This window comes from Prionailurus viverrinus, chromosome A1 (genome assembly GCF_022837055.1).
Source record: "Prionailurus viverrinus isolate Anna chromosome A1, UM_Priviv_1.0, whole genome shotgun sequence".
Lineage (NCBI taxonomy): Eukaryota > Metazoa > Chordata > Mammalia > Carnivora > Felidae > Prionailurus > Prionailurus viverrinus.
The window spans coordinates 182,903,683-183,192,040 of NC_062561.1; positions in this window are offsets into that span (position 1 = coordinate 182,903,683).

Below are 288,358 nucleotides of genomic sequence, written 5' to 3' on the forward strand. Positions count from 1 at the left end.
AACTTTGTATCAACAGCCATCACCGGTGAGAGCATGGTCTGGAATGCTGAATAACCATAGAATACAAATAGCCATAGCATTCCACCAAAAGCTATAAAACTACAAAAGGAACCAAAGGAAAAATCTTGGGGTGTTCGGTTTATAAGGAATTTGGTTGCCAAATACATGGACAATGACCAGTGCTGGTCTATGATAAATTTTCACAGTAAAGACAAGTAGGAATTTGTTTTGCAAGAATCAATACAGCAATCCATCCCACTGGCATACAAACACTTTTGAAGCACTTTATCAGCACTCAGTTTGAAATGATCAGTTTACTAAAACTTATAACTGATTTATATATTTCTATTAAGAATAACTGCCAGTGGACTTCTATTTGTCATCACATTATCAGCCATCACTATCTTTTACTTGGGGTTGGCTGAAAATAAGGAAATTGCATTTCTTTAAAAATATAGTTCATATTTATCCCCTCCACTAACAGTACTTATACAGAGGTGTGTACATATGCACACTTGTGCACACATACGTATGTACACATCAACTCAGTACAGGTCATTAGAATTGGAAGAGATTTATTCCATATTCAGCACTTCAGAATCAGAGAATGCAAAAGGAGGGAGAGAAACAAGGAAATAACATGTGTTTGCAATATTTTGAAAATTAAAGATCCCATATACCAAAGGTCATACAGAAACAATTGTACTTTTGGATTTCCTAAAAGTACAATCATTAAATAGGTGAAGCTGTTAGAATATTAAAATAAAAGGTTATGTGCTAAATTTTTAATACAAGTAATTTTAAATACAAGTAATGCTTGTTTTAATCATAGTGCTGTCAGATCTAATGGCATCAATAAAATTTGAGGATGCATATTCACAATCAAGTTCAGAGGTGAAATACTCATTGTATAAGGTGGTAGTAGAATCAATGCCTCTCTTGAAAAAGAAGAAACAAACAAACAAAAACAAAACAAAACAAAACAAAACAAAAACCAGGTTATTTACCGTGTTAGTATCACCAACCTGAACTCTGCCCGTGAAAATATAATTTTTCCATTAAGTGTAAATAGAAACACCCTCCAAACAAGAAATCAGCATGATTACTACATTAAAAATCATAGATTTCCCCCAAATGGTTATATTAAGTAGCAAACAAATGTTTTATCCCTTGGCGTTAGCCTCCCCCAATTAATTAAAGATTGGCACAGTCTAAGAACTAAATTTATTTTCAATTAAAATAAGAAGTCCGTATGTCATGATAATTTTTTGTTACTATTTCTAATGTGCAAAACAAAGGTTTGCTGTTAGCATTGAACATAGTAATCAAAACAAATCCTTTAATTTTCAATAACTGTAAGGATACTTGAAGAGTCGTTCTCCTCGCAAGGTACTACCTCAATGGTTAATCCTATTAAGAACTGAGCCATGCACTGCGACTAAATCCTCTGGGGAATTTGAGGCATCAAAGGCTTACTGCACACTTAGAAGGCAAGGACTTTTGTAAAGGGCTCTATTATATGAGGAACAAAAGAATACCACTTGTGTACTTAAATATCATCTGCTTTTCCTTCCAAAATACTCCATTTTTAAGTAAAGATATGTGATTTAAATGTATTTAGAGTTTAGCTTTTGGCACTACTCTCGTTTCTGAGTAGAAGTGCCATCTGTGGGCCCCATGGCTCACGCATAATGATATGCTTACAAGCTGCTTCCCTTTTCTGCACAATGTACCCTTTTCACTTTAACATACATTTTCCATAAATTTTTGAATAACAAATTGGGCTGAGGAAGTTTGTTGAAACGGGACAAGGGAAATGCCTGTAGGCTAGAAAGCGGTGATTTTACTCAAGAAATTGGTGCTATGGAAAATATCTACTCCACCTGCCCCCACCCCGAAACATCTATCTTGAGCTGTGATCCTCTAAAATTGCAAATTAAAAACTTCTCCCCTCGAAATATTAGGTCTGTACATTAACTTGGGCAAAGAGCCCACATGCCTGCCATCCATTACACCTGCTGGGTGACAAACAGATGAGAGTCATCACGCAGACTCCCAACGTTTGATCTCCTGATATCGCCAGATGTCCCCCATTTACATTCAAACATAACCACAGTCAGTAATGCAAGTAGCCCGGCTGGCATTTAATAGGGGGGAAAAGTGGAATTCTAATCTGAAATCCTAACTATCCAAATCTTTCAGTGTGTGAACATATACACTATTAAATATGCTTCAATGTGTCTAACTTGCTGGCTATTAAGAGATCTGATCTCATTGTAGGCAGGCGAGCTGGTATGGATGGGCAGATTTTGTACCATGTTTCAAGAGAAGACCCACATCTTTCCCCATTTGGCTCCCGAATTTTTAATTTAAACAACAAAATTTACCTTCACATTATCTGCTAAATTCTTAAGTACAGTAAGAAAAATCTTGCTTGTTTGGCTACATTTAGATACACCACTCACTAAAAGGCAAATTAGTAAATTAGGGTAAACAGACAACAAAAGTCAAGGAAGCCATGGAAAGAGTAAATCTTCATTTCTTCCTTGCCTCTTTCCCTAGTCTAATAGTACTAGTGAAACAACTTACTGCTAAAATTCAACTGGAGAAAGTAAAACAAAAATATCATAGGCACAGATATCATGACATCTTCCGAATGAGTCTCCAAGGTTGATACCCAGAAACTTTAATTTTTTTTAATGTTCACTTTATTTTTGATAGAGAGAGAAAGAGAGAGAGCAGGAGTGAGGAAGGGGCAGGGAGAGAGGGAGACACAGAATCTGAAGCAGACTCCAGGCTCTAAGCTGTCAGCACAGAGCCCAATGCGGGGCTCGGACTCACAAACTGCGAGATCATGACCTGAGCCAAAGTCGAACGCTTAAGCAACTGAGCCACCCAGGTGCCCCAAGACTCAGGAATTTTAAAACACACTTGCTAATTTTCTTGAAATCCGTTCTAGACCTTCATCATGGTAAATCCTGCCAGTATATTCAGGAACTATTCATGAAAACATGACTTAACAGCTTGACTTTTTGAGACTTTCTTTCCATTCTTTGTTTCACACAGAAAATATTTATAGTGTGTCTACCCTGTGCCTGGCACTGGACATTTGGTGTACAAAGAATCTGTAAGGGAAAAGGTTTTGTCTCAGCAGTGTTGATACGTGGCTCTAGTACAGACAGCAGGCTCTCTAATATGAAGGCAGAGAGATTCTTACATAGGAACCAAAAGGAATGAAAGAACCCAGGGACACATTACAGAAAGGTACAACGTGTCCACCGATTGTACACTTCAGGCAGATCTGGGGAGGAAGAAACCACTAGACCTCCTACAAAAGATGTCAGCATCTATGCCCAGGAGGGGTTCTGACTCTTTTTAGGGGAAGGAGTTTGAATTTAAGCATTAAGGAGAAAGCTAGGAAGATTGTAACTTCTTTTTGCATCTTCTCCCTTCTTCTAGCTTCCTCTTCCCCTGTGATGAAAATATTCTGTTCAGCAAGGATGTCATTGAGCAGTTGCCCTGGACCCCCAGCACTCTCCCCGTCTCTCTGTTCCATCTTCCCCATCTCCCTTATCACTATGTGAAATTATTGTGTCCATTTGTTTATCCATCTCTTATCTGTCTCCCTACATCCATGCAGAGGCCTTGCTTATCATTCACCTGTCCCCAGGACCTAGAGCAACACCCAGCATGAAGTGGGTATCCAAATATATGTCAAATGAAAGACTTAATGAATAAGATATAGTTATACTTTAAATTTCTTGATCCCTCTGTCACCAGACATGAATTGTTTTTCGATGTATGTTCTTGGATTTATAGTATTAGTGATTTTTTTCATTTGACATCCAACTTGATTCTCTTCTAAGATTATTTTGAGCTATCTGCTATCCAGCTTTATTCACTGAGGATGTTTACACTTGGACTCAGTTCAGCAGGAACCCATTTTTATAGAAACCTAATACATCTTCAGCCCATCTCTCCTATAATTTATAAAATATCCTATTGCCCCTTAGCAGGGACAGAATTCCAACCCTTATTCAAATCTTACACTACATACTAAAGAAGCACAACCAAAAAAAAAAAAAAAAATCCCCTCAAAGGAAAAGTACCTGAGGAATTTCTGTCTCAAGGTCAAGGCAATAGAGGATAAACACAGGCCATCAATTCAGAATAAGAGGAATTAAACATTGAAATCATTGATTTAAGGCTTTTGGTAACAATGGCAAAATATTAAATCGGGCTTAAAATTACTAAGTACTATCGGGTCGCTTTTACTTTAGTTTTTTCTTGAGCTGCTCAGCACATGTCTGCAATTTCACGGCACCTACTAATAGAAAGTGAGCTCAGAGTCTATTGACAGTTTCATGACAAGTCATACTTCACCTTCCATTGTCCAGTCTTCTTAGCTGTTCATTATCTTGACTGCTGTGCCTACGAGATAATGATACACTCTGCTTCTACCCCTGACTGGAACACATTTTTGCTCCAGGGTTCCTTTTAATTGAAACACACTGTCGGTATTACTGTTTTTGGTGCAAAAGTAAACACATTTAACACAAGAATTCAGTTTGTATTTGCTTCACCAATAGAAACTGTGTAAAAAGTCACCTGCCTCTAGAAAAGTGACTGAGTGATTCTTTGGAGACATTAATATTTTTACTCACTTCTTTTACTTTCATTACCATTTGTCACTCCTGGGGATGTGATAATCAATTATCCCTGCGAGAAAAAATATTATGACCATCCTTACCATTTCTCTGAGTGTCCCAAACCCATCTAGGAAGTATTGAGTAATGTTTCATCAACCCTTAAGCATAAAATTGACTGAAAATGCTTTAACTCTAAAAAAAGGGGTATAATAAATTGTGCCTGTTAAATTATCTGTGTCCATTGTAAATCCCATTAGGTAGCCGCCAACTGACTAAAACAGAATGGCCCAACTTCAGGAGTAGTAGCAGCTGAGCACGGCCAAGATGCTGCTCTTGCTAGCAGACATTCTGGGAATTTGAACTCTTTTGAGAAAACAAATGAATTCTTTCTACCAACCGATACATTTCCAACAATAACTACATGTATAAAGAGGATTAGGGTTTATTTTCTCACCATATGGCATCAAAAAAATAAAAAAAAGGATGACACACTAACCATATAAGAACCATGCCACATTAAACACTGTGCACGTCTTCATTTTTTCCCATTCAACTGCTACAATCATATGTCTGGTGTTAGAACTCTCACCATTCCTACTTCACAGATGGGAACATCTAGGCACAGAATTACTAACCATACTGTCCAAGGACATACCATACAACTGGCCCTTGAATGTGGATCTCATACCAAACCCCAGGTTCTCAGATACCACCGTTCTATAATGCCTATTCTCTCTGAGTTCTCTGTAGTTAAAATATGGAAGCACTCCCAATGAAGTCGTCTAATGACTGTTGTGTATTCTTATATTCAAAAGTATATGGATTTAAATTTTGAAAATATAAAATGGATTCACAAACTACTCAAAATTCAGGTTGACCTAAGATATGTTTGTTATTGTTACATGACTTGCCTTTTCTTATCACTGTGGTCAACACACTTTTTTTTTTTTCTTTTTTGCCTCCACATATTTGGGAAGGGGGAGAAGAAAGAAAGAGTATTTACTCTCTCTCCCAGGAGATTAACACAAATGTGTGTGTGTGACGGGGGAGGGGTCTCGGCATGTAAGAGAACATGGAAAGGGATTGATAATTTACCACTCTTAGAAGTAAAATGGTTCTTGGGGCGCCTGGGTAGTTCAGTTGGTTAAGCTTCTGACTCTTGGTTTCAGATCAGGTTATGATCTCACCGTTTTTGAGTTTGAGCCCGCATTTGGCTCTGCGCTGGCAGCACGGAGCATGCTTGGGATTGTTTCTCTCTCCCTCTGTCTCTGCCCCTCCCCTGCTTGAGCTCTTTGTCTCTCTCAAAATAAATAAATAAATAAATAAATAAATAAATAAATAAACAAACAAACATTAAAAATTTTGCTTTAAAAAGAAGTAAAATGGTTCAAATATGTTAAAATGCAAATGAATCTGCTGGGAAAATTTAGAATTTTAGATCACGAGGTTCTCCCTAAGAGATTCTGATTCAATAACCGTGAGTTAGGTCTAGGGGTGTCTGGGTGACTCAGTTAAGTGTCTGACTTCAGCTCAGGTCATGATCTCACAGTTTGTGAGTTTGAGCACTGTGTTGGGCTCTGTGCTGACAGCTTGGAGCCCAGAGCCTGCTTCGGATCCTGTGTCTCCCTCTCTCTCTGCTCCTTCCCTGGTTGCAGTCTCTCTCAAAAATAAAATAAACATTAAAGAAAATTTTTAAAAAACCCAAAAAACTGTGAGGTAGGTCCAGAAACTGAATTATTAACAAGCAGTGACAAGTGATTCTATTAGATATTTCATACCTATGCTGTCCAATATGGTAGCCATTAAGCTTTCAAAATGCAGCTAGTCCAAAATGATGGGTACTGAATGTAGAAAAATACACAATGAATTTCAGAGACTCAGTATGAAAACTAAGATATAAAATACTTTATTAATAATTTTTATGTTGATTACATGTTAAATTATAATGTTTTAGATATATTATTTTAATGCAATATATTACTTACAATATTTTACTTGCAATATATTACGTGCAATATTTTAATGCAATAATATTAATATATTCATATATAAGTTTAATGCAATATATTACTAAAATTGATCTCATGTATTTCTTTTTATCCTTTTTTAAAGTGTGGGTACTATACAATTTTAAATTATATATGTAGCCCATATTGATATTTCTATCAGACATTATATTTCTATGTGGACTTATTTTTCTTTTGGGCAGCATTGGTTGATACATTTATTCCCAGGAAAAGGTCATAAAATAATTCTAAGTTAAAACAAGGACCAATGTGCATATGATAAAAATTTTAGTATGTAAGATTTCTTTGAATACTTTTAGAAATCTGATAAACATAATATGCATCAGTCATTCATGAATTTGTATATCAAATTTATGTTCTTTGTGAAAAAAATAAACAACAACAACAAAGACACAAAGCATTCACTACCTTCAACCAGCATTCAACGATTATCAAATTCCATGTGTAGCCAGTGTTTGCTTTCAGTTATCAACTTCCTCAGAGCATGATATATTTATGTTTGTGTATTTGTATGTATGGACACTGTTTATATAGCCCACCACAAAGCATGACCTTTCATTTTCTGCCTCATCTGGCAGTAAAATTGTTAAATATAATCCAGTATTATTGTAATTGGCAATAACTGTATAAAGAGACAAATATATTTGTATGGGTGGGTGGCAACATAATAGTCCTTGTTCAATATTATCTCTATTGACCAATGTATTACTAATTCTAAAGAGCTGACATAAAGTTTCTGAAGTCAGCATCTGATGAATTACTACCTATACTCCTAAATTATCCATTATTATTCTACTAAGGTGAGGTCCATATATTTATTCCCACAGCATTTTATATGTTTTAATTATGATAAGCAAATTCCAGTCTTGACTTTCCTGACTGATATTCCATATACTTGTATTCTGATGATAGATTATAGCAGAGGTCCCCAAACATTCTTAGTTCATGGTACCCTTAGTGTCTTGATAATAATTTTATGGTGCCCCTAGGACAAGAGAATTATGTAACAGTTTCAGTTATTCAGTAGTTAGGCCCAAACAGCTTAATAGTAGTAGTTTAAGCAGACATTACTGGCTTTCCTTTAAATATTTATGATATCTCCTAGTTCCCAAATAAATTTGCTGAAGTTCACACAGTCACCTCAGCCCAGTTTGAAAAGTGTAGGACTACATAGTCTTAAATGGTCTAGAAGGTAAAAGGCAAAATTTTGTACCTTCTAAGGAAAGAATACACGTAATACTAATAGCTATTTAGAGCTGTGCTTCTTTTAACACATTTTTAATGTTTATTTATTTTGAGAGACAGCGTGCTAGAGAGAGAGCGAGCACCAGCAGGGGAGGGGCAGAAAGAGAGGAAGAGAGAGAATCCAAACAGGTTCTGTACTGTCAGTGCAGATGTGGAGTTTGATTTTACAACTGTGAAATCATGACCCAAGCTGAAATCAAAATTTGGACTGAGCCACCCAGGGGCCCCATAACACATTTTAATTACTAGAGTTTATAGAAAAAAATTATGTACTGTACCACTGGATAAGTGACATTTAACATAGGCATTTATCAGTCAATCAGTTGACCAGTCAATAAGTATTTATAGAATACCTATCACATATCCAACTCTTTACTCTCAAATAGCTTACATCCCGTAATTCATCTATAGCTGTATGTCAAGGTCATGGTTCTCCATATTTTTTAGAAACTGTCCATATGACTCAAATAAAAATCTCAAATGACTAGTATCAACTAAATTCTTCTATTTATTATATTTATTGTGATTATTATTCATTAATCTGTTATTAAAATTACTTGTGATAGCTAAGAAGTTCTATGAAATTCTGAAAATACAACACTTTCAACAAAATATTTCTCTCATTTTAAGAGCACAGATAGAAGTCATATCTCAATCAATGATAGCCTCAACAAAAATTAAAAATTGATTTTCAACTTCCAGTTTCCTTTCTGGTATGTAAGTTCTTTAAAAGTAACCACTCTATTCTAACATCAAATAAAAATCTGAACAAACTGAAAGAAAGATCACATCTCTTCTTACATATATCAGAGAGTGAGGTCAAAGGTCAAACCACTGTCCTCAAAAATTAGAAAAACAGACAAGCAGATACAGAGAATCACAACTTACCAGACCAGAAACCCACAATAAGAAATTTCCATGGGAACCAGTGCCAGGATTAGAATATCTGACTGCAATCAACAAATTCCTGGAGGCTCAGTGTGGATAAGTCTCAGAGTTGAAAATTTCAGGGCACTCAATCATAAAGAGCCTCACACACCTTTGTGAGGTTTATCTCTAGGAGCTCTATCAGTTCTCACAGTGAATATAGGAGAAAAATGTCTTTGCCTTCTACCAAGGGAAAATAAAAGGAACCATTTTGAAATATTGCAGGGCATTCTGTACTTCTTAACAAGGCCTGACCTCAAGAGAAAGTATTTTACCAAAGCTTAACCTGGCAGGGGTCTATCAGAGCCTAATTTATCTGTGGGAAGGGAAACAAACCAATTTTAGTCTCCTCTAGCCTCCCATGTAGGGAAAGAGAAATACCCAACTCCAGCCCTCACAGGCTTCCATGTGAACAGAAGGAAATACACACCTCCAGCCCTCTCTAGCCATCCTGTTCCACCTAAGATGGGAAACCTGAGAAGCACTGGTGAAATTCACAGCCTGAGTTTACAAAGACCTAATCACAGAACCATAGAACACTCCCTCTCCCCTAAAATTCTACTACTACACTAGTAAAGATTTATTTACCACAGTCCCGTTTATCCAGTACATTACGTCTCCCTTTAAAAAAAAAAAGACATACTAAAAGGTTACAAGATATTCAAGAGATTAAATAGAGATCAGAACCAGAGTTAGACATGGCAACAATGTTAGAATTATTAAACCACAACTTTTTAAAATTATGACTTACATGCTAAAATTTTTCATAGAAAACGTAGACAATATGCAAAAATACATGAATCAGGTATGCAAAAAGGTGGGCATTCTAAGAGAATTAGAATGCAATGTTAGAAATCAAAAACTAACATAAATGAAGAATGCTATTGACTAGCTCATTAGCACACTGGGCCCAACTGAGGAAAGAATTTCTAAACTTGAGAATATGACAATTGAAACTTGAAGATTAAAAAGCACAAAGATAAAAGACTAGGAAAAATGATAAATAAATAAAAGAATATCTAAGAACTGGGGGAAAATTAAGAAGGCATAACATACGTGTAATGGGAATAACAGAAAAAAAGAGAAAAGAAGAAATACTTGAAGAAACAATAATTAAGAATTTCCACAAATTAATGTCACATACCAAACCACAGATTCAAGAAACTCAGAAAATACCAAACAGAATAAATGTCCAAAAAACTGCACTTAGACATATAAAGTTCAAACTTCAGAAAATCAAAGATAAAGAAAAAATCTTGAAAGAGGATAGAGGGAAGGAAAAAAAAACACTCTACCTATACAGGATCAATAAGGATTTCATCCAACATCCCCACAGAAACCATTAAAGGATGAATTAGAGTGAAATACTTGATGTTTGAGAAGAAACAAAAAACAATATAGAATTTCATAATCCGCAAAATTATCCTTCAAATATGAAGGAGAACTAAAAACTTTCTCAAACAAAAAGTGAGAGAATTTGCCACCAGTAGACCTGCCTTGTAAGAAATGTTAAAAGAGAGAAACAAATGTTTCAGAGAGAAACAAAAAGATATAGGTTAGACACATGGATCTACATGAGAAGAAAAGAATTAAAGAATGAATACATGAAAATAAAGTAAAAATTTAATATCCTTATTCTAAATTGATCAATAACAGTTTTTTCAAAATAATAATAGCAAAAATGTACTTATGTATACTTTTATGTATATATGTATATATGTATGTAGTTTGTTCCTTATGTAAGCTTATGTATAAGTAAATGAATGACAACAGTGACATAAGGAACTGGATGAAGGAATTAGAAATCTATATTTTTAACGTTCTCACAATACTCATAAAAGGACATGGAGTTAATTGAAAGTGGACTTGGATTTTGTAAATGTATACTGCAAACTCTAGGGCAACCACTAAAAAAATAATGTGAAAAGAAAGTCACAATTAATATGGTAAGAAAGGAAAGGAAAGGAAACTATACAAATGTTCAATTAAAACCACAAAATGCAGAAAAATGTTGAAGACAATAATAGAAATAAAGAACAACAGCAACAAATAGAAAATAACAAATAGAATATATATTAATCGACTATAGTAATCGTTACCTTAAAAGTAATTGGTCTAAATACACAAATTAAAAGACAGAAATGGTCAGAGTGAATCAAAAAATAAAAGCCAACTATATGGTTTTTACAATATGCATATTAAAAATAAATTGTGGAAAGATATACCATGTTAATATGCTAATCACAACGAATTCCCGATAGTAATATGAATTTCAGACAGAGGAAGAGAAGAAACCTCAGAGCAAGGAAGTTGCCAGGGATAAAGAAGGGTATTACATACTAATAAAAGGATCAACATGTGAAGTGTAGAGCAAGAGAGCATCAAAATACATGACAAAAACTGGTTAGAGCTGCAAGGAGATTAATCCACTATTATAGTTGGAGGTTTAACATCCTTCAGAAATGGACAGATCTAGCAGGCAAAAAATCAGCAGGGATATAGTTCAACTCAACAGCACTATCAATCAACTATATATAATGGACATCTATAGACTACTTCACTTAACAGGAGCAGATTACACCTTGCTCTCAAGCTCACATGGAACATTCACAAAGACCACATACTGGGTCACCAGCTAACAAATTTAAAAGAAGAGAAAACATACAATGACTTTCCCCATACCAAAATGGAATTAAACTTGAAATCAGAACAGAAAGATATCTGGAAAATCCCAAAATACATGGATATTAAATAAGATACTTCTAAATAACACCTGGGTCAAAGAAAAAATATTAAGAGAAATTGAAAAGTATGGTGATCCTTGGACACCACACAGTTAGGGGCACTGGCTGCTCACCCAGTTGAAAATCATTATATAAGTTTTGATACCTTGAAAACTTAACTACTAATAGCCAACTGTTAACTGGAAGCCTAACATAACATAACATAACATAACATAACATAACATAACATCATAACATAACATCATAACATAATGTAATGTAACATAACATAAACAGTTGGTTAACACATACTTTCTGTATTATATCTATTATAATCTGTATTCTTACAATAAAGTAAGCTAGAGAAAATAAAGTGTTATTAAGAAAATCATAAGAAAAAAACACATTTGCAATATTGTACTGTATCTGTCAAAAAAACAAAATATCCACATATAAGTGGACCTATGCAGTTCAAACCTGTGTTGTTCCAGGGTCAACTTGATTTTGAATTACATGAAAATGAAAATGCAACTTATCAAAATTTCCAAGGGCAACAAAAAATGTTTAAACTAAAATTTGTAACACTGAATGTATATATTAGAAAGGAAGAAAGATCTAAAACTAATAATCTAAGCTTCCTTAGGAAACTATAAAAAGAAGAGCAAATAAAATTATAAGTAAACAGAAATAAATTAATAAATAAAATTAGAGCTTAAATAGATACTGAAAATAGGAAATCAGTAGAGAAAATCGACTAAACCAAAAGCCTGTTTTTTTTAAAAAATCAGTAATGTCAGTAAGTCTCTAGCCATGCTAGCTAAGAAAATAAGAGAGAAGACCCAAACTACTAACATTAGAAATGAAAGGGGATATCATTACAGATCCTATGGACATTGAAAAGATAAATAAAGCAATAATATGAATAACAATATGCTCCCAAATATGATAACCTATATGAAATGAACCAATCCCTTGACAGGCACAATCTACCAAAACTCAGACACACATGAAAAATATACAGTCTGAATAGATCTATGTTACAGAAACTGAGTCCATAATTAAGAGCCTTCCAACAGAAAACTCCAGGCCCTAATAGATTCACTGTTGAATTCATTAAAACATTTATGAAAGACATTATACTAATTCTCCACAATCTTTTACAGAAAATGTAAGCAGAGTAAGTACTTCCTCACTTACTCTATGAGGCCAATATTACCCCAATACAAATATCAGGCAAAGATGTTACAAAAAAGAAAAGTACAGTCCGATATTGCTCATGAGCATAGATGCAAAAATATTCAACAAAATATTGGCAAAATGAATCCACAATATATAAAAAGAATAGTATACCACATGAAATGGGATTCATCCATGTATGCAAGGATGGTTCAATATTCAAAACCCCATTAGTTTAATCTCTCACACTGATGGATTAAAGAAAAAAAATCACATGATCGTATCAATAAATGCAGATAAAGCATTTGACAAAATCCAACATTCATTAATCATAAAATCAGCAAACTAGGAATAAAGGAGAATTTCTTCTACTTGACAAAGAATATCTACAAAATCCCTACAACTAATATCATAATAATGGTGAGAAACTTGAAGCATCCCCACTAAGATCAGGAACAAAGCAAGAACATCCCTTCTGACCATTCCTTTGGAACGTCATACTAGAAGTCTTAGATAATTCAGTAAGACAAGAAAAAAAAAAGTTCTATAGTTTGGAAAGGAAGAAATAAAACTTTATTCACTGATGACATGATCATCTATGCAGAAAATACAAATGAATCAACAAAAAAAAATCCCTAGGACCAATAAATGATTATAGCTAGGTTGCAGAATATAAGATTAATATACAGAAGTCCATCATTTTACTAAATACCAGCAAATAATAACTGAAATTTGCAATTAAAAACACAATACCATTTACGTTATCACCCCCCAAAAGTTAAATATTTAAGTATAAATCTAACAAAATATGTATAAGAGCTATATGAGAAAAATTACAAAGTTCTAATTAAAATATATCAGAGAAGACCTAAATGAATGAGGAGATATTCAATGTTCATGGGTAGGAAGACTCAATGCTGTCAAGATGTCATTTCTTCCCAACTTGTTCTAGAGAATCAATGGAATTCCAACCAAAATATTATCTCTAAGTTAAAGTAATCAGAGCACTGTGGCATTGGTGAAAGAACCGACAAACAGATCAGTGGAACAGAATAGAAAAACCAGAAATAGACTCATATAAAATAGCTAATTAATTTTTAACAATGGAGCAAAGACAATCTTTTCAACAAATGGTACTAGAAAAACTGTACCTCACATGCAGTAAAAGAACCTAGACCTGGATCTTACTCCCTTCAAAGTTAAATCAAAATGATCATAGAGCTAATGGGAAAACATAAAACTATAAAACTCCTAGGCTTACATAGTATAAACCTAGAAGTACTTAGTTATGGGTGTGACTTTTCACATACAACACCAAAGGCGTGATCCATGAAAGAAATAATCAATAAACAGGACTTTATTAAAATTAAAGACATACTCTATGAAAGGCAATGTCAAGAGAATGGTTAGACAAGTTACAGACTGGGAAAAGTATGTGCAAATGACACACCTGATAAAAGACTATTATGCAAAGTATCCAAAGAACTCCTAAAACTCAAAAATAAGAAAATAAACCACTTTATTTTTAAAAAATGGGGAAGGACCTAAACAGACACCTCTCCAAGAATATATACAGGTGGCAAGTAAGTATATGAAAAAATGTTCAACAGCATATGTCATTAGAGAACTGAAAATTAAAACATTGAGACACTACTGCACACCTATTAGAATGGCCAAAATCTAAAACTGTGACACTACCAAATGCTGGTGAGAATATGGAACAATAGGAAATCTAATTCATGGCTGGTGTGAATGTAAAATGGTACAGCCACTTTGGAAGACAGTTTATCAGTTTCTTGAAAAACTGAACATGTACTCACCATACCATCACAACCTGACATTCACACTCCTTCATGTTTACCCCAATGAAACAAAAGCTATGTCCACACAAAAACCTGAAATGAATGTTTACATGAGCTTTAGGTATCATTGACAAAACTTGGAAGCAACCAAGATGTTCTTCAGCCGGTAAGTGAATAAATGGTGGTTCATCCAGACAATGGAATCTTATTCAGTACTAAAAAGAAAGAAGCTATCAGGCCATGGAAAGACATAGAAGAATGTTAAATGGCTAAGTGAAAGAATGCATTCCAGAAAGAATCTGGAAAAGCTTCGCACTACATTCTGGAAGAGGCCAAACTATGGAGACAGTAAAAAGATCAATAATTGTCAGGGATTGGATAGAGAAGGATGAATAGGCAGGGCACAGAGGATTTTCAGGGCAGTGAAACTATTCTGCATGATGATATTATGGTGGATAAATGTCATTACACATTTGTCAAGACCCGTAGAATGTCTAACACCAAGAGTGAACTCTAATGTGACTTACAGACTTTGTGTGGTAATAGGTCAATCCAGGTTTGTGGAGTTTTAACACATGCACTCCTCTGCTGTGGGAAGTTGACAGCAAAGGAGACTATGTATATGTGGGGAGTTTATGGGCTCTCACTCTGCTGTATACTCAATTTTGTGGTGAACCTGAAATTGCTCTTAAAAATAAAGTTAGTTAATTAACAACAACAACAAACAACAACAACACTGACTCTCCAAATAAAGTGCTATACTTGGGAATACCTGTGTTGCTCATACAACACTACTCAATGAGGAGGTGGTTAGCATAAAAGTTAAGTGTCCTGTTGTTTAAAGTGGATGGAGAAATTGATACTTCCAACCAATTAGGAATTCCTAATGGTGGATGAGTTCATGGATAGACATGGGTGGAAGTTTACAGCTGATATTTTTGAGGTTATAACCAGTTTAAACTGAGACATTACATAAAATGTATTTGGAGGAGATGGGTGTGACCATTCAGTCACTCCTATCACATACAAACACCTCATCCAAAAGTGAATCTATTCATTCTACAAGTATTGACTTAAGTAGCTATGTACACGATACTGTACAAGAGCATCAGGGGATGAGTGAGATGTAGAATCTTTGTGGAAGTTACTAGGGAGATGTCATGTGTATAAGGAAAAAAAAAACACATCTTGTAAGTCTAAATGTAAAGGAAAATAAAGTATATGGAAAAGGAAGCCAACGCTGGAAAAAAAAAAAAACTGTCTGGGAAAGAGGTAGCATATGGACCAAGTCTTGAAAGATGAAAAAATCACCAGGTGGAAATGGGAGGAGAGGGAGAATTCTACCAGAGGGAACAGCATGAAGCAAAGGGAGTGAGAAAGGGTCCTGTTCGAAGGACTGGAGTTTGGCTGGGATGTAAGGTATGCAAATGAAAGTAGGTAGAAGCCAGACTGCAGAATTGTAAATGACAGTTTAGACTAGATTCAGTCAACACTGGGAAAGGAGGTTTTGAACAATTTTAAACAGAGGAGGATAACATGATTCTCAATGAGCTTTAAAAAGATCTAATCAACAGGATTCTGATGAGATAAGAGAAGAGGGAAGTGGGTGATAAAAACTATCTCCAAGGGTGCCCTGGAGAATTAGTAATGCTTACTTAGAAAAAAAGTCAAAAAACTCATGTCTGGACTTAAAATGTATACATTACATACACAGTAACATTAACGTAGCTGCGATTCTGAGAGGAATGAATATTTCAAAGCCTGATAATCTAGTAACCTAGTATTTTAAATCACCTTAAGTGAATTATGAGGATTTATTTTCTGTAACCGAAATGAGCTACAATTTAAGCAATTCATCATTTCCCAAAGTGTCTTTTAAATGCAGCGTATGTGGTGTATCGTATAGTACAATGCTCTTTCAAAGGAACTTTTTCAAATAAAGCACCACCGACTCCTCTGTATGTGGAGCATTGTTAAATTCCAGCCCTGCTTTGAGCATAATTAAGTACCCATAACACCATAAAACTTTTATTAAATTACAGTGTTGGGAATGAAATGTAAATTTGTCTTCCAATATGATGTTGGCATTTCAACCTTTTTTTTTTTTTTTCAGCCTGAATATCATTAATAGTGAAAGTTCAGGGAGTAAGTAAAACTGAAGTATTGGGTGAAATTCAAGGTGTCACATGATCATAAATGTTACTGTAATTCTATTCTTGGGGTATTCTCCATCTCTCATACTCTACTGATTTTCTAAATAACCATCATTGATGCATTTTATGATTATGAAAGAAACGGTAAGAGTGGGTTAAAATGCAAACATCGCCTATAAATGAGTTTTCTCTTTTGTCATAATATATGGAGAACATAAATGGCTTTACCTGTCAATTATTTATGTGCAAATTACAAGAAAAAATGCAAATATTATAAGCAGAAGATATCCATTCAAGCTCAAACCACAAAGGAAATGCTCCAAAGAGAATAAGATTTCTATTAACACACAGAGAGAATAGAGTAATTTATTTATGCTTAAAATGAAGTGAAAAAAATAAAAATATTTTTTATCTACAATATGGAAGGGACATGGACAAAAATCAGGGAATTCCACTACATGTAGGGTACAGCTGACGACATTGAGTTAAAAAATAATTGATTTGAGAATGTCCTACCCGAAAGAGATATCTCTCCCTTTTAGAAAAGGGAAAACTGCTTTCATTTCATAAAATCCACATTGCCCCAGTATAAAAAGGTGCCAATGCAAATATGTTCAGGGACAATATCTGTCTAGAATATGTCATCAGTAAGCAGAAATTCTCTCACCTTCCCTAGGTCCCCTAGAGATTTGATCCAAAGAGAATGTGGATTGAGTTTTCCATTTTGTCTCACATCAGGGTCTCCTGAGAAGCAAAGGCCTGGAAAACTATAGCCACAATATCCAAAGCATGATTCAAGCTGATGTCTTAGTAAAGGAAATGTGTACTCCCAAGACTTTTTTTTTTTTTCAACCCACCATTCACTTCAAATGATAAAATCACAGCCTCAAGGAAAATCACACCTTAAAAAAATTGTTTGTGTTGGCTGTTGTTTTAGAGAAGTTGAGTTTTCCTAGAAAGTTAGCATTCCTTGTCAGAGAGAAAATAAAAATAAATGTGGCACAGGCAAAGATGACATTTGAATCCAAACAAAAGTGTGCCTTTTGCTTTTTTATTTTTTCCCCTTTTTCTCCCGATCATACACTGATGTTGCTAAAGAAAACAGTCCCAATATAGCTTCCCATAAGCCCTTCAGAGTGGTTCACATATACAGTCTCTCCAAGGGGGGTTCACTTGCAAACCTTTGTCAACAAAAGAACAAATATGCCATGTGAAAACTCTGGTTGGTTAGAAGAAATGGATCAACACTGAGGCCACAGGGGAAAAAGTGCCAGTGACTTATTTATTGAATGATTCAATGTTTTAGACAAGGAAAGATTGAAGTATGTCTCATGAGCTGAAACCACCTTCAGGCTGACAAACTTCCACCTGCAGAACTTATGAACATTCCTGTAGGATACATTACATTCAGGGTCCAATTATAAGCATCTTTGCTAAACCCTGGCCAATTAACAGTTCCACACTGGTTATTCCAGGGCCACTGGTCTATATCCTTTCTTGAATTTACACTGCACCTAGACAAATGTAGAATATTCACTACAGGCAGTGACACAAAACACTTCAGAATAAAGAACTACATGGACAGAATATAAGAGAAGCCACCAATATCCTAAGTGCCAAATTCTGGGCAACATCACCTTTCCCCAGGATTCCTGCAGTGACCTTAATAATACGTCTTCCAAATGGATGTATTGTCTTATTCTCATGCATTGTCCACATTGTACACTTCTCCTTCTAGAAGATTAGATTCTCTAATGATTTTTCAATGACCACAAGATGAAATCAAAACTGCCTACCAGAAAGTTGTTCAAGGCATGGTGTCTGTCTCTGGAGTCTTCTCTCCACAAGCTGACACCCTCAAAACCCAAGTCCCAGACACGGAGGCTTCATATTTCCCATGCCATTTCACTTTTGTCTCTGGGTATTGGTACCTTGATAACCCCTCGGACTAAACATTCTCCTCCTCCATAACAACCTCACCTTTCCTCTCATGACTATATAACTTTAATTCACTCCCATTTCATCCTATGCTTGCTATTATTTTTACACCGCAGACTGAAATAACTTGTCACTCTTCTCTCTCATTATAAAAACTAATAGTTGCTAACGACTACTGAGTACAGTATCTGGCTCACAGAGAGACTGAAAAAATACTGTGAATGAATAAATGATTGAAAAAAAACTCATCTCACTTCTTGGTTAAAATCAAATAGTCACAAATTCGGTATGTTGAAATCTGAATTTGTGTGAACATGAAAAAATTTGGGGTAATTATCATGTCTGAGGGCTTAATAAACATTCAATAAGTGTTAGTAGTCAACATCTATGGTTTAGAAAATTCTTCACAACTATTATTTCTTTTCTACAGCCATTCCATATAGATGATCACTTAAAACTTATTAAAATAAATGTTATTTGATATATGTACATGTCTTGCCAAAGCAACTTTATTTAAATGAAGGAAACTTGTAAGGACAAGAGGACTCCCAGTTAACAAACCATATGGTTACATACTATTGTAACAACAACAACAAAATAATTATCATTAAAAGCAGCTCACCTATACCTCTATTTCTGTAGTGAATAGGGAATTTTAGGACAAAAAGCAGCCATGAAATCCCCCAAATGTTCCACAAATAACTTAATGTTAGAAATATACATGTATGTGGTTTATATGTCATTTTAATAAAAGTGCCTAGAGGGCACTGATTTGCCACATTTTTCTGGATCTGTATAGCAAGCACTGTACATGTGTGGGTATTACTTGTGGGTAAGCACTATTTACTCTACAAATAAATTACTATGTAGCTTACATTGTTAGGGTCGCATGATAGCCCTATAGCTTAAAAGACTGAAATAACCATGCATTTATCTTGTCACTACAGGTACTTACAGTGTAATTACAAGGTCAACAGTTACTATGTAATTACGTAGTTTCAACATTGTGGTTCTTAAAAAAAAAAGTACACTGTTCTCCCAGTACCTGCTGAGAACCCCTATCTCTGCTCCACCATCCTCACTTGCAAATTTTAAATAGCCACAAATAACATTTTAAAAGGAAAACAAATCCAAGCATCTTTACTGGAATAACAGGTGTCTTAGAATTATTATACAATGATAGCACTAAGACCTCAGACATCTTCTGGTCCAATGCACTCATTTTCTTGGAAGGATTGTTTTTTTAATTGCTTATAGTTCCTTGTCCTAATTTAGAAAGTAATTCAAGATAAAAAGTACCACAAATGATAATTTTTGTTCAGCAGCACCATGTTATAATGGTTGCTTGCATATATATAGTAATGACATGTGGCACACTTTCAAAAGGGTCGATTTCCTGGTTTAAACTTAATCAAAAGAAAATAGCACTGAATCTTAACTTACAATAGAACCCTCCTAAAATTTCATGCTTCTGCAGTTTGGATCCTAAGTTCATTTCTGTGGTCTGATTAATACTGGTATCACATTTGTATATAATTTTGTGGTTGGTCCTGTATATGTGCACTGTGCATAAGCCTCTTAGATGTTTCTTTTCCAATGTATGGTAACTCTAAAGTCATGGGTTTCATTAAAGTTTTAAAAAACCCTTCAAATTCACTCCCCCCTTTATTCATAGAAGCAGAAGGACACTGCTTTGATAGTCAATATTTGAACAACTCATTCCAAATTTATTATAGGTTACTATCATACAGAGAATAATAAAGAATTTTTTTAATTACTTTAGCTCATAAGAATGGGCTGATAGATATTCCATCAATGTTATGATTCCCTTGGATGGAGAAAAGCTAAATGCTAACCCAAACAGATTTTAAAACCATAATTACTTGGTAAACAAGGGAATTATAGTCAAATAATTATTCATGATTACAGATTAAATTCATCTATATTTTTAAAAATTTTTTTCTTATTGAATTCTTCTATCTGTGGCAAAGCCACAGAGCATAGCACCATCCAAGTGGTATTGCTTCTTCAATAGGTTCTACACAAAAGGAGCAAACTGTATACAGGTTTTGCTATAGTGTCTTTCTTCTCTCTCTCTCCAGGGATGAAGCACACATGAGTTATCCAACATTAGGGTGTGTGCATCATATTAAAAGGATGCTTGTTGCCTGATACAGTGGCTCATTGGAAAGTAAACTCCAGGCAATCAGGTAAGGAACATCACCCCACAATTAGTTCTTACAACTAAAGTTCTTACAACTAGTTCTTACTATGATGAGAAATCACAAGGAAGGAAATCACACTCTATACAGACGAATGGGGAAAAGTCCTGTTCAACAGAGAATCTCAGGATAGGTGATGGTCAGGATCTCAAGAGAAAATAGAAACTAACCTTTCTCTTACCATCTAATAAAACCAAGAAGTTCATTTATTTTTTTTTATTTTTTTTAAAGATTTTTTTTTCAACGTTTATTTATTTTTGGGACAGAGAGAGACAGAGCATGAACAGGGGAGGGGCAGAGAGAGAGGGAGACACAGAATCGGAAACAGGCTCCAGGCTCTGAGCCATCAGCCCAGAGCCTGACGCGGGGCTCGAACTCACGGACCGCGAGATCGTGACCTGGCTGAAGTCGGACGCTTAACCGACTGTGCCCCCCAGGCGCCCCCCAAGAAGTTCATTTAAATAGTTGCAGGACTTACTTCCTAATACCGACTAATAATTGATTTGCCTATGAAAAGTTTCTTCTTTTCAATAGTTCCCAAACTAATTTGGACACTTCTTTGTAAGTTTCACCTTATAAATTAAGAATGCAAAATACACCATCTCTAGGATACATCAGAGGTTAAAAAATGCAATGTATGGTTACCTGCAGAAGGATGTTTTTATGCTAAGAACCAAAATGATTACATATATACCAAACTAAGTAGAGAAGCTGACAGAAGACTCAGATGGGGGATGAAGGTCAAAAATGACTTTAGTCTCATCTATGATGTTCCAATATTACTTACAAAAAGAACAGGCTGATATTAAACATATAAATTAAGAATACAAAAGAGAGTAAAGCAAATCAGAATATAGCATTCATAAAGAAAAACAGAGTATTTCTCCATTAGTCTAGAACACAGTTTTCTGCTTTGGTGGCAAGAGGTCTACCAACACAGTTTGTTAGAAATCAAAGGGCAGACAGAGGGGGTATTTTTCAGACTGCTTAGTATAGAGATGCATGGAGAAAACTATAAACAAGGACACTTGGACTGACCTTGTAGTTGCTAGAAGTGAGAAAAATGTATATTATTAGTAGCATACTGACCCATAGGATCTGACCAAGAAATGATTCACACTGTATTTATTCCACACTTTAAGTAAGTATGCATTGCAAAGACTGCTCTCATTCCATTTTTGGTAGTTATTTTCAGTAAGTAAGAAGCACTGTACCTTTAAGTTTTAAATATAAAAAATGACACTGATTAACCTTTAAAATGGTGCCATTTAATCAAAGCAAGTAGATCTTTAATGGGTTTTAAATGGACTAATAAATCACAAGATTTTTTTTTTACCACAGAAATAAACGAAATATTTGAGAAAAAAAAATCTCATTATGCCTCTTGGAGTGTTTGTGTGTGAGAGAACGGGCAAGAGGAGAGGTGACAGGAGTCCACACATGGGTATTTTCCAAGTGATGATGATTTGGAAGGTGACTGCCTTGCCTTATTTCTAGTGAGTTCTGTATTTGTTACCATTTTGCTCTGTGTGCTCATGCACAAGATTTTGAAAGGCTATACTGATATGTTCCAAGGAACTTTGTTAAATTTTGAGACTGGGACTAAGAAAGGTAGGTGAGCATCATGTTGAAGACAATTGATCTTTCACTTTAGAAGAAGCTAATTGAAGAAGATGAGTATGTTTTACTTCTTCCACTCATTTCCTGCTCTCATGCCCATCACTAATTCTCCTCAGGCACAAGTGAAAAACCAAGCAACCATCAGTCTCAGAAAGTACAGACTGGCTTCCTTATGTCCCATTGGTTTTCCTGCTGATGCAGCATTCTGTATGTTCCCCATGGATACGCAGGTCTGTCTTAGCACTGCAATATATCTTCACCTGGCTTAGAGTGGTTTAATGCAAATGAGTTGAATGAATGAAGTGGATAAGAAGTGACAGCTTGATAATGATAGACTAGCTGTGCTTTCCCTTTGAACCAGGTACAAACTTAGGTATAGAAGAGCAAGATGCCATTCATAATAAATTGATGTTCAACTCTAAACAGCCACCAAAGGATCAGCTAAAGCAAGTGCCAGCATCGGGCCACAAGTTGGAGGATGGAACAAGGGAATGTAGAGAAGTTGCACCTGCAGGAGGATTTTAAAAATCAGACAGAGTGTAGGAATAAAAGCCAGCCTTAATGATAGCCACCACTTTTAAGCACTTATAATGTGTTAGGTACTGAGCTGAAAATTTATAGGCATTATCTCATTTAATTCATATAACTCAATAAGGTCTAGATAATTAATGCCGCAATTTTACAGATGAGAAAACTGAAGATCAGAGAGATAATAAAACTTGCCCAAGGACACACCTGACAAGGCAAGTCAGGATTTATATTCAGAATAATGCAGTTTTGGAGGCTTCCCCCATGTCACTTCTTTCCCATCCAGCAAGTCTGTATCCACACTCTGTCTCTGGGGTCTGAAAGCGTGTCTCTGCTTTTCCTTATCCAAGGCAGCTTTCTACCTGTGCCACTGAACACATGGCATCCAAGAATATTCTCCTGTAACTTGTCCCATCACCTATAAGTTGAGTCTCCCCCATCCTTTTATCTTCTTCCCCATCAGTCTCTAAAACTACTCAAATCTGTCTCTTGACCACAACCTCATTCCTTGACCCCTGCATTTTCTCTGAACATCGCCACTTTGTGATGGAATAATTGTCTGAGCTTGTTCTGCCCTTCTCCTCCCTTCCTCTGGTATAGATCTCTGCTGCATCATGCCAGGAACTGATTCTGCTGAAGGCACTGATACTCTACCCATAGACAAGACAAATGGATGCCTCACCATGACCTGAGGCTTCTGAGTCTAATGACTGCTCCTTGAAACATTAATGACCTTCTCTTCTGAACTATCAGCCTGCTGGCTCTCCATTCCTGAGAAGGCTTTTCCACCAGTGGTTCTTCCTTTAAATTTCTTAGAAATGGTGGTGGCATTCCAAGTTCCTTCTTTTCTGCTACTTTCCTAGCAGTGTCTGGATGCTCACAAGCTCTCACAGACTTACACAACATTCCTTCACCTGACTTCTTCACTTATCCCACCAACTGGTATTTCTCATCTGAAAACCAGAGCTGTGAATCCCATTGGGTGTTAGCCACAATGACTTCCCAAATGCATGCAGTAGCCTTAAAGTCAACATACTCAAAACTGAGCTCACTGGGTCCTTACCACACTTCCTCACCCTACAGTTACACTTTTCATCTTTATTCCATTCAAAGAAGCCAAAATCATGGATAACGTATTTGACACTTTAATCTTCATGACACCTTTTTTACCCCCTTCAAAATAGTTCCTTGGTCTACCAAATTCTTTCTCATAAACCATCTCACTTTGTTGTTATTCAGGACTTGGTCACTCTTGCCTGAGCCAAAGAGATGGCCTGCCTCCTTGAACTCCAGTCCCACTCCTGCCTTGCCCCGTTTAGCCAGTCCTCCTCACTGTCCTTAGAACAGTATTCTAAAACACAAATCAGATAATGCTTTGTATCTGCATAGGATTTGCACCTGTGTAGGATATGGCTGCTGTCTCCCTCTTCAGCCCTATCTCCTATCACAAGCACCACTCCTCCCATATCTTTTGCACAACTGAGTGTTTTGAGTATGCTGTAATTTTTCACATCCCTGGATATTTGCACACTCAGTTTTTTCTTTGTCCACATTGAATGACCTTATTTTTGCCAGAAAAACACATATTTTCTCTTCACTATTTCAAATAGACAAGAATTACCTTCTTGAAATAGTCTGTGATCTTTCCTAGAGGTAAGCACCCCTTCCCTTGAATGCAGACACAAATGGCAAAAAGCATCTATCACTGACACTTTATGTTGCTAATTTTATTTTTACCAGAGTCTGTCCACTTCACTAGACTTTAAGATCTGAAGCTACCTTTTCAATCATTTTGGTATTTCCAGTGCCTAGCACAAGGCCTACCACACACTAGATGCTTAGTAAATGACTATGGAACTCGACTTGACATGTGATGGCCTAAGACCTTCAGTCTCAAACTGAAACAAATAAACAGGCAACCCCAATTGTTTTAAAAAGAATCAATATGCCTCAGAAGCAATTTGGCCATTGAACAAATGAGAGTTACTTTGGAAATCAGTAAATTGGAAGTCCAAAACGTATAGCTCCAGAGCCTATGGAGTGAGTGGATAAGTAAGTGTAAGTCCTTGGACAACACAACAAACAAAGCTTAAACCGCTTTGTTTAAGCATTCCACCTGTAAAGTGAGGTGAACAGGATACTTTCTAAAATTTCTATAGCTCTCAAGTATCTATTTTGTTATATGAGGTCATAACCAACCACATAGGGCCAACATTCAAAGAAAAGGACTGAACTGATATTAGGAAAAAAAAACCCTGCTTGTTGTAAATAACCAAAGATATGTGTTGACTAAAAAGACATAACAAATTACTTCCAATCATCTTCTCAAAAGTACGCATATAACTGAATCTTTTCATACTTAGCTCCAAAAAATCCCCATAAAAATGTCCTGGAAAACAGTCATTTGGCCAGGAAATGTAGGTCTTAATAGATGCATCAAAGGCTTCTTTCTCTCTTTTTCCTCATATTTTCAAATCAAATACACAATCCTATTATCATTCGCAGCTCTAAGTTTCCCCCCAAAATATCAAAATTGTCTTTGATTCCACAGATCCTGAATATTTATATGCCTTTCAAGTCAGTACAGTTTACTGAGGAAAGAACATAGCTCCGTCACATCTATTAAATATTAAGTATTTTGCTGCAAAAGCAGATACAGGTACACAGATGTGTGATCACAGCCTCTAGAGATACAAACATGATGCTTTTCCCCCCATTTGGTTGCAAATGAGGGGAAAAAAAAACTGTGCTGAAAGAAAACTTGCTTAAGTAACATGGTGAGCAATAATGTGGTATTAAACTAAAATGTGTTTGAAGTTGCATATTACATCCAAAGGAACACCACCATAATTCATAGTGATTAATGTTAATGTCAAAAATATTAAAGAAAGTAATAATGATTTGTATCTTCATGTAATGGGCTATCCTTTCTTTGATCTTTTATTCCCTTTGATCAATGAAATTAACGGACAATAAATTTCAAACCAATAAAAAGAAATTCATCTTCACCCAGCACATCGGTCAGCCTGTGGGAATAACTGCCACATGAGGTCAGAGAGACAAATGCGAAGGCTGGTGTTAAAAAAAGATCAGATAATTTTATGACCATTAATAACATTTGTCGTGCTGCAAGCTCACATGAAGATAAGAGTAATCCAGTCCTCCTTTTGGGCTCAGGCTAATTACCTCTGGGTCACAAAGACACTGCTGGACCAGCACACAGCATGGGTCATTTGTGCACTTTCAGAGGGGACTTTACTTACATTTCAGTGGAGAACATGGTCACATGAAGACCTCTGAAAGGCCCTCAAACCTGAAAAGATTATGGTACGTGCTCCTCAATTTGTAATTAAAAACAAAAACAAAAACAAAAACAAAAACAAAAACAAAAACAAAAACAAACCTAAGCCAGAAAACCCTTAATTTCATGCAGGTGCTGAAATTAGAGTGTTTTTGGTATTTTTCCCCCAGGTTCCTTTGGTTGAAAAGTTCAAGTTAAGTGTTTTTTTGTTTGTTTGTTTGTTTTGTTTTTTCCAAGCTGAGTTGTTTAGAGTATTTTGGTGTCCCTCACATCCTAGGACCCTGAGTATTTGCCTGTTAGGTAATTGAACACTTGGTGGGCAAAGCAAAGATGAATTATGCTCACAACCAAAAATATCAAAATATATGTGGCTCTCTTTTTCAAAAGCAAAGTATCAGAATCTATTTCAGGAATTCTGCTCCTCTATGCATTTGTGGTGGTTGTGGATTATTAAGACCTTTAGTTAGGGCTGCTTATACAAATTATGGCCTGTTGGAGGTATCTTGCCAACCAAGGTATTCCTTCAGACATCCCATATGTATTATTTCCACACCTCTAATGAGATCCCTATCTGCACTTACATTAGTGCTCAGTGCCAGATAAATGTTGAATACACCCAGGGAATGCATGCAGTCAAGGCTGTCTTATCACAACTTCAATGTCAATTGCTAAGGAAATGCAAAATGGTTACATGGCTCACTATCTACTTGCATGTAGTTATTTGTTTCTTGTGCTCTGCTCCCATTTCACTAGATCCCTGGTGTGTCATGGAAAAGAAAAGGTGTCTTACTGGTATCTAATAACCTAAGGGTTACTGAAAACTGACCACCATGTTGCTAAATCATTCCACCCACAGCTCTCAACAGCAGGAAATCATGATTCTCCTAATAGACTTATAATATACAGACACAATTTACTTTCATAAAACTGCAGGGGAATAGCTCTAGTTGGCTTTCATGTGAGAAAATTCATGATCATCAATAATTTATTTCAAAGATTCATTAAAACTCAATGTATTTATAGCCCTCTAACTACAGTAAAGCAGGATTAGAAACTGTCAGTGGGGGAAATATTATTCATATCATTTAACATGTATTAAAATACATTGTATAGAAATCTATTTTTTTCCCTTCAGAGTGTAGGTCATTTAGTCCTCTCCAAGGGAAAAAAAATTGATAGAGAAGAAGAATTTTTCAGAATTGAACACAGACATGAAGATTATAAGTTATGGATAAATAAGGTCTTAAATATTCCCCTTAGTTACCCGCTAGTGTTTCTTCTCACAGAACTCAGTTATCTCACTTTGATTCTGACAACTCTTTTATTGGCTTCTGTGTTCCTGACCCTAATTTCATAAATTGACTCCTGTTTACTCTTTTAGTTTAGTGTTTAGGCTTATGAAACCATGTATCTGACCTGGGGACTTCAACTCCAGCCTTGAACCAGCCCACTTCTAGACTGCCTAAATTATTAATCTCAACTTGAAGGTTCCTGTCAAGGCCTACCACCCAGGAACCATTACTGATCCTGACTTTGGCAAGAGAGAGATCTGCGATGGTAATATAAATTACCTCTGATTAGCATTTAAAACTATAAGAAAACTTGAGATCACTCCAGTAGTGAGTTCAAGAAAGAATGGTAGGAGAAGATGGTATAACATGAGTATAGACTGTTCTTAGAAAGATCTTCCATAAAGCAGACAAATGAAGGGTGGGTAGCAAGATAGGAATGTGAGACACAGAGTGTTTTGGTTTTTTTAAATATATTAAAATAACAGTATGTTTGCATGTTTGAAAGTACTTATGGATGAATGAATGAATACTGTAAGTCCTATTTATGCTTCCAGAGAGAAGGCACAGCCTTCAGAAGATTATTAGAGTCTCAATTTGAGGACTAATTCCCTAAAGAGACACGAAAAATTCAACTATGACTTCAAACATGACTGCCCTCAGGATGTATGTTGGTGGAGCATTAACTGAGGAGGTAAGCATTTGTGATTTATTTTTGTCTTTTATGGTAATGAAATATTAATTTCTTTATGCAGAAAATTCATTCAGAACCTTTAGTTATTCTGATTTCAGATATGCTTACAACTTTGGGGGGGGGGAGTCTTTAAAGTGAAACCTATCATGACATTGACCGAAAACTTTACACATTATACATACACAGATAGTTTTGGTAGCACCAATCAAAATTTGATGTTGCTTCCACCTTCTATTTTTGTAATTGACATTATATTCAATTTATGTTTTGTTTCCACTTGATACCACAACCAGAAAAAAAAATCTGGCCGTACAACTGTGATTAGGGCAGTAGCCATATTGGTCTTGAGTGAACACACATGTTGCTGCCAGTACTATTTCTGTAAGCACAGATTCCTAACCTGCAAATTATAGGGTTAACTGCAGAGCAATGATAGTTTGAGGTTCCCAGCCAGTGCCTCTACCATTCACCTTATCAACACCTAAAATCTCAGCATTGGTAAGGAAGCCCCTGGTATGAAATTCAAGATTCTTCCCGATGCAGGGGTCCTCTCCACCACCCGTTGGATATAGCTAGTTAGTATCTGCTTGCAAATATCTAAAGATAGTAGCTCATTCTTATAGGAACGTCTGGTTTCAGTATTTACAAACAGTTCTGAATATTTCAAAATTGTAATTTACATTAGCATATAATCTCTCCCCCTAAAATGCCCCTAGTTTGATTCTGTGAAGACATACAGGATTAGAGTCCTTCAGCCATGACATATGAAGACACATACCAAATTCCCTTTACATCTTTCATTTTTTACAGGCTAAATACATGCCTTGACCGCTATATCTGTTTTTCAGATGGCAAGGATCTCAGATCCTTTATCATCCTGTTACTTTCTCTTGATATTTACATTTCCTACTGAACTTCTCCACAACCAGATTTGGGTTTCATTTCCACAGCAAAAGAGACAAAAAGTAGACACCAAATAAAGCCTGGGAATGCCAACTCCAAGGAGATTCCAAGCTGTTTTGCCGAGAGCAAGTCTCATCACTTATAGTGTCCGTGATCTCCAAAAGCAAAAAAGTAAATGTTAGGGTGAAAGACTAGAACTACACCAGGTAAAGGTGGAAGAATACTATTCTTGACCTCCATCTCTATTCCCATCCATTCTTATGTGGATGGCATTTCTCTCCCCTTAAGGATTACCTACCCAGACCTCACAACTTTTCTCAGACAATGAAAGTCCTTAAGTGACTCTAAGTTAACAAAAATGCTCTTCTTCCATAACTAAAATGGCCAGTCTAAGACACTAGTTAAAACTAATTCATTTAAAGTTCATTTAATCGCTACCTTTGTCCTCCCTGTCAGCCCTGCTTTGAGCTCAAACTCCATGTTTGTGGGGAAGAGCTATGGTGCCCTACATTTCTGTTTACTGCTTTGTATTTCTCCTCACTCCTAGCTCCTCTGCCTTGATTTCTGGCCTTTCCAAATTTGTAGCAGAAAAGCCAAGAAGGGGCAAAAGGTATAGGGTACAAAAGAGCTTATTGGACTAGTACTGATATAACCTGGCCTTGGAGTCCTTTGGTCATGAAAGATGTTTGATGCCTGACTGCTCAAGGATTTCCTCCAACACCTGCTGCCATTCTGAGGACAACCAAACCCCTCGGGGAGGTAAATGTCTCCATTGGCTGCTACTAGGCATGCCCCTTAGTCTTCATCTCCCAGTGCATCTTCAGTCTCTTTTTCCTGTGTCTGTCTTGTCTTCAAAGAGGCTTCCTTTGGGAAAGTTTCTCCCACAAAGCCTATGGGGAACACTTACACATCTTTTCCTTCAGTAGAATCCGGGAGCATAAGCCATTCTCAAAGCAGTCCCTCTCCTTGCTCCCAAATCTTAGCCTTCCATGTTCTCTCATTTCCTCCTCCCCAGGAATAGTCGCACCAGCATACACTGTGCTTATGAGATAGGAGGGGATGTGGGTCAGTAATTCTCTGAAGACTATCTCTGTTGACTTGAGGGGAGAGACCTACTCCTCACCCTTTCACAAGACCCTGCAAACCCCTCCATAAACTCTCACCCTCTGTGCCCAGCTCCTCCTTCAGGTTCTGCAGTCACTTTGATAGAAAGGATGGTGGTCATGTCTGGGTGGCATGTCTGAGTTCCTAGACACCTCTTTTGCAAGTTTGTTTGTTTGAGCTAGTATCATATGTTGCAGTGGAAGTAACTGGGGCCCGAGATGGAACAGGGACAGCCAGAGTCCTGATGTACTTCCCTGCTACACTTACAAACTGCAAATAATCAGCAGTGAAGCCGCAAAACATTGTTCTTATTTTAAATATATTAAACAAGTGTCCAAATGAAGACCTTAAAAACAAAAAAGCTTCAAATCATAACATTTAGTAAAACAATGGTAATAAATACAAGTGATTTATAGAACCTGAGATCAGTCAACAAATTTTTTTCTCCTAAAATGATCACTTAAGTGTCTCAAGAAATCAAATTATCAAAACATCACTCAAAAGCTTGAAAGCAATAGTATTGATGGGTTGCTTTTCTAAAGAGAGGAAAATGGCAAAATCTGCAAAATCGTTAGCTAAAATGTTCCTCAAAATGCAATGCAAAAATGTCCTTGCAAGAACTGAAGAAAACAATAAGTCTTTAAATGTATTCCTTTCACTGTTTTTTTTTTGTTTTTTTTTTTTTTTTGGAAAATAGAAACTAAGGATTCATACAATCTAGTTTCCAAACCAGATTCAGATCAGGGGAGAAATATTTTGTTGAAATGCAGTTGAGGATCCCAAAGCAAAATAGAATTTAAATGGCAAAGTGTATTCAGTGTGGGACGGCCTGCCAGGTCTCACTTAACATCTTCATTAATGGTCCAGACCAGAGAAATAAACAGCAAGTTAATTAAACCTACAGGTAGTCTTAAATCAGTATGAGGGGCAAATACTGGTGAGAGATAATAAGGAGGCTTTAGAGGTTACAAACAGAGCAGCAAATAAAAAAAGAATTTGAGAAAGCGCATATATTTAACAGAATAAGGCCCCTGGAAAACAGGACGGCTTAAACCATATTCAACTGATTATGCAAACAATTAAATAAATCCTAGATTCACTGCCTCAGGAAAATAATCACCAACCTTATTTGGCATTCCCACTCAGAGATATAAAAGAATAGATAGGGGGAGAAAAACTTTATAGAAAGATACCTCAATTCTGGAAAAAAAAACCCTGCTTATGTCTAAATGTAATATAAGAATTCAAAACACGGATGCTTCATTGATATAATTTGAGAACCCATGATACAACTTAAATAGAGAAGAAATTAATATTACCATTTGAATGTAATAATTATTTTATTGGTCTACAGAGTAGAAAAATTAAGATTTTGAAGGGTATAATTTGTTTATAAATAAACTATCTTGTTAATGCTTAACAATTATTCAAAACAAAGCAAATGAGTCACAATAAACATGAAATAAATCCGGGTGTAGTCCAAACTCCATGTACTTGTTGAGCTTTCTCTCTTTCCAGCCTTATTTGTGTGATCCTTACAACAACCTCCAGGCTTGGCTCTGCCTGTGGCCTTGTGCTTGCTCTTCCCTCTCCCTACGACACTCCACCTCTCAGACCTTCCCCTAGCTGGTGTCAGGTGAGATGTTCCCTCCTCAGAGAGCCTTTTCTGACCATCACACTTAAAGCTGATCTTCTACCAAGTCAGTATCGCATTTTCACCTTGCGTAAGTTTCTTGGCAGGACATACCCCTTTTTAAAACTATCCTATAAGCAGTTCATTATTTGCTGGCTTACTTTCTATCTCCCCTTTTTCTCCCCTTGAATATAAACCCTGTGATGGCAATCTCTTCGTCTCCTTCACTACTGTGCCCTCAAAAATAGCTCCTTCCATATATGATCACTGAATAAATGAACATATATAACCAGGCTGATAGGTCATAGATTGCAAAAATATTACCAAGAGTAGAAGAAGTGGATGCAACATAGAAAATGGTGGTAGATGATATGATTATCCATGTGTCCCAGCAAGGAGTCTGAATTTAGATTAAAGTTTTAAAGAGGCAGATGCATTAAAACAAATTCTTCAGCATGGTTAAATTGCCAACTCTATAATTATGCATTTGGTGATATTAGGCCTCAAATAATGAAATTTTGAGGATCACTCATCTGATAGCATCAAACCAGTGTGTATATTTACTCATGAAAATTCATATGAAGTTAACTACCATGTAGTGACTTCCAGTTTTCTTTTTTTTTTCCAATAGAGTGGAATTAATGTGTGCAACCTAATGAAATATGCTGCAATTAAAGAACTACTATGCATAGTAATATCTCTGCATGTATATGTTTCAAATAAAGTAGAGTCTGTGGTGACATTTCAGGAAAGGAAAGAATGAAAAACAAAATTAAATTGCTATTAGACTTCAAATTACAGCTAGGCACTTGAACGCAAAGTCAATCTATGAAAAGCTGATTGTTTAACATGCCCCACCCATCCTAAAACATTATAATATGGATGTAGGTTTGTTGTATATTCATTAGGAAATATAAATTGGGCCATAAACCAAGAAATGTAAGAGCACTTTCATTTATAACAGAAAATCACCCACACAAAGGTTTTTAACTTACTCTAGAAGAGTATTTTCCCTTTTGAGGAGGATTCCTGCTGCAGCAAGGGTCCCTGTGACCCTACGATGTGACTAGAGTAGTCAACCTCAAATCAAATGAAGTAGATTAAATAACCACCCCCTGGCTTTCAGCCTCAAAGGGATTTGGAAATTAATCAACACAGTTAAAGAGCATTTTGGAACAAATACTGGAGGAAAATAATAATAATTCAAATGCATTTTTCTTGACCACTGGTGTAAAACAATTTAACTCTGAAAACAATATCACACCTGCCTCTCTCTTTACTGTTTTTCTTCCTTACTGTCAGAATAAGTTCCATATTAGGGTATCCATCCAGGATGATCAATTGTCCCATCATCTAATTATTTTTTTTAAGTTTATTTATTTATTTTGAGAGAGAGAGAGAGAGAGAGACAGAGAGATAAAGAGTGGGGGAGAGGCAGAGAGCAGGAAAGAGAGAATTGCAAGCAGGCTCTGCACTAACAGCTTGACTTGGGTCTTGAATCCACAAACCATGAGATCATGACCTGAGTCGATATCAAGAATCAGACGCTTAACCGACAGCCACCCAGGCACACCCCCTCCCCATCACCTAATTCTAACATATTTAAGTGAAATGAACCTCTGAAAGAATGAACTAGTTTTTGCTGCTGAACCCTCAAGATTGAGTGAGGCAGCAAGAGTCATTGATTTGGGGGCATGAGGGTTGGTCTGGGGAATAGGAAACCACATAGAAATAGCCAACATTATTTTCCCATTTCCTGGTACGGTCAAAAACTTCTCTAGTCTTCCCCATGGAGTTCAGAGAAGGTTTCCCTCATTTCCCTGTACTTTCTCCCAAGATGCATAAAGCTTCTACCTATGGTACCCAACTCCAGTATTGTATTTTATCAAGGGGCTACTTTGAGACAATGGCAAGTATGTATTTTCATGATAATTGTGAGGATTTAGGAAAGTTAAGGTACATGTATATTCAGAAAGACATGCATATGAACTTAATGAATACACATGAAAAACTGATTCATCCAAGAGATCTTCCTCTTGTTTCTTTCAATCTTTGTTTTATTTAAAGTGGAAAAAATCATCAAAGAAAACTATAAGTTCTATAACATGATATAAAAACTTTATGTTGTAGCACATTTATTATGTCTAAAAAAAAAAACCCAAACCTCATAGCCAACCCCCAAAAATGTATGGAGTTACAAATGTTGAATGACAGTTAGGTGTTTGCTAAAAACAAAAATGTTTCTTGTAATGAGTATCAATGTTACCCAGAATAATATGGTTAAGTTACTTATGTTCCTATGCTTACCTTCTTTCGAATGATGCAATTTTAAAAGTTTCACTGTCATCTCTTTTTAGTATTAGGAAGGAAAAGTCTGTAATATATTTTCATATAAAAGACAGGAATAAAAACTATAAAAATCACCATGAAATAAACTAAAACTGACTAGCTGGCTTTCACTTTTTAAACTGTACCTTCAACAAAAACAAATATCAAGTAAAATTGCAAGCATCTTTCAAAGGTTAGTCATCAGTGTTGAAGACAACAATCAGCTTGTCATAATTAACTTTATAACTAGGAAAGGTGAACACTAGAGACAACATGATGTCCGCATCTACAGCTTAAAAGATAAAACTCAAGTGGATGAAAATTGAACATGGGCCAACCTGCATTATTCTATTCACCTTGTATAAATCAAGAATGCAGAATGCCTGTACATCAGCAGTGTTGTGTATTAGTTCTGTTTTATTGGACTGAATGCATTATTTCATGAAGTGAACTTTCTCAAAAAATAGCAAGTATAAAGAGATGTGAATTATATATGTGCTTCAGCACAATATACTATTGACTTTAAGTTTAATGCTGTTCCTGCAAATATTACTAACCTGCATCCCAGCCCTTTGATCTAATACTTGTCAGTCAGGAATGTGACACTGAGAAAATTATTCCAGCAAGCAAGCCTAGATGCTTTCTACTTTTAACTTCTGTCTCTCACTGAAGTTTTCCCATTGCCTTGCCTACACAGCCCTACTTGCTATGGCTTCCAATAATTACACCTCAATTTTTTGAGCTCAAAAATAAAGGAATTCAGGTGAGAACTTTATCTGTAAGAGCCTTGTATTCACCATGGAGAAACTTTAAAAAAAATAGACATAAGATGGCATGATATAAAGGTGACAAAATCTTTCAGCTGAGTTCAAAATAAAGTATGTAAATAGCTCTGTAACACCGCACAATTTCTACAAATATGAAATACAAAAGGGAAAACAAGAATAAAATAACCACAGGTTCAATGAAGATAGACCATGCAGCCCTGGAGTGAGGGGGGAGGAGGTGGATGGGGAGAGGAATCCGATTCAACTTTTTTTCCCCCACAATTCAGGAATAGTTCTCTTGGCCACGTATTTATTAAAACTCCTTACCCAGTCTGCTTATAAACAATTTGAGAACTCATACACTACAATATTCATAGCCATGTTCAAGAAGTGACCTTCTGAGCTGACTTTATTATGAGCTATAAAAAGTGCTAGCTAATAAAACACAAGGGCATTTAGTTGATTTCCAAGACTTTAGTTTCTAGGCTTCTCACCCCCTTCACAAAAGCTCTCCCACTAATGATCAGAGCTGTTTTGTGAACCACTCTTGACAATACAGAAACCCAAAAGCAAAGGCAGCAAAAATACATCCCACTGAATCCTAAAGACATTATTCAACCTGAATTATAATGCGAGACTTACAAATTGTGCCACTAAGCATCTCTATTGTGCCTTACTTGTTGTTCAATTACGTTCATGCAGGTTTTTTTTTTTTTTTGGTGGTTTTACCCTTGGGTTTGTATTCTACAAAAGCTCATAAAATTCTTGAAATTAGCTATACCTGTAATCTTATAATATTCCCCAGACTGTGAATGAAATTGTACTTATTCACTTAAAATTAATATCCTTTTCTTGATTCTCCGTGGAATTCTGACAAAACATGGAATTTAATGCTCACGTACCTAGCTGTTTTAATGCAACAGTCATGGCTATCTATCGCCTAACTGTGGCAAAGCAAGATTAGAAAACGTCCTACTGCTCACAGCGTGAACCTGTACTCAGGTCATTTTAGCAGGAAGAGAAACTGAACAATTCACAAGCTTTTCAAGAATTCAAAACAGGAATAAAAAGAAAAAGGGGGAGGAAGAAACCTTTCCAATCCTATGAAAATAAAATCCATTCATTTTATTCTTAAGTTTGATTATACATATCTTTGAGGTTGTCCTATTTTGGAACCAACTACTGACTCAAGTACTCAGATGACTGCATGTTTACTAACTGAAGTCATGTCATGTGGGAACGCAGTGCTGCCATTTCTTGAGGAAAGCCAAAATAGCTAGAATTTTTTTTTTAATATGAAACTTCTAACATTAAAATTCTCTTTACATTTGGCTTAAATGAAAGCTAGCCTCAATTGCGTTATTAACCTAGAAAACAAATAGTCTCTGGTACTTGTGATGAATGTTTATAGAGAGAAGAGATCTTGCATCCTGGCCATAAGCACGATTGAGTAGAATTTTGCCCTTTGATTGGGTCTCAGTCTTCCTACTTCAAAGTGAAGCTTTTATTAGACTCTGGACCAGCCACTCGAAAGATCTGGAAACCACATGTTCTCAGGTCCCATTCCAGTTCTACAGAATCAAAATTGCCAGAAGCAATACTTTAAGGTAGCTCCTTAAGCAAGGCCAGGAAGTGGTTAGGCAGACTTCGAGATGAACATGGATTAAAGCCCTTCAGCTCTAAGGAACAATAACATTGTAAGGAACATCTGCAGAAAGTTACTTCCTGGCCAACAGGAATGAGGGTAGGGGAGGAGTGGTCAATAAAGTGTGTCTGGCAGGCATCAACACTGTTTAAACATAGGATAAGGTTGCCACCAATTTGTGCAGAGAATCTCCCTTCCCTTCTCAGGAGTCTCCTACCCCCTGCTGGTACTACCCAGACTTTTTCACTTCCCTGCTATGTTCCTGTTACTATAGAGACAGAAGCCAGTAAAAGCAGCAATGGTGCAAACACCAGAGCTGGCTCCTGACAGGAAAGAAGGAGAAAGGTCAGAACAAAGAAGCCAGCAAATGGGAGTTAAGAGGAAAACAACAAATCCTCATAGGGCAGAGTCCATAAACACATATGTCTACAGGGGCTAAGCAAGTAATAAAAATGAAGCTGGGTAAATGGAAAAAAGGGTGTGGGACAGGAGCATGTGACCCATCTAAGAGGGTTACCAGTCAATTGCATTTATGTGGGAATAACAGCCCGGGGCTGCCATATCTACCCATTTTATCAAGAAAAGCCAGAAATCTCAATTTTATCTGAAATTCTTAACATTTAAGTTTTTATAACTAATTAAGATAATTTTTAAAATCCACCAGCCAAACTCACCCTTGGCCTGCATCACTACCCAAGGAGATATGCGAACTGTGAGAAGGCAACCAGTGGAGAGGGAAAGAGCCCAGGAAGGAAAAACATGATGTACAACAGCTGAAAAGGAATTACCCAACAAAGGACCAGGGGATTTTAATCGTTTGATCGACTCCTGACAATTGGAGATTTGACATGTTTGTTTTTAAGAAGTCACTAACTCTTTTTGCCCGAATCAGAGGAACATTCATGTGGCTGTTAGTCATTCTGAACTTGGTAGGGACCTGAAGCACAGGCTGAAGGGTAGGTCCCAGGTATCAGTGACTGAGGTATTTAGCAAGGTCCAGCAGGACTCTAACAGCACCCACTGCACCTTCCTTATAAGTGGGAACTATTATGTGACCGAATTATATGTTTCATTTTTTTTCACCTGTGGAAGATGGTTGTGAAGATAATAAAGTAACATTCACTGAGTACCAAGTGTTGAGTCTGCAAGGGTTGTGAGCAGTGGATAAATGTCAGCCATTATGAACATCTCAATCATCCCTGACAAGTCCAGGAGGAAGGAGTTAATGTAATCTTGATTTTAGAGATGAGGAAAGAGATTTAGAGAGATTACTAAATGACTTGTCCATGTACCTAGGGAGCAGTGAATCAGGTTTGGAGGCTTCTAATCACTAGTCTACACTACGAGCACCAAGTGTAGAATGCAGTAGAGAAAGGGCTAGCGTCCAACACACTGGAGTAGGTAAGCTACTCTCTTCTACTCTTCCAAAATATTTCAGATAAACCAAAACATTGATTATAGTGTATCTACTGACTCACTGGAGCACAAAAGAGACTGTTTAAAAATTCTAGTAGCTCTTTATTATATTTTATGAAGAAAATGATATCCTTGCTGTATTTATGACTGTTAGAATTCGCAAGGCCAAGGGTCTGTACTATTAGATGGGAAATCAGGGAAGAACAAAGTATTTCAGTTCAGCATCCTACACTTGGAAGTGACAATGCAACAAAGAGATGTATTCATTGGGGAGCTCATCCTATGATTGCAAATATAAGCCATACAATTAAAATGACCTGGCTGGCTTGGGTACAAAGACTAAAATGAAACACAACTCTGCTTAACTGATGAAATTAGACTGCTGAGTTACAATTTTTCATGTCCTGCTATTTAAAAAATCAAGTAATATTTTTCAAAGCTTCGATGGTAACATGGAAAAACCCAATACAATGCAAACAGAGATTCAAAGAATTTTAGACCTGAAAGGGTCCTTATAAATAATTTCATATAATTCTTTCATCTAGTAAGTTAGGAAATTTAGATCTAGAAAGTATGACAATATAAGCCTCAAATCACATTGCCTCATTGGTTGTAGAACTTAGACAGCTTGGGAGAGATGCTATTGACTAACTCATAGATAAGATCAACTTAGAGTCTTCTGTTACTTTAATAAGGGGGCCCGCTAAATTTGATTTCATTTGCTAAGGAAAAAAAAATACATGAAAGAAAAAGTTAATAAATATGATGACTTCCTACATGTATTTGCTATTTATACATTTATATTATTTGACAGATATAATATATTGAGTTCTCAGACATAAGAAAAATGAAACATCTGCCTACAGAAGTTGGCAAAAGAAATTTAGAAAAGAAACAATAGCAAAACACATGAAACCAAAGGGATACATTTTTTCACTTAGATTGGCAAAGAGTAAAAACATGATAAAAACATTTTTGGTGAAGACACAGGTCAATTGACACAAAACAGACTGTTGATAATTCTGTGGAAAGAATTTTCACAATGTGTTTCAAAATATATAATGTGTATGCATACCCTCAGATTGATTAGGCCTAATACTAGGGATTTATTTTTAAGAAAACAATTTGATAGTTGATCAAAAGTATGTGAACAAGGATTTTCATTTTAACGTGTCTCATAAAAAATTAGAAACAACTGAAATGTCATATTAGTAAAATAAGTTATAGTATATTAAGCTTATGACATTATTATACCAGCATATTGCTCTGTATTCATGGGCATGATGGTTAAGTTCTTATAACTGAGAGGGCAAAAAAAAAAAGTTTAAAATATAAATACATGATGCCTTTTATGTAAAATTTTACAGGTATGAATAACAAGATGTCTGGGACAATATGTACCAATTAATATTGATAATTTTTGGATATAAGATTTTGAATGATTTGTATATTCTTCTCTATATCTTACTGAATTATTTAAGTCAAATTTAAATGACGACACATTATAGTCAGGAAAGAAAAAAAACAATAAATATAGTTTGATTTTGATTTTTTCTAAAGTAAAAGTACTTAAAACACACACACATACACACACACACGCGCGCGCGCATACACACACGCAAAACAAAAAGGGGCACAAGATGATCTATACCATTACCATAGACTTTCCAAGTAACTTCTAACATTTACCATTTTTGAAAAAGCAAGCAGAATTATCTGTGATCCTAACATAATTCTGCATCTAAAGTAAATGCTAATAGAGACCTAAGTACCTCCAGGACTTTACAGAGAGGATATTTGAATTCAAATAGAGATTTTATTACTATCTAGCTAGGTAAACCAGACTCAGCTAGTGAACATTCCCTAGACCTCATTTTCTAAAACATTAAATAAAAAATGTGAACCCGATGACCCCTGAAGGTATTTATATCAATAATAATAATAATCCCCAAAACTTGAAAATACAAAATAATTTCTTAGTAGTAATTCATATCCCCTGAAAACGTCCCCCAACCCCTGTCTGAATGCAACTCTCGATTATAGAAGATAAAGTCATATTTCAAAGTTCTTAAGTGGAGCTATGGACATTATTTGAAATTCTTCCAGAAGTCCTTGAAGAGACCCTTAAGAACGAAACAACATATAAACTCCTACTTGGGTGGTCTCATGCCAATGATAAAGATTAAAAAGTGATATCTGTTCTTCTGCTTCCTGAGGGCTTTACTAGGATCCTAGATATAATCACACTGTCACAAAAATGTTGACTAATCTAAAAAAACCAGCAATGGGCTCTGCTTCAAGTAGCTCATTCACTATGTTACTGCCATTCTCCAAAAAAATCTCGTTTAGAACTGATGAGAACAGAGCTTGCACTTTAAGCTTGAAGATCACTTGGTGTAGGGTTTTCCTGAAAGTGGAAGCTTTTCGCCTACACACATTTGTAGGGCAAAAGACACACATTTCAAGATACCCACATATCTTGTTTCAAACACAGCACTCAGGTCCTACCTCCAAAAGTCTATATAGTAAGCATTGGGAATTGGAAGAAAATGACCTAACATCCGTGTATAATAATGACCCTAGCTGCTTTTGGAGGGCCAGGAAGTGTGTGGCATTGAAGAGAGCAGATTTAACATTGAAAGAGATCAGAAGTCATAAATTCATTAGCCACAGAGATCATGGTAACAGTTATAATAAAATTGCAAGTACAAGAGTGATGATAAACAGTAACTGACATTCAGCTTCAGAGTCAGAAACACAAGAGAGCACAGCAGAAACTGGATACCTGAGGAATACATGTTGGCTAAAGGGGAAAGTTTCAACTTGACACTGAAGATTATCTATCATCAGGTGGAAATGCCAGCCTTGTGTTGTCCACAGGTTTTTTTTTTTCTTTTGTTTTCTTTTGTTTTCTTTTTTTTTCATGAGAAGCTGCAAATGTAATTGTTCTGAACAAGTCTAATTGATTCTTACATGCCAACAACCAATTTTTAAATACTATACAGACCAACACTGCATTGGAAAAAAATAAAACAGTGTTGTGGGTGAGATTTGGCCTGTGGGCTACTACCAGAGAATAACCACTCAGATAAAGAATACACAATCTGGTGGTAAATTATATTCAAAACAGCAACAAAAGTAAAATATCTTCAAATACATACATATATATATATATATATATATATATATATATACATATATATATATATATATATATATATATATCTCAACTTGTTTGGTTGGCTTCATGGGCAAGATGACAGTGGAGAAAAAGAAGGAAAAATAGGATAAGGATGAAACTAATTTAGAGGAAAAGGTAAACATAACCAAAGGTTATGAAAGTCTTTGCCTTTTTTATTATTATTTTAATATAAAGATTCAACTGAGCTGAAGGATTATCTTACAGCAGGTACTATTCTCGGTATTTTATCTATGTTTTCATATTTAATTCTAATGATAATGTGGTAACAATACTATTCTTCCTTTATAGATGTGGAAATGAGGATAGTAGACATTAATCAATCTATAATCCCACAGCACATAGCTGCAATTGAAGCCTATTAATGTCTGACTACAAAACCAAATTTTCTACCAGGACTATGTCAGGCTAGAAAGTAAGTAAGCTGGACTTATAGACTAGAGCTTCCCTGTCCAAGAAGGTAGTCACTAGCCACATATGTCTGCGGAGCACATAAAATACAGCTAATGTGACTAAGGAACTTAGCTGCCAATTTCATTCAAGTTTAATTAGTTTATAACTCATGTTTTTAAAAATGAAACTGAATCCAGTTATTAAAAAAAAAACTTTTAAGTATGTGATGAACAAAGCAGGTTTGGCAATCTACCTTTTTAACCATAAACTTTATAAACAGCAAATATAAGTCAAGTATTTCTGATGAACATTTGCCATCAGAATCAAGATATACTCTAAGTGGAAAATAGAACTGGACATAGGATGTAAAAAGGAATTTGACATATTTTTTTAATTTTTGTATTGAGTACATATTTCAATGGGGATACCTTGGACATACAGGGTTAAACAAATACATTATTAAAATTAACTTTATCTGTTTTGTTTTGTTTTGTTTTGTTTTGTTTTAGCTTGTTTATAATGTGGCCACTAGAATATATGTGGCTTATATTATAATTCTGTTGGACTGCACAGACCAAATCAATGTTTCTCAACTTTGGCTGTATATTAGAATCCACTATAAGCTGGATATGAATATCAATGTCCAGTCTGATTGGATTAGTTTAGAGTGGGACCTGAGCACTCACATTTTTAAACATGCCCAGTGCTTCTAATGTGCCTCCAGGATTGAGGGGCCATAGTGAAGTGATCAAACTTCACTGTGTAAATCGGGGCGGTGGTGGGGGCCGGGGAGAAGAGACTGAAAGATTTTCAAAGAGGAAGTAGTGGAATGATTTCAGCTATTATAGAAAGGTGAATCTGGGAGTCCTGGATGGAAGAGTGTATGCATGGATGTCCCTGCATGGTATAGTCCCTTACCTGTCAGCCTCATCTTCACCATTGTCCCTCTGGCTCACTAGCATCCAGTCACAATGATTTCTTACAGCCCCTTGAAATAGCCAGACTAGTACCACCTTACAATTTTCATATTTGCTGTTGCCTCTGCCTACAAAGCTCATAGCACAGAGCCTTATGTGGATAGCTCTGGTCTGTTGCCCATGTTTTCCTGCCCAAACCTGACTCTATAATATCCAGTAGTCTGGCCAGCCCTGACGCTTACTCTCACTCCCATCTCTGTTTTATTTTCTTCATACTCCTGACACCTTCTGACAACCTCTTGTTTATTATTTACCTTAGGTACCTCCCACTAGAATGGGAACTCCAGAAGAGACTTACTTGTGTCTTTGAGCCACTCTCCCACCCAGCAAATAGGGGGACCTCAGTAACTATTCAATGGATAAAAGAATGCACATATAGTATTTAACAACAAATTATAACCATGGAGGTTTAATTTTCAAGTAGTCTACCAAGTTTTTAAGATACCTTTTTTCAAAATCTTACAGCTAATGACTAAAACTGAGGGGAAATAATTAGAATACTGATTAATATTCAATTCTGGTAAATCTCTGTTCTTAAGGCTAATTTGATTGCTGGTTCATTTATTTGAATAACCTATTACCTCAGTTAGAAATGTGGATATATTAAAGTTTAAATTAAATGTGCTTTCCTTGAGTGAAATGCAGGACTTGTGAATTTTTTTTAAATTCCAATACATAAATATGTATTTGTTTGCTAACGGTATTTCCCATTAGCAAGCCTTCATGAGTAATTTGCTTTTAGAATTGTTGACCAGAGGATAATTCACTAAGGGAATTATGTTTTCCATCCCAAAAGAAGAACAGAAAAATGCAGCTAAAGCTACACTTGTAGACATATGCTAATATGTGGCTCATTTGCTTCCTGATAATAATTTGAAGACCTCTGTGTTGCAATTTCTATTTTGGACCTATAAGGTGCATTCTCATTCTCTTGGGGTGCATAACAGTGAAAAGATAACAGTGGGTGGCTTTCAAAAGAGACTTTTTTAATTCATTAACTCTGATTCTGTTGTCATTCTGGTCAACAGTGTAAGAGTAAATAGCCATCCTATAGGGATATAGGGGGGGAAATAACATTTTTATTGGATGCATGTTACCTTTAAAAATCATCTACACTTTTACACTCACACAGTCAGTTCATAGTACTAATATCACATCTAATTTCTCTGAATCTCAAGAGATATTCAAAGAACGCTGTGATGGTTTGTGTCCACAAAAACCAATAAAAGAATTACATTCATCCAGGTATGTGCCTTTCTCATCTGTGACAGGTATATGTGAGTAATACTCTTCACATATATAACCAAGCATAATTCAAAATATTACTAATGTAAGTTAATACCCTCCATTTCATTTTAACTACTTCAGAATGCCATGCATTAAAACACAGTAAGCTGAAAATTGCTAATAAAGTTTAGTTGCAAGGCGGTGTAAGAATTCCTGTCATTGTCCTTGGATTGAACCCAGTAGTGAAGAATGTTAGAATTATTATTACTCATCTATCAGTGGCCAGAGTCTCAGAAGCTAAAATTCTCTGAAGGGAGATGGAACATTAAAGAGGGCCAGTATGTAGAAAGTCTTAGAGGATGTGATAAGTATATCATAATTCCAAGGAAAATGCTTTCCTGTGGCTACATGATGTCTTGGAATAGTATCAACAAATATTAGAGTAAACAGATTTGTACTTTTGTCTTTACTAATTTAATGCACTTTTGAACCTTCATTAAAAACTTTCATACTGAAATGAACAAAATATATTAATACTCCAAATGCCTATGTAGCCACTAGAGTGAGGATTCCAAAGCCAAAGCCCTCCAGGAGAGTCATGTATATTAGGGAAGAGGGGACAGAAGAGAACAATGAGTAATGGAAGGATTGAGGCTACTGGATGGTGCATGTCTCAGGTGATGGGAGAAGGTAAGTATTCAGCCTGTTATTGCCACCAAGGTCCAGTTTTACCAGAAGACTTTGAGAATTTACATTTTTATCTTTCAAATTTTAGAAGTGACTAATACCCACTTTCATAAAGACACAATGTGAATTGAACAGCCAGATTTCTCAAATAAGTCTACAAGACATTCAGTCTTTTTGAATTCCAGATAAACAATGAATCTTTTGGCATAAGAATGTCCTGAGAATCACGAGGCATACTTATACCAAAAATGATTGGTTGTTTACTCTAATATTCAAATTTACTGTTCATCCTCTATTGTGTCTGGCAATCACATGTGTGAAGCAAATTTGCAAGACAGATTCATCACCAAATTTGCAAAATAAATCCTGCCTTGTTGAAAGGCAATGGCCACTTCATTTGGGTATTCAATTCAAACCACCTCTTTGGAGTCTGTTATTCAATTGCTGTGTTTCTGTTTCTTTGGGGTCTTATTTTAACAAATGGGTATCAAGCTTCCTCAAATGCAAGGAACTCCCCTTCATTCTGAAAATAGATCCACAGAGTTAAGTACACCAAGTACGTGCTATGTATCAGGTCTTGTTCTAAGTGCTTTATACACATTAAGTTACTTCACTCTCTCGTTTCTATGAATTGTTGGTACTCTGATTATTCTCGTTTTCCAGATGAACTACTGAGGCACAGAGAAGTTAAGTATCTTGCACAGGGTCATGAAGCTAGTATATGGCAGAATCAGAATTCTAATCCAGATGTTCTGGCCCTAGAGCCTGAGTATCTACTCCATAATCTTTCAAGAAAAAAAAAATCAATGGACAGGAACCTCTCAAAGATAGGCAACTCTAGGAAAAATAGCCATCAGCTTAATAGAAAACTGAGCCAGAGAAATTTGATTCAGGTGTATATTCATGAACAAAGATTTCCCAGACCCCAAAGGGCAACATATGGTATAATCTGTGCTGCCATTTGTATGTGAAGACAAAAAAAAATGTTCTTTCTTTCAAAAAAAATTACTTTTTTTAAAAAAAGTAGAACAACATGAAGGTGAGACTATAGCCTCACAGTCAGAGGAGTAAAGTATGGCACTGGCTTTATGAGTCGTTCTGTGAATTTTATGTTCTGTGCATTCCACAAAGTAACGGGAAATTAAATTAACACAGTTCTTTATAGCATTTTAAATTTTTACCACAATTAATTTCCTGTACTACTGTATTTTCATTCTGCAGCAATCATTTGAGTAAATTTAACTGAGAGATATAATCCCTTCCCCCAAATCAAAGAAAAAGTCATTCTTTCCTGACTCCCACATGAAAACTCACCTGCCTACCTTATTTCATGTGAAAGGTTATGGGGCATAGGCCACTTTTGCACTTTAAAGTAGAAGAAAGTTTAGGTATTCTTTTAAGGGAGCTCTCTATCCCTTTAATACCTCTTTCAAAAAAGACCTCTTTATGCAGCCAATAAGATATATATAAACTTTCATCTTTTTCTTGGGTGCTTCCCTAGAAGTCAGCCATTAGCAAACTTTGGTAAACAGGGAAGCAATTCACCTTGCCTCAAACTTAAACCAACAAACACCCACATCTCCAAAACGAAGACTCAATCACTTCCTAAAGAGGGCTCTTACAACCCATCTGGTCTACACTCCTTATTTTTCAGGTAATAAATTGAGGTCCAAAGGAATGAAACGACTGATATAACTTGTTTCTCCCATTTTGGAAAGGTTCGTTAAGATTTCCTTTCTTCTACCTAGTGGGCACCCTTTGCTCATAGTCCTACAACAGGGACAGCTTGGGCAGACCAAGCACAGATATACACAGGTCCTGCACATTTGCAAATCTCTTTCCTCGGCTACAGAATGAGAGAAGAGGAAAAAGTATTGACAAGTTTCATTCTAGCTTTCTTACTACTCTGTAACTTCCAAAATGATTTCCAGTCACTTGAGGCATCAGGCATATAGAATGTTGACTTCTAAAAGGTGCCTTGGGGCACAGAGCACAGTTTCTCCTACACCCAATGTTGACTACCTACTCACAGATACATTATGTTCCAGAAGTGTTTGTGAGTAAAATCTTACTTGGAATAATTTTCCCATAGAGGATGCATTATATGTGGTTACATGACAGAATGGGCCAGAAGATAAAGAACTTTAATACTAGGTGACTATTCCTTATTCAGAGTACAGGGCCAAATCTAGGTAAAGTTTAGAAATAGGGAAAATCTTTTTATACTCTCCCATATTTGATTTTTCTTCCTCCATTTCTCATCATTCACTCCCCAGCCCCTCCCCTGACCTATGCCATCTCCCATCTTCAAAGCTCTAGAATTCGGTAAATTACCTACTAGCTCTTGGCCTTACACACAATTCTTTTTTCGTTTTCTTTTTCTTTTTTCCTTAAGAAGAAGCCTTGTTAAATTAGTTTACTCTGGATTTGAGGACTTGAGAACTCCAAAATCATCATGCAAGTAGTCTAAATTTGTCGAACCTGTGCTATTTGTTTCTTCCACAAAAAAGCCCAAATTGCTCGGCAGGATCTTTCACAATCTCTCCACAACCAAACATACCGGCCCATTTTGATACACACTCAGTGATCTAACCAAAGCAAATAGCTAGCCAGTCATGTTCTTCTTTGACCTCACCTACATAGATTTCTCCACAAGGCCCTTTCCCATCAGAAAAACATCCATCAGGACTGTTGAATCACCACTACTTTTTGGAGACTCACACCAATCCCACTAAGTGGCAGAAAATGAATGCTGAGTGAATAAGTGGATGGGTGGATGGATGGATGGATGGATGAATGGATGAATACATAAGAGAGAATACCCCTTAATCTAACCCTGTGATTCATGGAACTTAGGCAAGGTAAATCAAAGGGAAGAGAAAAACAGGAAGAAAATAGTAAGGCAGAGCTTGTAGTTAATGTACTGACTAGGCTTCAGAAGGATCTACTTTGGACAAGCTTTTTAAACCCTTCATTTCCATACAACCACATTAGATTACAAAACATTTCACTTGTATTATCTCATTTGATTTTAACAAGCCTCTGAGGCAGCCAGGAAAGGTATTATTTGTCTTATTTTACACACGTGAGGATTGAAGCTACAAGAATGCATTAATTTTTTTTCTCAAGAGCAACTAAGTTGCGCATAATCTCCCAGACTTCTATCTCATGGTTGCCCTCTTTAAAACTTCACATCATCCGTAAAGTTTCTTTCACTTTTCTTTGCCTTAGACACTCTATTTTCCCCAAAGTATTTCCACAGCAATGAGTGTGAATAGAGACATAGAGATTAGATTGATGCAGAAATCTCATGTCCTCGCATGTTATTTGCAATATTATACATGTAGACACACAAATGAGTGTTTACTGGCATGCTTCCCTACGATGAAAGTCTTTATTTCACATGAATTACTGTTCTTGGTAGAGGCAAAGAGATACATCAAATACATTATGATGATAATGAACTTTCATTAATTTCTTCATGCAGTGACTCAAAAACGATGTCTGGTTTGTGTTATATATTATTTTAAATGTATTTTTCTTACTTTTATATTAAATATATATATTTAAGTGAGATTTAAAAAATACAGGTGAGATGGCTTTTCAGGTATCAAGTTCTCTGATAATTAGCTTTATTGTTGTCGGTAGTGCTAGGTTGAGCACCTCCTCTTTCTTTTGGGTAGAACACTGACCCACTTAAATGAAACACTAAAATGAATTTATCTTACTCTTGGAGTAACAAGAATTGTAATATATTATTTCAGTGGAAATTGACTGAACAAGCCTTCTTATATGCAGTGTAGCTCATTTAATGTTAATGAAGGTGATTGAGTGGTTTTTATACCTTTAATCTACTCGCACTTTTTAAAATTAAGAATGCGTTATGAAGAAGATTAAGAAACTTAAAAGACTATTCGATGTTATTTTCTATGAACAATTTTGCTTTTTGTATAAGATAAACACCGGATAATCATATGTTGATTAGCTGTTAAGGGTCTCTCCCACATTTTCGATTTTCCTCGGCCCTTTATCTACTTTTATTGACATTGATTTGTTGCCATGTTCAACAGGTTAGCATGCCAGTTAAGACAGGAATGTTACTTTCACAAGTTCAACAGATTCCAGGGGAAAAGGCTTCTAGACTGCTGTAGTAACCCAAAATACCACAAATTTTCTGCATGTACTCATATGATTGAAAATAAATTTTAAAATTTTACACTAGGAAATTCACAATATAAAGTTTTAGCAATTATGAAGTTTAATCTCTCTTAGATCTTTGCTCAAATACAGAAATTCAGCTAATATAAACGTTTCTCATTAAAAATATATATTAAAATTGCTGCTAATATATAAAATCAGAAGCTTGCAACTTTAGAGTTGGGCCTCTAATTCAGGGGTTGGCAAAACAGAATCCACAGGCTATCACCTGTTATTGTAAGGGAAGTTTTCTGGAACATTCCCATCCATTTATATGTCATCTGTGGCTGTTTTCATACTATCTTGGCAGAGTTGAGTAGTTAACTGTGATAAAGACCTCATGGTCCATAAAGCCTAAAATATTTGTTTACTCTTTTTGTATGTATAGGGAAACTGAGGCCAGGAGAGAATGACTTCCCTGAGGTTGCACAGACTATTTTTGAAGTTTTATTAGAAATATATTCTCAAAAAAAAATAAGCCCTGATATTCATCACAAAAGACAGTATAGAAGCCTGGGCTTCTGAAATGAAACAGAACTGATTTTAAGTTTAGGGACCACTAGTAAGTAGCTATAAGGCCTTAAGTATTACCTAATCCCTCTGTAGTAAACAGTCATTTTTACCCAGAATCCATTCACACTTTCCTTCTTCTTCTTGGGATCCCAGTTGTGTTCACTTATCACCTTCCCATTGTAATCAAAGAAAGGGGAAAAGAGAGCTGACTCCACCTCCAAGTTCAGGCATGAACTCTGATTTGTATAAACTTATCATAGTAACCCCTTCCCTTTTACCAGTGATTGGTACAGGAATGGGCATGAGACTTGGAACGGCCAATGTGATTTGAATGAAGGCTTGCTATAGAGGTTTCATGGAGAATTCTTCCCTTCTCCAGAGACTAAAAAGGAGCTAGTTGCTCTTTCTACCCTGGACATAAACAAGAAAGTTATTTTGCTTCAGTCAGTCTTGGCAGCTCTTTTCTAAGCATTAGGGAAAATAGTCCAAGGTTAATGCTGATGCAGAGATTAGGACAGATTGAGAATGACAAAAAGAGTAAGATAGAACTCTAACCAGAACCTGCCTGAGTCTGCTATATCTGGTCAATTACCAGTTACATAAGACAAAATGTCCTTAGTGCTTTTACCAATTTCAATCATACCATTCCTGACAGCCAGAAGCATCACTCCTCTACATTTCAGGATAAGAATATATCTATCTCACAGTGCTGCCCTGAGGATTACATGAAATAATATATCAAGTATCTGGCATACAGTAAGTATTCAATCAATGTTAGTTACTATTATTGATATCCATGAATATTGATTTCCATGGGACAAAATGTCTAGAAAATGAACATAGTTACTAATATTTTATAAAATATGGGCTATGAATCCAATGTTTATAAATACAGTATACATAATATACATATAGTACATATAGTAATTCAGTAAACAGTATATAACTTCCCTAATGCAATATAAATAATTATATTGCAGGGTTTCCAGATAAGTAACTCATATTTCCCTTGGTGTTCTTCAGCTTTATGGCCAAAGGAGCACAAGAATACTGGATTAGAAATTTGTCATAATTAACCTAGTTGGAATATATTTTTTTCATCTCAGTAGACAGGAAAAATCCCACAAGTATAATATTCAAGATGAAGAATTTTTGCTTGTAATAAGACCAGAAGGGAAAGATACCTACCACTCAATCAAAATCTCTGAAGGAAATACCCATAACGTATATATTTGCTACCTCACAGGGTCAAGGTTGGGGGAGGAGAGAGTGACAAGAAGCTGGGGGACTTCAGTTTGGGGCATGAGTAGGTATCTGGATCTAAGGCATCACTGTCAGGCAGCTAACTGATATCCTGAATAAGTATCCATTACAAATAATCTCTTGGAATTGTGGTATCACCAAATGCTATTTTCTCATTAGGTAGTAATTGGGTACGCTTTGAAGTCAATAAAAGTGTCTTGCTCTCATAGGGGTAATCTATTGTGACCTCATTAGGATAAGTGATGATATTACTAAGAATTGAAACCTCTTCCTTTTCCCATCTTCCCAGAACAGTTACAATAACCAGGAGAGAGTTTATAGCCATAGCAAGTGAATTCACTTGGGTTTCAGGGCATAAGTTTCATCAGACAAGAATTGGCTCAGGTTTATCAATATTTCATTCAACCCAACATTTAGAATAAAAACTATTTTTGCCAGTATAAACTCAATTTAGGTGATTTTTACTTTATCTAAATCATCAAAAATTGTTTTTTTTTTTTTTTAAATGTTGGTCCCATCTCCTTTGTAACACACTCAAAAACAGAAATAAAACAGACTATCATGAGACATGGCATTGGTCAATGGACTAACAGAGTGTACTAATGATTCTACACAGAAAGAAAGTAGGCAGGAGGTTTCCATCTCTTCCCTCACTGGAGCTCTCCTTGCTTTGTATGCCTCTGAGGATTATTCAGGGCAGAAAACAGAAAAGCAAATTGGTACAAGAGACAGAAAAAGAAATGCCTTTAGTATGTTTGGAGTTAATACCATGATGACTCTACATTACAGACTAGTAAATTAACGATAGTCTATTTAAATCCAAGGTGGGTGAGCGGGGGGGACTTACATCTTGTCCTTCTAGCATAATTACTTGATTTAGCCACTTGGACCATTCTTACCATGAACAGTCCTTGTGAAATGAAAAGATGCCGAACAAATGAACAGACAACAATTTGTAAATACTTTATAGAAGTCATGTATTGTCTTATGAACTAACAAATGTACAAGAGATGGGTAACAATTTTTTCTATTTCATTTTATAAATAATTCAGGACCGTCCAGTATTCCTGGCAAGTATATGAATATATAGTAAAACGTACCACAAAATATATTCTTATGCTCTGATAATGAAGTTCCATATGCTCTTTGCACAAATGCCTATGTTTAAAAAGTGATTTCCAGGCTGGAACCTCAGCCAAACACCTGCATGCTAAAATATCACTGTGCAAATAATTTTTACTACACCTACTTAAATCTAAAAATGATCGTAAATGTTCCCCTCTGCGAAGATAGAACTAGAAAGAGTTACTGCATTCCCCATACTTCCATCACATTTTAGAAGAGCATAGTATTTTGAGGGAAAAAAAATCATTTTTATTTCAGCCACTGAAATAACCAAAAATATTTAGATTTTTCAAAATATTAACAGGAAACCAGTAAGATAAATGAATCCATTCATTCTTACATTCACTAATTAAAGATATTTATTGAGAGCCTAGTATGTGCTAGAAAAACATTTAAACCACCTACACGCTTTATATATAAACAGTAAACTATACCCAGGAAAGCCTTGCATTAAAGCTAGAGAAGAGGTTTGTATAACGATGGTTTATATAAAATTTTAAACCCTTACAGTAGACAGCTAAATCATAAAGCAAAGCTACAACAGTTTTTATGTACCCTTTCTAAAAGGGATTAATTTAGGTAGACCCAGCAGAAACTACCCACATTTACAAATGCATTTATTTAGGGGAAAAGGTGAAATGTCACATCTGGGATTGATAATGTTTGGTTTCACCCTGGTCTTCAATGATAACTCTTAGACTCCAAGCAGCACTGTATCTGGAAAGAAGAGTGGGTGTAAGGATACTCAGCGTAATGAAACGGGCCAGGTTTAATTCCCTTAATCGCTTGGTCAGGGCAACTGAATTAACCAGCCACATCTGTTCACTTTGGAGTACCCAGTCTGGGTTCTTTCTCTTTATGTAACAGAGTTCTGTAGGGTTATTACACTCTTTAGTGTATTTGGACTATTTGTACCTTACCTCTCCTCACCAAGCAGGGTGTGAGAGGAGATGGGGATACATTAAAATTCAGGACACAGGCCTGCCCATATTATCACTTTCCCTGAGATAATGTGAATAGGGAACTGATCCTTAAATAGACTCTTACTGGGCCAGATCTTTTCAAATGTATTAAGGAAAGGGGAAAGGCGGAGTGAAAGAGTTAAAACCCACTGACTTGAGCTGTTTTTATTCCATTTCCTTCCTCCAAAGCTAAGAGCAGATCACTAAACTCTTCTTCTCTCTTGTTAAACCTAAAGTACTTAATGCCTTATTTTATCTGTCTCCAAAAAACAGCATTAAACACAAATTCTGTGACACTCTGAAACATTAAGTTCCAAAATATCTATGAGAGTCTTCCTCTTATAAAGCTCATAATCATTGTAGGGAAAACGATTGGTCATCTTAGATGGCATCAAATGCCAGTAAATAATCCCCCAGTCCTATAGTGTAATACTTGATTTTCACAAAATAAACCTATATAATGCACTTCAATCCTAATTCTTTTAGGTAATTACAATGTACTTGCTCTTGAGATTTCACTAAAGATTTCATGGCATCAGTGTTTCACAATCCCAGGTTCATCACTTTGCCAACCTGCTATGTTTTCATGAGAAACTTGTCAACATTTCCTTATGAGTGTAATCATATTGGAAAACTTTATCATATACAAGTTATAATTATACCTTATATTAATAATCTTATAATCCAATTCTACCCAGAGTTGGCAATAAAGCACTGAGATTATAGTCAAATCTACCTTTTCCCCACAGACTTGTTTGTACTTTTTAATGTGGATTGGCTTTCCTGAAAACAAATGGCATTCATGCATTTCCTTCATTTCCATCAATTTGGAATATCACTGTCAAACAAATGAGCTGTGTACACAGGCTATAGATGGGAAAGATGGAAAATGCATGCTTTCTGAATATAGAATTCTTATATTTTTATTTTTTGTCATGAGCCACTGCAAGATTCTAGTCTTGGCCTATTTTGATTATCAGAAGAGGAGACAAGGCCATTGGATAGAATATTGCTCAAGTAAGTTTTCTGTCCTGGTAAGGTTCTCTCTTCCACCTTACATGTCACAGTAATCTTTTTAAAACATAGTTACTATGTTATGGGATATGTTATCATATCCTGGAATAAGTCCTTCCAATAGCCTCTGTGTACTTAGAATACCATCCAAACCCCTTACAAAACTGCATGTTCTGGTTCCTACCTGCCTCTCTAACTTCACCTTCCACCACTCTATTCTCATTACTTCCTACACTCTACTCCAGCCTTACCTGCTAACAGGCCAACCTTACACACCTAATTAACTCAAGTCCACACTAGCCTATGAAACCATCTACACTAAAAACAAACAAACAAAAAAACAAACAACCCACAAAACTCCTGGTGGAAATAATCTCCTTAGGTACTTAGCTTAGCAAAAAGAACAGCTTTTGTGGTTTAAACAAACAAACAAAAATCCCACTAATCTCTGGGAAGATTCAGCCCCATACCTGACAGTATGTTATGTAAGAGAAGCATAAGATTTCAGGCCCTCCTTCTCCCCTTGGCTAGGTGCCTTTGTGCAGTGCACACACTACATAACTTTCCATGGCAGCAGCTTGGAAGCTCTTCCTCCAAATTTCTCACACCTGGTTCCTTCTCATCACTCAAATCTCATGTCAAATATCACCTCCTCTGAGTCTCCCCTGACCACAAAAACCTTTTAGCCAGCCCAACCATCTCTATGCACACTATGCTTTATTACCTCTGTAGCCTTACTACTATCTGAAGTTATCTTGCTTCCTGGTTGTTTATATGTTGTTATCTGTCTTCCCCTCACTAGAATATGAGCTCCAAGTGTAAGGGGATATGGTTAGTCTAAGTCACTGTGTCTCCAGAACCCATGGCATGCTTGACATGCTGAAAGCATTTGATAAATACATGCTGAAATGATGGTTGGATGCAGGGACTAGAGTTTAATGTGGAAGGGAAATGAGATGAATGGACGGGCAAATTCACAAGTTTAGAGATAATCTTTGTGAATGCTTTTCATTCTGGGTGTGTTTGATCTGGGACAATACAAGACTTCTATACAGTAAGGAATGGTAAACAGCCAATAAAACCTGTTAAGAAACTGTAAGCCAAATTATTTTTGTCTTCTTTATTCTGGTTTTTATGGTTACTGAGAGGCCACAACTCCATGAGGAGAAGGATCCTGAGAGCAACAGAGCTATCAGTCAGAAGACGAGACTAAGCTGAAAGATTTCATGGCCATCAACCGCCATGAAAATAAACCTTGGGTAATTCACAGCCAATAGAACATTGCACTTTTACAAGTCCATAACCTTGATCTCCACAACAAAGACAGAAGTAATCTAACAAATCACATCCTGTGACATAAGTCTATACGACTAACATTACTTTCCTGAATAGGAAGTGAAATCATAATCTATGTCATCTGCCAAGTGAGTTCACCAAAATAATCAACTCACTGTCTGGCCTCAAATTCTCCCACTAGCAAGGAGAAGAGGGACTCCTAAACCTTGGCTGCCAAGGCAAGTATATACAACAAACAAGAATGACCCCCTCTCACCTGTGCCCTAGCTCCCACTTAGGCTCCTCAAGGGCAAGTTTCTCACCCTCTCTCATTAAGTGACAAAAGAACCCAGAGACTTACTAGTATTTATATGTAAGACTTCATTTTTAAATTCACAGTTTATACCTTTCCATAAATGCTGAAACTGCACTTGTCCATGCTCAGAATAAAACCCAAACATTTAATCATTCACACTGGGAAGTGTAGATATTATGACCCATAGCTAGGCTTAAGTTCACCTTTCTGTGATGAAGACAGGGTTTATTAAAAAGAAATAATAGTACAAATTACTACAGACTGTATAATTCCTTACTTAGAAGTTAATGGATTTCACCATTTATTTTTAGTTACAATGGCTCCTGCTCAGGATGAATGCTGTTAACTATTTCCTTGCACAAGAAAAGTGGAGAAAGTAGTGATGAGCAGTTAGAGTTACTGCAGGAACCAAAAAGCATTAACTTTCCTTTCCCAAGAATTTATATTTCAGAAGGTCCTAAACTTCTGAACAGGTAATTTAACCTGTTTTTTTTTCCTTAATATCTATAAAATGGATAATTATACTATCTGGTGCGCATGGGTGCTTTGAGGAACAAACATTATGATGTTTTATAAAGGAATGGGCAAAATACCAGGCACATATTCATACCTCACATTTGTTCATCATTTGCTATTGTATCATTTTACTATCAATCATCCAAAAAGCTGTGTCCCTCATTGTTGTCATATTAAAAAAATAACTCTAGGGGTGACTGGGTGGCTTAGTCAGTTGAGCATCCGACTTCAGCTCAGGTCACGATCTTGCATTTGTGGGTTTGAGCCCTGCGTTGGGCTCTGTGCTGACAGCTCACAGCCTGGAGCCTGCTTCAGATTCTGTGTCTCCCTCTCTCTCTCCCCCTCCCCCGCTCATGCTCTGTTTCTCAAAATAAATTATTAATTAAAAATTTTTAAAACAATAACCTTAGTTTCGTAAAAGTTGTGCCACACAAAAACAAAAAAAGTCCCATTGAAAACAAAGAGTGTTTGGGGAGGGATATAAATTACCATGGTGAAATTTTTAAAGTAAAAACTATTAGCTATAATGAAATAGTAGTTTTGCCCAAATAGCCATAAAGTGGCAGAATAGCTAACTCTATCAGGTACCCAAGCAGGAGATTTTTTTATTCACCTTATGAAAAAATGAATCGTTTGCCAAAATGTATCACTCCATATATTCTCACCTAGCACTGCCATCGTCATTCACATATCCACCAAGCTGTCCATTAAAATGCCAAATGGGTAGTATCTTCAGGCAAATGGTTTGACTTCTTAAAAGATCTAGTTTCTTTGTAAAATTTTATTGCTGTTCTGACGCCAACTTGCACCACATATTTTACTTCCTATGCTTCATATCCAAACTGAACTAAGAACTGTATCCTAAAACCAATAAAAAATTCAATTACATTTTGGGATAAATTCCAGTGATATCTTTAATACTAACTTACCCATTTAAGAAGTATAGTAGAAGTCTCTATGAAAAATGCTCTTAATTCAGATACTTTTCTGGCTGACATTACCAGCAACCTAAAAACCAGTGTGATGGATGGAAAAAGTTAAAAATATTTCACTATGTGGTTCTAACATTTCACAAGCACAAGTGCTGGGAACTAGATTTAAGCTTTAATTAGGAAACGTATATATCACAGGCTTGCTCCTTTCCTACGATGCGGGGAAAAAGCGTTTTTATGTGCGTGAATTGAAATGTAGAGATCAATAAAAATCAAGTTTGACAACACCAAGACCAAAGAAGCTTTGAGGAATTTGGAGATTTAAAAGATTACCTCCATAAATGTGGGACCACAGCACTTAATTATTCTACCATTGGGGCTACAAACTAGAAACAGAAATCCTTAACTTAAATATTATTAGACATTTTAACACTTTATTCTAAAGACAAAGGGTACTTCACAAAACATCTGTTAATTATATAGCCATTTATTTGTTTTGAACAATATATATCTTTATATTTCTAATTATTGAAAGTAAGAAGAAAGGCACAGTCATACAGAAAGATTAACGAATGGGTTGGAAAGGAAAGGAAAGGTGAACAGCGCAAGGGAGCAAGAAGTGTAGGAAAGAACGTTTCTATTTCTTTGCTCAGATTAGCCACAGGAGAGAATGGAATAGAGTGGGATGGGTGGGTGGGCATGTGTGCATGTGTATGTGTGTGTGTGTGTGTGTGTGTGTGTGTGTGTGTGTGCATGTGGGCACCTGATCATTTAATCAATATAAGCCATCACAACAGACAATTCAAGCCTAAAATTTAACTTTGGAGCTCACGTCTCTTTTGAAGGGTGTAAATGAGTTGATCTGAATGGCACAATGGAGTTGATCCTCTCACGTTTTCTGGTGGAAGCTCATTTTCTTACAAGTGCTTGATAACCACACACTTGAACAGCCAGGCCTCTGATCCGTTTCCTGTCATGTCTCGATGTGAAGCACAAAGCTGGAAGTGGGACAGCCTGCAGGACCGATGCTAAAAGCTTTGTTGTGGGAATTCCTAAAGCGTATTCCTATAAATAGGACAGTCTGCATTTACTCAAGTTGTGCACAATGACCCAAATAGGGATGATGCATATGATTCACAAATGTGTACGTCAATACGCTGGGAATCGAAGGGGCAGGCACCGTTCCCAAACGTGGATGTTTCCTTAGAAACATCCTCCGTATTTTGATATGTCTCTCCTTCTAAATGAATTTTGAGACAAAGTCTAAACAAATAGCTACAAGAAAATAGTTTTAGCATATATGTATACAAAGATTTCAGATATCCCAACACAAACATATCCTGAAAATTTTTAGGAAAAAGGTAGCACACCCAATATGAAATATACTACCAATTTACAAAGATAATGCAAATGGAAAAACAGAGCACTACAAACAAAACCCACATACGAGAGCAAGCCCGACTTCTCTAGTAATCAGGTAAGCGGAAATTATAACAAAAACCATTTCAGACTAATTAGATTAGGGGCAATTTTAAAAAACTGTTAATACTCAGTGTGATTAAGGGTATAGGAAAAGGGTACAGGCAGGCACACTCATCTGTTGCTGGAGGGAGTATGAATTACTGCCAACATTTTTATGTGTTTTCTTCTGGCTCTATTTTTTTTTAAGCTTATTTATTTATTTTGAGAGAGACAGAAAGAGAACAAGCTGAGGAGGGGCAGATGGAGAGGGGGACAAGAGGACCTGAAATGGGCTCTGTGCTGATGGCAGAGAGCCTGATGCAGGGCTCAAACCCACAAACGGTGAGATTATGAACTGAGCCAAAGTCAGATGCCTAAGCAACTGAGTTACCCAGGGACCCCTCTTCTGGATCTGTCTATTAAAATTTAAAAACGACAACAGCTCAATGTTAGGAAGCTTCTATCCTACAACAACAACAACAACAACAACAACAACAGCAAAAACAGCTGCATGTCAGGATGTTTATAGAAGTTTGAAAATTGAAGGAAAGGTTGCAAGAGCCAAAACTATAAATTAGTTAAATGTCCATTAACATGGAAGAAATCATAATGCATACTAGATGTCTTAGATTGAATTCCCTAGAAACAGACCCTGAAACAGGATTCATGTAAACTGACTTATTTGGATGTGCTTTAGGAAAAGCAGGTAAGGAAGGGGGACACAGAAGGAAGGGAGGCCAGTGTGCAGTCTCAAGCAGTGACCCATAGTAGCTAACTGGTTGAGTTGTACAGAGAGATTATGGAGGCTACTGGGGTCATGGTCAGCCTAGACAGACCCCCTGCACCTGTCAGTTCCAGGCTCCACCAATGGGATATAAATCAGATTCTGGCATCTGGAGCCAAGTCCCTCAGAGAGCAGATGTTGGCTGGTGGAAGTGAAAGTGCACCAGGAGCCAGTGGGCATAAAATAGAAAGATTGAACCTTACCTGCTACTCATGGGTATTATGTGCTATAAAAAAGAATGAATTACAGACATACATTTAACTATAGAGTTGACCATGATATATGAGTAGAGTAGGGGAGAATGTATAATACAAATAAGACACCAGATTTTCTTTACTGCAAGTGGGAAGCCTTATTTAATTCTTTATTTATATAAGACTATTGTAGAGTATGAAATGATAAGCATCAAGATATTAAAATAAAAACTACTATGGGATGGTGGGGAAAGAGTAGACTGAAGGAATAGCAAACAAAACTAGCACTTATCTATCTTTCTGTCTTTCCCCTTTATACTTTTGTTTTGCCTTTGCATGAATTGCGTCCATAAATTAACAGACAAATAAGGTAAAAGATCAAACATGCTGCATCAAAATTAACTTCTATAAGCTCTTTTCCTTTAATTGAAAAATCCTCAGATTAAAATATTTTCTCAGAGTTAATAGGCTTGCCCTTTTAACTGCATGCTGAGAAATGCCTTTGGGATTTAAGTCTACATATGCGATCCTGAAATTAACAGACAAGTACACACAGTCATTCTGGGCAATGGGGGAATAAGGCAGAAAGAAATGGAAATATGTATGTTAAAGCATTGCAATAATATTCAAAATGCAAGCATCTCCATTAATTATAAAGCTCTAAGGAATCAATAGCAGGAGAACGGGTAAATGAATGAAAATGCATTAAACAGAATCATGTACTACGCAGGCATTAAATTATGTTTTTGAAGAATTTTTACTGGCTTAAAAAACATGATATAATGTGAGGTTTAAAAAAGGAATGTGTAGTACTGTATAAATAAATGATTCTTACTACGTACTTAAATGTATCAGGTACCTACATTTCTGTAGTACACATATACATACATGTAAATAAGAATGCATTTCTTTAGAAGAACACATACCATCTACATTTTAATAGTGGTTTTACCTAGGTTATGGGAATATGGCTGATTTTAGAAGTTTTTCTTTCTTTAATTTTTGCATTTTCTTTCAATATCATGCTTTATTAGCATTTTCAAATAAAACCAAATCAAGTGATAAAACAACTTTCTTCTTTAAAAAAAAACTTGGAATGATTTTTTTAAGCTTTATTTTATGTATTTTGAGAGAGAGACAGTGAGAGAGACAGAGAGTGCACATGAGTGGGGGGAGGGGCAGAGAGTGAGGAGAGAGAATCCCAAGCAGGCTCCACACTGTCAGCACAGAGCCTGATGAGGGGCTTGAACTCACCAACTGTGAGATCATGACCTGAGCCGAAATCAAGATTTGGACATTTAACAAACTGAGCCACCCAGGTGCTCCAAAAACAACTTGTTTCTTAAAAACTACTTACTGTAAAGAAATAAGTTCCCATATACTTAGCAATGTTAACAGATCAATAGTGGAAAAGGGGTGTATGCATATCCTCTTCTCGTATTGAACTGACCCAAAACTCCCTAAAAAATATCTGGTGTCTGGCCATTCTTATATTTTACAAACCTCATGGTAAACATAGTAATATGGTTGGCTAGCCACAGAGTAGTTGGGATCTGAGTGCACAATTTCAGGACTCCTAGGTTGGCTTCAAATAAGTGGGAGGGAACCTCCAAACTGCAGGTCCTTAAGAATGAGGAATGCTAACCTAGACTCAAAGGGCTGTATTTGCTACCTCTCTATTATGTCCTATTACAATTAAATTAGACTTCAGCAGTTAGAACAAAAATGAGCATTGACTATCCATAAGTACATCTATAGGTATCAAAAGAAGTGAAGATTCCTTAAAAAATGAAACATATTGGAAATATGCCATGGAGTTAAAAGTTTGGTATAGTACATATTATTTATGGCAAGAGATCATCTTGTCTTCTGCACTCTTGGAAGGCAAGGAAGCCATTTTTAAAAGTCTAAAATGGTGGGAAAAGAGCAGCCTTCTATCATCATCATTAAATACCAATGGTGTTCTTAAAGAATGTTCTGCAGGTTTCAATCAGAAACTGACATTCTGTTGACTGACACACTAATGAAATGCATATACCTGATACACAGGGAGAGGTGACAAATCTTTACATCTTTTAAATGTTCCTACCCCCAACAGACTATTTGTAACATTCAAGAGATCTTCCTGGGGGCACCTGAGTGGCTCAGTGGGTTAAGCTCAGTGGGTTAAGCATCGGCTCAGGTCATGATCTTAAGGTATGTGAGTCTGAGTCCTGCGTGGGCTCTGTGCTAACAGCTGAGAGCTTGGAGCCTGCTTCGGATTCTGTGTCTCCCTCTCTCTCAGCCCCCACGCCGCTCGTTCTCTGTCTCTGTCTCTCAAAAATAAGCAAAGATTGAAGAAAAATAAAAATAAAAAGAGATCTTCTTGTAAATTTATATATACGACATGCAGAAACATAAATGCCACTACAGAAGAAAGCCCTTGAATCCATCCCGACCGCATCGCCTTGGAAACAGCGAGGCAGCATATAGACTCACGGAATTCCAATAAAAAGAAAAACCAAACCAAAACAGTCCTTCCTAGACTTTGTTTTTTAAAAAATTCCCTGATAAAATGGTTCTTAACAACTTGCATTGTAGTTTTCTGGACCTTTTAAATTTTGTAAATGGATGACTGAATTAATTTATTTTTCCTAACTCAGCATTCCAATCACATTAGGAAAACAGCTGGAAAGAAAGGTCAGTTCCAAAGTGAGGTCTAGGTGAATAATATGATTTGACTAAGTTCTTTTTACTTAATTTTAAAGTACATCTGCCAGGCTTCCTTTCCACATTCCTATCACTCAAGCAGGCTGCATGGTAGAAGTGCTTCTTGGACATTCAATAGTGAAGGCCTGCTAACCCAGGGGAGCACAGAGCCTAAAATGAACACATACCACCAGCTGGAAAACTATTTAAAATATTTTTACGATATCAAGTTTTATTTCCCTACTAATGTACCTACTCATAACAAAACAATAAGCCACATACTTATTCAAAGAGTAACAATATTTCCCATCTTTGATTTTAAACACGATGATGTCTTAAAAAGCAAATCCAAAGGATCTGGCAAAATACAGTATAGAATATTCTTGTTACTATCTTCTTTTCAGCTGTTCTTTTTCCTGCTTAAAATAAAAAAAAAGGACCAGATTACATAATACTGCCACAAATAAATAACTTTTATAAGTGATGGCTTCTCTATATACTGTAAAATGATACTTTATTCAAGGGCAGCAAATAGCTAGCTTAAGGTAAACATGGTATAGTTTATATGAAACATGACTTTTGTTACAGATAAAAAAAAAAAGAAGCCGAACTTTTCTTTTGCCAAGATATAACAGGATTTCTCATTTTTCAAATGAGACACAAAACCAAGTATTTTCTTCATCAGTAAAAACTAGAATTAAATGTTTTCTTGAAATATCTTTCAGTGACTAAGTTTTAAATCATCCTTCAATACATCAGACTCAATCTATCCTAGTGGAGAAATACAGCACTGTGAATTACCCGTTATGTTGGAGAATCCAGAAGTCGTTTTAATTGGTTTTGAATGAAAGCATTATTCTGCATTTCTAATCATGTTTCTACCCCTAAGGCTAATATTAAAAATGAATTACAATTCCTGAGCAAAGGAACTGACTCGGAATCATGGCTGGGATTAACATTTTGTTGCAGATAATCCACAAACTAGAGAGTCCAAAAGCCTATAACTGAAAGTTGAGTGTATTTTCTAAGTAAGAAGCTAACACGCTCATTAGACACACTCCTTGTTAATAATGAACAATCTGAAAATGTAAAGTGCTGTACATTCTATTGTACAATACGGGTCTCTCTTCCAAGATCACCAATCTAAGTATTTATTCACTGAATTTTCTATTTCTAAAAAGGAGATACTTACAGGGTTAACTGTCTTGCCCTGAAATGATGTAGATCTTCAAAATGCCTTTATGATTTCAAGATATAAAACAAGTTCTACCTTACCAACCACGCAACAAATGGTGATTGTCAATCACAAATACACATTATAGAGAGTTTAAAGTAAATTTGACCTTGTGGTCACAGTGAATTAAATTATGCTATAAGACAGAAGCTTATCATTTGTGCCATGAAGTGATTTCAACTAAAACTTCAAATATTTATGAGGAATGATACACTGACCTATTCACTGACAATTAAGCAACTCTGTGGTGAGCACTAGAATGTATTTGCGTAATGAAAATACCCTTCCCCCAATTATCCAAATTACAGTTTAAAAGGAAAAGAACACTGTAGAAGAGGTTTTTGTTTGTAGGAACATTTTAATGAGGTGATAGGTATCTTAATAAGTGTTCTTGGGTGAAGACACCTGGATTATTAAACGGCAGTTCTTCTGTATCCTATATTAATTCTTAGAAAGATTCTATCATGTCTGTTTAATTTATTAGAGACTTGAAGTACTTAGTATCACTTGCATGGTTTAAAGTAAACCAATTTAAACAAAAGATGAAATAAATGGTAAGTTTGGATGATTTGGATTTTTCTGCTCTTTTTTTCTTTTAGTTTAACAATAATTCACTACAACTACAAATCAGGATGATCTGCATGAAATTAACTTCAAAGCAGCTTTGCAAATGAGTCCTAGAGGGTTTTATGAAAAAATGTCACCAGGCAAAAAGAATTTTAAATATATTAATTATATTTAATTATATTTTATGTGGAGGATCTTTAAATTAAAGGGAAAAATCCATATCATTGCAAAATGACCTCTTGAGTATCTATTACTTTTTAAGAAGAAACCTTTACCTAATTAAATAAATAATTAGGAATAATTAAAAGACTATTATCATTATTATATTATCATTATTTACTGATTAACAAATTTTGAATGCTTATAAATTATTTTACTCTAGACTGCTTTACCTGATAGTTATAATTCTTTTCTCAAGATGAGATTTTAAATATAGCGTTAATCTTTTATTTTAAAGATAAAGAACTATCATGCAATTTAATATCTTATGATTACTTTCATTTAGACAATACAACAAGTTTTACAGATGTTTTTACAAGTTGTTTCCTTGCTTTTTGGTCCAAATTTACCCTTTTAGGAGGTTAAACTAAATGTTCTCCTAAATGATTTACAGATCCAAAATGCCTCTGCTCTTCCAGTGATATTTTTCTGAAAAAGATCGTTCTTTCATAGTTCTTTTTCATACGAACTACAGTCTGTCCAAAAATATCCCTTGTCATTTTACTGTTACAAGAAGGGTAAAATATTATTGTGAATAGAATCAATTTGACTTAAATGCAAAAAGAATTTTTATGATGAATTAAATGAACCTGAGCAAGTAACTCTTTCCGTAAGAAACTCACTGAATACGTAACAAGCAAGAGCAACAGAAAGGAAAATAAAATAAGCAATTGGAGACTCCAAAGACATTTGTCTATTAAAAAAGAGATGGGGGGCGGGGGGAGAGAACTGGAAGGGTAGTCAAATTCCAGCTATCAACAAGTTTGTACTATGTGCTTTTCTGTATGAAACAATCACTGTCACCCATACAGTGATTATTATTTCTTTTGATCCAATGGGCTGTTCTCATAGATATGGTGGAAAGCAACATTTGCAATAAAATGTGACAAGGCAGGTTTTTGCAGCCAGCTTTGGAGAGCCTGAAATTTGATTGAATCTAATAGTCAAGGACCGTGCAAAAGTAAGAGACATTTAACTTGCATTTGTTATTATTGTTACTGTTCAGATTTTTGTTTTTTATTCCACTTTGGATAGGTCTTGTTGGACAGTGCTCTTTTCATGAGATGAAGTATAATGGCAGATGTCCACGCATACCATAACTTCTCCAACCCCATAAATCAAGTTAGTACTGGTGTGTAGAGAAAGAAATCAAGATTCAAGATATAAGATTACTGCCTACACTCTGGAGAATAAGAAACGTGAAATATGAATGCCTTGAGAATGATTTTTCCATAAGCCTGAAGAAAATGAGAGTAACTCATGATGCTGTTAGTGTTAGGAGATGATTTCCTTTCCATTATCTAACTTCAGTACCTTTAACCAAGGCTTATGCGTGAAGGTTATAAGGCCAAACTTTTTCCTTGAAACTGTAAACCTATAAAGTGAAAACTTGAGTTTCTTATCAAATCAAAATGATGTCTTAATTTGGAAATGTGGAACTTTTGGATTTAGACCAATTTCAGGTAGTTTTCACACCAGCCTATATTTTCATCTCCAAACCTCCACATGACAAGCTGATTAACTAATTGGCTAATGGACTAAACTGTCATTTTGTATCAAGCAAAGTAGAAATCCAGGAAATAACAGCAACAACACAAATAAAATTTTAATACACATGATAATCAGCTTACTTTTCCTCAAGAAGGTCTGAGGACTAGAGAGCTTTTACCTGAGTAAATTGTAAAATATTTTAAAACCACCTAATTAGGGGCACCTGGATGGCTCAGTCAGTTAAGCATCCAACTTTGGCCCAGGTCATGATCTCCCAGTGAGTTTGAGCCCCACATTAGGCTCTGTGCTGACAGCTCAGAGCTTGGAGCCTGCTTTGGATTCTGGGTCTCCCTCTCTCTCTGTGCCCCTCCCCAACTTGTGTGCGCACTCTTTCTACCTCTCTCAAAAATAAAAATAAAACATTGAAAACAAAAACACCCAATTAAATTTTGGAAGGAAAATATTTCTATGAAGAAAGCAAAAGAGTTCCAACAAGCCTATCTAGACACACAACCATTTATTTATACATTTATTTATAGCATTTGTAATAAATTTAACCATTTATTCATTCCAAAAACTAGTTCTATGTGAGATACTGGGATATCATGATTAAATTTAAATTTTAAAAATATAAAATTTAAAAAACAGGATATTAAAAAATATCCTGTTTTTAAAATTTTCCAATCTATTTTCTCTGTTCTATTCAGTAAGTGGTCCCTAATCAAGCATCAGACCAAATGCATAATGATATACCCCAAAAATCTATAACATGACTCAAACATCTATTATTTTTGGCAAAGAGAATTATTTATCAGCTACATTTTTGGTGGACTTTTCTTTAAGAAACAAATACACAAATGAATTTAGTAGTTAGAGATTACTTTGGAATTATAAAGGTCTGCCTGCAGATTGATTTCCAATATGTTTCCAATCACAAACTTGTAAATGTAATTTACAAAATAAAATCCTCATCTGAACCATCCAATGTCATAAAGCAAATTAAAATAAATTTCCTGATTATTAATGGTGATAGAGGAAATGTCTAACGATTCAGATAGGTTTTGGCATCTATAACTTGATACTTGATAGAAATGTTTCCTTTCTTTTTGATCTTCCTGATCTCTATTTGGTTTTCACTTAAATTTTGGCTGCTTTAGGTCTGAAGTCTCATTAACTGACTGACCCAATGTAGCCCTGCCTTCCACTGCCTGTGATTTTTGCTAAAATTTAACAGTGGCTTCTTCATGACCAAGTCCAATGATACTTTCCAATCCAAATCTTACAGACCCCACTATCATGCATGATGCCAACTGTAGTGTCCTGTTTCTTGAAACTCTTTTCCACCTCAGTGTACATTACTCTCTGAGAGTCCTGCTCTTGTATCACTTTTCAATCTGGTATGCCTCAGCTGGAAGTATTGGTGCTTCCCAGACCTCTGCTCTCCTCTTCTTTTAAATATGTGAGCCATTTTGGGGCGCCTGGGTGGCACAGTCGGTTAAGCGTCCGACTTCAGCTAGGTCACGATCTCGCGGTCCGTGAGTTCGAGCCCCGCGTCGGGCTCTGGGCTGATGGCTCAGAGCCTGGAACCTGTTTCCGATTCTGTGTCTCCCTCTCTCTCTGCCCCTCCCCCATTCATGCTCTGTCTCTCTCTGTCCCAAAAATAAACAAACGTTGAAAAAAAAATTTTTTAAATATGTGAGCCATTTTGCTCACACTGACACTACCAGAGGGCTCTTGTCCATATTTCTCCTTTGAGCTTCAGGCCTTCATGTCTAACCATACACGACATCCCTATTAAAGGCATCTCAAAATCAGGTGGCCAAAACTGGGCTTCTAACTTTTTCCTACAAAACTTGTTTCTGCCCGGAGTAAAACTGCTCACCACCTACATATGCTCACCACCAACCTGAAAGCACTGTAAGATTTCCCTCTCCCTTCCTTCCTACCTCCAGCGAAGTCATATTGATTCCTCTTCCTAAATATGTTACAGATCCCTTGCCTTCTCTCCATTCTGAGTTCTATTACTTCAATCAATGCACTCAGCATTGCTCACCTGAATCACCACAGTGGCCTCCCACCTCAGACTCCCTGACTCTAAGCTTCAACCCCCTAATCTGTTCTTACTCCTAACACCAATCTGTCTTTGGGGGACCCCCATTATTTTCAGGTGTGGTTTTGGCATCTGTCCTCCAAAAGATGTTCTTTTTATGTAAATGGGGCAGCCATTTACTCAATGCCCAAACCAGAACCCTACATGTCGTCCTTGGTTCTCACCATTTCCTTTCTTTTTGCACCCAATTCAACAGCAAAAGTTGTCCACTCCACCTTGGAAATACACCCCATACCTGTCTGCATCTTACTCCAGATACCACTTTCACCTACATTAATCATTGCTTGGCTGGAAAACTGAGTTTCAGAACAAAGTTAGAGATGTGCTGAGTATATCCCTATCGTGTCCATTTAAATGTATTCCTCTTTCCTTCTCTTTCCTATAAACCAATTACTGGAACTACACATTTAACTATTCTCAATTCAGATGTACTGAAGCATAATTTAGGTACAGTAACACTCAGGAAGGGTGATTTTTCTTTAAAAAATATATGAATATGATCACAGCACTCCTTTGCTTAAATTCATCCAATAAATTCTTATTTCAGAGAGAATAAAATCTGAAGATTCCTCACCATGGCTACAGAATCCTTCACAGTCTAGTCACTGACCATCTTTCTGATCTCACCATGGAGCACTCTCTTCCTCCTTAACCTTGTTGTAACCACATCTGGTCTCTTCTTCATCTTGCCAACGTTCCCCTTTCATTTCTACCTCAGGGCCTTGGCATTTACTGTTCCTTTTACCTGAAAGTATCCCACACTTATTCAAGTGCCTGATTCCTTCTTGCTAGTGAAGTCTCAGCTCAAATACCATGGCTTCAGAGAAGCCCACTCTGTCCACCTTTTCTACATTAACTGGTTCATGTGGCACATACATGTATGTTTATGTACATAAATAGCACTCCCTCTTGTCTTCCAAGTCGTTATCATTTTCTAAAATTATTTTGACCTTTATTTGTTTACTTATTTTTTTTCTATCTTATCCCAATAGACCATAGAATACATGTGTATTTACCACCCTGGTGCTGAAATATGTGCCTGGTAGTTAACATAATCTCAATAAGTGTTTGGCGAACAAATCAATGATTCATTAATTATCTGACTCCTACAATTTCTAGCACTCTCCTTCACTAATGCTGTAATTCGGATCAAGTGAATGAAGACATCTGTTATCCCCAAATCCATCACTTTCTCTCTGGGCTCCACACCTTGGTATGTGATTTCTGGTGTGCCTTCTTTTGTCTTGATTTTTCTGCCTTGCTCACTCAGACTCATTCATTGTGTTTTAGTTAAAAACAAAAAGCCAGGGACACCTGGATTGTTGGTTGAACATCCAACTCTTGACTTCAGTTCAGGTCATTCTCTCAGGGCCATGAGATTGAGCCCTACATACGACTCTGTGATGAGTGTGGATCCTGTTTAAGATTCCGTTTCTCTCTCCCTCTGCCCCTCCCCCACTGCTCTCCTGCTCTCTCTTTCTCTTAAAAAAAAAAAGCTTATTCATTGATGGCACATCCTGTATATATAAAATATGGTGTTTGAATTTCAGGGAGAGCCCTGCAGAATAGTGATCTAGAGTAAGGTTCTGGAATAACATGGCCTAGAGTCTAATCTCTACTCCATCACTGAAGTATTCAGGTGGATTCCATAAAATCTTTTTGCCTCAATTTCTTTCTTTTACAAAGAATGGGACTCTTTTGAGGATTACATTATATATATAAAGTGCTTAGAACATCTGATCAATAAATAGCATCTGTTTTTATTCTTAAATAGCTATTATGTACTTTATTTAACATTTCACACTAAAATAATTTATTTTGTGTCTGCTTATTACTACTGGCAGGTCTTCGACGGCATGTTGAAACAGACTTCTCTCTCTTTCCCTCCCTTCCTTTCCATCTTTCACTCTTCCTTTCTTCCATCCTTCCTTCCTCCCTCCTTCCTTCCCTTCCTTTTTTTTTCTTTCTTTCTTCTGATCCTGGGGCTAGGCACAAGTCCTGACACATCATAATAGTACTCTATGCATACTTCTTAAATGACAGTAAGTTCATCTGGTGTAGAGGTGAGGTCCAAATGCATGTGAATAAAAACCAGTAATACATGCCCCCGGTAATTGTACAGATAAAAATCAAAGCAGCCAGGAATAACTGCTGTGTGGGTGTGTAAAGATGGGGATCAAACCAGCTTGAAAAGGATCATCAACACGGAAGAATAGAAAGTTCAAATTCTGGGGTAAAGCCCTGTCCTTCGAACACATCTCTTCCTCATCTCACAGGGAAATATTGTCTATTCTGTTCTAAAACCGGGAGCTAACATTAGGAATAGCATCATTTTATTCAGGCACAAAATCTTCCTTTGGCTCACATATTCAATCACCTATCAACTCAAAAATCCCAAAGCAGGTCAAACCCAATAATATATATGAACCCATAAAAAAAGAGCGCCAGTTTTGTTGCACTGCCTTTGAAGCCCTGCCAACCAACATTAGATAAGGGTCAGCAAACTTTTTCTGTGAAGGGACACATAGTACATAGTTAGGCCTGTGGGCCATACTAATCAACGCTACTGTTACAGTACAAAAGCAGTCATCAAAAACATGCAGTCGAATGGGCATGGCTGTGTCCTAATACAACTTTATCTACGGACATAGACATTTTAATTTTATATCATTTTAAGTACCCTTAAAATTATTCTCCTTTTCATTTTTTTCAACCTCTTGACAATATAAAAACAATTCTTGGCTTATGGGTATATAAAAGCAGGGACTTGGTCAAAATTAACCCATAGTTTATAGTTTGCTGACCCCTATGTTATAGTGATTACATTAGCTCTTTTCTTAACTTCAAGCAAAACGTGATGTAACTGGCTTTTCTTCATAAACTGGAAGTAGTAATGGTGCATCTTCTCGTGCCAGAAAAGATGACTACTTTTGTAACTCCTATATAGTAACCCCTATAGCATGTTTTAATTAACAGGAAGGATAAAAAGAAAAAAAAATGATTTAAAATACTTTCATATTAATCATTTGATGGACAGCTAATTCAGGATGCTATTAACCCTAATTGTGCCACAAACTTATTGTTCGATACATTAATATGCCCTTCATTCTTATTTGTGTCAATTTCTGTACTGATAAGAGAAAAGGAAGTATAATGATAAAACATTATTATGTATCCATGAGACCAAGATAACTCATTCAGCCAGTCATTGTTAAACAGAAAAAAAAATCACATAGTACATTCTTCCCATATTTTCAAAGGAAAAGAAATCGACATTGCTTTGTTGCTTTTACTCAACAGATATTTATCGAGAACATACTATGTGTAAGGCGATGTGAAATACAGCAACCTCTCTGGCATGTGTACAAGAATGATTCAGCTTTTTGTGCATTCACATGTAAGTGTCTGAAACAGTTAAATGAAAAATGTCATCATTCTTTTGCTAAACCTCAGAAGAAATGCAAGCACTTTCACTCAAGGATCAATATGACCCAGGGCCTGCGAGACCCCAGGTTCTCCAGAGAGTGCTACAGATTGACAGGATCGTCTCTTAGTGCTTGATTGGACATGAGATACAGTGAAAGACACGTAAACCCCGAGGTGAAGAGCCTCATCTCAGACAGTTCCATATTGGCCAGACAGGCATGGGGGCTCAAGAAGGCAGCCTACCTCTCCCATAAGTCACTTGTGAATTACTCTCTCTAAATTGGCTCCACAGCTGTGATTTCCAGTGCCTAGAGTACCCTCCAAATAGCTGGTTATAGGGACAAAATAAAAGCCTGCTTTTTCCTCAAACACACACCTTTTGGCAATCTGCCATCCCAACTCATGAAGGACATGCAGATCTGAAAAGGGACACTTCTGAAAATGATAGATCAAAAGTTTGGCAGAGGGCTGCTGTCAGGGACTCAAACACATAGCTTATTCCAGTTTTGGAGACCTACAGAGTAGATCTAGGAGTGAAACTTGGCTCAAAGGGAGCCTCAATTCCTCAGACCCAAACATGTGACAATGAGGGAAACTGTACCAAACTCTTGTTTCTTTTCAAAGGAAATGAGAAAAGTTTAAAAAAGGAAACCAGAGGGGTATCTAGGTGGTTCAGTTGGTTTAGCATCCAACTATTGATCTTAGTTCAGGGCATGATCTAACAGTTCATGAGATCTAGCCCCTCCTAGGGTTCTGGGCTGACAGGGCAGAGCCTGCATGGGCTTCTCTGTCTCCCTCTCTCTCTGTCCCTCCCCTGCTCCTGTGTGCTCTCTCTCAAAATAAATAAATAAACATTAAAAAAAAGTAAAATAGAAGAAAAGCTAAAACCACTACCTACAGTATTAACCCTTTCTGGGAATCTGTAGGAAACTCACAATCTGGCTAGAGACATGAGTTACAAAAACTGAGTTTCCCTGTCTTTGAGACAGTAGATATTCTGCTTTGATCTAACCAGCTGCTTGTGGTGGAGAGTTAGGAGATCTGAAGGTGATTGACAAACGTACATGAAAGCTGGTATTTCAAGGTACACCAGCAACCTGGGCTTAATGTATCACCTCTGTGTAGGTAAGTTATTTGTACACACACACATACACACACACATCATATCACATCACATACGTACTGAAAGAGGTACAAAGGTAGGAGAAGAATAGTGAGGAAAAGATTATCTTTCACAAACATACCTTTTATACATAAATACACACAGATACAGAAACAGTGAACAGAGAACCAACTTATCTCTCATGGAAAAGTGATTCAAGTCTTTTCAATCCTTCGAAAGCATGCTTTCTTTGAGCCTGGATTACGAGATAATTCCTGCATTACTATTTTCCACAGGTATCCTTCTGAAACTGTGTCAGCCATTTAATCTGCAGGTTAAATTAGACGCCTTTATCACCTGGCATAACTTTCAAACCCTGCAACTGTCTTACAGCCCTTCTGGTTTCATGGAAAGTTCACCAGGTTGACATTTAGTTACATGACTGAATTCTAAATAGGGATTAATAAAATGATTAATTTACTCTTCTCTTCTCCTCTCTCTCTCTCTCTGGTTTCCCCCATGAGTCATGGTTGGCCATCTACAAGAACACAATATCTAACTGAGGAAAACTGTCTTCCAACCGCAGCATCTGTCTCCCTGGCAAGCTCTGCTGACAGTTGGGCCCTGGCTGTGGAACTGTTCAAGAATCTTTTTCGGGCTGAGCTATTAGTGGGCTCTCATCCTCCTAGGTGCGGCTTCCTACTGATTCCACTCAATTTGAAAGATGGATTTGTATATATTTATCCTTCTGAGAATCTGCTATTGTGCAAATACCTCAAATTGAGACCCCCCATGGGAGGCCATGAATGACACAGGAGCACTTGCGTTCCTTTTCCTGCAAAACATCTATAAAATAGTTCGGTGGTTCCCAAGGGTCTGCTTCTGGGTATTATATAAGCAGCTTCTCCTTCAGAAAAGGGAAAGGGATGCTTCAAGACACAGAAATAAAAATGCTCACATTTCTCTAAGGGAATTTCAAAATAGCAAGTTGCTTAAATACCAAGGAAAGCACCTGGTTTCTCTCCAAGCCTAAAGATAGCCTTTGATAGTTTAAGAAATGGAAGCAGGGGTGGGGGAAAGGAGAGGCGAGTGAGGAGGTCATGAACAGCACCGGAGAGATTGTAGAACACACAGATCATCTGGCAGTGCGCATCTGAGTAAGTTCTGTCATTTTTGCAATTCTATAAAAAGCACTTAGTTAAGAAGTTTAGTGTTTTGTTTTTTGAAAAGTGGTTAAGGTGGAGGCATATTTTGTGGACACGATATTCCAGTAACAGCACATCTGTCTTGTTCTAATTCAGAGCCTAAAATACTGCTGTCAGGCTCTCCCTTTCTTTCTTAAAAATTTCTTCCCAAATCTACTTTATCTACTTTTTTTTTTCAAATAATTACTCAACCCTGAGACCCCCTGGAGGCTTCTGATTTTTAAAAGAATTAGAAAAGGTCTCCAGTTATTATTAGATTCCATTTTAGAGAAGAAAGCAGAAAGTGAGCAAGATAGGCACGCCTTTATGTTGCCTGAGTTACTTTTGAAATTTGCTTCATTCAAAGGCCAGGATAGCATGGAGCACCTTCAAACTATAAAGTAAGAATTCCACTGGACCAATTATTTGTAACCTCTCACTGGAAGTAAAAATCATTTAACCCCCCCCCCCCATCAAAGACCTAAAGGCCTTTAAGAGAATCCAAGAAGCTTCATACATTTAATATTTTCTAAGAATAAGTATGGAGAAAAAGATTAAGCCTTCACATATCCAACTTACGTAAGTCTGACAACAAGAAAAAAATACACAGTGGAAAGGATTCATCTCAAACAAAACTCAGAAAAGAGGTTTTTGCAGAGTAGTAGTCCACTGGCTAGATCTCTTTTGTTTATAATATGACGTAAAATTTGGACCTATTATATATTCTTTCTTATGGTCCCCCTTGTGAATTGAGGTTGTTAAAGTAATATTGTAATTATCTTTTATCTATAGCATGATTTATTTATAATATGAAACTCCCTTTTACATTTTTAGATTCTTAATACGTGAAGGCTCTCCTCAACAGTCAGAAAAAAAACTAACATTGAAATATGAAACAAATATTTATTTCACCATCCATTTTTTTTCCGGAAAATTACAAATGGGACTCCCATAAAAACACTGCTACACATCTCGTTTTAAACATTTAAAAATGTTTTTCAGTTTTAAAGGTCATATTTAGAACTGAACCAACTATGAATATGAATAAGTTGTAAGCCCTGCCTAACGCGGGTGTCTTTTCAAGTAAAAGACAAGACTTACTAATAGTCCCATTTGTTGTCCATTAAAAATCTACTCATTGTGTTCACAGCAATCCACACGCCACTCTGCGAGCCTGCTTGGACAAAGCCTTTGCTTTGTGTGTATCAGATGCAAAATTTACTTAAATTCCAGATAATTGCACGTACATCTGCTAGGCTTTGTCACTGGTCTATATGAACATTTCCACAGTGTATACAAAGAGCAATTATCTAACAACTAAAGAAAAAGAAACAGTCATTTCGGCAAATTACAGCCAGCTCCTTTATCAAGGAGTAAGTTTGCTAAAAGAATGCTACCCCAAAACACTTTTTTAAAATAAAATGTATTCACTCACACCACATACATTAACTACACAGAACAAAAAAGGGAGCTTTTTCAACTGTCAAATTACTAGGTCTGAAACAAGGATAACTGCAATTTCAATAAAATCATCTCACAGAACACTGAAGTTCCCCTCTGGAGAAGAGATTAAAAAAAACAAAACAAAACAAAAAAAAACCCAAAAAACAAAAACCCTCACACCCAATTTAAACCAATTTGATGCACTGGTATAAGTTCCTATTGTGTATTCATAACAAAATATTTCAATAGTCACTTACCCTGTTTATCATCTCAGTTCACTAATTTGAGACAGAAGAGCCAGAGTCAAGATCACGAAGGAAAGTCAAAACAAGGAATATTAAAAAAACAAAAAACCAAACAAAAACAAAAAAAACCTTGAGACAAAAATCTTAATTAACAAGTTTTCACTTCAATCCTTAGTTGATTGCAAACAGCCCTAAGGCTCTCCAGTGGGGCTATTTGGTCAATGTTTCTCCTCTTTCACTGTCCCCACTCCCCCCCCCCTTGGCCCCCCACCACTTTTCCCTCTCTTTTGTTTTTTTTTCTTTTTTTTAACTTCGTGAACAATCCTATTTCAAACTGTCACACTCAACATGGCCAACCTTCCTTCAAAGCCCAATCCAATTTTCAGACCTTAACACCTCATGCCAACTAAACAACATCAACGGTATTCCACTTCCATGGCCTAATAGGGTAAATCTGTTCTTTTAACAAATTCTCAAACTATCTGCAATGATCACAGTGGTATCATTAGAATAGAGAAAAAACTATGTAATACAAAGACTAAAAAATTTTGTGACGTTTGACCTGTTTGAAATCTATCAATTCAGTGGCCATTTATTTCTTGCTTCACTTTCATTTAAATATCTTCATTATCATTTTGTAAAATGCATTATAGTACCAGCCAAAGCTATTAGAAAAAAAAAATCAGCCTATTCCCCAAACTGGAGAACCACCATTATCATTAATATTTCATGGAACTGCATTAAATGAGACAATATTCAATATTTAACTATCTAATCCTATAGTAATTTATATTAGAAAATACCAACCATGTGAGAATTCAGCCAGTTGGATTATTTTATTGGATGAACCTTTGTCATTATTAATAACACTTCAGTATCTCATATTTTTTCAGCACAGAATGTAACATCCAAGGGCTAAAAGTGATTTTGTTTCTAATTAATTCTCAAAATCCTTGGGAGACAGTGATGGGAGGATAAATATTAATTTGGAATTGAAGAATAAAAGACTGAGCCTTTAGATGCCAAAGTTTTACTAGAGATGTGGATTACTTGCCTGGGTCATATATGTCACTAGGTTTACTAATAATTTAGTGAGGAAGACCTATTTAAGCCTTGGAAAGTCTAAATTATGGTGGGGGGGGGATGCAGTTTTACTTCTTTCAAGTACCACAATTATTACCAATTTATAAGTAGAAAGTTGGTCTGATCTATCCTCCAGAATTCCTATTAATTTGCTTACAAGCAATCACACAGACATCCAGATGTTCTCCACATGTACTTCAAGCAAATCCCATTTACCTATTTCTCAGACCATTTGTCAACTTTACATATTTATACATAGGCAAACTTCAGCTCATTTGAGGTAAATTATCTTTAACTTCATCAGGAGCAGAATTCAAATGGATAACTGTTTAATATGAGGCTTGGTGATAAAGCTCTACGTAACAAGCATTTGAAATTGGTGTGTGCCAAAATCTAAGGAGTTATGCTTAATACTAAACAGAAATGTCCACCAATTGATTTTAAGCAAGAGAGAAGTTCTTACTGCTAGTCAGTCGTCTTTCAAGTTTATACACCAAGCCACTTGTCATCCCTCCCTTAAAACCCTAAAGTCACTCATAGGATAATGGTAAATATTTGCTGGGGGCTCTTCATTTATCTGTTTTGTTGACAGCTCCCCCTCCTGGTTGGTTATTGATTGATTGATTGATTGATTGATTGTTTTTATTTTGAGGAAATTCCACTTATATCTTGCTGGAAATCGAAATTTTCTTATCTCATTATAGAACATGAAAGGGTCAGAGTATGGATTTCCCAGACTTCCTAGTTACAGGGGTATGAAGACTTTATCAAGATGCAGCCAACTGAAGGGATGCACCAGCCCAGAACTTTGAAACAAGAGCCAGGGACTCCCAAAAGAAAGGACAGGGGTTCCTTCCAGGCCTGGTATCAACAGCCATATCCAGGGCAGTAGTGCTGGTTGATACTAATGGCAGTGGCAGAGCCCAGTGTCAGGGATGTGGAGGGCTCCAGCTGGGCACCCAGTATGCAGTGGCAGAAGAAGTGCCAGGTTCCACATCTTTCCTGGTGATTCCATAATTCCCAATATCCTAATGTTCCTTTCTGTTTACATTAACCAGAATTAGTCTGTGTAGATTACAAGCAAGACTATAACTTGATCCCACAATCAAAAATAATAATTCCAATTGTGCTCTTATTCTGTGTTGGTTAATTTTATAAACTGCTGAAAAATAAATTAAGAGCTCCTGCAATATTGTGAGTTGTAAAGAACATTCGTTTTCACAGAGACTAGGAAGCCTCCTATCCAGAAGGACCCCAGCAGCAAATGGTAAGCGATCTCATAAATCCTTGGAAATTCATGTACCCAACAGGAAGAGTCAACAATCAAAGTTTAAATGAGGAATACATCAGTGAAGACCTTTCCTATTTTTCTCAGCCATGACTTCTGTGATTCAGATCAACAAGGAACAGAAGATGGAAAAGAAATTTTGATGTATCTATGATTTGCTGGAAATGAGATATGCACATCTTGAAAATCACAGGAAAAATGAGCATTAATCAAGAGCCTGACCAGTGATATCAAAAGTCAGAGCTGACTGCCTGAAGTCTGGAAGCTATTACCTAGGGCTGTGGAAAGGGTCAGTGTCTCTATGTACTCCTCCGATGCCTTACTTTCAGAGCTATTCACCTGGTACTTTTCAAGACTATTACCCTTCCCACAAATGACTGATAAAAGATGAATCTAAGAGAGTGAACAAGTTTTGAAAATTAACTCTCTGAACCTCCATATTCACTATGCTTTCAAGTTCAACAGGGAAAATATTCCGTTAGAGAGCATTTTTCATCTATGGTATTTTGGGAACACTTGAAAATTTTCTTTCCGTCCCAATTCCTATAATCTTCCAAAAGTCACTCATAAAAGAAAGGTAAATGATAAATTGATTCATTGGTCATGAAGAATATAAATTGACGGCTGTGGGGTATGGAGTCATTCAGGCATTCACTGACTGAATTTATGCAGGTAACAGGCACATCCTAAAAATGACAAGCATGAAGATTTGTCCTTACTCTCAAACCTAGATGTTAACCATGATCTGATTCCTCGTGGCAAAGATCCATATTTTAATACTTGTCCTTCGGTTTTACTCTTTATTTAAATATGTCTGTTATTAGATATCCAAATAAAAATAAAAATAAAAACAAAAACAAAAAATGAAAGAAAGAAAAGAAAGCTCAGAAGTTATGTCTCTAACCTCACCTGAAGCTATGCTTTCCTCAAAGTAAATACATTTGGAGTTCGAGGGCAATGCTAGTCAAAACAAAACAAAACAAACAAAAGAAAAGGCAAGAAAAAAACCAACTTCTGTAATTAAAATGTTACTTTACACACACACACACACACACACACACACCACACACACACATGCACACACGCATCACGGTACTTTTGCCTATATAATGTAAGCTTCTAGACCAGAGATCAGTCATATACACACACAACACCTAAACTGTGTACGACTCTGCATACACCCCATGGGGGATTAATAAACACTTATGAATTGACTGACAAGAGAAAAACCAAGAAATGACAACCTTCAGGGTAGCCGTAACACAATTTTAACTTGAAAATTGCCCAGGAATAGACTTCACAATCTATGGGAACATACACAAATCATATAAAAAGAAGTGCGGCCCCTCATATACCTAGAGTGGCCTTAGGGAATAGCTTAGTGAAAAATCACTGTTGCAGAAAGTGGAGTTCAGTCTCTCTAGCTACTGTTTGCCTTCTGCAGTGAATCCAGGTGAGAGCAACTTTTATTCTGTAATAAATCTATCACAGAATAACTTTTAAAACATAGATTAGAATAGATGCAAAATGTAGCTCACCTCTAAAATTTTCTTGCTATGTCAACAGGTATAAAACTCCCTCTCCCTCTCAATTCTCAAGACTCAACGTGCCATTTTAATTTCTCTGCATTCAAATGTGACAAAAGCATCATCTACAATGCTTAAATAGTTTCTTCAACAGAAGCAGCCCCAAATAAATGTTAATTAACAATAAATCATAATTTATTCATTGTCTTCTTTAAATGATACATTAATGGCGTGCTGTAATTCTTAAAACACAATTCATTCAGTATCGCCTTGCAGACAATCTCCAAATGCTGCAAGTTCAAAAGTGGCTTATTTTCTTCCTTTTAAGTTTGTATACACGTTCTACCTTGGGGGTGTGGATAGGAGAGATTTATAAAAATTCAGAGGTCTGAAATTGAAGAATTACAGAAATAAGATGATGCTTCTGTTAACAATTAGGCTTGCCACATTTACTTGAAATAATGGCTATTGCAGTTGCTATCTATTTTAAAAAGCTACTTCCACAATGATAAATTTCCAAAAATGTATTATGAGAGCAAGTGGGGAAAAAATAAGACATAAGCTGTGAAGATCAATCCTCTTAAAAGTAGAGGGGGGTTAAAAAAAAAAGAGAGAGAGAGAAGAAAACCAGATTGGATTGAGGTAAGGAATTCTTTTAAACAAAAACACAAGAGATAAAGATAAAAGTCTGTGTATGTTTTTACCATCAAAGACCAAACACAAAATCTATTTTAATTCACTGCCTTAGGAGTGCTGTCTTAGCATTCCCTCGGTAGAGTAGCATGTACTGGTCAATAACTTTGCAAACACCACCCTGCCTATCACCTTATCCGATCCCAGCCCACCATACTTCCTCAGATTCCCACGCTCCGTCACACAGCCAACGCATGGGCTTGGTCATCTGCCTTGTCGAATCATTCAAGCCAGATTTCCAACACACACCTTGGAACATCTAAATCATTATTTGTTTCAAAGTGTTACAGAACTCCTTACTTTTCTTTCTAACATTATCATCAAGTGGTTTGGAAAAAGTCTGCTAGTGATAACTCCCAATGTTTTACAGATTTTCCTATGTCAAGCCAAATACATTTGGGGGTGACTCTTCTCAGTTTTAGTTCCCTACATTGAAGCAATGAGAAAGGATAGTTTTTTATGCTGTTGTTGTTTTTTGGGTTTTTTTTTCCTTGTTTTGTTGGCAGTCTCCTCTGGACTGTGGAAGTGATGATTGATCATTTTTCCACACTCATCCACAGCCCTCTCTGTGGCCACATGTAAATTTGCCAATGGATAATTAAGCAACAGACACATCCAATAAATATAATAAATAAATTTGATTTTTCCCCCCTTAGTAATTGGTTTCATCTGACTGAGTCTGATTATGTGTGGGGATATATAAACAGGATTAGAGAGGAGAAAAATTAGATGCTGGGTCACACAAATTGCAGAGTCCTAACCACTGTGAAATGTTTTTGTAATAATTACATTATTATTCCTAGGGTTAATATATAGAGAAGCAGTTTGTGTCTTCTCAAGAAGTTAGGTCAGGCTAAAAATAAAACTGATGGCATGATTATTACCATGAGGAAATAGTAGCCACCTACAGAATACATTTCCCTCTGGTCTTCATTCCCTTCCCACCATTCACATTGCCCTTCCCCACACTTCCATCAAATCCATGCACGTAGTGCTAAACTTGAACTCGCATCTCCAATTTCAGGCGTCATACCACACCAAACTACATGAGTGAAAATGAGCTGGGCATAGTAGATGGTGGAGAATGAGCAGATGTTTGTATACAATTATAGCCTGAACAAATCCTAAGGCAAAATTAAATTAAGTCACCTTTCTGATATATTCTTGAGTGATACAAAGAACAAAGTTTTATCTTGTAGTTTAAAATAAGCACGCTCCCCTATATCCATTTACTTTCTTAGACATACTTTTGGCATCAAATTACTCTTACCATAAGATTTAGCTCTTATATGAGCACAGTACCTGACCTGTCTTAGGAATCTAAAAATGGTTTATTGAAAGAAAGAAAAAAAAAAGACTGAAAGACTGAAATATACTTTCCTGCAGCTTTAATTTGCCCATGTTCTTTGTAAGTAATATCTACTGAAATGTGTAATATATAACCATATACTCTTACATTTGAAATGGTTCAGAAAAATTATCACAGCTAAGATCACAAAGTCTGTTGCAATGAGTTCGCCAATAATAACTATGATTTTAGCTATGTAGATGTCTACTATTTAGCCATATGCACGGACATAACTATCTAATAGTTCAGTTTCATTCTTAGAAATCATCTAAGAACCCAACTTGACTATTTCTAACATTCAAAATGCAATTTTCAAGTGGCACTTTAAAAAAAATGTGTCACAAATATAGCAAGCAGCTTATACAAATTTGTGAAATGGTTATTTTACATTATGGGATTTTTTTTAACCTTTGCCAAAACCATTTCTACTTAATGATATATTTCTTTTCTCCACAGATACCTTTATTCCTGTAATTAAAGTAGGAGAAATGTCAAAACACTGAGTATCAGTTAAATCCTAAGCAATAATAAAAATGACATTTAAACATAAGCTTTTCCCAAAAGAATCCTCTGTAGAATTGTCCTCTCTAAAGATTTAAAATCAGTATGTTATTGTTAGTATCGGTCTGATCTTCATCATATGAATTCTATTCTCCAATGTTAACCCTTGCCTCCTTCAATGGAAGTTTGGGGGAACCTAAATAAACAAAAGAAATTATTTATTCTTTTGAACCAAATTCATAAATAAGTCCTTTATTTTACAGAGTCCACAACTCCCTTTTATAGAACTTAAAAACAAGCACTTTACCAAGGCCATATGAACAGAAATGGATCATAGAAAATTTCTGATATTTTTTTTAACAGGCTTGAGCCTATCTAGTTAAATCATTTAGTCATCCGAACAATTAAGCAGAATGTCTTCTGGAAAGCCGAGTTCCAAACTTTTACAGATCTGCATCACATTTCAGAAATCACCAACTAATACAATAATAAGGACAGCCAAACTGAGAAATCTAGCATCCTGTTTGTATTAGAGTAACCTGCGCCTGAACTACATTAATGAAAGGGGGAGCTTGGGCTGGGGGGGGGGGGTAGTCTTCACAGGTGATCTAAATAAATAGCAAGAAGCACAAAGCCTCCTCCAGAAGGACTGCAGCCAAGGCCAGAGAAGTGGCACCTTCTAAAGAAATCACCACTCTCCTCCCAAACCAAGCACTCACACTTTCCCCAGAGAGATGCGGTATCGTTAGCACCCATCACCAATATTCTGGTGGGAGCCAGAGAGCAGTGATGAGATGAGGAACACAGGAAAACTGTTCCACCAGAGTCAAAGTTCAATTCATATTGTCCAGGGAGAGGCATGGGGAGTCTTTACTTGGGAAAATAGATTTCATTTTAACATACAACTGTATTATTCACTCTCTAGATCTATTCACTAAACTTAGATGAAAAGAGTTGAAACGCCCGCTCTCTTTTCATGCACACTGCTGCCGAACAGCACAGAACTGTACTTTTTTTCCCCCTGATAATCCTTTCGGTCTGAAAGGCTTCTAATTCTACATTTAGGGGGGGCGGGCCAATTAAAGTCCTTCAGCAAAAATGAAGGAACTTTATTTACAAACTATTTCTCAAGGTGTGCCATTTTTTTCTTAATAAGAATTCAGAAGAAAAGGTTGCAATATTTCAAGTGCAAAATCACACTGTAGTACATAGTATACTAAATAGACTGGGGCACTGAGTAACATGAATTTTAGAGAAAAGATTTTATACCTCTTCAACTTTATGAAATCTTTCAGAAACAAGAGTAGGGTACTCTTAACACAGCTAAAATTATTACCTTAAGTAAAAAAAAAGTATTTTATGTTCATTAGGTAGAGAAAATAATCCAAATGAATTTAAAAAAATATGTTACCAATACAACAAAGTCTTGAACAATGTGAATGTTCCTTTTATAAAGCAAAATAGGAACGTAGCACAAAGAGATACTTTGAAACAGCTACTATTTGCTCTCACCACAAAAGACTTCTAAGATTTCTGTTGGGTTCACAAATTTTAAATGAGGTATTATCTAATTAGATACTATATCACATTTTATGAAACACTGCTATGTCCCTTTCCATTTGGAACATATCAAAAGACACCCACCTGCCTCCTAGCCGCCTGCAAAAAAACAAAAAACAACAAACAAAAAACAAAAAAAACGTTCTTGCCATCTCCCCTGAAGGTTGTCATTTTGGTGTGTGCACTGTAAGGGCAGAATGGAGGTTTCTGACCATGAGTAGATCAGCACTACTAACAACAAAACTTTTGCTTTACCCAAAGTGATGAGAGACAAAACATATACTTTTTCACATAGCCCCATTTGAGGTAGTAGCTTGATGTAAGTTTTGTCTCTTTAAATCTGACTTTGAATTTAAGTTTGAGTTCTTAAGTAGGGAGGGATAAAGGCCCTTGCCAATGACCTTGACCATATTTCACCAAAAATCACTTCTCAAAATTAGTCTACAGAGAATAGAAAACAAAGGAAAAGCGTGCCAATACAGGTTTTCCTAAGAACACACAAGTAGTTCAAAGTTCCATTCAATTACACAATGAAAAGGATAGCAATTACTTTTAAGAAACATTCAGTAGCTCTAGCATAATAAACACCTCATACATGCAGAGAAACCTCCACTCTTATCAAAATGAAAATAGGAACCTTAATAATAGAGGCAAATATGACTGTCAAGTTCCATAAGCCAACAGTCTCTTTCTATATATAGCCTTCTCCCCCAAACTAAGTTACCTTCTCCCCATGATGTTTGGAAATGCAGAAATTCAACACAAACACCAACTGAAAGTAAACTCGCTCATTTATCAACAAGCATGATAAAAATATGGAATTACTCTGATACATAACCTGAGATCAATACAAGGCACAGAAAATTAAAATGAGCTTAGTTAAGATTCAATGGAAAATGTAATAATAACAATAATAATAAAACCACTGACAGGCCACAAACACTATACCACACAGACCCATAGAAGAGTAATTACAAATCCCACTGGTTGAACAGTCATCTAACCAGCCACTACACCCAAAATGTAGGTATGTTTAATATTTTAACATAAATTCTCCAAGCTTTTCAGAAGTTGCCAGGAAACTGGAAGCACAAAGAGGGGTGGGTGGGTAAGAACCCACCTCAGTAGGAAAGAGTATGTTCCTTAAATCAATGAACTCTCTCGGTCTTCCCAGCTAGTAAAGATGCTGGTGCTGAAGCTAACCGTGATGTTTCCTAAGTGAATTCATGCTCTGAATACATTACATAACAATTAGAAATCTTGCCCCATAGGCCACATAAAATGAGTCCTTAGCCTGGGCAGTTAGGTGTTTGTGCCCATGTGTGTAGAATATGCCAAAGAAATAATACAGCTGCTCAGCATGGGGCAAACTGCTCTCTGGTTTGGGTCCTAGAATGAGAAAATCATGATGCTTTAGAAGACTTGGCTACTCAGGATCATAGTTTACTATATGTATTCATTTTTCTTTGGTACCCAGACAAAACAAATGCTCACTCAAAGACAGCTGTGATGCTAATTAATGGAAGTTGAGTCCTCCCCGCTCTTCCCAAAACTTGATCAAAATGGTAAATTCAAGCGAGGGTCCTTGAAAATATTTTAAAATAGCAATTTTGCCATCTCAAAGGACCTATGAGTAAGCTGAGCTTTCATTCTAAATAAAATGCCTTATTACCATCAGCAAACTACAAAAGTAGAAATAAGCTTTAGATCTCAGGAATCCTGTCCACAGTTTCAAGAAAAGCCTTTGTCAACACAGGCAACCCAGAACAGGTGAATTTGCATGGTGTCTTGGATTTCCTCTATGAAAAAGAGGGTCTGACCAGTTGAGTGAATTTACAGTTTGTTTTTGTTCTTCAGTCCTGAACAGGCTGCATAGACTGTTTTATGCTGTTCTTCCAACAGCAGCCAAGTTTACATTAAAACAAAGTTTAACAGTATTACTGCAAACATATTCTTTGTACACAGGTAACCCGCTGTTCCGTGATGTGGCAACCACAAAGCAGAAACAGGCTTCCTTAAATAACAGTACTTTCCCTTTATAAAATCTGTGAGCCTCAGAGTACCCCTGAACTGGATATTCTCATCTCAGTCTAGAGTTCAGAGCTCCTCAAGATAATAATATACATATCAAAAATACAACCTGCTCTATCCCAGACTTCCCTCCCTACATTTATGTTGTCATTATTGTAGCTCATTTTCCCATGGCTTAGCAGAAATTTTACAACTATAAACTGATTTCTTTTTAAACTGCTGATTTGCCTTTACTTACTGACCCATCAGTTTCTCTACTGAACTGCAACTGAAAACTTAGGGGGGGGGGGAAAGAGCAAAACAAATTAAACATGGTAACAGCTAAGAACCCTCCAAAGAACTTAAATGACAGCAACACATTAAAGAACTGTTGTATATTAATTTTTAAATAATATTTAAAACAGATCCTGGAAGCAAGAGTTACAGAGTCAGTTCTATTTTTAAGAAAAGAGTTAGGGTTCAATTTGCATGCATTATGCTGGCTATTTTAAATAATTTTATTCCATGTGTATGGTAGAAACTGCCCTTCCCCTCCCCAATTGACATGATGCCACTTCAAGTAAGATCTAAGAGAGGGCTGGTTTGGCGTTAGATACTGCTATACACATCTCACAATTTTGAATAAAACCATACCAGCAATCTCTCTTCTTCTCCACAGCCCTAAATTTATTATTAAGTAAATTTAGCAATAGCTCAATCACTGGAGAACAGGACAGTATGTGATACACTAAACCACTTATATGTTTATTATCTTCGCAAGCAACATTAAGTAGTGGTGTCTATTATATTGCCTCCTGCAAATCTGCACCAATGTGATGCAAACCAGCATTTTTAAGAAATTCTCTTTTGGAATGCAAATGATCCTTCCCCCAATTTTGAATATTTTAGCCAGCATGTACCATACAGTAGTTCTGGAATCACTGGCATCTGTCATGCTGTCAAAACTGAGTCAAAATGCATTGTAATCCTGGAGAAGGATAACCTTAAACATCAATGCAACGTTAAAATGCATCCTAAAAAAAAATCCCTATAATTGCGATGAGCATTAGAGAGAAACCGGCAGTCCTTCTGCAGAGAAATAACAGTCTGCTCTACCAATCTTTCCCCTCCCCCCTGAAACTCATGCAACTAATGATGACCTCCCGAAGTGCCGATTTTAAATGTTCCAGCATTCATCTGAGGATGAAGGAGAAAAAAAAATACACAGAAAACCACGAAACAAGTTGCAAACTGCACAAACGCAAGGAGAGAGAGAAAAGAGAACTGCAGCTGATTCAGGAGCGATTGCAGAATGAGGAGCAACAGAAAGGAAACAAGGAAGAAAGAAAAGGGGGGAAAAAGCCTTCAGCATTAAAGAGTAAGAAGTGAAAAACATTTACCAGCGGCTCGGTCAGTAGCTTCGCTCCCTGACACCATCTACATAGAGAGATAACTTAGCCTAGAGTCTTCGGTCCCAGCTCGCTTTGGAGCAAAATTCCTTCACTTCGAGGGGGCAACACACACCCTCAGGAAAGAGGGAAAGAAGGGGAAAAATAATCCCAAAGACCAAGACAGGCTTTCCCCCTCCTCCCTCTTACCCGCCCCCCGGACTCCCCAAACGGTGCTCGCTTCTGCACAGTTCTTCCCGCTGTGCAGCTAAGCTGCTGCTGCCGCTGCCGCCTCGGCTGCTGCTGCTGCTGCTGCTGCTGCTGCTGCTGCTGCTACTTCGGAAACGATTAGGAGGAGGACGCCCAAGCACGACCTGAGCCTGCGAGCCACCCAGGACCAATGTGCAACCTGCTCTGGAATCAAACCCATAACACACGCACGCACACCCAGTGGCTCCTGCACGCGAGTCCTTGCGCGCACACACGCGCCCGCCCGCGCGCCGCACAGACACACGCGCACACACACATGCACACACGCACGCGCGCGCGCACCGTCGCCCCCCAGCCCCCCGCCTCTACACACACAAACACACACACACGGAGCCGCCGCTCACCGCCCGCCAGCCAGCCAGCGCAGCCCCGAATGGGGGGTGTGAGCCAATCCCCGGGCCCCGAGTGCGCGCACAGGCCGCGGCCGCCGGGGCTGTAGCTGCTGGGGCTGCGGAGCACAGGACCAGGGAGGGGTTCACGACTACGGGAGAGGGGCGTTAAGGGCACGTGCACCCCTTTGTCTGCAGAGAGAACCCCGACTGGGCGTTTCCGAGACCAGACACTGAGTGCGCAAACCCCGGGCGGTGCAGAGTTCAGCTCCGCTCTGGGGTTGGCCAGGAGCGGCTCGGTTCCCTGCCTGCACGCACCAAGGATTCAGTTCTTCGAAACCTGACGCACCGAAGCTGCACCCGGTTCCCTGCACTCAGGGGGAATAGCAAGCCGGCGCGTCCTACGGACGACCCAAGCCAGCCTTGACTTGCGAGCATGCCCAGTGCTGGGCTGGAACCCAGAACACGCCTTCCAGGGTTAGGAGCGCGGAGAGGGGGCAGAGCCAAGTTGGGCGGCTTCTTGAGGGAAAAAGCGGAGGTTCCAGTGCCTTTAGTCCCTGCTAACCTGCCTCACCTGGACTGCTCCGTGGCCCTGAACCTGCCCGAGAGGGCGTGGCGCTGGGAAGCTAGGCATCCAGACCTCAGAGAGGATTTGCTTTTCTTCCCCTCATAAAGGAAATTCCAAAAGGAAGTAATTCCCGGCCCAGGAAAAGCTATTCAGTTACAAGGTAGTTGCCAGAAAATCCGGAGGGCCTGTCAGTGGTAATAGTAACGGCTAACACATACTGGTTACTTATCCTGTGCAGGCTCTGTGCTACCTGATGCCCATGAAATACCTGATTTTATCCTTCCCAAACACTATATGAGCAACCCTAGGAGGAAACTGAGGTCCCAGTATATTTTACCAACTGCCAGTGAATGACAACCAGTGGATCCGGGAATCCAAACCTGGTGTTCTGACTCAAACACTGGAGATGGAACACAGTGCACTGATGAGCTGTAGACACTTCCAGCAAGAGAAAGGGCCGGTGGATGTTTGGGCGATAACACCCTCTGGCTTTCAAGCTGTACCTGGCCTGTCTTCAGCAACCTACAAATCTTTGAAAAGCTGCATGCCTGCAATTTGCCATTGTCCAACACAATGGCAAACCCTTTTATTAAGTGTTACATACTTACCAGTATAATCTTTAAAGTAACCTTGTAGGGGTGGCTGGGTGACTCAGTAGGTTAAGCATTGGACTCTTGGTTTCTGCTCAGGTCATGATCTCAGGGTTGTTGGGTTTGAGCCCAGTATTGGGCTCTGCACTGACAATGCAGAGCCTGCTTAGGATTCTCTCTCTCCTCCTCTCTGTCTCTGCCCCTCCCCCACTCAAGTGCATGCTCTCTCTCTCTCTCTCTCTCTCTCTCTCTCAAAATAAATAAGTAAACTTCAAAATAACCCTGTAAAGAAGCTATGCTTATTCTCATTTTACAGGAGGAGACGGAAACAGAGATGTCCTATTACTTTCCCAAGGTGAAAGGGTCTGAATGATGGGGTGTAGTTTGTTTGACTCCAAGCCACATGTTGTCTTTACTAAATTATGTGTCTTCCTTAACTGCAATCCAAATAAAGCCATGAGATGAGGGCATAGCAGTTACTTTTTATTTCATTCAACAAACATGTATTGATTTCCTACTAACATCCACTCGTTCAACAAATATTTATATTTACTAAGCATTTACTTCCTTCAAGGCGCTGTCTTAGAGGTGACAGAAGATGACAAAGACACATGCCAGTACTCTGAGTTTAGAGTCTAGCAAGATGATGCTCATATGCTAATGATGCTGAGCGAGAGCTTCCCAGGAAGATAGCTTCCTTCCACATTCATCTAACAAACTCCTACTTGTCCTTCAGCTCTCTGTTCCACTGTCACCTCTTCAGGGAAGCCATCTGTGACCTTTCTGGTTGAGTCAAATCCCCCTTACCATGGGCTTTCATGGCATCATGGCATCATATAACTCTTTTTTTTTTTTTGCCTTTTGTGCTAGGATTTCGATAGTATATGTCTCCTCAGTGCAGTCAACCCCCTAGACTGTAACCTCCAAGAGGACGGAAATTTGTCTATTGTAATTTCCCATCAACCTTATAGAGCCTGGCAGATGCTAAACTTTCTCTTGATCCATCTCCTTCTTTCATACACATATGTACATGCACATGCACACACACACACACACACACACACACACACACACACACACACAAACTACTCTTGGAATAGGAATAATGATTCTTAGGGTAGGAACTGTTTTCCTTCCCATTTAACAGACGAGTCAAAATGAGGCTGACAGAGGTTAAGTAGCTTGCCCAAGGTCACACATCTGGATAAGTGGCAGAGAAGGACTCCAACACAGGTCTGTCTGACTGAAGTCCACAGCCCAGACCTCAGGCTCTACTGCTTGTCTAGTGTTATCCAGCAGCCACAGACCACATGAAAGCAGCTCATGGGAAATAAAGTAGACAGATTGCTGGGGATGGCATGAAGGAAGATACAGACAATTCAAAATTGCAAAAACAGAGAAGGCATACACTAGGATTTCGTAACCTACTACTGAGCACCCTCTCCCCCATATGTCAGGCACCTTGCTCAGAACTTTTCTTATGTTAACTTTAACAACACTTACTCTGGCAAAGTGTTGTTATTCCCATTTTGCAGATAAGGAAACTAAGCCCCTCCCAATAAAAACAAATCCACCTGACTGTAAACTACAGGGACAAAGTTATATACCCATTTTTTATTTTACGTTTTATTCAATAGTAGCTGGCAGACATTAAACTCCCTCTCTCTTCCACACATACACACACACACACACACACACACACAAGCAACTTGCGCAATGTCTTATGGCTAGAAAGTCACAGAGCTAGGATTTTAACCTAGGTTGACTTAAGAAATTCAGGGGAAATTAGGATTGGGGTGGTCACTGGGGGATTCACAGTTGAGCCATGCTACAGTGCTGGAGGCTTTATCTGGAACTGTCCAAAGGGAGAGCCACTGCTGTGCGTTTTCTATCTCTCATCAAATATTACAAGGATTATGAGATTCAGAGACGGAAAGTTACTTGCTCAAGGTCACAGCCAGTGTCATAATGCAGAGGTAGATTTTAAACCCAGGACTTCCTCACTGCAAACTCATGGTATAGAATGTCATGAGTGGCAGACAAGAGTATCCAAGATCTTCAGAGGTTTCTGGCTGGGGGGGACCAGGGAAGTCCTCACTCAGCAAGGAGCTGCTGCAGTAAAACCAGCAAAGTTATGGCACCACCCTTCCTACCTGTTACCATTCCTCTGGGCTCCACCTCTCTTCAGGCCCCTGTTCCTCTGCCTGTTCAGGCCTCATCTTGAACCCAATGCCTCAGCCTGCCTGCCTGCTAATTTTCAGCAGCAGCAGTGGTTACAAACCAGAGCAAAGTAAAAACTGCATTTTGTACAATTCTGCTTTCAGACTACTGGGCATGCTCAGTGACAAGGAGAGACTTTGATTACAAATAGGAAGCTTTTGTTAACTATTTTTCCATTTTGGAGTATTACTGCAAAATGGGATGTCTGTAGGTAGCCTTCTGCAGAGATTCCCAGCCTATGAGAATTCTTAGTAGTCTAGAAGAATGAGATGCTTAGATATGGAAAAATATCTCAATTCCATGCATTTTCTACCCTGTTTCTAGTATTCATCTCTCTGTTCTGTCCTCTCTGTAGGTGCACACAAAAAACATCCAGAAATTGTACTCATCTATTTACATACCTGGCAGCTATAGACACATACACCAGCTGTAACTACACACCAGTCCTTGACTATGGATTTGTCTCCTGTATTTGTTTGGCTATTAACTTGCCCTGCACTGAAATCTGATGAATAAAATGAGTGAGGGATTGTTAAGAAGATGTTAAATACTACCCCCTCCTTCCTTCACTCTAAGAATAAATTTATTCCCTAGAGAATGTTTCAGGAGGCAGAAAGCTCTCTGGGATTCTCTGTAACCCCTTCCTACATATACATTAGTTTGATTTTTCTCATGAGAGCAGCAGAATCTTGAACTCGTGATGAGAATAACCCATTAAGAAAGTCATGAAGGGCAATCTTCAAGGAAAACTGTGCTGAAAACTTGGAATGTTGGCGGACGTTCTACTCTGGCCCTGGGATGTGAACTTGAAAGCTTTTTGAGAAGTCCCCTAATAATTGAAATGTTGACTGCTTTCATGGAGATTGCTGCTGTTATCGCCCATCGCAATTCTCTGAGGAAGGTACAGTCATGATTCCCATTTTATGGATGAAGAAACAGAAGCTCTTGAAAGGCAAGCCACTTACAGCAAAGGCATACAACCAGGGAGTAATAGGGCTAGGGTGCAAGTCCAGGTCTGTCTGATGCCAAAACCTGTGTGGTGAACTCTACATTCTGCTGCCTTGAACTTCTGACATTCCTCTGCACATGGAACTGGAAGTGGGGAGAGGTGGGGTGAGGGAGGAGGCTTCTTTGCACTTGGTGTGCACAACACTCCGTGTATAGTGATACTGCTATCCTCCTAGGAAACTAAACTCATGTATGACAGCCTTTCTAAAGGAACATGATTTAGTTTATTCTGCAAATTGGAAAAGTGATGCATATGGAGCCTAGTGGGAGGAACCCATCCAAAAGGGTGTCATTGGAGCTATGGATTCTGCATCTCCTTTGATATGCCTTATTCCTTTTGCTGGTAAGTAGCACTGCAAGGAACTTGTCAACCATTTCCCAGATCATTCTCTCTCGACAGATATTCCCTTCGATTTCCTAGAAACCTTTACAGGGTATACACTTTGGAAGATTCTTACTTTCTTAAAGATGGGAAACTTAGAAGGAGAGACAAAATGCGCATTTTAAAATCACTGCAGTTTGCCATGTTTGTTTCCAGGATCTGTCAACATCCTTTTGAAGATTCAGTCGAAGCTATGATTTTCTGCTTTTAAGAGAGGACAGGAAAGACCCTTCAAAATGTGATCTCAACCAGCTAGATTAAGCTCGTGCCGAGTAGTTCACACATGTGCCAGCATTTGCATTTTTGCATAAGATCCTCTATAGAAAAGGATAAGGAATGGTAGTCTTGGTTCTGTAACTTAAGTGTGGAGATTGCATCTTGTGGAGTAATCATTCATCTTTCCAGAAATCAGTCAGATAAAAAGAAATGATGTCTGAACAGCTCACATAGATGGAATAGCATTGGAATTTCAATCCTGAAAACCCCTCACACAGTTGCTCAGAGCCGATGTGCTTGAGTTTTATGTAGTATTCTAACAGGTCTGGATTTACAAACCCATAGAGAATCAGGAAATAACAGGCAAGCTGCTCTTGTTAGAAAATAATAACGTGAAGCAGAAACTGATAACCAGATAATTAAAAAACAGGAGACGAAATGTAAATTTTATATAAAATATGTTGAAGGCTTAATTTAATACATGGGTAAGTCTCCAAATACCCACATTTCAACAGAACTTCGAGTATCTTCAGATGACAATAATGTAGACCAGCAAATGTTATTAATGATGTTGATTCCGAATCCATGCTTGATTACTATCTGATGCCAAAAAAGTAAAGGCTAGAGTTTTCAGCTTATCAGTTTCAAATCTCCATGTTGTGGGGGCTCCTGGGTGGCTCAGTCACTTGAGTGTCCGACTCTTGATTCGGCTCAGGTAATGACCCCACTGGGTTCATTAGGTCCTGGGTTCGAACCTCATGTCCCACTCTGTGCTAGCAGTGTGGAGCCTGCTTGGGATTCTCTCTCTCCCTCTCTCTGCCCCTCCCCACCAGTGCGGTCTCTATCTCTCAAAATAAATAAACATTAAAAAAGAAAAGAAAAGAAAAGAAAAGAAAAGAAGAGAAGAGAAGAGAAGAGAAGAGAAGAGAAAAAGAAGAAAAGAAAAGAAAAGAAAAGAAAAAAACGGCTCTCCATGTTGTAGTTCAGAAGTGGCATGTGTTTTTCCTCTCCTGAACGAATGCATTTTGATTCATTTGATTAGCAGTGACTACTGGATGGGGTCTCAAGAGGGCTTTGGAGGCCACATCCACAGGATCTACATTATGCTGAGTGCTGAGATTGATTAATAATGGCTGTTGCTGATGGAGACACAATAGAGTGCTGTACATGCCATGCATTTTCCAAACAGAGCCAAACCTCACTTCCCAGATTACGCCCTCTAACATTCTCCCAGCACCTCAGCTCTAAGTCAAAATCAGTGACTCCCATACAAGTAGATTTTCCTTTCTCCATGGTTTCCCTTCTTAGTTTCATTCTGTCTGGAACAATATCTCCTCCTTCCTCATTTCCATAGGCCAGTTCCTCTTTCAGACCCCCATCAGGTGTCACCTTCTTCCAAAATTCCTCCCTGAATGCCCCAGCCAGAACTCTTCTCCCATCTTTCTAAAGGAACCTCGTTGAAGGTGTACATCATGTCCCCCTTATATTAAGATTATTTATGTTCTTGCCTTATTTTTCCTGCTGGACAACAAACTCCTTGAATGCAATAACCCTGTCTGGATCATCTTTGAATCCATCACCATGATTCACACAAAGACTTGCAATGAAAAAGTGTATGCTATAGGAATATATAAATAAATGAATGTCAGATGCTCAATATCTGCTGAATTAATGAACATAAGATTATTATTACTACTCTCCTGCTATGTCACAAAGAGATTAAGTTACATTTTGTAGGCTAGAGAATAGGGCTAAGGTTGGGGAAGCACTAACAGTAGCTAGACTCTAAGAATATGGCAACAAAGTTGCAGCTTTTAGGGGCTCCCAGGTGGGGGGGGGGGAAGACAGGAAAATACAAAGATGTAACAGGTTGCATTGATACTTGACACTCAACAGAAATTCTAGTCTCGACTTGACTGTCAGGTCAATAAAAAGCTGGTCAGCAGAGTAGATTAAAGAATCTTATATAATATTTTAATGTGTTTAATGTCAAGGGGCTTGGTTCTAAAAGAAAATTTTGTGTCTGTGTGTATGTTCCCATGCTCATGCTTTCTGGGATGCGAAGAGGGAGATAATTGTGCAGAGATTCTGCAAAATCTCCTGAAATGTCTCTCTCTCTCAGAAAGAAAAGAAAAGAAAAGAAAAGAAAAGAAAGAAAGAAAGAAAGAAAGAAAGAAAGAAAGAAAGAAAGAAAAGCTGAAGAGGTAACATCATTGAATAAATAATACTTTTTAAGAGGCTTAAAAACATTGTAAGGAGTGTTTTCACTGATTGGTAGAAATTCTTTTTGATTAATTAATTAGTTAATGTTTTCAAAGCACTTTCAAGATGAGAAACATTTGGTGAGGGCTACATAATTGTTATTTTTCCTTGTCCCTCAGTTTTCCACATTACCAGGTTTGTTATTCTCCCAGGTTGCTCGTGCCCTCACAGAGACATGGTGTGGGAACTATTTTTAGAGAAAAGAGAGAGACGGGATGCCACTAAGCATGGAATGAGAAACAAAGTCCCTGAAAACAAATATAAAATCATATTTTAAACATAATCATACAAGAGAGGGGCATCATGATGAAAATTAGTGATATCTTCTATCAGGGAAATTCCATTTGCTTCGTAGCAAAGGACCCTGCGCTCCTTGCAACAGGTCTAGATTGACACGTATTGGTTTGAGGAATAACACGGACTTTCACTAAGAGCTTACTATAGTCTAGGTATTGTGAAACTACTTTGCATACATTAACTCATTTTCTCCTCAAAACAACTGTTTGAGAGACCATTGCTATAAACACTTTGTAAAGAAACTAAAGTCTGGAAAGGTTAAAGGACCACCCAAGGTCATTAGACAGCTTGTAATTGACGCTAATTTGGCCATGATGCTGGGAGCAAGCATAGGGGGCAAGAGCAAAGAGGACAATAAGGAGAAGTAAGAGAGAGAAATTCCAGCTAAATCTTACCCTTATATGTCTGATAGCTCGCTAATAGATTAATAAGTAGAAAGCAAACGAGCCAACATGTCCTACTGGTTAAACTAATTCACATAGCAAGGGTGATTTAGTTTCATTTCCAAAGTGAAGATCTATATTTAATACTCACAGGATCACCTGACATTCTGTCCACAGACCCAGGCCCCTAAAATCCTCATTACTATCAAATGACATGGCACCATTGTGAGAATGAAGTCCTGGGTCATGAACCTCCAATTTCCCTTTGGCTAAAAGCAACTGTCATATTATTTCTTTAAAAGCCTCTTGATAGAATGAAAGAGCAAGGGCTTCAGATGATAGTTTCAGATCATGTCAGCCCCTTACTAACTGTGTGACCTTGGTCCTTATTATGTAACATCTCTGAACCTCAATCGTTACATTTATCAAATGGGGGCAAAGAAAAAAATCTCTTCGAGATTTGCCGTGAGCATTATTTGTAACCATACATAGAAAACAACTAACAGTACCCAGAATATAGTAGGTGCTTCATTAAAAAAAAAATCAAATATTCTTTCTTCTTCCTTCTCTTTCTTCTCTTCTTCCTCTCTCTCAAAGTTACATATCCCAGCCTGTTGAAAGCCATGTCAAAAAATTCCCAAGTAGCAGGTTCCTGATTGCCAAACATCATGGGTGGAGCAAAGTAATGCCATTGAAACTCACTGCAAGCTTCAGCTGTGTCCCCTCCCCCACCCAGTAATTAAAATGTCAATGAGATAAACAAAATGTGTAGTTTCTGAAGTGGGCAAGCTTATTCTGAGAATAGGTATCTGGTACAGGGATTAGAATCCAGTTAGGCAGGTGTGCACAGTTTATTGTGTTCCTTGGGTGCCTGGGTGACTCAGTCCATTGAGTAGCTGACTTTGGCTCAGATCATGATCTCAAAGTTCATGAGTTCTAGCCTGACGTGAGGCTCTTTGCTGTCAGTGAAGAGCCCACTTTGGATCCTTGGTCCTCCTCTCTCTCTGCCTCTCCCCTAGTTTCTCCCTCCCTCTCTCAAAAGTAAACATTAAAGAAATAAAATAAAATAAAAAATGAAAAAAAAATTATTGTCTTCTTGGCTGCAGGTTTCTCAGTAGTGCTGATATAATTAAAATAAGTAAGTAAGTAAGTAAATAAGTAAATACTCCTTGCAAATAGGAGCTACAAGGATGCCAAAGTCACAGAGACAAGGGAGGAATGCAGAAGAGCATATCTGACCCTCCCCATCCAGTGACTCAGTGATTTCAGGCAAGTTATGGGACCTCCTTAAGCCTCAGTTTTTCCTCAAAGAAATGGCACTAACACTCCATCAGGGTTGTTGTGACAGGAAATGAACTAACCCATGGAAAGGGCATGCATCAGGACCTAAGTGCTAGCAGTGGTTTCCAAGGTGGTTTAAGCATCCGCCCTCTCCAGCAGAAAAGATGGTGCTTAAAGTAAGCTGTTCATGGTGGAGTCGGGAGGAGGGAAGAAGGAGTAGAGGGATGGCAGCAATATCAAGAAAGATCTTTCTCAAGGTGTGCAATTCTGTTAAGGAGCAGCAAAAAGGTTCAGAAGTTGCTCTCATTTGTACGTGCTTTCAAGAGGCCTCAGGAACCTTCGCTGCCGTGGTCCCCTCACACACTCCATGTTCTGAGAGGCAGAATGTACAGTGAGCCGGCTCAAATAGAAGGTAGTAAATGGGTTGGAATTCAGCTTTCTATTTTTCTTTCTTTTTCTTCCTCGAAGACTTTGAACAGTTCACAGCCATCAACAAACATGCTCAGAGAAGTAACAGGTTAAGGGCAGGTTAGTGCTTCGCCCAGAAACCTGTGAGGAGGTGAGTTATAAAAAGAATGGAGGGCTCACTACATTTCCCCAACAGTATTTCTCTGGTAAGGAGACAACCTCCACCATGGGGCTTCCAAAAGCACTCGGAAGTTCCATGTGATTATGTTATAGTGACTGAGAGGGGCAGAATGCCTTCCACGGTGCAATGAAGTTTAAGAAATAAGGTAGTCAGAAGAGAGATTAAAAGGCCTGTGTCCTTTCCTGCCAGCCTAAATTCCACCCCCCACCCGCAACCAGGAACACTTCAAAGATATTCTAGTAGGAAAGGTTGCCAACTAATTGTCAGAGAGGATTAGTATTATCAGTGAGCCTTTGGTCTTCTGGCAAGCCAGGTGGAGAGAGGAGCCAGTTCCACAAAGCAGTTTCTATGGAAAACAGAGAAGTAGCCTTTATCCTAGGGTACCCAGACTTAGGCAGCATTTAACACCCGCTATGAGCAGACCACCTATTCTTAGAACAGACCAGACATAGGGCACATGGCCCTCACTTCCATTTTATGAAAAAGACCAAACAGTCAAGGTAAGGGCAAGTAATAAAGTAGCCATTAAAGGATTTAGATTAGGAAATGTAATTATCCCATTCCTCCCCCAAACTCAGATCAAATGGGTTGCAGACCTTTATGGAGAGCTCTGACAGCCCAGGACACAGCCATTGGTCATTGGAAGAAAAAAGAGAAGAGGGGAAGAAAGCCTATAATATATTCCAATCCGCATTTCAGCTAGAGAGAAGGTATTGAGGAAGAAATATGACAGCGGCTCTTACAAGGAAGCTTGTGTCACTCCATTCCCCGAATGTTAAGGGAAATGGTAAGAGACTGCAGCACAAATTGATTTGATAACCTAGCAGGGGGAAAAACAGAAGAAGTAGGAGACTACTGGAAAATTCTTGTTGAGAACATTTCCTCACAAGGATATCCTTAAGAGAAGTGTTTCTTCCTGATAAGACAAAATTGCATCCATGAATTTATTTCTTAAACTCTCTTTACCTTATAAATTTTCTCATGCCATCTCTTTCTTAAAAACCTTCAGTTGCTGCTTCCTATTGCATGAAAAATGAGGTTTAAACCAAACAGGGCATACCTTGCTCTTGACCATCTATTTTTAATCTACTATCAGGTACTATCTTCCTCCTCTTCCCAACCATGGACCCCCAAGTTTGATCACACAGACTATCTTTTTAAAAATGAATCATGCTCTGTACCTTTGCATGTCTTTTTTTCATTCACTTTCAATATTCTCTTTCTTCTCCACATCTGGTGAACTATTTATCCTTCCAACTTTTGCATAATAGAAAAACACTGTTCTAAAATATTCTTACACTCCACCAGGAAGAATTCAGCATGGTCTCTTAGTGCTTCTTTACCAGTTCTTAAATTTAACAATTCTTTTACTATGTAATTTCTGATATCCTTGCTAGGATGTTGAGTTATTTCAGGGTTTAAGCCCACGTCATATTCTTACTTATACTGGGAATGTCTGCCAACAATGAAGCAATCCATTAGTTTGTTTTCCACAAATGAAAAAAGGCTTAGGTTTTCATGGTTTGAATATCAGTTCACCTAATTTGTAAGTGGCTGATCATGTGATCATGACTAGAGCAAACACCACCATCTAGTGGCAGCATACACAAATTGCAGTATCAAGTCTTAAGACATGGATATATTTTTGAAGTTTCTACCTGCAAGCTTGAATTTAAAAATATGACTACACAAAGAGTTACCACCATATGATCATTTAAGTAATATATTCTTAATTTATTATTAATAGATAACTTCAAAGATACTTGTAATGCATTTGATTATTCAGTTTCTCCAGTTATTTTCAATTTAAAGTCTATTTATAGACTTTAAATGTATGCAGTTGATTTTACATAAATTATATCTTTATAAAGTTGATTTTTAAAAGTCTATTCATAACACAGTATCTTTTCATGCCAAGTCTGCATTTGTTCCTTTGACAAATGAACCAACTACATGTAAAGTAATAGATACTACGTAATGAAAAGTTTTCTCTTACATTAAAAGATTATAATGCATGTGCCCAGGACTTGGAAAACCAATGATTTTTTTTTCTATAAGTTAGCTCATTTATATGTAAAAAAATGATCACTGACCTTTTTAATGGTGATCCTTAGACACTGTAGTTGCTATTGACCCCAAAGAGTCTCCTAATCATCAACTACAAAATTTACATACAATATACTCAGGATTAGGTATTTTCAGCTGGTGTAACATTTAAGATACTTTCCCAAGAATTCTTTTTTTTAATGTTTATTTAGTTTTGAGAGAGAGAGAGAGAGAGAGAGAGAGAGAGAGAGAGAGAGAAAGCCAAGAAGGGGCAGAGAGAGAGAGAGGGAGGCACAGAATCTGAAGCAGGCTCCAGGCTCTGAGCTGTCAGCACAGAGCCCGATGCAGAGCTTGAACCCAGGAACTGAAGGGTCATTGCCTGAGCCGAAGTCTGGCACTTAACCGACTGAGCCACCCTGGTGCCCCTCCCAAGAATTCTTAGTAACCCTCCTCAGTCAGAATAGTTTATCAAATACAATAAATACTCTGTTTCATGATCACATAGAAAATTGATGGTACAATAGTTATCATACTGTTGCTGAGCAAACATCCATGTCTTTTTTGTACCACTGGAATTCTGTTCTTTTTCCTCTATAGTCCTCTAATATTGGGGGGTGGTGTGTATTATGAAAGAAATAACAAAGGTGTTCTAAACACACTGGTTGCCACTCAGAGTAAGATGTAGCTTGTATCTCTATTCAAATACATAAGGTAGCTCCAAAGTCAGGCTGCTAGAGGAGATAAGAATTCTTCAAGCTAAAACAATGTGTTTTGAAGATAAGAACTTGCCTACTGAATTTCACCCTGGTCTCAGTTTCACTGTATATTTGGGAATTGAGAATTCACATGGAGGCCTGAGTACCTGTTCACCTCCGGCCTTGTCCCTCTTCCTAATCTGTCTTGCAAATCATCACCAGATTATTATCCTAAACCATCCATGCACACATCACTTTAATTTGGAAGTTTTACAACTTCCAACCATCTACAGAACAAATTTTAACTGCTTATGTTAGCAATCAAAGCACCCGGCTGTTTTGGCCTCCACTTTGTCACATCTCCCCAACAAATGCACTATACTCTCTACTCTATCTATTGACCCTTGCTTGGTAAAATCTGCCAATCCCTAAATATGTCATATGGTCCCCCCCTATTTTTCTATGCCAGTGCTTTTCAAACTATAATGTACATACCAATTGCCTGGGCATGCATATTCTGATTCATGGGAAAGCCTGAGTCTGGGAAAGCCTCAGATGCCACATTTCTAACACAGGTGGTGCCAATGCTACTGGTCCCAGACCACGTTTTGCACAAGGATATATTCCATATCACAACATATTTATCCAGTCCCATTTGCACTCCTGACATTTCCAAATTTTAAAATAGTTACTTGTGTTTTAGCAAATCAACTCTGAACCCCTCCTCTTACATTTTCCCTAGTCCCTCTAGTCCAGGGTTTTCAAATTGGCTGCACATTAGAATCACCTGGGGAATTCAAAAAATTCAGCTGCACAAGCACATGCCAGGTCAATTAAGTGAGGGTCTCTGGGGTTGGGGCCCAGGCATTAGTATTTTTTTTTTAATCCTTAGGTGATTGCAACCTGCAGCCAAAGTTGAAAACTACTGCTTTTGGGTGGAAGGGACTTTTTTCTTTCAATATCTGTGACTTTGTACTTGTTTTTGTATTTGAATTAGCTGTGAACTGTTCTGTATAAATGTCCTACTTCCCTTACCAGCATACAGACTTCTTGAGGACAGAATGTTTACCATCTTTTGGCAGGCTGAATATCTTACCACCTAAGCAAAGGCTGTTGAAACAGTCCTTCAGTTCAATTTCCAGATCTATCACGTACCATCCTGAGATTATGTTTAAGCTCTTCTTGTCTCACTTTTCTTCTCCATAATAATAAGAGCAGCTGTATTGTCAGGTATTTTTTTAATAAGTGAGATAAAACATATGAAGCACTAAGTGAGTGCTGGCTCACAGTATCTACTAAACAAAAGCTAGCCATTATTATTAATTAGCCTTCTTTGCTTCACATTGTATAACATAGCAGTAAGCAGTCAATAATCATTTGCTGGATGAATAAGCCAATAAATGATGGAGAATAAATCATATGTAATTGCTCTAAAATAAACCCACAGCACCAGCCTTCTACTAAAAGTTCAAGTTAATGAATGTTAACTTTTTACTGCCTGTGACTATGCTGCCATTGGCCTGGTGAATTCTGATCTAAGAAAAGGTGTATGGTCTCTTCATAATGGAAGAGACTGGACAAAAGATAGGATAAAAATAACTTCACCTTTTTAAAAACATCATCAGTATTTGCCCACTAAAATTCACTAGACTTATTAACATAAATTAATACGTTCAACTGAAAACATTGTTTTTTGCAGGACACCTTTGAAACCCAATCCAAATCTCACCAAGCACCCAATTTCAAAACCTTTAACATATGTGAATTATTTGTCCTTTTGTAATGAACAGTCTTTCACCCTCAATTGGAAGGACCGTGTCTTGGCCACCAGGAGTGTAAACATCCCAGCTTTGTAATCATTCTTATGCCAACAGAGCATGTCACCATCATTGAGCAGTAAAGTACGTAGGTGACTGAAGACACTAGACATAATACATAATGTGATGGAACAAGTAAAGTCTGTCTATTACCCGTGTGAATAGAGTCCTTTTGTTGGAATCCATCCTGGTGGAATGAATAGCCTCTGCTACGTTTATTGATTACACCCTAACTATTGAGGCAGAGGTGGCTAGAGCTGGCCAGAAAAATAGTCAGATGCCATTGTCCGCCTTTCATTTTGGCAGGGCCAGATAATCAGTCAGAAATTCACTTTTAAAGTCTAAACAAAATGTTCAATATTCTTACATCCCACAAGAAAAAAAAATTAAGCAGAAAAAGAAATGTCTTAAGTAACTCGTACCTGAGCAATTTTCACTATCTCTGTGGTAGCCATGCAGATCCACCACACCATGACCTTTGCCTATCTGGTCTCCTGCGTCCACTTTCTTCCTACACAGTCAATATAATATTAAAAACCCTATCTGACCCTGGCACTGTCCCACTCTCCATTGTCAAACCCTCTAATGACTGCCAGTCATACTTCAAATACACTTTCGATTCCTTGATGGTCATACTAGACCTCAGATGGTCTAGCCTTGCCTATTCGTCTGACCTCCTCCCATTCTGTGGGAGTCACCACAACGTAGCTGCACAGGCTGTCTTCTGCCCCGAGTGACCTCAAACTCACTCCTCTTATCTGCTTACCTTTTCCTTTTGCACATACCTGAAGCTCTCTTCCCTTGGATTTTACAGACCTTTTCCCTTATTTAGTCCCTGCTCAAATGCTCACTATCCCATTACCCTCTTTTATTTTCTTCATAGCAGTTATCACCATCTGCAAGCACTTTATTAATTTGTTTACTTGTTTAGCATCTGTTTTCACAGAAGCTTGTTCACCATTAAAGACCCTTGGCCTCAAGTAGCACTTGACACATTGTAGGGGTTTAATACATAGCTGTGCTTAAACAAATGAACGAGCTTAGCAACCTTTTTACCTTCATAAAAATTATTTTTGTACATAACATCCAGTGATATTGCTGTCTTGCCCAAATTCATTGACATCTCCCCTGCAATGAAAAAAACTTGTTTTCAGAGAAAACTTCTCTGAAAACTTCAGAGGAAATTTCTGAAATTGAAATGACTTTTTTTTTCCTTTGGTAACATTATTAAATATTATTCATGGTATCTTCTGGGTACTGAGAAACAATGACTTGTAATTGACAAAAAAGTTGAAAACACAGAAGCTTTATGTCTAGTTATCCTTCATTATTATACATTTGGTAAATCAATATGGAATCATATGATATGTGGTCTTTTGTGACTGGCATTTTCATTTACCATAATGTTTTCAAGATTAATCTGTGTTGTCACATGTATTAATATTTCACTTTTTATTGCCAAATAATATTCCACCGAATGGATATACCACATTTTATTTATACATCCATCAGTTGATGGATATTTGTGTTGTTTATACTCTTTGGCTATTATCAGTAATGCTGTGATAAACATGCACACATGAGTTTTGTACATTTACATATAAGATTTGTATAGATGTATGTTTCTGCTCATCTTGGCTATACAACTTGGGTCATATAATAACTCTATGTTTATCTTTTTGAAGAACTGGCAAACTGTTTTATAAAGAGAGTACACCAATTAGATTCCCACCAGCAATGTACAAGAGTTCTAATTTCTCAACATCCTCCTTAGTATTTATTGTCTGTCTTTTTAAATATATCCATGCTAGAAGATATGAAGTGGTAATTCATTGTGGTTTTGATTTGCATTACCCTAGTGACTACTGATTTTGAGTATCTTTAATGCACCTACTGGCCATTTGTCCATATTCTTTAAATAAATATCTATTATGATCCTTTGCCCAACCTATAATGGGATTGTTCTTATTTTTATTGAATTTTAAAAGTTCTTTATATATTCTGGATATAAGTCATTAGGTATATGATTCACAAATATGTCTCCTACTCAATGGGGTTTTTTTTTCACTTCCTCACTTGTGTCTTCTGAGGCACAAATTTTTAAAATTTTGATGATGTCTAATTTGTTTACTTGCTATTGTTTATCAAACCTTAAAAAAAAAAACAAAAAAAAAGGCCTAACCCAAGGTCACAAAGATTTACTTCTACATTTTCTCCTAGAAATGTTTACAATTTGGTCTTACTTCTAGGTTTATTATTTGGTTTAATTTTTGCATATGCTTTGTGGTAGGGGCTTAACTTGATTCTCTTGCATGAGGATATCCCATTGTTCTAGCAGCACTTTTTAAAAAGACCACTCTTCCCCCATGAAACTGGTTTGCTCCCCTTATAGAAAATCAACTAACTATAAATGTAAGGGTTATTTCTGGAAGTGCAATTCTATTCCATTGATCTATATGTCTGGCCTCATGCCAGTACCACACTGTTTTGAGTATTAGACTTTTGTGTTAAGCTTTGAAATCAGGAAGTGTGAATTTTTTGATTTTGTTCTTTTGCAAAATTGTTTTGTATATTTCTGGGTCCCTTGCAGGTCCAGATGAATTTTTGGATCAGTTTGTCGATTTCTGCAAAAAAGAGTAGCCGTGATTTGACAGGATTTGTGTCGAATCTATAGATCAATTTCAAGATTATTGCCATTTTAACAATATTAGTTCTTCTGATCCATGATAATTGAGTGCCTCTCTGTTTATTTAGATCTTCTTTAACTTCTTTCAACAATTTTGTGGTTTTTACTGTACACATTTTATACTTCCTCTGATATGTTTATTCCTATTTTATTTTTCTTGATGCTCTGATAAGTGGAGCTATTCTTAGTTTCATTTTCATAGATATATACAAAACATAACGCATTAAATATAAATGACTTAGGCAACTGTCTTGCAAGGAAACATGTCACATAGCTGATTTAGTGCAAATTTGTATAACGCCAAGGACCGTTTTCATTTTTAACTTCTACCACTGTACTCCTGTTGCGATATAAGAAAATTAGGCAACAACAACTGAAGAAGTTAAATTAGGAATATTTCTCCCATAGGCAGTAAAATGCCAAATGTTTAAAGATGATGCTAAAAATGATCAGGGTTAAATGCTCTTCTCCTTTTTTTTTTTTTTTTTAGGGACATCTATCTCTCAAAGCAAGCTCTTCTATTAGGTCCTGACCTGCCTAATTTTACTTATAGGATTTCTGAATTAGAAAAGGAAAGAGATATTTAAAATGGGAGAAAATACTATAAAATGCAAAAATAAATTTAACCTTGGAGTATAAATCAAGGCAGATCTATGGACAGCATATTTTGAAATACAACACATTATTATTCATACTATGTTCAGTGACATTATTCATTATAATAGTTGTGTTTAATAATCTCATTTCCCAGAAATATATTTTACATATTTTACTGACTGAAGTAATATACCCCTATAGCCTTAAAAGATTACAACAATCAACTCAAGATTTTTATTTTCCATTTTAATTGGTAATTTAGCCTTAACACTTTTTTGGGGGGAGAGAAGGAGTAGATTCATTTTATTTATTTTTGGTTGAGGGTAGCCTTAATGCTCTATAACATTCAAGTGAAAATATCCATGAAAACGAGGCTTCTGGCAGTGGTCTGCCCTTTCTGGTCATTGCTTCATACCTTTCTTCCTTACGTTATGAAAGGAGAGCCAGGTGTGTTGGGGATATACAGCTGTGTTATTTCTTGAAACAGCTGGTGCCAACTTGTCAAAGGAAAAGCTTTCCTTTCCAAATATGTGGAAACCCTGTGTAAGTAGATATAATGTAAGCTGCATCCCCACCATTATTGATTCTATTCATTGACAGCTGAGGTGTTTAATATATCCATCCTCTTTGTAATGTCATCTTAAAACTCTTTGAGGATTAGTAAGTGTGTTTGTCTCAAAGGTATTCCTCAGAGAGCAAAGGCCAACTAGCCCTGTAGTCATGAGGGTTCTGAAAGAAACCTAAGTGAGGAAAATGGAGCAGAGAAGCCAGCAGATATGTTCCAACCTGCCACAAATAATGATTTTTAAAAAGCCCCAGAAGAATGCGCTTTGCTACTTTACATAATGCTATAATGCATTAACTCATGTAATATGACTAGTGAAAGTTTATTTATTCATTTATTTCTGCCGCAGGCAAATACTGGATAAATGCTTACAATAGCAGGTTAGCAGGTGTTTCAGCTACAGCCATTAGTACCTCCTTGATGTACAGTAACTGTTCGACTGCTTGCTTCATTCTAGCCCACGTGGAAATTGTCAAAGCCTTTAGTGATTTGCAGGAAAGAAAATAAGATTTTTAAGCTGTAGTATTTAGATCAGTAGAGGATTTGGTACATCCATGCTTGGATAATTCATTTCCCATAGATTATACCATATGCATAGTATATGTAATCTATATGTCAAGACCTTCTTAATCATTTTCACTATCCACTCATCTTCTCATTTATTTGTTTGGAAAAATAATCTGAGATGATGCTCAATGGCCTCACTAACTGCACCCTATGCTAATAAATTTTAGATACTTCTTCAGCAGTTCATTTTTATTATTTTGTATAATATACCTTCAGGCTACTGAGTGCATCTATAGGTTTCCTTCCCTCCATGATATGTCGTCCGGAGTGCTTAGCAGATCACTGAACTGAACTGATGTAAATGAGGCTTGAAATGTTAAACACAACTTGTAATATCAAAGGTTTTCATATCAAATAATTTTGTTCCTAGAGAATCCTAGGGAGATTAAGGATGCACATGGTGTCTAAAATGTCCACCAGTTACATGAAATATCCCAGCAGTAGATGCATAATTACCAGCTCACACTAGGAATACAAAGAAAACACAGCCAGTTTATCCAGCCCGTGTAAACAGACTGGGGAGTTTTTCTGGGAATTAGGTCCATATAAAACTTATTGAATCCAGAACCAAAAATAACTGCAGACATCTGTCTGATAGAAGCTTTTATGATCGGGCCTTGAGGTGGTATTTTCCTTACAACTACAGTCGCAACAATTTTCTAAGCCCAGCTGAGAAGCAAAATGTGTAAGGCTGAGCTTTCAAACTAGCCTCTGTCAACTTATCTCAAAACCCTGTGAAATAAGTTTTTCATAACTGTAATGCTAAACTGATTTTCAGGGTATGTTTATACTGCTGTTTTGCACTCAGTGTGGAAGAATTCCTGACTTGAGGTTATTAGGGGAGGTAGTGGGGCAATATGTCATCTAAACAGACTTGAAAAGAAGGTTTCCTAAACCAGGACACTGGGGTTTCCCAGTTATTGAGAATCAAACGGAAACAATGCACTTGAAGTTCATTGCCACAGGAGGCGCTGTGGAGAAATAGGTAGAGTTAAGATCCAGAATAAGAATGGCTAGCCACTGGCAAATCCAGAACAATGGTTCTGAACTGGGGGCATTTTTGCTCCTCAGAAAAGATCTGGCAATGTCTGGAGATATTTTTGCTTTTCACAGCTTGGGATTGTTGGTGAGTGGGTCAGTGGCACCTGGCAGACTGAAGCCAAGGACGCTGCTGAATATCCTTCAATACACAGGACAGCTCCAACAACGAAGAGTTTTCCAGGCCTGTCAATATTGCTAAGTTTGAAAAACCTTGATACAGAATATTGAGGCAACTACCTCAGTGACTCAGAATAAGTGGAGCTTTAAGTATTGAATTGTTGAAATAATTATCTTAAAGTCTCTACTTGGCTATGTCAGTGGGGGACTGGTCTGTGACCAGAAATAAAGACACCTTTGTTTGAGCTAATCAAAATAAACATTCAAAGGCTATGGAGGCTCCTCAAGAGTGCAGGCCAAGATGGGCCAATCAATTGTATCTGGTGTTAATCCATCAAAAGAGGCAATCATTCCCACAGGAACAGACACAGTGAGGTGACATTTCTGAGAACTAAAGTTACACCAAAGGCCATGATAATTCATTGCTGTTGTAACCTCATTCTGGCAAGTACCATTATTTAGTTAAGGTGTATGAAGTGTTGTGAGGACAGAAAATGCTATATAAATGCTAAGGATCATCATTACTGTTATCATCTTTCTGAGGAACTGCTTCTGCGAGTGATGTTACAGCACAAAAACACACACAGACATCACTTCATACCCATTTGTAGTTGTGAGGAGAGGTTACTATAATGAGTAATTCACATTGTGTCATCTCCTTTGCACTCCGAGTTAAAACAAATTAAATAAAGCTCAATTAGACAGTGTTTTATGCACTACAAACATGCAGCTGATTTATATTCTGAGTAAATACAGGTTAGTTACTGGAGAAAGAATACTGAATAGGCTCCAGAAATATAAAATCAAAACTGAATTTCCATCACATTAAACACATGGATGTAAAGGATAAAATCCTTCTATAGATTTAAATTTTTTCAATTGTTTTTTTTTTGGTATTGCATTTAAAACATAATAAATGTTAACATCTCTCCATTTTAGTGAATGGCTGTCATCTTATTATTTTCATGTTGCTAGAATTTCTTTTAATTTTAATTGTGCAAAGAAGGATCTCTTAACACACTGTGGGAAAAAAATAAAAGAACAGCCGATAACGGAAGAAAAACCTTCTTAAAAAGGCCTAATAAAATCTAATTGTAAATCAATTGCTTATTTTGTAACTGCTGATATATTTGTAAATTGTTCTTAGGTCTAATTTTGCCATGGTAGTTACTTTCTAAAATGGCAAACTTGTCTTAGGATTTTGATTCAGGTGGAAACTGTCAAACTGTCAATGGATATCGTAGTAACATTTTGACTGTCATGCCCAAGGCAGTGTGGAAGGTACCTATACACTGTGGCACTGCTAATGATTCAATCATTGTGAGAACACAGGCAGACATGGTTTATGCTTGCACGTGTACACTGATCGTGTTTTTCTATTAGTTTTTTTCATCTTTTATAGGACGATGGAGGAACACCAGGTTGATCAACTGAATAAATTCCTGCTACTTTTTGCCCACGTTAAGTCAAACTCTTTGACCTACTCGCTCATGATTGCTTAAGGTACCTTTTCCACTGCTAGAGACAGGGGGATTTAAGTAAGGAATTTATAGCAGAAGCAAATTAATTTCTAAAAAGAAAGAAAATGTCTTCTATGTAAATGCTAAAAACACAGCATAGTTACACTCTTGTATTTCTATACATGCTGATTTTTCTACTCAGAGCCAACGTGCTCAGCATCTGCCTTCTCCTACTTTCCATGCTGGGTCACCCAACAGGCAGACGGAATATTACTTAGGGTACTGGCATCATTGCAGAGTACGCCATCTGAGTGGGGGAAAAAAAAAGCGGTGGGAGAAGAGGAGAGAGAAGGCAGTTCTGATGAACTTATATAGAGTTTTGCAATCAAAAAAGCTGGAAAGCTATTTTAATTTCCACCTACATGTAAGTTCCGAGTTTAGGTTTTGTTTTCTCTTATTTTGAATTATGTATAGCTGTTGGCAACATAGTCGTTCCCTGATTAGAACCACTAAGGTCTGAATCTGTTCCTGCCTCCATCTTCCAACACTCAAACATGACCAAGGAAAAAGTAGAGACCAAGTGACAGGTAGGGATGGAGATCAAAACTGAAGTGGATGATCAAGTCAGGAAGACCTGGAAACAATGAACTACACATTGGCCCATTATTTAATTGCTATACCTAACCTGAAAATTCTGAAGTCCTTGGAGAGGGCCCCATTTTTCCAAAGAAGAGATCTAGAAAAGGAATGTTTGGAGCCAGTGTGGACCTGTACACTTTTTGACCTATATTTGAAAACATGTAATGTTTGCTTATATTTACTAATTTGGTTGTACCTATCTATTCAAGATTACATGTTTAAAAATAGTTTATTTAGGTATATTTGCATACTGTATCATTCACCTTTTTACAATGTATAATGAATGGTTTTTAGTATATTCAGAATTTCAGTAAGAAACTTGCGGCCTTTGGCTATTGCCTCTACTGCCCATCACCACCTCTAGCCCCAGGCAATAGGTTTTCTGTCACTATAGATTACCCTGTTCTGGTTATTTTACATGCATAGAATCATACAATATGTGGTCTTTTGTGACTGGTTTATTGCACCTAGCATGACATTTTCAAAGTTCAGCTATATTAATTAGTACTCTGTTCCTTTTTACGGCTTAGTAACATTCCATTGTATGGATATGGCACTTTTGATTATCTGTTACTCAGTTGATGGACATTTGTATTGTTTCCACCTTCTTGCTATTACACATACTGCTGTTTAAACATTCATGTAAAGTTTTTGTGTGGACACATACCTACAATTAGATATTTTTTTAAGTATTAATTCAGTAATTTTCCATACTTTGACATTTCCTGAAACATCCTCATTCAGTTCTTTGCAAGTATCTTCAACAGTAATAAAGTCACCTTTGGACTTCCTTAACAGTTTTCCAGAACCCACTGTTTTTGCTTCATTCTAATCTCTTGGAAATTAAGAGCTTTTATGTATAATGCTCTTTGTATAATGTATCTTATATAATGATCTTGGTAATTTTATTGCAGTCCACAAGAGCTCTTTCACATAACATTTGCATACTTTGTTTCTTTGCTTGTTTTCCCATTCATATGGAAAGGTCATATATATGATCTCCAAGATGTAGCCATTTACTCTATTGCTGTTGAAAGGAAATTTAAAAGATTCACTTACAATGGAATGTAACACAGGTGTGAGGCCAGACCACAAGATTACTAATTTTGCGTTAAATTATTATTTCATTATTTCCCTGGTCTCATCTTTGATTTCTGTAAGAATCTGAAAGTTGCTTTGATTGAGACCATACCTGGAGAGTGTGTTTTACATTTCCTTTTTACACTTGCTGTTTTTCTGACTGTGGTGCTTAATATCTCCAAATATCCACACGGTTGGATCCCTCACTCACGGAACTTTCATTTTATTTTACAGAGGTCATCATATCTAAAATTGTAACTACATACTTCTTAAAATAAAATAAAATAAAATAAAATAAAATAAAATAAAATAAATCTTGTTTTTCTTTTTTTTAAATTCTTTTTTAAGTAATCTCTACACCCAAAATCGGGTTCAAACTCATGATCCTGTGATCAAGAGTCACATGTTCTCCAACTGAGCTGAGCCAGACAGAAGACCCTGCTGTTTCTGTTTTATTTTTATCCTTAGAATTTGTGATAATCTAGCTGATATATTTTCTGATTTGGTTTAGTTATTATTTATCTTGACCACCAGACTATAAGCTCCTTGAGAAGCAAAGTTTTTTAGATTGTGCTCATGGCTAAAACACAACATCTAGAAATTATGCCTTCCACTTAATAGGCACTTAATATTAGCTGAATGAATAAAATAGTTGTTGAGTAAATTATCCTACTGCTCAAAAATTAACTGATAGAGAGAGCTACCCATGATGTGAGAGTATAACAATTCAGATTTGTTGATTCCCTCTTTGGTAATAATTTGGGGGGATAATATGCCCTTTTAATTTGGCATATATATTAGTTTTTAAAGTCTATCATCTTATTTAACCTTTTATTACTGTAAAATATTCACATTTGGACAACAAAATAAAAATATAAAGCTCAATGATTCATCACAAAGTGAATACTGATAGAACTGCCTCCCTGGTGAAGTAATACTACATTTCCTGGAAGGCCCCTATGCTTTCTTTCAATCATATGCCCTTCCTCCCGGTTCAAAGATAATCAATCTCCAGACATTTTTAGTACTCATATCCTTGCTTTTATTTATGGTTTTCCTACCAATCATTCTCTGAGCACTATGATTTTGCCTCTTTTAATTTTTTATTAGTGAAATAATAAAGAATGCATTCTTTTATATCCATCTTACTCTGTGTAGCTGTAGTGCATTTATTTTCATTACTGTATTATACCACATTGGGAGAATTTACCACTATTTATCCACTCTACTGCTGTTTGACATTTTTGTCACTTTCAGTCTGGAACCATTACAAATAATACTGCTATGAACCTTCTTATACATCTTTTCTATGTATATCTGTATTCATTTCAGCTGGGTATGTCGACTTGGATATTTCTGATCGGATCATATAAAATTGCCATGTGTAAGGAATTATTGTCAATTTTATGTGGTTTAAGCTAATATCTAAGAGTGACATTTCAAGCAGTCCATGTTTCCAACTCTAGTTTCTCAAAGGTGTGCTAACCTATGTATGTGCAGCACACCTATGTGTAGGGAAGCCATACATGGCTGTGTATGAGAAGTTCCAGGTGCTACACATCCTCACCAGTACTTGGTATCCTCAGCCTTTTATTTTTAGGCATTATGCTGGGTGTGTAGTCATATCACTTTGTGGTTTTAATTTGTATAACCTTGATAACTAAGGATCCTGTATGCAATTTACATACGCGTATTAGGCATTTGGTTGTTTTTGTGTGTGTGTGTGTGTGTGTGTGTGTGTGAAGTGACTATTCAAGTACTCATCTTTTGTTTTTCTATTGTATTATCTCTCTTTTCCCATTTGTAGGAATTCTTTGTATATGCCACTCTGTGGCTTCAGTTTTCACAGGTTTAATTCTGTGATTTAATATACAAGTGTTCCTAATGTACATGCTATCTAATTACCGATGTTCTTCTTCATATTTATGCCTAGAGTGTCTCTTAAATTCTTTTTTTCCTTACACCAAATTTTATATTCTAGAAACATTATTGTTTTGTCTTTCTTTTTTATTGTTTTATATTTCATAATTGAAGCTGCAATTCATCTGGGATTACTTTCTGTGTATGATATGATGTGGGGTCACTTTTTCGTTTTCTTACGTGCATTTCCAATCGAGTCAGCAACATTTATTGAAAGACTGTACATATCCCACTCTGCAGTACCAGTCTTGTCATAGATCGGAAATTATGGGTGAAACTGTGGGATTTGTGTTTCATGTCTCAGTTTGATTATGTTTACAGAAACACGGTTCTGTCTTAATTATTATGTCTTTATAATAAAGTCTTGATATTGGGTAGAGTAAATACTCCAGATTTTTCTTTTCCAAATTGTATTGGTTATTCTTGGCCCCCAGCTTTTCCACATGCATTTACTATCAATATGTACCAAGTTGCACCGTCCGCAAAAGAAAAATTTTAAAACCTCCATTCATTTATTTAGGTCATCTCTAACTTCTCTCAATAATATTTTAGTTTCATTTGTAGGGTTATGCACAGCTTTCATCAGTTTTATTCTTAGGTGGTTTGCTTTTCTGATACTTTCATAAATGGTGTGATTCTATAAAATTCATTGTCCAATTTCCTGTTTAATATAATTGATAGTTAATTTTATATCGACCTTATCAATTCTAGCATTTTCAATGCAACTCTTTTGCACTTCTCATATAGATAATCATATTGTCTGCAAATAGTTTCGTTTCTTGGTTCCTCGGCATTACTTCATTCTCTTTCTTTTTTTCCTGGATTTATTATATTAGCTATAACCTTCAGTGCAAAATTGAACAGAAGTTATTTTATTAGTCATACTTGTCTTGCACTCAATCTCAAAGGGAAACCATGTAATATTTTACATTAAAAGTGATGTTGGGGGACACCTGGGTGGCTCAGTCGGTTAAGCATCTGGACTTTGGCTCAGCTCATGATCTCGTAGTTTGTGGATTCAAGCCCCATGGCTCTGTGCTGACAGCTCAGATCCTGGAGCCTGTTTCAGATTTTGTGTCTCCGTCTCTCTCTGCCCCTTCCCTGCTCTCACTCTGTCTCTCTCTGTCTCAAAAATAAATAAACGTTCAAAAAAATAATGATGGTTGTGATTTATTTTATTTTTTGGGGAGTAACTTTTAGAAAATCAGGGAAATCCTTTTTTCTTCCTAGTTTGCTTATCTTTTTATCAATAAAGAATAGTATATTTTATGAAAATTTTTCAGCATCTTTAGGAAAATTACATAATAGTTTTCCTTTTTTCTGTTGGTATGTTGTATTACACTAATTTTCAAATATCAAACAAATCCTGCATTTATGGCATAAGCCTATTTAGGATGCATTATTAGTTTTTAAATTCTGGGATTTGGTTTATTAATAATATGTTTTGGATATTTTCATCTAAGTTAGTAAGTTATATTGGCCATTAATTTTTTCTTATAATGATATTTTCAGGTTTTTGGTTTCAAGATTATTTGTGCTGGACACATAAAATTGCTCCTTTTTTAGGAAAGATTTTGTGTTAGACTGGCATCATTTCTTTTTGCAATGTTTGCTAGAATTTCCTGGGCCTGATGTTGTATTTTTTGGCAAGGTTTTAATTTATAAATTGATTTTTTTTTTACTAATTACAGGTATGCTTAGATTTTTAATTTATTCTTATGTAATTCTTTTGTGGATTTGTCTAATCTAAACATTTATATTTATTGGCATAAAATTATTGTAATCTCTAGTTATCTTCTCAATATCTGTAGCTATGCAGTATTGACTCAGGTTTTTTTCTCCTGAAATTGTTTATTTGTGTGTCTTTTTTGTCTTTTTTTTTTAGTTAGTCCAAGAAGTTTATCAATTTTATGACTCCTTCCAAAGATAGAGCTTTCAGCATTGTTTATTTTCTATTTAAATTGATTTTATTCTTTTTTCCCGCTCATTGTCCTATTGTATAGTCAATTTGTTGTTACTTTTTAAATCCTGGGAAAGCACTTTTCAGCATGTTTTCTTTTCTAATAAATACACTTAATGGCATAAATTACCATCTAAGAATGGTCTTTGCTGGAGCTTATACATTTTTTAATAGAATTTTCATTATCAGTCAATTCAAAATATCTTAATTCTGTTACTGATTTCTTCTTTGACCCAAATAGATTGTCATAAGGATATATTTAAAACTTCCAACTTATGTGAACATTTTTCTAGTTGAATTTTTGCAATCTTTTATAGCTAATTTCTTCATGGTCAAAGAACACATTCTGCATGATTTCAGTTTTTTTGTTGAGATTTTCTTGGTGACCCAGCAAACAGTCCATTTGTAAATGTTTGACATGCATTGAAAAGAACATGCAGTAGTAGTATACTACTGGGAGTAGTATACTATATATATATATATATATATATATAATATATATATGTTATATATATATGTTATATATATATAATAAGTATATATATATACTTATTAGATCATTTGCTCATCATGTTCTTCAAACTTTTTATATTCCTATTGATTTTTAATATCTACCTTCAATATTTAGGTTTAAATATAAAATCATGCTAAGTATTTTGTTCTACTATTTTATTCTCATGTGTCCCTTTTTTCCTGGCTCCTTTTCAATTTATTGGAAATTTTGGATTATTTCATTTTCATTCTATTATTTGTGAAACTATATACCCTTTTATAATTATTTTACTGGTTACCCTAGAAACTGTAACTTCTATGTTTCATTTACCAAAGTCTAAAATTAATCACTTGTTGCCTTATTCTTTAACTCCATTTATTGTTTAACACCATTTCATTTTATGTGTATGTATGTGTCTTTAAACACAATGAGACATGACATATTACTATTATTTTATTATTTTTAGTCTTTGGTGTTTTATTATTAAGTAGCATTAGCATTATTATTATATAGTCAGTATACATTTACCTTTACCCTCGTATTTGTCATTCTATTGCTCTTATTTTTTCTACATATTGGGGGGGGATCATTTTTATTTGGAATTACTTTTACTTGGCATGAAGAATACCCTGTAAGATTTCCTTTAGCATGGGAATGTTGGTGACAAATTCCCTCAATTTTCATTTGTCTGAAAATATCTATTTCTGTTATATAATCTTGAAGGATATGTTTTTCTTTCTATAGAACCCTAGTTTGATAATTATTTTCTCTTGACACTTTATAGTATATCTTCTAGCCGTACTATAATGTTGAAAAGTCAGATGTGAGTCTTTTATTTGCTTCTTTGAAGGGGATCTTTTTTATGTGGCTGCTTTACTTTTTTCTTTGTTTTTAGTTTGCAACAGTTATATGTTATGTGCCTAGGCATGGATTAGTTTTTGTGTATTTTGCTTGCCATTCGTAGAAATTTTTAAATCTGAGGCTTGATGTCTTTCATCAATTTTGGAAATTTCTCATTATCTCCTTACATACATACTATTTCTCTGCTAATCCTTTGTTTCTTTTCTTGTTGGGACTCAAACTGCATGCATTCATGTTAGGCCTTCACATCATATCCTCTATCTTTGACACTTCCTTGTGATTTTCCATACTCTTTTCTGTTTGTGGCTTACTCTGGACATTTTCTTATATATTCTTAGTTGATTAAGTCTCTTTTTGTCTGTGTCTAATCTGCTGATAAACTTACACAATGAGTACTTAATAATCGTTATTGTATTTTTAAAGTATCATTTTTTTCTTCATTTCCATAATTTTAGCATTTTTTAAATTTATTCATCACAGAAATAAGGTTAATTTAAATCTAAATCACATAACTACAGTCTCTGCAGTTGAAATAAATCTGTTTTTATTATCTTTGTGTTGACTGTTATTAATATTTTAAGTTATTTGTGCTAGTTTTATTTATGTTATCTTATAACTTTGTGTGCCATTTTTTAAACACGTGTACTGAATGAGGGCATGGTGGCTCGGTCGGTTCAGCGTCAGAGTCTTGGTTACGGCTCAGGTCATAATCTCCTGATACATGAATTTAGCAAAGTTGCAGGATACAAAATCAATGTACAGAAATCAGTTGCATTCTTATACACTAAGAATGAAGCAACAGAAAGACAAATAAAGAAACTGATCCCATTCACAATTGCACCAAGAAGCATAAAATACCTAGGAATAAATCTAACCAAAGATGTAAAAGATCTGTATGCTGAAAACTATAGAAAGCTTATGAAGGAAATTGAAGAAGATATAAAGATATGGAAAAACATTCTGTGCTCATGGATTGGAAGAATAAATATGGTAAAAATGTCAATACTACCCAAAGCTATCTACACATTCAATGCAATCCCAATCAAAATTGCACCAGCATTCTTCTCGAAACTAGAACAAGCAATCCTAAAATTCATATGGAACCACAAGAGGCCCCGAATAGCCAAAGTAATTTTGAAGAAGAAGACCAAAGCAGGAAGCATCACAATCTCAGACTTTAGCCTCTACTACAAAGCTGTCATCATCAAGACAGCATGGTATTGGCACAAAAACAGACAGATAGACCAATGGAATAGAATAGAAACCCCAGAACTAGACCCACAAACGTATGGCCAACTCATCTTTGACAAAGCAGGAAAGAACATCCAATGGAAAAAAGACAGTCTCTTTAACAAATGGTGCTGGGAGAACTGGACAGCAACATGCAAAAGATTGAAACTAGACCACTTTCTCACACCACTCACAAAAATAAACTCAAAATGGATAGACAGGAAAATGTGAGACAAAATGTGAGACAGGAAACCATCAAAACCCTAGAGGAGAAAGCAGGAAAAGACCTCTCTGACCTCAGCCGTAGCAATCTCTTACTTGACACATCCCCAAAGGCAAGGGAATTAAAAGCAAAAATGAACTACTGGGACCTTATGAAGATAAAAAGCTTCTGCACAGCAAAGGAAACAACCAACAAAACTAAAAGGCAACCAACGGAATGGGAAAAGGTATTTGCAAATGACATATCGGACAAAGGGCTAGTATCCAAAATCTATAAAGAGCTCACCAAACTCCACACCCGAAAAACAAATAACCCAGTGAAGAAATGGGCAGAAAACACGAATAGACACTTCTCTAAAGAAGACATCCAGATGACCAACAGGCACATGAAAAGATGCTCAACGTCGCGCCTCATCAGGGAAATACAAATCAAAACCACACTCAGATATCACCTCACGCCAGTCAGAGTGGCCAAAATGAACAAATCAGGAGACTATAGATGCTGGCGAGGATGTGGAGAAACGGGAACCCTCTTGCACTGTTGGTGAGAATGCAAATTGGTGCAGCCGCTCTGGAAAACAGTGTGGAGGTTCCTCAAAAAATTAAAAATAGACCTCTCCTATGACCCAGCAATAGCACTGCTAGGAATTTACCCAAGGGATACAGGAGTACTGATGCATAGGGGCAATTGTACCCCAATGTTTATAGCAGCACTCTCAACAATAGCCAAATTATGGAAAGAGCCTAAATGTCCATCAAATGATGAATGGATAAAAAAATTGTGGTTTATATACACAATGGAGTACTATGTGGCAATGAGAAAGAATGAAATACGGCCCTTTGTAGCAACATGGATGGAACTGGAGAGTGTTATGCTAAGTGAAATAAGCCATACAGAGAAAGACAGATACCATATGGTTTCACTCTTATGTGGATCCTGAGAAACTTAACAGAAACCCATGGAGGAGGGGAAGGAAAAAGAAAAAAAAAAAAGGTTAGAGTGGGAGAGAGCCAAAGCATAAGAGACTCTTAAAAACTGAAAACAAACTGAGGGTTGATGGGGAGTGGGAGGGGGGGTAGGGTGGGTGATAGTTATTGAGGAGGGCACCTTGTGGGATGAGCATTGGGTGTTGTATGGAAACGAATTTGACAATAAACTTCATACACTGAAAAAAAACTGATTAAATAGCTAATCTTAGCAGTTAGGCAAGACAGAAAAGCAGTATGGTTCATATGTCTGCTGATTAAGAAAATACATACACACACACATACATCACATATATACATATAAAATATATATACTTGAAATCAAATAAGATTTTTGTTTTGTAACATGTAATATTATATATTTTCCTATTAAATTTTATTATTTAATTACAAATTTACAAGCAGATGCTGAAAGGTGCATGAATCATGCACAGTATTGATTGCACTTTCAGTGCTTTTTTCTCTTCTGTTGTATTAAAACAGAAAGCAGTTTATTACTTCTATCCACAATTAAAATGTAACTATCTTTTGGGTAACTGGCAATAAAGCTATATACTCATTTGCTGAAAGATAAAATTCTAGCAGATATTTTTGCATTTCCCCCCTTTTTCCAGTGACCCAACCTAATCCTCCCAAATATTACTAAAAACTTGCATTATTTTCAAGCCTCTTATTCAAAACCTCATAAAACAGTGGGAAATGGAATTGAGGCAGGGGTGGAATGATGTAGGGTAAAATTCAGGTATCATAAGTATTGCTTTATGGTGGTAACAATAGACAATCAAGTTTAAAATTAATTTAAGCATATATAATTTATCTGGATTGAAATAAACCTATAGAAGGAGGTCTTCCAAAGAGCTTTATGAGGCTGAGAGAAATCAGTGCATCTTTAAAGCTCTGACGGGACCTATTTTTTCCTTTTATTACTTTTTAGCTATGTAACCTGTTAGAAGCTACTCATTTCTTTGTCTGTCTGTAAAGTAATGATAATAACAATTCTACTTCTCAGTGTTGTTATCTGAGGATTGACTCACAACATATAAAAGCTTAGAAGAGCAAAGAGAACATAGTACATGCTGAGTAATGTTGCATAGCATCACCATCATCACTAAAATGCAGACAACATGAAGATTTCACCATGGCTTCAGAAAGCCTGAGAAGATCAGAAACATCAGAGGACTCTGTTTTATATGAATATTATACTATATATAAAATAATGGATATCAAAAGTCTCCTTCCTGCTATCCATTGTGAAGAAGTCATTTTTGTGATCTCTACAGAATTCCTTTGAAACAAGGTAGACATGTTACACTGCTCACTCCCAGTGAGTCTGCTGGCTTCATGGGGATGAAATACTCTACAGGATTTGTTTTGATCTTCTCTAAGTGACTTCAGGATCCACAGAAGTTCTTGAAAGATGAAGGAGGATAACGCTTTAAATATTCATTGTCTGGCCTATAAACACAATTTGTACTATATTGTAGGTTAGTAAGTCATATTATGAGTTAATGAATATGACTCAGTGAGGAGTAAGTGACTTACAAATGAATTTTGTATCATATCTTACTCAGAAATTAGGTACTCCCCATATAAGTATAAATTTAAATTTACTTTTTTTTCATATTTGGTTGCCTCCTTTTTGCCTACATGAGTGTAGTCTGACTTGGGTCAGGGACTCAACATGTCACTTTTAATAGAAAAATAATTGACAAATGTTTTCTAAAAAGAGTCATATAATGAACATGCTCACTTTTATGGGCCAGAGGATCTCTGCCAAAACTATTCAAGTCTAATCTTGAAGCACAAAAGTGGTTATAGGTAATATGTAAACAAATAGGCATGTCAATGTTACAATAAATCCTTACTTATGAAAACAGGTGGGTGCCTAGATTTGACCCAAGGACCATAGTTTGCCAACCCCTGAAAAGAAACATAAGGTCAAGCTTTTCTAGCATAGCCTAGAAACTTCTTTGGCTTTAATATTGTTCTGATTTACAGCAGTGATTTGGGAAAAATGAAAATTTCTTTAGTTTATATAATGGGAGGCCTGTATCTCAGTCACTCCTACAAAGGGAATGCCTTCCTTTCGATTAACCATAGTTTGAAGCCTTCATGTGGGTTTCTTTTATGGCTAGCACTGTGAGATATTTATTATTTATTTAAAGAATGCAATCTTGTGACTAAAGAATGTATGCATTATTCAAACTGTAATAATTTTTTTTAAGTCTCTGGTATATAAAGATACCTTGAGTGTAAGTGTATTTGAAAAGAATTCTTTCTCTCACATTGTTATGCAGACATCCTTGAGCTGTAACACGATTTGCACATCTGATTCTTTTCAGTATTTTCTCACCAACGCTTTTATGAAAAATACTCTGTTATTTTACAGATAATTTGAAAACTACCATACTTCATATTGTAGGGACTACAGTGTGACATTATCAGGACTATAAAGCAATTTTATCAAGAGGGATAAAGGAAAAGGACTACTCTTTTTTTTTTCTTTCTTTCCCTTTACTTTTTTTTCCCCCCAATAGGAAAGCACAGAGGAAATCCTGAAAAAATGAAATTATCCTTTCAACTTTGGCTCTTGAGCTTAATTTTTTTTCTTTCTCTTGAAAGACATGATTTCATACCATTTGATAATACTGAGATAGGTATGTTTTACTTAATAATTGGGACAAAGGACTGAAGCTCAAATCCTATGCATAATTTAAATTTTGACATTGACTTTCCATCTGGACTGGGAAAAAAATTAGCTTCTCCCTTAACTTGTACTTACCTATCTTGTTACAATATAATGAAAAGTAATTAGTCAGTGTAAGCAAAACACTTGGAAGATGAGAATGCCTTGTAAGTGCTAGATAATATTAAAGATGTCACTGTTGGAATGAGTGACTCCTGCCAAAATACTTTTAGGAAGAATATTACCTTGTATTTAAAGCCCTAATTTAATTTTCACTAAAATGTTATTGCTTTTTTTGTTAAATAGATTGAATAACCATAAAGTCTTTGATCAAATTAACGCTACCATGGATGGATTATTATCACATTTTGGTTGGAACATACACTATGTATTGATCTTAGTGATGTTTTATTCATGTTAGAAATTATGTCAATACAAGCCATTTGGACAGATGGAGAGTCATATACTTAACTACAGAATTTAACTACCTGTCCTTGTTTCCTTGATTTCTGCATTTCATTAAAGAACCATTTTTATTAGTAAATCTAAGAATTAATGAGCTTGATGCTCACTTACATCACTGGGCTTTCCAGTGACACTTTCTGTATCACCTGCAGATTAGCCTTCTGGGCACACAGAGTCATTCTCCTCTCCCCAGAATCTACATGAAACCTGCTTTGACATTAGTCATAGCAGACCAGAATTTAATGATTTTCAAGTACTGGTAAATAAAACTGCATAGATTGCCTCAAATTTGTGAATAGTGCAAAAACAAACATTAATATAATGAATGGTGAATAGTTTTTCTACCTTTCTTGCAGATAAATCCTGCCTCATATCTGTTTAAAATAAAGATATTTTGGGGAGCCTGGGTGGCACAGTCGGTTAAGCGTCCGACTTCAGCCAGGTCACGATCTCGCGGCCCGTGAGTTTGAGCCCCGCGTCAGGCTCTGGGCTGATGGCTCAGAGCCTGGAGCCTGTTTCCGATTCTGTGTCTCCCTCTCTCTCTGCCCCTCCCCCGTTCATGCTCTGTCTCTCTCTGCCCCAAAAATAAATAAATGTTGAAAAAAAAATTTAAAAAAAATAAAGATATTTTAATTGGCATGTTGTAACTGACTTTCACTTCTTTTAATATGCAGTGATATAACAAACTCTCTATGAACTTAACTATTTGTAGGTTGGGTTTTGTGTTTGTTCAATCATCTAAAAATTAGTGGATAAAATCAAGAATATGCCCCCTCACCCCCTAATGAAGTATAGAGAATATAAATAGCTTCTTTGGGTCTGGTAGCATTCAGTATATATTGGTTTTTTTAAATGCTGCCTTAATCCAATTGTGAGGCTGGCTAGAGACCTGGCAATTCTTCTTGAGCAGCTAGGTTCATACCCCAGCTGCCTCCCTTATCAGGCTCTCACAGCCCTGGCCATTATACATCCACCCAGAACCAGGTACCCGATAACCACAGACAACCCTTACATGCTGGACCTCGCTGAAATTATTCAAATTAGCCAATCAAAGTCCTGCTTACCCTGCTGTGTCATTCTTTGCCCTGGAAACCACAGTAAAGATGCTTGCCCACAGTTCCCCCTTCCTCTGTCTGTAATGGAACCCAGGGATCCTCTGTCTGCCACCTACCACCCACAGGTGTGGCCTGTATGCTCAACCTTGGGAACTATGAGTAGAATTAACTACCTTTTCAATGGCAGTCATTTCCTGATCTATGTATGAGCCTTGCCATACCTACATAATAAGCCTATTAAAACAAACTGGAATTATTTTGTTTTGCTTTTTCATTATATCTTTCTCTCTCTCCATAGTTCTCTCCTTCCTTCCTCCCTCCCTCTTTTCCTCTGTCCCTTTCTATTTGTCTCCCTCTCTCCATCCCTTCATTCTTCCTTTCCTTCTTCCCTCCCTACCATTCTTCCTTCCAACAATACACATCTGTGCTCTCTGACTTAAAGATGCTTTCTTATAATTTGTACTTTACAACTCTGATATTTGCTACATTTTAAAACTAAGACCAGAGTAATAACAGAAATATCAAGCAGTAGGCCACATGGAGGATTCATCAGACATTTTTATGATACCAAGAATAGGGCCATGTAGAAGAGATATTTCATCTAAGTAGGCAGTGAAGGGCTGGCCAGCCCACTGAAGCCAACTCAAGTAGATTCATGAATGTTGTTGATGACCTGCCTTCTGTTCTCAAGGTGCTTCCTGATGCCTCCCATGCCACCATGCCCCTGGCTCCCAGTCACTCCTGTCATGGAGCACACAAACTGTAATTATGTCATTGTGATAAGTGGGTCTCATTCATGCAAAATGAGAAAATAGATAAGATGCTAATGTTACAAAAGGAATTCAGTTTATGGAGGTAGACTCGGCCTTTAGTGCTTATCTTAGTTGTTATTTTCTCTGAAAGACCTTCCCCAACTTCTCCTGCTGTTATGTATAGAATAGACTGAATAGATTATTAGAGATTGTTGTTAATGGGTTTGGGGGAAGAGCCACGGAGCAAAGTACCATTTTGATTAGATCATACCAATGATGGCTTATCACTGGTGATACTGAATTTGATCACCTGGCTGAAGTAGGATTTGCTAGATTTCTCTACTGTGAAATTGCTCTTATTTTCCTTCTTTCCAGACTGTATTCTTTGGAAAGAAGTCACTATACAGAGTCTACACGTTAGGAACAGGGAGTTATGGTCCAATGCCTTGAGAGTGGAATATCGACATAAATTGTTTATAATTATTATGCATGAGAGATTTATCTCTTTTCCCCATTTATTTATTTATTCAATAACTTATATCAGCACAAACTTATGTAAATTTACGGATATTTTATACCTTAGGTCATATTCTAATTTATGCTTTATTTTATCTTATTACTCAAATAGTTTCAGCTTTGGCCACTGAATGTTATTTCATTTGACTGCTATGTACCTTTAATGTACCTCCTTCATTGTGGGAGCTGTTTTGTTTTGGTTTTATTTTCAGTTTGGTTTTTAGCACTGTCTTACCGTCTTACATCACAGGGTGCTCCAAGCTCATCTTGTACATTTTTTGACCCAGTCCTAGAATCAATCTTTTCTCCATGGAGGCCACATTCTTTTTACTGGAGAATAGTATTTGAAATCAAGACCTTGATACTAGTGTGTTCATTGCTACTGAGGTGTCATTGCTTCTAAGCTTGACAAAACAATGAAGTATATGTGAGTATACTAACGAGAGTATATAGACATATTTATAAGTATTTCCATATTTAACCATCTGTAATTATATTAACCTAAACATAAATTCATATTAATATCTCCAAGTGTAATCCATTACTATCTAGGTCATTTTAGACTTCTCACTTTGCTTATCTGTAACTTCCCATTTCAACAGTGAGAAACCTGACTCTCACCATTTGCCATCCACTTTCTCAATTGTTCCATTTCAGGATTCATGGGTAATAGCTTCAGAATCACTGAGTCATAAATCTGAGGGAATCAAGCTTACCAACTAGAGTACAGTGCTTATGTAGTTCATTTTGACGTAAATCTTACAGACTCCACTCATTCCCAGTGTTACTTAGGTCAGCACCTTTTCTCCCACAGACTTCAGTGAGATTATTTTATAGGCTTGTAAATACACTTATATTGTTTTATTACATTTTGATTTCCACCCTGGAATCCCCTGCACATCTAAATGATTTTTTTTAAAAAAACTGCGAATGTGCCACTCCTCAGGCTATTAAGTTCTATGAGTTTTGACTGATGCGGTGTCATATATGTAGACAGAGTATCTTATAGATACCATACTTACAGTATCATACTGTCCTAAAAGTTCCCCTGTGCTTCACCTACTCAACAAACCCCCACACCTTGAGTCTCTAGCAATCGCAGACCTTTGTACCATTGCTCTAGTTTTATCTTTTTCAGAATGTCATACAGTTAGGACCATGTAATTTGTAGAATTTTCAGATTGTCTTCTTTCACTTAGAACCATTAAAAATGAAAATAACCAATAAAAATAAAATAAGTCTTCTTTTCTTTATTAGATCCAAGCTTCTTACCTTTAATATTTTCCTTCTGCCTGAAAAAAAAAAACTTCTTTTAACATTTCCTACAGAGCAAGTCTGTTAGAGATGGATTCTCTCAATTTTTGTTTATCCAAGAAAGTGTTTACCCTTTACTTTTGAAGGACAATTTTGTTGGATATAAAATTCCAGATTGGTGGTTTCTTTCTTTTAATACTTTAAATATTTCACTCTATTGTCTCTTTCTTTGCATGCTTCTAATGAGAAGTCTATTAAATCCTCTGTAGGTAAATTATCGGTAAGATACTTAGCCTCCCCTGGCATCCTTCAAAATTGTCTCCTTTTTCTCTTTGTCTTTGGTTTTCTGAAATTTGAATATAATATTCCTAAATGTAAATGTCTGGGTATTTATTCTGCTTGATTTGTGAGCTTCCTTCATCTGTGCTTTGGTGTCTTGCATTGATTTTGGAAAATTCTTAACCATAATTTCTTCAAATACTTCTTCTGTTCTGTTCTCTCTTCTTCCTGGTATTCCAACTATATGTATGCTCATCTTGTGAAGTTTTCCAACAGTTCTTGGACTCCTGTTTTATTTTTTTATTATTATTATTTTTCTCTTTCCATTTGAAAACTTTCTTATTTATCTTCAAACTTATGGATTGTTTCCCTGATCATGTGTAGTCCACTGATGAGACAGTCAAAGCCACCTTTCATCTATGTTACAGTATTTTTTAATTCTACTATTTATTTTTGACACTTTCTTAGAGTTTCTACCTCTCTTATTATATTGACCATTGTTTTTACATGTTGTCTACTTTTTCCATTAGGGTTCTTAATATATTGATCATACTTACTTTAAATTCTCTGTCTCATAATGTCAAAATTTTTATTATATCTGAGTTTTGTTCTCATGTTTTTTCTCTTCAGACTGTGTTTTTTCTTACCTTTTAGCATACCTTGTAAGTGATTGGAATTGAGATAAATATATTCTTACTGTTAGGTTTTATATTAATCTGAATAGGAGTTGGCCTGTGCTTTATGTTTGTTGCAACTATAGGTGCCAGAGGCTTTAAATTTCTCTAGAGGACTTGTCTTTTACTCCTATGTTGTCTTTGGATTTCCCTAAGAACTTTTCCTTGGATAAAGTCTGTGTCTTACAGCTCTTTCAGCTTTAATTCACTGTTATTATCCTGGAGCTTTGTTCATGTGGTGATAAGGTATAGGAGAAGGGAATCATTCCATAATTTATGAATCTCAATTTTCTAATGGTCATGTGTCCCTTGGCTGTGACTTTCACAAAGTATTTTTAGATCCCTAACTCAACCCTTTCAGGGGTTTGATTTGGAGAAGTGTTATTCCCCACTTTGGATAAGGTTCTAGTAAAGTATTTTCACTGGATGGTAGGCCTTTATTATGGAGAATGATCTGGGTATATTTCCTAATGGATACTCTTCCCTTTCCCAGCCAGACTCATGAGGGAATCTTTCATGAGGGAGGATAAAGCCCATGAATGTGTGGAGAGTCTCTGAATGTGGCCTCCAGGATTTTCTCACTGTCAAGGGCATCCATGCTTAGCCTCCAAAAGTTTCTTACAATTACCATTTAAGAATTCCTGCTAGTTTATGGATCCAGCAGCTTCTGCTCCAGTTATAGATCCTGGTTATGCCTTTAGGGATTTTCCTTTCTTTGTATATATTGTCATGGGGGTTTGCCTTGGAACCTCAGTTCTAATGGATACAAGAAAAGACAATGGTTTACAGTTTATTCAGCTTTTCTTGTTTGTTTGTTTTAATAATGGCAGTGATAATTTCCAAGGTCTTTACATGTCACAGCTAGAACTTGAATTTTAATAAGATTTTTATGATATACCGTTAAGTGAAAGAGAAGCATGTTATAAAACATGATATAAAGTGTAAGTTTTTATTATTTACATGCATGCATATATAATGAAAAAAAAAATACCAAAATATTAACAATTCTTATTTCAGAATTTGGGGAAGAAAGGTTATTTTATGTTATTTTCATCTACTTCTTTCACTGAGTTATCTCAAGTTTCTACAACAAATTATATCATTTTGACAACATATTATTTTTATCTTTTTATTATGAAATATTTTAAACATTATAAAGAAAGTAATAGACAGCTAATTATCCCTTTTTTTTTAAATGTTTATTTTTGAGACAGAGACCGAGCATGAGCGGGGGAGGGGCAGAGACAGAGGGAGACACAGAAATCAAAGGAGGCTCCAGGCTCTGAGCTGTCAGCACCAGAGCCCGACACGGGGCTCAAACTCACAGAGTGTGAGATTATGACCTGAGCTGAAGTCAGACGCTTAACCAACTGAGCCACCCAGGTGCCGCTAATTATCCTTCTTTAGAGGAAGAGTTTGTCCCGGTTTGTATTTTAAAAATTTACAAATATGGTATTTAGTATATGTATTGTTCTACAACTCACAAATTCCAGTTTAAGATCTGGATCCCTATGATCCAGGAATTTCTCTTCTACATATTCTTGAGCTATTCCCCCATCATAATAAAGCAGGTTTAAAAATAAAATTTACTTTGTATTATAACAGGGCAAAAAATAAAAATTGAAAGCAGCCTAAATTTCCACCAATTAGAGAATAGGGAACAAATTAGCACATTCATACAAATTCTGTAGAAAAATTCTGTAGAAAAATTAAAATAGATGCATTAGATCTACATGTTATCAACATAACTAAATCTCCCATAACATTATACTGAATAAACAATTTATAAAAAGTAAAATGAAAATAGCATTCACTCTTCACCCTGTTTCCTAAATTAATAGTAATATTCTCTTGCTAATAGTTGAACAGCTGTCCTGGAGATCTTCCATTTCACCTATTCCATCCTCCTCAGCTGCTCCAATTCCAACATTTATACTTAAGATATCATCCAGTACTACTTGGATTTCACATGACTCTTCTACATTTTAATGATCATTTTCACTCATTTTGCACATCTTTAAACACTTTTTTATTTTATCCTGAACTAAGGAGTGTCTAAGATGTCATTCTCCGAAATTCGAGAGTACCATCACCTTCTTTCTCTCGTTTTTCCTGTCAATGCAGTCTTGCTGAAAATGTTCCTTTGTCCTTATGAAAATCTTCATATCTTCAGCTTTTCACTGTTTCCTCATTTCATGAGATTTTTGTAGGTGTCCCTTGTCTCTTCCCAGCCTTGATAACAGATTAAGCTATTTCACTGACACTCTCATTAATGCCATAGATTCATGGCTTCCTTTTTTTTTTTTTTAATTTTAGAATTCTGTCAATTTTCAACACTGAGTCTGTCCTTCCCCCAAATCGAGGTCCATTTTCTCTATTCCTTGGCTTCTGAACGTTGCTGGGGGAAGTTACAAAATCCATACCACATAAAACTCACTAATTTCTAACACAATTAGATTTATAGAGCTGCTTGGTAACAACTATCTACATACTGTTTTTTTATTATGTACATGAGGAGGTTTCATATCTTCTCTGGTCTCCTCAAAATCTTTGATTATTTTACTGGCTGGAAATAATCTTGATATCTATCCCATTGTCTTCACTTCTGACAATGTTAAGTTTGTTTAAGTTCCTTTATCTTTCTCTTCCGTATCTCAATATTGTTGTGTATGTTGAGCCAGTATTTCCTGCCTCCTTCTGCTTGTAGAAGAAATATGACTCTTTCCTGTCAAAACTGAGAGCTACCTGTATGCTTTTGTTTTGACATCCTACACATGTCATGATGATTTTACTCTTTTACCTTTCCACTTGTATTGTCTATTTCTTCTTTCTTTAGGGCCCCTGCTCTCCTGCTTACAAATATACTTAGACCTCCCCAATCCCAACAGAATTTTATATTTTTCTTGCTGTTACCTTAGGTTATCATCCAATCTCTCTTTTAATCTCTCTTTTACTCTTGCTTGCCAAAATGTTACTTTCATATATAAAATTTACAATTCTATAAAAGACTACCACAATATCAAAGTCTACCACAATTGAGGTTACGTATGTATTAATATTTATCATACTTACTTAAAAATATTTTTAACAGAAACTAATAAAACATAACTCTAAAAGCACTACTATCTAAGCCCTGCCCCAAAGGCCGTCACTCTCTTGAAGCAGACATTGCCATTCCCACGCATTGTTTGTATTTTGTATTTTTTACATTCTCTATATACAAAACACCTGCACTATTTTTTTTTTTGTCTTTAAAAAGTTCAAAAAGGGTTACATTCTTCAATTTGTTTTCACCTCACTTTAGGCTTTTTGTTTTTAATGTTTGTTTGTGTGTGTGTTTATATTTTGGCGGGGAGGGGACAAATGCGATGGAAGGAAGGGCAGAGACAGAGGGAGACAGAAAATGCCAAGCAGGCTCTGCACTGTCAGCACAGAGCCCAACACAGGGCTTGAACTCATGAACCATGAGATCATGACTAGAGGGGAAATCAAGAGTGGGACGCTTAACTGACTGAGCTGCCTAGGCACTCCTCACCCCACATTAGGTTTTAAAATTCATGTCAATACATATAATTCTGTTTTATTAATTTTAACAATTGTATAAATGTGCACTGTATGAATAAACCACAATTTATTTATCTCTTTTCTTTTTGAAGGATTTATATCATTTTCCTTTCTCTACTATTACAAGCAGCATTGCCAATATCTCCTTGTCTATGTGGCAGAGCTGCTTTTCCTATGGGTATTGTTCATTTGAGTGTTCTTCTCAATGAATTGGCCATTTAGTAGACTTGCCCACTTTTTATTTTTATTTTTTATTATGGATTCACATTCACTTATTTATTTAACAACTACTTAGTAAACATCCACTGTTATAGGCACTCTTTTAGGTGCAGGAGAAACTTCAATGAACAAAACAAAATGGCTGCCCTTGTGGAGCTGACATTTCTGAAGGGGTGTAGATAAAGAATGGAATGAAGTTAGTAAAATATATATTCTTATGCAAGGTGATAGGCAAAATGAAAATAAAAATGATGCACAGTGAAGGGAACTGTGCAGGTTACATTGTGAAGTACTGTGATTGGGGTAGCACTTACTGAGGGGAGATTCAAGCAGACTGGATATTGCTAAGGGAGTTAGCCAAATAGTTTCTCACAGAAAAAGGCATTTCAGACAAAGGAACCAGCTAGGCCAAAGTCTGTAAGGTAGATGCATGCCTGTCATGTCTTAAGATCAGAAGGGAGACTAGCCTGTGGCTGGACCAGAGTGATTAAGGGAGGAAGAAGTTGCAGGGGAGATGAGAAAGCCACTGTAGGGTTCTGAGCAGAAATCTGCTCTAAGGTTTTAAATGATCATGTGGGTTCTGTGTAGGAATACAATAGCAGCAGAGAGACCAGTGAGGAGGCAATTGTAACACTGGCAAAAGATGATGACGGCTTGAACCAGAATGGTAGTAACATACATGATGTAAAGTGCACAGATTCTGGATATACTTTGAAAATAAACAGGGACAGGATGTGAATTGTGTGTGAGAAAAGAGGTGTCAAGAACTTCTCCAGGAGGGGCACCTGGGTGGCTCAGTAGGTTAAGCATTGGACTTAGGCTCAGGTCATGATCTCCTGATTCATGAGTTTGAGCCCCCCATTAAGCTCTGTGCTGGAGCCTGCTTCAGATTCTGTGTCTTCCTCTTTCTCTGTCCCTCCCCCACTCACTGTCTCTCTCTGTCCCTCAAAAATGAATAAATGTTAAAAAACTGAAGAAAAAAAAATAAACAACTGCTCCAGGCTAGAGTTTGTCTTGCAACACTGGAAGGAGGGTGGTGCATCAATTGAGGTGGGAAGGCTGGGGGTGGATCACAGTTTGAGATGCCTATTAGTCATCAAAAGCAGAACTGAGTCCGGATGGATAAAATCAGCAAGGGTGTAAGTTAGAAAGAGAAGAGTACCAAGGATTGGGATCTATGGTAGTCTAACTTTAAAGTACTGTATGAGTTCTTAATATAATACATAGGTAATTACATGGGCAGCAAAATTCTCTCAGTCTGAGACTTCTCCCTTCATTATGTTCATGGCATATACTTTAATACTTAAGTTTTAAAATTTAATATAATTAAATTTATAACTATCATCTGAGTTTTGAGTGCTTTATGTTTTTTTCATAAAATTTAAGCTTTTATTATATTTATTCCTAAGTATCTCACTGGTTTAATTGGTATCTTCTCCAGAGTTATGTTCCTAATTGTTATGTTGTAGGTGCATAGGATATTATTAGATTTTGTACATAGCTCTTTTAAGTTCTAATAATTTGCTTTAGATGTTTTTAGGAATAATGAGTGTATTTTTTTTCTTTTCCGCTCCCTATACACAATTTTTTCTTTCTTTTTTAAAAAATATAATTTATTGTCAAGTTAGCTAATATACAGTGTATAGAGTGCGCTCTTGGCTTCAGGGGTAGATTCCTGTGATTCATCACATACATACAATACCCAGTGCTCATCCCAGCAAGTACCCTCCTCAATGCTCATCACCCTATGCACATTTTTTAAAAATCTTTTTCCATTACTTAAGACCATTATACAATGTAGAACAGAAAAGACAACAAAAGACATTGTTGACTTTTTTCTGACTTTGGAATGAATATTTTGGTTTCAGCTAATGCTATAGTGGTAATCATATTGCAGTACATAAGTGTAGTAAATCATCACAGTGGGGACCTTAAGTTTACACAATATTGTATGTCAATTATATGCCAATTTAAGAAAATCTAATGTAAAAAAATATTTCTACCTTTTAACATTAAGATGATGGCTTTAAGTTTTTGGTATATACCCTCATCATATTATGGATGTCTTCTTAGATTTCCCGAACCTAACATTTTTAATGAGGAAAGGGTGTTTAATTTTGTCATATTATTATTTTTTGTATCCTTTATGATAACCATGTAATCCTTCCTCCTTTAATCTGTTGGAATATTTAATTACATTAGTAGTTTTTCTAATGCTAAACCACCCATGAATTCATGAAGGAAATCCTTTCTGGTCACAAAGTATTTGTTATACTTTTCTTTATTGGGCATGCTAATAATACTCTACCTAGTATTTTTGCATATAGAATTTTAATTGACATAGGCTATGTATATATATATATATATATATATATATATATTACTTTCCTTGTTTTGCTTCGGTATCAAGGTTATACTACCTTTAAATTAAATTTGCAAACTATTCTCCTGTTTTATCTCTTGTTTAACAGTATGTAAAACCAAAGATTTCATGCATGTGGAAGATTTGCTTAAAGTCACCTTTAAAACAATCAGGACCCATCAGGTCCATTCTATTCACATATATTTTATATTTTTACTGCATACGTGCTGAACACCTATAGGAGCCTCTAACTGCTCTCTTAACATCCTACATTGTCAGGATGATCTTTGTAAACTTTAAATCAGATCAAGTCACTTTCTAATGGTTTCTTATGGCCCATAAGGCCCTGAGTGATCTGGCCTTGACTGCCTTTCTGACCTCATCCACTGCCATTCTCTCCCTAACCAGATATGTTTCAAGATTAGCAGCCCTCGTTCTGTTCTTCAAACTCACCAAGCTCATTCCCACTCCAGGGACCTTGCACTATGTTGTGGCCTCTGCTTGGAATGTTCTTTCCTTAGATCTAAGTTTGGCTGGATTAATTGCATCATTCATATCTCAGTTCAAAAGTACCTTTCACAAAGGCTTCACCTGGTTTCTCTATTTAAGACATTAATCCCTCCTCCAGTCTCTCTCTACCCATTACCTTGTTCGGTTTTTGTTTGGTTGGTTGGTTTACTAACAGTTACCAATAACTGTAACTTATCTTTTTCTAACACACACCAATATCTGAAGTTAATGTTTTTATTGTTTTTTGTTTGTTTTTATCCCTCCTAACATAATGTAAGCTCCTGCAACATAATGTAGGAATTATTTCTCTATTATCCATTAAAATGTCTCCATGTCCTAGAACAGTGTGAAAACCTAGCAAACAGGTTCTCAAAAATATGTACTGAACGCCTAAATTAGTGAATGAATAAAAGGATCAATCTCATTCTTCACAAATATTAAAGGCCATAAGTCCTAATCCTCACTAATCATTCATTCAACATATATTTATGAATCATCTACTTTGTGTTGGATACTGTGAGACTCTTGATAGACAGTGGTGAACAAAACAAGCCCCCTGCTCTCACTGAACTTATACACTGGTAGTGGACAGCAGTAAAAATGAAAACATGTAAAATGTATTTATTATACCTTATGGTATTCTGGTAAACCAACTCTCTAAAAAATAAAAGCTCTGATTTATAGAATTTTGCCAATTTCCATGGTGTAAATACTCCCATCAGAGTCAGTTGCAAGCATTCAATGTTTTAATGATTGTCAAAATACTTTCAGTGTTTTAACAATATTTTAACAAAAATTAACAAGACCTAACAAAACTTTTGAAAACTTAATAATTGGCTCTCATGAACATGTATTGTTGACTATGTCAGACAGCATTAAGTTATATGGAGAAATATAAAACCTGGATGGATATGAGGGGATTTTGAGAAAAGCAATGTTAGTCTGTAGAGAATGGCGAAGTGACATTTGATCTGAGACCTGAAGGAACTGGGGGACCAATCTTTCAAGCATTTGAAGGAAAGGCATTTGAGACAGAACAGAAAATACAAAAAGGCCTGAGGGCAGGAGCATGCATGGAACAACAGGAAGGGTGGTATTGTTGTGGCAGAATGAGCAAGTGGAGAGGAGGGGTGAGATCAGAGGGCCTTAGAGCCCACTTCAAGGACTTCCATTTTTATTGTGAATGAGATGGGGCAACACTTTTGGATTGTAGCAGAGGAATAACAACATTAACAATACATAGTCATTTTAAATTATTAAGAAATGTTGTCATATTCTGCTTCCAAATTAAATAAGAAACCCAACAATATAGTATAGACATCCTACTTAAGTCATTATCAACTCAAGAGTGTATGTAGCAAAATCTTTTCATAAATCTGAAGAGGGATTTTACCCTTACAAATGTAGGTTACAGATATGTGAGCAGCAAATTTCTTGTGGATAACTTGAAACACTTGTTTATAGTTCTGTCAATAACATGTAAATCTGGCAAACACAAATTAATGTTTGGCAATTGTTGGCCTTACTTAGGGTAAACATTATTCCATTATGTCATACTACAAATTTCCTTGGGAGATTATTTTATGATAGTCATTTTGGTTTTTAAGGGGACATCCCTGCATTGGCTTAGTAACAGCATAAAGGATATTCACAGATTTTTATAAAACACTGATTTTTAATGCTAAGACTAGTTTTGATATGAGTGACTTTTGTGCTAATAGCTTTTTAAAGTGGCACTTAACTGAATATTATAGCTAAAGAAGAATGTGAGTAACACTGCAAGAAATAATTTTGCATTTTGTATCCATAAAACTTTGGTCTTGGTTTGTGAATTGCACTAATGAGGTCTATATAGTTAATACCCACTCGGCCTTCTTACAAATGCATGCCCTGACAAGAAGAGGGCTGTGTAAGAGTGTGAATGGTTCTGCACAAACTCATAAGAAGCATCAGGGGAAAAAAATGAAATAGTTGCCTCTTATTGAGCACTTACTATTTGCCCAGCATAATGCTAAGCTCTTTGCTTATATTATTTTCATAATTTCTTTTGAGCTAAGTACTATTTATAGGTCAGGTTCAAAGAATTTAAGTGAGTCATATAAAGTCATGTAAGTTGCTAAGTGTCAGGGTTAGGACTTGACCCAAGAGCCTGTGTTCCCACCTCCCAGGATTTTTCATGTACAGTTAAAGGGTCAGAAGTAACACCACCACATATAAAAAGCCTATATTATGCCAAAGATGTTTCTCCTTTAAAAAATCTTATAAATTAAGTCACTAGAGGTTATAAAAGCTTTATCTACACATATGGACTTTACTTTTCTACCTATCATGAACCACTTAAAGTTCTTTAGTTGACATTCCCAAAAGATATTCCATAGACAACTAATTCCATGGGCTTTTATGGTGTCATAAGTTAAATTATTAAATTATGGTGGCCAAATTAGTTTGAGATATACTGGGTGAACAAAGCTATAGAGGTTATTGTTGTTGCTATTGTTTGTTTTTTAGGACTTCTTTGATTCTTTAATAATGGTCTTTGTGAATTTCTAAGAGATCAGAAAATTCACTTTATTTCCTAAATATATTTGATTAAGGAATATTTTCTTCTCACATGGTAATCCATGGATTAAGTGCTTTGCAAGAGCATTATTTTGGGCAGTCTCTAACTTATCCTTAAGTTCAAGTTTATAATACAAATTGAAGCATCATATGTTAGAAGAGCGTCTATCCAAGAGTTCAGTATTATGTCTGAAAAGAATCAGAGCCACACACTGTTTGTTTCTGTTTTAAAGACTCTGGCACTTGTTCAGCTTCTGACAGAGATGTGTAGATCTCGCTAAAATCAAAGAACAAAATTGTATTCCTTGAAGATAACTCTTATCACATTCTTAGACACCACAGGGGTATTTTCTTTGTAACTGGTAAGATATTGAACATCACCCCAAAACAAGCTTGCTTGGTTATAGACACTGACTGGAGGCGAAGCCTAGATGCTTTTGTGTTTCACATGGCTATTTCCCATTTACAGTGTATGTGTGTGTGTGTGTGTGTGTGTGTGTGTGTGCACATACGTGCATGCATGCACACATGTGTGTGAGTGTCTGTTTCTGGGAAACACCTTCGGGCAGGTTTTCCTTTTATCAAAATAACATAATTATCAGACTTTAGTCATCTAATCAGCCTGATTTTGCCAGGAGATAAAGCAAATTGTTCCCCAGAACCAGAAAACAGAAGGGGAGGGAATCTTCTAACTAACTGAAAACTTTGCTTCACTGGGTGTGTTTCTTTTTTGCCTTTGAATAAACTTTTCTCTGAGCCTAGCTCAGAAAATCAAACCGATTACATACTACATGAGGAAGGCATTGTTATATACAGAGTGGGTTTTGAAGTCTGTAAAGGCTGAATTCAGTTTGACCCACTATCTTCCAAGCCACGTGACCATTATTATTTTATTTTATTTTATTTTATTTTATTTTATTTTATTTTATTTTATTTTTTGAATCAATCATGCATTTATCCAAAAAATAGCTATTGATTGTCTTTTATGCTTTTAGACCTGTTCTCATTTCTGGTCTACAAAATGGAACAAGGCAGGTAAATCTGAGCTTTACTTTCTTCATATATAAATTAGGAATGTATAGGATCATTAGTGAGAATTAAATGCAAATATGTATATAAAGTAGCTAATATAGTGCCTGGCACTCAAAAGGGGATTAATAAATCATAATGATCATAAAACCAAGTATGATAATAATAGTTAATGGTCTGAAGATTTCATATAATCAAGGATATTTCTTTGCATGGGGGGAAAAAGCAGCTGCTTAAATGTGGGTTTTTTTTCTAGTAAATAGCTATCATCTCCAAAGTCTTTACTCCTTGAAGTCTAGATAATACAAGATGTTTTAAAGAAAAAAAAATTCTATCTTAGAGGAGCATCATTATAAGCTGAAGTTACTACGAATGCTCTAATTCATACTGATTTATCAGATTAGTTTACAAATTACCTGGCATGACCTGAAAGAGAAGGAAGCTGAAAGGTACATTTTATTAAAAGAAATATAAAAGATCCTAGGCAAGGGAGCTATCATGAGAGCTATAAATGTAAAAGATTCTAAAAACAAAAACAAAAACAAAAACAAGGGAAAAGAATCAAAGAGAGAAGGAAGAGGACAGATAGCTACTAAAACTATGCAGTGGGTTCCCATCAGATTGAAAAGAGTTCCTATTAAGTTTCTAGAATCTGCATAAGCAGGAAACCCCTGTCTCACTCTCTTGCCTTATACTGTTCTCTCTTTGTTCATTATACTCAGTCATACAGATCTTCTTCTTATCCATCAAAGTCCAAGTAAGCCCCCTGTCTCACTTACATGGCCTTGAGGTTTTTGCATTTGCCAGAATTCTTCTGTTTATAATGGTGCACCCCAACATTTTCCCATGGTTGGATCAAAGGCATCGGCTCATTAGAGAGGTCTTCCTTTACCACTTGACTTAAGACAGCCCTGGATACTCTCTAACATACCACGCTATTTTATTATTTACATACAATATAATTGCCATTGTATTTACTATAATCCAAAATTTTCTTTTTTGTTAACTTATTTTTTAATTGTCTGAGTCCATCTTAATTTCTATAATGTAATCTCTATATACACAGGGTGGTTGACTATCTTTTTCACTGCTCTACCTCTAGCACTGAGGATTGTGCCTGCCATCTAGTAGGCTCTCAATAAAAAATTATTGAATGAATAAATGATTGAGTGCCAGCAAAGGAAAAAATCCTTCAAAGGGATGTTGAGAAATGGCAAAGAATAACTTTACCAAATTGACAATTTTGCCTAGGGCCAAAGCTGAACATAACATTAATAATGTTCATTGATATTTTCTGGACTAATTTTGACATCTCTAATGAAAGAACTGCTCTTTCATGCATGCAATTTTGGGAAATCGGTTATTATTCTAATCAATGTCTTACTAATTTGAGCAGTGGCTATTTTAAATCATCATAAAGGTGTTTTTGACCATGTGTCACATACAGAATTTTTACATTTCTATTTATTATAAAGGGGCGGTGACTTTTTAGTTTATGTAGGGAGGATTAGAATTATGTACCTACTTGTTGCATATTACATACTATCAGGAAGAACAACAGATTTTATTTAAGTGGATGTTTGGCAAAATATCATTACGTTTATTGTATCCCTCAAAAACATATAACCAATTACTTACCTTGTTTCATTTTCTTAATGACAAACTTCATTAGTTTAAGACACTTAAAATTTTTTTAATGTTTATTTATTTTAGAGAGAGAGAGAGAGAGAGAGAGAGAGAGAGAGAGAGAGAGAGTCAGAGTGCAAGCAAAGGAGGGGTAGAGAGAGAGAGATACACAGAATCCGAAGCAGGCTCCAGTCTCTGAGCTGTCAGCGCAGAGCCCGACACAGGGCTTGAAACCACAAGCTGTGAGATCATGCCTGAGCCGCAGTCAGATCCTGAACCAACTGAGCCACCCAGGTGCCCAGTTTAAGACATTTTTTTAAATCCCACAATTTCCCTCTTTGCTATCACAATACTTCTAAGAATGTCAAATTTCTGCTAACCCACAAATAAGATATTCAATGCCAGTATGTCAAACTCAAGTTCTTATCCAGAGCTCAAAACATCTTGTGCTACAAACAGAATGGCAATTACTGATGCAAAAAACGTATAGCTCCCTCAAGGCTTTTCAGAAATCTTGATTATTTAATCAGTGTTCTTGATTTGTAAGGCTAGGTAGTTGATGGCTCCCAAAATGTGTCACATTGGACATTATCCAGATGGAGTGCCAGTTTTCATTTAAGATTCAAGAGGTAAAACCCAACAAAAAAGGTTTTCCACCATCTCGGACTATAGCTCAACTTATATCAGATGACAAATAAAACCTGGCAGTCTGCTTTGCCCATGATTTTAAAACAGAAACTTCATTGAACTGTCAGTTACTAAATGAGGTGATTAACTCTGATGTTGATTAAAGTTTTATACCATGTTTTTATTACTGACAAGTTTCTTCTCTCTTTTTGGGGGTCTAGTTCTTTCAGTATAATTCTCACTTTATTCCTAAGATTTCATTATGTCATTTATGTTTTGATATATATACTTACTGGTGCTACTTTCAAGGACTTTCTATTGTATGCTTGCAAAATTAATGTATAATATGAATGCATAGGAGGAATCTAAGTCATGCATATTCCTTTCAAAATTATAAATAGGAGGACCATAGTGATGTTCAACTTAACTCTTCTCAGATATGCCTCTCTTTTGTAGTCCTTTCATTAGATGTGTACAAAGTTTCACTTTTTAAAAACTCTGCTCTTGATTTGCAACAATATCATCCCTTAGGTTGATAGCTCTCCTAAGAATAGGTGATAGCTACAAGGAAAGTCAGACAGGGATTGGACAACAGCAAGAAGTCAGACAAGAAAATCAATAAACAATGTTCATTAGTAATGATACTAAGAAACTCACATGAGGTTAAAAGTCCAGGAGACTGAAGTCCAAGAGTTGTAGAAGCAATCACTTCAGATTTTCAGGATGGAGAGGAGTCAAGATCCCAGGCTGTGAGGTGCATTAAATGAAGGGCACCAATGGTCAGTCAGGTCAAGAAGCTAGCCTGATCAAAATACAGGATTACATTTGTTGGATGCACCCTCTTATATGACATTTCCCCTTTCTTTAGCTTTAATCATATGAAAGTTCTTTCAATTTCCTTAATAGATCTTGCTCACTCTCATTGTGGGTCATTTATAATATTTTGTCTTTTTCCTAGAGCATTCTTCCCTCTTCTCTACCCTTTCCCCATTTTTCCCTGAAGTTGTCTCTCTCTCAGTTTTCATTTCCATATCAGTTCTAGCAGAAACATTTTACTGACTGTGCATGTGCATATTGTGTATCCTTAGGGCCCTGTATATTTTCCATCAGAACACTTGGGCTGTAATAGGACTGCTGGTTACCAGTCTGGGTCAGTTACCAGGTACTAAATACCTCGAAGGTAAGTGCCATATTGATTTTTATGCGTCCCTGTATTTCTAGGATCCAGCACAGCACCTTCCAACTGTTCGATAAAATATTTGTTAAAGCAACACACATTGCTTATGGGTGTGGGTGGCTGTGGACGCTTGGGTATAAACACGAAATTGATTGTTCCTTGTTGAACAGTGAGCATTAATAGCAGTAGAAAAACTGATATCTGCAGGGGCAGGGCTAAAGGAACTGAGATTCCTGACAATGATATAGGATGAGGGTATTACTCTGTGGTACTCCATTCAGCAGCCCCTGGCATGCTGGTTTAGATATTAAGAAAGCAGCTAATAAGTAATAATGCTTTCCAATCTCACTGTACTTCTACCCAAAGGATTTATTGAGTTTTATAAACACTGATCAATCATCCTTGCCCCAATGAGGTGGGTAAGAGTTATTATGCTCATATTATGAAAAGGAAAACCAAGGCAGAGAGAGATTAAGTGGTTAACCCAAGGTCAGGCAGTGAGTCATGGAGACCTGGCACTTGGACATGGAGTTTTAAACTTGCAGCTCTCTGGGGGCGCCTGAGTGGCTCAATTCGTTGAGCATCCGACTCTGTCTCATATCATGATCTCACAGTTTGTGAGTTTGAGCCCTGTGTCAGGCTTTGTGGTGACAGTTCAGAACCTGAAGCCAGCTTCAGATCCTGTGTCTCCCTCTCTCTTTGCCCCTCCCCTGCTGACCCTTGGTCTCTCTCTCTCTCTCTCTCTCTCTCTCTCTCTCTCTCTCTCAAAAATAAATAAACTTAAGAAAATAAAATAAACTTGCATTTCTCTGCTTAGTCTATTTAGCACTGAACTAGAAGTTGGATGCCTTCCTGAACCCCCTAGGAAGGATGAGTAGCTCCTCTTTTCATGCTTTCCCATTGCCATTGGCATCACCATTGCCACATCTTACTGTCTGTCAGGCATTATGCCTAGCAATTTCTATATATTAAGTCACTGAATCCTGGAACAACAACAACAACAAAAATGAAACAACTTTTATTTTCACTACTTTAAAGATAAGAAAAATTGGGTGTCAGAAATATAATTAGCTATTAACTCCAAGTAGGAGACTTGGAATCCAGATCCTCGATTATCAGAATTGAAAGCCTATGCCATATTCCAACATCCTACAACTTAAATCCTTGTGTACATGTTAGTACAAGTTGGGATCAGATATATGGTATGAGCAAGTGATATAATTCACAAGGGTAGCACAGCACTGGAATATAATTAATTACCAATAGATGTTTGTAGAATAAATAACAGAAAGAAGCTGAAATTCCTCCCAAGATCGTAGGAAACTGGAGCTAGGGTCCAGAATTTGAATGGCTCACAGTCACAGAGGATGGGTTGATACCAAGTTCACTGCTTTCACTCATGGATACAGACACTACTAGGCGTGTCTGTATGTCGTCTCATGAAAGGGAAGTTGAGACATAATCAAGAGCCATCTCAACTACACCTTCACATCTCCTCTATCCCAGCAAGACATAAGAATCTACCTTTATCTTTTCTCATTTAAGCATGTATAAAGAGTATAGGCAAAGGTTAACATATCAAGAAAGTCATTGCAATTCTGCTCAAATTAAGGAAAAATCTAGATACTACCAAAATATCCAACAAGTGAGTATTAATTCAATTTACCAATATCTTACAACTCCTTACAGGTTGTACCATTAAAATGCTTAAAAGCGATTTTTAATATGTCATCAGTACTAGCACCTGGTTAAAAAAAAAAAGGGCAGGTTGCATAATAATAAATATGTATGGTCTTGTTTTGTGAAAGAAAATAAACACATAAAACTCTGGCAGGATATACCCAGAGAGTTAATAGCTGTTATCTCTAGAAAGCAGGATTGTGTGCATCTTTCTTTGGTTTATCTATATTTTTTCAATCTTCTGAAATGATTATGTATTGTTCTTGTAATGAGAACAACAGAAGTTATTTTTAATTTTGAAAAAATAAAATAAAACAGATGCCTCAGGGAAGAATGGGTTTTGAACCACTGGAATCCTAAACCAGGCACCAGCTGCCACCTGAAAATCTAGGCTTTAAAATAAGCCACAGCCTCCTGAACATACCCAAGCATGTGATCTCCCTCCCATGCCACACATACTGTTCTCTGATATAAGAAATCAAATGATTCATTCTGTTCCCTTCCACCTTACCCTGACATAGCAAAGACGGAATGTGCACTATTTCCAAATCAAAATAGGCACACTGCAGCAAGAGGCACTTCCAAATGTTGGAATTAGATTAGAAGTTAAGACAAAATATGTTTAACTGGCTTTTAAAGAAATTTGGTGGAACACATTACTATAAACAGTACATTTGGGCAGCCAAACAAACTTTGCCTAGAGAAAATCAATTTTGCTCCCCAAACAATGAGAAAAATTACTTTAGATGCGACATTAAACATTGTCGTAAGTATTTTTTAAGAAGCATTTCTATAACTCTGTGTAGAAATAGGAGTCAAAGGATGCCTTTGTTACTATGGTAACAGTCTCCCCGGGAAGAGCCAAGGATGAAGTAGCATACATCCGCCCTGCATATATTTGGCCAATCAATAAACAAAAGACTTAATCTGCATGCATCACATTAGGAAAGTGGTCAAGGTGTACATGATTAGTAAAAGGGTAGGGGGTATTCAGGTATTCTGGGTTCAATCAGCCAGCCTAATTTTCAGCTGAGCTTTGTTAACACTTTCTTCATTTAGAAACCCATTATGAAGATAAATTATTGCTAAAATGCCTGTAGATACTTGAAAAATGGAAATCTTCATCACAGAATTTTAACATAACAGTATAACATGCAAGGTGGTAAACTATGATTAGGAGTATAGAAAAAATGTATACTATAGTGAGAAACACACACACCCAGGAACCCAGGAGTAATGATAACACTAATAACAACTAATATTTCCTGAACATTTACTATGGGCCAAGCATGAGCAAAACGTTTTCCATGATTTTTCCTCTGACTCTTTTAAACAACCTTAACAGTTACTACTATGAGTTCTCATTACCATTTTTCAAATGATGTAAGAACTACTTTTTTTAAGTGTTTATTTATTTTTGAGAGAGAGGCAGAGACAGAGTGTGATCCAGGGAGGGTCAGAGAGAGGGGGAGACACAGAATCCCAAGCAGGCTCCAGGCTCTGAGCTGCCAGCACAAAGCCCGATGAGGGGCTCGAACTCACGAACTATGAAATCATGACCTGAGCTGAAGTCGGACGCCCAACCAACTGAGCCACCCAGGCACCCCGATGTGAGAACTATTTTTAATCTTGTTTTACTGATGAGGGAACCCACACTACAAGATTCAAGTTAGGAGCCCAAGGTTCCATCTTGGGAGTGTTGGAGGCTAGGGTTCAACCAGAGCAGTAAACTATCGTGGTGTCCTCTATCCACTACACCCACTGAACTTCCAGCTTTGCCAGTGATCAACAGCATGGCTTTACGAAAGCGACTTGACTTTCTGAGTCTCAGACTAGGGCTTTTGTGAGGTTATAATTACATAATGTATTTTAAGAGAAAGCACATAATAGGCCCTCAGTACATATTCCTTCCTTCCTCTTGAAACTCTTCAGTTCCTCAGAATCAATATAGGTTATTGTGAATGTTAACAGGTCTTGACTTAAGCAGCATAAAAGAGAGCTGAGAATTATTGGAATAGTAACATCTCATTTTATTTTCTGGGTATTACTTCCTCCTCCTTGAACACATGAACAGAATTTCCAACAAATCTCTCTCTCTCTCTCTCTCTCTCTCTCTCTCTCTCTCACACACACACACACACACATATACACACACACACCATGGGTTTCATCTCATATTTTCTTACCCCTATCATATGATATGACCCCAACAAATATGGCAACAGAGGAAAATACAGTAAACAGTCATCAGAAAAGTAGATCTGTGACTTACAGATTCTGTAACATCACCTTTCTGGGCCTCAATGTCCTCTGCTATAGCAGAGAAGAGGTGAGGGTTATTTCTTCCAAAGAAATTCCAGGAGTAACTATCTATGACATGATTGTTGCTGTGAACTGAGTAGCCCTTGCTCATTTGAACCCTCCCTACTTCTTTTATACCTTTTGTTTGGAATTTTGTACCTGGCTACAAGAATGAGTCATCTGTAGTCCTCATGCAGATTGCCCCACTGACAGGTAATTCTTTGGCCCTATGTTGAAAACTGGATGCTCTTTGTTTTCATTGAAATATTTATCCTCAATTCTGTCATTATACAAATTATTACTCTGAGATAAAGACCCTAAAAAATTGGGAATGAGACAGCAAATACTTAAGTGATCCAAATGTCCCTCAATATTAAAAAAAAAAAAAGATATGACTGAAGTACCAATAAAAGGCAAAAGAGGGAGGCACTTTAGAGGATCAATTGTTTGGAATCGAATTATGGAATCATTTCTCTTCCAGACTTTAATATTAAGTGAAATGTTTCTGTCACCTTTAGCCGTGTTCATTTGAAGTAGTTTCATGAGGCATTTTTCATTAGTACCATTTACACAGGGAAGAGTACTTAGCATCTGTTTTTTATGCAATATATTTCCTTAGGTAAAATCATAAATATAGTCCCTGAATTTCATACCTACATGAGCATAACATCAAGCTCATATTTAAGCCATCTATAGGAAATGTTTTCTTGCAAACTCGACATGTAAGTACACAGAGCCTCTCTTTGGTCACGTGAAGATGGGAGTTTTATGCCTTAAAAGGCACAACCAAAAGTTGTCAATTGGCTCCTTAAGAGGCAGGCCCATTGTTGTCTCAAATACCAGCTGCAGTCTGAATTCACCTGGAATGGTGTTTCAGAGAAATCCTTTTTAGTGTCAGGAGAGGAGGTCTGTAGTCTGAGAAATAATTCCATGTTGGAACTGAGAATCGAGACATTCCTCTCCCCATCCTTCTATAGCAGAATTTGCAAACTGCTGGCCCATGGGTTATCCCCAGAAGGGATTATATAGGCTGCAGTGGGGGCTGAATAGTGTTTTACATTTGAATTAATTGTCAATGTTTAAAAATCATTAGATTTCACTGCTTCTCTTGAAAAAGCTGGCAACGCTGGACCTGCATTCCCACATGGCGACCATCTGCCGAATCTGGGTAGGGGCTGCTCATATTTACAGTGGCATGTGCTATCCAGTGCCCCACTGTCCCCACCACTCCTGAGTGTTTACTCTTCGGTGAAGCTCAATGTCATCATCCGTATAACATCTTCCACCTGGGCCATTTCACCATTTACTTTATCTAGACAGATAAATATTTAACAGCAGGTATAGCTTGGGCCCCAACCAATTAGAATTCTTGCAGGTCCTGGAAGCAGTGTCTGGGGCTCCCTGCAAGGCTGTGAGTTAACCCTTTTGTTGTGGGACCACATGCATACAGGTTAGGAAACAGGTCAGGACCCCTGGGGCAGCTTGCACTTCCTGGTGGAGCTTGCAGCAGTAGCTGTTCTTGAACTATTGCAAAAGCAGTGGTACCTGTATCAGCCTTGCTTTAGGAAGTTAAGCTTGTGACCCTGGCTTTAAGTTAAATTCACTTTTTGGAGCAGACAGATAGAAATGGAACACACAAGCTGTCACTCCCAAGTGGAAGAGTATGCCAATGTATGTATTCCATTTTCCCTGGTATTACAACTACAACTTGGGTTTTCGTAAAGCAGTTTCCCAGGAAAAATGCTAAATGCCACATTAACGACTTCAAATAGAATTGGTCTTACAGACAGTGAAAAACATGCTCATTGGTAGAGAATATGGGGTAACAGAAACGTTATATTCCTACCTTCCATTTGAGTGCCACAGAGTGCTTCATTCATGATCTACCCCATTTGGTTATGTTTTAAGTTAAAATATCAAACAATTTTCTTTAAGTTATGACAGCACTTTCTCAGAGCCTAAGAAGCTTCAGACATGCTATACATCAGAATTTCTCAACCTCAGCACTGATGACATTTGGGACTAGATCATTTTTTGGTGATTGTGGGAAGGGACTGTCCTGTGCATTGTACATTTTGGCAATATCCTTGGTCTCTACCACCTAGATGCCAGCAACAATCCCTAGTCATGACAACCAAATACTGCCAAATGTTTCCTCCAGGGCAAATGATTCTTGGTCTAGAGTCACTGGTCTATATTCCTACAACCCAAAAGGGTCATGTTTCCGATAACTGCTTACAACCCCAAGTGAAAGATCAGAATATATTGTTAGGAATATAACAACAACTTATTTCTATATTACTACAAATAAAGATTTGAATATTTGTGATGTTGCTTTAACATGATCTTTTAATTGCCTTTTCTTTGGGGAACATTTGAAAAAGGACAATTTTAGATAGTAATTTGTTTTCTCCAAACTTTTTAAGGGGCTGTCAAAAAGCACAGATAGCTTTGTCCCATGTTCCCTAACTCACTAAAAGTCTCAATAACTTTTAGATTTTTCTGGAACATTTGAGATTATTTGAAGGTCTTCTCTCCAGAATATTTATTGTGCCTGATTTTTAAAGAACATTAGTGCTTAATTACTAATTTTCCTATAAATACTGGACTATAAAGAAGAATCAGACTGAGGGAAGTTAAGTGACTTCTCCATAGCCAAAAACTGCTTACAGATGTGATGCTTATACTTGATCTCTTCAGAGTAAAGAATTTTGTGTGTTATTTGCAGAGATGGTACATTAAATAATTTGTCTTATTCTGTTAGTGTATTTTCCACATTAGAATCAACTGCTGCTCAAATAATTGACAGGGAATATTACTTAATACTGAAAATGCTTTTGAAACTAGCAAAGTGATTAAATTAAGGGTGGTTTTAATATTTAATAATACCAGAATTCACCTCGTTAGATTTTTTAGAGCTCTACATGATGTCTCCCTTTCATCACATACCTTTAACAAGCCCTGTGGAAACTTGAAGTTTTGAAGACTTCCCTCACATCTACCACTCCAAGCTTGCCTAGACCCTCATTATCTTCACCCTTGACTAGCACAATGCCCTACAATTATAGTCTTGCTTTCTCAAATCACCTACCATTATGATTCCATAATTACTATACATAAAACTCAAATGTGATTTTATGCCATTTAAAGCAAATCAAAGACCAAATTATTTGTGAAACATACATATACATGCACACACATACATATATCTTTCCACCCTTAAATGCTTCTACTTCTCACTATGTGATAATTATTAAGCTCACAGGCTATCCAAAAAAGAACCTACTATGTGCTGCACCATTTCTGTGTGTCTCCTTGGTTTTTGACATTCATACTTGGAAAAGTTCCACTTGTTTTAAACTCACCTAGAATGCCACCTTCCCCGTAGTTTTTACTGTCTCCTGGAACACTTAACCTTCCTTGCTGTGCCAAATCTTCTACAGAAACATTTTATAATGTGGTCTTGGAATCATTTGCACATCTGTTTCATGAACTACACTGTAAGCTCCTATAAGGTGGAAAACTGTTGGACTATTTTTTAATGTGTATATCTTTCACTTGGTAAAGGGTCCACCATGCAGATTTTTTTTTAGTTTTTCAAATATTTATTTTATTCACTTTAAAACAGGTCTATCACATGGAAAGCCTCAGTAGATATTCCCCCAAAACAGCCTTATTTAAAAACTTATAATATGTTTAAATAATTTCTTCAACAAACATTTACTGAATGCTTTCTGTGCTCTAGCTCATGTTCTAAGTAATTTAAATCAATAATATGCATTCATTTGATAGAAAATAAAAGAATGTATAAAGTTTCCTAGTGTTTATAAAGAGAAGAGGTTACTTAGAGACAGAATCAGAGAGGTTATTTTGAGTTATTTTAATCCATACAGAGATCCAAGTCAGATTTTTATTACATAAAATACATAACACTTATAGCACAGTATCTAGCACTTAGTAAAAGCTAAATATATGTTGGTTAATGTTACTATTATTGTCACTATTACTCTCTATTAGAGGAAATATCTCAAAATGAAAAAATCCAAATAATGTGAGATGACAAAGAAGCTGCAGAAATAAAAATCTATAATCTCTTAATGAAATATTTTTACAGTTCAATTTATTTTTTTAACTCAAAAAATATTTATTGAGTCCAGTTAAACCAGAAAAAAAAATGGGATTGGCTAAAGGAGAATATGCTATGAAAAGATGGACATGTCACCGTCTCTAAAACTCAAAGATTTCCATTTAAATATTAATAAAGTTAAGAAATAACAAAAGCTTCATTTTAAATGGTATGTTTATACCTAGTATAGTTAGTATCTTTCTTTGATTAGAATATCTGATCCACGAGACTGTCTATCACTAACCATGGAGCTGAGAGTCTTGTCATTTACTACTTATCATTTACAGTGGGGAGTTTTTGTTTCCACACTTGGGTCTTCTCATTTTATGCCACAGAGTGGCACATTCATTTCTTTAATAGTGATTGTTCTTATAAGAAATCATATTCATTCAGAGAAATTCTATGACCTATGGACCAGCCAATTTTCATTATTTATTTTTTGGATAGTCATCTTGGGTTTTAAAATCAATGAAAACTTAGACATTGGGTAAATTTTTGTTTAAAAAATTATTCTAGGGGCACCTGGGTGGCTCAGTCAGTTAAGTGTCAGACTTCTGTTCAGGTCATGATCTCATGGTTTGTGGGTTCAAGCCCAGCTTTGGATTCTGTGCTCACAGCTTGGAGCCTGGAGCGTGCTTCAGATTCTGTGTCTCCCTCTTTCTCTGCCCCTTCCCTGCTCATGCATGGGATTCTTCTCTCTTTCTCTCTCTCTCTGTCTCTCTCTCTCTCTCTCTTTCTCTCTCTCTCTCTCTCAAAAATAAAGATTTAAAAATTTATTCTAAATTGAAAAATATTTATGAGCCACACTTGTATTTGTTCTTACACTAACATTTGAATTATACTGTCCAATATGGTAGCTGCTAATGACATGTGGCTTTTGAACCCATCTAAATTGAAGTGTGCTCTAAAATCTCAAAGATTTAGCACAAACAATAATATAAAATAGGTCATATATATATATAATATATAATAGATCATGTAACTATATGTGCATGTACATATATGTATATATAAAATACATACATATATGTGTATAGGTAAGATTACATGTTGCAATAATATTCTTATGCTCTAGGTTAGATAAAATATTATAATTCCATCTTTTTCATTTTAAAATATGGCTATTAGAGAATTTTAAATTGCATATACAGATCACCTTATATTTCTCTAGCACAGTACTGGTTTAGACACTTTGTTCCAAGAATGAATCATATCTTTGGTTTCCATTATCCTGTGTTAAATATTATTGACAGAGAATTACAGGACAATTGCTCTAGTAATCAAGTTTCACAGATGAGGAAATGGACGTTCAAAAACACTCCCTTTGTCTACAGTCATAAGGCTAACTAGAGACATAAGAGAAATGGAACATGTATCTCTAGACTTCCAGTCCCAAGCTAAGTTACTGGCAAAGTAGCAGATAATAATGAACAGCTGTTGGAAGAAAAAATGGATAGATATCATTTCCATGCTGTGTGGCATTCATCTATATGATTCTGACATGAATCTTCCTTGTATGTGATGGGGGAAAAGGCAAAGCCATTGTGCTCAATAATAAAAATGATAGAGTTAGCTTTGTAAAAACAAACAAAAAAAAAACAAAAAAAAATTCAAAAAACTAATAAATTCCAAAATGGTATCATTAAATAGTAAGAGATATGACTGATGCAATGAACCTGTTAAAATATCTCTGACCATCTATTATACTTTGGTGACTTTGTTTACAAAGTAGCAAGAATGAGACTCTGTCAATGAATGAGAAACAAAACCTACATTTCTTGGGAAAGAGGCATCCGTCTTTTTCTGTTTGTAAATGCTGACGAGCAGAGTTTAAGGAGGGCTAATGTCACCCATTCATCTTAATTAAAGAGTTAATTGCTCGTGTATCCTGATTTAGTTAACCGAACCTGGTAGCGTGGGAAGCCCTTCCCTCTATGTATTTTATTGACCAGTGTAATGACATCATCAGTAAGTCTCGGGATTTATTCATGCTTCAGCCTATCCTCATAATGTTAATAGCCTGTACATGATAAAACTTTCAAGAGGAATGGAGTCCTCGCGCCTGGCACAGAATACAAAAAGCACGGTGGCTGCTGAATGTCTCGCTTCAGCTGTCATTGAAGAATTCCTTCGAAGTCTAGAGTCATGAAAATAGTAAAAAGTAATTTTAAATGCTAGTTTTCAGAAAATGTTTACATGTGGAATCATGTAGCAGTTTTTATAACTACACATTAAATATCTGAAAGTTAGCAATATTCCCTTAATATTATCAAACCAAAGGCAAGTGAGCATGCATTACAGGGAGAGGAAGATCCTGTTGGCAAAGAATATTTTTAAAACATACACACTCACATACACTCAGAAAAAAAATTAGGCCAAATAATTACCCCTGAACTGGATGAGCAGATTCCTAAAAACAAGGTTTTTCAACCTTTAAAATATAATTTTCCTCAAAATTCTCTACCATTTCCCCAGAAATAATGTGTTTAGATGAACTAAAAAGCTACAGTGGATACATGACTAATTTTAGACTCACACCGTTCACTAATACATTTTTTTAAAAAATGGGGAAAGAGGCAAAAATCAAAGAACAGCAGGGAAAAAGTACTATCTTGAGGGCATACAGAGGCAAAAACATGGAAATGATGTTCAGAGTTAATGGGCCTTTCTCACATGTAGTTATAAGCAGTCCTAGTTAAAGTTAATTAAAGTTAGTTCCTTGCTTCTGCAAACAAAACTGGTTCAAGAATCATCCCCCGTTTTTGAGCTACCGATTACATATTAAATGCCGTGTTATGGCCAAGGTAAGCACATTGTGGTTATAATAGGAAAAATACATAAAAACAAAAGGTTAGATGTAAAAGTATTATATATGGGTATCTATAAAATTTGTTTATAAATATATAAATATAAGGTATATTTATATATCTCCACTGTGTATCTTATAGGCTGCAACATCCCAAATAGTCTTAGGTTGATCACTTAATTCATCTGCTTTGAAACGGTGACAATTATGGTATTTCTCCCATGGAGTCATTGTGAGTGTGAATGAATCCATGTATATCACACTTAGAACACCACCTGGCATGAGGTAATAAGCATCTCACAGGTGTGAACCATAATTATTATTCTTATGACTAAATCTGCCCTTTTAAGATAATGATTCACTATAGTCTCTTTAATATAGAGTTTCACTTTTAGTCATAGAAATGTCATTTTTTTTCCTTTTTGTCTTAAACTTTTTATTGTTTTTATATGTAAGAAAACTAATTTTGTTGAAATTATATATAACAGCATATATGTACAGAGTGGCAGCACTGTGTTGTAATTAATATGGAAGACGTGTGAAGTGAAGCAAATGTTGGCTCATACCCACTTTCTACCCCTTTGTCAAAGCTCCATGACCTTGGGAAACTGGCCTGAGAGTTCTAAGCTTTGGGTTTCTTTTCTATCAAATGAGGTTATGAAAATAAGATACTCCTACAGTAGTCATAAAGATTATGTAATACAATGGTTGTAAAATCCTAAAATAGTATCTGACACATAGTAAAATAGTGATAGAATTTCTACTTTTCACTAGAAGGTTGATGATGCATAAGGAGAACAAAGCCAGAAAAGCCTATTATCGACTATTGATAGGAGTGAAACAATGAGCCACTTATTTCTTTTTCTTGGTTTTCTGCACTGCTCACTTTTCACAGTGAATATGGCAGAGCTAGGGATGAACTTGTGCTGATACAAGGCCCATAACACAGAGGAAGGAGACCCTATTCCAAGCAGTGGGTGATTAAGTCAGTTATTAGACAGGTAGAAATTCTCGAGGTGGAAATAGGGGAAGATTATTACATATAAAGGGGACTGGGCCAAGTTTTCAAAGCAGAAGCACAGTCTGTAATAGGGAAAAATGAGCAAGCCTGATGTGATGCTCTTAATGGTGTGTGGAAGAATAAAAGCAGAAGTTGAAGACTTAGGTAAGAGATTAAAGAACTTGAAATTTATTCTGTAGTTAGTAAATAGCCACCTAAGTAGGTGAGAAATGGGACCATGGAGTCCCAAATTAAGCATTCCTTATAAAGTAGCTTGTAAGGCAAAAATCAGAGAGGCAAAATTAGCCCCGAAAATCATTTAAATTTCTCATAATCTACAGCATGGGGGAGATGCATCTCATGTGGTGGTTGTATATACAAACATAAAGAATAAATTCCTTACCAGACAAAATTTTTAGAACTACAGTTAGAGTAAGGAAGGAACAAAAGAAAATTGATGTATAGGTGTCTGTGGGCTTCCAAAATATTTCACCTTTAGGGAAAATGTTTAATGAGTTCCTAGGAGTAAAAGAAGGGGGGGGATATTATACTTTTGTACACTGGCTTGATTTATGCCATTATATGCTAATATTATGCAACATTTTAATAATATTCATGATTTATAATAATACAATATAATATTAATAGCCTTTTTCATCATGCTAATAGATTTGTTTGTGATTTTGATCATTAGGTCAGATACTTCATCTGAAAGCACTTACCAGAGTTTTGTTTTGTTTTGTTTTTAGTACTAAAGCAAGAAGAATATCAAATGCCCAGGAGAGACTATCAGTAAAGGTTCTAAAGTCAAGGGAATTGGGGGTACCCAAGTGGCTCAGTCGGTTAAGAGTCAGACTCTTGATTTTGGCTCGGGTCATGATCTCACAGTTCTTGAGCTGGAGCTCCACATATCTGACTCTGTGCTGACAGTACAGAGCTTGCTGTGATGAGCTCTCTCTCCCTCTCTCTCTGCCCCTCCCTCGCTCTCTCAAAAGAAAGAAAGAAAGAAAAAAAGAAAGAAAGAAAGAAAGAAAGAAAGAAAGAAAGAAAGAAAAAGAAAAGAAAAGAAATCAAAGGAATTAGAATATAAGGTCAGACAAGGTCTGAATGACTGAGTCAAAGGCGACTTAAAGGACTCACTACAATGATACGACCATTGGCACACATTGGCAAATGTGGGATTGCTTTGCTAGGCATGTGGTCAGAAAATGCAAGGATGTTTTGACTTGCTGAAACTGAGGTAAGAGCATATACCACATTCAAGTCACACAGTAGAACAGAAGCTCTCAAGAGGGAAAGCAGGCCAGCTGAGAAAGGTTTTGGATGGAGATGGAGTTGACCGGGAAGGCAAATACTTTCAGAGTCAGAATTTAATTCCCTGTGTAAAACCTTGACTTAGGAGAATGGGACTCTTACTTGTATATACTCTTAATTAGCTAATTCTATTTATTTATTTATTTATTTATTTATTTATTTATTTATTAATTAAAATGTTGATTATTTTTGAGAGAGAGAGAACCTGTGAGTGGGGGCGGGAGGAGCACAGAAAGGCGGGGTTGGGGGTGGAGAAGATGTCTCTGTACTGACAGCAACAAGCCTGATATGAAGAACCCAAACTCAGGAACCCTGAGATCATGACCTGAGCTGAAGTCAGATGCTCAACCGACAGCCATCCAGACACACCCTTAACTAGCTAATTTTAAACGAAGTTACTGAGGATACTATCTGCAGAGGGCTCCTGTAAGGACTAAGGAAATGTGTCTTCATCATTAAGAATTCCATAACCTCCTGCTTCGTTAGATTTCTTATATCAGTTCTTAAGGCACCTCATTCTAAAAGTTTTATTCAGACTCCCCTTAATTATAATTTTCCTACTTTGTGATGATATAATCAAGAAATATTTAACCATTTTTAAGGTGTCTTTTTTTCCCCCTAAGGCAACATCTACTTGATACTTATAGCTATCAAATTTCTCTAGGTTGCCATGTATTTTTTTTTCTTCCCTATCAGGACAACTATACATTCAAACTATAATGATAAAATAATAAATTCTTAATAGGAAGAAGACAAATGCTCTCAAACTGAAGAGATGAAAGAAAGGTCATGGCTACTTTTGGCAATAATCTCACACTTAAAAGAAAATACTAGAAATGTTGACATTTTATATAAAATAAAAATAGTGGCTACAAGTTACTGAGCACCTACAGTATTTTAGCCTCTGAATTAAAATACTTAAAAATGGCATCACGTCAAAATTTCCAACTATCCATGGAGCAGATACAATAACCCCAATTTTAAGAAAAATGAGAAACTTGGAGCTGAGAAAAATTAATTTTGCTGAAGGCTGCACATTGTAAGGAGGTGAAACCGGGATTCAAACTCAAATCTGTTCAACTCCAGAGTTCAACTCTGTCTACTACACCAAAGTGCTGCCCCAACCTTATCAATCTCATTCAAAACATTTAAGTTTACACTGTAAAATGTTTCTTGTGTGCAGCTGTTGTACTTTTCATTTTCAAAACATTAATCAAAACTTAAAATAACTCAATATGCAGTGATAACTCAGAAAAGTATTTCTTGTGGGTTCCCAAGACCACTTGAACACTTGAATACCAGTAAGTTTTTACAAAACTAAATCTTATTTTGAGATATACTTTCTTTTAGATTGAAGTACTTTTTTAAAATAAATATAACTCTGGACAAGCCTCGTATAAGAATGGAACCTCTTCCAATACTATCCACTTACTAATAAACATGTGCAGAGAGCGGAACAGAGCAGAGGACTTATAATTCTTTGACCATACCTAGTAGCAGAGATTTCTGATATCATCGTGTAAAAAAACTGAAGAATAAAACCTCCCTAGAAGCTGATGTAGGAAAACAGGACAAACTAAAAGATAGTGGAGAACAGGCTATGAAGAACTTTCACAACACAGAACCACAGAGACAAGAAGGAAAATAAAAATGCCTGAGAGAAAATGTTCAAGAGACTTTGGAGCCAAAAAAATAAAGATGTTAATCTCATGATAAACATAACATGTTGAGGGAGAAAAAGCAAGCAAAATCTCATTCCGCTGAACTGAAGTGATTCAGTTGGGAGAAATAAATTTTTAAAAGAGTCAAAAGGAAAGAGACCAGAGAAATAAAGTGAAAGACAATCCAATACAAAAATAAATGACAAAGGAGGCAGAGAAATATTTTATTGACGAAAGAGATTGATTCTCCATTTCAGAATGACAGAACCTGAGGAAGGAACAGAGGGTTCCTTATTTCCAAACAAGAGTGTTTGGGGTGGGGGGGGGTAAGCAATTAATAATTAAAAAGAAATCAAGCAAAAAGTGAAAATTATTAGAACTAGAGCAATTCTGTGATAGTACGGGAAAATACTATCACAATCAGGATTTGAGTTGAGCAGAAATGCATAAAGAAGTATCATTAGAATGTCCAAAAATATCCAATTTCACAATGAATAAATATAGGAGTTTAATACATTCACATATATGTATGACTGAAGGCAATCAATAACTTGTAAAAAATTTTGCAAAAGGATAGAGATATTTTCATTAGAATCATCATTAGTTTTGCTAAACTTAGTTCCAAGGGATGTTGAGAAAGTTCAGATTCACATTTAGCGCCCTGGGAGCCAAATCTCAGGTCAGCTTTATAGGTTGTTGGGCTGGGCTAGATCATTTAGCTCCAGTTTTCCTTTCTATTAAGCAGAAATAAACCATCAGTCCAGGCTACCTCACAGTGTTCTGAAAAGAATTTGCAGCCTTTTCTGAAACACTGCCCCTACTTGTTGCTTTAAAAAGGCAGTCTGGCACTGGGTGTTGTATGGAAACCAATTTGACAATAAATTTCCTATATTAAAAAATAAATAAATAAACAAAAAAGAAATAAAAAATAAAAACATAAAAAGGCAGTCTGGTAAAATGGGAAAGGCGGTTTTGGTATGAGACTAATCTGGATGGGAATCCAGACTCTAGTGCTCACCATTTGTAGGACCTAGAAGAATTAACGAACATTTCTGACCCTCTGTTTCTTCGTCTGGAAAGTGAGAACACCAGAGCACCTTTCACCAAAGTGGTGTGAGGATTACATGAGCTAATGATCTGCCACAAGGTAGGCATTCATCAAAAAGGATTTCCCTTAGTATCATTATAACCATCACCATTCATACTCTGTTGCTAAAGGTGACATACTGATAACAGGTTTTTTAATGGTTGTGTAATTATAGTTCTTATTTCTGCTTATGTAGCATTCAAACCTGGTCCTCTAATTCTCAAAGAAAAAAAATCTGTGAGTGCCCCAACTTCTTTTGAGTAAATTTCCTTTTTTTTTTTGTTGCTTAAAATAAGCAGACACTTTCTCTTGTTCCAACTAAAAACCTAGATCTACACAAAGAGTAAGAAACACAAGTCCTCTGATGTCAAACTAGTTTCCTTCCTAGCTCCCTTCTGTTGCACACATCCATTCATTTGTACATACAAAATTTAAAATTATCAACTATGAACTAATATCTACCAGTCCCTCACTAACCCCATGGAGATTTCATCCAGTACCATGACTTAGGATTCAATCTTTACAGTGATAACACCATATCCTATCTCAAGCCCTGAACCTTCCTACGGCTCCAGATGACCTGAATATATCCAATCACCAGACTCATATCTCAGGTAAGGTGTTTAATAGGCATCTCAAATTTAGCATGTCTAACACCCAGCTCCAAATCTTCCCCCCAGAACATGCTACCTTGCAAGAGAGTACCTATTTATTGATTTTCTACATCAGAATGACAGAACCTGAGGAAGTAACAGAGGTTTCCTTATTTCTAAACAAGAGTGGTTGAGAATGGGGGGGAAACAATTAGTAATTTTTTAAAAAACAAGCAAAGAGTGAAAATTATGAGAATCCAGAGAAATTCTGTGATAGTAGGGGAAAATAGTATACCAATTAGGATTTAAGCTAAGCAGAAATGCATAATAAGGTACCATTAGAGGTACCATCTTTCCATTTGCTCAGGCAAAAACCTCTGAGATCACCCTTGACTTTGTCTTTTTCACTCACATTCCATATCTATGGTGTCAGACTTACCTTCAAGGTATATATCCATAATCACCCCACTACGCACCACCTTACTGCCACCCCCCCCCGTCAGTTTAAGCCAGATGTGATTATGTTTCCCTGAATTATTTTAATACTTTCTAAACATCCCCCTGCTTCCATTCTTGACCTCTGTTGGTCTGTTCTCAACACAGCAATCTGTGATCATCCTAGGAAGAGGTAAATCAGGTCACACCAAGCCTATTACTCAAACGTCTCACTCTTAGTAAACTGCCTACAAGAACCTGGAAGGTTTACCCTCCTCTACCTGTCTGACCTGGTATCATGCTATTCTCCTTCTCATCCCTTCCTCTCAGCCATATTGGACTCCTTGCTGCATGCAGACATATTAGGCTCATTTCTGCTCCACACCAAGGAACTGGCTATTTTCTCTGCCTGGAACACTCTTCCCTTTGATCCTTTTGATCCTTTGTCTCCTTAGGTCTTGGTTCAAATATTCTTTTCTCTGGAAAGACTTCCCTGACCACTCCTTCTCTAGTCCACTGCCCTGCTTTATTATTTTTCATCATGCCTTTCTCCATTTCACATTCTATATATTTTACATAATTTTTATGCTCATCCTTGTCTCCCTACACTGGAATGTCAGCTCTTTAAGGACAGAGAGTATGGTTTGTTTTTATTAATTATCTCTATAGTGCATGGCATATATTTGGCATATAATATTTGTTGAAGAAAGTTAATGAATGTATTAAATTCTCAGGTCTAATAATGAATAAGATAAACAAAATCTCAGTTCCCCATGGGGCTTAAATTTCAGGGCTGGGAAAGAGGAAGAGTAAGCCAGGATACCTGTCTCCAATTCCGATGGGAAAAAGGCTTCCTAGAAGAAAATGCACTGGAAAGCCACTGAACCTCTCTGAATTTTAGTTTCCTTATCTGGAAACTGCAGATAACCAATCTACCCCTAAGGAGGAAAACTAATAAGATCAGGAATATAACAGACATGCCAGAGAAACTGACACCTCAAAGACACACAAAATGTCTTCAGCTCCATTGTCACCCTCCCTAAAATACTCTGATTTTGTATCTTCATTTTGTTCTATTCTTGCAGTTTTCTACCCCTCAATCTTTATGTTAAATACTGAAGGCAGTAAGCAGTAGAATTCTATTGGCTACTGCACGTCCAAATCAACAATCACATTTTGTAGAATCTGTTGAAGAATCATTGCTTGTATATTTGCCTTAATCAACTGATTACTGAAAAGTAACCAGAATCAATGCAAAATGGTCGAGGAGTTAAGAATTTGACTATCTCAAAAGATATTATTAAATGATGTTAGCAGGACTCTGTCATTGCTCTAAATCCCTGGTTGTGGTGGGCTCTAAAAAGTCGCTTCTGAGGAACTCTTAGTAGAGGCCAGTGGCTATCTAGCTTTTGGAGTTATTATTAGATTTGCACTCAGATGATATCAAAGTCCAGGAAGTCCAGCTGAGGGGTGATTACTGACGATACTGGGACAATTAACTCGGATATTTTTTTCCTCTTCCCTACATACATTCTCATAAAAAGATTAGAGAAAAGCTATCAATGCTGCCTGATGCAATGAACATTTGCACACCCACAGGCAACACTTAGCAAATAGGACACACAGAGAGACTCATATTTAGCAAACAGAAGACACACACACACACAGACACACAACTAAGATCTGTCATCTATTATCTATCACCTATCATAATTGGATAATTGTACATAGTTACATAAATATATAAATGTGTGATAATGCTTTGGTCAAGTAAGTTATTTTACGGTAGCTTATGTAAGTACAAATGCAAATTAAAGTGCTCTCTATATATTATTTATATAGTATATATTGATTGTTTAGGACAAAAACATATACATAACTTTAGTTATTCTATAAACATGTACTTATAAATTTGTATTCGAAAAGGCATTACTAAATGCAAGATCACACTATTTCCCATGGAAAATTTTCTAAGAAAAAAATAATAAAAGCATGAGTTAGGATTTCCTCCAAATGCTTCCTTGCTAGCCTTCTTCTTCTCCTTCAACACTGATCCTTACCCTTAAGGAGGCAACATGAGACTGTTTCTGTTCCCTGAAAAGCATTAAATTAATTTCACTTTGACTTGAAAAGGAGTTATTGAGTGCTCTTATGAATGTCCAACAAATTGAGATAATAAGAAAAAAATAGGAAATAATCTGTCTTTAAGAAGATCAATGAACGAAGACTACATACACTAAAATTCACATCAGGTAAGATTAAAAACCGTAAGAAATATACATGATTATGCAGAATAAGAAGTGAAAATGCAGGCAAAACTTACTGAGGCATATTCTAAAACACTAATGCAATTTAATTAAGGAACATTTTCATTTACTTATATTCATGTATCCGTTTAAATGCCCTGTGGACTAAAGCATTACATTAAGACCCCAAGTTTAATTTTTGGAAGTTCTAGATAGTATAGAGTTACAATGTTAGAATCAAATATAGGATGCTTGAAATTGATGAAAAAATAAAAATAGAACCCTAGACCCTCCTTGAGCTAAAACAGATGATATTTGCTCAAAGTTCCCCAAAGGGAAAACTCAGGCTTTCTCTTCACATGTTTGACATGTGACAAAAACACTGAATGAAATTGTAGAAAATAATTATCACTCAAGGCCTCCTTTACTTCTAGAAGTACATCCAGCTTTGTTTTCATTTTTAGATCAGTGAGGCTAATTTCTGAGAATTTTCCTTTTTTCACAATAGCCAAATTGATATTTAAGGGTCATAGTCTTTTGCAAAAAATATTAATGTAGAAAAGAAAATCCATTAAGGTAAGGAAACAAACAAAACAGAATCTTATGCTTGGGGACAAGAATAATTTATTTGTGGATGTGGGACAATGAGTTATTTGGTCTTCCTTCACAAATGAGATAACTGTCATATCCCATCATATCCCACTACCATGAATTATATATAACAACATTTGGTGAAATATGAAATTCTAAAAATACACTGAAAGGCTGGAGTCATCTTAATGGTTTATTATGATAGGTGTTCCTGGTTTTGAAATATCTTCTTTCATAGAAGACAAATGGGGGCGACATTATTTTAGAAAGTCCACATCTTTTAAAAAGATGGATTAAAAGCTCTTTGAGACAGCTGTGCTGTTTTATTAGAAGAACAACATTTTGTTCCTAAATAATCCTTGAGGGCAATTGCATGAAATAATCAAGGGATGCTTTGGGCCCCATTCAAAATTAAAGCTCAAGGAATATTGCATAGGAGAAGACGGCAGGATAATCACTTTGGCCGTGAATGTAAACATGCGAATAAGGACAATAAAGGAAATCAGACTTAAATCAAAATAGTGATGATATACTTTCACATCCACAAGACCCATCCTTTCTGTAGCACTGCTTCATTGTGGGTAACACCTGGGCTTTGAAATCAGAGAAAAGTATATTTGAGCACCTTCTCTGTTCTGTAATGTCATATGACCTTGATCAAGTTGATCAAACTCATGTAATATCTGTATCTTCCTCTGTGAAACCAGGACAGTATTTTGTACTTATCTTGGTTGTGAAGATTAAATGAGATAATACAGGTAATGGGTTTATCACAGTGTGCCTTGGACAGGTGAACAAACCTGCTATTGTGGAAACCATACAGCTTAGGTAACTTCATGAGCTCTGATATAGATACACAAGTCTACTCTCTCATTTCCTGTAGTAATTGTGAGAGATTGATTCCATCTCTCAAAATGACAGTTGACTCATCTAAAAAAAAGAGGTGATATAAGTACCCACCTGTAAAATTGTGAAGGTTAATCACAAAATGTAAAGTGCTTAGTACAGGGCCTGGCACATAATTATAAGAAGAGCTTACAGTGACAGGCTTAAATGTGACCTTAAATAACAATAGTTAATATACACATGATAGAATACTCACAACTTCTAAGGTTTTATTAATTTTTTTTTTTACTATTTTAAAGGTCTTTTGGTTTTGTTCATTGTCTATTTTCATATCTGTGAAGTGCCTCAGGGGAAAAATCCTAAATATATAACAGATACACAAGGGCAGTGTGGAACATGGGCACTGCAGCTGTCATCATGTCACTCATAATCACTTTTCTCTGCTCAAATGTGCACACCTGGGGAAGGTTGAAAACTCAGTCTCCTGTATTATACCCCATTACAGTTGGGTAGGGAACATCTGGTCAATTAATTTTCAGTAGTCTATGAGGCTGGATCACCAATTATAGCATTCAAGGGTTCCTGTTTTTATTACCTTCCTAACATCAGCACACACTGGACTTGGGGAGCTGTTTGCTATGAGAGCTTGTATTGCTAGCTAACATTCTAGAGAAGGATACAAACATGGAACTACAAATCACACAAGGCAGAATTGTAATTGGATATGATGCTCACTTCAGATTTTTCTTACAAATACAGAGTGCCTGTACATAAGCCAAGTTAGCCAAGCTATGAATCTAATTACTTTGCCAAAAATAGTAATGCATTTCCATTTGAACTAACCATGAGGTCAGGCAACAGTCTTAAAAACATTTTCACCCATTCTGTTTCTTAATAAAGAAAAAAAGTACCTATCTTCCTCAACTTATGATGGGGTTACATCCTCATAAACCCATCATAAGTTGAAAATATCCTAAGTCAAAAATGCATTTAAAACTCCTAGCCTACTAAAGATCATAGCTTGGCCTCACCTACCTTAAACGTGCTCAGAACATGTATACTGGCCTACACATGGGCAAAATCACCTAACACATAGCCTATTTAATAATAAAGTACTGACTATCTTATGTAATTTATTACATACTGTATTGAAAGCACTAAACACAATGTTTGTATGCGTACAGAATGGTTGTAAATGTGTTAGTTGTTTACCTCCGTGTCTGAGTTGCTGACCAGGAGTTGCAGCTTGGTGCCATGATAAAGTATCATATACATATTGTCAACCAAGAGAAAGATCAAAATTCAAAATTCAAAGCATGGTTTCTACTAAATACGTATCACCTTCATTCCAGGTAAAGTCAAGAAAATTGTTAGTTGGGGACCAGTCTATATCGTCTTTAGGATAAATATCAAGAGTCCCCAATATTTATGCTGAAAAGAGTGGTTCATTCATAAATAATGAGCTATCTCTTCCTATTATAAACAGATAAATAGTTTCAATTGTAATAACGCTCACTAAAAGTCTCAGTTTGGCCTATTATTAAGGGAGAAATGTAGGGGTAGGAGATGTGTATGTAGCTGGTTTATCTTCTAGGACTCTGTGTTCTTGGTAATTATCATTTGTCCAATAAATACAAGTCTCTGACAGACCTATGGTGAACTCAGCAAGGTCCAGGCCATTATTTAGGGTTTTTATTTAAAGAATAAATATCAAATTATCTGGAAAGGCATCTCAAAGGGTGAAAATTCAGCCTTTTTTAAAAAATAGTTTCTGGCTGCAGGAAATCAAAGAGGAATTTTCTTCCTCTGGAAGGCAGACTTCCACTCTGGCTATTGGAGAACATGCACTTTAACAATGTCTGATATGGCACAAAGTTTCAACATGCCTGTTCAACACCTATAATCATCCTGAAGTAGGCAGGGAATACTGGTACTGGAATACTGGGAAAAATTTTGGTAATTACCATTTAGTAACAATATATGTCTACATATGTATGTATAGATTACATGTTATGTGTGTATTTACACACATACGTAGAGTTTTAGAGTAGGTCAAAGATTGAATCGGCATCTAGAATTTTTTACTTGATGAAGTATTTCTCTCTGACTACAGATAATGCTGGTGGAACTGAAGTTATCTCACCTCCCCTGTCAGTGGGTGGGCATATGAAATCAACCCTCACTGATCAGATCCTCTTTCCTTGAAGAGACCTTCCAATAGTTTCTGCTACCTAAATTTCAGAGCTTCTCTAGTTTCTGTCCTTTTGTGAGGCTTTATTGCTGAGCCATCCATTTGATTCTGTGCGAAAGCCAATATGCTTTCAATTTATTCTTTTGTTTTTCTCCTTAGGTTAGTCAGTATTGGTCTCTGTTGCACGCAACCAGTGGTTTTTGATTTGTGATGTATGCGCCTTCCCATGCTTCCTGCAACTTCCTATTTTAGAAAATTGGACACAGGATATGTATCTGCTCTTGCTCACACAAAAAGCAAGACCTCTTTGAATTTAATCTTTAAAACATCCTCACATTCAATTACATTAATAAAATACTCCTTTAAGAGCAATGAAAGAGATTTAATTATGTATTTTGTTTTATTTTTTATTTTCCTGCAGACTAAAAACTTAAAAATAACTTCATTGATTTTGAAACATTAATCTTCTCTCAGCAGATGGACAGAGCCCGACTAAATGCAAATAGGTTAGTTTCTGTATTTGGACATCAGTAGCAATATTTTTCCAAGTTTTAAATCATCCGCATAGCATGTTAAATTATAGTGCCTCTCTTTCTTCTCTGACAGATTCCAACCTTTTGATTCTCTGCCTTCTTTCTTTGCTACAGTAAATTGATCCTTTAAAACATCCAGGTGCAAATGAATTAATGGTCTTCTATTGTGAGCCAGAGTGATTGGAGTCCCTCCCCCCTCCTTTTCTGCATTGAGGTCCTTTCCCCTTCTGAGAAACCCACATATCAATTAAACTCACCTGCTAATTAAAAGCTTGTTTGGAAAAATCCTTGCTAGTTAGAAGCAAAAGAAAGTGTAAAGGTGTCTAAAAATAGAGGCTTTGAATGTCAATTACTTCCTTCCTCCTCGGTTCCTGGTTCCTTGGGTTGAATTGAACGCTGATAAAGAGCTAGGAAAGGGGGAAAAAAAAAAAAGAAAAAAAATAGTAAGTATCTTTTTCACCTATATTTTCCTGGGAGTATATCATTGGCTTAGTAACTTCAGCTCTTTGTCAGCAACATCAAGATACACAGTTTTTATTCATGAGACGGAAACACCATTTCTCACTCCTTATACAGCCACACTGATTTCCTGTATAAAGGCAGTAGAAACCCCAGTTCTTACACAGTGACTGTCAACAATCCAGCCGGAGCTTTTGTGAGCTGAAATATCAGAGGAATGAAAGTGAATGTAGAAATGATGCCCTGTTCTCTTTCTTAATGACACATGCCTGCTCTTAGATCCTCAACCACTATTCACTCCTGCTTGCTTTTCCTGAGAAATGGGTCCTAAGGGCAGATTTATACCAATACTAGATTGTCTTTTCTTTCTTTTCTACCTCAGACTTAAAAGCTATGTTGCTCTAAAGTAACATGCTAAGAATCAAACTATACAAAATACAATTATAAAAATAGAACTCAGGAGACCGGGAAAATCACATGTATGAACAAAGCCCCCACCCCACCCCCTTTTTTTTTAATGTACCAGACCATGAGAACAAATTAAATTATGATCTGCCTTAGAAAATGACAGCTAACTTATCAATTTATTCATTCACTGGACAGATTTTTGTTAAAAGTCCACTATTTGGTAGTCATAGAGTTAGGAGGTGGAGTTAGAAATGTAATTAAGATCTAGACCCAGCCCATGGGGAGTTTATAGTCTAGAAAAATAAACTGGGAGTAAATAGAAATTACAATAATATGTGATAAAACTGGCAATAGGAGAAACCTAGGCAGCTAACCCAATACGGAAGGTCAAACAAAGGCTTTTAGAAATGGTCAAAGTTAAGCTAAATCCCATAGGTTGAAAATAAATTACACAGGAAGGAGAATGAGAAGAGAGATAGACATTCCAATGTTGTTGAATGGGCAACATAAAATTGAATAGGACACTTTTGAGGAACTGTCCACAGTTCAGAGAAAGTGAAGGGAAAGCCCAGAGAAAAATCAAAATGTGGTGGTATTTTAAACTGGCTTCTGTAATAATCAGAAACTTTTTTTTAATAATAGGACTTTTTTTAAAAAATAATAAGATGTAGAGCTGGAAATAGGAAAGGACAAATTTCCTCCATGTTACTTCCTTTATGATGTGTGAAAACAAACTAGAACATGTTTAGGTGGATATGAAATACATGTTTACAAAAAACATTGGGGGTTAACTGACTTCACATAATTTACGTGCAAAATAGGTATAACCCATACAGATTTACATTCACAGGTCTAAGGTAGACTGCATGACACTAAATGAGGATAACATAGTGACTGATACAGCAAAGGCCTATAAAAACATAAAGCCTTCTTGGAAAAAAAATGATTTCCCAATATGGTTATGTTCAAAAATAGGATATGGTTTTGAAAAAAAAAAAAAAAAGATACATTCACACAATGGAAAACTGTGTATCAGTGAGATTAAAGCCAACATGATAATCTTTAATTCAGTTTCGTTAAGGATATTGAGTACCTACTATGTGTCAAGCATTTTTAATATGTTCAAGATCAATCATAATTGATGAATAATGCAGTCAAGTCCTGAAGCTTTATGACTAACAAGGAATATAGATTATTAAAAAGAACCATCAATACGTACTCAGTGTTACAAGTACTCAGGGTTCCTTCTGCTCTCTCATCCAAAATATAAAGCAATACGATGTTCTCTTTTAAAAAAAATATTTATTTTGAGAGAGAGAGAGAGAGAGCTCAAGCAGGTCAGGGAGACAGGGAGAGAGAGAATCCCAAGCAGACTCCCTGCTGTCACCACAGAGCCCTATGCGGGGTTCCATCTCACAAATCTTAACATCATGACCTGAGCCAAAATCAAGAGTTGGATGCTTAACTGACTGAGCCACCCAGGCGCCCCAAGGCAAGAAACTTTTCTGATTCAGAGCTATATCCCTGATACCTAAAATAGTGCCTGCCACTGTGATTAAGTAAAATGTATAAACTGTAGCTCACTGAGTGGTCTCTGAATATGAGGGCTTAAGCTCTGGTTTCAATATAGCACTATGGCTCGAGACCTCTTAATCTTTTTCCATATATTATTTTTGTTGGAGGCAGACAGAAATGGAACTCCTAGCTATAAAATCCAAACTTCTTTGATAAATCATATAGCCCCAAATTAATCCTCCAAACTGTAAATCACCCTCCAATGATTTCTTATTGCAATAAAAGAAAATCTCAATTCTGACCAAGACCTACTTCATCTCAACATTCATCTGACATTTTCCATTCTATAGGCATACTGGCTTACTTTCTGTTCCTTAAACACACCACATGTGTTTTCATTTTATGGCTTCCCCCCCCCCCTTTTTTCTCTGAGTGGAATGCTTTTGCCCCAGAACATTTTCATGGCTCACTCTCATAAAGTTCTCAGAATGAATGTCACATCTTCAATGAGGTCTTCTCTGACAACTCTTTTAAAATAGCCACATTCACCCATCAGTATCATTTTATCATGTCATCCTGCTTTATTGTCTTCATGGCAGTTCTTATTATTTGAAAATTTTTATATTGTGTGTATTTCATCTCACCCTCTACAACAAGACTGTTAGCTCCATAAAGAGAAGAAAATTATATTATTTATCATTAAATGAGTGACTTGTATACAGCAAGTATTCAGTAAATATTTGTTTATTACATATGTGCATAAATTATCCAATGATAAGCAGTTTAGGAAACTGTAAACATTGTTACCTCTAACAAAAATCCAGGGCACAAGCTCTATTACAACTTAACCAACTTTTAGTACTGTAGACCTAATTAATTATAAGCCTACAATTCAGATCCATTCTTAAAAGTTACTTAAAAACTATAGAAACTTTTTGTCCCCACCCCCCAAAGAAAATGCTTACTTTTTCCATTTTTTTTTTATTTTTTAAATGTGTATTGATTTTTGAGACAGAGAGAGAGAGAGAGAGAGAGAGAACAGGGGAGAGGCAGAGAGAGAGGGAGACACAGAATTTGAAGCAGGCTCCAGGCTCCAAGCTGTCAGCATGGAGCTAGTTGCGGGGCTCAAACTCATGAACCATGAGATCATGACATGAGCTGAGGTTGGGTGCTTGACCAAATGAGCCACCCAGGCATCCCCAAAATGCTTACTTTTAAGATGAATTTTATTCTAAAAAAATGTTTTGGTGTGACAAGAAACCCAATGGGCATAAAGCTATGGAGGGTAAAAACTTCCACTGTAATCCCCCTCAAAATTTTAAACTTCAAATATATTTTCCTAATTGAACATAAAATACCTTTACTCGTACTGGCTATTAAGAAAAATACAGCGTGAAGAATGTCATCCTGCAGGATCCTTGAATTACTCTCTTGTTTTTTTATAAAGACAAAAGCCTAGTTTGCCCCAGTGACTAGATCATTGTAGGAAAAACATTGCACAGAACACAACAAAATATACGATTATTTTTTGCTACATTAGCATTATGACCTGGGGCAAACAGTATCTGAAGTGGACAAAAAGAAAGACATCTAAGCCACTTCTCCAAAGTTTAATATCATATATTATTATGAGCAATACATTATGAGTGGCCATAATCTTTGTAAATGTAATTCACTTGAGCAGATTTTAGTTCTTCACTTCATTTCCATGGAAAAGGTGAAATTTAAATTAGGGAGATAGTATAGGGTAGTAGTTAAAAATATGGGTACGGGAGGCAGAAACCCCTGGATTCACAAGTATATATGATCCTACTATATGTAAGATCTTGGGTCACTTTACTACATATTTGTGAATTATAGTTTCCTCATCTGTACCAGACAGATAGCAGTTCTTACTTTCCTGGAGTAGTGAGGTCAAATGGGATAATGCATGTGTTTAACATAGTGTCTGACTCATAGTGAAAACTCAATAAATATTAGTTATTATTATTAGCCTCATTGTTTTAGGAAAAAAAATTAAAAAGTGACATTGTAAAAAGTGTGAAATTAACCCTTAAATGGAAACATTTTAAATGAATTTTGAAATTTAGATATTTGAAAACAAGGGATTTTTGTTATTGCTTTAATTTTTAAAGCAACCACTTGTCTACTTCATGTCTCTGCTTTGATATTTGCACATATTGCACAGTGATTTGCCTATGCTTCTTTAGTGCCATAGTAAAATCAGACTTCATTTTATTTTTCATTTCATGTGCAGAGGATATACTCCCGAAATTTCTCTAGTATTTCCATAGTGCCCTCTCGATCTTAAGTCTCTGTTGGAAGGTTCCCAACATGTTTTTACAGCTATTTATCAAGAGTTTAAGTAATTTTTGTTGATGTAATCATTCTTTTCAATGAGCAATTTTTAAGTTCACCTAGGTAGCATGCCAGCATGGTAACTTATACCTGATGAGCAATGGCTATTTTACACCTTCAGAAAGCAATAGGTGAGGCAGATTTAGTTACAAAACTTGCATATAATGTTGTTTTAATCCTATTCCCCCCCCCCTTTTTTTTCATTCATCTGGTGCAGTCCTAAAATGCCCACATCAGGATATATGCAGCACTTAACAACAATATTCAAAACTTCTTTTGTCTCTCGCTAGGTTAATATTTTATTCTCTTTGAAACACAGAATCCACCTTTCTTCTCCTGGAGAGTAAGAATAGTTCTGTTTTTGCAGAAATCTGTACTGTCTTTCCACCCTTAAAGCCTGTATATGGGGGTGGGGGGAAGGATGATTTTTATGTTATACAATACATTTTTTTTAAATCCACAATCAGCTGGGTTTCTAGAGATCTGAATTATGTGCTAACTACTCTGGTTAATTAGAGTGCTATTTAATTTTTGTAATTCAGCCTGAGCCTGAATAGTGCAAAATCCATTTGACCTGTATCTTACAGTTATCCATTTGCCACAAATCTCAGACCTTTTTAATGATGAACTGCTCTGACTGGTAATCACCTTTGGGCCTCCTGTTCTTTCTCTTTACAAATTAAAAAGAAGCCTGAAAAAACATCCTGGTGCAAGGTGCACAGGCAATAAGGTGAGGTTACAAGAGTAGAAAACTAACAGCAATCCTGAATACTGATGACTAAAAAATGTACTGGAACCATCTCCAATCTTCCTCTACTATTTGACAAAGAAGCACATTGAGCTAGATTAACAGGGGATGAACTGGAGAAGGAGTTGTGGGTCACACCCTAAATAGGACGTGCTTATGACAGAGAGAGGATTGGATAATCAGATCGTAGTTTTAAAAGATCCTAGGTAGAGAATGAATTAGAAAGGGTGGCTGTTAAAATAATATAAATTATAAGCTAGTTTGTTGTATTCCAAACAAGAAAAGATAGTGAGTTGGATATAGAACGGTGGTATTAGAGACTCATTCAAACACTATTTACTGTGCAGCTGCTATGTGTTAGGCCCTATTTTAGGTGTTGGGAAAAACATTTTTATTTATTTGTATGTATGTATGTATGTAATTTTTTAAATTTACATCCAAGCTAGTTAGCACATAGTGCAATAATGATTTCAGAAGTAGAATTTAGTGATTCATCCCCTACATATAACACCCAGTGCTCATCCCAACAAGTGTCCTCCGTAATGCCCCTTGCTCATTTAGCCCATCCCTCACCCAAACCCCTCCAGGAACTCTCAGTTTGTTCCCTGTATTTAAGAGCCTTTCATTTTCCCCCCCTCCCTGTTTTTTATGTTATTTTTGCTTCCCTTCCCTATGTTCATTTGTTTTGTATCTTAAATTCCACATGAGTGAAGTCATATGATATTTGTCTTTCTCTGACTGATTAATTTTGCTTAGTATAACACACTCTGGTTCCATCTGCATTGTGGCAAATGACAAGATTTCTTTTTTTTGATTGCTGAGTAATATTCCATTATATATATATATATATATATATATACACACACACACACACCACATAGTATATATTATATATATATATTAAATATATACTATGTGGTGTGTATATATTATATTATGTGTATATATATTATATATATACACACCACATAGTATATATTTAATATATATATACACACACACACACACACACACCATATATATATATATATATATACTCTCTCTCTCTCTCTCTCTCTATATATATATATATATATATATACACCACATATTCTTTATCCATTCAATAGTGCTGCTATAAACATTGGGGTGCACGTGCCCCTTCAAAACAGAATACCTGTATCTTTTGGATAAACACCTAGTAGTGCAATTGTTGGGTCATAGGATAGTTCTATTTTAAATTTTTTGAGGAACCTCCACATTGTTTTCCAGAGTGGCTGCACTAGTTTGCATTCCTACCAGCAATGCAAAAGGGGTCCTCTTTATCCTCACCAACATCTGTTGTTGCCTGAGTTGTTAATTGTAGCCATTCTGACAGGTGTGAGGTGGTATCTCATTGTGGTTTTGATTTGTATTTCCCTGAAGATGAGTGATATTGAACATTTTTTCATGTGTCTGTTAACCATCTGGATGTCTTCTTTGGAAAAGTGTCTATTCATGTCTTTTGTCCATTTCTTCACTGGATTATTTGTTTTTTTGTTGTTGAGTTTGTTAAGTTCTTTATAGATTCTGGATACTAACTATTTATCTGGTATGTAATTTCCCATTCCATAGATTGCCTTCTAGTTTTGCTGACTGTTTCTTTCACTGTGTAGAAGCTTTTTATCTTAAACAAATCCCAATAGTTCATTTTTGATTTGTTTCCCTTCCCTCTGGAGACATGTTGAGTAAGAAGTTGTGGCCGAGGTCAAAGAGGTTTTTTGCATGCTTTTTTCTCTAGGGTTTTGATGGCTTCTTGTCTTATATTTAGGTCTTTCATCCATTTGGAGTTTATTTTTGAGTATGCTGTAAGAAAGTGGTCCAGGTTCATTCTTCTGCATGTCGCTGTCCTGTTTTCCCAGAACCATTTTTTTGAAGAGACTGTCTTTATTCCATTGGATATTCTTTCCTGCTTTGTCAAAGATTAGTTGGCCATACATTTGTGGATCCATTTCTGGGTCCTCTATTCTGTTCCACTGATCTATGTGTTTGCTTTTATGCCAGTACCATACTGTCTTGATGGTTATAGCTTTGTAATACATCTTGAAGTCGGGACTTGTGATGTTTCCAGGCTTGGTTTTCTTTTTCAGGATTGCTTTGGCTATTCATGGTCTTGTCTAGTTCCATACAAATTTTAGGACTGTGTTTTTTAGTTCTGTGAAGAATGCTGGTATTACTTTGATATGGACTGCATTGAATGTGTAGATTGCTTTGGGTAGTATTGACATTTTAACAATATTTGTTCTTCCTATCCAGGAGCATCGGGTCTTCTTCCATTTTGTTGTGTCTTCTTTAACTTCTTTTATAAGCTTTCTTTAGTTTTTAGTGTATAGATTTTTAACCTCTTTGGTTAGGTTTATTCCTAAGTATTTTATGGTTTTTGATGCAATTGTAAATGGGATCAATTACTTGATTTCTCTTTCTGCTGCTTCATTATTGATGTATAGAAATGCAACCGATTTCTGTGCATTGATTTTATACCCTGCAACTCTGTTGAATTCATGGATCAGTTCTAGAAGTTTTTTGGTGGAATCTTTTGGGTTTTCCATTTAAAATATCATGTCGTTTTCAAAGCGTGAAAGTTTGACTTCCTCCTTGCCAATTTGGGTGGCTTTAACTTCATTTTGTTGTATGATTGCTGAGGCTAGGACTTGTAATACTGTGTTGAATAATAGCTGTAAGAGTGGATATCCTTGTCATGTTCCTGACCTTAGCAGGGAAAGCTCTCAGTTTTCCCCATTGAGGATAATATTAGGGGTGGGTCTTTCATATATGGCTTTTATGATCTTGAGGCATGATCCTTCTATCCCTACTTTCTGGAGGGCTTTATAAGAAAGGATGATGTATTGTGTCCATTCCTTTCTCTGCATCTATTGGAGGATCATGTGGTTCTCACTTTTTTTTTATTAATGTGATGTATCACACTGATTGATTTGCCGTTATTGAACCAGCCCTGTATCCCAGGTATAAATTCCACTTGATTGTGGTGAATAATTACTTTAATGTATTGTTGGAACTGGTTGGCTAGTATCTTGTTGAGAATTTTTGCATTCATATTCATCGGGGAAATTGGTCTTTAGTTCTCCTTTTTAGTGGGGTCTTTGTCTGGTTTGGAATCAAGGTAATGCTGGCCTCATAAAAGGAGTTTGGAAGTTTGGGAAAAGCATTTTAAATACAAATGACAAGATTCCTGCTCTAGTAAAGCTTACTTTCTTGTTGGAGGGAGCTGAGAGGGAGAATGAATAAATAAATAATAATGAAATTACTCCAGGGTGATGTGATTCAGGGGGAGTTGGAGAGGATTTCAGATTGTGAGGTTAGGAAAGAGGTGTTCTCTGAAGAGAGGACATCAAATCAAAGCAGTGACTGTTGAAAAAAAAAAAAACAGTCACAAAGTATAGTAAGCAGAACCAAGCTTTGTATGTTCAAGGAAAAGAAAAATTTGGTGTATCTGGAGCAGAGTAGGAGAGAGGAAAATGTGATGAATTCAGAGAAATAAGACTTTTTAAGTTGAGTAAGAGTTTAGATATTAAGCAAAGACTTATGAAAGAAAATGGCACAATTGAAATTATATTTTTAACAGATCACTCTGGTTCCTGAGTAGGTCATGGATTACAGAGGTCAAAAAGAGACAAAGCTACATCAGTTCTTAAGTTTTTACCCCAGCACAAGTTACAGTGATGGATCTAGGGTGAAAAGTAGAGACGGAGAGTAGAGGCAAAATTTGAGAGATTTTGGAGATAATGTTGACAGCTCCTACTGATGAACTGAATACAGGGGTTTGACAAAAGAAACAAAATTAAGGAAAAATTCTATATTTTGGGCGCCAGTAATTAAGTGGATATGGTACCATTTATGAGATGTAGAAACTCATAGGAAAGCAAGTTCAAAGGGGAAGATGTTCATGTTAACATGCCTATTACAACATCCATTGGGATATATCAGATTGGAAGGTATGGGCATGAGTCTGAAGTTTGGAATAAGTTTGGAATAAAAAAAAAAAGGTGGGGGGAGATATAAATGTCACACTCACTAGGAAACAGATGGTGTTTTAAAGTATGAAATTAGATGAATGTACAGATAGAAAGGGCCAAGGTTGGAGCCTTTTGTGGTCAAACAGAATAGCAGACATCTGGAAGAGTGAGAAGGGGAATCCATTGGGTTGGAGGAAAACCAGAGTGTGTCATGAGAGTCAAAAGAAGAAAGAAGTTCAAGAACCAGAGAGGGGATCCACCTTGAGTAATGCTGCTAAGGGTTCAAATGAGGTAAGAGGGGAAAAAAGCGGGTGGTTCCGAGATTGATGTTGAAGGACTATTCAATCACAGAACTTGAACTGATGTGGTACCTAGATCAAGAGTGTCCCTTAGCCCTTCCCCATGTCACTCTCACCTCTTTCCAATTTCCCTGCCTCCCTCATAACTCTAGTCTATAATCTCACAAAAACAATCAACAAAAAGTAACAATTTCTATTTTGCTAACCTCTCCATGCCTCTAATTTTTCTCCTATATTTCTTATATATCTCTACTTTTCTACTTTTTCACATTATTGCCAGAGCTAACTTCCTAAAACACACATTGGATTCTCCCTTCAAAAATCTTCAGCAGCCACTCCTTTGTCTGGCATTACACTAAAAATTTTACCTTCAAATCTTGGCTTGAATGTATGTGGCCCACCAAATGGTCTCTGATTGTTCCTGCAGAATCATTCTTTCTTCTGCTCTTTCCATAATACAGTGCTTGTACCTATATATAGAACTTTGTAAATTTGACCTTGGGCTGTCTACATTTCTGTTTTCCCTATTACAATGAAAATACCTTAAGAGAAATTGCTAAAAATTTGGATTGAAGCGACAACAGCAACAGAAACAACAACAAAACACAAAACAACAGTAGTAGGAGCACCAGGTCAAAAACAATCATTAATATGTGAGTGCTTACTATGTGCCAGGCACAAAAGCACAAAATGGATCATTTAATATTTATTGACTTTTGGGGGGAAAGTACTAGTATTATTCTAACTTTACATAGGAGGAAACTGAGGCAGAGAATGATAAGTGGCATGTCCAATGTCAAATGACTATCATGTATAGAGCATGTGCACATAGAGTAGGATTTGAAGTTTATCTTCTCCCCAAGTTTATGGGGTCTTCTCCAACAGAATGGGTAGAAATGACCACTGAACTAAGAACCAAAAAACCTCATTTCAGAAAGACAAGAGTCATTTAACTTCATTATCATACATTTCTGGTTAAGGGATTCTTTAGCTTCCAAATCAATCAAAACTGCACCTGTAATCTGTATCCTAGAGAGTGCGTATGTGGGCATGGGTGGTGGGTTCTTCAATTTGTCATGACCCACACAAACATTCAACTGAGGTCTGCTTATGAGGATAGTTCATTTAATTACCAGAATCCGACCTACATGTGTGCCCACGGCATGGTGAATGAGGCTAAAGCTAGCAGCATGATAATGGGGAACAAAATAAAAGCATCCACCAGGCCACTGAGCAACAGGAGAATGAATTTACAGAATACTTACCTTAAGGAACCCCGAACACAGCATAGTATGCAAAACTTCTGGGTTTGGCCAATTTCCTATTGCTCAATGAAGGGAAATTTCATTTCTAATTATGGGTGAACTATTTTTGTAATATTCCCGTATAGGGTCACTACTTCCAATACTGAAATTATTAATTTGGGAAACATTTTGGAAAAGAGTTGAGATTAAGACTGATGGGTGCTATTTTAAAACTATACTCCAAAGAGAGAAGCTGAAATAAGTAAGCCAGTGCATCCTTTGGTAAGTTGACAGGCAGTGAATTGTAGCAAAAAGAATCAAGTTCCAGGCCAAAATTAAGTCCTATAATAGCTTTATAATCATTTCTATGGCTGCAAAACCTGGTTCTGTTAGCACAAGGACATTTAGTTTCTATAGGAATTTTGTTTGAATTCCTCTGAATTAGGATAACATTCAAGGAAGAGCTGTGATAGCTTGTCTGTTTTCATAAAAACATTTAGACTTGCATTTTCCTTTCTTTCCTCTGGATCTTCATTGCCTCATACCTAAGTTACAATAGTCTTTGAACTAGCCGCTTTGACAATCATTCCTAGATCTACCCGATTCTGTAAGCTGTGACCAATTTATCCTTTCTAAAAACATCACTTGTACCATGCCAGTCACTATCCTCTGTTGCTTAAGAATCTACAATGTTTCTCTGCTGTCCACTGAGTAAATTCCATATAATTTAACTTGACATTGAACTGGCCCCACCTTGTATTTTCAAAGTGAAAGTAAATCCTCTCAGTCCTACTGATTCCAAATTCCTTCTCATCACATAGATATACATATTTGGCTTTTCCTCTTATTCTCTCTCAATCCATTCTTTTTGTTTTTCAATGACTAGCATAAAATCACTTCCTTAATGAACTTCTTCCAGATAACTCCCTACTTCCTTTATTTAGCTATCTATTAATTCAACGCCTGTTTTCAATGTAGCACAGAATATATGTTTCTAACAATCTTAACTAATTGCCTTACCATTGCACTCATTTTCTTTTCATGTACATGTATTGTCTTCTCAATTAAATAATAAATTCCATCAGGGAACACAAGGATTTTTGGTTTGTTGTTGTTGTTGATACATGCTTCCCAACACCCTAACACTGTGTGAGGCAAGCAAAAGGAATGTAATAAATATGTTTTAGATGAAGTGAAACATTTTCTACATGGCAGAGTGGAAAGTAGACCAAACTAAGAAGCTGAAAAATAGGTTGTGGTCATGATTCTAGGTAGCAGTTACCAGCTGTGAGGTGTTGAACAAATCACTTAACTCCTCTAAGACCTAGTTTACAGATTTGCAAGCTAAGGGTAATAACAGTACTTTCCTTGCCTATTACAAAAACATTCCATGAAAGATGGAATGAAATAATATATGTAAAAGTATTTTATTTTCCAAAAAAAGACCACTCTATATTTTAATATATTTCCACATACAGTGTGGAAACCTATCTTCCTCCATCATGGAGATATTTTTTACAATTGAATTTCAGTTGGCTGATAATAGAGAGCAAGTGCAAACAAATGATGCAAAGCAATATGAAAAACGAATTACAATATGACCAAACAAAAGCCTATACACAATGGTTCATAGTAGTTTTATTCATAATAGCTCAAAGCTGAAAATAAACCAAACATCTATCAGTAGGTTAATCACAAGCAAATTGTAGCATATTCATTCAATGGAGTACTACTTAGGAATAAAAAAGAATAGTGAGTTAGGGGGAATGAATCACAAAAGTATCACACCAAGCAAAAGAAGTCAGACTTCAAAAAAATACATGTTGTTTGCTTCCATTTAGATAAAATTCATTCTAGAAAAGAAAAATTTAACTATACTATCAGGTGAGCAGATTGGTGGTTACCTGGTACCAAGGGTGGGAATAGAGATTGACTGGGATGGGGCATGAGAACTTTCTGAAGTGACTGAGATGTTCTATATCTTGATTGCCATGGTGATACCATGGGTGTATATATTTGTCAAAAATTACTGATATACATCTTAAATTGATGCATTTTATTGTGTGTAAAACATTCATTTGAAATTGATGTGTAACTTCACTGTAGTTCCTGCAGAGAAACAGAGATTGACATGAGTATGAAATATAACCTTATTTTACAAATGGGAGAAAGAATGAATTACTTCCTTTTTCGAGGAGCACTAAGGATTTTAGTCAATAGGTCGCTACTTTGGCAGCAAAGAAAGCACAATGAGATGGAATTTGTTCATGGGCCTTTGAGATCTTATACATCTGCCAGAATTAGATGCATTATTTTTTTTTCTTGTTGATAGACTAAAATTCCCCCTTTTTCAGGGTTAAAAGAGGAATATTATTATCTCATTGAAAAAAGGAGTATCTAAGGTCTGATTTCCAGTCCACAAAATGACCAACCCCCACACTGCAGAATTTACATTTCTAGACTCTCAAAAAATCAGCAAAAGCTGATAACTGTACAGCTTCTGTACTCTCCAATTATCTCCTTTCAGAGCCAGAACACACAAACAGTTTTTTGCATTTAATTAAGTATTGCAATTCCAGATTATCTTTGATTAATGAAGAGCAATACAGCGTATAGCTAGAATTATGTGATTATTTCACAATTGATCTTTAATTATTCCATCTGATAATAATTTCACTAATTTTTCATAATGTTCTCATCTAGCTTCTTATAAATGAGCTATAACAATTAATAATTTTCATTAATTTTCCTTGTAAATGATGTGAAGTTTCAGATAGAACTCTTAACCTTCAAAACTGTTTTTAAATTTTTAATTAAAGGATAAGCTCAACTATCACATGGGAAAAAATGCATGATTTCTTTATATATAGCAAGTCAAGTAAACACTCAAGCATTTACTCTTTTTGTTAAGTTTGGAAGTTGGTACCTGGGTGATTGGTACTAAATCACCTGTTTTCTATTCTCTCCTTTCTGTAATTTTCATAACATGGATTTCAGTGTCAGTCAGATGTTGGTTTTGTGCCAATTTGACCCTTCTTATATGATTTGGGTGAATTTACTTAACCTCTCTAAATTACTGCAGCAGACCATGAGGTTGGAAGTTAGAACTTTCAATGGGAATGAGGTAGTATTTTAAGATATGAGATCGGATGAGGTCACCAAGTGCGAGTGTGTAGATAGAGGGAAGGACCAAGTTCAGAACCTTCAGGCACACCACTCCCAGTCAAGCAGAGCAGGAAACTGAGAAGGAGCAAACTGTGGGGTTGGAAGACAAACAAAAGGTTGTCAGAGGTTCAAGAAGCCTATAATGTACTAAAGACCCTTAACATTCATTATTCCACTTAACCCCCACACAGTACATATATTATATGTCACATATAATATGTACATATTATTATATGTCATATATAACATGTATGTATTATTATAAGTCATCCACATTTTTTGAGGAAAAGAAAGTATTGCAAGGTCATCCAGCAAATGTGAGCAGAGCTAAGACCTCAACCTAAAGCTATCTAATTTAGAACCCATTATCATAAATACCATCATATTAATCAAATCGTGCACCCATAACATTCATCCTGCTGCCTGACTCCTAGTATTTGTTCATTAAATAGAGACTATCTATTGCTTATTCACTGGTTATAAACACATTAAGTTTCTCCTGCTATCATCTCTTGCTATATAGATAGACCCTGTGTGCATGGCTCTGACATAGCTTAGGCAGGGAACAATAACGTGACCTGGAGACCATTTGACTACAGAATCTGATCTTCTGGCTGTTGGGGCTTGGGGAACCTGTTTGAACTGCTGGAGCTCAAGAAAGGACACAGTAGGACTAATGACTATTGATGAACCTATATCTTTGTGCTGAGAATTTCATCCTAATTATATTTAGAGGGTATGACTTCCAAGTTGTTGGAAAATGTATTGCCATTAATTAATGTTTAGAAACCTATGCATTGATTCCAAATAATGTAAAGTAGAATATTTAAAGTAAAAATATCTGCTATTTATTAAGGATGTCCAGTGTGCCAGGCATTGTGGTGAATATTCAATGTACTTTGATATGAGCATTATTAACCCCATTTTCTACATGAGAAAACTGAGATTTCAAGAGTTTGAGTAACTTGCTGATGGTCACAACAACTAGGGAATGGGAAAACCGGGACTGAAACTCTGAAGCTTACTTCAGACTTAATTCTATACAGTATGTCCAAAATTGATTGTTGGGTTGAGAAGCAATAGACTGGCTTGTTGGACATTGAAATTTCCTTGTAGATAAGTGAATTTCCCCCAAGTAGTTAATATAATACTTCAGGAAACTAAAATTTAAAATTGTTATTTTTGGGGGAGTAGAACTTTTTCTAAAATTATTACATGCCTTTCTGCAATCTTTAGTAGAGAACACTAGATAAGGGTTTACATTTCCTTGACAGCAGAAAACATTCATTATAATCATCAGTCACGGTACTGTTTCACAGGTGTGAGACCCAGTGGGTTGCAGAGTTAAATGAATGAAACCCATATACTAAGAATCTATTTTCTTCAAAAAATCCTTCAGTGGTAGCTGACTTTACTTAGGACATTTGCATCTTTCTTAAAAAAATAGGAAAAAAAAGATGATCATATATCAGATCTCTGGAAAGACATAACACAGCCAAGTCTATACAAACTATATTAGGAAATCAAAACTCAAAATATCAGTCTCCCAACCAATTTCCTCCTCCTCTAGAAAGTGATCTTGTTTCATGGTGCTCCCCTTTCCTTTTGTCTTGTCAACAACAAGAGGCAGAGTGTACTGTAGGATCTCTGCATTAGCAACACAAGGAATAAAATCCTCTTCTTATAGGTCTATACTTACAGGTCTTTCTGACTCACTCATATGGAACTTGCTGATGGGCATGGAGTGTCAAAAATCCAGCACCACTGAGGAGAGTTTTAAAGAAAGGATACTTCAAAACCTGCATATTGTTTATAACCAAAAGTTGGTAACACAGAGCTAGACTGCATGTTCAAAATAAAAAAAAAAGACTCTTGAATATCCAAAGAGATTATGTATCTTATACATAATCATTTGACCTATAAATTACAATGGGCTTTAACATTCTGTCAATACAGTATTTTAATATTCTGACCAAGATTAGATCAAGTGTATAGCAATATCAATACCCATAAAGAAGGCTTAAAAAATGGGGCACTTTGGTGGCTCAGGTGGTTGAGCATCTGACTCTTGATCTTGGCTCGTCATGATTCCAGGATTGTGGGAATGAGACCCATGTCCAGCTCCACACTTAGCATGGAGCCTGCTTAAGATTCTCTCTCTCTCCCTCTGCCCCTCTCCCCTGCATGTGTGCATGTTCTCTATCTCTCTCTTTCAATAAAAAAAAAAAAGTGCAGGACATCATCTCTTCTCCCTCATGGTAAACTCTACTTTGTATGACAGCAGATTAGTTTTATGACCATTCTGAAAGGATCATTCATCAAAGGTACCAAAAGATCAATGAATTGGACAGAAAAGTATATTCTTTGTTAAATATTTGGCATATTAAAAAGCTCAGGGATAATGATAACTCCCAATTGCTTAACATTTTCATAAAAATCTAGGGTTTATGAAAGATAAACTGAGGTTCAATTTGACTAGCTCAAAATAAACTAGATAGGTTTAATCAATCTTTTAAAACTGTTCAAAAATAAATAAATAAAAATAAATAAATAAAACATGCAAGTGTTTAATTTTATTCAGGTCTTTGCTCTGAAACACCCATTAAGTGTTGTTTTTTTTTGTTTTTTTTTGTTTTTTTTTGGTTTTTTTTTTTTGCTGTATAAGTTGTTGGCTTATTTCTCCTGGTTGAATTTAGATTTCTATCATGTCTCACTTGAAAACACTGACATTATAGGAATACAATGCTCACCCACCTAGTTTTTATACACATATCCTTCTTTCCTCTCCTAGCCTCTTCCTTCCTTGCCGTCTCTCTTTCTACCTTCTCTTCCTCTTATTTTCTCCATCTTTGTCTCTCTCACTGAGAGTCAATTACATACCAGGCACTCTGCCTGGGCTTGCTCAAAGATACAATTAAAATTAATTTCCTTAGAGGGATACTCTATGATTTTCCTTCAAGTTTGAACTACATACTTGGGGACGTATTTTAAACTACATATTTTATGTTGTATGTCATAAATTATAACTTATATGTTCTACTATAACATAGATTAGCTTTCCACTGCAGTAAACTGAATGACTTCATGTCATTCTCGGTTAACCCTTCCCATCATCTCTCCTGATTAGCACAAAGTTAGATTAGGTGTAAATGATGATTCATACTCTCAGAAGCTAAGGCAGAAAGCAGGACCTGTCTGATCCTTTTACTAAGTGCCCTGGTGCTCACTCCCATTGTAGAGCTGTCCAATGATGGATGTGTCTCTAATGCAGCACCTCAGTGCCTTAGTGGGATATGGAGATGTAAGCAGCTTATTAAAGAGTTGTCCATCTTCTCTTCTCTTTCCTGCCAGTTAGCATTCTTCTTTACTCTTCAGACTGGAAATTTCCTTGGCTTCTCCATGGATGCTTGTGTTACCTATAGTTTCTCTTTTCTATTCCTCTTTGGCCTTCTCCATTTTGTGGTATTTCCTTGATTCACCCATGATTCTTAACTTTCTGGCTGAACAATTTGATTTTTAGCAGCTAGTGTAGTAGCTAGTATGGAAGGTCCCTCCATGCTTTCCTCTTAGTCATGTAAGCAACAGCATTTTACTTCTAACAGTTGGATACTTGGACCTCTGACCTGTTGGTTCACCCAATCAGGAAGCCATGTCACACAGTGATAAATAAGTCAACCTATGGAATCTATTAAATCTTGACTCTACCATTTCTAGATGGATGACCTAGGATGAGTTTCTTAATGTCTCAGAGACTCAGTTTTTTCATATGAGAAATGGGAATAGAAATAATCGCCCCCTATTTCCTATGGTTGATTAAATGCAATAATATAAAGCATTTAAAAGAGTGACTGTGACACAGTAAGCACTTAACTATTTTGAAAAATTTATTGTTGTATGTTGCTCAAGACTTGTCCTTAACTTTTTTTCTGTGCAAGGAATAAGTTTAAAAAGACAACAATTTGTAGGTTCTGATTTTCTGATGATACCTGATATCACATCTTCAGATGCTCTGAGTATCTACTGTAATAATACAGAATGATTTTTTATAGTATGTATTCTAATCTATAGATGTCCTTAGAGAATAATGAGCTTTCACACACAACACACACCCACACACATGCATACCCACACACACTCATCTGTTGGTTGTTCCAGGTCAGCAGATATTACCTTGTTACTTTAAGTTAGAATGGGCACATGTATCTGTCAAAATGATAAGGCAGTTGATATAAAAAGAAAGAGATCTATTCAGATTAATGTTTAGAAGCACAGTAAACTTCATTTTTTTCATTCCCATGCCATAAAAATTTTCATCTGTCATTTAATAATATTGAGGAATTTGATCACAACGTACACTTGGTGCAGATGAATGCTAATAAAAAGCATACAATCCTTTATAAGTGCTAAAAATGAACTAAGGGCAAAGACATATCAGGAAAAGAAAGCAGCATGGGGGTAATTCTGTTAAGAGCAGCTTAAAAGCCTGTATTGTACTACTGCCATGTAAGAAGGGAGAGGCTGGTGCCAAACACATTGCTGAAATGAGAATTGTTTAAACTACAAAAAGCACGGCAGCTCCATGTGAATATCTTAAAGTCCCAAGGTCACTTACAAAGGAGAACCAGGTGGTGAAACTTTGGAGAGGCAAAAATTATAGCCAAAGATTGACTCTCATTACCCTTTGTTTCAAAAACAGAGATTTTCTTCTGCATCCGGATTAATGCAAAAATTTAAAAACCAGAAAGTTGTTCTGTTGGCTACTATGTCTTTTTCTACCCTGATTATCTTTCTGGTGTCTTGCGTTAGAATAACCTCTGCAGTGGAATAACTCATAATCCAAGACTCCAAATAAATAAATATTACAGAATCAGGATCTTCATAAGATGGGCCCTTCTTTGTCCAGTTTTAAGATCTTCCTCAGGTTTTTGTAACAGGCACCTCTGTTGAGAGTCACTAGTCTAATCACATCAGTTATACAGATGAGGTAAATAAAGGCCCAGCAAATTGGGGGCAAGGGGAATTAAAATTCTTCTGTCATCTACATGCCACATGTATAGCCAAAATGGAGTACTGATTAAAAGCATGGGGGCAAATCCTGCTGCCATGAATTACTCCCTTTGTTTGCTTGGTAAAGTTAAACTTGTTTTCCCTTAGTTTCCCCATTTGAGCAATATTAGCAGGTAAAACTATTATGACAATCAGCTGAGTTATGACATATCAAACACACAAAGAAACAGAGTCTAGCAAAGAGAGGGTACTCTACACAGTAGCTGTTTGCTAACATTTTACATGTTATACTGTTTAATCCCCAAATCAACCCTGAGTTTAGGGCCATATTATTCCCATTTTACAGATGGAAAAATAGATTCAGAAATGTTGAATACCCTACCAGAGACTACCCATCAGTGAGCAATTGTGTAGCCATTCAAAACAATTTTTCATTAACTCTAAAAAGCCAATTCCATGACACAAGAGTCAGTTATCTCCTGGATCCCCGGAAAATTTCAATAAATTTAATTTTTTTTGGCACTTGAAGAAATGAAAATGAACCAAAGCCTTTAAAAAGTTACAGTGTAACTTACCTTTTCTGCAAACTAGAGTGAAGGATTTTATATATTTGCATTCTGTTTCTAAAGTAATAATACTGAGGTGAGTGTATCTTTAAGGAGCACACTCTCTTGGGCATATATAAATGTCCCTGGAACAAATTGCATGTGTAGCTATGATTGTTTTGGAGAAGAGGAAGAGAAAAAAAAACACAAGTGTAAAGAAGTGTTGCCATCTGCCTTTAGGTGAAATTCTGTAAGATTATTTTGAGCTTCCAATGGATGCTGGTTTCTGTATGTACTGAGAAAACTGCCAGACCACCTGTCACCCATCCAAACTAGAAGTGACCAGGATGGCTGGTGAAGCTTTGTTCCTTTGCATAAGTGCTACTTGACTGGGTTTCTACGAGGTTACTTTCTTCTTACCCATCAAAAACTCCAAAGACAATGGTCCATAGGTGAAACAGCATGAGAATTTTATCAAAAAGAAGTAAAGACTAGTAGTGCATGAATTTCTTCAATCCAAACTCAAGTCCAAAGGAAAACTTCATCCAGTAGAAATAAGCCACCCATGCAAACCATCTGTAGAATAACCACACGACAAACCCAGTGGTGATTTCATAGTTGCCAATAAAACAAGCTTAGGAGCCTCCCAAGGAGACAAACGGTTTTGAAAAATATCTTCCACCACTTAGCATATGGGTCTGTGATTGCTGCCCAAACAAAAGGATAAAGCAAGGTAGGAAAGAGCTGTAACTGAAAAATATTTTTCCTTCTTGCTTTTGTTATAATAAAGAGATGCTTGCATTTTCAATTCTTTTTCCTTTTCAGAGCTCACAGAAAGAGGCCCCGTCTTTTCTGACCAATGTTGGGGTTTAATGCCATTCTCTCTGGCGCTCTGGGGAACTGGGTTTATTAAGAGCATGCAGGTCTTGATTTTTCCTATCATTTTAAATTTAAGCAGCTTGAAATCTTCTCATGCTGAAGGAGATAGGAGAAGGCCAGTAGAGGGGCTGGCAAATAATATTTTCATTTAAGTCTCTTCCCATTCTCTCTACTCTATAACTCGATACCAAGGCAGCTTTCCCTCTGTTCTTTGCATGGGGCTTTGGAATTGTGAAACCAGAAGGTCTAGTCTGCAGGGCAGAGCAGCATCATGCATTACCCTGCCGTGCACCCTGTGGCTACTGGGGTAGAGGAAATCACAAGCTTGGAAGGGCATCTGACTGGAACCTCCTTGGCTAGAGGAATTGAAATGAAGGGATGCCTCACTGGCAGAAAGTAACAATGTCATCATATTCCTATCCTCCTTCCAGGCCCCACCCTTTGTTTTCCTCTTCTCTTCCTTAAAGAAAAAAAAATGCACATACAATATTTGAGAAAAACTGCAGGGTGAGGAAAAGAAAATTTAATTCCCCCTAATCTCGAGTGCAACAAAAGACAGTGAGTCCAGAAGTGCACAATCTCTTTTTCAATGACCTCATCTAGTCTTGCCAAATGCTGCCCAATGAATCACAATTAACTGGGTGCCTAATTAACTCCAGTGGAAAAAAATCAGGCATCGTATGGTGCATAATTCAAATCCACATGAAATACTCAAAAGGGAACCCAAAGACTCAACATTTTTAAAAGGATACATTTCTACTTAGGTCTTATGTTAAAGATTTGCTTAAAAATTTGAACAAATAAACTGATATCAAGAGTAAAATGTGCCTCTGTCACCAGAAGCAGCAGGAAAGCAGAACTCAAACAGTGATATTACAGGTAAGTAAGCATCAGGGAAAATAGGCTGTGTATTACAACCTCCAGTGGACAAAGAATATTCCATGGTATGGAATTCCTTAGTAGAGGATCAGGATCAGTATAGGATCCTGGAATAGTATAGATTTACTCTACTTAAGTGACCATATCAGTCATCAGATAGATAGATGTTCAAAGTAACGTCGGGTATTTTAAGGAGAAGAGGGACCCAGAACAAGTAGATCTCACCATTCTTTCCTTTACAGGTGATCACAATGTGGTTCCTGTAAGATTTATAATTATGAGATAAGAAAATGAAACAAATACATACAATTAGGTGCAAAATTCTATTAAACACTACAAAAGTGTTACTGGTATTAAAAGTGAAGAAAAAAATCAGTGAGGTCTACAATTCTTGGGGGAGACAAAATAGAAGTGGAAATTGAGAAGAATCTGGAAATTCTAACAGTATATTACTGAGGAAAATTTGGGCCAAAGATTTTCATGTATGAGAAAGCTCATGAGCAAGGACATATAAATGGGAATGAGCAAGTTATAAGTAGGATACAGTAAAAAACAGGCACGCAAAAAGGAGAATTTTGTAATATTAGGATAAGCCAGTCAATGAGACAGTTGGAATAAAGTTCTCTAATTTACACTTTATTCAGTGGGTTCTCTGAGGCCATTTACTAATACTAGCAGTATTAGTACTAATAACAAGTTTTTATTTATTGAGTAATCCTTAAAGGGTAGTAGGCACTGTCTAAGCATTTTATATGCATTACTTCCTAAAATTTTCACAGAAACTCATATGGCAGGGATCATTACTGGTTCCATATTAAGATGAAGCATTAACAAGTCAAAGAATTTCAGATATACAGACGGCTAACAGACACATGAAAAGATGCTCAACATCACTCATCATCAGGGAAATACATATCAAAACCACCATGAGATTGTACCTCACACCAGTCAGAATGGCTCACATTAACAACTCAGGCAACAACAGATGTGAAGATACAGGGAAGGGGGAACCCACTTACACTGTTCATGGGAATGCAAACTGGTACAGCAACTCTGGAAAATAGTATGGGGTTTCCTCAAAAAGTTAAAAACAACTATGCTATGCCAAGGAATTGCACTACGAGGTATTTACTGAAAGGATACAAAAATATTGATGCACCCCAATGTTTATAGCAGCATTATCAACAATAGCCAAATTATGGAAAAAGCCCAAAATGCACTGACAGAGAAATGGATACAGAAGATGTAGTACAGACACACACACACACACACACACACACACACGGAATATTACTTGGTGATCAAAAAGAATGAAACCTTGCCATTTGAGACAAGGCGGATGGGGCCAGAGAGTATTACACTAAGTGAAATAAGTCAGTCAGAGAAAGACAAATACCATATGATTTCACTCATATGTGGAATTTAAGAAAGAAAACAGATGAACACATGGAGAAGGTAAAAGGAGAAAAAGAGAGAGAGAAGCAAAACCATGAGACTTTTTTTGAGTTTATTTTTTTCTGAGAGAAAGATTCAGAGAACACAAGTGGTAGAAGGACAGACAGAGGGAGAGACAGAATCCCGAGTAGGTTCTGCTCTGCTGGTACAGGACCCAATGCAGGGCTTGAACTCACAAACTGTGAGATCATGACCTGAGCTGAAACCAAGAGTTGAGATGCTTAACCAACTGAGCCACCCAGGTGCTCCAAGAGACTCTTAACTGTAGAGAACAAATTGAAGGTTGTTGGAGGGGAGTTTTTTGGGGAGGATGGGCTAAATGGGTGACAGGCATTAAGGAGGGCACTTATTGTGATGAGCACTGGGGGTTATAGGTAAGTGACAAATCACTAAATTCTGTTCTTGAAACCAATAGTGCACTATATGTTAACTAGAATTTAAATAAAAACTTTTTTAAAAGCCCAAGAATTTCAGAAAATTCTATAGGTCCATGCAGTGGAATTTGAATCAAAGATATTTCACCTTACAACCTAGGAGAGTGGAGAGATGAAATCTTGTGTTTTCCACATCAGCAGTAATTACTGAGTGCTTATTAGATGCTACTGCTCTTAAGGTTACATATGAGAGACGCGTTATCGGATTTCCCAGAGCAGAGATATGCCACAATTCTTGAGTCCCTACAAGATTAAGACCATGCCAGTTGTTTCACTCATGATAACTCATCAAATATTATAGACCCTTGCAAGTAGATACCCCCAACACACACACTTCACTAATTAATCTAATATACAGAAAAGCTAGATAGCCTGTATCTAAGTTGATATACACGGCAGAGCTTGGATTCATATCCAGATCAATCTCTTTCCTAAACAAAGGGTTGGCAAACTGTAGCCTGCAAGCCAAATCTGGCCCACAGCCTGCATCTGTATGGCTCATGAGCTAAGAATAAAAAAAAATCAAATGAAGAATATCTCATGAGACATGAACATTATATGAAATTCTAATTACTGTGTCCCTAAATAAAATTTTACTGGAACACCGTGCACATTTGCTTAGGTAGTGTGTATGGCTGCTCTCATACTACAATAGCAGACTTATGTCGTTGCGACAGACTATCTGGACTGCAGAGCCTAAAATATCTACTATCTGGTTCTGTACAGATCAATTTTTCTGACCCTGTCCTGTAGTATGATCTTTCTACTCTATCTCCTTGTCTCTCATTGTGTTGTGCTATCCCTAAAGCACACACATTTGACAGAGTGAAGAAGAATACCACAAAAAGTAGGAAACATTTCTCCATTATTTTTAATTTCAGATTTGTAATAACTGGCATATTGAAGGCTATTTATTTTCTTCTAGACTGTAGAGCTGCAATGCAAACGCAGAGTGACAGAAAAAAAGGTGCTATAGGAGTATTTTATGAAGATTTTTCTGGGAGAAAAAAAGTAAAGTGGATCTGAGACAAGACAACTTGGAGGATACTTGCAGTGATTCAGGCATCAGGTGTCTAAGTCTCAAGCTGCTGGGATATTTGTGGAATGATCAGTATATCCCTAATCTGAGTCATGAAACCAACTACTTCTCTAGAAGGATATTTGAGAAAAATAAAAATAAGTGGCCTGTTATTTTATTTTAAGTGTTTATTATCACTGAGAACTATGTACTTGCCTATCCAGGTTTCAAACAACTGGCCATTTACAAAGATATTTTAACCTGAACATGACAGTGCTTCAGCTATTTACATGAAGCCAGACATGAAGGGGACCATTCTCCGAAACCCTTCAAAGTCATGTGCTGCACCTCTTCTGACAGACAACTCAAACTATGCACTACAAAAGTCTCCATTCAAGTAGTCTATACCTTGGTGTTTAGAAACCACCTCTGCCTAGATTTCAAACATGAGCAATGTGGAGATATTTGAAACATTTATCAGATTTGTTTCCACTGTGTCTCATAGTCTCAAAAATTAAGGCAAAGATGGGACAAAGCTTGTATCTCATTGATGCAAGGGAATCAAAAAGCAAGGTTTGACATCTCAGGTACTAATTACCAATGGAGAGTCACAGAGTATCAGACTATGGCCTACAGCCTTTTAGGGGTAGCAACTTCTAACAACAGCGTCAACAATGTACTCAAAGAAAAACACTACTGCCTGGTATTTGAGGATCTGACTCTGAAAATCTGTTTATTTGTTTGAGTTAATGTGTCACACTGTCAAGTTTGTGTCAGCCATAAAGGTGATATGCCACAAAGACAATCAGTTTACTAAGGTGAAAATAAATGTGTTTTCCCCTCAATTGCAGTTTGCTTAATCTCATTTTAAATTGCCTGCAGCAGACAGGAAAATGTGGGGTATAACCAGTTGTCCAGACTTGAGGACGACTATCTAAAAAATTGCACAGCCGAAGCTTTTAAGGAGGTGCTCTGTAATGTTTTGTGTGTGTATGTGTGTGTGTGTGTGTGTGTGTGTGTGTGTTTTATTATGGGCAGTCTGTCTGGTAATTATCACCTGAGAGTAGTGGGACTGTAGTTTCTCTTTCTTTCTGTGCTAAGGAAAGTCAAGGGAAGTGTCCCATGCCCAACCCCACTTTCTGGTTCTAAGTGAAGTTTTTCTGGTGTCAGCTTATACCCTAGTATCTTTGTGGGTTTGAGAGCCCAAATGTCCTTCCCCACCAGGTCATCAGTTTTCATTTCAAGGCTCCTATTGAGCAGAGTCAAAAGAGCAACCTCCATAGAGGTTGACAGGAAGAAGTGAAAGGGATTTTAGAAGAAAGAGACCATAGGGTCTTACATTTATTTGAACAGGGACGGGGATAAAATGTTAGGCAGCATCAAACAAATACACTTTAACAGGACTTCACCATCTGGCCCACTTATCCTTGGGGGAAGATTGAAAGGGATTTGGAAAGTCACCTTTGCCTAAATTTATACACAGATTGAATAAGTAATATTTCCTATATATAGGTAGGATATTTTGTCAAATATTTACAGATGCTATGATTAATAAAAAATAATTTTATTTAAAAAGGTTAATAATTTTTGTCTTCATGTGTTTTTCTTTTTTTAACAAACAGTAACTAATGAAGGGCGACCATAGGACTTTGGAGGTCTGAGATAAGTTTTGGTATTTTAAAAAGGTACTTATACTCAAAAACCTTGAGAATCATGTGCCTGAGACTTTAGGGGAAAAAAATATCGCAAAGATCAGAGGAAAAAAATATTATTCCATGGTTAGTGATGCAAAGAGCATATGGAATTTGTCATCTAAACTAGTTAAGCTTCTATAGTGCATTATTAACCAGATGGTTTCAGAAAAGAAATGATCAGTGTGAACCAGCATAAATTTACTATAAACAAACAAATCTGATTTCCCTTGACAAAAGGGTTACTACACTGGTTGGCCAATAAAGTGTTGTAGATGTTCTTTATCTAGATTTCAATAAAACAGATGACAAAGACTCCCATGATATTTCTGTGGGCAAAAGGATAATGTGGACTAGATAGTAATATGGGGTATCAGTTGGAACACTTGGCGAATGAGAGAAATGTAATGCCAATTGGCTAAAGCTGAAGAGTTCATGTTATGGCTTATGCAACAGAAAAGTCTAGACCTGGCTTTGAATCTAGAACAGCTGGGTGAGGGTTTGGTCTCTTCCTCTTTATCTCTTGGCTCCACTTTCATCTGTCACTTGAATGCTTAGCTAGGCCCTCTCTCCATATGGTGACTCCTAGCAATTCCAATCTTAAGTCCTCCCAATTTCAATTTCAGCAAGAGAGTCTATTTTTTCCAACAATTCCACAAAAGGTCAAGAATTTAATCTCACTAGAATGACGTAGATTATGTGCCCAATTCTGTAGGCAGCAGTAGTCAATATTCTCAATGACCAAATTTGGTCATAGGATACTCTGGGAACCAAGGATAGACTGAGCTCAACATTTATATCAAAATCATAGGAAGTGAGAATGGCAGGAGAATGTCTCCTCAAGAAGCATATATTTCCAGAGGAAGGAGAAATAAATGTTATATAGTACAAACAACAAATGCCTACTACTTATGGTTATATATTAAAAGATTTTATAAATGTATCAGTGTATCGACTTAGAGTGTATCAACTTAGAGAAGTCTTTGATGCACTCCTTGGGCCTTTATGTTTGGTCTTACATTTTACTGAAGTCACTGAATGATATTTATGATATTTTCAGCTGATACAAAAGCTTACTTATTATGTCGCATGCCTTAATTATGATTCAAACATGACCTTGATATATTAGAACCATGGACTAAAAACTAAGATGATGGAATTTTACATTCGTAAGTGAAAGGTTCTGTGTTGATGTTTAAAAATGGCTTATGTATCTTGGCCTTTTGGCTAGGATCAAGTGTAAAAATGACTTATGTAAGTTCAGGGTATGGAAAGTTAAGGTGACAGAAGTTCATTTGAAAAAAAAAAAACACAAGTTGCCACAAGCTTAAAGGGAGCCAGCTAAAGCAATATTTTGGCTGCAGTATAATGTAGTATTCAGATCAAGATCAGTAATGGTTTCTCTTTTTCCTCAGGTCAGTCGGATCCAAAATGTATGTAGCATCCTGGATATTCTGTTTTGGTTTGGGGTGATTTCCTTTTTCATGCTTAACACAATTCAAAATTATGTATTTGTGCTGTTCTTTGATTCATGTTTACCTCCCTCTTCTTAAAAATATTTTTTTAAGGGCAGAGTCAAGTGATGCGTGTGTGTGTGTGTGTGTGTGTGTGTGTGTGTGTGTGTGTTACCATTGACTCACTATATGGTAGCATCAATAAATATGTTTTATAAGAAAAAAAGAAACTTGAAACTGTCCTGAAGAAGATGAGGAAAATGGAAGATAATTTGAGAAGTCGCTCATGAAAAAAAAAAAGAGAGAGGGAGATGAAGGAACAGACATGCTGAGCTTGAAGAAGGATACTGATATATTATGGTGCCTGTCTTCAAAGTTTTGAAAGGCCTGTAGATGAGCAAGTGGTGCTCATAGAACAGTGCCCCTCTTTTTCTTTAACCATTCAAACTGAACTTAGATGAACATCTCTTCAGAATATTGTACAAGGAGTTTCAATTGGGTTGGAGGAGAAATGACTTAGCTTGTAAGGTTCCTTGCAATTTTGATATGATAAGATAGTCTATTTCTGCAAATACTACCAAATTCCTGTGAACTTCATTCAGTGCCTTGTCCAGTCATTTCAAATTAGTACCATTCGTGGGAGACAGGGCTGTACTGAACCACACAAAAATCAGAACCTCGTATCTGACTGTGACTAAGTCTTTAAGTGAGGGCAGGTTTGCCTGCAACGATATACAATAGAGCTTTATTCTCTTAAATACCTAGGAATGAGGCAATCACAGCTTCGGCCCATATGGAAAAGAAGCATCAGGTTGATATATAGTGCATACAAGTAAAATTCCTGCTTCATTTTTCTTCCTCTCTCTGTCTTTCCAAAGAACAGAGTTTTGAAACACCTTTTGAAATAAGTGAGCCATTTTCTGGCATTTGGAGAACTTTTTCATGTAACTATATACTTTTAAATTACGTGGCTTGAAGTAATTATTTATATAACTAGTTTTATATTTGCATATGGACTGAAGTATATGCAAGTGTATATGTAAATGTAAATGTTAAATTGTTTATACTGTGAAAAGAACTAGACTTTCGTGTGTTCTATATTTCCTAACGAAGATAAGTGATCTTTCATTCAAATTTCTCTCACATTTGAAGGGCTACATATTTTCTTCTTTAAAAATCCAGATTAAGTACCTCCTACTCACGTCAAGGCTGATCACATTTAGGTTTCTAACTCAATTTTACTGTACTGTATTATTATTATTTTTTGAAAATGTAAATCCAGTTTCCTGGGTAGCATTATGTGCCCAACGCTGTGCTATAATTGTTGAAAGTGACGGTAGGAATTCCATTTGGCCACAAGCAATGACAGGCAACTAGTGTGCTGTCCTCCTGCGTAAACCCATGGAGAATGCAACACAGTCCTGAGCACATAATGGTTGTTTAATACTTAAAATCAAACAAGCTTTTGGGGGGAAAAATGATCCTCTTTTCCTGATAATTTTCATCATTTCTTCAAATGCATCTGTGGGAGCCCCTGGGGTTTGAAGTCAGTGCTTAGATTTTTTAAAAAGTGTTTTTACAAAGGAATTCATCTATAATCAAAGCAGCAATAATGAGTCAACCTGGGAAACATGATAATTTCTCCTAAGGGTTAAATTGTTTCAAATCAGAAGTCAAAATTATATTTATACTAATGACAACCTTAAAAATGTAACACAGCATCCAATTTTTGCATAAAAATTACACATTTTAAATACCAAAAGCTTGATGTGAATTTTACACTCTGTTTATGTTAAACCAAAAAAGTGAACTTAAAAGTAATCATGTAAATTGAATGATAATAAGAGTTCCTTTATATTTTTAGACTACTTCAAATGAATAATTTAAAAGGCATCAAGCAAAATATTTTATTAACATAAAGTTAATGGTATATTTTTATAGTACCTGATTTTCAAAAATTTGCACTAAGACATTATCATAATCAGCTCATGTCAGTTGTGTGCCATTTTACATACACTATTTTTGAATAAAGTTAATGCACTCATTGGCACAGAGGCTCAGTTTAAATCTCATTCCTGAACTATCACTGCTAGCCTTATTAAAATACTTTTAATTTGCCAACTTCTATGTAAATCTGAGGTGAAGATGGCTTTACCCATTGAAATGTAATTTCTATCAGCAGTGTTTCTGACTGTATAACAAGGTCACATAAAAAAAATCAAGTCGTTTTTGTTAAAATAGGAGGGAAATCATAAGAATCAGCAGGTTACCCACCATGAAATGGAGCAGAAAGTATTTTTACTCAGAAATTACATCATGATACAAATAAAACTTTATGGCGGTTACTCTCCTATAAATTAGGTATTTATTCCTTTCCCATTAATGTGCTTTTTCTCAATATGTTGGATTATATTGGAATATAAATCTGTAAATTACATGTGCCAAAGAAAATTGGCCTATTTTCAAATTTGAATTTTCATATATAACAATTTTATAGTAGATTATATTTTTCATACAAATTGCTCAGTAATTTCTCTTTTATATATTAAAAAAGAGTGGAATAAATAGCCTTTGACACTGCAAACTTTTCTGCCCTCCTAATTGACATTTGACATATACTACTATAATTTTACTCATCTTATGGCAAAAGAAAAAAGATGCTTAAGGTATAAAGTCAGTTTGGAATTTAATTTATGACATTAGTCCCTTTCTCTTTAAATTAGTTAGCTTGGCAAGTTTCACGATCAAACAATTCATTTCCTAAGTGTATCTCATAAAGATATCACAATCCTCACCTACCTCACTGACTAAGCACCAGGTCTATTTGAGTACCCAGGTAAAAAAGGACTGTCTTGCTGGAGAATTCTAAACATCCTTGGGTCAACTGGTACTTAAATTATATATATATATATATATATATATATATACACACACATATATATATGTGTATATATATATATATGCACACACACACATATATACACACACACACATATATATATACACACATATATATATATATATATATATATATATAATTTGTTTTTTCCATTCTTTTATGTCTTATATTCAGTGCTAGATTAAGTGTCATATTTCATCCATGATTTACCACAGCAAGTCTCAGTGGTATTTTGTATCTGAATCAAAGGCCTAGAATAGTCCTTTAGAAGCTTTTAAATAAATAAACGGACATGGGGAAAAGATATATTTTTTTAATTGCTCCTGAGAATTTCCTTAAACTCCCATTGGTTGTCCATCAACAAAGAACATTTTTTTCTGTTTCTCTTGATGTTTTAAACTTTCTGTGTTCTTAGTTTTGTGTGTGTGTGTGTGTGTGTGTGTGTGTGTGTGTGTGTGTTTCCCCTCCAGTGTATGTGTTTTAGTCTAATGGTGTTTTGAGTGTCCAGGTACTGCTGTGATAAGTGCCACAGAAATACTTATGTAGAAAGACAGATTACTCCAAACTGGCTTCCATTCTCCTTTTTCCAAACAAAACTTCTAGTGATGGGGAAAAATGCCACTAGTTTATAAAAATCAATGGTGTTTTTGTCTGTATAAGGGTATAGGATTATGTCAAAAGGACTGATATAATCAATACCCGACTCCTAAAAGATGGAGTCTTTTCTTTAGAAGAAAAACAGTTTTTTGTTTGTTTGTTTTTTCAAACGCCTCAGAAGCGTGGCATGTCTTTGGGAATTTCACCTACATAAGTTGTAAGTGATTGGGTCCTTTTACTAGGTTTAGAGCTAAGCTTCCAAGGAATTAAAAGTGAATAAATTTCTCAAACACTATAAAAATAATACATACACAGCAATAAATGAAGTAACATAACCAGTGGATGAGTGACTACAGACTCAGGGTTGTAGGAACAAACTTGGCATGTTTAATTACCCTTATCAAAAGACTTGGAACTTTGATAATACACTTTGTAAAATTGCTGTAACATTTGAGAATATTCTGAATTAAAAATTCCAATTGATGATGTGTCAAAATAAAATCTAAAAAACTGATGAGGGTGAATATGGTGTCCTGGGAGCTTTCCTTCAGTACTTCAGTGTGTTTATAATCACCCAGTAAACATTTGAAGACCCAACATGTTCAAATGATTTATTTAAAAAAAGAAACAAAGCAAGAGAAATGTAGTATGTTCAGTCCACTGGCCTACTTCAAAGATTCCATGACAAGGGAACACTTTGTGATGGAAATTCTTTTCCTCTGGGATTTCCCATTGCCACTCGATATTCAAGACACTTTTCTCAGATTTTTCCTGGCACAGTATAGCTTTCTCTTGTAAAAAGACCAGACAATTGTTGAAAAAAGAGAGAAGATGATCGAAATCATTACCGAGTTTTAGTTTTGCAGGAACCATGTCACCTTGGGAAGCAAATGCTCTATGTTGTAGTGATCCACATAGTAGTCAGTTGCTTTGCATGTTTGCGTGCTTTGAACCAAAGAGGAGGATTTTAATTAATACCAGGTTCTATCTTGCTTATTTCTATTAACCACAGACTATTTATGAAACTGCTGAAAAGCCAACTTGTCCCTGGAATACATCTAGTCTTCCCAACTGGATTTTAACTGGACTATATCCAAACTTACTTTCCTGACTCTCAGTGTGTTTTCATCACTTCATTATTATGCTGATGCATTCAGACCATGTGACAGTCATTTGTTACCTGTCCTGACTCTTCTATTAGACTATGAGCCTTGAATTACTGTAGTCTTCTTCTGTTGTACACCTTGTTGCTCTGAACCACTCACTGGCCCCAGGCCTCATTGGTTATTTTTATGACGGTAGGATTTGAAGATGCTATCCTTTTTCCTCAGAGCCATTTTCCTCCCTTATTCACCTGGAAGTTCCGATTACTTCCTCTAAGAATTTGCCCCAGTCCCACCCCATCCTAGACAATATAGCAAGATGTGATGTTTCCTGGTGTGTGCCATGGCAGCACTTTGCACATACCTTCTATTCAGCAAACATCACCTAATAATCTGAATTGTTCTCTCTCCTCCATTCCTTAAGCATGATGTTTCTACATCGTTGTGACCCAAATATTTAGCAGAGTTCTTGGCATAAAAATACCACTTCATAAGTGCTTGTTGCTTGCAATTGTATCTTTTACATTGCCTCCCACAAATTATTTGTTTTGAACATATACTAAATGAGACCAGCTAAACAGAATGATATACTTTCCTAAGATTATCTCTCCAGTTGTAGAGTAAACATCATGGAATAAATATATTGGGTGTCTGTCCAATTTATAACAATCTCTCCTTCTCTGTTCTGCCCTTGGCCTTATATGATGGACTCAAGGTAAGGTATGTAGCCCAAGCTGGATCAATAAGAATTTCATTTCCAAAAATGAGGATGGGGAAAGAGAAATTAGAAGTTTTCATTGAGATTCTGCCTTTGGGTGACTGGACTTGAAGCATATAACTCTGATCCACCAACAACTATATTCAGGCAGACTGAGGAGAATATGGGAGCTATTTCAGAGAGACATTTAAAGAAGAAGGGAAAAGAAATGTAAAGGGAAAAATCTACAGTCTTCCTGCTCATGGTTCTGGACCTATTTTAGGGGATTGGCAACACTGATTTCCTTGAGTGTTGTGAGATATCCCTGTATCGTTATAATGAACTCTCTCCGTTGTATCTAGTTCAATTTGACTTGTTACTTATGACAAAAATATTACTAAATGTTTCAGGAGAAAAAAAAGGTGTTTTTGTGCATACAGAGTGTTTTGGGGAAGACGATTGTCAGTGAAATGCTTTTTACGCCTTTCACTGCCTGTTTTAGTGGTCTATAGCTGCTGTTCATTATCTTATAAATCTGGAGGTCAAACATCTGACACAGGTCTCAATGGGCTAAAATCATGGTATTACTGAGGCTCTACTCCTTTCTGGAGACTCCAGGGAAGAAGACTTTAACTTGTCTTTTATAGCTCCTAAAGAGTGCCCACATTCCTTGGCTGATAGTTTCCCTCCTCCATCTTCAAAGGCAGCAACAATAGGTTGAGTCCTACTCATATCACATCACATCACTTTGTTTTCTTCTTCTGCCCCCATCTTCCATTTTTGATGACTATGTCTTAACACTGGGCCAACCCAGAGAACTCAGAATACTCTCCCTATCTCAAAGTCCTTAACTTAAAAAAAACTGCCGAGTTCCTTTTGCTATGTAAGGGAACATAGTCACAGGTTCTGGGGATTAGGATATGGGCTTTTTCTTTTTCTCCCCCCCTACCTTTTTTTAGGGGGAGACATTATCCTACATACCACACTTCCTCTTAATCCCCAAAGCATTTGATGGTGTACGATGTTACTATTTGCATTGCTATATACCCCCAACTCCTCTCCCTGAAAAAATAAATAAAATAAAATAAAATAAAATATAAAATAAAATAACCCAACTAGAATGTGAGTTTCATAAAAGCTTGAAATTTGTCTATTTACTGCCATTTCCCCTAGTGCCTATAATAAGGCCTGGTACAGTGTAGGTATTCTATATATACCTGACACAAAATGAATTTAATCAGCCTCTCCATAAACCCTGGTACTTTCCCCATCATTGAGTAGGAAATAAAACAATAGCATATCAGTATATGATTTCCTACTACTTAAGATTTCACCTTGTCAGAGGCTTATAATGTTTATGTGCATTACTTTTGGGTCAGGCAGACCTAGGTTTAAATTCTGTCTCCATGGACTATTTCCTTGCATGAGGCAGAAAATGAAAAATCCCCAGTACAATTTTCCAAGTGCCAAACATTAGAACAATCACTTCACATGTATGTTCTCATTTTATTATCATAAAGCACCAGAATACCTACAATGTGGAATTATGGAAGGCTTCCCATTGGAAGTGAAATAGAATATGAGCATGTCTTTCTTCTTAGTCTGTGGTAGGCAGAATAAAGCCTGACTCCAAAGATGCCAATGCCCTAATCCCCAAATATTTCCTGAGAATATGCTAGGTTAAATGGCAAAAGGGAATTAAGGTTGTAGATGTAATTAAGGGTCTTAAACAGCTGACCTTCAGAGAAGATTATTCTGGATTACCCAGGTGGGACCGATATAATCACAAAAGTCCTTAAAGGTACAAGAGGAAAGCCAAAAAAGAAAAAGAGACAGAGAGAGAGAGACAGAGACAGGGAGAGAGAGAGACAGAGAGAGACAGAGAGAGAGAGAGAAAGAGAGAGAGAGAGAGATACAAAGATGTTACAGTAAAGGAAAGTAGGAGAAATGCAACATTGCTGACTTTGAAGATCCAGGAAGGAGACCAAAAGTGAAGAGACTGTGTAGAGTTTCTTTAAGATGGAAAAGGAAAGGCAATGGATTCACACCCTAGAGATTCTAGAAAGGAAAGTAGTTTTGCCAACACCTGATTTTACCTCAGTGAGACCCACACTGGGACTTCTAACCTACATATCTGTTAGAGAATAAATTTAAGTCACTAAGTTTGTGGTAACTTGTTACAGCAGCAAAGAGAGAACTAATACTAACCATTTCTAATTTCCCCTTGAGCACATCTCACTACATTATGCACCTTAAAAAGGTAACCCCTTTTATTTTAGGTAAAATCAAACTCTAATATAATTTTCTTTGGAACAACCATTGCTAGACTCCCCTTCTCTCCTTTTTCGTGACTCATAAGATAAGGAGTAGTTAGAATGTAACTTTTTCATCACCAGCCTCTCCTCTATGAATTAAAAACCTACTCTTCTAATATTTTGGCTTCACAGTTCTCTCAAAATTCATAATATATATTAGTTCAATTCCTTTCTCTTCCAGGAACTAATACAAAGGTCTCAATTTAGGCTCAGAACATTAAATACAGTGTAGCAGAAGGTGGGGTAGGGGTTGCTAGAATATTGATTGCATAAAGGTATATGCTACTTATATATCTTCCCCTTATCATGCTTCTTTCCTGGGAAAATGAGGAAAAGTGTCTCTCTTCTCCCTAAAAGTTCCTTAGTGTTAATGTCTATAATAATAGTCTTTGACAATTTATTTCCTCGTATTTATCTGAATCTGCTATCTCTCTCTGTCTCCTTTTTTTCCCCACTATTACTGTTAGCCTCTTCCTACTCCAGGCTTGGGTACCCAGCCTCCCTGGTAAAGTGAAAAACAACCTTGCCTGAAAAGTCACTGCTGTTTCAGGACTATGGACAGTGGTATCCTTTTCTCAGGAAACCAAAACTACTATTATTTTTAAAAACTATTTCGAGATTAATTTCTAAATTCTAATTCTTTTCTTCAAACTTCCTTTCTTTATACGTGTCCTGATCCCTCAAACTGGCTCATCTCTGGCTTTAACACCTTCATTACTAATTGATCAATTGTTTGAAGATTCTCGTTAGCACAACATTGTTTAATCCTTAATATTTTGATTTGTCCTCCTGTCAGGCTTATTTCCTAATATCTTTTTTTCTACACTTCTTCATTGCTTTGTTCTCAAAGAATTACAGAGAGTATATGTGGACTGCAAATTCATGCTATTCAGTCTCAGTTCAGCCACATCTGTAGTCATTTGTATCATTTTGTTAAAACATGAAATTTTTATACATCAAAATACAGTGTATACATACACATAAACACACACATGTACACACACAAAATGGTCAAATTATAAGCAGTGCATAAAGTTTGACAAAACTGATTTTTTAATTTCAAATAATATTTCCAGTAGAGTTTTAAAAAAATCTTTCCATTGTCCTCAAATTAGCAATCTGACATTTGTATTACCTCCATGCATAAATTATTTGATTTCTATCTACTGGATAAGTTAGGTGATCACAAGGAAGGAATTCATTCAATTTTTCTTCTTACTCCTTTATGGTTTCTCTATTTTTCTTCTCATATCCACTTTTTTTGTGTGTGTGATCTCAGAAAATTTCACTAGCTTCATATCCAACAAGGTCTATCTACACCTTTGACTCTAAAGCCCTAAAATCTCATCTGGGATGTTGGTCTTCATTATTCTTCATATCCACCTTCACTTCTTGACTAAGCCCTTGATTTCTGCCTTCAAAACTACACGGATCTTCCTTTAAAAAAAATAACATTGCTCTTAACACTGTTACTGCATACTAGACTATCTGCCAACTTGAGGGGAAACTAATTCTATCTTCTCCTTTCTTAATCCCACCTAAGAGGGTTTCAGCCCTCAAATCTTAACAACAACAACAACAACAACAACAACAGCAACAAAAACATTATCTGAAAGTTATTGGAGCTTCTTTAATCAACAGATTTGATGGCATTTTTCCTTTCAGAGTCATCCCTACCCTTGCCACTTCCACAGCAGTTTTCAATGCATATCTATTCCACAGTCCTATCTACTTTCTCTTTTTCCTCTCTACTCTTTGACTCCTCTAGCTGAGAAGGCACTCAGTTTGATCTCCCAGGTGAGATGGTCTCCACATCTTTGCTCTTCTGTTATTACAGTGCTTTCTTCGTGTCTATTCCTAGCCTTTCTTCATAGCTCCATACTAATTTTCCCTTTCAAATTTCTGTGTTTTCTCAGTGTGGAGTTGAAACTTTAGAGTTTACTTTTGTCTATAAGGTCATTTATCCATTATATTTTATCTCTCAAATGTTTCTTATGCCTCTCCTCTCTTTTAAAATATTAAAATAATGAGTGGAATAGGCCTGTCAAAAGTGTACTCAAGAATTGATACTTTTATATCAGACATTGTTATCTTATTGGGACTCTACTTTGCATATTAGCACATTAAAGGTTTTGGAAAAACCTTCATTTAATAAACCTGTTTAAAAAAGTTTAAACCAATGTTCCCATATTGATTTGATCTTCTAAACATTTTGTTCACCATTTTTAATAACATTCTCTTGAACACACAGGGAAATGTCTCCTTAACAGAACAGACATTTCCTTCAGAGTCTGACAAACATGTTCAAATCCTGATTTTACTGCTTGTTAGCTCTGTAGGCAAGCTACTTACCCTCTCTGAGCTTCAACTTCTTCAGAATTAATAACTATTTTGAAGCTATATTTTGACCATTAGATAATGTATATAATAAATTTCACATGATATCTAGCACATTATAAGTGCACCATAAATGTTAGTAACATCAATGCCACTATTATCATTGTTTTATAGTCATTTATATATGAACCCTATATATGCTGCATTACAACACACTCTGAAGTCTCAATTACTAATATTACTGGTAGAATGTCTCATACATAGTTATGAGATACAGGAAAACAACAAGCTATTTAAACTATTCTCTGCTATGTCATATCATATAATGACCTAATCTGAATTGAGAAGGTGAAATTTCTCTGCCAATAAATTAAAATTCAAGCCTGTGTATAAAAACCACACTGATTTTTCAGTGGAAGAACTCCCATAGTTAATAGATGGTTTATAACTAGTTGGGGGAAAATGCAAATTTTAAAATTATTTCATTTTATTTATTATTATTATTATTATTATTATTATTTTCACCATTAACTGCTATCTTCAAAATAGTTATTTAAATTAATTGTCCTCTCTTTTATTGTATACTACTGTGTTTGATATTATTAAACTGGAATGCATCCATGGACACAGAAGCATAGAGTGTCTTCTATGCCATCTAACAACACTTAAGACATTGTGATAGTGTAATGATGCAAACATCTCCAACACAAACATAGACATTCTGAGTTCTTTTTGATTCCTATGTTGGTTTAGCTAATAGAACCTCTATTGTTTAGTTATCTATAATATAAACTAAAGGTAGTAAAGGAGTACCACATTCTAGAAGCAAACAGTACAATAAGTAACAACATAGTAAACATAGCAACATACTAAAATAAATAAGCTAACAGAAAGCATCATCATATCTAAGTCTGAATTCAAATGGTCAAAATTGAACAAAAATGGTCAAGCAAGTTTTTCTGAAGGTAATTGAAAATAATAGTTTACACTAATATATCATTTTTCAATGTGCTGGTATATCAGCCCCTAACTTTCATCTTTTTTTTTTAACTTATAAAAAGTTTATTGACTTAGTGGGCTGACATAGGCTGACACACTGGTTATGATGACAGACCAACCAGCTTCCTCTTCTTAATGAAACTCCCTCAGCAGCAATCACTAGGTCAAGGAAGCAATAATCAGGCCATTACCTATGCCCCAGCAAAACTGCCTCAAAATAAAATAAACACACACACAAACACACACACACAAACACACACACTTTACCTCTACTGTTCTTTCTGCTTGGAATGCTCTTTTCTGAGAGGCATCATAGAGTTTTGATTAAAAGCTGAGATTTGAGTTCAAATTCTGCTTCTGACATTTACAAGCTCTGACCATGAACAAATTACTTAATCTTACTTAATCTCTGTATGTTTCAGATTCTTGTTCTGTAAAACTAATTAATAATACTCCATACCTCACAAAGTTACTTTAAAGATTAAGTGAATTGGTATATGTAATGCCTTTAGAGCAATATCTACATAGGGCAGCACCATATGTGTTTGCTCCTATCATCATACTTATCATCATCATCATCATCAACATCATCTTTGCAGGATGAGCTCTTTCACATCCTGCAGGTCTTGGTTCAAATTTTTCTTCCCCAGAGAGACCTATCAAAAGAAGTCCCCAAACCATTTTCTTTCTAGTATTTAAACCACTTTTAAAATTTATTCCTTCTCCTGTCTTCATAGAGCAGGGTCTTATTGCTTTGCCCAATGTTAAATTTCTAGTGCCTAATGGAGAGCCTTGCACATTGTAGGTACCCAGTAAATACTGAACTCGTGACCATTGGTATGGCCTTGTGTAAAGGCCTCTACCTAATAGTGTCTAAACCAGTGCAAGTGGCTCTTTTTAAGATTTGATCTAAATAATATACAGGTTAATATACTCATTGCTTAGGAGTGACAGAAAAATTCATCAAACAATAAAACAAAATCAAGATGTGATAAACTAGATCCTCATAAAATCTAAGCTTTTAAGTTACATGAACCCTATAAGTATACCCATACAATAAATTCCCATTTAGTTCAGTTGTCTGGATTGGGTCCTTGTTCCTATCAAAGATGCTTAAATAATACAAGTGGAAGTTCTTTGTTCCAGAATTCTATTTCAACTCAGACTGAATTAGTGTATGCTGAGAAAAAATAAATAAAATAAAATAAAATAAAATAAAATAAAATAAAATAAAATAAAATACATAACATGTTCTACTCAGCCAAACAAGGAAGTCAGTTTAGAAACTGAAATTTGTAACCAGCATGGGTAAACAACTAAAAATGGAAGAGGAGTCAACAAGTTTCCATGGTCTCATGGGGCCTTATATTTGTCAGTTAATTAAAATGACCTGAAGTGCTGAACTTTCTTTCTCTAGGGGATATTAAAAATTTTGTATATTTCCCAAAGGAATAGCCATATTGTTTTACTCTCATTTTTGATAGGAAAATAAGGATACAAGCAAGGCAATTAGCATTTCTGGGTTCAGAGCTTTTGAATTTTAAAGCAGACTGGCCTCCCACCAATTTCATTTTGAAGGTGAAGAAAATGAGATACAGAAAAAAAATGCCTTGCCCAAATTTACACATAACTAGTTTAGGTCTTTCTCCTGTAAAGGCTGTATTATCTTTCACTACAAGTTCAAAAAGTAAGCTCATGATAAGATTCAGTTCAAAGTCACTAACTTAGAATGTTGTTACACCAGTTGATAAAAACAAAAACTAGTAATGGTCCAGGCACTATGATTAATCCTTTGTGAATATTCAAATAAGGACACCTCATAAAGTAGTTATCATTATTGCTCTTCTGTAGATGGGGAAAGTGAGGCTTAGAGGGGTTGTGTTGAAAGTGATCTCACTCCCAACTGTGTGGCAAACTATAATAGCCCCAAGAGCCAATTCTGGCCCACTGCCTACTTTTGTATAGCCAGAGTTAAGAACAGTTTTTACATTTTAAATTGGAAAATATATATATCATTTTATGACACTTGAAATTATATGAAATTCAAATTTCAGTGTCCATAACTAAAGTTTTATTGGAACAAAGCCACACTCCTTTGTTTAGATTTTTCTGTGGCTGCTTTCATGCTACCATAGTAGCATTGAGTAGTTACCACAGAGACCACATTGACTGCAAAGCCTAAAGTGTTGATGATCTGGCCCTTTGCAGAAAGAGTTTGTAGGTCTCTGTTCTTAATCATTAGGTTACGTTGCCTGCCAAAATTAATAATGAGAAAGAAAACAGCAAAAAGCAATTGGGGTAAAAAAAAAGTAGCAATAGGAGGAAGACAAACACACGCCCCTCCCAAAACATGGACAATTTCATTTATGAGTGAGAATCATGTTCAAGAGCAACAATCTGGCACAAAGGGAACAATCTGGCGCAAAGAAAGGAAACTCTTCACTATATTCCAGTCAAGATATCCATGTTATCCTTAAATAGGTCATAGACATTCTGTTAGGAAGTGTTTTCTCACACAGGACATCTAACAAAAGGACAAAATATTCACTTCTAATCTACATCAATGACTTACAAAGTGTGCTCTAAGGCCTCCTAGAAATACCCAAGGCCCATTCAGGGGTCTGTGAGATCAAAACTATTTTAATAATGTTATTAAGCCATTATTATCCTTTTAAAATCTCATTCACTCGTAAATTTACAGTAAAGTTTTCTAGAGGCTGCATGACAAATGATATCACAATAGACTGAATGCAGAAGTAGATATTAGAATCCAAGTATCTTCTATCCAGCCACATATTAAAAGAATTGCAAAAATGTCAAGCAATGACATCCTTTTGCTAATTTTTTCTGGTATAAAAACAGTGATAAAACTGTTATTTATGCCAACATATAATAGTTAATTATTTTTATATATTAATAGCTATTTTTAAATGTCTTAATTTTAAACTCTAGTAACACAAATATTGTTAGATAAAACCCAGATACATAAAAGCTCTTAACCATCTTCAAAGAGGTTGTAAGATCAAAAAATTTGAGAATCGCTAATATCCAAATTTCCTCCACCCTTCATTGTTCAACTCAAGCATGACCATATGAATTATGTCTTTCCAACTATTCTTGACCACTGTACTAGGAGTTACCAAACCTGAATCCACATCGAAAACATCTGGAAAGCTTAATAATATCACTTTTTTGTGCTCCCACCTCTCTAGGAGTAGGATGCAGATTTTTTTTTGTTTTTTCTTTTCGCTCAGATGATTCTGGTCTATCTAGTCTTGGGCCAGTACCAGGGATACTGCAGGAGATAATATTGATGACTTCTATTATGGGCTGAATTGTGTCTCTCCAAATTAACCTGCTGAAGTCCTTATCCTCCAGTACCTCAGAATGTGGTGGCTTTCAAGATAGATTTTGACTATATTTAAAGAAGTAACTGAATTAAAATGGGGTTATTAAAATGAGCCCTAACCCAATATGACTGATGTCCTCATAAAAAGAGCATATTTGGACACAAACACACAAATGGAAAAGACCATCTGATGACTCTAGAGAGGGTAAACATCTACAATTCAAGGAGAGAAGCTTCAAAAGGATCAACCCTGAGAATACCTTGATCTTTGACTTCTACCCTCTAAAACTGTAGGAAATAAATTTCTGTTGTTTAAAGCATCAGGTCTGTGGTATTTTGTTATGGCAACCCTAGAAAAGTAACAGGCCCTCCTTCTCTGAAATCCTACTCTTCGAGTCTCTACTCTATTTCCTGCATAATGGTTTCTGCAAACTTTATCTTGTTATGCATTTTTCTCGTTTTCTCCACTATAGGATAAGCTCCGTAAGGATTGAAAGTACATCTGTTTCATCCATCACAGTACTGTTAATTCCTAATATAGTGCTTGGACATGGTAGACACTCAATACGTATTTGGTGACTAAATCTATGAATGAATATTAACATTTGCAGATTTATTTACTTAACTACTTTAGTGTTTCTAGTATGCGTGCCTCCTTTATTCAAAGAGATTACAAACTTCTGGATTGCAGAGACAGTGGCTTATCTTTCTTCTCTATTCCTTCTGTAAACTTTGTAGGTTATGTTTCTAAAGAAAACTGCTAAATGAATGACTGTATGGTTGGAAAGCTAACTTTAAAGTATTTCCTGGGTGAAGGGTAATAGATAAAATGAATGTTTAATATATTTACTATCACTATTTGTGTATACCTGGTCTGACTGAACTTAAAAATAATTTAGATTTATCTGAAAAAGTCTACTGATGACTATTTGGTACCTCACGGATCTGTAGGATCTATTTGCATGTATTAATTTCCCTAAGGGTTCTTGTTTTTTAGCCTGAATGCTAAGTGAGAAGGTCTGTGCATATGTACACACTCTGGAGAACTTAGGGAACCAGTAAAGAGATAGGAAGAACATCTTCATTTTGTGCATATTCTTGAATTGGTTTTAAACACCGGTACTGAGGCTTAAATGGATTAGGAAATGGTTTGGGGAAGAAAGCTCAAGGGACAGTTTTCATAAGACTTTCTTATAATGATGTTAGGCTGCCTTAAATCTGATGCATCATACTGGAGACCAAGTTATGATAGAGATACCAACTGCACTCAAAGAGACTTATATTTCTTAGAGGATTGGTGGCTGCAGGAGAAAATCTAGAGACAGTGCCCTTGGCACCATTGGTGGCATGCTTGTGATGATGCTGTATCCACTTGGGGTTTTCCTCAAGGATTTCTGTGAATATAGGTCACTCATTAGGAAGTGGTAGAACAAAGAGGAGGAAAGCAGGGGTAGGTATACCTGAAGAGGAAGATCCATGAAGTCATATGAAGAATAACTGCAGAATCCTTTAAATGTCAATGGAAGAGTGGTAACTTTGTGAAAGGTTGAAAAGACTTTGAATTAGCAATGAAGGCAAGGACACAGGAAATATGGATTGTTGATCACATTTTATGGACAGTCTCTGGAATTGTGGGGATATTTTGTTCCTTGTGATTTATCTCATGTAATTCTCACATCAAGCCTACATAAGTAGGTATAATGATCCAATTTCCTGTGTGTGTGTGTGTGTGTGTGTGTGTGTGTGAGATATAGAAACGTTCAATTGCTTAAGAAGTGGCATTATAATAAAAAGTTAGTGGCTTGACATGGGGTTAAATGTGAGTACCAGATTCAGTTCCAGCTTTGCTACTTATTAGCTGAGCTACTTGTATACTCTGTGCTTTATTTCTTCATTTACAAATGTGGATGATAACATTAGTAATACTAAAACACATATCACATAGAATTGTTGTGAATATTAAATAAGCTTATATGTGTAAATCCCTCAAACAGCTCCTGGCAAAGTATTTTTTCATTTGTTTTAATCAGTCCACATAACAAGAAAGTAGCATATTTAGGATACAAAATTCTTATCTGTCTGACCCCAGTCTGTGTTCCTAAGAATTATGATACAGTGTCAGAAACAACTTCAACAAGAATTTCTTCTACCTCTTCTTCCTCCCTTCCTCCTTCTCCTTCTTTCTATTTGTATATTTCTTTTATATTCACCTACATAGTGCTTGGCAGTAAGGTCAATGACGGCTGTGAGGTCATTGCTAAGCCATGCTTTGCTGACTAATGGAGAGCTTTTCCATTTATTTCATTCATTTATTCACTTCTCAAAAATGTAAGACACTGAGCTACCAAAAGAAATAAGTTGCAATCATTATTTTGGAACACTGTTAGTCTTCAGAAAACTCTTTTTAACATACACATAAAAACAGCAGGGGCCCCTCCCTTGCCTTCTATATATTCTTTATACCTAATGGGACGAAACACCTGACAAGACGATTTTCAGGTAATCTCTAGCTTCAATGCAATAAATGTGTAGGTACTGAACTTGAAAGCTTGTGACATTTGACAGAATATCAATGAAATAGTTATGCACAGCTACGGTTCAGACTGACTATGTAAAATTACATCACAGAAGATGAATGGCAGCATTTCAACAGCTATGAAATGATAACCTTGTTGCCTATGTTTAAGTTTGCAAGACAGAGAAAAGTAGAAAATGCCTCTTGGAACCACTTAGAAATGCAGGCAAGTTGTATTTGCAATTTCATGGATGTGACTTCCAATCAAACAGTATTAAAATAAAATAATAAGAGTAAGTAGTAAAGTGATAAAAATAGTAAGAGAATGGAATAAAATATAAGACACAACAGTTTCTCAATTTGTTAGCTTGCATGATAATCACGTTGTTACTCTTCATTGTCATATAATTAATCACTATAAAGGGTACCCTTATGCTTGGCTGGATCAGTTAGTAGAGCATGCAACTCTTGACTTCGAGGTTGTGAGTTCAAGCCCCATATTGGGTGTATAGATTACTTAAAAATAAAAAAAAATATTTTTAAAAAAAGGGAACCCCTAAAAATTGTACAATCTCAAATCTTAAAAGTGGTATAGGAAGAATATAAACATATGAAGTTGACAGACCACGTTCCTTTAAATATTTTTTAGGTACTCAAAAAGAAATAAACAAGAAAATAAATATGAAAATAAGGGGCAAAACAGCCAGTAAATTTTCACCTAATTTTCCAAAGTTAGTAATATCAACACAAACTTCCCAAAATCCCTAGAATACTTCTTTGGATAAGTATCCTTGACTAATCATAAGTCTTTTTACTGCCATAATTGATCACATATAGACCTTAGTTTAGTTCTTCCTAAACAGTGTCAAACCAAAAATACATATTTCTGGAAATGTATGCAAGAAAGCCAACTGTCATGACTTGAGAGGGCTCTGCTGTACACTCTGTGAAAAAGGCAGAGTTCACCACGCATAACTGGCGGGAAGGTCACTCCTAAAGAACATCAACACATAAAGTAATCATTAGGAAGTGAAAAGGTTACTGGAGGAAGATTGTCCTTGAAACTAGGGAAGATGGGCCAATGAATCTCTGCCTTAGACTATGACACTCTTCTTTCTATGTGAAATTGAGCATATTAATCCAAATAGGAATTTGAGTGTGTGTGCATGTTGTCTACTTTGTGAATCATGTGGAACAATACACTGAGAAGAGGACCATCCATGATCATCTTATTTTAGGAAGTGCCTATAAAGTTTACTGTAAGCAAATATGAGGAAGGAAAATGTTTTTTTTCACCAAGCCATCACAGCTTCGGAAAAAACACAACCCCCTTTTGTTTTTGTTTTGTTTTGTTTTTTTGAAAAGGTATTTTTAAGCACGACAAAATGATTGTAGGAAAAATTAAAGATTCAAATGTATAATGTGTAATGCACTTTTGTGGGGGAAGGAATATGTGGGGATGATTACATTTCAGGATTCTTTTTATGACAATAGAGCTGTAATGAATTCTGGCCTCTACATATAGGAAAAAAGTTCAAGTTACTGGGAATTTAGCAGAAATCAAATTCTCCTTAAAAAATATGGATACTAAGGGGGCAACCAGGTGGCTCAGTCAGTTAAGTGTCCAAGTCTTGATTTAGGCTCAGGTCATGATCTCAAGGTTTGTGAGATTGAGCCCCACATCAGGCTCTGCATTGACAACATGGAGCATGCTTGGAATTCTCCCTCTCTTTCTTTCTCTTCCACACACTCTCTCTCTGCCCCTCCCCCACTTGTGCATGTGCTCTCACCCCCCCAAATAAACAAATAAACATTTTAAAAAATATGGATACTAAGAAAACAAAATTATGCAATTTCCTTGGTATTAGCCTAGAGACATTCAGTGAGTCCCTGACACTAATATCTATTTTGTAGGGTGTTATGACTGAGTTATCTTTCTCTCTCTTTGGTTAGTGTTTTGTGGCTGTTTTGAACTTTAGGTCTTTCACTTCATCACTGCCCTGTAAACAGCTTTTGTCATGGCATTGTGAGATATGTTTACCCTCCCTGGGATAACTACTCATAAGTATATCTCTCAGATAAAGTACATAGAGGCTTATATTCACTAGTTGCTGCCGGCTTACTCCATCCAGAATTTGTTGACATACATAAAAGATGGGAGATTAAAGTTTCTGACAGGATCCTCTCCAACACTTGATATCAACCTTCTAACTTTTACAAATCTGGTGGATGTAAAAGTTCATTTTTGTTTTAATTTGCAGCTTCTGATAGTTAATACTTTTGAGAATTTCTCCACAAATTTGAGTAAGATTTCCTCATTTGTGAATTGTTTCTTTATATTCTTTGTTCATTCTTTGATTGGTTTTATTTTCCTTGTTAGTTCTCAATAATATTTCTGTAGGTACCCAGTTACTAATATAAATATATATGAGCCAAAAGGAATCAAAATTGTTAAATCAATATTTTTGTTATTGAATAAGAATTCAGAAAGCTAAACCTTTCTCACAGAAGCCATAGAGGGCATAAGGACAGCTAGCTGTATATTTTATACCATGGAACAAGAATTTTTTTTTTTCTGTAAAGGTCCAGTAAGGAAATATTTTAAGCTTTGTAGGCTATGATCTCTATAACTACTCAACTCTGCTGTTGTAACATGAAAACAGTCATTCACAATGTACAAAGGAATGGGTATGGCGGTGTTACAATTAATCTTTATTTACATGAATAAGTGGATCAGATTTGCCCATAGGCTATTGCTTCCAAACACATGATTTAGACAGAATAAGAGGTTTTGTACTTTGTTTTGTTTAATGTGAAGTATATACCTGTGTATATAATTCTATATTCTTCTTCTTTTTTAGAGTCATGTAGAATATGCTGACTTATACCATCATAACTGAATTATCAGCACTCACTCTGTTTTATTTGGTAGTTTAAAAGGAGTTTATCTGGCCATATATCTCTTCCCTTTTTTGTCTAATGGTACCCATGTGGTCACATTGCTATGATTAAAACTTAATGTTCCTTTTAATTTCTAATTTTATGTGGTTTTGCCCCAAAGTCAAAAATTAATATGTTTAAACCAGTACAATAAATATTCACCATTTTAGAGGGTATGACTAATGACTGCAAGCTTAAAGTTTTTACTTTCCATGATGCAATGACTTGATATTTATTATAGCTCCATTTTTTCAATAATTACTTATTATTACTGAATTATATCAAGCATTATAATATATTTGTTTAGTATTCCTAAGATTAAAATTCTGTATGTGCTTAAAGGACCCAAAGCTTATTAAAAATTTAAATATAAATTGCTAAGAGACACATTTATATATTCTCCTTTTATTTGGTGAATAACATGAAATTAGTTTATCAATAATTATTTCTAATACTATATTAGTAGGAATTTCCATTATTCCTATAATTATACATTTTAAGGCATAATGAATCATTATCAAATTTCCAAATAAAAGAAAGAAATTCATCCACATTTCCCTCTAGACTCCTAATTTTATGTCATTTGTCCATGTCTCTCCTACTAGAGTATAAAACCTTGAGGATGGACAGAGTTAAGGTGGTGGAGTAGTATGGGGACCCTCAGCTTGACTCATCCCTGAAATGCAGCTAGATCAGCATCACACCATTTTGAACACCTAGGAAATTGATGTGAGGAACAATATGCATAATTTGAGCCAGAGAACTTGGCAGGTAGGTTGTGTGAAGAGGTGATTTGGGGGAGAAAAAAAAAACCACAGAGCCATAGAGGGTATGGAACTGTTTTCACAAAGAGAAAAGGAGAAAGGGGTAGAGTGCAGCTCATCAGGATCACACAAGAAAAGCTCTCCCCCTGAAAGTGGCTGGAGAGAAAGAGAGAGAAGGGGTGAAAACACTCACTGGACAAGAAATCTGTTCCCCAAAACCACTGACAGGGAGAAAGGAGGGAGTTTCAATAGTGCCAGAATTCTAGAAACAGGAGTGCAGCAGAGTCTGAAGTTTTGATGCCCAGTGCATGGTGGTGCTCTGGTAAGAAAGTAAGGGTGAGTCCCCAGGAGCAGCAGGCAGTGAGGTCTGAGGGTCTCCCACACAGGGAGAAGTGGTTTTCCTGCTTGGAGTGCATTTGGTAGAAGCCATATGGGGTCCCCACAGACAAAAGTCCTAGTGGACCCCAGAGAGCTGCCACAATTACTGATATTGAAACAAAAATGCCAGAGTGTGGTGAAACCTGGTTCTGGCTATGTGTTTTGATTTACCATAAACTCTGAGCCTCTATTGCTATGCAATTGTGGGAACATTTTCTGAGAGAAGCTGGCACCCAGCTATTGCTTGGTAAGACCCCCCTCAGAGAGTTGGCCATGGTCTGTGCCCCAGAGGTCTCTGATGGGTGGGGTTTTGAAAACACAGCCCCATATGAGATAAAACTCTGGAGGGAGGTGCTACCTGGCAGGCATACAGCTTGGACACAGGGTAAAGGCAGGGAGCAGATAGAAGACTGACACAAAGGAGAGGCTCTTGACTGCATGTCTGTGAAGGGATGAAATTCCCGAACCAGTGACTAGAGACCCAGGTGAAGATATTTTCACCTCTAGCATGCCTGCACATGCATGCACACACGGATTGAGCCTGGTGAGCTAAACAGTGCCACCAAGTGGAGAATTCAGCCATTACACCAAGCCCCGCCCACCTGAGCCCTCCAGGGACACCCTCCAGAAGACCAGCACAAATCCCTTCCACCTGCTTAGTCTAGAAACCATAGTGTGCTGCTAAGTTTTTTTCTAAGGGAAACTGGGTATAACTTCATTCAAGGTTTCATTCTGTTTGGTTATTCATTTGTTCATTTTCTTTGCTTATGTTCTTGCTTATGTTGTTTTCTTTTTTCTTTCTTAAAACTTCAAAATTTTAATTTTAATTTTTTTAACTTTTTTTCTTTTCTCTCTTTTATCTATCAAACTTCTCTCAACAAGCAGACTGAAACACAGCTAGGATCTAGCTTCCTTTATTTGATCTTGTTTTGTTTTTAACTTTATTTTATTAATTTTTTTCTTCTTTCAAAAGGACAAGATGGAGGAATTTGCCCCAAAATTAACAACAAGGAGAAATGATGGCCAGGGATTTAATCAACACAGATATAACTAAGATGTATAAACTAGAATTTAAAACACGATTATAGGAATACTACCAGGGGTTGAAAAAAATAAAAACATAGAAGACACCAGAGAATCCCTATCTGCAGAGATAAGAGTGAAAATCTAGTCCAGCTGAAATTAAAAATGCTATAACCAAGATGAAGGCTCAAATGGATACCATGATAGCAAGCATGGATGAAGCATAGCATTGAATCAGTGATATAGAAGATAATTATGGAAAATAATGAAGTATTGGGGAAAAAAAGAGAGAGAGAGAGCGAAACCAAGGCAAAAGAACATGATACAAGACTTATAGAACTCAGTGACTTATTAAAGAAGAATACCAATCCTATCATAGGAGTCCAGAATAGGAAGAGAGAGAAAAAAGGACAGAAGGTTTATGTGAGCAAATTGTAGCTGAAAACTTTCCTAATCTGGGGAAGGACAAAGAAATCAAAATCCAAGAATCACAGAGAACTCCCATTTGATTCAACAAACAAAAGACCATCACCAAGGCATATCATAGTCAAATTCACAAAATACACTGAGAAGGAATCACTTTTGCACTACTGATGGAAATGCAAACTGGTATAGCCACTCTGGAAAACAGTATGAAGTTTCCCCAAAAAATTAGAAATAGAAGTACCCTATGACCTAGCAATTGCACTACTAGCCATTTATGCAAAGTATGCAAAAAGGTTGATTTCTTGAAGGGGCACATGCACCCCAATGTTTACAGGGACACTGTCAACAATAGCCAATAGTTATAAAAAAAAGTCCAAATGTCCCTTGACTGATGAACGGATAAAGAAAATGTGTGTGTGTGTGTGTGTGTGTGTGTGTGTGTGTGTAATGGAATATTACTCAGTTATCAAAAAGAATGAAATCTTGCCACTTGCAAAAGTGTGGATGGAACTAGAGTGTATTATGCTAAGCAAAATAAGTCAGTCAGAGAAAGACAAGTGTCATACGATTTCACTCACATGTGAAATTTAAGAAGCAAAACAGACAAACATAGGGGAAGGGAAAGAAAAATAAGATAAAATCAGAAAAGGAGGAAAACAATAAGAGACTCTTTTTTTAATTGTTTTAATATTTTTAATTTATTTTTGAGAGAGAGAGAGAGAGAAAGAGAAAGAGCAAGAGTGGGGGAGGAGTGGAGAAGAGGGAGACACAGAATCCAAAGCAGGCTCCAGGCTCTGAGCTGTCAGCACAGTGCCCAATGCAGGGCCCAGACCTATGAACTGCAAGATTGTGACCTGAACCAAAGTCGGGAACTTAACTAACTGAACCACCAGACACCCCAAGAGACTCTTAAATACAAAGAACAAACTGAGTGTTGCTGGAGGGGTGCTGGGTGGGGGGATGGCCTAAATGGTGATGAGCATTAAGGAGTACACTTGTTATGATGAGCTTATATGTAAGTGATGGATCACTAAGTTCTACTCCTGAAATCATTATTACACTATATGTTAACTAACTTGGATTTAAATAAAATAAAATAAAATAAAATAAAATAAAATAAAATAAAATAAAATAAAATAAATAAAATAATATAAAATCTTGAGGCCAGGAGCTTTAATTGAGTAGTAATTAGGAAGTATTCTATAAGAATCTGAAATGATTGACTAAAACAAGTAGTAATACAATTCTGTCTACTCGTGTGTCCTCATATACTAGAATTATATAGCTCTATGAACATAAATCAAGAAGCAGCGTGTCTGGGTGGATCAGTCGGTTAAGCATCTGACTCTTGATTTCGGCTCATGTTATGATCTCAAGGGCGTGACATCAAGCGCCATGTTGGGCCCTCAGCTGGGCATAGAGCCTACTTAAGATTCTCTCGCTCTCCCTCTGCCCCTCCCTCACTCTCTCTCTCTCAGAATCAATCAATCAATCAAACAAAAAGAAATACAAAGTCCTGATATAGGCATCTACTCTGATAATGTCCAACTAGGTAAACTGTTGTATCTTTAATTACCATTCAAAATGTATATGTTGAAGAAGAGAGACACATGTAACATCTATTTGTCTGCATTTCTCTTTACTTAGAATAGGAATGGGTCTATAATTTTTCTATGTAAATATAAAAAGAAATAAAAGGAGGCTAATACCCTCACTCCAGTGAATTTTGGCTCTTGTGTTGGCCACACAACAAAAGTGCTAATGGACATGACATCTAGGGCTTCTCCTTTCAAATTTAAGTAATGTTCATTACTTAAAGCTAAAATTGGTTCACTCACATCCTAATAACTGTGAATTTGACCAAAATCTATAATACTTTATAAGTTCATACATACTTCATATGTGGCATACTTCATATGTCTCATAACATAAGTACTTTCCATGTTAAGCTGGAGTACTTGACATAAAAGACCAATGAGCCTAAAGCTTAGGGAAATAGATGTACTTTACTTAGAAAGAGAGGGAGGGCATTTCTGTTCTACTTCCTGCTCACAAGATGAAAACGAAGTGGAAAACATACCCTTCAAGGGAATTCATCTTATCTTCTACACCAGATAGATGTTTCAGATAGACTAAATTAGGTATTGTCCATTATCATACAGATAATGTTCATGGTATCCCCCAGTTCCTGTATTTCTATGAAAAACAATAAAACAACTGGCAGGGATTTTTTTTTAATTGGCTAAACAATGGGGAGTTATGTATAAACAAAATCCTCTTACTAAGCAGTTAATTTTAAAATATCAGTATTGTATGGAGTATATCCAGATCTTTAGCTTTATTTTCTGTCCTCTCATAAATGTTCTTTTTCCTCTAAACCCAGCGTTGACAAACTTTTTTCCCAAAAATGCCAGGTAGTAAATATTTTAGGCTTTGCAATTCATAGATCTCTGTCTCAATTACTCAATTTTGCCATTGTAGCATGAAAACAAAGACAAGAGATACATAAGATAGCATAGTGGACACTGAAATTCCATGTAATTGCCATGAGTCAAAATTTTTTTTCTTTTAATTTTTTCCAAACATTTAAAAATGTAAAAATATTCTTAGTTCATGGGCTATACAAAAAAATAGGTAACAAGCCAGATTTGGCCTATGGAATGTTTGCCATCCTCTGTTCTAGATTGTACTTTCTGTGTGTTATACCATATGATCCTTTTATTTTAGCTAACTGCTGCTGCCAGTCTCCATTCTAATCCTGAAGATAATAAATGCTTTCCCTTCTCTTCTTTCTCTCTCTCACCTTTTCTGTTTTTTTTCTCTCTCCAGTACTTACTTCCTTCTCTTTCACCCTCCCACCTACTCTCCCTCCCTCTGATTTGTTGGCTACTGTGGCAATACCAACCTACACCATGTTCCATTGCCCCATAATCTATTTCTTTTCCTGACTCTTTCCAAATAGTGCAAAAAAACTATTCATTCACAGTCAGGAAATCAACATTTTGGAGGGAAAAGTCTAACTTCCAAGCAGTATTTCCAGAATACAAACCTCCAGGGAAAAGTGTGTTCCCTCTATAGTGCTTTCTGCTCCTTTGATTTAAAACATCTCCAGCCACACATAGGCAATACTTCAAACAGAATCTGCTGGATATCGTACACTTTCATATCTAACCCTGCACAGTCCACTTCATGTAGGTTACACGAGGTTACATAGGAGAAGATAGGAAAGCTGATGGAGAATTAAAGATGATTGCAACTTTCACATGACAGGGAATTTTAAAAATCACAACCTCTTCTAAAATTACCAATACGGACATTGGGATCTGATTAATTCCACAGACAAAAATTAGTCAGAGAACCATGCAGGAAATATATGCAGCTCAACTCACCAATCTGCAGATGAGAGTCCACAGGCACTTCCATTTGTATGAAAGAACTCGTTCTCTTTAAAACCTTAGAATAAAAGTCTCTTTTTCTTTTCCTTCTCTACCTTGACAACTTCTGTGTGGCATTGGAAGCATGTGCCTTATTGAGCCGAAATGGTGAGAATTAGCTTAACTATTAGAAGTTGCATAGACTTTATGTTTTTGAAGTTAAAACATGATTTAAAAATTAAAACTTTAGATCTTATATTTAAAATATTTTCTCAAATTTCTTACTAATTGACAAACAAGTTGTTTTATCTTCTTGCACTCCCACTTTACCATTTCCTACTTTTTTTGAATAATATGTTTAACTTCTAAAATATCACACATCAAAGCTACAGTCTTTTTTTTTCTTCTTTCATTTATTTCTCTTTTTTTGGGGGTAGGAGGAGATGGGCAGAAAATCCTCTGTGATTTCTTGTAATTTATTCACAGGCCATTTTAGGATCTTCTGAGTAGCCAGAGTACAGTTCTTTAAACGTTTTTTACAAAAAGTTCATAGAAAATGACATGCTTTTCATTGTTTGATTTTTATATCCACCTAAATCTCCACATTTCATAAAGTTCACCAGTTTAAAAGTTGTGCTAACACTGTGTACAAGGGGTTAAGTTGATAATAAATGCACCTCATATACATCTGTTATTTGTGTTGTTTAGTCACCATTCACTCTAACTCAGGAAATAATCTCTCATCATCATTAAGGGATCTTCTCATCTAGCACTTTCAGTCTCTGCTAGTTCTGAGGGAACTCCAGGAGTGGAATATGCTATTTAGACCCAAGCCTACTAGTGAATTCCATTCCCCTAGTCACAACCATTGGTTTAGGGATGGTCATATGACCAAAATTGTCCAATGAGAGGGAATGTCAAGACATTGGGGGATATCATCAGAAAAGAGAATTTCACGTTTCTTCTGTACAAAAACATGCCAAGGATAGCTAATAACCATCTATATAACCATGAGGGAAAAACCTATCTGCAAATGAAGCCAATTCATTGAGGAAGATGGGGCCAAGAGATGAGAAATCAAAAGACACCAGACCTTAACATGATAGCCTGGAGCTCTTGAAGCCAAACATCAGGTTAGAATCTTCAATTGACTTAGTCAGTAAAATCTGTTTGCCTGTTTGTCAGTTTAAGTTGGGTTTTTCCTTACTTTCAATAACTATTACCAACATGCTTCATTTTCATTACTAGAATCTTTAGTTATAATCTTATGTTTATCTACTATGTTATTGATGAGGCAAAAGTATTTCAGATCATTTCAGAGCCCTTTTAAAGAGTGTAATATTCTGAAAGCTATATTCTGGGGAGACTACTCTCGCGGGTATGTGCAGACCAGGAGAGGGCAGACAAGGCAGAACACAGTTGCAGCGATCTAAATGGGACTTGATGAAGGTCTGGCCTTAGGGGAGAGAGGAGACATGAATGTTATCCCTCTCAGCTCAGAGAAAGAAATCCAGGACATTGCCTGAGGATACATAGCCATACAAAACTGAAAAAAAGAGCACAAAGGAATCCTACCCATTTTCTCTGTGACCTTCCAATGTTTTTCTTGGGGTAACAAGCATTTACAGAGCACCCACGAAGGACCTCAGTAGTATGTGTGACACTGCAGGCTGAAGGAGTTACATTTAAAATGTGTCTTCCATTTCCAAACTTGTACATGTCCATTCTTCCAATTTAATATGTTAAGCTAATATTCAGAAGACACAAAGAAACTAGAGAATTACTTCAAATTTTATTCTAAAGATAATCATGTATCCTGACCTAGTTGCATAGTTTATAGGACACTTTCAGTTTCTTTACAGTAGCTAAATTATGAGTTTTCTGTTATTCAATTAGTTCGCACTGACTCCTGGAAGCCAGAGTTCAGAGCTGAAAGCATGGTCAAACTCATGAGATATTTACATATATTCATCACAGCACACCCTTTACGATGACATTAATTAGAGTAAAATATATGAATTTCACTGTGTTATGATTAGATACCACAATAATGTAGACTCTGCCACAAGGGTGGAGATATCTGTAGCAAGATAATGTTCTGAGCACTTAGAGATGGCAATGGTAGGCTCCTTGAGAGGAGCATTAAAAGCTGATGACTTTTTCTTTTCTCTGAGGCTATACAGAGGTTATCATCCTTCCTATTAATATTAACTGCAGTGTCCCCAATGTGGTGCTTACTGAGAACCCATTGTCTGAGTGTCTGAAAAAGATGGAATATATTAAAGATCATTCCTGTCTATGCTTGTGTGACTTGTGTATGAGAACTCAGAATTTCTGGTAACTGGAAAAAAGTTTTTAAAAATGACTTCAAGTATACTGCTGTTTGTCTGATTAATTATTATTAAGTAGTAAATATAACAAGATTTTCACTGAGTCCATAAACTACGCATATACATGTATGAAAGAAATGCTTCCATTATCCTTATTAGCTTTATTTTAAAGGTGAGAAAACGAAACCTTACAGGGGTTAAATAACCTGCCTAAATTTACAGAGCAAGTAGGTGGTAGATCTAGGAATTACCCAGGTAAATCAATTTTCAAGCCTATACTCAGTCAATGTGTGAAGTTAGTGCATGGTTGTAGCCCCACATGGAGCAACCATACTGGCCCACACTTCCAGTAGCAGTTAGACTGGGATGCCTGTGAAGACAGAAACCATTTCTTAGCCATCCTTTGTTATTGTTGTTTTTCCCACTCTTGTAACATAGTTGGGGACCTTGGGAAAAGGTATATGTGCAACTGGTTAGTCATCACTATATGACAATCATGGTGTCTTCCCTATTCTTTACAACCACCTCATAAAGTAGATGCTAGTATTCACATGGGGTGGGGGGAATAATACTAATCAAAGGAGCTGCCAAATTTGTGATGGTCACACAGCTAAGGTTTGAAGAGAGTATTTGAATTCAGGATGGTAATACTCCAAAGCCAAGGTCTTCACTCCAGTAGATGCATTTGCGAAGGAATCTTTGACTGAGTGATTCTGACTTGTATCATATCCACTGCTTGGCTTCTCAAAGTCTGGTTTCTTTTGTTCACAAAAGAAACACACACACATATAATTTGTGTTTGTTCATTTACACTGCATCAAATTTCAAATACGATTCTAACTGGAAATGCAAATTACATTACATAAACTTGACGTTTTCTTGTGTTCCTCATGGTCCTGAAAATATCTTTACCTAAAATGTTGATAAGCCATGAAACAAGTCTTCAATGATTGGGATCTTCAAAATGAGATCTTTTAAAATTTAAAATCAACATCCTATTGGTTTGTTATGCATAAAAGTAGTTGAATAATGCTTCATCAGCTGAAATGGGAGAAAATTCTGAGCTTAGCTTTTGCCAGTTTCAAATTATGTGTGATGATTAAGCATACTCCAGTTTTACTGAAAATTAAATATTGAAATAAACTGTGGCTTTTGATTTGTTAACTAAATGATGAATTGTTATAATAAAACAGGAAATGATAATAATCAGAGTCAACATTAAAGATTCTCTCCATTCTAGATATACATGTTTTCTCATCCTTACCATTCTACAAAGTTAGCAGTATGCTCATTATACAAATGAGGAAGCTGAGGCTCCTCATGGTAAATAACCTGCCCCAACCTACAAAGCTAGTAAGGGAAAGATTGGGTAATATGAACCCAGGTCTTTTTGTGTGCAAAGCCCTTTTCTTCTTTTTTTATGATTACCCTTCACTGGACAGTATATTTTGGTAAAGTTGGTAAAAATGCTTTCTTCTTTCATTTCAAACAAAACAAAACAAAATTAAAAAAAAAGAAGCAGTGGGGGAGAAAGCAACAATCCTTTGGTCTAGGAGAGGAAAATTAGTGATCACATGAGGAGATGAAAGAAGAAAGGACAGATTTCCTCCTAGTTACCTGGAAAATAGAGACTTGGTTAAAATCCAGGAAACTAGATTTTAGGGATGTAAGCAGCTAAATACTACCAAATCAGTAAATAATAATATATCATCAAATAAATGAATACCGATACATCAACTAATAAATAGCAAATCAATAGTAAAAGGCTACAACGTACAAAATGAATCATTGGACATTGAAACTCAGGTGTAAATAAGGTAGATGCCTCCTGAAACAGTTGAAAAAGGCTGATAAAATTAAAGAATCAGAACTAAATGATATACCAGGTTATAATAATCTCATAATAATATTAATATTATTATTAATAATAAATAACATGTATTGAGCACTTTCCATGTGCCTAGTTCATGCTAGAACTTCATACTAATTAACACATTAGTATCCAATAATCATAATGAGGAAGTAATGGCACTTTCCCAATTTTATACATAGAAGCTCGCTCAGGATTCCAGAATTACTGGTAGAGTTGCAATTTGAACCCAGTTACACATTCTCTGCCACTCTAATGTACCCTTGCATCTGCAGTAGTCTTTACCATTAAGATGTATGCCTATCAAATTAAAAAAAAAATTCTCTGTGTCCTACATTGCGGTCATTGCTTAATGATGGTGATCTCACACTTCAAACAAAACACTCTACTTTTCTCTGCTCTTGTTTATTGGGCTCCTTTACAAATGAAAAACTTGCTCACAGTAGAAATCTTTTCTCAAAAAAAGTCTAAAAATGAATGGAATAGATAATTTATAGGTTGTTTACTCATATGAAGGGTGCTTTATACACTTCACAAATCCCTGCCTTAGAAGTACAATAGAAAATGTATTTTCATTTAAAATGCTAAGTCTTTGATCTATGATCTAAATCACATTAATTCAAACTCTGTCAATTTGAAATTCATTGACTTATAGAATTTTAAAAATGAGCAAATTAGAAGGATAAGTAGGAGTTCAGTGGGAATATTTATCCTCCTTAGGAAAACACATTTGGGGCACGTAAAAAAATACAGAAATCTTGTAGCTGTTTATAAACAGTATGCCAATCCTAAGTGATATTTATATCATTATTAAAAGTAGACAAGTGGTACCTCTTTTCCTCAGTGTATTTGGTCTCACATGTACCCAAGAATGATAAACATATGTTTTATCATTAGTCTGCTTTGCCTTAGACATTTGTATTCAAAAATTTGCCTTAGACCGGTGAGATTGGGATGTATTTTAAATAACTTAAGGGGCGCCTGGGTGGCGCAGTCGGTTGGGCGTCCGACTTCAGCCAGGTCGCGATCTCGCGGTCTGGGAGTTCGAGCCCCGCGTCGGGCTCTGGGCTGATGGCTCGGGGCCTGGAGCCTGTTTCGATTCTGGGTCTCCCTCTCTCTCTGCCCCTCCCCCGTTCATGCTCTGTCTCTCTCTGTCCCAAAAATAGATAAAAATGTTGAAAAAAAAAATTAAAAGTAATTAAATAACTTAAAATAAGTACTTTAAAATCTATTGCATTCTATACACTAATAATAAACTAACAGAAAGAGAAATCAAGAAAATAATTCCATTTAAAATTATATCAAAAGGAATAAAATACCTAGGAATAAATTTAACTAAGGAGGTGAAAGACCTATATACCAAAAACTCAAAGTCACTGATGGAAAGAAACTGAAGAAGACACAAATAAATGGAAGGACATTCTGTGTTCATGGAATGGAAGAAGTAATATTGTTAAAAATGCCCATATCAGCCAAAGCAATCTACAGATTCAATGCAAGTCCTTTCAAAATCCCGTGGCATTTTCATAGAACAAAAATAAGTAATTCTAAAATTTGTATGGAACCATAAAGACCCCAAGTAGCCAAAGAAATCTCAAGTGAAAAAAAAAAGCCAGATGTATGCTCCATTTTCATACTATACTACAAAGCTACAGTAATCAAACAGTAAAATAGTATCATAAAAAGAGACACACAGATCAACGGAACAGAAAAAGAGCCCAGGAATAAACCTAAACATATGGTCAATTAATTTATGACAATGGAACCAAGAATATACAATAAAAAAAGACAATTTCCACAATAAACAGTATTGGAAAAAATGTTTATCTACATAAAAAAGAATGAAACTAGACCACTATCTTACACCATAAACCCAAAATGGATTAAAAGACTTGAATGTGAGATCTGAAACCATTAAAGTCATAAATAACATAGATGGTAAGTTCTTTGATAATGGTCTTAGTGAAGAATTTTTGGATCTGACTCCAAAGGCAATGGCAACAAAAGCAAAATAAACAAATAGAACTACATCAAACTAAAAAGCATCTGTACAGTGAAGAAAATTATTAACAAAATGAACAGGCAACCTACTGAATGAGAGAAGATATTTGCAATCTATATATTCAATAAGGGATGATATCCAAAATATATAAAGAACTTAGTTCAATAATAACAACAACAAAACTCACAAACAGTCTGATTTTAAAATAAGCAGAGGATCTGAAAAGAAAAAAACAGTTTTTTCCAAAGAGGACATGAAGATGGCCAAGAGGCACATAAAAAAATGCTCAACCTAACTAATCATCAGGGAAATGCAAATCAAAACCACAATGAGATATCTCCGCACCTCACACCTGGTTCAAGTGACTATCATCAAAAAGATGATAAATAAAATAAAAAGTGTTGGCATAGATATGGATAAAATGGAACCCTCAGGCACTGTTGGTGAGAATATAAACTGGGGCAAACACTATAGAAAACAGTATGGAGGTTCCTCAAAAAATAAAAAAATAGAACTACCATATATATGATCCAGCAATTCCACTTCTGGGTATCTATTCAAAGAAAATAAAAACACTAAAATGAAAAGATATATACACCCCTAGGTTCATTGCAGTATTATTTGCAATACCCAAGATATGAAAACAACCTAAGTGTCTACTGATAGATGAATGGATCTATCTGTATTCTATTATGTAAATAATACATATTATAATATACATATAATATATATATTATAGATATATATCTGTGTTCTATTATATATATTATATCTAATATGTTATATCAGATATATTTATATATAGTACTTATATATAAATATATATTATGTATGTGTATACATATATACATGTATATTAGAATATTACTCACCCATAAAATAAAAGAGAATGAGATATTCTCATTTGTGACAACACAGATAGATCTTGAGGGTCACATGCCAAGTACAATAAATCAGACAGAAAGACAAATAACATGTAATTTCACTCATATGTAGAATCAAAAAACAAGACAAAACAAAACAAAACCCAGACTCATAGATACCAACAAACTGGCAGTTGACAGAGAGGCAAGGAATTGGAGGAAAAGAGGGAGGGGGACGAGGTGGGTAAAGGTGATCAAAAGGTGCATATTTCCAGTTATAAAATAAATAAGTCATGGGAATGTAATATATAGCATGAAGGATACAGTCAATACTATTGTGTCAGCTTTATATGGTGATGGATGGCAATTAGACTTACTGTGGTGATCAGTTTACAATGCATACAAAATTCTAATCAGTATGTTGGACACATGAAACTAATAGACTATTATATGTAAATTATACTTCAATTTAAAAATTAAAAAAAAACACACAAAATAAGTCATTTAATTAAATCAGAGTGCACAAGACCATATAAGTCCTATGAAGCGCAGTTGCAAGCAGTCTCAACAATATTAGCCTTGGGTAGTCTCAGAAATTCTTCCTCTGACTTAGGACAATGTTTCTCAAGCTAGTTTTCTGCAATAAATAAATACATATTCTTTGTAAAGTATTCTGTGTCATATCTAAGTCTGGGCCCAACATCAGTGATCATCAGGGAAATACAAATCCAGACTACAATGAGCTATCACCTCACACCTGTCATCATGGCTAAAATCAACAATACAAGAAACAACAGGAGCTGGCAAGTCTGTGGAGAAAGGGGAACCTTCTGTTCCCTACTGTTGGTGGGAATGCAGACTGGTGCAGTCACTCTGGAAAACAGTATGCAGGTTCCTCAAAAAGTTAAAAACAGAACTCCCCTATAATCCACAAATCACACTCCTAGGTATTTATCCAAAGAATACAAAAATACAAATTCAAAGGGATACACGGACTCTGATGTTTATAGCAAAATTTTCAAAAATAGCCAAATTATGGAAACATTCCAAATGTCCGCTGACTGATAAATGGATATGTGGTATGCATACACAATGGAATACTGTTCGGCCATAAAAAAATAATGAAATCTTGCCATTTGCAATGACATGGATGGAGCTAGAGAGTAGTATGCTAAGTGAACTAAATTAGAGAAGGACAAATACCATATGATTTCACTCATATGTGGAATTTAAGAAACAAAACAAATAAGCAAATGAGAAAAAAAAGAGAGAGAGGCAAATCAAGAAATAGACTCTTAACTGTAGAGAAAAACCTGGTTACCTGATGGTTACCAGGGGGGAGCTGGGTGGAGATGGATTAAATAGGTGATGGGGATTAAAGAGTGCACTTGTTGTGATGATCACTAGGTATTGTATGGAAGTGTTGGATTACTGTATTGTACACCAGAAACTAATATTAGACTGTATGTTAACTATTTTATTTAAATAAAAACTTTTAAAAAACATGAGAGTAAAAAAAGCTAAACAACTTTCTTTCTTGTTGGAGTTCTCTGATCATCCAGTATGCTAAAATATGTGGTGAATATCCAAGAAGTAGATTTTACAGGCAATGTTTTCCAAGCTTAAATGTCATTGTGCTCATCTATTCTTGTAATTTGAAATTGTTTTGTACAAAATATCATCTTAGAAAAGGTTCTTCTAAGTTAACCACGAATTGAGAGAAAATCCTGTCATGTATGTAGTCTTCTATTTCTTTTCACTTCTCCCAGCTTTCTGGAGAAGCAACTATTTCCCACCAAATCACTGAGTTGCTTGAAATAACCTCACTCCAAGTGGCCAGTCTGCAGCTTGACATTGGCCATCACTGATTTTGTAAGAAAAAATATTTACAACATTTAATTAGGCTTTGAACATTGTGGGCATTTCTTGTTTCAGATTCTAGAGTTTGGGAGGAGTCTATAGATTAATATTTTAATCATATATTATTTTTAACCTTTCTTTGCCTTTCAGACACTCTACAATAGAAGCTCTATCTGACTTTCCATCCTCGTTTCCAAATATCTGCTGTATGAATCCACTCCATCAAAGACTATTCTGTTGATTGCATTCTGTTCATTTATTCATTTGTTCATTAAAAATATTCACCTGTGCCCACATTTTCCCAAGCACTGAGTTAGGCCCTAATGATATGAGTGATGAATATGACAGACACAAATTTAAATGGGGGAAAACAGATAATTTAAATGAGGTATATAAGAAATCAACATAATGCTAGTTACAAATAGAAGGGGCTAACTCAGCTTCGGTGACTTAGGGAAGGCTTTCTAATAAGAATGACTTTCAAAACTGGGCACATGATGAGGACCTCAATAGGCATTTCTTAGTCAAGTAAAGATTGTATATTTTAGGGAAAGAGGATTAGGTAGTGTGGCGATGTCCAGGCATAGAGCAGAGTAAATAACATAAGCAGAGATAGCAGAGAGCTTGCTGTGTTCAAGGAATTGAAAGACATTCCCTAGATGGGGTAGAGATCAAGAGGGAAAATAAAAATAGATGCGTTCAGAGTAGGAAACAGGGACAGATCTTGACCCAAAATGTTTTAATCACAATTTCCTTGTTTTTTTCTCATTTGCAGAGTATATTATAATTACCTTGCCCATTCTTCTAGTGTTTTATTCCTAAAATGTTTTACCTAAATTCTATCCATTCATGACCATAAAAAATCAACCATCTCACAGAAATCTTGCATTTCACAGAACTGCAATAAGAGTTTCTACCAGCCTGATCCATTAGTAATAGCCCATGGCAACTTGTACATAGAAATACAAACAACAATGCGTGTTCTTTCCCTTTGACCAACCTGAAAAGTCTGAGGGTAAAGTTTGCACTACAGAATCTTTGAAGGGAAAAGGAAGCCATCCCCCCACCAAAACTGTAAATATTCTGCACAAAATAATTAAAAATAAAAGAGGGTGCTGGCATAGTCAGGAAAATTTTATATCTTACCAATAAACTATTTTAAGAATGTCTCCAGATTCTAGGAATTTATTTAAAGAAAATAATAAGGCAAATGCACAATGATGTTCATTACAGTTGGCTTATTATAGTAAAAAAGTTGGAGACAGTTTCAAGGTCCTTCAAAAAGGGATCAGTGTTAAAAACTGATGGTTTATCCACACAAAGGAATACCATGCAGCCATTAAAAATAATGATGTAGATCTAATGTTGATATCAAAAGGATTCCATGACATATCATTAAATGACAAAAGCAGGCTGCCAATAGCTGATATGGTATGATCTCAATTCAGTAAATATTATAAATACTTTGTCACAGAAAGATGTTGAAAATAATAGTCACAAAAAGAATAATAATGGTTAATTCAGGATGGGACATTGTCAGGTGATTTTTGTTTTTTTCTTTATATTCAGCTGTATTGTTTGATTTCTTTGAAGTCATAGATAATAGTTTCATCAGGAGAAAAATTTGAAAATCTAGTTAAATTCTGATTTTAAAAGAAGAAAACTCCATTTTCAATGGACAGGATAGTCTAGTGCCAATTTTAACCTGCAGCTCATTAGGCAAGCAGTTCTCAGATGTTTTTCTTCTTGGATATGGCCAATGGCTACCTCATTTGGGACTTCCACAGACATGAAACAATCTGTGGCTCCTGGGCCTTGTCAGGAGGGAGCTGGCTGTTATTCCACTTCTCACTCTCCCAATGATCTTGGATATGAACTGTTATATTAGACTATTGGTCTGACATGCCCATAGGGAATGAAATATGTTCTACAAGATATCTGAGTCCTCGGATTTGGAAACATTAGTAAGAACACAGTGTCAGATTTTGACTGGTATTAAAGGGAATAATAAGGGGATTTTTTTCTCTATTCAGGAAATAAGAGCTTAAACCTCATAAGAATTTGGTTTAACAGGTGCTTTAGTAAATGTTTCTCATACCAATGACAGTATTTTATACATCAAACTGAGTTCCATGAAGGCAGACCTGAAAAGAATCAAGTAAATATAACCCATTATCTTCTCATTTATATCCCACCCATTTGTATCTGACTGACATCTTAGGTCTATATGCTTAATTTTCTTCTTTGAAATAATGTCTTCCATCTTCCAGAAAATCCATGACCTTTATTTCCTTTACAATCAGGTATCAAATCTTCTCAATCAGAAAACCTTCCTTCATGACTCTTCTTAGCTCAGAGTGTGACCTTATACTGGATCTCCTCAGCACTTACCTATTGAGTCTACTCTCATCCCATTTGTTTTTTATTTTTATTTTTTTAATATTTTATTTCTTTTTGAGACAGAGAGAGACAGAGCATGAGCAGGGCAGGGGCAGAGAGAGAGGGAGACACAGAATCCAAAGGAGGCTCCAGGCTCTGAGCTGTCAGCACAGAGCCTGACGCTGGGCTCGAACTCACCAACCATGAGATCATGACCTGAGCCACAGTCCGACGCCCACCCGACTGAGCCGCCCAGGCGCCCCAACTCTCATCTCATTTGTACATCTGGGTAATGTTGTACTGTGGGGTTTCCAAGTCTACTCCACTTCCTGAACCTTCAACTTCCATGACAGTTGCATATTTGCAGCTTGTTGAACACATCCTCTGCTTTCTAATATGCCACTTTTCCTTATTATCCTCTTCTAAAATACATAGCAGTGATTCCTATGGGCTTAACTGTGTCCCCTTCAAAATTTATATGTTGAAGACCTAACCACTGGTACCTTTCAATGTGACTATATGTAGAGATAGGGTCTTTAAAAGTGATTAAGTTAAGATGAGGCTGTTAGGAGGGCCCCTAATCCAATCTAACTGATGTCCTCATAAGAAGACGAAATGTGAACACACAGAGAGATACCAGGGGTATGCAAGCACTGACAAAAGACCATGGGAGGACACAGTAAAAAAGTAGCCATCTGCAAGCCAAGGAAAGAGGCCTCAGAAGAAACCAAACGTGCTTGGTTTCTTCTTGCCTTGGCCCTTCAGTTTCCAGAACTGTGAGAAAATAAATTTCTGTTCTTTAAGTCATTCAGTCTGTGGCGTTTTGTTAGGGTATAGCCCTAGCATATATCTATATATAGTAATCTAAATCCCAATCCTCCATTAACACTGAAAGTTAAGCTCAAAGGGAGAATACTGTCTTTAAATAAACTATTTCAAACTTCTTCATTAAGCAATCTATTTTGATTCGTCCTCCATAGGGAAAAATTTTTTAGGGAAAAAAAATTGTTCCTTGGTATTTCGTGTAAGTTAAAAGGAAGTTGGAGTTGGAATCACAATGGACCTATTATTTCTGTCCTGGTGAAAATAATTAAAATGAGGCAGGACTCCTCTTGGTCAGAAGTGTACTTCTCCAAAAAGAGACAAAAAATTAAAGGATCAAACTAAAGGACAGATTCTCAATAATGTAATATGTGGCCATCTGAGGGCAAATTAAAGGGTTGGAGATAGTAGTAATAAGGTCTGATATTAAAAATAAAAATGAGTATTGGCAATGAAACTAACTACTTTGATTGGGAATAACATCCATGTGCAAACTTTTACAGGTCTTTAATACTTGGTACTTCAAAACAACTATCTCAAAAGAATCAGAATATCATCTAGACTACTTAAATTAACAAAAATTTAATTTCATAAACACGCATAAAAGGCACAAAAATTTTTTTTTCAATTGGAACTCAGTAAAATTAAGAATTTCTTTTCAAGCTACCACTGAGAGAATTAGAAAAGCAAGTTATGGACAGATAGAAGTCTATCTACTCATACATCTAAAATCTAAGGAAGCAAATCCATAAGAAAAAGAAAATTAACCAAATAATTTTAAAAATGGGCAGGGCACTTAAACACTTATTTCAGAGAAAGAGAGAGAGAATATCCAAATGACCTCGACCATTATACTATTCATAGATACAAAACAAATCAAAGTCACAAATGGATAGTAACATATCCTCCTCCGGATGTCTAAATTTAAAAACTGAGAATATCAAGTATTAGTGATGATATAAAGGAATGAGAATTATCTCATTCATTACTAATGGATGACTATCACAGAAGAAAGGTTGAGTGAAGGAAGCCAGATGACGGAGAGTACATAGAGCACAATTCTATTTATGTGGGGTTAAGAATAGGAAAAACTAGTCTATGGTGATTAAAAGTAGTATAATTAATTGGGGATGGAGTATTAATTAGGGGTGGTACGCAGGGGTTATAGACAGGAAAGGGAGAAAAATGAAATTTCTAGTGTGAGAGAAATATTCTGTATCTTCAGTGGTGGTAGTTACATGGGTGTATACGTATGAAAAAAATCCATTGGGGTGTACCCTTAAGGTTCATGTATTTTACCATACATATGCTAAACCTTAATCAATAATTTTTAAGTATATGTAATTTGACAAACCTTAGTATTCCATACAGCAATCTCGAGCAGTGTCTCTGTTACCATCATTTATGGTAGATGTTATTGACTTGAGACATCTTGTTATTGACTTGAGAAATCTTGTTATTATATTCCACAGGTAGCAAAGGAATTGCTGTTTAAATTATTATATAATATGCATTTTATCCATAATTAAATTATAAATTACCGGAAGGCAAGCAATGGTTCATATATCTGCCTTTTCAGAGTATTTACCATAAGCTAGGGATTGCATGTGAATTGCCGAACAAACAGTATTTCTTTTTATCCTCAGCTATTTGGAAAAGAGGTATCTATCCTTTTTTCTTTTTTTTTTTCCACAGGTAAGCCTAAAAGCAACTAGCTGGTTGGTAGAGGAATAAGATTCAAAGACCTGTTTTTTTGTTTTTGTTTCTTATTTGTTTGTTTTTGCAAGACAATATTTTCCAGCAATACTATAGTGTATACATTATATGGAATACTAGATATATAAGCTATATATTATACTAAAGGACAGTATACCATAATATTATAGGGGATATTTTACATTGTATTGTTCAATCTTTTGCTGCTCTACTGGATTTTAAGCTCCTAAAGGGCCACAATTATATCTTCTATTTTATTCTGTCTTATTCCTTGACTTTTTTTTTTGAATAGGGAATTAAATGTAATGGGCTCTAAGTTAATGAGGCAGACAATGAAAGACAAGAAACCAGTACCTGTGGTATGGCCAGTTTCTGCAGTGATGGGAGCTTCTCGATATACTACAAAAGTATAGTTCATGGCCAAAATCAAAGGCAAACATTCTGCAAATATATGACAAGGCTATTATCAATGACAAGAGCAGCAAGCTTAGGCAGAACAAAAATGTGCTCAGCAGTGGTACGAACAGAGAATTCTCAATTTCCCCAAACGTCTTACAGATTAAAAAGCACTGAGGTACTTGGGTCTCTAAGAAACAAACATGAGATAGATGGAGGTAAATGGAAAACAACACTGTATTTCTACACAGGAGTTTTTTTGTTTTGTTTTGTTTTGTTTTTGTTTTCTAAGTAGGAGATTTTAAAACTAACTGACACATACCTATGTTGACTGGAAAATAGTATTTTAAATTTTACTTATTCATCTTTCCTGAGAACTCTTTGAAATATTCCCCTTGACTCTCCCTTCATGATCACTCAAAAATAGCCTCTCACTTCCTCTAGTTCCCTATATTATGACCAGTTTTAGCTAAAATGGTAGAGGAAGCAGATCTTGCCTCTGGCTCCTGCCCACCTCTCCTTTTATCTTACCTCCCCCAGATGTTCTCCATTCCCCCTAAGTCCTTTCTCTAGTGACACTTGGTGATAAGAGTGTTGTTAGGAGCTATGCATTCTAGGGGGATTTGCATTTTAATAGGCCTCTCTCCCACTTAGAGGCCCCTGCACGAGATCATCTGTGTGCAGTTAGGGAATGTTTAGCCTGCCCAGTGTTCAAAAGACAAGTAATAACTACAAAAACTATTGAGGAAATGTGTAAAAACAAAACAAAACACTTTTTTTAAGTTTCCAGGTTGTTATGAAAAAGAAAAAAAAGTTGGCAACACTAGGCTTATATTCTCAAATGCAACCATTAACCGGAGGTGTGCAGAGGCTGTCTGCTCTACAAGGTTATGGAGTCTCCAGGATGCCACAGTTTCTTCCACTCACTATCACATCCTTAACACAGAGGAGTAGTCAAGTGCCATTTATCAGCGTTTGAGTTGTTATTTTACTGGGAATACAGGAATATTTCTCAGCATCCAGATAATCTATCCAAAGTGAGAACATAACAGGTAGATCAAGAAGACATTTCTTTTTTCTTACATCAAAGGTGCTTTACTCATTTACATGACTTGACTGAACTATGTAGACACTAAGTGTGTGGCTCAACTGTAGCCCCTAATTTTAGATTGTAAGTGTAATAATAGGAAGTAGAAAGCTCCGTTCTGGCTAGGATTCAGTCAGTCAGTCAGTCAGTCATCTCATATTTACTGTCTGCCATTGGTCAGACACTGGGACAGGTACCACAAAAGATGGTGATGATGCTAAAAATTATTAATAGTTCCAGAAATCCAAATACTGTCCTAATCATGGTCTCATTTGATCCTCACAACAACCTAAGAAGTAGATTCTATTATTAGCAACTCACAGAGGAGAAAACAAAGGATCAGAGAAGCAAAGTGATTTACCCAAGACCTGCTAAGAAGTGATCTGGTTGGGTTATGAGTCCACCAATCTAACTGCAGAGTACAGCAGTCTTTTTTTTTTTAATGAAGTGTATTTATTGTAATTGAGAGAGAGAAAGCACGTGTGTGCACACACATGAGAAGGAGAGGGGCAGAGAGAGGAGTAGAGAGATTCCCAAGCAGTCTCCACACTGACAGCACACACCCTGACATGGGCCTCAATCCCACCAACTGTGAGATCATGACCTGAGTGGAAACTAAGTGTTGGGCGCTTAACCGGCTGAGCCACCCAGGTATCCCCAGAGTATAGCAGTCTCAACCATTATACCGATGTCATAGACACACAGTGATGGCACCTTGGCCTCCTGAGGCTTTGTAAGAGCTCCTTTCCATGTTCTCATAAGGAGACTATAGAGATAAAGAGACTTTTTGCCTCACCATGTTTTTAAATTTTATGTTTGTTCTCTGAATTTCCCCCATGTTTGTTCAGTTTTAATCTGGATCATTTACCAAATCCCTAGTTTTCCAATATTTTAATTAATTTCTTTTCAGATCAGACACTGCTGTATCCCTCCTTTTATCCGTGGCTGAATTTATAAATCCCAATAAGGAAATGCAAACAAACAAACAAATAGAACCCCCACTAATCCTCTCTGGCAATTCCTGTGTTTTCTCTAATGAGCTCTAATATATTAGGATAAACAACCATTCCCAACTATTTGGTCAGAATTTAGAGAATCAATTTTTTTAAGCATTTGGGTGATTTTCTTTTTTTTCAGTCAGTTCAGGACTAAATAAGCTGCAAGGGCAAACTCTTTTCACTTGATTTTTTTTCAACTATCCTAAGAGCAGACAGACTCTCTTGGAAAGTTCTATATGGGAGGGCGTTTACAAAGCTTCATTGGATCACCTCACTTCTTTGAAACAAAAGGCCAACCAAGCATTTCCAGGCATTTTGTAGGATGTTAACTCATGCAGAACCCTAAGAAAACTTGGTATAGTCTTACAATTATACTGTTTATTTAGTTCAAGTTCCAACTTGTTATCAATGTGGATGGGAAAACTCTTGCTTAGCTTTCGGATTCTTCACCTTGCTCCCATTCTCTAATTTCCCTGCCTCCCATTTTGAACTTCAACACCAAAATAATCATATCTTAAAATAGACTATTTTCTCCTTCTTCTCTACATTTGAAAGACTATTACCAAGTGAAATGATTTTGTGGGCTCTTCTCTCCTACATTCTTTTTCAATAGTAACTTTCTTAAGAAAGAGAAATTTATGAAATAACATCAACATTTCACTTCATTTAACCTGAAACAAACTCTTCTGTTTACCACCAAAGAATCATATAAGATATAAGAGGAATGGGAACAATAAGCAATCATATTTAGCGTCCTTATTACCTTCTTCAGCAGTCACAAAGAACTGAAGTCAGGGAGAGTCACAGGTGGTGAAGAATCCTTAGCTCACCCAAGTCCCAAGGAGCTCTTTGAAATATTGAGTCCTATAATTCAATTATTATTCCATGATGAATTTGATCCTGCAGTCTATTGCTTCCTAGGTCTCTACCTCCATGATTCAGGGGATTTCCATTTACCAATCAAGGTTAGGCTTTCTTAGTTAGGTGTATTTTATATCTTATTAAACACTTTCCACATCAAGTTCAGGCCAACTCTTCCTAGACTACATCAAACACATTCCCTGCTTCTTCTCTTTCATATTCTTACAATATGGTTAAACATATTCTCAATATTTTCTTCAAATATTCACTCTGACTCATGTATCTAACACATTTTTATTGAGCACTTATTGTGTCAGGCTCTGTTTTCCATGATGTATCTGAGTGACTGGCTGACAAATAAAAGTCCTTGGCCTCATGTGGTTCATGTATTATGATGGATAAAGTATTGAACAAACGAGCAGATTTTGCAATAATAAGTACCATGAGGAAAATAAAAGAGGTTAATATGATGGAGATGATTAGAGAAGGGAGTTACTTTATTTATTTATTTATTTATTTATTTATTTATTTATTTATTTAAAATTTATTTATTTAAATTCAAGTTATTTATCATACAGTGTACCATTGGTTTCAGGAGTAGAACCCAGTGATTCCTTACTTACATATAACACCCAGTGCTCATCCCAACAAGTACCCTCCTTAATACCTGTCACCCATTTAGTCCATCTACCCACCCACCTCCTCTCCAACAACTCTCAGTTTGTTCTCTGTATTTAAGAGTCTCTTATGGTTTGCCTTCCTCTCTGTTTTTATCTTAGTTTTCCTTCCCTTCTCCTATGTTCATCTGTTGTGTTTCTTAAATTCCACATGGGTGAAATCATACATTTGTCTTTCTCTGACTAATTTTGCTTACCATGATACACTCTAATTCCATCTACATTGTTGCAAATGGCAAGATTTCATGATTTTGATCACCAAGTAGTATTCCATTTTGTGTGTGTGTGTGGGTGTGTGTGTGTGTGTGTGTGTGTGTGCACGTGCGTATACATATACCACATCTTTACCTATTCATCAGTTGAAGGACAATGGAGTCCTTTAAGGAAGTTCTGTTTTTAGGCAGGTAAGGGATTTCAGGAACTCAGATGCCTTCAGTTCAAAATAATTAAAGTGCCACAGTGGCTTATTCTAGATGCTTTAATTTTACTATTTAGGAGGTTTTTTTTTCCTTTCTGACCTCAGCCACAGCAACTTGTTACTCAGCACATCGCCAGAGGCAAGGGAAACAAAAGCAAAAATGAACTATTGAGACCTCATCAAGATAAAAACCTTCGGCATAGCAAAGGAAACAATCAGCAAAACTAAAAGGCAACCAACAGAAGGGGAGAAGATATTTGCAAATGACATATCAGATAAAGGGTTAGTATCCAAAACCTATAAAGAGCTTATCGTATTCAATACACACACACACACACACACACACACACACACACACAAACAAATGATTCAGTGAAGAAATGGGCAAAAGACATGAATAGACACTTTTCCAAAGACGACATCCAGATGGCTAACAGACACATGAAAAAAAAGCTCAACATCACTCATTACACATACAAATCAAAACCACAATGAGATACCACATCACACCAGCCAAAATGGCTATAATTAACAACTCAGGCAACAACAGATGTTGGCAAGGATGCAGAGAAAGAGGATCTCTTTTGCACTGTTGGTGGGAATGCAAACTGGTGCAGCCACTCTGGAAACCAGTATGGTGGTTCCTCAAAAACTTAAAAATAGAACTACCCTATGACCCAGAAATTGCATTATTAGATATTTATACAAAGGATACAGGTGTGTTGTTCTGAAGGGGCACAGGCACCCCAATGCTGATAGCAGCAGTATCGATGATAGCCGAAGTATGGAAAGAGCCCAAATGTTCGTTGACAGAAGAATGGAAAAAGAAGACATGGTATAAATGTACAATTCAGTGTTACTCAGCAATCAAAAAGAATGAAATCTTACCATTTGCAACAACATATATGGACCTAGAGGGTATTATGCCAAGTGAAATTAGTCCGAGAAAGACAAAAATCATATGACTTCACTCATATGTGGGATTTAAGATACAAAACAGATGAACATAAGGGAAGGGGAGCAAAATTAATATAAAAAAAGGGATGGGAACAAAACATAAGAGACTCTTAAATATAGAGAACAAAATGAGCATTCTTGGAGAGGTTGTGGGGAGGGGGTGGGCTAAATGGATAAGGGGCATTAGGCAAAACACTTGATGGGATGAGCACTGGGTGTTATACATAGAGGATCAACCACTGGAAACTACTCCTGTCATCATTATTGTACTATATGCTAACTAATTTGGATGTAAATTAAAAAATGAAAAATAAATTTAAATAAAGGGGGAGTTACTTTAAATTGTGTGGAAAGGAAAGGCCACTCTGGTGAAGTGTGGGGTGTGGGGATGGTCTTCTTTCTTTCTTTGAAAATCACACATCCTGCTCAATTCTTTCTAGAAGTAATTCCTTTTCTCATACTTTGGAACGAGGAGTCTTCTAGCACATTTGCCACAGCCATTTCCTGATTATTTCACCATTCTTTTCATTGAACAACTCCAGCTCTTTATGCAGCCCACACTGTTTAACTTTCTTTCTTTCTTTTTTTATATTTGGCCATCAAATTTTGCCTACTTCCATGACATTTCTCTTACATTCTTTGACATCTTAATTCCCTAAATCTTAGATTCTCCATTTTGTACCTTATCCTCCACCTTTAACTTGAATGGATAAATTATTCACACTCATCAAGCAAACAACACCATTATGTATCAGTCTTTTGTTCTTCTCTACTCCAGTGACCTTCAGCTCTACACCACTTGGACATACCATTTGCACACCCATACTACACTTCATTAGTACTCTATGTTGGTAACATTCCACTTGACATTAACCATACTCTTCACTTGGATCTACATAATCATTCATCTCTAAGTCTACTTTTACTCCTTTGATTCGTCTCTGAGTACCAGCTATGTACAGGACAGATGTGAGTTTGAAAACCCCACCTCCATTTACAGCTGAAGGACTTTAGGAAAAAGTTACTTAACTTACCCTAAGACTCCCTTTGCTTTTTGGTAAAACAAGGCTAATATCACATGACTGTGTATGTGTATGTGTGTGTGTGTGTGTGTGTGTACGCATATATAAAGACCTTAGCAATGTGTGTGTGTATATATATATAAAGACCGTAGCAATTCCTTGGCACATGAGAAGTGCTTAATGAATGGTTAGGTCATTATTATTATTCCTGTTCTACCTAGTTTGGTTTCTCTGGTAGGTTTTAACTGTTGATTAGTACAATCTTATGCTGCAAAACATTCTGCCGGTGATTGTCACTGGAAATAAAACTCTCTTCCTTTTTCTCTTTAGCTTCCATGTTACTGATTTACAATAACAAAATTCCCTAACTGTGTTGATGGGCTGGAGTTCATACTGACATTAACAAACCTCTCAAATGTTATTTACTGAATCCTTTCCTCATTTCTGACAGTCTACCTCATTTATTGGAGTCCCTATTTCTCTTTTATTAATCACAAAAATTTCTAAATCTCCCTGTTCATTCTCAATAAATGATCTAATCATCCATTTTAGTAATGTATCAGGATGTTAAATTCAGCTCTTCCTGTTGACTTGAATTTTCTGCACAGGTCCTTGGCTGAGAACAACACAATAATTGCCAAATATTCCCCCATTCTAAAGAGAGTTACTAAACCAGCTACACGGAACTTGCAAAAGAGAAGGCTCAAAACCAATTCTGCCAGTAAATCTGAATGCATAAGACAATGAGGTTTAAGAACCATGGGGAAATTTCACTGAGAATAACTGAAATACTATTACATTCTGTCTTTGCTCCTCACATTACACCAAGTAAAAAAAAAGACTTTTCAAAATGACCTCAAGGACACTTTAACATATGTCCCAGGGATTCCTGGATATAACAACCTAGTATATAACATATGTCCCTGGAAATATGGAATATATCAAACTAAGGTTAAGCATCTAATTCTTGCTGGGAAAAGTCTGAAAGGAAGAGTTGGTGCATGGAGTGACCTTCACCAGGAACAAAGTGTCCCTCTACCAACAGCTGGAAAAGATATACACTTCCTGGGAAACTAAATGACCCTTAAGATAGAGTGTCAGCCTGAGTTAATCTTAAGAACTTCATGGAGGGATGAAGTAACCCATTAGAGAGGTAGACAATCAGAAGGCCAAAGGATGAGGGTGAAATTCAAGGCAGCCAGCCAGATTAGAGGATTTGCCTGGAGTGTAGAAGTTGCAGTTGGTACCTCCCCATGGGACTTTGGGGAACTCGACAAAAAATTCTCTGTTGAGAAACTTGACAAAAGAGACATCGAGCCTGAAATTATACATCCATCTCAACAGGATAATGACAACTGTTCCAACTACACTAACTAGTTCCTGGAAGAGTAAAAAAATAAATAGGGATTAGGGGAACAGGTGAATAAAGGAGAAGATGAATCCATGTGTCCTCTCCCCTGTAAGCTTCTAAGTCTAAAGTAAGTCTGAGCTGAGAGAGTAGAGGCAATTTCAAATTGAATGTCTTTGGAGATTCAATACTACATTGGTTGGGACTATTCAATTAGCAAAATAAGGCTGTGCTTGGGAACTAAAGAGACCAGAATAGCTGTTGTACTGGACTGAAATTTCATCCAGATTATGAAAGAATGAGTTTAGGGATCCAGTTTAAGAGGCAGTGAGGGAAGGAATAAACTCATTACCTGACTTAAATCAGATCCAGATCATTCAATAAAATGATAACACTAAGACCCTTTAATATGAACCTCTTCAACTTCTCTCCTATTCTCCTTAAAATTTTACTATTTGTTCACTTGTCCTTTCCTTATTTTCTCATGACCTATAAGAAAACTCCTTTCTCCAATAAGAAAATTAATTTTCACTAACTTCCTCCTCATGGTCCTTATTTAGTCTCCATTTTATTTTTCTTTTGAACTTGATACTCCCATATTTTCCATGATACTGCACTCCCTTCACTGCCCAGTGTCATAATTTCTTAATCTCCATTGCTGCTTGTGTTTTGTTTTCCTCCCCATTCTTCATGATCTTTTGTTTTCTTTCCTTTTTTCCTTGTGTGTTCTCTCTCTCCCCCCCATATAATATATATAATATAGTACATATAATATATAATATAATACATATAATATAATACAATATATAATATATATTATAATATATATGTACATATATTATATACATTATATATGTATATATAACATATATTATATATACATATATTATATACATTGATTATATATCAATCAATTGATTATATATATTAATATAATATATTCAATTCAATATATGACTCCATATAACACTATTATTCTTACAACTTCCATAACTACATTTTCAGCATTGATGTTTTGCTCAAGTCTAAGATGCAGAGTTTCCAAGGCCTGAAAGGTATTTCCATATTTTTATTTCTAGAGTATTTTGCTTACTTTGTGTTTCTTTAATGATCCTATTTAAGAGCAGCTCAAATGTCACTTGCTTTGTTAATTTTTCTTCCCTTAAAAGGAAGGAGCACACAAAATTTCATTCTTCCTTATACAGAAAAAAGAAGGGCTAATTTTTATTTGATTCTCCCATGTGCTAGGATCTCTATGGATACCCATGGTGTATGTATTTTTTATCTCCCAGAGCACATAAAAATACCCTTCTACAATGAAAACTTTCTTGATCACTGCTAAATTGACTGAAATAAAGATTTTGGTAGGACAAGGATGCCTGGGTGGCTCAATCAGTTAAGCATCTAACTCTTGATTTCGACTCACCTCATGATCTCACAGTTGTGAGATCTAGCCCTGTGTCAGGCTCCACATCATGGGTTGGGATTCTCTTACTCTCTGTCTCTCTGCTCCTCCCCAACTCTCTCTTTCTCTCCCCAAATAAATAAACATTAAAAAAAAAAGATTTAGGTAAAACAAATGAAGATGACACCTTTGAAAATAGTCTATCAAATCACTTTAAGTTAAAAATGTGAAGGAAGTAGACCCAGAATACATAGAAAGGCAGATACAGGATCTGGGGAAACCTAATTATTCCTTCTATATATCCTTATCTGTTTTCTTGAATATTTATTTTTGAACATTTTTTGCTTCCTCAGAAAAACTGGAAACTCCTTGAGAGCAGAAATTTTACAAATTAAGGAAGCAAAGTTGAACATAAAGAATCCCTGAGTTGGGTTTTGGTCTCAATAACCAGGGTAGTAGGAAAATTCTAAACTTAACTAAGGCAGTAAGGTATGATAATTACCATACCTAAAATGCACAAATAACATGTAACATGAACACAGATATCAAGTATATACACATGCATGTGTTTGTATTTAGACACTTATAGGACTTATTTGCTTAATGAATTTGATTTGGAATCACAAAATGAAAATATTGATAGATATTCCTTCCCAAGTGACTTATTGTAACGAAAAAAAACCAAAACCTTTTGTATTGTGAAAATGAGCCATGGTCAGCTGCCTGCACTCTCCTGAGTTCTGATTCCTGATTCGTGATCGCTTCCATGACAACCATATTATTTCACCACCAGAATATCTCATAAACAGTTAAGATGAATGGAAATATATGCATGCTCCCCTGAAGTTAATTGTTAAAAAATAAAGGAGAAATAGGGAACTAAAGTTATTACTTTGGTAAGCAAAAATTATATATGGATAAAGAAGACTTTCCTAAGTCCTCTCCACATGGATCAAATTTTATATGCTATTTATTCTTACTTACAGGTTGCCTGTAAGCATTCTCTAGTTGTTCCGTAAATGGATGTCTTGCTTCTTTCAGTAGAGTATGATGTCTCACAGTCCTAACACTGTATTTATTTCTTTGGTTTACTGAGTTCTTGCTATCTGTCAGGCACTGGTATTCACTTTCATTATGTGACTGGATTTCATTTTTACAAAAATCATTTTTAAGATGAGGAGACTGAGGCATCAAGCAGTTAAAAAATTAATTCACATTTGATAAGAGGAGTGATTCTCACCATGCCTTACTTTTCTCCTTCTTAGATGTCTCTTTAAAAATTTACTATTCTTTTATCCCTTGTGGTAAACCTGATTATTGTTGCCAATTCATTACCCTTCCCTGTATCCATGTCTTTTGCTGTGTGACTTTGTAGTTCCTCTTTTGAAGGCTCAGTCTTATTTTCTTGCCCCATTTACATTGAGCTTGACTGCGTGACTTACTTTGCAAATGGAATATGGGATAAGTGACAAATGTTTCCAGAGCCCAGTCTTTAAGAAGCACTGGAAGTTTTTACTTGCCCCATCATATCATTCTGCCATCACCATGAGAATGGCATGTTCTAGCTAGCATACTGAATCAAAGAGGGTGAGAGACACTTACAGCTAATCTTGATGCAGTCAATCACTTTGTACCAAGTCAAACAATGAGAAAGTTAGGTGAGATAACATCTGCCTAGGTAACCCACAAACAAGTAAGCAAGAATAAACTATTAGTGTTATATGTCACTGATTTTTGGCATGGTTTGGTATGCAGCAATGCTGTGGCAATAGCAACTGATACACTTAATGATTGTTCTTTGCACTCATACCTAATTGCCTTCAGCAGATTATATATATTCTAGAGTTGTTTACAGCCCTTGTAAAACATTTTGTAACCCTCCAAAGTAACTAATACAATGTCTTACAGGGTGTTAGTGTCCAAACACTGTTGAATGAATAAATGTATATCTTCTTTCCTATTTCCCCAAATGTGCTGGTATGTGAGGCTTGCAAAATATGTAAAATTACATAAATCTCATGTAATCAAAGGCTTATAAGATAAAATAATTTGTACTGGGTTTTCTATTTGTGGTACTTGTCATAGGAAGTTCCTAAGGTTTCCCTATTTAAAAGGTCACTTTTCCAAGAATTGAACTCTTTAAAACACTAGTGTGACCTCTTTAGAAAGGAAATTTTGTATAGTGCAAAGAACCCAGCTTTGGTGTTATATATCAGTTTTGTTACTTTTTGGGAATGCCAACATGGGGAAAATCCACTGACCTTTCCAAGCCCCAATTTCTCATAAAGTAGGGTAGTAGCATTATTCCTCATGGACTTTTTTAATGCAGATTAGAATAAATGATACAGATAAATGTTTACCTTTAATAAAAAAATACTACTTATTGCAAACCTACTATGTGTAATAGGTCTTTTACTTAAAGCCAACACAGTATAAACAGGGAACATTATTCCAAAACATCAATTTTACTTGATCTCACCTAATGTATAATATTTTCATGAACTTTACAAAAAAAACCTGCAAGTAGATTTTTTACATACAGGTGTATTTGTGCTTGGTTTTCTGACCTTCAGAATTTTGAGTTCCCTTTTATACTTTGTGAGTAATTGGGCTTTGTGAATAACTAGCCTGCAGGATGCCATAACAAATTACTACAGACTGGTTGGATTAAAGAACAGAAATTTATTTTCTCACATTTCCAAAAGTTGGAAGTCCAAGATGAAGGTACCAGTAGGGTTGCTTTATGGTGACACCACTCTCCTAGGCTTTTTGATGTGTCCTCACATGGTCTTTTCTTTGTGTGTGCATGTGTGTACATCCACATCCAGAGAGAGAGAAAGAAAAAGAAAGAGAGAAACATGGTGTTTCTTTCTCTCTCTCTTTTTAAAAAATTATTTTAATGTTTATTTTTGAGAGAGAGAGAGAGAGAGAGCGAGCGAGCACGAGCTGGGTAGGGGCAGAGATAGAGGAAGACACAGAATCCAAACCCAGGCTCCGAGCTGCCGGAACAGAGCCCAACGCAGAGCTTGAACTCATGAATTGTAAGATCATGACGTGAGCTAAAGTCGAACACTTAACTGACTGAGCAACCCAGGTGCCCCTATTTCTCTTCTTATAAGAACATCATTTCTAACGGATTAAGTCCCGATCTTATGACTTCATTTAAACTTAATTACTTCTTTAAAGACCTTATCCCCAAATACAGTCCTATTGGAGGTTAGGGCTTCAAAACAATACCTTATGAGGTGACACAAGTCAGTCCACAAGAGTAGGGAAAGGTGGTTTTTCAAATAAGTCCAGAAATCCTTTGATATTCTCTTTTCAAGAGGTAGAGCTTGGTTTTCTCATCCTGAATGTAGGCTAGATTTATAACTTACTTCTAATGAATAAAATATGGCAGAAGTAATGGTATGTCATTCCAAGATTATAAAAAGGTTGCAGCTTCAACTTGCATGCTCTATCTCATTTTCATATTATACATATCACCCTCTTGGATCATTTGATCCAAGAAGAAGCCAACTGCCATGGAGAGACCCACATAAAGAACAGTTGTCCTTTAACCAAGACCCAGTGAGGAACTGAAACAATATGAGTGAGCTTGAAAGTGGATTCTCCAACCCCAGTCAAACCTTCAGATGACTACAGCCATAGGGAGAGTTGACAACAACCTAATAATTTCTAAGAGTTGATTCAATCACTTCCTGGTTTCTTCTCATTCCTTACAGCAAAATGTCTGAGAAGAAAAATAGAGAGAAAACTATTAAACTCGAAGGAACCCGGATTTGATTGTTTTGAAAATTCTCAGACATTCCAGATGGCTAACGATTATAAAATTAAGAAATGACTTCTCATCAAAGAGCATATACAAACTGTTGTAAGAAAAAACTATTCTAGATACACAGCGAAATGAGTGACTGTACAGTTATTTTATAAGGCCTCAGAAAAAGTTATACAAGTACATCTAAGTTTCTGTTGGTCAGATAGATAAGAGACCCACTAAAGATATCATTTGTCTCAGAGACCCTCTCAATCAAACAATAGTAGTGCTGGGATCCTAAGAGCATTGCCCATTAGTAGTCTCAGCAGGATCCTAAGGTAGAGAGGGGCTTATTGTGAAGTAATTTGGGTGCTGCATTTGTTTACTAGTGTGACCCTCAGTAAGATTCACACCAATAAGATTTTTAAAAGAATTATATATGCAGAAACATTGCCAGCTTGAAATGAAAGGACAGAGAATATATAAAATGAAAAGAGGGCTTCCAAATGAAATAAATGAAAGGAAGTCTGTCGGACCTCCAAAATTCTACTGTCAGAAAGCAGGATGAGAAAACTACCCAATGACAAACATTCTACATGTCTTGAAAAAGGAAGGAGGAAAGAGAACAAGGAGACCAGATGGTAGAGTTGAAAGCCATGGACAATTATTTCCAAACCTTGAGAACGTATTAGTGAATCTCTAACATTTGCATAGCTGGATCTCACAATAGCCATGGACCAGTGACATTTTGTGCCTCTTATTTTCACCCATTTGGGTCACATATGCATATACTGGTTATCCTAAGCCTGCCTCATCATTATATGCATCTATGTGTACTATGTGTGTTGGGTGTAGATAGCATATGCCTTTAGTATCATAAGTAGAACAAAACTACTCAAGCAGCCTGTACTTAAGGAACTAAATCCTAAGAGTCTTATACACACTTGGACTCAATTTAGATGATAAGATTCTGGATTTAGCAGAGGCTGCAGTGGCATGAGATTTCTGGAGGCCTTGAGAGGGCGTGTATATTTTATATGTGATAGGAATACAAATTGCAGACTAAGGAAGACTTGGTGGTTTTACAAATATATCCACAAATTCTTTGATACTCATCTATTCAAAAAAAAAGGAGCTTAATTCCTTTTTCCTGGAGTGTGGGCTTATTGGGCTCCTTGAATGTCAGTAGTTTATTTCTAATAAATAAAATACAGCAAGAGTAACAGGTTGTCATTTCCGAGGTTAGGTTATAAAAAGGGCTGTGTCTTCTGTGTTGGATGTTTTTTTATTGTTCTTCTGCTCTGATGCTTTCTTCTCAGATCACTCATTCTGGGGGAAGCCAACCACTATGAAGAGACTCACATGACGAGACTTAGTGGCCTCAAGGCCAACAGCCACCATGGAATTGAAGCTTTGCAACAGCCTCACCTCAGCTCAGAAGCAGGATCTTTAGTCTCAGTAGCATCTCAGTGGCTGATGTGTGACTACAATCTCATGAGACATTCTAAGCCAGAGTCACCCAGCTAAGCTCTTCTGGATTCCTGACCCTCAGAAACCATGAGATAATAAATGTCTGCTATTTTAAGCTGCTAAATGTTGGATGTCATTTGTTATGCTTCAAAATATGACTGATACAGAGGAAACCCTTAAACAATCATGTATAGCTAAATCTTACTATACTCCTTCTGTACATAAAAAAGCTGAAGTATCAAAATGTGAATGTATTTTCCCTATCCACATAGCTAATAAATATCAGGATAAAGGTCTAAATTCACATCGTTGTGACTTAGAAAGAAACAAAAAAGATAAATTTTTTTATAAACAAAAATAAAAATAAACTGAAGCCACAATCCTTTCTAACAATAATGTTTGGGCTGACACAGAAAGTCCAATAATGACATATAAGACTACCATCTGCTTAAGGGGTGGGTAAGGTGGTGGGCAGGCAGGGGAATGTATAAATCTATATACCACAGGGGCCAGGATATCTGTTAAAAAAAGAGGAGAGCCTTTCCTTCTCTATTCCAGCTTTCCCAATTATGTTAATTGTAACAGAACTTGGCTTCCTGGAAATGCAGACCTAGTGAGGCATTTGACACACTGTAAAATTTAAGTTCAAAAGTAAAATTGTTTAATGAATGCACACCCTACTCCTTATTCATTATGCAAAGTCGGGTTGTAGAGTTTTTCAATATGTACTCTAATTCCCTTTAAGAAATGTGATTCCACATTCCTCATATGAGCACAAAGTGGGGGGAAGACATTCTGCTGGAAGAGGCTTTGGGGTCAGTTAGAAATTCTCAGTTCTGTTTTTAAAAGGAAAATATAATCCCCTTTTCTCAGCTATTGTGTTTTATTCTGTTGAGGGTTGATGGCTGTAAAACACTATACCTCCCCTTCAACTTTTCCAAATAACTTGATTAGACAGAAATAATCTCTTATGCTTTCATGCACAAATTTAGGAGTGACCCAGAACAAACGAGTTTCCTTCCATCACCATAGCAACCAGGACTATGGAAAAATGCCATACTAGGCTATGCAAGTCAGATTTTATTCCTTTGATGTTAATTAACAAATTGCTTTCAGAAAATCAATGAGTTCCCCTGCTCCCCTTTAAATATTTGTGATATATTTTTTAATACTTCCTAAATTGGCAGAGATACAGATGGGAGAGACAGTGAATAGGACAGAGCACTACCTTTTCCTGGTGTAACACATAGATGATTAAGAATGCAAGAGCGCACTTGGCCAAGAGTAGAATCCACTTGGGCCTCTTGGGTATTGAGATGCAAACTTAAATTCATGTTTTCCTACTATACAAGTTTCCTTCCTCTCAGAAAGTGGCGGCTGCTCCCTTTTCAGAAAGAAGAAATATAGAAAAGTTAAACAAAAGAGCTATTGCAAAGAAAAATTGTTGCAGAAACCTGTATTTAGATTCCTCTATTCTCCTCATCTGCTCCTGGAAATGTAAAATTTCTCAAGGGCAATTTAGTGACTTTTACCAAGTCTTCACACACCCTTTCACTCATAAATTCAACTCCTAGAGGATTGAAGGAGATACTCCAAGAAAGTTACATAAATAAATGTACATGCATATTCTTAACAGTGATGTTTATAAGACATTTTTAAAGTTGAAAAATATTCTGAATGACAATGAGGGATTAAAGTAATTGAAGTGTGTTTTTAGAGAAAATAGGCATTATTAAAGTTTAAGTGGAAAAAGCACGTTAAAAAAATATTATTGAGGGGCGCCTAGGTGGCTCAGTCGTTGAGCGTCCAACATCAGCTCAGGTCACTATCTCACTCTCTGTGAGTTTGAGCCCCACATCAGGCTCTGTGCTGACAGCTCAGAGCCTGGAGCCTGCTTTGGATTCTGTGTCTCCCTCTCTCTGCCCCTCCCCTACTCACACACACTTTCTCTCTCTCTCTCAAAATAAATAAAGTATTTTAAAAAAAAGATTATTGAGATGATACATTTAAAAGACATTTAGTCTCCAAGACAAAGTTCTAGAAGTTTGCAAACAAATAAACAAACAAAAAACATCCAGTGAGCGGTTTTCTCTTTGTATGTTTTCTGAGGTTTGTGTCTGTGTTACTGTATATATGTGGTAGGATATAAAATGATTTTGCAGAAATATATGAAAGACGTAGTTACATGTAATAAGTGTTTTAATTAATATACACCTATATTTTTTACTAGATAACAAAACTTTATTCAAATATGTAATATCACTGATCCCAAGAAGTCTCTCCAATCTATTCATTGTAATGAGATGTGATACAATTCAAAAAGTGTATACTTCAAATTGGCTTATTAAGTTATTGGTAAAGTTATTAAAAACTATCATTTTCAAACATACTGAATCTTACAGAAAAATTTTATCTGTTTATAAGTAACAAAAATAATTCCTTGATAAGATGATGTAAGGGTCAGGAAAAATGCATAAATGTGAACAGAGTATCTATTTAGCTCCAATATGAAAACTGAAAAATTGTATAAACAAAATCCATGAGGAACAACTATTTTCAAGTTAATTCTTACCAGCATAACCACTTCATTTAAAGGCATCCTGTGAGAAAGACCAATATGCAAAACTAACTGAAATACAGGTGGTCCAGTTGAACAGCTGACTGAGCCAATAGAAGCCTGCTCACTTTCCTCTATGAACAAAGTTTGAAAACCACTTTGGTAGAAAAGAGCTTCTACATTCAGATGGCTAACAGATACATGAAAAGATGCTCAACATCACTCATCACCAGGGAAATACAAATCAAAACCACCATGAGATACCATCTCACCCCTGTCAGAAAGGCTAAAATTAACAACACAGGAAACAATGGATGTTGAGAACGTGCAGAAAGGGAAACCTTCTTACATTGTTGGTGGGAATACAAACTGGTACAGCCACTCTGGAAGACAGTATGGAGGTTCCTCAAAAAAGTTAAAAATAGAACTTCCCTACCACCCAGCAACTGCACTACTAGGTACTTACCCAAAGGACACAAAAATACTGATTTCAAAGGGCACATGCACTCCAATGTTTATAGCAGCATTATCAACAACAGCCAAATTATGGAAAGAGCCTAAACTTCCATCGACTGATGAATGGACAAAGAAGATGTGGTACACATATACAATGGAATTACTCAGCCATCAGAAAGAATGATATCTTATCATTTGCAATGATGTGGATCGAGCTAGAGTGTATTATGCTAAGTGAAATAAATCAGAGAAAGACAAATATCATATGATTTCACTCACATGTGGAATTTAAGAACCAAAACAAATGAACACAGGGTAAGGGGGAAAGAAAGAGAAGGAGGCAAACCATAAAAGACTCTTAACGATAGAGAACAAACTGAAGGTTGGGGGAGGAAGGTGGGGAATGGGTATTAAGGAAAGCACTTGTGATGAGCACTGGGTGTTGTATGTAAGTGATGAATCACTAAATTCTAGACTTGCAACAAATATTACAGTATATGTTAACCAGAATTTAAACAAAAACTTTAAAAAAAAACTTCTATATTTCCACCCCTGTTCATTCCTGCCTTATTCTTATCAGAGAGTTTTGAACTATGTCAGGCTATCGAGGCTCTTGCAACAATAGCAGCAGTCTCTACTGCACTGCACACATAATTAACCACTTTGCACCTGAGTTTCCTTGGCTATAGAAATGAATGGTTGAACTAGATAATTTCTATATATGGCAGGCATTCTCTGAAGTGGCCCCCAGTGAACTACCTCTTGGTTTCCATGTGCTTTGTAAATCCCTCTCTTTGGTTCCAGCTCTTTGAGTGTAGGCTGGACCTAGCAATGTAATGAAAAGAGAAATGAGAAAGATAGGTGGTACTTCTGAGATTATGGTACAAATGCTGTGATCTCTCTTTCTCTCTCTATCATTCATATTCTCTCTTTCTCATTCATAATCTCTCTCTCTCTCCTTCATGCTTTTACTGTCTTAAAAAGAATCTTCCAAGTTGTGAATAGCCCTAGGGAGAAGTCCATATGGCAAGGAACTGATTTTTCTGGCTAAGAGCCAGCAAGAACCAGAGTCCTGCCAATGGCAATGTGAGTGAACATGGAAGGGATGCTTCCTCCCCTGAAATGAATGAATTCCCAGTCAACACTTTGTAGCCTTCTGAGAGACTGTGAGGAGAGGACTAGCTAAAAGTGCCTGAATTCTCAACCCACAAAAGCTTAAACTAATAAATGCTTGTTGTTTTAAGCAGTATAGTTTGGGGGTAATTTATTACATGGCCATAGACAACTACACATAACAAATAATCGTTCCTTTTATTTCTAAGGTTCTTTTTTTTTTTAAACAGGTATTTAATGAGCATTTGTGGTTGTCTATGAATGCAAAGGAAAGCTCAATAATTTCAGGAAAAATTTACTCTGATTTTGAATTTTAATTACCCTTTGGAAAATCCATTATTCTTGGTTTTAATCCTAATCCTTTAGATACTGGAATGAACTATAGATACTGAGCCTGCCTCCGAATCAGACATTCCCCTCTCCTTCTGTCCTTTACAGTATCTGATACAGAAGATGCTGACATTTTGTATTAGGGATCCCATTGCTACTACTGCTGGTGAAGCTGAATTCAGCTTGGAGCAGAAACCATTCTCTTCTTTCGAAAAGCATAAACCCAGAGGCCCTTTAAGAATGAAAGTGAAATGACTGAGGATATTTTGGCCAAATCAAATTGTGTGAATGTAAAGAGAAGCCATGTTCGTCCTACTACTTTGTGTGGCCTAAGCTCATAGTTTGGGCCCAGTGACCATGACTGATTTAGGTCTCTGTGAACTATCAGTCAAAATAAATTCTGTTAATATGCTATTTTTGTATAGTCTCTGATTGTTAGAAGATATTTTATTTTGTAGCCCATTAATTAGATTAATTATTATATGTTACTCCTTCGAGTCCCTGCCCTCACACTGTATAATCTCCTTGAAGAAAAATGCAATACTTTCTCTACCTTTACAAAATGAAACAATAAGCATTAAAGAGGTATTTAAACTGCAAGTGCTATATGAAAGAATAGGATTATTATTTTGTTTATTTCCTAGTGCCAATTACTTTGTTACCCTAAGAAGCATTCCATTATTATTTGTTGAATGAAATAATACTCTAATATAAAACACACTATTCTCTCTTCCAAAAATTTCAGTCTCACTCCCACCTGCAAATAAAGTATAACTGTTTCCACCAGTTGTTTTTTTTCTTTAGAATCCTAGTTAGAACAACCAACTCTAACATCAAAACAACTCTAGCACATGAGACAAATTTCCTAATAAAACGTGTAATAAACAATATCAATTTAACCACACAAAAAATCTGATCTTCTTTTGTGATGTGCCTCTGAGCGCTTTTTCTGTGGACCACACATATAGCTCTACCTGTCCGTTTCATATTAATAATCACATCTGGGGAAAGATGAAAATTCCCTCTATGTAGTTTAATGTGGAACTAGAGGTACCTGTGCAAAGTCAGTTGTCTTTGCTTTTGATCTGTAAGTTTGGAAGACATGAAGACAATTTCCTGGCTTCTGGCTGATAGGCTGCTCTTTGGAAAAACTGCATGGTGGAAGAGAGTTATGAAGACTCTTGACATCATATGATGGTGTCAGAAAAACAGAAAGTCACATTAGTAGGTGATTATGCTGACAATCAACCAGAGTAACCTAGCACCCACTTTTGATTAGATATTAGATGATGGAATTGACAGACTCAAGATGGATTATGAAGATGTGCAACAGAGTGGCACCACAAATGAGCGAAACTGACATGAATTTCCCTTCTGGAGTGTATTCAGCGATGCCTAATTTTTCTAAAGCTGAAAAGCAAAACCCAGGTATACTACTTAGCATAGCTTCTTCACTATGATAACCTATTTTCTTATAAGAGAAAACATTAGAGTTTCTAAAAGCAGATACTTAATGAAACAATACATCCTAATACTAAATATGAGATGGGATTTAGAAGATTACTATTTAATTCTCCTTACTTTGTTTGGGAGCTTTTTAAATAGAGATATAGATATATAGATATATAGATATAGATATAGATATAGATATAGATATAGATATAGATATAGATATAGATATAGATATATAGATATATAGATATATAGATATATAGATATATAGACATGTATAATTCTTAAACTGTAAGCTGCTGTAACGGTTGTTTACAAATCACTTAACTTACTCACATAGGAAGCCAAATATTAAAATGCGTCAAAAAAGAGCAGCCACCAGTCTTTGCTGCACATTAATTCACCTGGGGAAAATTTTCAGAATAGAGATTCCACAGACCATATTGAATGAGAAACTCCAGGGATGAGAGCCAGAAATGTGTATTTCTAAAAGTTGAAGAATTCATTAAAATTTATACCTGGGCATCTTGATGGAACAAAAAGGGAATTCAATGCTTGAATCTATGCTTCTGTCCAGAAAACTACTACCTCATTCCTGCCTTCTCTAAAGCCAGTGATTTTTTTTCTCGAAACTATATCTCCATCTTGTGATACACCACCCGCCATCCCCACTTTCTGGAGCATACAATGCTCAAAATGATGCTTCCTTCCAAGCACCAGAAAGACTCTGGTTCCTATGGGTTTCTGAGTAATACATGCTCCCAGACATCTGAGACTTGTCTGGATTTGTCTCTGGGGAGGTTCTCTTCTCTTCTGCTAGTATCTTAAAGGAAGAAGTGAAAGGAACTTTTGGGTGAATGGAATCTGCTCCTCAAGCTTATCTGTGATCCATCTGTCATTTGCATCAATTTAGCCTTCTCTGGGGGCTGTTAATCAACAGGCCTGAAAAAAAATATTACTTTTTGTCAACAAAAAGTTGTTTCTTTTGTTGAGAGACAATTCTCTGTTTCTGCACGTTTCCTATCAATTTTTATTCTATCGTTTTCAAGGATGTTTATGTAGCAAAGAAAATTAGAAGACAGAGATGCTGTCTCTCTCTGGGGCAGAAGGCAGATTTGTTTCCTGACTAGGATAATGAAGATAACATCTTCCTTTGGGCAAAGGTTGAGAAGGCCCAGCGCTTTATAAAACTGGGGGTTTTCTAAGCTTTGGACTCCTCAGCTGTGGTAAAGTCCACTGTGTGGGCAACATCCACCCGGGCCACTCCACACTGCCCTTGGGGTCAAGGGGACCCAGTGAGAATATCAAATTCAGGATTCTTGCTGTATCCCATGAGTAATACACCTTTTTTTTTTCCTGAGCCATAAGTCTTGTGTGACAGTACCCATGGAATAGTAGCTGACTAACTTGTTAATAAATTAGGACTAAATTATAAGTCCTTCACACTCCTTTAGAATACCAATTAAGTCCCTGGACTCTACTGGACACCATGTCACTGAGTCCCAGTTCTACCTCTTACTAACTATATATCTTACTAACTACACTGCATACTAGCTAAGTCACTAACATTGGGACTTACTAGCTATGCCACTGACTAGCTAAGGGAGTTTGGCGGTAACCATAGCAATGATAATAGCAAACACAATTATAACAGTGACATTAATAATAGTTAATGTTTGTTAATTTTATTCTAGATACTATGTGCAGTATTTTAAAGATCTTAGCTCATTCAATCACCGATGCCATGTAAAAAAAGGAATATCAATTGCTATCCCAATTCTTTCTCACAGCATTATTGTGAAGATCAAAAGGAAATATTGATAGTAAAACACATTGGGAGCTGTAAACACAAATTCAAAAGTAAATCTATTTTCTTCTCTTTATTCACCTGGATCTCACGCTGGGCCCTTTTATCTCCTTCTTTGCACTTACCCTGTCATCTGTCTGTAATGCTTTTCCCTTCTTCTTCTGCAGGCTCTTCTTCACCCTTCATGATTCAGCTCAAAAAAGGATTTTAAGGGGAACAGATTTTCTCCTCTAAACATGTTTCGTTCTTAAGCCAAAATATAACTCCTTTTGGCTTCTTGGGTGAGGAAAGTGTTCACCCTTCTTTCCAACCCCATTTCTCACTTATGTTCATGGGAGGCAGAGTGACAAGTTTTGCGGTAAGAGGAAAAGCGCTCTTGCACATTCGTTTTCCTCTTTGAGGCTCTCTCTCTGAAACTAGCCGTCTGGAGGCCCACACAGATTTGAGACATCGAGGGAGCTCTACCCTAGCTGAGGGAGCTGGCAGTGGCCTGGCTCCTCTGCCAAAGACCAGGGGAATAAGCAGATCATCTGGGCTTGCCAGGGGGGCTGAGGGACTGCAAGGAGCCCATGGCGGGCCTCTGTCTTAGTCACATCTCCAATCCCGCTTTCCTGTAATGAAGCTGGCTATTTTATTGCTGTCACAGTCTTATACTCATTTGTCAATTGCTTTGGAAGCCAAAGGGGAGGAGGCAGTGAATAATAGGCATGTCCTGAAAAAATGCACACCAGCCTCCCTTACCTCTTCCAGCAATATTCTTAGAGAACAATAGGGCACTGATTTTCCTGTTTACCTGCTGTTTTGTGGTACAACTGAGCCAGAGATGGAACCAATTAGTGCCTGTATCTTTGTATCTAGCAGTGTTTGTTACACAGTACACAGTACTGTGTATTGAGTACTTTGTATTGAGCATGTAGCAGGCACTCAGTAAAGGGAAGAATGCAACAAACTCCCGAGGTTCTCTGAGCATCTTCTTGGTTTGCCATTGCAGCACTAACATTTAAATCTTTGCCCCATTCCAGAGAACATATAATACTTGATAGATCTGCACCAAAAACAGAGCAAGAAGATCACATTTCACTGGGGAGATTCAATGTTTTTTTTTCCCTGTGTTCCTCTTCTACAAATGGCAAGTTATCAGTGTGAGATTTCAGAATGTCAAACAGTCATTGGCTTCTAAGCCATGCCAGAATATTCTAAAAAATGAAAACCAATTTCTTACCAGTGATATTTCACTTTATGATACCAAAAGATTTCTTAGTCAAAAAAAAACAAAAAAACAAAAAAACAAAAAAAAAAACCAAAAAAACATATGGCAATGAAGAGTAATTCTTATCTCCCCAAGAATACCATTGCCTATTAAAACAATGAAGAGATAGACAAAAGAGGGCACACTTCAAAATTCTCCTGACTCTTTGTGTCGATTACATGCTCTGCCTTTCTGGTCTCTACCCTGTAAGAGTAGATCTACATCCTTACATACGTTACTGAAAATATGGAAGTGGGTGCTGGTGTGCTCAGGGCTTAACACTAAGCATTTGTCCTTGAATGTGGAAACTTAAAACTGAGCCCTTAAATCCTAAGGCAATCTGAGATTACAGTTTCCAAAATACACTTTGAGAGTGGAAATCTTAATTTTTAACTACTGTTTATTGAATGTTACTACATGGTAGGTGTTTTATGCATAGCATCTCATTTAACCTTCATAGCTACCCTATGAGGGCGATAATATTATTACCAGTTTACAGATAGAGAAATTTTGATAGAGGAGTTTTGATAACTGGCTCAAGTAAAAAGGTCCACAGAAGGACCAGGATTAAAACCTTTATCTTGTTGATCCTCAAGGTTAACCTTCCTCTCTCTGGCTAATTTCTTTAAGAATGATCTATTTCATGTGCAACTTTTCAAGAATTCATATTGGTAAATGCCTTGAACTAGTTAGTTGAGAAACTGAAATTCAACTCATAGTTCAAGTTGCACCAGTAATTTGTACTATGTATCCACAGAAGGGAGATCCCATAGGACAGCAGATAAATGTATAGATTCTGTGAATTTACAGCCCTAGGTTTGAATGATGTAGAGCAAGTAACTTTCTTTCAAGAAACTGTAAATGACAACAGTATTTTATTTTTAGGGTTTTTGTGATTATCAATAGCAATGAAGTGTTTAGAAAAATGATTGGCCCTCAGAAAGTTGTCAGTATATGTTAGAAACTAAACTGTATGGTTTAAATGAAGAAATCCCATTGTAATTCTGATGGGTTTTTAGATGAACTCTCCTATGGATGCATTTTTTTAAACAATATCTCACCCGGTAAAATACATTATACTGAAAGTTATAAAAGAGAAACCAAGAGCTTTATGGAAATTTATATAGACTAAAAGTCCTTTTTAAGCATATCTATTTTCCTGAATGCTACATTGATACATAGAGAAACTATAATGTCCAAGCTCATGACTTCCCAAATGGTGGCATTGGAATATTCGTATGAACTCTAGAAAGTGTAACTAGAATTGTAACTTGAAGACAGATCAGCTCCTAACCTTGTTGATCAGCTGCTACTGAGGTTTGAAAGTGGCCGTGGAGAAGGAGAAAAATATCTCTTAAGGTCTCAAAAAAAAATCCTAACACATGGAGACTAGCACACTTGTTATTCCACCAGATTTCTCCACACCTGCATGCATATAACACATCATTTTAAAAATTCACTAACAACATTTGAAATTGGATTCATTTTAACTTGGAAAAAAAATACCAAGAAAACTGCTAGTTATCAGTAGCCAAAAAGGAAGACTCTTCCATACAAGGAACAATTTCTGGATTTCTGTAAAAGCTAATTTTGTCCTTCTTCTTCTTTTATTTATATTACAGATATTTTGCAAGTTCCATAAGATTCCATCCCACACAAGACAGTGAATCTATGTGTCACAGAAGACTGAATTTCCTTGGTATTTCACAGTTACCGAAACACCTGTGCTAAATACTTTTCTGTGTATCAGCTGTGAAAACTCACTGTTTCAATAGCCCTCCAAATTTTTCATTTATTCCCCATGGTGGGGGATTCTGGGTGTCTCATAATGGGTTATTGTTAAATGCTTGGAAGAATAGTGGTTCAAGGGCTTTATAATGGATTTTTTATTAAGCACTAGCAAATTTCACCTACACTCCTTATAGACACTCACTTCTACCTCTTCTGAGATGCCGCCTTATCTGGAAATTAATTAAGCAGAAACTAGATGGGCACAAATACCATAGCATTCTGAAGCTTAATTAGCAAATGCTTTTTAACTTCACAACAGGTCTTAGCCTTGTTGGCTACTTTGTTTCTTAAGAGAGGAGAAAGCCAAGCGGTATTATTCTTTGCTTCCTTTCAGAGAGGAAACAAGCATGAAAATTTAAAAATAGATCAAGGGACGCTCAGAGGGCAGCTCCCTAGCAACCCGGCTGCTTTGCTGGTATGCTAACGCAAGTGGCCTGCATTCTGCTAGTCGTGTCAGCAAGCCACTCCCACTGGTAGCAAAACCAGGGAGGGAAGGGGTGGGGTACAGGCAGGGAGGGGACACACTCAGGTACTAGAAAAGAACACACATATTTTACCCAGTCGCCTGCAGTCTGATGAATGGGGAGGCCAGTGACTGTGCTCAGCAAGTTTCTCAACTGCACTCCCTAGAAGAGCTTCCCACCCACCCATTCCCTGGGGGTCAAGCATAGAGGCTGGAGGTGGGAGAGCTGTTGGTCATCAAAGACCCATGAGAAGAGAAATAATTTCTGAAATGTTTGCTGTTGGACAAACATCACAGTTCTGCCTTTTCTTTATTAGATCCCAAAGAAAAAAAATGAAAAGATGGAATGTTTATTGATAGTCTTTGTGCCTGGTGCCGTGGAGCTTGTTTTTAAGGCTCTGATGCGGAGGGGGAAAAATCCTGCATGTCATATAGCTGCAGAGTACAGGCGCCCTGGTGCACACTGTGAAAATATCATAGAAAAATATGACATCAAATTGTCTGCCTACAATGATACCATCTCTTATTAAAATAAAAAGAAGAAAGGTAGAGAGACTAACAATGTATTTCCTTTTCTCGCTTAGACTTCACACAAGGAGTTACCTGGATGTTCAAGATGTTAAAACATGTCCGCGTGTCAAAAGTGGAATAATTAAGCATTCAATGCCAGCCCATTAACCAGATGTGTTCCCTCTCCCGACCTTTTTTTATTTATTTATTTGGCTTGCTTATTCAAGAAGTCTTTTGAAGGAAAATGTCAAATAAAATACTCAACATATTTTTCCTTCCTCTGTCCCTCAGTCTGCCCTCTCCCCTTCCCCCACACTTCCTTTCTTCCTTGGTTCCAAGACAGCAGCCTCAAATGGTTAGCCATTCATTACTTTTCAGACAAATATTTTTCCTTGACTTTTTTTTAAATAGTGAAATATATGGCAATAAAAAGTAAAATAAAGAATATAATGAATATTCATGTTTCCAATAAGTCAGTTTAAAGAATAAAATCTTACAAATGCTACTGAATTGCACGCTTTTATTTCTCAACTGCATTTCATTTTCATGCAATTAAAGGTAACCCTTCTCCAGAACTTGGTACATATGATCCCCAAGCATCTCTTTACATTTTCATTCTACATGTATCTGTAAACAATATTGTTTTTCATGTTTTCAAACTTATGTGTTGCTATACTGTACAACTCCCTTATTTTATTCTGCAATTTGCTTTTTTTTAACTCAAAATTGTGTTTTTGAGATTTATCCATGTTAGCACATTTGTTTTCAGTTCATATACTGTCTGCTTGAATAAATATAACACAATTTAATTATATACTCATTTTAAATATCTAAGTCCTAGTTTCCATTTTTGGTACAATCATAAACAATGCTGGTGTTATTCTTGTTCAGGTATAAATTCTTATCTGCTTGGAACAAATATGTCCAATATAGATGTTGTCGCCTCCCTACACCTTCTATGACAACCTATTGTGTCATTTTTTTTTAAGTTTAAATGTATCACACTCTTCTTAGTGTGCTAAGAAGTTTAAGTTTAAGTTTAAATGTATCACACTCTTCTACTGTGCTCTATGTTGATATAATATACTTCCCATTGTAATCGTCTGAAGTAGACTCCATCATAAGAAAGAAGAAACTGGAGTTGTGAGAACTCAATGAACTGCCAACTATAGAAAACACAGATCTAAGTGCGAAATCTATGTTCTAAACCACCATTTTCTACTGCTGCCCATAGACAGAAAACTCATTCCACTGGCCTTCCAATGTTTTACGCTGAGCACTCTTGTGTCAAGGTGTCTCAGTGAGTTTAGAGGCCCGACTCAATTTTGGCTCAGGTCATGACCTCAGAGGTGTGAAAAGTCATGAGATCAAGCTTGGAGCTCCAGCTGGGCATAGAGCTTGCTTAAGACTCTTTCTCTCTCTCCCCCTCTGCCTCTCCCCTGCATGCTCTCTTTCTAAACACACAAACAAACAAACAAAAAACCCAGAGCACTCTTCCAGGTGGAAATCCATTGAGTATGAGTCTAATAACTTCATAAATGTACATGATATGCATTTAACACTGAACCAATTAAATTATATCATAAAAGTTATGGGAAATAGAGATTTAAAAGAATGAGGTAAGTATAAAACATTATATTATTTAATTGATTATGGCAATTAAAATTAGTTAAAATTGTAATTATTTATTAATGGTCCAAAACATCACAATCTTTCTAACATATATTAATAACTTTTACTAATGCCATTTATACTGCAGATAGTAGCATTATTTTGACAGTCATCCTACTGCTTTTGTGGTTGTTTAGTAGAAGTTTAAGAATGAAGGAATGGTTGTATTTGGATATTAGGAAAATAAAAACATATTGTGGATTGATTAATTCTGTATCTATTCTTTATGGTGTACGTTCCTATATTTCAGGGTCTAGAATATCATCATAATCATCATCATCATCATTATCATTATCATCTTTAATATATTTTAATGAAGGCAATGTGACTTAATATTCTCTTTGTGTTACGGTGACTCACAGGTCTGGTTCCTAGTTTTTTGTTGTTGTTTTTTTAAAGTCATGTGTTTTCAATCATTGTCATTGGTAAAAAGGAAACTGCACAAATCATGGACTATGCTTACTAAATCATGATGTCCATTTTCAACCCCACCCACCAATTATGGAAGAGTATTTTTGCTTAAACGTAGCTCATAAATTTTAATATTCTTTAATATCATTCTGTTATTCTTACAAACTATTCATAAAGTGTTACCAACATTTTATTTGTAAAAGATTAGTTCAAAACCCAAATTAAAGTATTATTTTGAAGATCGTTAAGTAGATTTGAAGATATCATATCCAAATTTTTTAGTGCTCTGACGTGAGTTTTTTTTTTTTTTAATGTGACATTGTTTTGAAAAGCAGCTAAACGGACTTTCAGTGTAGACATTTAAAAATACCGTATTTCAAAATGCATTCCCAGAGCAAGAGTTTTTAAAAATATGTACTTCTTTCATACCTATTGTGAAAATATCACCAAAGAGACTCTTCGAGTGTGCCTTTTAAAAATATATGTCTACTAGGTAACACACTAACAGAGAACTCATCTTTCAATTCAATAACACTTTTAAGAACTTTGCTAAAAGAGAATCTGAGAATCTCTCTGAGGAACAAAAGTCCTTATAATCAATCTCCATTTCATTACATAGTGTGTAAAGACTCTTCTATATTTTAATAGTCTTGTTTTTATAAAATTAGCCACATTGTTGATAATCTATATTCATATGTGCATTTATAGTTTATCCCTGGATGAGCTGGTGAATAAACTTTTGTCTGGTGACTTTTCTATAACCTTAATCCTGAATAGTTTTTTATTTTAGTCAATGAAGCTTTGTCATCAGAAATTCCACCTACTGATATAATCCCACACTTTTCCATAAAACATAGTTTGTATTAGAAGAGCTGTGCAATAGTGAAAAATAACTCCTTGGGAACATCTTTCTTCAATGGCTAAAAAAAATGTAATTTTTGTAAAAGAGTGTTGAATAAATATTAGCAAATACCATAAACTGGGGCAAATTATAGTATCTTTACTTTCATTACACTGCATAAATCAGTTCCACAGTTCATAATTCAAAATGATGGTTATTTCTTCTAATATTTATTGATATTTTAAAGTATATATTGACAAGTATATTTTAGTTTCTACTCCATATTATTTTTTTATATTATTTCAGTTATTGTTTGCAGTAGCTGGAAGAACAGGTTTGTGGCTTTTTTTTTTTTAATTTCTTGCTTTTAAGAAACTTCAAAATAGGCTTTTTGACATTAATCATTAAGTACAATAAAATTTTATAAGGTGCTGGAATGAGCACTGTATATCTTTTAATATCCCTGAAATAACTCTAGGGTTTGCCTTCAAGCAACTCTAAAGTTTGCCTTCATGTTCCAGATGGTTAATTTCTCAATGTCTCACTAATTGTGATGGCCTCACTCTACTAACATTAGCGCAGGTCTCAAGGCACAACACACACAGTGCAAAGTTGATCCTTGGCGATAGTAAATATATATCTATATCAGATATTCTTCTTGATAAATTAAATTTGTGGACCCTAACTTTTCACTTAGTCAAATGTTACTAGATAATCATTATTTGTTTGCTTGTATTATACCTGGTATTGTGGCTTCTGAAGATCTCATTCTAGTACGAGAAGTGTCCTTTCAATTTCAACTGCTCATTTCTGCTTCTACTATTAGTATTTTATCATCTTCAATCTACAGTTTCTTCACAAGAATCCATTTACGCGATTTGCCCTTTTTAGTTTAGTTAAAACTTGTCGATATACACTGCAAATCCATTTAGCAGAGCATATGTAAATTGCAATATGTCTCAATGTGTTAAATGAAGAAGACAAAGGAGTGAGTGGGCCTCTTCAACACCCCTATCACATGGATTTCCCACTCTTTCCCAAGGATGCTTCAGATTAACTTGTATACAAAATGTTATTAAAGCTAATTCCATTCTCTATATTTATTAAATAGTAAACACAAGTATAATTGCTAATATTTGCATCCTATGCCTTGGGGTATATGCAGCTGCCTTTATCCTAATCTAACATTCCCATCCTATGCCTAATTTAAGAGTCTCAAACCCAGGTTGAAATTTATTCACGCATTCAACAAGTGTTTGTTCAATGCTCATCACATGCCAGGCATAGTGACAATTGTTAGGAACACTCCCAAAAGTAAAAGAGGGAAGGATCCATTTTCATGGAATTTGCCATCTAGTGGAAGAAAAGACAACTAAGTTAAAGCAAAAAAAGAATTATATATATTAAATATATTATATAATAAATATAATTAGTGACCTGATGGACATGAACATGAGTCAGAGTATAGATAAAGTTTAGGTAATATGATCAAGGAAGATTTCTTTGAAGAGACTTGCAAGATGAGAGGAAGATGGCATTGTGAAGAGCTGGAAAACAGGACTCCAAGCAACAGAGAATACAGTTAGATCAGAGTGGGAAAGAGTCAATACCAATCTCTCTAAAGATACATTTTAGGTGTAGTGAGGTGTTAGGACAATGGAACTTCTGGAATCCAGTGAGGGTAGCCCTATAGGCAGTGGAGACGCTCTTTCTTGTAGCCCCATGGTAACCAGAAAGGAAGGTAAAACCTGGAAGGCATGTAATTGCTACAAAAACTGCTTCAGGAGCCCTAGAAGAAAAGCCTGGGAACGTCTTCATTTTTTTAAATATTTATTTATTTTTTAGAGAGAGAAAGAGAGAGAGAGAGAGAGAGAGAGAGAGAGAACACAAGTGGGGAAGGGCAGAAAGAGAGGGAAAGACAGAATCTAGTGGGACTAGAACTCATGAACTGTGAGATCATGACCTGACCTGAAATCAAGAGTGGGACACTTAATCAACTGAGTCACCCAGCACCCCATGCCTGGGAACTTGTAAAACACTTGGTGTTTGATGGGGGATAAGGGAGGTCTAATGAGACAGCAAAAGTGGGTGAGGATTAATAGAAAAAAATAAAAAGTAAAGTAAAAGGTTATGAGCAACAGCTGCTTCCTATTTATTTACAGCAGACTGGATAAGACACTGGCTTTGATGTTAGAAAAATCTAGGTTTAAATGCCAGCTCTGCCATTTGCCACCTGAATTATCCTGAGATAATTTATTTCACCTTTCCAAGTGTCAGTTTAATATATCTATAAAATATGAACAAAACCAGTATCTGCTCACATAGGCACATAGGCTGCATGGTAAATATCTGATTAGTTAATACATGTACCATGTTTAACACAGTTTCAGGCACATAAAAGTACCTGATGAATTTTAGCTATTAGTATCATTAAGTCACAGGTAGCATAAAATACTTACTGTCTCTTGGAAACCTAAGAGAGAGCAAACCTCTAAGTGAAGGGATGGGTTCTTTCAATGTTAGCAATCTTATTCTGCAAGTAAGAAGACATTGTTTTATAGACTGAGTCATCCCTTTTGGAAGTAGAATACTGTCATCACAGAACAAAAAGCACCAAGTCACTGAGAAAGAAAGAACACCCACAGATACCATTTACAGTTTGCTGAAAGAAGTGCTGCCCTCATTTACTAAAACACTAATAAGTGGTTTTTAAATTACTCTTTCATATGGTGATACTGTATATCATTCACCTTTTCCAGCTCTGTGAATGACAGTACTCCAAACAATGTGTTTCAAAGACAGTAAAGAGGCATAGGATGGACATAAGGTTATAAATGAGCATTTACACATACGGTTTAATTTTAAAGCAATGGGGTCACCCTTAACTCAGAATTTTTCTCTCTTGCCAGCTACCATGACTGAAATTCTACCATTGGATTTCATTCTGTCCTTCTATCCTTTGTTTAACAATTTACCATCATAAAAGATACAACAGAATTTTTAGCCAAAACTTTACCAAATAGCCCATCACCTTGTCTTAGGAAAAGATGATGTGACCCTTAAATAAATGGGAAAGAAGAGTTGGGTGGGGGTGTTGCAGAAAAGGCAGACAATACTACAAGGGACCATATTTCCAATTGCATCTACACAGGAAAAAATAAGACAGCTGCCAGTAATGCCTTGTATCTTGGATACCCAATACCCTTTGCTTCAGTTTTTTTTCTTAAGAAGAAATCTTAGCTAAAACATCTATTAAAATGGACCATGATCCCCAGAGGTCCAAAGGCACTCTGCATTCTCTGACACAAAGCAATTTAAAATTTTATTAGACATGCATTTATATAGAATCCAGATAACATGAAGCAGTTTTACATAATGATTTTTGGGGGAGACACATATAGATCCTCCCTTCCCTCTTTTTATCAAGGTGGATATTACATTATAGTTTTGTTTAAAAGTAATATTATTCAGTTCACAAAAAATGATGAGCCAGAAGTACTAAAATTACTTATTGCAGCAGCTTTGAAGTTTCACTTAAGACAATCTGTGGGCTCGAAGAAGGGATAATCTTTTGTGATTGCTACTTATCCCAAGGACGACATTCAAAAAACCAAACAAAACCAAACCAAAGTAGTTTTTAAATTCACTGATTTATACTTGCAGTCTTTTCTTTTAGTATCAATACCAAAGCTGAATTAGGGGCACTAACATTATAAATTCCAAGAACTTTGTTAAGTATTTTAAAAGCTTTATGTGAAGGGATGACTGAGTGGCTTAGTTGATTAAGTATCAACTCTTGATTTGGGCTCATGATCTCAGGGTTCATGAGTCTGAGCACCAGGGAGAGGCCTGCACAGAGTCCCACGTCACCAGCATGGAGCCTGCTTGGGATTCTGTCTCCCTCTCTTTTTGCCCCTCCTTTGCTTGCATGCTCACTTTCTCTCTTTCTCTCTCTCTCTCTCTCTCTCTCTCTCTCTCTCATAAATAAACAAGCAAGAAAACAAACAAACAAATAAATAAATACAAGCTTTACATGAGACTGGCCACATTATTACTTATAATTTAACACTAAGCAAACTGGTTTTAGGGCCAAATTAAATAGAGTAAGTCTGCTCCACCTTCACATGGTAAACAGCTGTAAAACCTGAACAGAATGAATGAAGCAACTATTTGAGGACTCTGAAAAATAAAGAGTAGCAAGCTGATTTGGGAAAGCCAAGAATTCACAGTACCATTGAATTGGCAATGAGCTTACCAATGTTTTTCTTGTTTCCCTCCATTTAATCTCAAAGTAACCTGATACCCAAAAGGGGCCACTGAGGTACAGACAGAGAGGGCTCCCTCTGATTCTGCCTGGAAGAGAGGAAAGAACTTTCAACACTTAGAGACAGGGCAGAAATCCCCATTTTTCTTTTGTTCATTATTTTCTCCATTTTCTCACATTCCAGCCCCTATGGAATTCTGTGATATAGCAGCCATGGCAGAATGGGAGCCCGCAGGAGCCAAAAATCTGAGGGAAGAATACCTTCCTCTCTATTTGGTGGAGCTATGGTTCTCTGAGTATGGGGAGAACATTGGTATTTTTTTGTTGTTGTTCTGTTTTGTTTTGTTTTGTTTTGTTTGGTCTCTCTGTGCTCATGCAGCATGCCCTGGGATGCAGACATAATCAAAGTAGTAAACAGCAGAGTTGGGGGTTGGGTACTAAAGCTCTAACACTTTGAATAGAAAACTACAGAGTTACTTCAAGAAGAGGGGAAATAGTAAGGAGACTTTACAGAAGAAGTTAGAGACAATAACACTATAAACTTCTTTATAAAAAGACTCAGGTATGCATGCATCTGATTCTCATCAGTATATCAAACAATTTGAGAGCTAAACTAACAGACCACTGCCCAGCACCCAAAATGGCCACTGCGTGGCACACAGGTAGAACAGATCTGAACAGCACTACAGACAATATGAATGCTGAAGGGACATTGAGGCCTCAGCCCAAAGAAGGCACATAGTAACTTGTAGCTTGAATTTAACTACACACACAAAAAATGTGAACATTCTTAGGATTTAATAAGACTCAAAATCTCATAATTTTGAAAATGTCCAGACTTAGCCCCAAATTATCAGATATACCAAGAGCAAGGAAAAGATAATTTGTCTTTATGTGAGAAAAGACAATTAACAGACATTAGTGCCCAGATGACAGAAATTGGAATTATTTGATGAGGAATTTAAAGCATTAAAATGCTTCAACAAATTGTTGCAAATAGACTTGAAGCAAATGGAAAAGAGAAAGTCTCCTCAAAGAAAATAATGATAAAGAATTAATTGGATTAATGAACTGAAAAAATACAATAAATGAAATTTAAAACTCACCGGATAGGCTCAGTAGCAGATAGGAGAAGACAGAGGAAACATTGAGTCTGCAGATAGAACAATAGAAACGATTCAATTTGGAAAAAAAAAAAAAAGATAAAATAAATTTTAAAAAATGAACAGAGTCTCGGGGACTTATGAGACAATAACAGAATATCTACAATTGTTTCAAAGAGAGGGGAAAGAGTACGGTACTAAAAAGATTTTGAATAATGGCAGAAAACTTCTCAAGTTTGGTGAAAGACATAAACATACAGCTCAAGAAAACTCAGCAAATCCCCAAAAGGAAAAAAAAAAACACAAAGAAACCCATGCTTCAAAACATAATTAAATGCTAAAATCAAAAGGCAAAGAAAAAAAAAACTTGAAAAACAGTATGTACCTATAGGAGAATAATGACAAGAATGACTGAGGATTTCTTTTCAGAAACCAATGGAGCCAAAAGGAAGTGTCACCATATGTTTAAAGTGTTGGAAGAAAAATACAGTCAACCTAGAATTTTATACTAGTGAAAATGTCCTTCAGGAGTGAAGGAAAACAAAACAAACCAAAATTAAAAAAAAAAAAAATTACTACCCAAAGAAAAATTAAAAGAAGTCATTGCCAGTAAATCTGCCCTGAAGTTAGCCCGATGTACTAGAAAGACAAAACGACTTGTTTTTGATGACTGGATGATTCTCTTTCCTTCTTCCTCAGTTATTTTTCACCTGGTCTATAAAAATAATTTATAAATTTCTTCGGAGCCCAGAGACAGGTTATGATACAGTATGATATGGTAAAAAGCCTGATATTATAAAAGACAGAAATGTGTGGGGTGCCTGGATGGCTCAGTCGGTTAAGTGTCAGACTTTGGCTCAGGTCTATCTCACAGTTGGGGGTTCAAGCCCTATGTTGGGCTCTGTACTAACAGCTCAGAGCCTGGAGCCTGCTTCAGATTCTGTGTCTCCCTCTCTCTTTGCCCCTCCCCCACTAGTGCTGTTTCTCCTCTCAGTCTCTCAAAAATAAATAAACATTAAAAAAAAAAAAAGCAATGTGTATTTATTCCTCAGGTGGAAATTTTAGCTGATAACAAGTCTAAATCCCTTTCTTTTTATATAGGCATGTAAAGTGAATGATGTTTTTTATGGTGCTCAGTTTCGAGTTTCTTACTATAATAACAAAAAAAAATAGAGAAGATTATTGAGTAACTGTAGTAGAAAATGATCTGAATACATTTAGGAGAATATAAGAAAAGTAGTACTTTTGAGGAAATCATAAAGAAAGAGAGATGTGAATTTATCCTCATAAAATTTCAAAGTTTCTGCATACCTTCTGAAACTAACTTATGTATGTTGTTCCTCCATTAGACTAACATTTCTAGGGAGTTGAAGTGCCCTACCAAAAAATAAACTTCAACAAGAACACTCTTCTTGATAAATCCTCATACTTAAATAAAGCTTTGGGTGGCTTTATTCTTTCTCAAAGTATACCATGTCTGAAAATATCTTATTTTTTTATTCACTTATAGTCAGCTTAAGAATTCCTTCTCCATCTGCTTTTATTCCCTGTTTTAATTTAAAAGGAAGAGCTGCCTAAACTTAGTAAATCAATACACAGCAGCATACACTAATGCATTTATTAGGATGTTAAAATCTTGTTTCCTGTTAGTCAGTATGGCTCACCTCTACTTTCAGGTTGGCTGTGAGGACATTTTTATAAATGATCTTTCTCTGAAATGTTTTACTTGTTGAGGATTTTGCATTGATGAAGGTGCAGGAAGTTACTTGACCATTTACCACTAAAGTTCCAGAGCTATCGCTTTGTTCTCACCCACAGGGCAGGCTTAACAATTTAACAATACGTAAACATCTCCTTGAATATTAAGTGCTTAATCAAATATTCTGTTTCAGCACAGACCTCTCAGCCAAATGGGGCAATGTGGAATGAACATATGAGTAGATATTGAGATTGCACTGCTTTCTAACAAAACTGAAGGGTTGGCTCTTCTACTTCATGAGGTTTATAAATGACCAAGACCTTTTGGAGTGATTTACAACTATTTATTGTAATTCCGCTGATGAGAGCTGCTTTCCTTCTAAGCAGTTTAACAAAATGCACTGCACTCTCAATGATGTGTCATAAAGGGGGACCCAGGAAGGAAAGTTGAGCACAGACTGTGCTGCTCTGAGCAGGAAGCTAGCTCCCAATGGTGACAATGTCTTTTTAGCCCTATTCTCATATCAAGTGGGAAATTACAAACACATTAATGCCCTCCAGTCAAATACTTGCCAAAACAACAGATGGCCGTACCACTAAGCAACCTTGACCTTGTGGTTACCTGCCCTGTCAATCAGACACGGGATCTCTTCTCTGGGGAAAACACTGTCTTCTGTGCAACACAGCATATTCAACCATTGTTGCATATTTAATAAAACACATACTTCATATAGCAAATATGGACACATTGTCTTTCCTCACATGAACTAAAGTACTGGCATGCTACATCAATTCCCTGAAGCCTTCAAATGCTTCCACAAAAACACTAGACAGAAATGGAACACTGCTGAGCCAGAATCAACAGTTATATTTCAACATTTGAAATCAAAAAGCTCCATTTGGGGGCTGACAGAACACTAGAGTGTCATATACCACACAAGGAAGAGCTTACGTAAATCACAGGGAATAGTCATTGTCTACAGATCAAATATATGTTGTTAACCAATGTGCTGACGGATGCATTAGGTGTAAAAATCTTCCAAATAGTTCAGAGAGCATATAGCATTTGGTGGTAAAAGAAAGAATGCTCTTACAAATGTTAAAACTCAATAAAACAAATGCTGACATCAAAATATCTAAATAGATGCATGGATGCTGACATTCAGAGTCCAGCCATACAACTCAATCACAAGGTCATCGGAAACCTAGTGTGGCTTTTGTTTCTGCAACCAAGAGGCGTTCTTTGTGAGATGAGCTATACACCTATGAGGTATATATCTGGGGATTGAGTAGGCTAAGTGATAGTATCACAAAGATTTAATTAACTCTAACTCATCTCCGCATAGCCTTAATGTTAACTGGCTACTGTTACAATAAGTAATTTAGCACAACGAGCAAGAATTTGGGTTCTTGATCTAAGACGAGCGTGTGCTTGAGCCCTAAGACTGGCCCTCGCTACCTCCACCCTTTGGACATATTATATAAACCCTCTACCTCAGTTTCTTTATCAGTCAAATGAGTAATACTTTTTTCTCAGATATCCCTGTGATCATTAAATGCAATAAAGTGTATTAAACCCTTAGCATACTGCCTTGTACAGATCAAGAGTCATTAAATGTTAGTTATTATTAATAAATGTTCATCACTGCTATTAATAGTTTAGTAAATCTTGGGGAAATGACTTATGCACTCAGCCTATTTTCTCATCTGCAGAAAGAGAAATTGGAATAGATTATTATGATAAAATGCTTCCAGCTCTATCATTCCATAGATTTGTAACTCCAATTTATTGCTGGTAAATATAGATGCCTCCTACAGACATATAATAGGGCACTAATGCATTTTTAGAACATAAAATGTTTAAGCTGGCATTTTATTTACTAAAAGGTCCAAGGCAGTACATCATTAAATCCTCACCACAATTCTGGAAACCATTAAGAGATGAGGAAACTGAGGCCCAAAGGAGTTAAGGGCCTGCCTATGGTCACACAACTTCTAGGACTAACAACTGAGGTAGTCGATCAATAGGATGGAGAAAGGAGAGCGGAAGCACAAGTTCCCACAGGCAAACTTGTCAAAGAAACAGAAAGAGCAGGCAACCATTACGATGCTGCGGCCTGGCACCTAGAAGGTGGGATGACTAAAGCTAGGGCTCTGTGGGATGACTAAAGCTAGGGCTCTGCAGCCAAGGGGAAGAAGAGAAGTGATGGAGGGCTAATTTATTTAACATAAATAATGTATCCCTTAATTATCTGCCACATGATTAAGTAATTGTAATGTAAATAATTTAAATCAAGGGAAGGGGAAGACATCAAGCATAGGGAGCTCTTTAAAAAAAAATGTACTTGTGAGGTGGAGGTCAATTTGGATTTCAAATAAAGACCTCATGAGATAATTTATTCGTTGATATTATGGTGTGCTGCTGTGTGCCAGGCATTGTGCAAGTCTCTGGGAACATACCGATGAAGAATGGGAGCTGTAAACTTAGAGCGACACATAGTCTAATGAGGAAGACAGCTGTATAACCAAGAAATTGTATTATAACTGTCACCAGTCTTATGGAAGAATATAGGAGGGGGCAACCAACCGCCAGCAACTTCACTAAGGATAGACTCCAGGTGGGGCTAAAGATAGAGCAAAGAGAAGAACCAGATGCCTGGGAGACAGAGTGGGAAGTGAGCTTGCCTCAGTACCTTCTAAACTGGGTACTACTTTTATTATTATTGTTTTTTAAAGAGAATGTTATCCTACTGTTAAAGGAAAATTTAATGGGGCTTGTTCTTTATTCTTATGAAAGAAAGGAGTGTATTGTTTTTTAAGTTTATTTATTTATTTTGAGAAAGTGCATCGACACTTGTGCAGGGGAGAGGCAGAGAGAGAGGGAGACAGAGAATCCTGAGCAGGCGCCATGCTATCAGTGCAGAGCTCAATGCTGAGCTCTGTCTCACAAACCATGATGTCATGACCTGAGCCGAAAGCAAGAGTCAGACGTTTAATGGACTAAGTTACCCAGACACCCCTGTTCTTGGTAACTTTTAACACAACACTTTAAGGAATGACAACGCAAAGATGTAGCCCACCAAGCAAAAATAAAGTTCAAGTTGGGAAGGTAGGACTGTGTTGTGAGGACGGTCAGGCTTCGGAGAGAAATTTCCTGTGTCTGCATCCTCTCCCCACTTTGCTGTAACTGGGAGACTTTGGGCAGATCACCTCCACTTTGGTAAGCTTGTTTCTTCCTCTATGAAAGGAAGACAACAGTAATAATGTAATTGCCACTCTGAAAGGTTGTTGTGAAGATTAGATGAAATAATCCATATACTGAGGTTAATACAGAGACTGAGAAATCACAAGTGATCTGTAATGTGTGACTATTATTAGCAGCATCAGTATTAATATTACTACTTCTAAATGCCCTTCTAGAGGGGCATTTAAGGCTCAGAACCTCTGTGGCTCTGAGAAAAACTGACAACCTTTCTGAGACTGAAATAATCTTCCAACAATGGAGAGAAATCCCAATATACAATGCCTTCTATACAATATGATACACATAAGCTATAGTGTCATTTATAAAACTTATAGAACATGCAATTTATTTTAAATTATAGAAAGTATATAAATTCCGATGGTCAAGAACAAAAGCTTTATTAGGCTTTCCTACTTACTGGTTTTACAATTTAAGTAAGTCAATTATCAAAGAAACAAAATTTTCTCATCTGAAAAATGGGCTCATTTTCTCTAACCCATTAAAAGAAAAAAAGTTCTGAAAAATAATATTAATAAAAAAACAACAAGTATGAGTCTCAGGGTATGCCATTGTATATCCAAATCATAACAAAAGTCCCTGTGCTAATGTCCTTCACAAAAAAAGGTGATTATTCTTTCTACTAAGATCTTTAAAACTCTTTTTTTTTTAATTTTATTTTTTAAATTTTCATCCAAATTAGTCAGCATATAGTGCAACAATGATTTCAGGAGAGGATTCCTTAATGCTCCTTACCCATTTAGTCCATTCCCTCTCCCACAACCCCTCCAGAAACCTTCTATTTGTTCTCCATATTTAAGAGTCTCTTATGTTTTTGTCCCCCTCCCTGTTTTTATATTATTTTTGCTTCTTTCGCCTTATGTTCAGCTATTCTGTGTCTTAAAGTCCTAATATGAGTGAACTTATATGATATTTGTCTTTCTCTAATTTCACTTAGTATAATACCCTCTAGTTCCATCCATGTAGTATAAATAGCAAGATTTTATTCTTTTTGATTGCTGAGTAATAGTCCATTGTATATATATACCACATCTTCTTTATCCATTCATTCATCGATAGACATTTGGGCTCTTTCCATACTTTGGCTATTGTCAATAGTGCTGCTATGAACATTGGGGTGCTTGTGTCCCTTTGAAACAGCATATCTGTATCCCTTGGATAAATACCTAGTAGTGCAATTGCTGGATTGTAGGATAGTTCTATTTTTAATTTTTTGAGGAACCTCCATACTGTTTTCCAGTGTGGCTGCACCAGTTTGCATTCCCTCCAGCAGTGCAAAAGAGATGCTCTTTCTCCGCACCCTCGCCCACATCGTTTGTTGCCTGAGTTGTCAATGTTAGCCATTCTGACAGTTGTGAGGTGGTATCTCGTGGTTTTGATTTGTATTTCCCTGATGATGAGTGATATTGAGAATTTTTTCATGTGTCTGTTGGCCATCTGGATGTCTTCTTTGGAGAAGTGTCTATTCATGTCTAAAACTACTCTTACAAATCATCCCATTTATATAAAATACGTGGAGATCTGAGAGATATTCTTTCTCATCTGGCTTCTTTACACCTTGGAGTCCAGTCCATGGCTAAAATCTACTGTTATCTTTGGCACACAAAGTCCTACTGAAGAGTGTATTAGCATCTGGAATATTGGTGTGTTTTCCCTTTTTCTTTTTTGCTGCTTCACTGGAATAGCTAAACTGGACTACTGGCTCATAAAATTTACCATGCTTTTACTTCCTCCCATGTATCCGGAATGTCAAATTTAATCAGTTAAATAGGATAACAGCAGTTGCCTTGATGATGAAGATCCTGGTGAAAAGTACAAAATCACCCTAGGGGCACCTGAGTGGCTCAGTCAGTAAAGCAGCGACTCTTTGATTTTGGCTCAGGTCATGATCCCATGGTTTGTGGGATTGAATCCTCATGCTGGGCTCTGTGCTGACAGCATGGAACCTGCCTGGGATCCTGCTCAATTGCTCGTTCTCAAAATAAGCTAACACTAAAAAATAAAAAAAAATTAAAAATTAAAAAAAAAGACAAAAAACAAAATCCAACCCTGGTATGTGGGTCATTGCGCTTCCCAAATCATACTTAATTGTAAAATAGAAAACTGCAAAATACATGATCTAGCAATATATAGTGTCGCATGCCCCATTTAGCATGAATATCAGTTAAGGTTTGGTTATAAGTCAGAAACGAAATCTGGCTAACGGAAGCTAATTTTTCAATATCTGAGTACAAGGAAAATCTGAGCAATCAGGCATCTGAAAAGATGGAAACTGGGCAGCTCTGAGTATGCAAATTACAAGAAGCAAAGGAGTATCTCTTCATGGTGCTACAGTTGAGATGGATCCCTGCCAGCTATTTCCTACCCATATATCATTCATGAAAGATTCAGACATCCATGGGAGAGTCTGGCTGGCCTACTGGGGTCAGGTGCCTACCCTTTGGCCAGAGGAGAGCAAGACACCTTGAACGAATATTACACAAAGATTACACATGGTGGGCAAAGTGTACTTTTTCAAAGGAAAATTAAAATGCTGTTACCAAAAGAGGGGGAATGGATGCTGGGCAGGCACAAACAACAGATGTCCACTGCAGCAGGCCTATTTGGTATATCTTTGATGAGCCAAAAGACCAGAAACCATGCAAAGACACATGCAGCACACACACACACACACACACACACACACACACACACACAACACACACACACAATTTTGTGTTAATTCCCAGAGAACGTCCACCTTACATTTAACTGACTTAGTTCCCCTTTTGATTCTTTTCTTGACTTTCAAAAAATGCTTCCCTCTTTCCAATCTCATTCCCTTTTTCCAGTTTTCCACATAACATTTTTTTTTTGGTACAGCTAGGGTATTTTCAATAAATAAAGTCAGCTAAGTATGCAATCCTCCCTTATTGCTGTTATTGAATAAATATCAAACAGTGCCAAAGACAGAAGTATGATATTTTTTATAAAAGTCATTCTAAATTACCTTGCATTATTTTTAGTTGGGAAAAAAAAAGTATTCCTGTGAAGTGATGATCTACTTTTATTGTCATATTCCACCCTAAAGATGTATCATATATCTTTCCTCTAATGAAGTGTTTTCTAGAAAGTAGAATATAGTCCTCTGTTTCCAATCTTTAGATGACACACATTGCTATGGTAACCTTGGGTTTCTTGATTTATAAATTTCTTCCTTTGTGAAAGAAGTAATTTCAGTTTAATTTACTAATGGAGTTTTCCTCAATCTAGAATAGCAAAAAAAGTCTAACCACACCCCTTTTTATTAACAATCTGTAATCAGAATTTTACAAATGAAAAGGTGTCTCTCGGAGACCCTGAAATGTAATATACAGTAAGAAAAATAAGAAAATATGAGTAAAGCAACATATGAAAGCCAAAATATAGTAGCAACCTCAGCGACGATTTCTTTTTTAAAAAATACCATTTATCTTAGATCAAAAGATAAGCTTGGTATTAAAGTAATCAGGATACCAAAAAATCACAATAATGAAACTCCCAGATTCATAAAGCATTGTGATCAAGAATACATGTATTTATTTCTTCTTTGTTGTGAAAAAGTCTGGAAGGTAGATTCAAATAGACAAATGGAATGGTATTTTGCCGCATAAGAACAAGGCTAACTGTGCCCTAGTTTTACTTCAGTTACTGTTATATTGGATTCAGTGTAGAATCCAAAAAAATATAGAAAACTTTAACTTGATACAAAGTGAAAACAACCAAATAAATCCAGTTGTTTATCATCTGGCTCTAAGTTTAACCCCTTTGAAAACTGACCGGAAGTTTTAATGGGAAGAGAACGGGCCAAGAATCTGAAGACTTCAATTTCTATTGTAAGTTCTACCTTCTGTGTGCTTTGTGTCCTTAGGCAAGTCATGTAGCCATTCTGAGTTATGTTTTAAGAGAACCTGCCCAGCCTACATCAAATGATGTTGTTAGAATTAAATGTGATAAAGTGCCCAAGGATTTGAAATTTTTAAAGTTGGACTCAGATATAGGATATCAAAATGAAAAGAGCCAAATCATGACATCAGTTTCCTAAGGAGGATGGTAGAGATATTCTGAGATTCTGGTCCCTCACAGAGCCTTATACATCTCATGACTTTTCCATATGGTCCCAGGAAAGGAAAAAGAGATGAAAGGATGGAAGTTCTACAATTTGAGCACAATGTAAGAACTTTGTGGGAGTAAATATTAACAAAACAAAGCATGGACTCTCTGGTAAGATGATGAGGATCCATCCTCATGATTTATTTTCTAAGGTTTATTTCATAAATTTCTATGTTCTTTTATCTGCCTCAGATAGAATAAAAATATATGGCATTTGTGTTCTCCAAAGAAAGAATAATTAAGCCTTTGTATTGTATAGTTGCCTAGTTTTTAGACAAAAACTCTTCCTCCTTCCCAAACTATAAACATCTTTAAATTTCAACTTGTGAAGCACACCTCTTTGGATAGATCTGTTAAAATCAAAGTGCTCCTTGCATACGTCTTAATTTGTACCACTGTCTAAACCAAGGCTTAGTAAATTTACAATTCTCTCTAGGATGGTTCTACCTAGAGACCTGAGTGGATAGTGGGCTGTCGAGCACAGCTCCAGGTTTGCTCAGAAGGAAGCAGTGAAGAGGAGAAGGAACATGGGGCTTGGAGCTAGAAGGCCTCAGTTGGAGTTTACGTCCTGCCACTTGTCAGCTGTTGGACCTTAACTGGAAGTTTCCAACCTCATAGACCAAAAAGCTACTACTATCACTTTTCAAGGTCATAGGCTTATGTTCAAGGAGGATTTGCTAAATAAATTAATAAATTAAATTTGCTTGACTGAGAGTAAATAATAACTGACGGTGTTAGCATCTCAATTTTTTTTTAATGTTTATTTTTGAGGGAGAGCAAGTGCAAGCAGGAGAGGGGCAGAGAGAGAGGGAGACAGAGGGTCAGTGGGCTCTACACTGGGAGCAGAGAGCCTCATGCGGTGCTCAAACCCATGAACCATGAGATCATGACCTGAGCCGAAACCAAGAGTCAAATACTTATCCCACTAAACCACCCAGATGCCCTATGGCATGTAAATGTTTAATTTGTTTCTTCACCTTGCATAAAAAATATCTCATTTTTCTGATTTTAAAATAACGTATGTCAACCATGGAAAATTTAGAAAATATGGAAAGTACAAACAAAAGGTAAAAATCTTTCTTATTTCATTCCCCATATATGATTGGCAACATTTTCTATTGCTTCTTGTGTGTGTGTGTGTGTGTATGTGTGTCTGTGTATGATACAATATGTTCTGTATTTTATACATTTTTATATATATTTTATAAATATATATTTTATATATTCTGAATTTTTTATTAACATGATTAACATAATTAACATTTTTAATGTTACTATTCTTCTATTAATATATCAGACATATTTTTATATGTGTTCCTATTCTTAAAAATCATGAATTTAATAGCTTCTTAAAATTCCATCCTATGACTCTGCCAAGTTTGTTTTTCCCTGCCCTGAATTTTGTATTCTTAAATAAATTAATTTAGACATAAAATCTAAGTTTTAAAAAATCAAGCAAAACACAAGTTTAAAGAAATGAAGGAAAGTTCTATTTACTCCTCTCTGACTGCTGTCCTACTCAGAAATATGTTCTGTAGCACTTGTCTCTGTATCCTTCCACAACTTTTTCAGTGTTCACAAAGATAATTTCTATATTTTCACTACTGCAAATACATAACAGCAGTGTTCCCTGGGAGCATGTTGGAAGGACAAAATCTCAGGTCTCATCCCAGAACTTCTAAATGGAATCTGCATTTTTACAGGATCTCAGATAATTTGTACACATACTAAAGTTTGAGAAATTGGTCTAGATAGGGATCTTTGGGGCCAAATCCAGTCTGCTGCTTGTTTTGAATGGCAGGCCAAATATGAATTGTTATCACATTAAAAAAATTTACTTATTTTGAGAGAGAGAGAGAGACAGAGAGCACAAGTGGGGGAGTGGCAGAGAGAAAGGGAGAGAGAGAAAATGACAAGCAGGTTCCATGCTGTCAGTGTGGACCCTGACACAGGACTGATATGTGAGATCATGACCCGAGCCAAAATCAAGTGTCAAACACTTAACCGACTGAGCCACCTGGGCACCTCAAATTGTTATCACATTTTTAAATGGTTGAAAACAAGTCAAAAGAAGATTAATATTTAGTGACACATGAAAATTATTTGAAATTCAAAGTTCAGTGTCCATAAATAAAGTTTTAATTGAACACAGCCATGCTTATTTGTTGATGTATCATTTATGGCTGCTTTTGCCCTGCAATGGCAGAATTGAGCAGACAGAACAGAGACTTTATGGCCTGCAGTGCCTAAAATACATATTATCTGTCCCTTTACAGAAAAAGTTTACCAGGACTGGTTTATCTGGTAGAGTACCTAGGAGAGTAAACGTAATTCAATTTATTTTAAAAAAATATGTATGATTGAGTGAACTAAAAAACAAGCCAAATATTTTTGAAATTGTAAATTCATTATATTTCGTAATGAGTCATCTATTTGTTGATATTTACCCTGTTTAACATTTGCCTATTTGCTTATTATCTGTCCCCCCACACTAGACTATAATTTCTAAGAGACCATCTTGTTTACTGAAGCACACATTACACTCAAAAATATTTGTTGAATTTTTAATGTCCATGATAATATCATCAGGTAGGTACAATTATTATTCATACATATATGAATATATATGAATATAAACAGGAAATTATCTCGCAAGACCACAAGCTAATTAAATGACATAGACCTCAAATATTTCTGCTAGAAATGGGTTTGCTGCTCAGCTTTTTCTCTGAAGAACTTTTTTATCTTTTATTTTAGACGGAGAGTGCATGCAAGCTGGGGGGAGGGGCAGAGAGAGAGAGAGAGAGAGAGAGAGAGAATCCCAAACAGGCTACATGCTCAGCATGGAGTCCAATGCAGGGCTCAGTCCCACAGCCCTGGGATCATGACCTGAGCCAAAATCAAGAGTTGGACACTCAACCAACTGAGCTACCCAGGTACCCCTGAAGAACTTTAACGGGAAAGTTAGAAAAGAAATAGCAACACACATTCCTTTATTTGCATTAATAAATAAAGATTGTATTTGGCTGGTACACTAGAAAATGCAGCTTAGGGGTACCTGGGTGGCTCAGTCAGTTAAGCGTCTGATTTCAGCTCAGGTCATGATCTCATGGTCTGTGAGTTCGAGCATCGTCAGGCTCTGTGCTGACAGCTCAGAGTCTGGAGCCTGCTTCGAATTCTGTGTCTCCCTCTCTCTCTGCTCCTTCCCCTCTCACACTCTGTCTCTCAAAAATGAATAAACGTTTAAAAAAAGAAAAAAGAAAAGAAAATGCAGCTTAGAGAAGTTGAGACTTGCCATATATACATAGCCATTGCCCACCAGAATTTGGATTTCAAAGCACTCGGTATAATAACTTCAGATCCCACACGATAGCTACTAGTCTGTAGGTGACAGATACAAGCCAAATCACAGAAGTGTATTTATTATGAAATTATGAAATTGGGTTAAAGATCTTTGTTCTCAGAAATTAACTGCTACTTTATGTCAGCTGCTTAGTTGAGAACTTGAGTGATAAATTCATGAACAAAAACTGGAGAAATAGAGTTATAGGAAACAGACTTGGCCAGAGGTGGGAATACAGGTAAACCATGAGGAACCAGTGCAACCGCATCCTAAACAGAAAGAGAATAGTGAGGCAACTTTGGCTGATCTGCATTTGGAAAGCAACCAGATAGAAAGTGAAGAAAAGTTAGTATGATAAAGAAAAACCGAAAGGAAACATGTTCCCTGTGCATGATCATGAGGGATTTAGAGGGACTGGGTTTTTAGGTCTATGGATTTTTCCCTTATTTCTATCCAATGCCAACAACTCAAATTGTTGCAAATGAGAAGAGAATTTCCACACCAGATACTGTTTTAATTAAGAAAAGAAGAATCCAGCGAGGAATTCTGCAATTTGCTCACCTGGATATCCCCACGAGTGAACTCACTTGTTTGAATTCGGCTGCTTGTAAGAGCTTGTTAATCCAACATTTTGATTTGCACATTGTTTCCGATTTGCATGGTACAAAATATCAGTGTTTTGATTGCTATGGTGGGCCTTAGGAAACTATTTATGTTTGTCTCAGGACCAATAAGATAGTAAGGATGGCTTTGCTGCTAAAATACTTAGGCTTATGATAGGTTTGGGGTTTCAGGATACAAGAGTCTTGTTTATCTTGGCTAAGGGTATTTTCTTTACGTGGCAACTGCACTGCTCAAGTAATTATTTTGTATACGGTTTTACCTGTGTGTGTTAAAACCTGGTGTGGCATTTCAAAATACGTTTTTATCATGCAATAACCTTGAGCTTACCATTTTAATGCACTGAACACTCATTAAACATTTTTATTAACTAATGATGAAAATTTTGAAAAGTGTGGAAATAGGTATTTTGCCTAGCTAAAAATAGTTATTCTGAAAGCCAAGCATTTTTTTTTTTTAATTTATCAGGGAATCTCACAAGTCAGTTCCACACTGTGATTGCCACATCTCTTGTATAATAAAACTTCTATAAATCATGAAAGAAGATTCCTTTTTTCTCCATGAGTTACTGTGCTTTCATTTTCTTCTTTTTTCTTTTTAGAACCAGCTAGTTAATTATGTTCGGAGCATGGCACTTCATCTTCATCAATCTATACATGCCCTCTTTTGTTTTTATTCGTTTTGGTTGTCCATTTTATTCTACTTTATCTGCATTTTCCCAAACCTATTCCTCTCCCTACCCTCAAAAGGCAACCATTCTCATGTGTTTATATCTTTTGTTTGGTGTCGGGTGGGTAGATACAGTACAGAGTGCCCAGTGATATTTGAATTGCAGATACACTACAGGAAGCTTTTGGTACATCTCAAGTATCATCTGGGGCACACTCATACTAAACTTATAGCACACACACTAAAAAAAAATATTCAAAGTTTACCTGAAATTCAAATTTAACTCTATTTATTTATTTATTTACCGACTCTGGCGATCACAGTTTGGTGTAATATGTACGGTATGTGTTTGTTACTTTGCTGCATGTATCTTAGCGTATTTTAACTCATGTCATGGCGTACCCGAAATTCTGTGTGAAATATGTAATAAGAAGGGCTGAAGGGCCTGTACGGTATACGTCCAGGTGAGCAGAAGGAGATGGAAGGGGAAAAGCTCCTAAGCACAGAACTCCAGAACCAACAGAAAGATGGCTAAACATTCCCATTTATTTCCAATTCATTCGGCAACTCTTTTGATCATTGTTTCACCTTTAAACTTAGGAAGCAGCAGTGCTAAGATGAGCCAGGGCCCTTGAGTTCTAATATTTTATCAGTGGGGGGGAGGAATGGGGAGGTGAATGCCTGAGCATGTCTCGTCATCCTGCACATTTTATCCGGTCACGTGAATATGGCTCTGACATACTTCTGATCTGATCCCTGCTCTTAGTGTACGCTGGAGACCTGGAGTACTATGTCCAATTTCTGCAGTAAAAGAGCAGGAACAACACTTCATAGAACCGTACAAGCTGTGTCCTTAAGTCTACCTCCTTTTAGCCTCTGCTTCATACTTGAAACATCACCTACCCCAAACACCTACAGAGCCAAGGCAGACCTGACTCCTCAGAGGTCCTCCGGTTTTTGTTTCTCATTCCTCAAATCCATGATTTCCTCTAGCTTTTAGTTTTCTTAGGGGTGACTTTGGGGGAGGAATCAACATTCGAGGCCAGTTTCCTGCCCCCACAAGAACCCATTATTCAGTGTTCTAAGCTGCATTTTGCCTGCAACTCAAGTCTGTATCATTAACTAACTACAGAGTCTTCTTCTAATCTGTGGAGTAAATATTTCCCAGGTCTCCGATTGATTAAATGTTTTAAATTCATTCTCTCACTTATTCTTCCAACAAATATTATTGAGCATTAAGACATGCTGGCATTCTGATAGGTTCCAGGGACACAAAATGAATTAAAGCATGATATAGACCTTGAAGCATTTAGCCTACCAGTGTAAAAGAACTTTTTACGAACACACAATAAAATTCCTTTGAAACTACCATATTAGTTATCTGAATTACAGTGGCGATTAGAATGTATTTTCTCCCATCCCACATAACTCAAAAAGATTATTTTTAATGAGCTATTATTTCATTTTCCAGGCTTTATTTCTCATTGTTTAATTCTTTCAAAATAGCATTTCACATTACTGAGGGGAGGGTTAGTTCATCTGCTGATTGCTATACCTTCTGGGATCCCTTCTGTTCCCTAAGGCTGAGGCAAAACCCAAATTTACTAATGAACTGCCAAAAATTTCATTTCACAAATTCCTACTCATGTGCCATTACTATAAAGGCTTTGTAGTTATTACAGTGATGAGTTTATAGCCTGGAAACTAGGACATTGCTGTTTCAACTAATTCATTACCTATACTTCACACATTTTAAAGAGAAAAGGAGAGAAAACATGTGAAAGAGACAGAAACACAGAGAGTTGTGTGCGCTTTCTTATTTGACTTTGGACTCCATTGTGCAGCACAATAAAGGACTGATTAAACATTTATTTCATCCTTGCTCTTTGCACTCATGTCAGCCTTTGGTAAGCCCTCCCCCTTTCTTAGGTCATTTATTTATTTATTTTCTCTGTAAATGTTAGTTTAGTGCCTACTCTGTGCTAGGCATTCTGAAGGTGCTGAAGGTATAGCTATTGTGGTGGCTTTGTAAGGTAGCAACTTAGCTAAGCAGAACAGCATTTCCCAGAATTCCCTTTTCTGTTATTTCTGCTTAGAGTGGGCCACAGGAAACATTTACTTGGGGAAGATTTGTAAGATGCAACTGAAACCAGAACCATTTTGAATTTCACATTGTCAATGATCTGCTGGCTCACTTTATTGATGTGATTTACCAGCTGGGCTTATAATACTTCACCTTCCCTGGAACTTCCTTAAACTTGAGTCTTGGGCCAGGAATGTGTGTTTATTTCCATCAAAATGGAGGGTTGCTACAGGACATCCCTATCACCATTGTCAGAGGACACAAAAAACAAAAACTGACATGGGTTTCAGTCCATGAGGGTTCCAGCCTGCTCTTTTTTTTTTTTTTTTTTTTTTTTTTTTTTTTTTTTGGTCTATTTATTTTGAGAGGGGTGGAGAGTAGGGGGGCAGAGAGAAAGGAAAGAGAGAATCCCAGGCAGGCTCCGTGTTGTCAGTGCTGAGCTCTCGATCCCATGAACCAAACCCTGAGATCATGACTTGAGCCCATGTCAAGAGCTAGACTCTTAACTGAATGAGCCACCCAGGTTCTAATCTATTCTTAATCTCCTCAACTTTACACCCACCTTATCCTCTTATCTGTGTGCTTGTGGACTTTAATCATCAGCATGTGACATGAAGACAGCAGCCTTACAGAGACTGCATCATCAACTCCCGCACTGCGTAAGGTCAAATGTCTATAGCAAAACCCTTGATATTACATGCATGTATCTGCTAGTGGTTCTGCTTCTCTGATTAAACTCTGAACCCTGACAGCTATAAATAGGATAATTATAGTTTTTACCTTCATGGAGATTACAATTTATATGCAGAGGAATATATTTTCAAAATATGACTTCACCATTAATTCATAACATCTATGGAAAGTCCTGTGAACAAACTTTGGAGAGGTAGGAGGCCTTCTAAGCAGGGGTCTTCTGGAGAGATTCTCAGAAGGCCTAGAAAGCAGAGAATGTGTTCTATTCCACCCAGATGCCCTTATATTCCATTTTATCTCTTTCATAAATGTCCCAGCTTCAGGGTACTTTTGTCTTCAGAAACAGCAAATCTTATCTGGAGGACTGGTCTTGGGCTACTGAAATCTGTCTTGTCTCCATGAGGAGAAACTGATGTTTAATCTACAAGACATGTTGGTTTCTAAACTTATTTGCTTCTATGGTTCAAAAAACGATCTCCCCTCACTGTCCCTTATCTATTAGCTTTCCTTGTTCAGTGACTCTTGGGGACAGAATTAAAGCAGATGATGATAAGCCATTTTTTTCACTTAGAATTGAGCATTCAGAAGCTATTAATTAAGTATATGTTTAATGCTTTAATAAAGGCCTAATCAATTTTAGAAGTGCTTATTCCATTCAACATTCTCACAAGCCATCTTATTATCTTATCCTTTTCCAAAGCTATACTGCCAACCAAAAAGAAAGGGCTTCTCCTCTTTATCTGAGCAAATGGCACTTTAATTGACACAGTTGCCAACCTAAGCATTCCTTTAGCCTTTTTATTTCTCACCCCTCACATCACATTAGTTGCCCAGTCATTTACAATATGCTTCCTTTTCTTTCTCTCTGGTTTATTCCCTCTGTCATCCCTTTGTTTCATTCTTTTCACTACTAACCTAGTTGGGAGCCATATCATCTCTTATCTAGACTATTCCAGTTTTTTTTCCTCCCTTCAGTTTGCCGCCTTCAATTCATCTTCTACTTCCCCTCAGAAGGAACTTGTGTGCCAATATGACCATGTAAGCATGCAGCTAAAAATTCTTTAAGTTTTTCTAATTATCAAGCATCAATATATTTAAATTTTAATAGAATTCAATTGAAAAACATGTTAAAATGCAGATTAGTGTTCCTCTACAAGTCCTCTGTATAAAAGATCCCAATTTCTTAGCATAAAGTTTAGGATTTTGTTTGGTTAGTGCTCAGCTGCCCAGCCATCCCTCATACTCTCTTCTACTTGTACAAGACATTAGCCACTTACTGAGCATTTTGTTTATTTGCCTCCTGTCTTCTGAATACACTGTAAATCCTTAGGAATAATAAACCGTCTTTTTAATTGTTTAATTCACCAACATATCAGAGATGATTAAAATATATTTGATGAATGAACAAAAATAGGTAATGGGTACAAATCCCTGAAGAAGTCAGTGTGTTCCAGAAATGACTTCTGCTCTACTGTAAGTTGTGGACCAAATAGGAAATTTTCTCTCTGTTGTGCCAAGAGACTTAGCTCTGCCCTTCTCCATTCCCCTATACTCTCATCACCCACTCAACAAAACAAAGTCCCATCAGTTAACCAGATTCTCCTTTTTGGAAAAGAACTGACATTTCTAAAGCATTTACTCAGGGGATATTATCGGATCCAACCCTCAAACCCCAAACAGTGAATCATGTTCATCTTTTCAATCAAAGAAAAGTTCTGGAAAAATACAGCTTCTTCTATCTCATTATACTTGCAGCAATACCCCTGGACCCTTTAGTATCCCTTACAGAGAGGTGCTCTGGAGGACTGCCTAAGTAGTTTGCCTCTGAAGCTGACCCTGAATCTGATGTCTTCAAATTTTAAAAATAGATTTCCATCAAAAATACTCTTCAATGTGTTCAAGAAGTTTGAGCAACAGGGCAAAACCTACCTGAGCAAACCCTTCAATCACATCTGATCCAGAAGCAATAATATCAATGAGATTGTGGTTAACTGTAACATTGGTGGCATTATGATGGAGATCATGAATTTTCTTTGACCCTAAGCCAGTGTTTCTCAAACTGTGGACTTCAGACCACCTGCGTCTGAATCACAAAGATGTTTGCTAAAATACACATTCCTTAATCCCACCTATTAGATGTTTTACTAGAATCGCTAGAAACAGGACTCAGAAATCCCAACCGGTTTGTTATTTTGTAGTTTTCATCCTGTTGTTTGCAAATTTATGAACAAAGCTAGTGCTCAAGGCAAAATACAAACAGTATTTTGAACAAAAGTTTTATTTGGAGTCCTTTTACCTTTCTAGATACCTACCCACTGCCCTGGTCTTCTTACTGCACAATCTTTTTGAAGAATTCTGATATTGTAATCAAAATTATTTTGCAACAAGAATTTCAGATGTCAGCTAGAAAAAAGTCTTTTCAACTTTCTTTTGAGTCTAATAAGAGACTCACTATTATTAAAAATAGTCAATTGACCTTATTAGGTGAATAAAAATGATACCAAGTACCTGAAATCATCCTAGCATAGAGGTAAAATTATTATCATTATTTTTTTAAAAGGAGCCAAGGCAATGTTGTGTGTCTTAAGTGTCAAGTACCATGGAGCAAGGCACTGTTACTTAGAGAATTTGAATACTATAGAGTGAAAAAAATCTGATTAATTAATATTATAGTTTCTCTTTTCCTCCAAAAAAGAATCACATTGAATAACCCATGTAATTTCATTATCCATTCCTTTACTTCTTTTCCTTTATAGACAAAAAAAAGAAAGAAAGAAAGAAAGAAAGAAAGAAAGAAAGAGAAAAAAAATCCTTGAGGCTAAAACCAATTTCCATATTTCTTTTGTACAATTTGCATATCCTAGCTGGGGACTTTGCATCTTTAGATGTACCAGCTGACAAGCACACCAAGTCTTATATTATTAAGCAAAAGCTGAATAGGCAGTATTCTAAGAAATCAAAATGTTTCCAAATGTCCACTATTTATCTGAATATCTCCAATTTAATGGGTTTTTTTTTTCACTAATTCTCCAGAGAATAGTAGTAAATTTATGAATTAGGGTCTTAGCTACAGTTCTGAAATGAACAATGTTCACTTACCTCCGTAAGTGGTTATGTTTTCATTGCAACTACCATTATGTAGAAATTTTGAGTAAAAGTGGCCCTTCTAATCAAAATGGTTAAATAGCAAGCACATTGGTTGTATATGTGTGTTCCCTTTAAAGAAAGAGTGACTAAAAAGGAACCAAGGAGTCTTCAGAACAAAGAAGCTAATGCTAATAAACATTAAAAAAAAAAAAAAAGGTACCATGACCTCATTCTAATTAATGACTTGGACAATCATTACTTGCTGTCAAAGGGCATTAGTCAAGGTTCAGCCTTTAGCCCAGGCATTTACCACTCAATATAATACAGTGAAAGTGAAGAACTCCTCTATGCCAATTATCTATTATGAACAAACTATCAAGTCACTTTGAAAGAGTTAAACAAATCTATACGTTGATATTTGCTGGTATCTTTTTGATGCTACATTGAACTGACTTGAGGTTTATGCAGTATAAACTTCTGTGCAGTTATTTCTGAGATCTTAAAATTGGGGAACTCTCAAAGGAGATAAAGATTCTGATGTACTGCAGAAATGTTGGGTATTCCTATCAAAACAGTGAAAAACAGAGAAGCGTATTTCCAGTCCCCAAATTAAGGATGCTTTTTAAACCTTCCATTTCATTAAATTGCATGGCTGGATAGGAGAGTCTTGCTAAAATATTGTGATTAACACAAAGGAAGCTTAACAGACAATGCTATTATAGGTGAAAGACTGCTAATTGCCATCTTCCCAATAACTTATTGATTTTAATCAAATCTTCCTAGAGCAGCATGCCAGCAGCAAATGGATAACTAGATAGAGGGAAAACACAACAATGGAAGGAGTAATATGGAAAAAATTATTCATGTTTGATCTGTATAAAATTGAACAAATATTCTTGATCAGCATTTATACAAATATAGATTCGTTGGGAAGGTGCTATCTAAATTGCTTCTCTCACAGTGTATTGAAAATTACCATAACTGTTAGCATTTTTAATTATTTTGATCTGCTGAAAATAGATTAAACTGAATAGGAAATTGGCTTATTAAGGCTTATATATTTGAGTTAATATGAAATGTTCTCAGCCATTTAGAATCTTTTAGAATCTTTTAGTCTAAAAGACATTCACTGTCTCTGGTTGACAAAGGAAGGGTGGGGGTGGATTTAATCCTCAGAAAGTAAAGTTTTGTTTGGGGGTGGTATAAGCAAAACCTTGTCATTCCCATCACTTCATTAGGGAAAACTAACCACATCTGGTAATGGAAAAATTTCATAAATAAAGAACCGGTCTGCTTAGGAGATAGCACTGAGTTTTCACAGGGAAAGAAAAAAAATCTTGCTAGACTAAACTTAACACTTAAAAAAAAAATGGAGAACCCTTGAAATCCATCTTGTATTACAAGAGCAGTTTCTCAGTGTGAGATTCAACACAGTGCGAAACATTGAAGAACTCACACTTTGCCCATTCACTGATGATGAAAAAGAACTACAATGCTAAGTTTCAATTGTATTCTGTAGGCAGGACCCACAGCATCCTACTGAATGTTTGTCTTTGGGGAATGTCTTATTCATCAAATTGGTAACACCAGACCAAAGGTAGATTGCAAATATGAGGATAACAATACTTTTCTTTAAAAAAGAGTGTTCACTCATATATGGAATTTAAGACACAAAACAAATGAACAAAGGAAAAAAAGAGAGAGAGAAAGAGAGAGAGAGAGAGAGACAGAGAGAGAGAGACAGAGAGAGAGAGAGAAAAAAAGAGACTCTGAAATATAGAGAACTGATGGGTGCCAAAGGAGAGCTGGGTGGGGGTTCGGGGAAATAGATAAAGGGGATTAAGAGTAGACTTATCTTGGTGAGCACTAAGAAATGTGTAGAATTGTTGAATCATTACATTTTATAGGTGAAACTAATAGAGCACTGCATGTTAATTATACTCAAATGAAAATCAATCAATCAAATCAGGAAGTATGGGGTCTCCTAGTTATCTGGTATCTCCTCCTCTCTTCTGTTATTTTCACCTATACAAAAAATAAATTAAAATAGAGTGTTTAATAGTAAAGAGTATTTAATAGTTTTTAGTATAAATCAAATTAACAGCTTAAAGATTTCAGTTACAAAATTATTCCCTTCAACATCGATGGTAAAACTCAGTGTTTTAATAGCTTAGTGCAGGATTTGTCAACTTCAACACTATTGGCATTTGGTTCTAGATAATTGTTGTAGGATGCTGTCTTGTATATTGTAGGATGTTTAGCCCCACCAACTAGATGCTGGTGGTACTTCCTCCCCACATGGAACAACCAAAAATGTCTCCAGACATTGCCAAATGTCCCCTAGTAGGTAAAACTGCTCCTGATTGAGAACCAAAAGATTAGTAGAAATGAAGGCTTTAGCTTTCTTGGTAATGATGCATTTCAAATCATTTTTTTTAAATTTCTGTTTCATTACAAAAATGCGAATGTATTGCATCCACAAAACACCTGCATCTAGGTCAGTATTTTAAAGGCATGAGATTAATCGACTGTCTGAAACAGGTAATAGAAATTAATCACAGTGGTAGTTTGAAAGGCAAGAAAATGTTATGATTATAAGATGCTACCTCTGTTTAAGGATTTAGGAAAACAGTCTAGTTTAACAATGACAGTAGTTTGGAAATAGTTACCAATGGATTGGCTGTGACTGGTAGGAGCCCTGTATTGAGAAGGAATCTGCATCCAGGCTCAGAAGAAAAGAGAGCTGTGATGGATTAGTGGTGTCTGTCTTGGTCACAGCAAGGGGAGTAATGGGACATATTTCACACATTGGCCCATTCCTTCCAAGTCATCTTAACTGACTTGCTCTCCAGATTATTTTAAGCACCTAATAAGACTGTGCTCTGCTGCTTTCTGTGTTGCACAAAGAAATACATTAAAGAAAAAAAATGAATGAAATAAAGGTCATTTCTAAGTGTTGCTGAAGCGTCTCCTCTTCCCAAGGCATCATTTTAGCCTCCATAGACATGCTACTGAATTAAATCAAAACACATAATCTTTTGCATCCAAATAAATGACCTTAGTGGTCTAGTTTCCAGTGAAATTAAAACAAGCCATTCCCCTATTTTAAAAAATAGTCAACAAGTACTGACTTCCTAGGACCATACAGTTTCTGAAATCTATATAATTCTTTTCTAGTGTTTTTCTAGTACTTCTTTTACTTTCTCAGTTGCCAAGAACAAAGATTGGGCCAATTCCCTTGGCATTTAGAAGGTTGTACAGATCTAGTCTTTAGAAATATTTTGAAAAGATTGAAGACAAGGCAGGTGGAGTCCTTCTTTAGGGCTAAGGATGGCTGTATAGATAATGTTTATAGAATGTAATTAGAAGTAGCCAGTCATATACAAGACATGCCAATGATGGTTTAGAAAGTTCCCCTTCAGATGGCATTGTATTTATTATCTCTCCCACAAAATTAAGTTATAACCAAATAATTACAAATAACTCCTTTAGATAAATCCTGAATATTAATAACTATTATACTAATTTACAAAATAATTTTGTACTTATGAACCATCCCTTCTCCTAATCCTCCGCATTTCCATGCTTAGGACTAGTAGTTGTTAGGTTAGTAGCCAGTGTTCATTAAAAAAAAAAAATTAAAGTTCTCCTCATTTTTCCTTAGCTTCTGCACAAATAATGAGAATCAAATTAATGAGCTCTTCTGAAATGAGGGTTCCAGGTTCCCTGCTGAATGGAATGACTCTAAGGTAACTAAGCTTTGAAGGGCATGATTGAATTTGTATCTTGGCACAAAAATTACAAATGATATGTGAATAACTGAAACTATACATATTAAACCATAACTAGTGAAAGTCTGCTCTAGATACGGCTGGCATAAAACTTTGTGGACTTGGTTTATTTGTTCAGCATTAATTCAATTTCCCTTGTAAAAGTAAAATAATAATGGAAATATACTGAATGTGAACCTGAGGAGTTTACTGTCCCCAAGGCTAGGAAAACCTATGCCAAAACAGAGATTAGTTTTTATGGGTTGGGGATTTCAGACTGTTCAAGTGATATTAATTCAGAGAAGAATAAGGACTTGCATATGGATATCAAAGGGCAGGAATAACCCCTTGGGATGGTGGCCTCCCAAATCAAAGGGAGGAAAGGACTTCTAAAAACAATGGCCACAAAAGTTCACTAGGAAACATGATTGGCCCATTTCAACAAGTCATTGGCTTAAAGACAACTGACTTGGCTCTGGAGTTCATCAGCTATGGAGGAGCTCAACACAGACTAACTACTGACCTCAAGTCTATTGGCTGAGTAGTCCACCATTCACAATCAAACTGCTACCCACTCTGACCAGTTTTCTAAGAAGTGTCTGTTCTGCTTCCTCCTTGTCGTGTCCTGATCATGTTCTATATTACACCCTCAAGGCTCAAGGTCATGGAAAGATCAAATTCTCCTGCACAAGTTCAAGAAGGTTTGGAATTATCCTTTATCATCCTCATATACATTTGACATCTGCAGCAGCTTCAAAAGAAAGAATATGCTTTACAGAGAAATTTTAAAAAAATGTACTTTACACTTAGTGGAAAAAACATTGGAAATAATAAATAATTTCCTTCATTCGAAGCATGCTGAGAAGTTGCTTAAGTATCTAGAAAAGAGAGTCAGGTTTAAACCCACAGAAACAACCAAGCTCACTCAACACAATCACATGGGTTCTTGGTCAAACATTTTATGGTACATAATGGGGTCCTCTGAAATGCAGAGTTGAAAATTAATCAGGAAATAAAATCAAGGACAGAGCCATCAAGGGGATTTTAAAAGTATATTTAAGATGCACACTGTAACTGAACTACTAGTTGGGTAAATGAGGGAGTAA